We start from the raw sequence: 288,358 nt of genomic DNA, 5'->3' as shown, positions 1-288,358 counted from the left end.
TCATAAGATGCAGAAAGTTTATATTATGGCATTAACTATTATTAACTTAAAACATAATAATATTTAAGTTATTAGATATCAAAGAGAAGAGTAAGCATCACTCAAGGACTTTACCTCCTGGTGATGTTGTTAGTGCATTTTTTGGTTCTACACATAGTAGGTTTATCAAATTAGGTGGGATTCTATCTTTGTCACTGGCTTTATTTGAAGATTGAATGTGGTTTAAGGAGATATGTATGGATGCCAAGTTGACAAAAGAGGTGGACTTTTGAAGGTTAGTTTTAGAATGAGATTCATGTAAATCATAAACTGAATAAAGCAGTTTGCTCTTCCTTCTGTAGGTGGTCCTGATATAATCAGTTAAAGGTCTGAAGAGAGCCTAAGTCTCATCCTCTCATGTGTAAGAGGCAATTAGTTCCTCTTGCCCAACTGCCTTGCTCTGGGACATTGGTCTTTTCCTTCTTTTGGACTCAAACTGAAACATGGGCCACTTTGGGTCCCCAGTATGCTGACACTCAGACTGCAACTTACTCCATGGGCTCTCATTCTCAGCTTCTGAGTTTCGTTTTCAAACTAGAAGTTCATCATACATACAGCCCTTTGGTTTCATTTGCTAGAGAATCTTGACTAATATACACAGTTAAGTTACATATCATTTCTTGATAAGTCTGAAAGGCCTTGAGTGTTAATTAAAACTGTGGTCATCTATCATACTATTTAAGAAAAATAAAATAGATTTATACAAGATTATTTTTTCAAGTTGGTTCTATAAAAATCATCACAGAGTCATCATCTTGCCTTTACCAAGAACTGAAATTCTCTGAGAGCAGGAGTCATGAGGTATAGATTTTAGCAGGTGGTAAATAGCTACTTTTTGGCTAATTAATTAATTGTGCCATTCGACGAGAGTTGGTATATAGAGAAAATCTGACTCAGGAAACATTTATGAAAGATATTTCTAGAGCTGAATTTAAGATGTATTGACTTAAGTAAGTATACTTGGTGGCATAAAAAACATCTGTTTGACATTGTAAAGCTGTTTTCAATGCACCAAGATTGAAAAATCCCCCAAAGATTTTGTCTGACCAGAAAAATAAATTTTCTTCAGATTCATCCAAGTAGTAAAAGTTCAATTTTAAAATACCAAATAGAAATGGTTCAGTAGTTGTTTCAGTGTTTCCGTGGATGGCATGACCTGGTTCCTCCAGAGAAGTGGTCAGTCTGTGAAACCTGATTTCCCTCCACTTGCTAGCCTTATCTGCGCTGCTTAAACCTCAGCACTAACACCTGCAGAGACAGACTGGAAAATCTAAATAATGCACCAAAATGTCCATGGGGAGCTACACACTCTATGAAGGACGAGAGCTCTCATTTCTCAGAACCTAGTTTCCCCTAACCACCCACACATCAACTTCTGTAATCAAAGATGAATGCTTAAAGATTTGCACAATAGTACAATGAAATGTACCTCTTACTTTTTGATGCTTTCAGTATACAAAGGGAAATATTTTAAAAGCAGGAATCTAAGAGGTCTGTATCTACAGCGTTCAGACCATGTTAGGCTATGTCATTAAGCATTTCTCAATTTCTGATTGTATTATGTCTCTCTAGGGAAGTATGTACAACAGTTTTCTGTTTTTAAGGGGTGAATTCAACAAATGATGATTGTAGATAGTAGTGACTATATGTCTTTTGTCTTTATGATAATGATGTCCAGGGAAAAGAAAGTAAATTTAATGTGCATGGCTGGCTGCATGTCCAGTGAGTAGGTATGCAAATCCTCACAGAGGTCCCTGATTTCTTTTCACGTAATTAAGAGGGTGAGTCCCTCATAACACAGATGTGAAGAAGGTTGAGCACTGTGTTTTCCCTGTGGGGAAATTGCAAAATTCTTCTTTACTGTGGCTTGGCCACTGTTTTATATTTGTTGAGAGCTTTTTAAAAAGAATCTACATCAGTAAGCATATACTTTTAAGAATTGACAGTAGAGAATTTAAATATTTTAATCACTGTGGTATACTTTTAGTAAGCAAACCATGCCATTGCAATGCTAACAGTTATAAAGCCATACACTCACTTGCTAGTTTGTTTTTTTTTTTTTTAGTTTTCAAAGAGCTTTCTAATTAATATGAATAAATCTTCATCACTGCAGAATGCTTGTAGACTTTACCTATGAAAATTCAAGATGGTCTTAGAAGTGGTTTAGTAATAGAGATGATTAAAAAAAGTGATAAGTAATTTATAGGTAATTGAAGCAACTATCAAGTAAAATCTGCAAGTAAGCTAATTTTCTTAGGGAGCATTTGTTTTCAACCTTATGATTATTTAGCTCATCTGCCTTAATTTGTCTCTATTACTATGTCCTAAATGCAAACCAGCAGGGCCTTTACTCACAGCCAACTTCACATGCACACGGTGGCCTCTCATACTCTCGGGGCCTTTCAGGATACCCCCAAACTAAACAGTTTCAGAAAAGATCAATCCTTAGTAGTTGGCAGGAATTTCAAAACCCTGGAAACAGCTGTCACTGATATGTGCTGCAAGTGTTGGAAACTAAGAGTGATCCGTAGACCATCATATGTTAGTGTACTGGATTTTTAGCTTTCATTTGGATCTAGCACTCTATGCTTTGTATAAAGCAAATGCTTAATTAATGTTTTCATAGGCTGTATTAAATCCATGTTAAAGGTTTTAGAAAATAATTGTACACAAAGTTGGCACAAAGATTGGAAGTTATACATCAAAGGATAGGAAATTCATTTGTAAAATTTTAGACTGTATTCAGAACCTAGTGAGGTAAGTCTCACCAGGAAAATTTCTCAGTTCAAGGAATAACTAAAACAGATGTGGAATCCCTAAATAAATAAGCAATTAAAGGGATATTTATAATTTTTAACACGTTTTTACAACCAATTTTATTTACACTTAACTCTTAGTACAATGTTACTTTTACCTTTGGTTTTAGCATACATTATATTACACTAAGGTTAATTATGGTATCTGTGATGTAGTCATTTTTTCAAGTATAGGAAACAAGAAGCCAGTCACAAGCAACCTTGATGAAGTGGCACATACAACACCACTTGCTCTATCTCTCTCTCTGGTTTTTTGGATGATGAAGGAGACTGAATTAATAATGATCTTATAATAAGATAATTTCATGTTGATTAGTTTATGGTATTAATACTAAATTTAAGATTTGACCCATTTACTCTTGTTCTGGCAGTTTGTAGTAAAAAAAAAAATAGGAAAGTTAAACATTTACAAATAAGAATAAGCTTGTTTCAAGCATTAGAATCAAATGCCTTCTTAAAATAAATAAAAAGATTTGACTTTTATATACCTGAATCAGAAAAGTCTGAGTACTACCATAATTTCTTTAAAGTTCAGGAAACTATAATATAAAGATTAAGGATGAATTTTGTAGCTGTTTCAGAATAAAAGCAAAGTGGTTCAAATAAATAGCAAAATAGAATTTTGTGTTAAGTAGAAAAAGCAGTCCTGAGTGTTCATTGGAAGGACTGATGTTGAAGCTGAAACTCCAATATTTTGGCCACCTGATGCGAAGAACTGACTCATTTGAAAAGACCCTGATGTTGGGAAAGATTGAAGGCAGGAGTAAAAGGGGACGACAGAGGATGAGATGGTTAGATGGCATCACCGACTCAGTCGACATGAGTTTGGGTAGACTCCAGGAGTTGGTGATGGACAGGGAGGCCTGGTGTGCTGCGGTTCATGGGGTCACAAAGAGTGGGACATGACTGAGCAACTGAACTGAACTGAGAAAAAGCAAATCTCTCTCCAAACCCAGCAAACTTAGCCAATGAATTAATTACATATATCTTTAAAATCAAACATCAAATACTATTTTGGACTAAATTTAAAGATTTATTTATTTATTTTTTAAATTTTACCTTGACTTGGTTGTTTGGCTAGATTAACCAAATAATACTATTATTCTTTGAATATTTGAATCAATCCAGACTTAAATTATCAATTAAATTTCCTGAGTAACCATTAATTATAACTATTGATATGATGTTTGAGAAAAAGAATTAAGGAACTCAATGGGAAGTTCTTTCTTTTAAAAAGATGAGTTGATAGCCACATATAAAATGATTTAAAACTCATTCCAGTAAGCAGAAAAATAATTTATGGAGTTTTCTACCAAGCATATCATTTCTCCCGTCTAAATGTTCTTAATCTTTTCCTCCATGTCAGGATCTCAGAATATACATTTAACCTTGAAATATCTGCTACATGCCACTGGCAATTACCTTATGAGGTAGGCCAGTTAAATTTTCTATGAGCCTTTATAATTCAAATATAAAATTTCGTATCATTAATGGTTTTAGCAATGGAATATAGTTATTAAGGATGCATCTAGAGTGAAAGCTAAAACCCAGGCACTAGTGTGATTCAATATATAGGACTTTCCATTTGATTGGGCCATTTACTGGCTATAATTGCTGATGAAAATAACTTGTCTTGGTTAAAATTGGGCAATGAAGACCATTTTATTTTAATAAATATTTGTAAATATTTAAGTCTTCCAATGGGTGTCAAAGACACTGTGTCAAGGAATGTCAAATACTAAATGCTTACTATGTGATATTTGGCATTTTATGTATGTGTGTGTGATTCTTTTTCTTCTCCCAAACACTGCTTTTCCCACTACTCCTTCCCTATTCACCTCTTTCTATCCCCATCATGGACCCAAACAATGTGATACTAAATTCACAGAGAAGAGATTTCTAAGCTAAGCTAGAGAAAAAGACAAGCTTTCTTTTGCTTTGTTAAGGAATGTTTTTTTGCATCTGTCAAGTATTTATTACTTATAAAACTGTTTATTCATTATGAAATTGATAATAATTACCATTTAACCATAAATATTACCATTTATTACTATTTAATCATAAATTATTACCATTTAACAGATAGAGAAATTGAGACTGTAAAAGAAAAAAACTCAGACTTTTCCTTCTCTTGTGAGGGAAAACTCATTTCTTCTCAACTGTGCTTCTTCCCTATGAGTCTCCTTTACTTCTCCCATAGAACACTTTACTCCTGATATCTGTCATTAAATATGTGGAGATTTCCCCCCTACAACAGGTAATTCTCTGTGATACCAGCTGAGTGTCCTATAATTTAACTCAATTTTATTACTATCTAACTAGAGATAGTTTTGGATCTATAGGTTAAAGGATCAGTTCCACAAGACTGTACCATTCTATGTCTTAGCTACTTTAGATCTCAGTTGAAAATCCAGGTTACCCACAACTTCCATCCAACTTGGTACAAATTGGAGCTTCCCACCACTGGCTCTTCAGGTTTAATTTATTTGCTAGGGTGGCTCATGGAAAACTTCCATTTAGCAGTTTATTAAACAATATAATGAAGAATACAGATGAACATCAGGTAGAAGAGATGCAGAGGCTGAGGCAGGTGGAGACAGGGCTTCCATGCTCTCTCTGGGCATGCCACTCTGCCTGTTCCTCAATAAGCCCATCAACCCAGAAGCTCTCCAAATCCCCTACTATTGGGATTACATGTAGGGATTATAAATTACTGACTCCATTTCAATTCCTCTCCCGTCTCTGGAGAAGTGAGAGGGAGAACAGGGCTGAAAATTTCAAGTTTCTAATTATACCTGGGTCTTTCTGGTGATCAGTCTCTGTCCAGGAGTCGTCCAGAAGCTCACTCACTCAGAGTCACCTCATTAGAATACAAGGTGCTCTTGTGACTCAGAAATCTGCAAATGTTTAGGATCCTTGTGTCGATGACTGGGTCAAATACAAATATCACAACAGGAGTTACTCCTAGTGTTCCTATCACTTAGGAAATCACAAGAGTTTTAGGAGCTCTGTGTTGGGAACTAGTGGCAAAGCTGTTTTTCATAAGCAGTTTTTCACCTCACAGAGACACACAGAGATTAATAACTAGACTAAATTTATAAAAGATAAAGTTTATATACCTTCTCTTATATAATGAGAGAAATAATGATCGAGGATGCTTAAAAGATTCCAGCTTTGGATTATAATACAAAAACTCTCTATTGTTGGCTTTGAGATGTTGAGCCTTCAGGAAAGAAATATAAAGATGGTGGCAGGGAGAAAGAAGACAAAACATTTATTTTATATAGAGGGTAAAAGATTATTTTATATATTGCCTCACTTAACATTAAAACTACCAATAGAATGTCAGTAACATTATACAGTTAGATAAATATACCAGGATTCAGAGAGAAAGTAAATTGCTTCTATAGAATCAAATACCATAGAAAAAGAATTTCAGAGATTTGAACCCAGGTTTATGTAAGCTCTTACACTTAGCTATGATCTAATGGCAGTGATTTAGAAAAATACAATCAAAAGCTTTGAAATGGGCAGAAGATATTCCAGGACATCCTTTCAGTGGCATGCTTGGTAGTGTCTGCTGACCCCTTGGGGTTTTTCTGGTTCTATAGAGGTGTGTACCTATGGTATTTCTCTTGACTAGTTAGACTACCTAATACTCTGTAGGGGTAGATGTTAAATTATAGAAAAGGCCTAATAGAGCAAATTATTTTTGTCCATAGAAATACAAATAAATAATATGTGACATAGAGACAAATGATTTCTGCTTTATAAGAAGGAACCATTCAAATATTACATTTCATTGCTTTATATTAGTGTTCATCTACTATTGCCATGGCCTGCTAGCCAACTCCAGGTTATGGCATGCTTTTAAAATGTCCTGTGAGATAAGAATTTTTTTCATTTAAAATTTTAATGAGTTGTTAAAACACACACACACACACACACATACACATAGAGAGAAATGAATAAGAATGTGTGATCAAAACTAAATGTACCTACAAAGCATAATATATTTGTTATTTAGGACTTTATTGAAAAGTTTATTGAACTCTATATTTCATAAAAAATTAATCATTTCTGATATATAATATAATGTAATGTAATATAATAAATGTGTGTGCTTAGTGACTCAGTCATGTCTGACTCTTTCCAACTCTTTGGACTGTAGCCTGTCAGGCTCCTCTGTCCATGCGGATTCTCCAGGCAAGAGTACTGGAGTGGGTTGACATGCCTTTCTCCAGGGGATCTTCCTAACCCAAGGATTGAACCTACATCTCCTGCACTGCAGGCTGATTCTTCATTGTCTGAGCCCTGTCTGAGCCACCAGGGAAGCCCAATACAATGTATAATGCATACATATCAGATGTATATACTTATAAAAAGTGTGTAGGTCTTCTATAAATTCCCTTTTGAACCAATTATAATACCTAATTGATTTCCTCATTAACTAGTTTAATAAAATCTTTGACATACATTCATTTTATATTTTTATGAGTTACAATTTTTTCTTTTGAAAATTAAAATTTAGCTCTATGTACTAGTTCTAATTTTTGCAATTGATTCCAATCAGTAAATATTATATAGAAATTCTTACTCAAAATACAAGAACTGCTTAATTTAATTAAAATATAACCAAAAAATCTAAGAAAGATTTTATTTACTTTTCAGCATTTTCATGAGATTATTTCTTTCAATGAAAAATAAATATATCAAGCAACTCTCCTGTTAATATATTTCAATTGATGAATAAGAAAATGTAATTTTAGAGGGTGGTCCTAAGATGGCAGAGGAATAGGATGGGGAGACCACTTTTTCTCCCACAAATTCATCAAAAGAACATTTAAACGCTGAGTAAATTCCACAAAACAACTTCTGAATGCTGGCAGAGGACATCAGGCACCCAGAAAAAGCAGCCCATTGTCTTCGAAAGGAGGTAGGAAAAAATATAAAAGGCAAAAAAAGAGACAAAAGAGCTAGGGACAGAGCTCTGTCCTGGGAAGGGAGTCTTAAAAAGAGAGAAGTTTCCAAACACCAGGAAACACTCTCACTGCTGAGTCTGTGGCAAGCCTTGGAATCACAGAGGGCAACATAACTGGGAGGAAAAATAAATAAATAATTAAAACCCACAGATTACATGCCCAACGGTAACTCCCCCAGCGGAGAAGCAGGGCAGACGCCTGCACCCGCCACTAGCAAGCAGGGGCTGCGCAGGGAGGCGCAGGCTGCATTGCTTAGAGTAAGGACCAGGCCTGAATGCCCCAAGGGCAATCTGAGGGAACTAACTTGGGCTAGCAAACCAGACTGTGGGATAGCTACACGCGAAAATCCCTAAACCTAAGACATCACCAGGCCCGCTCACAGAACAAAGGACTGAACAGACTAGCTGACTGCAGACTATCCCCCTCCGGTGATAGGCAGCCAGAGCTGAAAGGGGGCAATTGCAGCCCCAGAGAGGCAGTATCTACTAAACTGGAAACAGGCTTCTTTGCTAACTAAGACTTCTTGGGTTTCTGGACGGTCAACATCTGCCTGAGAAGGTGTGCTGGTTGTACACCCAGAAAATCGAGCGGCAGGGATGGGGAAGGTGATAAGTCACAGCGACTGTGCTCATCAAACACCTCATCACCTGAGCTGCTTGGACCTGGGAAGGGCACAAAACACAGGCCCAACCTAGTCTGCGCCTCTGAGGACTATCTGAGTGCCTGAACCTGAGCAGCTTAGACCTGGGAGGTGCATGCACCCCAGGGCCAGCCTCGGACGGTTCCCGGCGGTGCAACCTAGAGCCTGAGCAGTGTGGGCAGGGAGGGCACACGTGCTGTAAGCGGGGGGAGGCCCTGTGTGGCTTAGACACTGCAAGCACGTGCCAGTGTTATTTGTTTGCAGTGTTCCTCCCTCCCCACAGCGTGACTGAACAAATGAGACTAAAAAAGTGTCCACCACCACCCCCTTGTGTCAGGGTGGAAATCAGACACTGAAAAGACCAGCAAACAGAAGAAGCTAAAAGAGAGGGAACAGCCTTGGAAGCGACAGGGGCAATACATTAAAACCCTGTAGTTAGTACCGACTACATAGGAAGGGGCCTATAGAGCTTGAGAAATATAAGCTGGACCAAGGAACTATCCGAAAATGAACTGACCCCACATTACTCACAACAACACCAGAAAAGTCCTAGATATATTTTTACTATTTTTACTATCATTCTTTTTTTAAAATTTTTAGGTCCTCTATTACTCCTTTAATTTTCATTTTTATAACCTACTGTTACTTTGCAATAAGAAAAAGAGAGAGAGAGAGGGAGAGAGAGAGACCCTATTTTTTAAAGCAAACTTCATATATATATATATATTTTTTAAATAATTTTTGTGGCTTTTTTTTTTTCCTTTTCTTTAATATTGTATTTTTGAAAATTCAACCTCTACTCTAGATTTTTAATCTTTGCTTTTTGGTATTTGTTATCAATTTTGTACCTTTAAGAACCCAATCTTCAGTACCCATTTTTACTTGGGAGCGAGATTACTGGCTTGACTGCTCTCTCCCCCTTTGGATTCTCCTTTTTCTCCACCAGGTCACCTCTATCTCCTCCCTCCCCCTTCTCTTCTCTACCCAATTCTGTGAATCTTTGTGTGTTCCAAACAGTGGAGAACACTTAAGGAACTGATAACTGGCTGGATCTGTCTCTCTCCTTTTGATTCCCCTCTTTATCCTCCTGGCCACCTCTGTCTCCTTCCTCCCTCTTCTCTTCTCTGTATAACTCCATGAACATCTCTGAGCGGTGCAGACTGGAGTGCACATAAGGAAGTGAGTACTGGCTAGCTTGCTCTCTCCTCTTTTGATTCCACTTCATCTCATTCGGGTCACCTCTAACTCCCTCCTCCCTCTTCTCTTCTCCATGTAACTCTGTGAAACTCTCTGGGTATCCCTCACTGTGGAGAAACTTTTCATCTTTAACCTAGATGTTTTATCAACGGTGCTGTATAGATGGAGAAGTCTTGAGACTACTGTAAAAATAAGACAGAAAACCAGAAGGAGGAGGCTTAAGTCCAAATCCTGAGAACATCAGAGAAATCCCGACTCCAGGGAACATTAATTGACAGGAGCTCATCAAATGCCTCCATGCCTACACTGAAACCAAGCACCACCTAAGGGCCAACAAGTTCCAGAGCAAGACATACCACGCAAATTCTCCAGCAACACAGGAACACAGCCCTGAACTTCAATATACAGGCTACCCAAAGTTACTCCAAACCCACTGACATCTCATAACTCATTACTGAACACTTCATTGCACTCCAAAGAGAAGAAATCCAGCTTTACCCACCAGAGCACTGACACAAGCTTCCCTAACCAGGAAACCTTAACAAGCTACCCATAGAACCCCACCCACAGCGAGGAAACACCCCAATAAAGAACTCCACAAACTGCCAGAATACAGAAAGGCCACCCCAAACACAGCAATATAAACAAGATGAAGAGACAGAGAAATACCCAGCAGGTAAAGGAACAGGATAAATGTCCACCAAACCAAACAAAGGAGGAATAGATAGGGAATCTACCTGATAAAGAATTCCGAATAATGATAGTGAAAATGATCCAAAATCTTGAAATTAAAATGGAATCACAGATAAATAGCCTGGAGACAAAAATTGAGAAGATGCAAGAAAGTTTTAACAAGGACCTAGAAGAAATAAAAAAGAGTCAATATATAATGAATAATGCAATAAATGAGATCAAAAACACTCTGGAGGCAACAAATAGTAGAATAACAGAGGCAGAAGATAGGATTAGTGAAGTCAAAGATAGAATGGTAGAAATAAATGAATCAGAGAGGATAAAAGAAAAACGAATTAAAAGAAATGAGGACAATCTCAGAGACATCCAGGACAATGTTAAATGCCCCAACTTTCGAATCATAGGAGTCCCAGAAGAAAAAGACAAAAAGAAAGATCACAAGAAAATACTTGAGGCGATAATAGTTGAAAACTTTCCTAAAATGGGAAAGGAAATAATCACCCAAGTCCAAGCAACCCAGAGAGTCCCAAACAGGATAAACCCAAGGTGAAACACCCCAAGACACACATTAATCCAATTAACAAAGATCAAACACAAATAACAAATATTAAAAGCAGCAAGGGGAAAACAACAAATAACACACAAGGGGATTCCCATAGGATAACAGCTGATCTTTCAATAGAAACTCTTCAGGCCAGGAGGGAATGACAGGACATACTTAAAGTGATGAAAGGAAATTACCTACAGCCCAGATTACTGTACCCAGCAAGGATCTCATTCAAAGATGAAGGAGAAATCAAAAGCTTTACAGACAAGCAAAAGCTGAGAGAATTCAGCACCACCAAACCACCTCTCCAACAAATGCTAGAGGATTTTCTCTAGACAGGAAACACAAAAAGGGTGTATAAACTCGAACCCAAAACAATAAAGTAAATGGCAACAGGATCATACTTATCAATAATTACCTTAAACGTAAATGGGTTGAATGCCCCAACCAAAAGACAAAGACTGACTGAATGGATACAAAAACAAGACCCCATATATGTTGTCTACAAGACACTCACCTAAAAACAAAGGACACATACAGACTGAAATTGAAGGGCTGGAAAAAGTTATTCCATGCAAATAGAGACCAAAAGAAAGCAGGGGTAGCAATACTCATATCAGATAAAATAGACTTTAAAACAAAGGCTGTGAAAAAAGACAAAGAAGGACACTACATAATGATCAAAGGATCAATCCAAGAAGAAGAAGATATAACAATTATATATGCACCCAACATAGGAGCACCACAATATGTAAGACAAATGCTAACTAATATGAAAGGGGAAATTAACAGTAACACAATAATAGTGGGAGACTTTAATACTCCACTCACACCTATGGATAGATCAACTAAACAGAAAATTAACAAGGAAACACAAACTGTAAATGATACAATAGACCAGTTAGACCTAATTGATATCTATAGGACATATCACTCCCAAACAAAGAATTTCACCTTTTTCTCAAGTGCACATGGAACCTTCTCCAGGATAGACCACATCCTGGGCCATCAATCTAGCCTTGGTAAATTCAAAAAATTAAAAATCATTCCAAGCATCTTTTCTGACCACAATGCAGTAAGATTAGATCTCAATTACAAGAGAAAAACTATTAAAAATTCCAACATATGGAGGCTGAACAACACGCTGCTGAATAACCAACAAATCACAGAAGAAATCAAAAAATAAATCAAAATATGCATAGAAATGAATGAAAATAAAAACACAACAACCAGAAACCTGTGGGACATTGTAAAAGCAGTGCTAAGGGGAAGGTTCATAGCAATACAGGCATGCCTCAAGAAACAAGAAAGAAGTCAAATAAACAACCTAACTCTACACCTAAAGCAACTAGAAAATGAAGAAATGAAGAACCTGAGGGTTAGTAGAAGGAAAGAAATCTTAAAAATTAGGGCAGAAATAAATGCAAAAGAAACAAAAGAGACCATAGTAAAAATCAACAAAGCCAAAAGCTGGTTCTTTGAAAGGACAAATAAAATCAACACACCATTAGCCAGACTCATCAAGAAACAAAGGGAGAAAAATCAAACAATAAAATTAGAAATGAAAATGGAGAGATCACAACAGACAACACAGAAATACAAAGGATCATAAGAGATTACTATAACAACTATATGCCAATAAAATGGACAACGTGGAAGAAATGGACAAACTCTTAGAAAATTATGTCTTTCCAAAACTGAACCAGGAAGAAATAGAGAATCTTAACAGACCCATCACAAGCACGGAAATTGAAACTGTAATCAGAAATCTTCCAGGAAACAAAAGCCCAGGTCCAGATGGCTTCACAGTTGAATTCTACCAAAAATTTAGAGAAGAGCTAACACCTATCCTACTCAAACTCTTCCAGAAAATTGCAGAAGAAGGTAAACTTCCAAACTCATTCTATGAGGCCACCATCACCCTAATACCAAAACCTGACAAAGATGCCCCCCCCCCCCGCAAAAAAAAGAAAACCACAGGCCAATATCACTGATGAACATAGATGCAGAAATCCTTAACAAAATTCTAGCAATCACAATCCAACAACACGTTAAAAAGGTCATACACCATGACTAAGTGGGCTTTATCCCAGGGATGCAAGGATTCTTCAATATCCACAAATCCATAAATGTAATACATCACATCAACACATTGAAAAATAAAAGCCATATGATTATCTCAATAGATGCAGAGAAAGCCTTTGACAAATCTCAACATCCATTTACGGTAAAAACTCTCCAGAAAGCAGGAATTGAAGGAACATACCTCAACATAATAAAAGCTATATATCACAAACACACAGCAAATATTATCCTCAATGGTGAAAAATTGAAAGCATTTCCCCTAAAGTCAGGAACAAGACAAGGGTGCCCACTTTCACCACTACTATTCAACATAGTTTTGGAAGTTTTGGCCACAGCAATCAGAGCAGAAAAAGAAATAAAAGGAATCCAAATTGGAAAAGAAGAAGTAAAACTCTCACTTATTGCAGATGACATGATCCTCTACATAGAAAACCCTAAAGACTCCACCAGAAAATTACTAGAACTAATCAATGAATATAGTAAAGTTGCAGGATATAAAATCAACACACAGAAATCCCTTGTATTCCTATACACTAAAATGAGAAAATAAAAAGAGAAATTAAGGAAACAATTGCATTCACCATTGCAACAAAAAGAATAAAATAGTTAGGAATATATCTACCTAAAGAAACTAAAGACCTATATATAGAAAACTATAAAACACTGGTGAAAGAAATCAAAGAGGACACTAATAGATGGAGAAATATACCATGTTCATGGATTGGAAGAATCAATATAGTGAAAATGAGTATACTACCCAAAGCAATCTATAGATTCATTGCAATCCCTATCCAGCTCCCAATGGTATTTTTCACAGAGCTAGAACAAATAATTTAACAATTTGTATGGATATACAAAAAACCTTGAATAGCCAAAGCAATCTTGAGAAACAGGAATGGAACTGGAGGAATCAACATGCCTGACTTCAGGCTGTACTACAAAGCCACAGTCATCAAGACAGTATGGTACTGGCACAAAGACAGAAATATAGATCAGTGGAACAAAATAGAAAGCCCAGAGTTAAATCCACGCACCTATGGACACCTTATCTTTGACAAAGGAGGCAAGAATATACAATGGAGTAAAGACAATCTCTTTAACAAGTGGTGCTGGGAAATCTGGTCAACCACTTGTAAAAGAAGGAAACTAGAACACTTTCTAATACCATACACAAAAATAAACTCAAAATGGATTAAAGATCTAAATGTAAGACCAGAAACTATAAAACTCTTAGAGGAGAACATAGGCAAAACACTCTCCAACATAAATCACAGCAGGATCCTCTATGACCCACCTCCCAGGATATTGGAAATAAAAACAAAAATAAACAAATGGGACCTAATTAAAATTAAAAGCTTCTGCACAACAAAGGAAACTCTAAGCAAGGTGAAAAGACAGCCTTCAGAATGGGAGAAAATAATAACAAATGAAGCAACTGACAAACAACTAATCTCAAAAATATACAAGCAACCCCTGCAGCTCAATTCCAGAAAAGTAAACGACCCAATCCAAAAATGGGCCAAAGATCTAAATAGACATTTCTCCAAAGAACACATACAAATGGCTAACAAACACATGAAAAGATGCTCAACATCACTCATTATCAGAGAAATGCAAATCAACCAGTCAGAATGGCTGCGATCCAAAAGTCTACAAGCAATAAACACTGGAGAGGGTGTGGAGAAAAGGGAACCCTCTTACACTGTTGGACAACAGTGTGGAGATTCCTTAAAAAACTGGAAATAGAACTGTCTTATGACCCAGCAATCCCACTGCTGGGCATACACACCAAGGAAACCAGAACTGAAGGAGACACGTGTACCCCAATGTTCATCACAGCACTGTTTATAATAACCAGGACATGGAAGCAACCTAGATGTCCATCAGCAGATGGACATATATGCAATGGAGTATTACTCAGCCATTAAAAAGAATACATTTGAATCAGTTCTAATGAGGTGGATGAAACTGGAGCCTATTATACAGAGTGAAGTAAGCCAGAAAGAAAAACACCAATACAGTATACTAATGCATATACATGGAATTTTGAAAGATGGTAATGATAACCCTGTATGCGAGACAGCAAAAGAGACACAGATGTATAGAACAGTCTTTTGGACTCTGTGGGAGAGGGAGAGGGTGGGATGATTTGGGAGAATGGCATTGAAACATGTATGATATCATATAAGAACTAATTGCCAGTCCAGGTTTGATGCAGGATACAGGATGCTTGGGGCTGGTGCACTGGGATGACCCAGAGGGATAGTATGGGGAGGGAGGTGGGAGGGGGGTTCAGGATGGGGAACACGTGTACACCCTTGGCAGAGTCCTGTTGATGTATGGCAAAACCAATACAATATTGTAAAGTAATTAGCCTCCAATTAAAATAAATAAATTTAAATTAAAAAAATAAAATATACAAAAATTAGACATTATAAATATGAATATGCAAGATTGTTCACTACAGCACTACAGCATACCTAAAATTTAAAATAATTTAAATATGTATCTATGGATATAAGTGTAATTAACTATGGTATATCCATACTGCATATACCAATGTTAAAAAAGAATTAGATAAAGTTTATCTATATAAATGTAACATATATGTGGAAAATGTACACAGTGTATTATGAAATTTTTTAAAAACAAATTATAGAACATAAAATGATTCCAACTAAAGAATAATGTGCACATTAAAGCTACACATATTCTCATAAATATTTCTGGAGGAGATCATATTTTAGGACCACCGTGGGAGATGGTATTAACTGGAGAAAAGATAAAATAAATGAGAATTTTACACTCTTTTGCAATTTCAAGAAAAAAAATTTTGGAAGTATGTATCTTTCTTATAATTTTTAAAAATTCAAATGTTAAGATAATAAAATCACCTATAATACAGTCTACAGAGAGTCAGAAACAACTTAGCAACTAAACAACAAAAGAACAACTCCAATCTCTACAACAGAATATCAAATAGCTGTTAAAAATGAAGCTGTGGTTCTATACATTTGAACCTCAAAATATGGTCAAAACAAATATTTCATTTGTATAAAATTTCGTGTCTTTTAAGAAAAGAAACTCCGCTGCCTGGGATGATGTTTATTAAATGCTAGCAGAAATCATATTTGGGTAGTGGGACTTATAGTGATTTTTTCCCTTTATTTTTTATGTTGTATAATTTTTTTCACAGTGAGTATGTACTCTTTTGTTAACCAGAAAAAAAAACCAAAAAAAAAAAACCAAAAAAAACAACGAAAAGCTCTTTCCATTTTGATTTCTCCCAGTATGAGCCAGGAAAAAGAGAAGAGTAAGAAAATTTCAAAAAAGAAATAAAAAGGAATTTCTGCTTCATTCCAATGAATATCCCCAGAATGAGCAAGAATAAAGACTAGAACCTAAATATTTTATTAGCTGATGTATTATGGCCCAATTTTGCCAACTTTGCTGAGAACAATAGGTCAAAGCTCCCCAAGTACAAGTTCATGACTAACATCTATTCAACAATACATTTTCAAATGTAGCCATGCACTAAGATGGTTTTATTTCTAAACTAGCTGCTTCTTTAACTTTTTCATTAATCTCTTAAGCATTTTGTTTAATCTTTACTTAACAAAAAAGCAGACAAAAAAGCAAATGTAATTTTAAAATCAATAATATTTATTTTTCTCTTAATTTAATGTTTACTCACTCAAAACAAACGATATAATTAATTTACAAATTAGGAATAAAAATAACATAAGAAATTGTTAGCCTTAATTTTTTAAAGTGTTTTTAAATGTGTATATCAAAAATATTTTATATGTATAGATATAAGATGCATACTTTAAAGTCAGTCTATTTATTAATCTGTTATGAAGAGAGTAAATGCTGGATTTGTGTTTAATATTATTCTTCCCTGGCTCCCGGCGGCTCAGTGATAAAGTATCTGCCTGCAATGCAGGAGACGTAGAAGACATGGGTTCGATCCCTGGGTTGGAAAGATCTCCTGGAGGAGGGCATAACAACCCACACTAGTAATCTTGCCTGGAAAATCCGAGGACAGAGGATCCCGGCAGACTAGAGTCTATAGGGTTGCAAAGAACTGGACATGACTGAAGCAACTGAGCGCACATGCATGAGAGAAGGAAAAGTAGCCACACACGTTCAATTACTATACATAATATTATGATTTACTGCACATTCAAGTAAAACCTGTATCATCTGTTGCCTAAATAAAGGCTGGCCATTTATATAGTAATAAAACCTTCAGTGGTCATTTTGACAGGAACCCATGACTTATATTAACCTTATGGCTTTTAAAAAAAAAAAAAAAAAGACGTGAGGTAGAATGGTAGATTTTCAACTGTCCTCTATAATGCTTATTCACAAAATCTTGATTAATCACTACCAAAATGACTTAAGTTATAAAGACATAGTCTGAATTTTCAATTGTTCTTTTAATTCAACTGATGAAATTGTTACAGTATAAAAGTATAAAACGTACAATGGGGCTTCCCAGGTGGCTCTAGTGGTCAAGAACATGCCTGCTAATGCAAGATACTTAGACTCTGGCTCAAAGCCTGGGTCAGGAAGATTCCCTGGAGGAGGGCACAGCAACTCACGCCAGTATCTTGCCTGGAGAATTGCTATGGACTGAGGACCCTGGTGGGCTACAGTCAATAGGGTCGCAAAGAATTAGACATGACTGAACTGACTTAGCACTCAGGCACAAAATATACAACATATCGTTACCAAAGCCCAAAATTATATTCTAGTACTATTCTCTGCCCTTATAAATTGTCATCTTTAATATGACACATTTATTTTACAACTTAATTGTTTAACATAAACAAAATTTAATTTTATTTCAAATTATATTTTGGCATATATTTTTAATATTATTTGCATTATATTGAAGTCAAAAGTGAAATGAAATAGCTTTCCTGTAGAATCATAGAGGACACAAAGAAATCAGACAGGTTGTAAAGATTTGTTCAAGTTCTCCTTAATGTATCCATAAAGGGACTGAATAAATTAATACTGATCTAGGAAAAAAAGTAAACCCAAACCTAATATGAAAACACTACTTGCGTAAGAAGCTAGCAAAATATCAAATGCTATTTTTGCCCATGTTGGAGCACATATTCTTGAAAAAACACAAAATCCCACTATAAGGCACATATTCATTTATAATTTGGAACACAAGTGATGATGTACACTACTGAGAGGTTTTCTAATTTATGTATAGAAAAATATTTCTTTTTCAAGGGACAAAATTAAGAGAATTCTACACGAGAGATGATGAAGGAGATGAATAGTGAGGGAGACTGGTTGAGAAAGACATGAACTTCTAAGTAAATTGAGGATCTCAACACACCTGAACATTTCCTTCTTTTAGAATGTCCTTTAACTTATACGATGAGACCAAATATAATGACCAAAAAATAAAAGTCAAAGAAAGAAGCCTCAAAGTCTCAATGATAGAGTTGCTTTCCACTGAATATAAAGTAAGGTAAGTGAAAATAATTTCCTAAAACTATTTGAAATGTAGCATATATGAGATGTCTTGTTCCAGCTGAGTGGCTAAAATGAAAACCATACAGAGCAGATAACAAAACAATCAAGGAAAAAAAGGATCGATATGCTATCCCAAATTAAAAATATATGACACATTAATTGCAATTACACTAGTCATAGTCCCTTCTTTATAAGATTTCATTGCCTTACTAAATTCCCCTAGTATATTGTGTAATGAGGGAAAATACAAAACACTTTTAAATTATAAAGAAGAGATTAATTTTTGTTTCTAGAACTGTGGACAGCATACATTTGAAATATTTAGAATGATTTACAACTGCTTAATTATTCTCCTAATATCCCATGGAGTACTGGGATTGTAGGTTGAAACTGAGAAAGGGAAATTTAAGGCACTTCCTGACATAGGAACATTTCAGGTTACAAGAATAGTCTTGCAGAAAAAGTGAGTGATAGAAGCTTAGTCACCAGGGACATACAAAAGCCAACAGTACTAAAATATTAGAAGGTTTATTTTGGGAAGCAGTTTTCCCCTGTTGGGGTGGATATGTGGACTGGATTGCTTACTTGATCTTTCCTCATCTCTATTGTCTATTTTCATGCCTTCATTTGAGTACATAAGGCAACATCCTTAACATTTGAGATTGCATCTGATGCTGCCCAACTGTAGCAATTACATTTTTCCACTCCTCCAAAATGAAAAAAAAAAATAAATTAATGCTGCACTCTTCTGTCTTGATAGCTGTCCAGTTACCATCATTTACCTGATGCTCAAAGCCCTTAAAATTACAAAATAATTTATAATTCTCTGATCAAACACAAGAAAATCTGTATATGAAACACAATTTGGTTTAGTGAATGACTGTACATTGGGAAATTTTCAGGTACTGTGTGAATTCATCAAGGCATTTATGCCTTAAATTCTGGAAAGACACAACTGGCTTAGTCATGGCTAGTGTTAGTGATTTCCTGTGGTGTGGTGTTTATGATAGTAGCATAAACCCAGCATGAAGTTACATTTGCCTGGGGGCTGTTGTAACTTAAGGGCTTGCTTTTTTGGTATTTGTTCATATTCTTCAGGAAGAAAATGCATTTTTGTTGGCTTGTTTGACCAATCTTTACTTAAAAAAAAGACACACTAGAACCTATATGGATTAGAAATATGTGTTTACAAATGTGCTGGCAGGGAAGGTAGACTCCTGCTGTCTTTAGACAAAGCACTCTACTATTTTGTACAACATGCTCCAAAAGCTGAGATGATTTAGATTCTCTTTTTCCTTAAGGAGTTCATTTCAGTTCAGTCTATCAGTCATGTCCAACTCTTTGCTACCCCATGGGCTACAGCACCCCAGGCTTCCCTGTCCATTACCAACTCCCAGAGCCTGCTCAAACTCATGACCATCGAGTCAGTGATGCCATCCAACCATCTCATCCTCTGTCGTCCCCTTCTCCCCCTGCCTTCAACCTTTCCCAGCATCAGGGTCTTTTCAAATGAGTCAGTTCTTCACATCAGCTGGCCAAAGTATTGGAGTTTCAGCTTCAGCATCAGTACTTCCAATGAATATTCAGGACTGATTTCCTTTAGGATGAATTGGTTGGATCTCCTTGCAGTCTAAGGGACTCTGAAGAGTCTTCTCCAACACCACAGTTCAAAAGTATCAATTCTTTGGTATTTAACTTTCTTTATAGTCCAACTGTCACATTCATACATGGCTACTGGAAAAACTATGGCTTTGACTAGGAGGACTCTTGTTGGCAAAGTAATATCTCTGTTTTTTAATATGCTGTCTAGGTTGGTGATAACTTTTCTTCCAAGGAGCAAGCATCTTTTAATTTCATGGATGAGGTCACCACCTGCAGTGATTTTGGAGCACCCCCAAAATAAAATCTGTCACTGTTTCCATTGTTTCCCTATCTATTTGCCACGAAGTGATGGGACCGGATGCCATGATCTTCGTTTTCTGAATGTTGAGCTTTAAGCCAACTTTTTCACTCTCCTTTTTCACTTTCATCAAGAGGCTCTTTAGTTCTTCTTCACTTTCTGCCATAAGGGTGGTGTCATCTGCATATCTGAAATTATTGATATTTCTCCCAGCAATCTTGATTCCAGCTTGTGCTTCATCCAGTCCAGCATTTCTCATGATGTATTCTGCATATAAGTTAAATAAGCAGGGTGACAATATACAGGCTTTGCCATACTCCTTTCCCAATTTGGAACCAGTCTGTTGTCCTATGTCCAGTTCTAACTGTTGCTTCTTGACCTGCATACAGGTTTCTCAAGAGGCAAGTATGGTGGTCTGGTATTCCCATCTCTCTCTTTCTTAAGTCAAGAAGTCACGACAAAAATCTTGCTTTAAGATTTAAGAAAAATTGATAATGGTCTGCTTATTGCTACAGGATAAGAACTTTTCAATATTCATTTCATTGAGCACCATATTTTCTCATTAAGCAGAGAAAATACTTCTCAATTTTAGTTTTATCTGAATTATATATATATATATATATATATATATATGCATTTTATTCAACAGGAAGAAGTCATAGCTCTTGCTCTTTTTTCTTCATATAAAAATTTTGAATTTTAGAGAGAAAACTTTACCATTTATACTGCCATCTCTGTCAAAGATATCACTTGTCTACTAAAAGAACACATACAAGATGGAGGAATCTCTTCTGTAAGACCAAATGATAACTTAAGTACTATTGTCTCTGCCTTTGACAATCTGTATGTGTGGAACAGATGAGGGCTTTAGGAACTGCTCACTCTACTTTTGTTCAGTTACAGCTGATTTTAGGGTTGTCTAAATCCTGAGAGATTTGCTTTTCTCATATATCACAAAGTACTGTCAATTCATATAAATATACATCTTTGTTAGGTTACCTGGTGGCTCAGATGGTAAGAGCATCTGCCTACAATGCAGGAGACCTGGGTTCAATCCCTGGGTGGAAATATCCCTGGAGAAGGAAATGGCAACCCACTCCACTACTCTTGCCTGGAATATCCCATGGATGGAGGAGCCTGATAGGCTACAGTCCATGGGGTTGCAAAGAGTCAGACATGACTGAGCAACTTCACTTCACTTTGTAGGACAATAATATTGCTACATTGATGTCTAGAATAAACATTCCACTAGCTCAAGGTTTAGTATTCAGGAGTCTAAAGTAGAAAAGCAAAGCTTTCTTTCTTCCCCCCTCTGAAACTGATTTCATAAAATTTGTTTAGACATTTCTGGCTTCCAAATACCAAGCATAGTAAGCAAGACATTTGGTGATATATCACATGTCATTCTTTATTTACATGTATTATCTAATCTCAAGTTGGATAAGAATACATCAATTTTTGTGGATCTTTTCATTGGCAAAGTTAAATGAACTAAACAGAACTGTGAAGCTTTAAATAAGCCATGTGACATTCTTACAATCTCTGTATTTAAAAGATTATGCACTGTAAATCTTTTGATAGGGGCCAAAATTAAATAACCATGAATTATTCAGTGACAAGCTGAAGGATTCAAGTGTAGATTGGTTCAGGATACTATTTGTTAAAGCTAAACAAATAAGAAGGTTTTGGCACTGTGCCTCCTCTCTGTTTGGTGGTTGTGACTTTTCAAGCACTCTGAACCAGGTCCTTCCCCTTTGTGGACATCAGACATGAGTTGTGAAGTAGCTCAGTGAGAAAAGTGACACACTTTTGCAAACTTTGGGCCTTTGGACCTGACCCAGGGAAATCCCTGGGAAATAACAAAGCAGTATTGTTTATATCTGAGAAAGAGACTTATTCAGATTCAAAGCATTTAATCCATTTTGCAAAGCATAATTAAATAAAATAAACAAAAAATTGTTGAACAGAATAATAAATAAACAAAAAACAGATTCACTACTAACAGATTAGTGTGCTTATAACCTACCTTAGGGTAAACTTGCTATTACCAGTTATTTATGAAATAAGACACAGACATGGAGTTAGATGGACTTGGGTTGAACCTATTTGGCAGCTTTCTTGTTGTGTGGGCCTGGGCAATTTTTTAACTTCTCTAAATCTGAAAGCATTCAATGCTATTCTTATTAATTGGAAAAAAAAAAAAAGGATGCTGTTAATAATTATACAAATTGATGTTTCCATGTTACTCATAGACACCATATCAGAGAAGTCCCCTATGCTTTCCCTTTTTGTGACTCTGAATGTCCTTGTCCCCCTTCCAAGAACTATAATACTTAAAGCAGTGTGCCTGCTCCTTTTCCTTCTTTCCCATACTCTCTATTTGAGTTTCTCCTTTCTTTTCTGACTTTCACTAATAAAGTCCCTTCAACAGTACTTCCTACAGCAGATTTCTGAAATAAATATCTATATTTAAGTTTTTTCCTGTAATACCCCTGAAACTGTGGTATTTCTATCTTATTCATACATTTACTGATAAATTCAGTTAATATTTTGTTGAAGGCTTACTTGATAAGCCTTGTATAAAATTGTGTACAAAATACTATAAAAGCTATAAATGGGCATAAGCCATGATTTCTACTTTGAAGAATGTATAATAAACTAAGAGTAAAAAATATATTTTTTAAACTATATAAATTATAGTTATAGAAATATAACTGGAAAATAAAATTCAATAAAATTTATTTAAGTATTTGATATAACAGTAAAAACAATAACAGCTAGCTAATATATAGTGCTTGTTAACTACCTGCCTATCCTTTTCTACATGCTTAGCATGTATTAACTCATTTAATTCTACCTATAGATTGATGAAATTTATAGCATTATAATTTTTATTTTGCCTGAGATAAAGAAACAGGCATAGAGAGGTTAAACAATTTTCTCAAATTTCGAACAACTATTAAGTGTCAGAGCAATCCCTTAGGAAGAAGTCCTGGGTGTCTTGGTTTGAGCCAGGGTCTTGGATCTCCCATTATCCATACACTGGATCCCTGTGCAGTGCGGCCACCCAAAGAAAACCACTCCAGTGTGGAATTGACTTGATATCTATATCCTGAGGCTCTTTATTTAGCTTCAATAAGAGAAAAGAACTTTAATTTCAACTGAATTTTTCAGTTAACATCTCCTGGAGAGAGCAACTTCTGAAAAATTACTGAAAGACCAGATGGAATTTTTTTAGTTAGTATTCAATTTTCCTGATAATAACAGTAACATAAGCCACTGCAGAAATTTTAAAATATATTTAAAAGCACATGGAATAAAATATAAATCACTCATAATACCTACACTCAAAGTTAATAACCATTAATATTTTGGTATATATCTTCTGGTTGGGAGTGTGGATAATTTCTCTTCTTCTTCATGCTATGTTGTATTTTTCAAACATTTACCATTCAGTGAATTGTGTTTATTATAAGAAAAAGACAATGTAGTACAATATGACAAAAATATATTTTTACCTTTTAATTCCATTTTTAAAAAGATTTCCAAAAGGAGAAATCAGGAATGAATACCATGTGTGTGTGTGTGTGTGTGTGTGTGTGTATAAAATCTGTCTCTTTGCAAGTATGGATTCATTTTTTTTTAACTAAAATGGGATTATAGTATCATGTTATAAATTTAATGGAATAATAAATATCTTCTCATGTGACTACACATTTTCTATGACCCAACATTAATATATTTATTATAAATATTTTTAGCCAAGAGCATGCTTTAGGCATCTAAACAGACTGGCAGAGAAGCTGTCTACAAAGGCTGCACTCCCCTCCTCTGATGTTGAGTAGTTGCCAGGAAGTGGTTGCATTTCCCAGCATTCCTCTGCATCTTGGTGAGGGCATGTGATTCTTTTGTGTTAAAGCAGAATTGGACAGAAATGACATAAAAATTTACAGAGCTACTCTTTAATGAACTCCTTCCCTTTCCCTTCTTTCTACTCTGTCTTTCTTCATTTTCTGCCTATGGAGAACAAAGGATTCCAATACATAAAGTATGACAGTGACACATGATGGAAAGAGCAGGGTCTGTTTCACCACATGGAAGCATGCCCAGCAGACATCCTCAGTGAACCTGGATAAGAAATAACTTGTTATAATTCACTACAATTTGGGAGTTCATATGTTAGGCAGCTACTTGTACATTAACTACTACAGATAGTTTCCAAATTTTTGTTCTCTTAAATAAAATTTTTGAAAATACTTCATTGATTTTTTTTCTCCTTTCAAGCTACAAAAGCAATACATCATTTTTGAAAAATGTCTGGCAACAGATATGTGCTAAGAAACATGCAGACAATTCCCCTGTTCCTCCCTTTTCTCCTACCAAATTATCCTCCTTATAGTTTCCAAGTGTTCTATGATCAGTATTTGATGTATACCATTCTACACGTTTAATGCTCATTTAGAATGCATATAAGCATAGTTATGTGCTTCACTGGTGGGTAAGTAGTAAAGAATCCACTTGGCAAGCTGAAGACATGGGTTCAATCCCTGGGTCAGGAATATCCCCTGGAAAAGTAAATGGCAACCCAGTCCAGTATTCTTGCTAGGAAGTCCTAAGGATAGAAAAGCCTGGTGGGCTACAGCCCATGGGGTCTCAAAGGAGTCAGACATAACTTAGTGACTAAACAAAAACAACAAAGCACAGTTACATTTATTCATATTTTCTGCAGCGAAAACAAAATAGGCTGCAGAGTATTAGGTATGAATTCATTTTTTGCAAAAAGAAAAAAAAATTCTAGCATTTTAAATGAACATGTTAATAAATCTTTTTACATATCTCTAAATAGTATCATATTCTGATAAAAGATCAGAAGTTGAATCAATGTGTTAACAGATAGTCACAATTTCAATCTGTGTGGCAATATTGCCAAACAGAAAGACCAGACTAATTTTGCATTTCTTCAGGAATGTTAGAATTGCATTTGTTTTTTGTAGTGTACTATATGGTCAGGGGCAGAAGCCGGGAGGAGCCCATGCCCGAAGGGCGGTGGCCAAGAGAAGTTACCCCACGTCCGAGGTCAGGGGCAGCAGCCGAAAGTACCAGACTGCAATGGTGCAGGAACGGCTGAGAGGAGCTACCCAGTGTCCAAGGTCAGGGGGGGCGGCTGAGAGGAGATACCCAGCATCCGAGGTCAGGGGCGGTGGCCGGGAGGAGCTACACCACTCCCCTAAGCCAGAGGCCAGGGGCGGCGGCTGGGAGGACCAACCCCACGTTCAAGGAGCCATGGCTGTGGGGGCACAGGAGGGCCTACAGGAGCTATCCCACGTTGAAGATCAGGAAGGGTGGCGGTGAGGAGATACCCCTCGTCCAAGGCAAGGAGCAATGGCTGCGCTTTGCTGGAGCAGCTGTGAAGAGATATGCCACACCCAAGGTAAGAGAAACCCAAGTAAGATGGTAGGTGTTGCAAGAGGGCATCAGAGGGCAAACACACTGAAACCATACTCACAGAAAACTAGTCAATCTAATCACACTAGGACAACAGCCTTGTCTAACTCAATGAAACTAAGCCATGCCCGTGGAGCAACCCAAGATGGGCTGGTCATGGTGGAGAAATCTGACAGAATGTGGTCCACTGGAGAAGGGAATGGCAAACCACTTCAGTATCCTTGCCTTGAGAACCCCATGAACAGTATGAAAAGGCAAAATGATAGGATACTGAAAGAGAAACTCCCCAGGTCAGTAGGTGCCCAATATGCTACTGGAGATAGGTGGAATAGTAACTCCAGAAAGAATGAAGGGATGGAGCCAAAGCAAAAAAAAAAAAAAAAAAACCCAATTGTGGATGCGACTGGTGATAGAAACAAGGTCTGATGCTGTAAAGAGCAATATTGCATAGGAACCTGGAATGTCAGGCCCATGAATAAAGGCAAGTGGGAAGTGGTCAAACAAGAAAGGACAAGAGTGAGTGTTGACATTCTAGGAATCAGCGAACTGAAATGGACTGGAATGGGTGAATTTAACTACTACTGTGGGCAGGAATCCCTCAGAAGAAATGGAGTCGCCATCATGGTCAACAAAAGAGTCCAAAATGCAGTACTTGGATGTAGTCTCAAAAATGACAGAAAGATCTCTGTTCGTTTCCAAGGCAAATCATTCAATATCACAGTAATCCAAGTCTATGCCCCAACCAGTAACGCTGAAGAAGCTGATGTTGAACGGTTCTATGCAGACCTCCAAGACCTTTTAGAACTAATACCCAAAAAAGATGTCCTTTTCATTATAGGGGACTGGAATGCAAAAGTAGGAAGTCAAGAAACACCTGGAATAACAGGCAAATTTGGCCTTGGAATACGGAATGAAGCAGGGCAAAGACTAATGGAGTTTTGCCAAGAAAATGCACTGGTCATAACAAACACCCTCTTCCAACAACACGAGAGAAGACTATATACATGGACATCACCAGATGGTCAACACCGAAATCAGATTGATTATATTCTTTGCAGCCAAAGATGGAGAAGCTCTACACAGTCAGCAAAAACAGACCAGGAGCTGACTGTGGCTCAGACCATGAACTTCTTATTGCCAAATTCAGACTTAAATTGAAGAAAGTAGGGAAAACCACTAGACCATGCAGGTATGACCTAAATCAAATCCCTTATGATTATACATTGGAAGCGAGAAATAGATTTAAGGGCCTAGATCTGATAGATAGAGTGCCTGATGAACTATGGAATGAGGTTCATGACATTGTATAGGAGACAGGAATCAAGACCATCCCCATGGAAAAGAAATGCAAAAAAGCAAAATGGCTGTCTGGGGAGGCCTTACAAATAGCTGTGAAAAGAAGAGAAGCAAAAAGGAAAGGAGAAAAGGAAAGATATAAACATCTGAATGCAGAGTTCCAAAGAATAGCAAGAAGAGATAAGAAAGCCTTCTTCAGCGATCAATGCAAAGAAATAGAGGAAAACAACAGAATGGGAAAGACTAGAGATCTCCTCAAGAAAATCAGAGATATCAAAGGAACATTTCATGCAAAGATGGGCCCGATAAAGGACAGAAATGGTATGGACCTAACAGAAGCAGAAGACATTAAGAAGAGATGGCAAGAATACACAGAAGAACTGTACAAAAAAGATCTTCACGACCCAGATAATCAAGATGGTGTGATCACTGACCTAGAGCCAGACATCCTGGAATGTGAAGTCAAGTGGGCCTTAGAAAGCATCACTACGAACAAAGCTAGTGGAGGTGACAGAATTCCACTTGAGCTATTCCAAATCCTGAAAGATGATGCTGTGAAAGTGCTGCACTCAATATGCCTGCAAATTTGGAAAATCCAGCAGCGGCCACAGGACCGGAAAAGGTCAGTTTTCATTCCAATCCCAAAGAAAGGCAATGCCAAAGAATGCTCAAACTACCACACAATTGTGCTCACCTCACATGCTAGTAAAGTAATGTTCAAAATTCTCCAAGCCAGGCTTCAGCAATATGTGAACCGTGAACTTCCTGATGTTCAAACTAGTTTTAGAAAAGGCAGAGGAACCAGAGATAAAAATAAGCAAGAGAGTTCCAGAAAAACATCTGTTTCTGCTTTATTGACTATGCCAAAGCCTTTGACTGTGTGGATCACAATAAACTGTGGAAAATTCTTCAAGAGATGGGAATACCAGACCACCTGATCTCCCTCTTGAGAAATTTGTATGCAGGTCAGGAAGCAACAGTTAGAACTGGACATGGAACAACAGACTGGTTCCAAATAGGAAAAGGAGTACGTCAAGGCTGTATATTGTCACCCTGTTTATTTAACTTATATGCAGAGTACATCATGAGAAACGCCGGACTGGAAGAAACACAAGCTGGAATCAAGATTGCCGGGAGAAATATCAATAACCTCAGATATGCAGATGACACCACCCTTATGACAGAAAGTGAAGAGGAACTCAAAAGCCTCTTGATGAAAGTGAAAGTGGAGACTGAAAAAGTTGGCTTACAGCTCAACATTCAGAAAACAAAGATCATGGCATCCGGTCCCATCACTTCATGGGAAATAGATGCGGAAACAGTGGAAACACTGTCAGACTTTATTTTTCTGAGCTCCAAAATCACTGCAGATGGTGACTGCAGCCATGAAATTAAAAGACGCTTACTCCTTGGTAGGAAGGTTATGACCAACCTAGATAGCATGTTAAAACGCAGAGACATTACTTTGCCAACAAAGGTTCGTCTAGTCAAGGCTATGGTTTTTCCTGTGGTCATGTATGGATGTGAGAGTTGGACTGTGAAGAAGGCTGAGCGCCGAAGAATTGATGCTTTTGAACTGGTGTTGGAGAAGACTCTTGGGAGTCCCTTGGACTGCAAGGAGATCCAACCAGTCCATTCTGAAGGAGATCAGCCCTGGGATTTCTTTGGAAGGAATGATGCTAAAGCTGAAAGTCCAGTATTTTGGCCACCTCATGTGAAGAGTTGACTCATTGGAAAAGACTCTGACGCTGGGAGGGATTGGGGGCAAGAGGAGAAGGGGACGACAGAGGATGAGATGGCTGGATGGCATCACTGACTCTATGGACGTGAGTCTCAGTGAACTCAGGGTGTTGGTGGTAGATAGGGAGGCCTGGCGTGCTACGATTCATGGGGTCACAAAGAGTCGGACACGACTGAGTGACTTATCTGATCTTATCTGATATGTAATATCACCATGGAATGGTTACTTTCCTTGTATCAGTTCTTTCATTCAGCTAATTTCCTTCTCATTTATCCTTTCATTGTGTTATCTTATAATTATCTTTCTTTCTTTCTTTTTTTTTGCAGAGAGGTTTTGTTTTTGCTATTTTATTGAGAACATAGTCTCAGTTTCTGTTATAAAACAACAATTTTCAATTATACTAGCCATAAATATTTTTGGTTTTATTTACTTCTTGGTTAGCCAATTGATTTACTTTGTTTCTCTCATTATTTATTCTCAATTCTTGCCTGCTATTTTCATACAAATAGTAAAAGTTGATTGTGTTTGAGACTACTGTGAACTCCCTGAATGATATGTAAGGCTCTTTCAGAATACAGCTCTGTGAAACTGTTAGTTGCTCAGTCATGTCCAACTCTTTGCAACCCCATGGATTGTAGTCTACCAGGCTCCTCTTTCCATGGAGTTATTCAGGCAAGAATACTGGAGTGGGTTGCCATTCCCTTCTGCAGGGGATCTTCCTGAGCCAGGGATAGAACCCCAGTCTCTTGCATTGCAGACAGATTCTTTACTGTCTGAGCCACCAGGGAAGCCCCTCAAACTCTGTAGTGTGGATAAATTCACATGATCAGATTATGTTGCCTGAGAAGTGTGAGAAGTGGATGTGGACATGTGCAGAGTGGGTCCCTAGTGTCAGAGCTTCTCTATTTTTGAAGAAATCAAGACCATAAACAAAATCTTCCATGAAGTATGAAACTATGCATGTATGGCTGCAAGTCTAGGTTATCAAGGGGAATACTAAGATACATGCTGAATTTGAAGCCAAAGGTAGAGAGCCCTGAAGATGATGAAAATTATAACATTTGTATTCTGCTTTTCAGTTTTCAATGTTCTATGATGTACACTATTTATTTAAGGTTATAAAAATTCTGATAAATAGATAGTATATTTGTTTTTCAAATGAGCCTTAGAAAGTTTATGTTCTGTGTACAGGTAATTCAGCTAGTGGGTAGAAAAGCCAGGATTTAATCCTGATCTTTTTGAGTCCAAAGCCCAAGTTCATTTCCCTGTGCTATGCCATGTCAAAGAAGATGAAAATCAAGGTTCACTTTGAACAATGCATAATCCACTGGTAATGTGCACAATGGACACCAGAAAGAATATCAAAGAAGGTTCTTCCTTCCTTTATCTAATCGAACTGTTGCAAATACACTGAAAGATGAACTCCCCAGGTCGGTAGGTGCCCAATATGCTACTGGAGATCAGTGGAGAAATAACTCCAGAAAGACAGAAGAGATGGAGCCAAAGCAAAAACAACACCCACTTGTGGATGTGGCTGGTAATGGAAGCAAGTTCCAATGCTGTAAAGAGCAATATTGTATAGGAACCTGGTATGTTAGGTTCATGAATCAAGGCAAATTGAAAGTGATCAAACAGGAGATGGCAAGGGTGAACATCGACATTTTAGGAAGCAGCAAAAAAAAAATGGACTGGAATGGGTGAATATAGGTCAGATGACCATTATATCTACTACTGTGGGCAAGAACCCCTTAGAAGAAATGGAGTAGCCATAATAGTCAACAAAAGAGCCTGAAATGAGGTACTTGGATGATGCAGTCTCAGAAACGACAGAATGATCTCTGTTCATTTCCAAGGCAAACCATCCAATATCACAGTATCCAAGTCTATGACCCAACCAGTAATGCTGAAGAAGCTGAATTTGAACGGTTCTGTGAAAACCTACAAGAAATTCTAGAATTAACACCCCAAAAAGATGTGCTTTTCATTATTGGGGACCGGAATGCAAAAGTAGGAAGTTAAGAAACACCTGGAGTAACAAGCACATTTGGCCCTGGAGTACAGACTGAAGCAGGACAAAGGCTAATAGAGTTCTCCCAGGGGAATGCACTGGTCATAGCAAACACCCTCATCCAACAACACAAGAGAAAACTCTATACATGGACATCACCAGATGGTCAACACCAAAATCAGATTGATTATATTCTTTGTAGCCAAAGATGGAGAAACTCTACACAGTCAGCAAAAACAAGACCAGGAGTTAACTGTGACTCAGATCATGAACTCCTTATTGCCAATTTCAGACTTAAATTGAAGAAAGTAGGGAAAACCACCAGACCATTCAGGTATGACTTAAATCAAATCCCTAACGATTATACAGTAAAGTGAGAAATAGATTTAAGGGACTAGATCTGAAAGACAGAGTGCCTGATGAACTATGGATGGAAGTTCATGACATTGTACATGAGACAGGGAACAAGACCATCCCCAAGAAAAAGAAATTCAAAAAAGCAAAATGGTTGTCTGAGGAGGCCTTACAAATAGCTGAGAAAAGAAGAGAAGCAAAAAGCAAAGGAGAAAAGGAAAGCTATACCCATTTGAATGCAGAGGTCCAAGAATAGCAGGGAGAGATAAGAAAGTCTTCCTCAGTGATCAGTGCAAAGAAATAGAAGAAAACAATAGAAAGGGAAAGACTAGAGATCGCTTCAAGAAATGTAGAGATACCAAGGAAACATTCATGCAAAGATGGGCTCAATAAAGGACAGATATGTTATGGACTTAACAGAAGGATAAAATATTAACAAGAGGTGGCAAGAATACACAGAAGAACTATGCAAAAAAGATCTTCACCACCCAGATAATCACGATGGTGTGATCACTCACCTAGAGCCAGACATCCTGGAATGCAAAGTCAAATGGGCCTTAGGAAGCATCACTACGAACAAAGCTAGTGGAGGTGATGGAATTTCAGTTGAGCTATTTCAAGTCCTAAAAGATGATGCTGTGAAAGTGCTGCACTCAATATGCCAGCAAATTTGGAAAACTCAGCAGTGGCCACAGGACTGGAAAAGGTCAGTTTTCATTCCAATCCCAAAGAAAGGCAATGCCAAAGAATGCTCAAACTACCACACAAGTGTACTCACCTCACATGCTAGTAAAGTAATGCTCAAAATTCTCCAAGCCAGACTTCAATAATACATGAACCATGAACTTCCAGATGTTCAAGCTGGTTTTAGAAAAGGCAGAGGAACCAGATATCAAATTGCCAACATCTGCTGGGTCGTCATAAAAGCAAAAGAGTTCCAGAAAACATCTATTTCTGCTTTATTGACAATACCAAAGCCTTTGACTTTGTATATCACAGTAAACTGTGGAAAATTTTGAATGAGATGGGAATGCCAGACCAGCTGACCTGCCTCATGAGAGACCTATATGCAGGTCAGGAAGCAACAGTTCCAACTGGACATGGAACAGCAACCGACTGGTTCCAAATAGGAAAAGGAGTACATCAAGGCTGTATATTATCACCCTGCTCATTTAACTTATATGCAGAGTACATCATGCAAAATACCGGGCTGGATTAAGCATGAGCTGGAATCAAGATTGCTGGGAGAAATATTAATAACCTCAGATATGCAGATGACACCATTCTTATTGCAGAAAGTGAAGAACTAAAAAGCCTCTTGATGAAAGTAAAAGAAGAAAGTGAAAAAGTTGGCTTAAAGCTCAACATTCAGAAAACTAAGATCATGGCATCCAGTCCCATCACTTCATGGCAAATAGATGTAGGAGCAGTGGAAACAGTGGCAGACTATTTTGGGGGGGCTCCAAAATTACTGCAGATGGTGAGTGAAGCCATGAAATTAAAAGACACTCCTTTGAAGGAAAGTTATGACCAACCTAGACAGCATATTAAAAAGCAGAGACATTACTTTTCCATCAAAGGTCTGTCTATTCAAGGCTATGGTTTTTCCAGTAGTCATGTGTGGGTGTGACAGTTGGGACTATAAAGAAAGCTTAGCAGTGAAGAATTTATGCTTTTAAACTGTGGTATTGGAGAAGACTCTTGGGAGTCACTTGGACTGCAAGGAGATCCAACCAGTCCATCCCAAAGGAAATCAGTCCTGAATATTCATTGGAAAGACTGATGTTGAAGCTGAAACTCTAATACTTTGGCCACCTGATGCTAAGAGAAGACTCATTTGAAAAGACCGTGATGCTGGGAAAGATTAAATGTGAGAGGAGAAGGGGACGACAGAGGATGAGATGCTTGGATGGCAACACTGACTCAATGGACATGAGTTTGAGTAACTCCAGGAGTTGGTGCTGGACAGGGAGGCCTGGCGTGCTGCAGTCCATGGGGTCGCAAAGAGTTGGACATGACTGAGCGACTGAACTGAACTGAACTGAACCATAATATACCAAATGTTTAAGAGTATGGGCTCTGCAACCGAAATGTTTAGGTTCATGTGCTCACCCATCGCCTCCAAGCTAATTCAGGAAAGTAACTTAATATTTTTGTGCTTCAGTTTCCTCATATTCAGATTGTTTACACTTGCAAGGATTTTTAAATTTTATAGTACATGTATGTAAAGTGCTTAGGATGATACCTAACACACTGAAAATTCTCAGTAAGCTATAGTTATCATTGGATTACAGTCAGCTATAAGGAAGCCTTTTGTGGGACAATTTGTACACATCAGTTCTAACTTCATAAGGAGTTATTTTCTCTACTTAAAGAGAATGAAAATATCTGAGTGGAAAATTCTAACATCCTCCCGTTGAATGCAACATTTTTAAACATTATCTTAATTTTAAAAATTAGATATGTTATAGTATCAATTATGAAAAGACACCAAAGGGATAGAGAGGTGTTTTTTTTTGCTCCTGCTACCTACCTACCCATTATGTCTAGTTCTGCTGTTCTGTGTGTAGAATATAAAATGTGGTCAGTCACTATTATTGATGACAGTGATTATGACAACAATCTTGGCAACATAGTATATTAAGCAGAGGAACAAAAATTTTTGTTTTCTTCAAAAGAAAATACCCTACAGGCTTCTAGTTGGGAAATTTTGCGTGACCTTAATCTTCCAGAGGTTGCAAAAAGTTGATCATGATTAAAGCAAGTTAGCACTCACACACGCTACCGTGAAATTGTCTACATAAAATCATTCTTTATGACTTTCTTTATTGCCATTCTATGCTCTTCAGAACATACATTTTTTTTTGGACTAGAGGAGTAACTCTGATAAGCTGAATCAGAATTTTGACCATGCCATGAAAATACATTGGGACATTGTATCTCATTTATCTAATTTCATTGTTTATGTTGAAAGTAAGAGTGAGTCTGAAACAAATGGTTAAGGAAGTCATCACTTATTGCCCAAGGTGACTAAACCTCCAAGCAGAGTAAAACTTTCGATATATACCTCATGACTTTCTAGACCTTCTAAAGCCTTATGTGTCAAGGCAGGCTTACAAAAAGTGTTTTAGATTTTTCTAGAGCAGCAAGCTTCTTTTGTTTCAATTTGTATTGGAGTGTAGTATCAAACTTCTTAATGATGCCTGTGTCTAGTGTGCCTCAGCATTTAGCATGAGGGCTTGATCACAAGGAGTGCTCAATAAATATATATATATATATAGACTAATGACAGCAATACAGTCATTGATCAACATGATTCAGTGAGGTTGACCCATTTTCTAGTTTTAAGAACGTGTGTGTCACCAAAATAATTAAAAATTTTAGACTTATGTCTATCTTTCTTTGTCTATTGAAATCTGTATCTTTCTGTGTTTGTACTATGACAGTTTTCACATACCTTAGTTGGTGTCAAAACCACTGAAATCAGATTTCTTACTCACAATATGAGAGAACAGGAAGAACGAATGAAATTTTAGGTTATGAAACAATGAGAATGTCTTCAGCAACGTTTTATCTTGTGCTTACATTATCTCACTTATTTTTGAATAAAATTTTAATTTTAAAATAGCTTTAGATCTACACAAATACTGTGACTACAGAGAAAGTGCACACATCTCACATCTGGTTTTATCTACTGTCAAAATCTTACATTTTGTTACAACTAATGAATTAGTATTGATTCATAATTATCAAACAAAGTCTGTATTTTATTTATTTTTTCAGGCTTTTCCTAATGTATTTTTCCTCTTCTAAGATTCTATCTAGAGTATCATGTTATATTTAACATTATTTTCTTATAGGTAAAGGATGACATTAATAAAAAAATCTTTTTCTTTTTTATTTCTGCATTGAAAGACTTATAACAGGTATTCTGAAATCACATAATAGTAAAGCTGTATAACAAAACCAAAATATAAGTTTTTTATTTATTTTCTTCTCGTGCTCTCTTACTCTTTAGTTCCAAAGGAGGTACTAATAATGCCAAACTAAGTCCCACCAACAAGAAAATGATACAAAATGATCTCCTGAGGTTTCCTTCACCTCTAAGCTGATTTTTCCTCCGTTTAATTAATAAATAATTGACATTCATCACTGTGTACAATTTAGGTGTACATCCTGATGGTTTGATTTACAGATATGTAAAATGATTACCACAGTATGTTCAAATAACAACCATCTTATCATATGGATAAAACTAAAAAAAGAAAGAAAGAAAGAAAGAAAAACGACAAAAAAATCTGCTTCGGATGAGAACTCTTATGACTTATTTTCTTAACAGCTTTCCTGTATATTGTACTACAGGATTAGCTATAGTATCATGTATAATATATCCCTAATACTTATCTTATAACTGGAACTTTGTACCTCTTGTGTATCTTCTTCCAAGCAATATACCACTGTGTATGTGTGTGTGCCACAAGTTCTTTGTTCATTTATACATCGGTGACACTTAGGTTGTCTTCCTCCTTGACTCTTGTAAATAACGTGGCTATGAACAGGGAAGTATGGCTATCTTTTTGAGTTAGTGTTTTTGTTTCCTTTGCATATATTCCCAAAAATATAATTGCTGGATCATATGCTAGTTCTATTTTTAATTTGTTAAGGATTCTCCATGCAGTTTTCCACAGTGTCTGTACCAATCTACAATGCTACCAACAGTGTACAAGTGTTCCTTTTCTTCCATATTCATGTTGGCATTTGCTATCTTTTGTCTTTTTCTTTAAATGTATTCATTTTAATTGGAGGCTAATTACTTTACAATATTGTATTGGTTTTGCCATACATCAACAGGAATTCGCCACGGGTGTACATGTGTTCCCCATCCTGAACCCCCCTCCCACTTCCCTCCCCGTACCATCCCTCTGGATCATCCCAGTGCACCAGCCCCAAGCATCCTGTATCCTACATTGAACCTGGACTGGCGATTCGTTCTTATATGATATTATACACCTTCAAATGCCATTCTCCCAAATCATCCCACCCTCTCCCTCTCTCACAGAGTCCAAAATACTGTTCTATACATCTGTGTCTCTTTTGCTGTTTCATATACAGGGTTATCGTTACCATCTTTCTAAATTCCATGTATATGCGTTAGTATACTGTATTGGTGTTTTTCTTTCTGGCTTACTTCACTCTGTATAATAGGCTCCAGTTTCATCCACCTCATTAGAACTGATTCAAATGTATTCTTTTTAATGGCTGAGTAATACTCCATTGCGTATATGTCCATCTGCTGATGGACATCTAAGTTGCTTCCATGTCCTGGCTATTATAAACAGTGCTGCAATGAACATTGGGGTACACGTGTCTTCTTCAATTCTGGTTTCCTTGGTGTGTATGCCCAGCAGTGGGATTGCTGTGTCATAAGACAGTTCTATTTCCAGGTTTTTAAGGAATCTCCACACTGTTCTCCATAGTGGCCAAACTAGTTTGCATTCCCACCAACAGTGTAAGAGGGTTCCCTTTTCTCCACACCCTCTCCAGTGTTTATTGCTTTTAGACTTTTGGATGGCAGCCATTCTGACTGGCTGATTTGCATTTCTTTGACAATGAGTGATGTTGAGCATCTTTTCACGTGTTTGTCAGCCATCTGTATGTCTTCTTTGGAGAAATGTCTGTTTAGTTCTTTGGCCCATTTTTGGATTGGGTTGTTTACTTTTCTGGAATTGAGCTGCAGGGGTTGCTTGTATATTTTTGAGATTAGTTGTTTGTCAGTTGCTTCATTTGCTATTATTTTGTCCCATTCTGAAGGCTGTCTTTTCACCTTGCTTAGAGTTTCCTTTGTTGTGCAGAAGCTTTTAATTTTAATTAGGTCCCATTTGTTTATTTTTGCTTTTATTTCCAATATCCTGGGAGGTAGGTCATAGAGGGCCCTGCTGTGATTTATGTTGGAGAGTGTTTTGCCTATGTTCTCCTCTAAGAGTTTTATAGTTTCTGGTCTTACATTTAGATCTTTAATCCATTTTGAGTTTATTTTTGTGTATGGTGTTAGAAAGTGTTCTAGTTCCTTCTTTTACAAGTGGTTGACCAGTTTCCCCGGCACCACTTGTTAAAGAGATTGTCTTTAATCCATTGTATATTCTTGCCTCCTTTGTCAAAGATAAGGTGTCCATAGGTGTGTGGATTTATCTCTGGGCTTTCTATTTTGCTCCATTTATCTATTTCTGTCTTTGTGCCAGTACCATATTGTCTTCATGACTGTGGCTTTGTAGTAGAGTCTGAAGTCAGGCAGGTTGATTCCTCCAGTTCCATTCTTCTTTCTCAAGATTGCTTTGGCTATTCAAGGGGTTTTGTATTTCCATACAAATTGTGAAATTATTTGTTCTAGCTCTGTGAAAAGCTACCATTGGTAGCTTGATAGGGATTACAATGAATTTATAGATTGCTTTCGGTAGTATACTCATTTTCACTATATTAATTCTTCCGATCCATGAACATGGTATATTTCTCCATCTATTAGTGTCCTCTTTGATTTCTTTCACCAGTGTTTTATAGTTTTCTATATATAGGTCTTTGTTTCTTTAGGTAGATATATTCCTAAGTATTTTATTCTTTTCGTTGCAATGGTGAATGTATTTGTTTCCTTAATTTCTCTATTTTCTCATTATTAGTGTATAGGAATGCAAGGGATTTCTTTGTGTTGATTTTACATGCTGCAACTTTACTATATTCATTGATTCAGTTCAGTTCAGTCGCTCAGTCGTGTCTGACTTTTTGCAACCCCATGAATCGTAGCACGCCAGGCCTCTCTGTCCATCACCAACTCCCGGAGTTCACTCAGACCTACGTCCATCCAGTCAGTGATGCCATCCAGCCATCTCATCCTCTGTCGTCCCCTTCTCCTCCTGCCCCCAATCCCTCCCAGCATCAGAGTCTTTTCCAATGAGTCAACTCTTTGCATGAGGTGGCCAAAGTACTGGACTTTCAGCTTTAGTATCATTCCTTCCAAAGAAATACTAGGGCTGATCTTCAGAATGGACTGGTTGGATCTCCTTGCAGTCCAAGGGACTCTCAAGAGTCTTCTCCAGCACCACAGTTCAAAAGCATCAATTCTTCGGTGCTCAGCTTTTTTCACAGTCCAACTCTCACATCCATACATGACCACTGGATAACCATTGATTAGCTCTAGTACTTTTCTGGTGGAGTCTTTAGGGTTTTCTATGTAGAGGATCATGTCATCTGCAAATAGTGAGAGTTTTACTTCTTCTTTTCCAATTTGGATTCCTTTTATTTCTTTTTCTGCTCTGATTGCTGTGGCCAAAACTTCCAAAACTATGTTGAATAGTAGTTGTGAAAGTGGGCACCCTTGTCTTGTTCCTGACTTTAGGGGAAACGCTTTCAATTTTTCACCATTGAGCATAATGTTTGCTGTGGGTTTGTCATATATAGCTTTTATTATGTTGAGGTATGTTCCTTCAATTCCTGCTTTCTGGAGAGTTTTTATCATAAATGGATGATGAGTTTTGTGAAAGGCTTTCTCTGCATCAATTGAGATAATCACATGGCTTTAATTTTTCAATTTGTTAATGTGGTGTATTACATTGATTGATTTGTAGATATTGATTTGTGGATATTGGTGTATTACATTGATTGATTTGTGGATATTTGTGGATATTGAAGAATCCTTGCATCCCTGGGATAAAGCCCACTTGGTCATGGTGTATGACCTTTTTAATGTGTTGTTGGATTCTGATTGCTAGAATTTTGTTAAGGATTTTTGCATCTATGTTCATCAGTGATATTGGCCTGTAGTTTTCTTTTTTGTGGCATCTTTGTCAGGTTTTGGTATTAGGGTGATGGTGGCCTCACAGAATGAGTTTGGAAGTTTACCTTCCTCTGCAATTTTCTGGAAGAGTTTGAATAGGATAGGTGTTAGCTCTTCTCTAAATTTTTGGTAGAATTCAGCTGTGAAGCCGTCTGGACCTGGGGTTTTGTTTGCTGGAAGATTTCTGATTACAGTTCCAATTTCTGTGCTTGCGACGGGTCTGTTAAGATTTTCCATTTAAAGCTAATACAATTATGTAAAGTTTAAAAATAAAATAAAATTAAAAAAAATAAAAATAAAACAGGTTCAACACTTACCAAGGCACAAATATTTTGCTATTAATTCTATATGATCATAAACAAGGAAAGGGTTCAGAGACTATTTCTCTTCTCTGAATTCCCATAGTGCAGATGATCTTGACAACTCTATTGTTTTGAACTATTTGCTAGATGTTACATTAAGAATATTTTACCTTTATGATTGTAGAGACAATATTTTATATTTTGATGTAACCAGACTAGCACTGTTCTGGGCACATTATATGCATATGCTTTTGACTTGACAACTCTGGTCCTTTCCCTTTCTCTATTGCCTCTTTTAACAATAATAAAATAGAAATTCTCTCATTGCAACAACAACAACAACAAAAAAGATTTTCCATTTCTTCCTGGTTCAGTTTTGGAAACTCGTAGTTTTCTAAGAATTTGTCCATTTCTTCCAAGTTGTACATTTTATTGGCATATAGTTGCTGATAGTAGTCTCTCATGATCCTTTGTATTTCTGTGTTGTCTGTTGTGATCTCTCCATTTTCATTTCTAATTTTATTGATTTGATTTTTCTCCCTTTGTTTCTTGATGAGTCTGGCTAATTGTTTGTCTATTTTATTTATCCTTTCAAAGAACCAGCTTTTGGTTTTGTTGATTTTTGCTATGGTCTCTTTTGTTTCTTTTGCATTTATTCCTGCCCTAATTTTTAAGATTTCTTTCCTTCTACTACCCCTGGGGTTCTTCATTTCTTCCTTTTCTAGTTGCTTTAGGTGTCGAGTTAGGTTATTTATTTGACTCTTTTCTTGTTTCTTGAGGTATGTCTGTACTGCTATGACCTTTCCCCTTAGCACTACTTTTACAGTGTCCCACAGGTTTTGGGTTGTTGTGTTTTCGTTTTCATTTGTTTCTATGCATATTTTGATTTCTTCTGTGATTTGTTGGTTATTCAGCAGCGTGTTGTTCAGCCTCCATATGTTGGATTTTTAAAATAGTTTTTCTCCTGTAATTGAGATCTAATCTTACTGCATTGTGGTCAGAAAAGATGCTTGGAATGGTTTCAATTTTTTTGAATTTACCAAGGCTAGATTTATGGCCCAAGATGTGATCTATCCTGGAGAAGGTTCCATGTGCACTTGAGAAAAAGGTGAAATTCTTTGTTTTGGATTGACAAGTCCTATAGATATCAATTAGGTCTAACTGGTCTATTGTATCGTTTAAAGTTTGTAGTTTCTTGTTAATTTTCTGTTTAGTTGATCTATCCATAGGTGTGAGTGGGGTATTAAAGTCTCCCACTATTATTGTGTTACTGTTAATTTCCCCTTTCATATTAGTTAGCATTTGTCTTACATATTGTGGTGCTCCCATGTTGGGTGCATACATAATTGTTATATCTTCTTCTTGGATTGATCCTTTGATCATTATGTAGTGTCCTTCTTTGTCTTTTTTCACAGCCTTTGTTTTAAAGTCTATTTTATCTGATATGAGTATTGCTACCCCTGCTTTCTTTTGGTCTCTGTTTGTGTGGATTATCTTTTTCCAGCCCTTCACTTTCAGTCTGTATGTGTCCCTTGTTTTTAGGTGGGTTTCTTGTAGACAACATATATAGGGGTCTTGTTTTTGTATCCATTCAGTCAGTCTTTGTCTTTTGGTTGGGGCATTCAACCCATTTACGTTTAAGGTAATTATTGATAAGTATGATCCATTGCCATTCACTTTATTGTTTTGGGTTCGAGTTTATACACCCTTTTTGTGTTTCCTGTCTAGAGAAAATCCTCTAGCATTTGTTGGAGAGCTGGTTTGGTGATGCTGAATTCTCTTAGCTTTTGCTTGTCTGTAAAGCTTTTGATTTCTCCTTCATCTTTGAGTGAGATCCTTGCTGGGTACAGTAATCTGGGCTGTAGATTATTTCCTTTCATCACTTAAGTATGTCCTGCCATTCCCTCCTGGCCTGAAGAGTTTCTATTGAAAGATCAGCTGTTATCCTTATGGGAATCCCCTTGTGCGTTATTTGTTGTTTTTCCCTTGCTGTTTTTAATATTTGTGTTTTTTGCTTGATCTTTGTTAATTTGATTAATATGTGTCTTGAGGTGTTTCACCTTGGGTTTATCCTGTTTGGGACTCTCTGGGTTGCTTAGACTTGGTGATTATTTCCTTCCCCATTTTAGGAAAATTTTCAACTATTATCTCCTCAAGTATTTTCTTGTGGTCTTTCTTCTTGTCTTCTTCTTCTGGGACTCCTATGATTCGAAAGTTGGGGCATTTAACATTGTCCTGGATGTCTCTGAGATTGTCCTCATTTCTTTTAATTCGTTTTTCTTTTTTCCTCTCTGATTCATTTATTTCCATCATTCTATCTTTGACTTCACTAATCCTATCTTCTGCCTCTGTTATTCTACTATTTGTTGCCTCCAGAGTGTTTTTTTTTATCTCATTTATTGCATTATTCATTATATATTGACTCTTCTTTATTTCTCCTAGGTCCTTGTTAAACCTTTCTTGCATCTTCTCAGTTGTCTTTTTGATGCAACACACTTAACCATTACATTTGCTGTGGCCATCTAGACTGGGAATGCTTCTTAGACTTTCCTTTTTTTTTTTTTTTGATAACTCTGTTTGGGGGTGTAATGATCAGTTATCATATAGATTGTCTTTCCATTTGGATTTGTGTTGTGTTAATCCCATTGTTAGGCAGAGCTTGTAAGATTTTTGATGAAAGGCCACAGAAGTAAGTACAATTTTCATCATATATCATATTGTATTATATAATATCAGAGATACATACTGTCAACCTTATTTATCACCCAATGATGTTGATTTGATCATCTGACTAAAGATGCATTTGTCAGGTTTCATCACCATTAAGTTATTCTTTCATTTTTATCCCTCTTTTCTTGAAAGGAAGACGCTATCTGCAGGTGAAACTTAAACGTTAGAGTGCTGTGCTCCTTGAGGGGAGATTAACTATATAACTCATTTGGAAATATCATGCACAAGATATTAGTTATTTCTTTCTTTCTATTCTTTGGGTTATAATCCAATACTACATTGTTTCTTTTGTTGTTCAAATTGTTCCAGCTTTGACATTAAGAACTCTGAGTTGATTCCTGTGTCCTGCTGACATAACCCCATCATTTTGTAAATGTGCATGTGTATGAATACTTTCTTATAATATAGTACTTCAAGATGCTCTAAGCTCATCTTGCATGTTCCTTGTTCTAACTTTAGAGTCAGCTACTTCTAAAGAACACTAGTTCTTTTATTGGAGAAACCAAGATCTGATCTTTGGGTGTGGTCATGGAGATTTCATTGTACTGAGTCCTTTCAGCTAACAGAGCAAGCAAATACATATGTATATCACTCATGTTTTAACAAGGTCACCCTTGATTATGGGTTGCCAGTTGACCTTAGACGCAGGAAAACCAGTGAGGGGTTGTTTTGTTTTGCTTCATTTTTAAAATCATAATCCAGGAGAGAGATAATAATGATTCAAAACATAGTCAATTACTAAATACAATTATTGATCCCATTCATTACTGATAATTCAAGTGTCTGTTTAAATAGACTCTATTATACTTTTGCAAGCTATATGGTGACCAAACAGTTGAATACTTAAAGCAAAGTTAGTGCTGGGAACTGATGATGTAACAATGTGTAAGACTTGATACTTTTACATTTATACTCATGTAATGCCTGCTATTGGCATTACTGATATTGTTGATATGCCAGCAAATCTGGAAAACTCAGCAGTGGCCACAGGATTGGAAAAGGTCAGTTTTCATTCCAATCCCAAAGAAGGGCAATGACAAAGAATGTTCAAACTATCATACAATTGCACTCATCTCACATTCTAGAAAAGTAATGCTCAAAATTTTCCAAGTCAGGCTTCAACAGTACATAAACTGAAAGTCCCGATATTCAAGCTGGATTTAGAAAAGACAGAGGAACCAGAGATCAAATTGCCAACATCCACTGGATCATAGAAAAAGAAAGAGAATTCCATAAAAACATCTACTTCTGCTTTATTGATTATGCCAAAGCCTTTGACGATGTAGATCACAAAAAACTATGAAATATTCCTCAAGAGATGGGAATACTAGACCACCTTTCTTGCCTCCTGAGAAATCTGTATGCAGGTCAAAAAACGACAGTTAGAAAAGAACGTGGAACAAAAGATTGGTTTCAAATTGGAAAAGGAGTATGTCAAGACTCTATATTGTCACTGCTTCTTTAACTAATATGCAGAATACATCATGAGAAATACTGGACTGGATGAAGCACAAACTGGAATCAAGATTGCCAGGAGAAATATCAATAACCTTTGATACGCAGATGACACCAGCCTTATGGTAGAAAACAAAGAGAACTAAAAAGCCCCTTGATGAAAGTAAAGAGGAGAGTGAAAAAGTTGGCTTAAAACTCAACATTCAGAAAACGAAGATCATGGCATCCAGTCCCATCACTTCATGGCAAATAGATGGGGAAATAACGGAAACAGTGACAGACTTTATTTTTTGGGACTCTAAAATCACTGCAGATGGTGATTGCAGCCATGAAGTAAAAAGACACTTGCCCCTTGGAAGAAAAGCTATGACCAACCTAGACAGCATATTAAAAAGAGGAGCCATTACTTTGCCAGCAAAGGTTTGTCTAGTCAAGCCTATGGTTTTTCCAGTAGTCATGCATGGATGTGCCAGTTGGACTATAAAGAAAACTGAGTACCAAAGAATTGATGCTTTTGAACTGTGGTGTTGGAGAAGACTCTTGAGAGTCCCTTGGAAAGCAAGGAGATCCAACCAGTCCATCCTAATAGAGTTCAATAATGAATATTCATTGGAAGGACTGATGTTGAAGCTGAAGCTCCAATACTTTGGCCAGCTGATGTGAATAACTGACTCATTGGAAAAGACCCTGATATTGTGAAAGATTGAAGGCAGGAGGAGAAGGAGACGACAGAGGATGATATGGTTGGATGGCATCACTGACTCGATGGACATGAGTTCTTGAGCAGGCTCTGGAAGTTGGTAATGGACAGGAAGCCTGGCATGCTGCAGTCCATGGGGCTGCAAAGAGTCAGACATGAGTGAACAACTGAACTGAACTGATATTGTTGAAAACAAGTCAAATTAGCAATGTAGGTAGGATTGTGGAAAGTTAGTCATGGGGTGGTAACAGTAGTCACAGAAAGACAGATGATACATATGAGAAGCAGACTGATTAGGAATTTAAAAAATTGGCATTAACTAGGTGTTGCAAAATACAGTCGTTGATCATAGATGAGTTTAGACTTTGTAGACCATTCTCAACATAGTGACATTCACAAAAACATTGCATTTCAGAGCTGTAATTTATCTGAGGGGAGATTACTGAGTGTTGTTTTAAATAAGTGGAGTCTGTGACAACATGAAGGTTTTCTCTCTTTAATTATTTATTTATTTATGAAAGTGGGGTTACTCTCTAGTTGTGGAGCATGGACTCCAGGGCTTGCAGGCTTCAGTTGTTGTGGCAGGTGGGCTCACTAGGTGCAGCTCCAGGGCTCTCGAGCACAGGCTCAATAGCTGTGGCATACAGGCTTAGTTGCTCTCCAGCATGTGGAATCTTCTTGGATCAGAGATCAAATCTATATCTTCTGCATTGGCAGGTGGATTCTTTACTACTGAGCCTCCATGGAAGCACCACATGAATGTTGTTTAGTGTGTCTAAGTGGAAATACTCAATTATTGTTTTTTTTTAAAAAGAATGAAACCTCTTTTGGAAACTAATCTTGCATTCAGTATTTTAAAATATATGGTTTAAGATAGCTGAACCATAAATATTTTAAAATCTGATACCACTTTTCAGTAAATTTTTTTCATCCATTTAATATGCACAGGTATGTTTAGAGAATAAAGACTTTATATTTTCAAAGCTCACTTTGACAAGTAATAATCATTGCTGAATATTACTGAAAGTAGCACTTATTGAGAGTGACCAAGCATTTAATAGTTTTGCTCTTTATCTCCCTAGAACTGAAAGAAAACAGAAAGATTATAAATGCCTGGCCTGTTCCAATCAAATTTTATATATAACTTATTATGAAAAATAAATTGAGACAATGAAGTTGTCATAGGATACCATGTTAACCTCAAAGACCAGTTAATGTTTAATAATGTTTACATACCTGATGGAAAAGGCCATGGATTAACCTGATATTGTCTAACAGCTGCTAAGATCTGGTACTTTTGTAATAGCTTCAAAGGAATTGGATCAAAGAGAAATTCTTTTATAGAGTAGTACTTCACACATTAATATCCTTTAGAGGAATTAATTCAATTGACTACATTTTGTAGAAAAATCCTTGAATTCATCAAGAAACTGATATAACCCCTACTGCTGTTCAAATGTAGTTAGGATCTAAATGAGATCAAGAATGTGTGTATTTTGCCAACTGTACATGTGAGCATATTAATATTCTTTATTCTTGAGGGTGCTAAGATTTGTTTATGAGAAATAATTTTAGATAAAAAGTTTTAAATATTACACTTATGAAGACATTCCCAACTAAAAAGTGTTTTTTTTTTTTTTTTTGAATACATTATCTCATTTAATCCATAAAATAGCCTTATATTATTAGAAATGTAAATAATATTATTTCTGATAATAAAGATCATTTGTAACTTAGGAAAACAAAAAATTTATCTCCAACCCAAAAGCTAATAAATGAAGAGTAAGGACTAGAACCCAACCAAGTTTTCTGATGTTCACACCAATATATTTACCACTGAAGTATTTTATTAGATTTCAAAATAAATGAGAGCATGTCATAATTAAAGACCTTGAACTTCATTTTTTATTTGTATAATGAAGATAATATTAACTCTCCTATTCACTTTACAAATGATAATTAAACGAGAGATAAATCCCAAACTATTTGAATTCAGTTCAGTTCAGTCGCTCAGTCGTGTCCGACTCTTTGCGACCCCATGAATCTCAGCACGCCAGTCCTCCCTGTCCATCACCAACTCCCAGAATTCACTCAGGCTCACATCCATCGAGAATTACTATTTTACAAAGAATTTTATGGATTATTTAATTTTTGGAGACTACTTTTCCTCAGTGAAGGTCAATTTTCATCCAAATGAATCATACACAGTTTTGAAATTTGACCAAAGAGTAATATTTCCCATGCTCATGTTCTACAAACTATAAACCCCCTTTCATTTATTACTGAAGCATACTCAGACCTGGAGAAGAAAATGGCAAACTACTTCAGCATTCTTGCCTTGAGAACCACATGAACAGTATAAGAAGGCAAAAAGATATGACACTGAAAGATGAACTCCCCAGGTCAGTAGTTGCCCAATACACTGCTGGAAAAAAAAAAAAAAAACAGAGAAATACCTCAAGAAGGAATGACAAGGATAAGCCAAAAAGGAAACAATACAGAGTTGTGGATGTGTCTGGTGGTGAAAGTAAAGTTTGATGTTGTAAAGAACAATATTGCATAGGAAGCTGGAATATTAGGTACATAAATCAAGGTAAATTGGACTTGGCCAGAAAGGAGATAACAAGAGTGAACATCGACATTTTAGGAATCAGTGGATGGGAATGGGCAAATTTAATTCAGATGACCATTATATCTACTACTGTGGGCAAGAATCCCTGAGAAGAAATGGAGTAGCTCTCATAGTAAAAAAAAAAAAAAGTCCAAAATGCAGTACTTCAGTGCAATCTCAAAAATGAAGGAATCACCTTGGTTTATTACCAAGGCAAACCATTCAAAATCACAGTAATCCAAGTCTATGCCCCAACTATAATGCTGAATAAGATGAAGTTGAACAGTTCTATAAAGACCTACAAGATCTTCTAGAACTAACACCCAAAAAAGATGTCCCTTCATCATCATAATGTACTTGAATGCAAAAGTAGGAGGTCAAGAGATATCTGGAGTAAACGGCAAGTTTGGCCTTGGAGTACGAAATGAAGCAGGGCAAAAGCTAACAGATTTTGCCAAGAGAACACTCTTGTCATAGTAAACACCCTTTTCTAACAAGAGAAGAGACGACTCTACACATGGACATCACCAGATGGTCAACAGCAAAATCAGATTGGTTATATTCTTTGCAGCTGAACATGGAGAAGCTCTATACAGTTAGCAAAAACAAGACCGAGAGCTGACTGCGGCTCAGATCATGAACTCCTTACTGTAAAATTTAGACTTAAATTGAAGAACATAAGGAAAACCACTAGATAATTCAGGTATGACCTAAATCAAATCCCTTATGATTATACAGTGGGAGTGACAAATAGAATCAAGGAATTAGATCTGACAGAGTGCTCGAAGAACTACAGATGGAAGTTTGTAACATTGTACAGGAAGCAGTGATCAAAACCATCCCAAATAAAAAGAAATGCAAAAAGGCAAAACGTTTGTCTGAGGAGGCCTTAGAAATAGCTGAGAAAAGATGAGAAGTGAAAGCCAATGGGGAATAGGAATGATATACTCATCTGAATACAGAGTTCCAAAAAATAGCAAGGAGAGATAAGAAAGCATTCTAAGTGAATAATGCAAAGAAACAGAGGGAAAAAATAGAATAAGAAAGACTAGAGATTTCTTCAAGAAAATGAGAGATACCAAGGGAACATTTCATGCAAAGATGGGCTCAATAAAGGATAGAAGTGGTATGGACCTAACAAATGCAGAAGATATTAAGAACAGGTGGCAAGAATACACAGAAGAACTATGCAAACAAAGATCTTAATGACCCAGATAACCATGATGGTGTGATCATTCACCTAGAGCCAGACATCCAGGAGTGTGAATTCAAATGGGCCTTAGGAAGCATCACTATGAAAAAAAAGCTAATGGAGGTGATGGAATTCCAGCTGAGCTATTTCAAATCCTAAATGATGATGCTGTTAAAGTGCTACACTCAATATGACAGCAAATTTTGAAAACTCAGCAGTGGCCACGGGACTGGAAAAGATCAGTTTTCATCTCAATCCCAAAGAAAGACAATGCCAAAGAATGTTCAAACTGCCATATAATTGCACTCATTTCACATGCTAGCAAGGTCATTCTCGAAGTCCTCCAAGCTAGGCTTCAACATAATGTGAACTGAGAACTTCCAGGTGTCCAAGGTGGATTTGGAAAAGGCAGAGGAACCAGAGGAAAAAATTGTCAACATCCACTGAATCATAGAAAAAGCAAGGGAATTCCAGGAAAACATCTGCTTCATTGACCATGCTAAAGCCTTTGACTGTGTGGATCACAAGCTGTGGAAAATTCTTCAAGAGATGGGAAAACCAGACCACCTTACCTACCTCCTGAAAAACCTGTATGCAGGTCAAGAGCAACAGTTAGAACTAAACATGGATCAGCAGACTTGTTCAAAATTGGGAAAGGAGTATGTCAAGGCTATATATTGTCACCCAGTTTATTAATTCATCTGAGAGTACGTCATGCAAAATCCAAGCTGTATGTATCACAAGCTGGAATCAAGATTTCCAGGAGCAATATCAATAACCTCAGATACAGAGATGACACCACCCTTATGGCAGAAAGTGAAGAACAACTAAAGCGGTTCTTGATGAAGGTGAAAGAGTAGAGTGAAAAAGCTGGCTTAAAAATCAAGATTCAAAAAATGAAGATCATGGCATCTGGTCCCTTCTCTTCATGGAATATAGAGGGGGAAAGAATGGAAACAGTGAAAGACTTTATTTTCTTGGGCTCCAAAATTTCTGTGGACAATGGCTGCACCCATGAAATTCATGAAATCAAAAGATGCTTGGCCCTTGAAAGAAAAACTGACACATCTAGACAGCATATTAAAAAGCAGAGACATTACTTTCTGACAAATCTGTATAGCCAAAGCTATGAATTTTCCAGTAGTCATGTATGGATGTGAGAGTTGGACCATAAAGAAGGCTGAGCACCAAAGAATTGATGCTTTTTAGCTGTGATGTTTGAGAAGACTCTTGAGAGTCCCTTAAACTGCAAGGAGATCCAACCAGTCAATCCTAAAGGAAATAAATCCGAAATATTTACTGGAAGGACTGACGTTGAAAAATGAAACTTCAATACTTTGGCCACCTGATGTGAAGAGCTCATTCATTGGAGAAGACTCTGATGCTGGAAAAGATAGAAGGCAGGGGGAGAAGAAGACGACAGAGGACGAGTTGGTTGGAAGGCATCACTGACTCGATGGACATGAGTTTGACCAAACTCTGGGAGATGGTAAATGACAGGGAATCCTGGCATGCTGCAGTCCATGGAGTCACAAAGAGTCTGACATGACTGAGATACCGAACAATAACAACTCATGCCTGACTGCCTGATTCACTGCAAAGCCAATCCACTGACACCAGGTTTTGATGAAGGAAAGTATAACATTTATTTCAGGTCTCCAATCAAAGAGAATGGATAGATAATGCCTGAAGACTTAAAGTCACCAATGGCTTTCAGGCAAAGGTTTTTAAAGGCAGTATTAGGAATGAGGGTTGCAGGGTACTTGACCAGCTTGTTGTCATTCTTCTGATTGGTTGATTGTGAGGTAATATATTGATGTTTCTGGACTCTTAATCATCAACCTCCTGGTTCTAACCAGTCTGGGGTCTATTTTCTTGTGCTCAGCATGTATTCACCATTATCTACCTGGTGGGGATCTTAGTTTCTGCAGAACAACTCAAAAATATGATTCAGGTTGTTATCTATATTCCTTCAGGAGAAAGTAGGAATCTTATGCATTTGTTTCTGCATTTTCCACTTCTCTAATAATTAATTAATTGAATCTGCTCGTTGGAACTGTCAGAAAGCCTAGAAGATGGAAACTTTCTAGAAACAAAAATGGGAGACATTGAGGGGCTTTTACCCAGGAAGGCCCTGCAGAATCTTACTTGGTTTCAGTCCCCCTTTTCTTTGATAGTCCTCAATCCTGAGGGGAATGCAGGCAGGAAAAATGAAATAAACAGAGAGAACACCAGCAGGACAACCTGATTTCACATTTAGAGTTTACTTGTCATGGTAAGGACTCAGCATAAAGGAGGAAAAAGTCAGAAAGCATTAGTTTGCCTCAAGGATAATCGTTGGTAAGTTAAGGAGAGGGATTTCCTTTGTTGTGAAGTGTGTTCTTTGGATAAAACCTTATCTAGCCCCTATTCCAGGCTACCTTACTAATCTTGGCAAGAAGAGGTAACAATAATATCTTTTAATTCTTATTATCTGTGACAATTCCTTTTCCCTGGAGATCTAGATAGTTTTACTTTAAAAATTCAAACTCATCAGAGAGTAGACACACTGAAACCATAATCATAGAAAACTAGTCAATCTAATCACATGGACCACAGACTGGTCTAACTAAATGAAACTAAGCCATGCCCTGTGGGGCCACCCAAAACAGGTGGGTCATGGTGGAGAGGTCTGTTAGAATGTGGTCCACTGGAGAAGGGAATGGCAAACCACTTCAGTATTCTTGCCTTGAGAACCCCATGAGCAGTATGAAAGGGCAAAATGATAGGATCCTGAAAGAGGAACTCCCCAGGTCAGTAGGTGCCCAATATGCTACTGGAGATCAGTGGAGAAATAACTCCAGAAAGAATGAAGGGATGGAGCCAAAGCAAAAACAATACCCAGTTGTGGATATGACTGGTGATAGAAGCAAGGTCCAATGCTGTAAAGAGCAATATTGCATAGGAACCTGGAATGTTAGGTCCATGAATCAAGGCAAATTGGAAGTGGTCAAACAGGAGATGGCAAGAGTGAACGTCAACATTCTAGGAATCAGCAAACTAAAATGTACTGGAATGGGGGAATTTAACTCAGATGACCATTATATCTACTACTGTGGGCAGGAATCCCTTAGAAGAAATGGAGTGGCCATCATGGTCAACAAAAGAGTCCGAAATGCAGTACTTGGGTGCAATCTCAAAAACCACAGAATGATGTCTGTTCGTTTCCAAGGCAAACCATTCAATATCACAGTAATCCAAGTCTATGCCCCAACCAGTAACACTGAAGAAGCTGAATTTGAACGGTTCTATGAAGACCTACAAGACCCTTTAGAACTAACACCCAAAAAAGATGTCCTTTTCATTATAGGGGACTGGAATGCAGAAGTAGGAAGTCAAAAAACACCTAGAATAACAGGCAAATTTGGCCTTGGAATACAGAATGAAACAGGGCAATGGCTAATAGAGTTTTGCCAAGAGAATGCACTGGTCATAGCAAACACCCTCTTCCAACAACACAAGAGAAGACTCTACACATGGACATCACCAGATGCTCAACACCGAAATCAAATTGATTATATTCTTTGCAGCCAAACTGGAGAAGCTCTATACAGTCAGCAAAAACAGACTGGGAACTGACTGTGGCTCAGATCATGAATGCTTTATTGCCAAATTCAGACTTATATTGAAGAAAGTAAGGAAAACCACTAGACCATTCAGTGAAAACTTATCAATATATTTCTTTTAAACAATCACAGGGTTCTGCTGGGATTTTTAATTTTTTGTTCAGTTTATTACTTAGTCATATCCCTAAAATCTCATTAGTGTATTGAGAAAATAAAGAAGCACAAATAAATGCCTTGCATGCTATGGAAAAGAGGAAAATTTAACACAAATTTGGGTGCAGGACATTTCCCTTTGTTCAAGGAGGTGACATTAGCATCCTAGAACTGAATTATTTGCAGCAGCAGCAAGCAATTGGACACAGCCACAGTGGTCTAATCCAAACCATTTTATCCTGGTGTGACAATCAAGAAATCAGAACTTATAAGTCCAGCCAAAGGAGGAGGACAATAGCTTCCCTTCTTAGTCCCAATATCGATATCAACAGCTCCAATATCATATCAACACTGTATATGCATAGCACAGAGCCAGAGCTTTTAGGTGATCTGATAGTTCAGTTATAGTGCCAGGAGTGGGAAGTAGAAGTCTGCTATGTATCAAATAAGAACACTGTATCCAGCAGTAAACATGACATAGTCCCAGGGGAATTCGTAAATTAGTTAGATGGAATTTAAGGCTGAGCTGGAATTTGGGGTCTGCACAATGCTGTTGATGAGAGCTAAGCCTAAAAATGCTTTTGTGCCACTGCTTTTGTGAATTTACTCCACTTCTCAGTTTGATACAATGTGAGCAGACACGGGTTACTCTTGTATTGCACCCTGGTAACAATTAGCCAAAGACCTCTGCTACTTTCAATAAAACATGTGGTTTCTTTCAGGGATCACAAGTTATTTTGAATGCCAGTACCACCTTTTCCCTAGAAGAGTTCAAATTCTGTACTGTACTTGGCAGTATTTTTTTGAAAGTCTCAGTATCCTGGTACCTTCATTTAATGATCACAATAGGAAGGGCTATTTAAGATAATGGAGAAGGCCAAAGGAGTGTGAAACATTTGGGAAAGTTTAGTTGCATTTCCATTTCCACTATCTCCTCTGTTACTACCTAGGTATTTCTTGAGGATTAGTCTTTTAAAATTGGCACCAGGAAATTTGTAAATATAGTGAAACTAGTGGCTGGGGACTAATTATTCAGTTTATTCACTGCTTGCCAACCCTCCCCTGTCCCCCTGCAATAATTCTCTCTGTAATTTTTTGGTATTTATTTTCACTTTCATTTTAAAAGATAAGACATTCACTAACTATAATAGGAATTTTCATAGCCAATACTTTCAGATAGTTATCAGGTTCTTGGCAATTTACATAGTTTATGCTTTTTAACCATAGAGCAGCTCTTGAGGTAGCTATGTTACTACCCTACTTTGTAGTTCAGACCTAAGAAAGGTTAAATAAGTTTTCTAATCTCCTGTAGGCATAGTAAATGCCAATGCTAAGATTTCAAACACAGGTTTGTCTAGTACTGAAGACTTCACTGTTAGTTATTATGGTATATAATTTCTTCAATTTCAGTAATAGGAAATAGGAATTCAACTGTGGAGAAATTGTTAAAGAAATTATTTTTCATAGTAACATATGTGCTAGTTTTAGTCATGTTATATCATATATTTAGATCCTCAGAGTTTGGCACACAAAAAAAAGGGTGACTAGATAAATATAGGTGAGTGAAAGTTTTAATGGAAAAAACATTTTCTATGCAATTAATATATTCCAGATGTCTAATAAGAGGTTTATATTTTCACACCAAGTTGTTCTATATGATTAGACTTATTCATCTAATCAGTTAATTTAGCCCGCATTTTACAAATTAGGACAGTGTTGGTACTGTTGTTCAGTTGCACAGTTGTAGTCAACTCTTTGCAACCCCATGGGCTACAGCACACCAGGCTTCCCTGTCCTTCACTATTTCCTGGAGTTTATCAAACTCATGCTCATTGAGTAGATGTCATCCATCCATCTCATCACCTGTAAAGTGTTAACCTCCTACTCCTCAAAATTCTAACCCTCATTATTATTTATGCTAAATACTTTACAATGGACATTTCAAAAAAGTAAAAGAAATGTGAAATGTCCATTGTAAAGTATTCAGCATAAATAATAATGAACGTTAGGATAACTTATACAGAAATAACTCCGTTTTGGGCTTCCCTGATAGCTCAATTGGTAAAGAATCCACTTGCAGTGCAGGAGACACTAGTTCAATTCCTGGGTCAGGAAGATCCACTGGAGAAGGTATAGGCTACCAACTCCAGCATTCTAAGGCTTCCCTTGTGGCTCAGTTGGTAAAGAATCTGCCTGGAGAGGCCATATCTGGGGCCTCATGGCCACCTCAATAACCTGCTTCAGGACAGGGTTTGCAGCCTAGAGGACCTCAGGCCTGAGCTGACGCTTTCTGCTGCTGCTACTGCTGCTGCTGAACTCAGGTTTCAAGGAGAGAGCACCAAACCATAGATCAAGCCCTGAGCCTTTGGAGTGGGAACACTGGCTCCAAGATCTTTGATTACCAGAAAACTAACCCTAGGGAGTATCAAAGAGTGAGAATTCACACAAAGGAAACCACTTGAATACACGACCTGGCCTCACCAAACCAGCAGTAGCATCTTGTGCAAGATACCTCATCTAAACAACAAACAAAGCAAAAATACAAACCTAATCATCAGCGGACCAGATTGCCACCTCACTCAGCCTTTCTCATCAGAGGAGAACCCAACAAACAAAAACTCAGAACAAACCTCACCCTATAAGAAGCTTACACAAACCACTGGACCAAACTTAGAGGGCAGAAACCAAAAGGAAGAAAGAATTCAACCTTGAAGCCTGGGAAAAGGAAACTTCAAGCAAGATAAGTTAAAAAAATAAAAATGAAAAGGCAGAGAAATATGACACAAATGAAGGAACAAACTACAAACACAGAAGTCCAAATAAATGAGGAGGAAATAGGCAAACTACCTGAAAACGAATTCAGAATAATGATAGTAAAGATGATCTAAAGCCTTGAAAAAAATGGAGAAAATGTAAGAATCATTTATCAAAGACCTAGAAGAATTAAAGAATAAACATACAGAGACAAACGCAATTACTGAAATTAAAAATACTCTAGAAGGAATCAATAGCAGAATATCTTAAGCAGAAGAACACTCAGTGAGCTGGAAGATAAAATGGTGGAAATAATGTCTGAAGAGCAGAATAAAGTAAAAAGAATGAAAAGAACTGAGGATAGTCTCAGAGACTTCTGGGACAATATCAAATGCACCAACATTGAATTATAGGGGTCCCAGATGAAGAAAAGGAAAAGAAAGGATTTGAGAAAACTTTTGAAGATATTATAGTTGAAAATGTCCCCAACATGGAAAAGGAAATAGTCAATCAAGTCCAAGAGGCACAAAAAGTCCCATACAGGATAAACCCAAGGAGAAACACACCAAGACATGTACTAATCAAACTAACAAAGACTAAACACAAAGAGAGAATATTAAAAGAGCGATGGAGAAGCAACAAGTAACATAGAAGGGAAACCCCATATGTTTAACAGCTGATCTTTCAGCAGAAACTCTACTGGCCAGAAGGGAATAGCAGGATATATTTAAAGTAATGAAAGAGGAAAATCTGTAAACAAGATTACTGTACCCAGCAAGGATATCATTCAAAATTGATGGAGAAATAAAAAGCTTTTCAACAATCAAAAGTTAAGAGAATTCAGTACCACCAAATCAGCTTTACAACAAATGTTAAAGGGACTTATATAATCAAGAAATACAAGAGAAAAAAGATTTATAAAATCAACCCCAAACAATTAAGAAAATGTCAATAAGAACATATATATCAATAATTACTTTAAATGTAAATGGATTAAATGCTCAAACCAAAAGACACACACTGGCTGAATGTATACAACAACAAGACCCACATATACGCTGTCTACAAGAAACCCACTTCAAGACACATATAAACTGAAGAGAGGATGGAAAAATATATTCCATGGAAATGGAAAGCAAAAGAAAGCTGAATGTATACAACATTCAGCTCAAACCAAAAGACACACACTGGCTGAATGTATACAACAAGACCCACATATACGCTGTCTACAAGAAACCCACCTCAAGACACATATAAACTGAAGAGAGGATGGAAAAATATATTCCATGGAAATGGGAAACAAAAGAAAGCAGGGGTAGCAATCCTCATATCAGACAAAATAGACCTTAAATGAAGAAGATTACAAGAGACAAGGAAGGACACTACATAATGATCAAGGGATCAGTTCAAGAGGAAGACATAACAATTGAAAATATCTATGCACCCAACGTAAGAACAATGTTGGGTTCGATTGTCTTTTGTCTCAATACATAAGACAAACACTAACAGACATAAAAGGAGAAACTGACAGCAACACAATAGTAGGAGACTTTAACACCCCACTCACACCAATGGACAGATCATCAAAGCAGATAATTAATAAGGAAACACAAGTCTTAAATGATACATGAGTTGAAATGGATCTCATGATATCTTCAGGACATTCCACCCGAATGCAGAAGAATACACCTTCTTTTCAAGTGCACATGGGACATTCTCCAGGATATACCACATCTTGGGTCACAAATCAAACTTCAGTAAATTTAAGAAAGTTGAAATTGTATCACACATCTCTGACCACAAAGTTATGTGATAGATATCAAGTACAAGAAAACAAAAACAAAAACCTGTAAGAAACACAAACACATGGAGATTAAACAACATGTTTCTAAATAACAAACAGGATACTGAAGAAATAAAAAGGGAAATCAAAACATTTCTAGAAACAAATGACAATGAAAACAAGAACAACTCAGAACCTATGGGATGCAGCAAAAGCAGTTCAACAGAAGCAAGTTTATAGCAATACAATCCTACCTCTAGAAACAAGAAAAACATTGAATAGACAACCTAACTTTATACCTAAAGCAACTGGAAAAAGAAGAACAACAACAACAATAAAAACAACAACAACAAAAAACAAAATTAGTAGAAGGAAAGATAGCATAAAGATCCAAGCAGAAATAAATAAATAAATGAAAGAAACAATAGTAAAGATTAATAAAAACTAAAAGCTGGTTCTTTGAGAAGATAAACAAAATTGACAAACCTTTAGCCAGACTCATCAAGAAAAAAAGAGAGAAGAATCAAATCAACAAAATTAGAGATGAAAAAGGAGAGGTTACAACAGACAATGCACAAATACAAAGGATTATGAGACTATTATAAACAACTATATGGCAATAAAATGGATAACCTGAAGAAATGGACAGAGTCTTAGAAAAGTTCAATCTCCCAAGACTGAACTAGGAAGAAATAGAAATTATGAACAACCCAATTACAATCACTGAAATTGAGCTGTGATCAAAAGTCTCCCCAAAAACAAAAGCCCAGGACCAGACTGCTTCACAGGAGAATTCTATCAAACGTTTAGAGAAGAGCTAATGTCTATCTTTCTAAAACTCTTTCAAAAAATTGCAGAGGAAGTAACAGTTTGAAACTCATTCTATGAGGCCACCATCACCCTGATACCAAAAGCCAGACACAGACAATGTAAAAAAAAAAAAAAAAGAAAGAAAGAAAACTGAAGGCCAATATCACTGATGAACATAGATGCAAAAATCCTCAACAAAATTTTAGCAAACAGAATTCAGCAACACATAAAAAAGCTCATACAGCATGATCAAGTTGGGTTTATTTCAGGAATGCAGATTCTTCAGTATATTCAAATCAATCAACGTCACCACTCAAATCAATCAATCACCACATTAACAAACTAAAAGAGAAAAACCATATGACAATCTCAATAGATGCAGAAAAAAAACTTTGAGAAAAATCAAAACCCATTTATGATTAAAACTTTTCAAAAAATGAGCATAGAAATACCTACCTCAACATTGTAAAGGCCATGTATGATAAGCCTAAAGCAAACATTATTATCAATGGTGAAAAACTGAAAGCATTTCCTCTATGATCAGGAGCAAGACAAGGGTATTTTCTTTCACCACTATTATTTAACATAGTTCTGGAAGTCCTAGATATAGCAATCAGAGAAGAAAAATAAATAAAAGTAATCGAGATCGGAAAAGAAGAAGTAAAGTTCTCATTGTTTCCAGATGACATGATACTGTATAATGAAAATCCTGAGACAGTATCAGAAAATTCCTAGAGCTAATCAGTGAATTTAGCAAAGTTGCAGGATACAAAATCAATACACAGAAATCACTTACATTTCTCTATACTAACAGTGAAATATCAGAAAGAGAAATTAAGGAATCAATCCCACTCACCATTGCAACAAAAAGAATCAAATATCTAGAAATCAACTTACCTAAGAGACAAAAGAACTGTACACAGAAAATTATAAGACACTAGTGAAAGAAATCAAAGATGACATAAACAGATGGAGAGATGTTCCATGTTTCTGGGTAGGAAGAATCTATACTGTGAAAATGAATATACTACCAAATGCAATCTACAGATTCAATGTGATCCATATCAAATTACCAAAGGCGTTTTTCACAGAACCAGAACAAAAAATTTCACAAATCATATGGAAACACCAAAGACCCCAAATAACAAAAGCAGTCTTAAGAAAGAACAATGGAGCTGGAGGAATCAACCTTCCTGACTTCAGATTATACTACAAAGCTAGAGTCATCAAGACAGTATGGTACTGGCACAAAAACAGAAATATAGACCAATGGAACAAGATAGAAAGTCCAGAAATAAACCCATGCGTGTATGGGTAGCTTATTTTTGACAAAGGAGGGAAGAATATACAATGGGGCAAAGACAGCCTCTTCAATGAATGGTGCTGGGAAAACTGGACAGCTATGTGTAAAAGAATGAAATTATAAACAGTACTGTGATGAACATTGGGGTACATGTGTCTCTTTCCCTTCTGGTTTCCTCAGTGCGTATGCCCAGCAGTGGGATTGCTGGATCATAAGGCAGTTCTATTTCCAGTTTTTTAAGGAATCTCCACACTGTTCTCCATAGTGGCTGTACTAGTTTGCATTCCCACCAACAGTGTAAGAGAGTTCCCTTTTCTCCACACCCTCTCCAGCATTTATTGCTTGTAGACTTTTGGATCGCAGCCATTCTGACTGGCGTGAAATGGTACCTCATAGTGGTTTTGATTTGCATTTCTCTGATAATGAGTGATGTTGAGCATCTTTTCATGTGTTTGTTAGCCATCTGTATGTCTTCTTTGGAGAAATGTCTTTTAGTTCTTTGGCCCACTTTTTGATTGGGTCATTTATTTTTCTGGAGTTGAGCTGTAGGAATTGCTTGTATATTTTTGAGATTAGTTGTTTGTCAGTTGCTTCACTTGCTATTATTTTCTCCCATTCTGAAGCCTGCCTTTTCACCTTGCTAATAGTTTCCTTTGTTGTGCAGAAGATTTTAAGTTTAATTAGGTCCCATTTGTTTATTTTTGCTTTTATTTCCAATATTCTGGGAGGTGGGTCATAGAGGATCCTGCTGTGATGTATGTCGGAGAGTGTTTTGCCTATGTTCTCCTCTAGGAGTTTTATAGTTTCTGGTCTTACGTTGAGATCTTTAATCCATTTTGAGTTTATTTTTGTGTATGGTGTTAGAAAGTATTCTAGTTTCCTTCTTTTACAAGTGGTTGACCAGTTTTCCCAGAACCACTTGTTAAAGAGATTGTCTTTAATCCATTGTATATTCTTGCCTTCTTTGTCAAAGATAAGGTGTCCATATGTGCGTGGATTTATCTCTGGGCTTTCTATTAATAGCTAGGACATGGAAGCAACCTAGATGCCCATCAGCAGATGAATGGATAAGAAAGCTGTGGTACATATACACAATGGAGTATTACTCAGCCATTAAAAAGAATTCATTTGAATCAGTTCTAATGAGATGGATGAAACTGGAACCTATTATACAGAGTGAAGTAAACCAGAAGGAAAAACACCAATACAGTATACTAACGCATATATATGGAATTTAGAAAGATGGTAACAATAACCCTGTGTACAAGACAGCAAAAGAGACACTGATGTATAGATCAGTCTTATGGACTCTGTGGGAGAGGGAGAGGGTGGGGAGATTTGGGAGAATGGCATTGAAACATGTATAATATCATGTATGAAACAAGTCGCCAGTCCAGGTTCGATGCACGATACTGGATGCTTGGGGCTGGTGCACTGGGATGACCCAGAGGGAGGGTATGGGGAGGGAGGAGGGAGGAGGGTTCAGGATGGGGAACACAGGTATACCTGTGGTGGATTCATTTCAATATTTGGCAAAACTAATACAATATTGTAAAGTTTAAAAATAAAATAAAATTAAAAAAAAAAAAGAATGAAATTAGAATACTTCCTAACACCGTACACAAAGATAAACTCAAAATGGATTAAAGACATAAATGTAAGACTAGAAACTTTAAAATTCTTAGAGGAAAACATGGGCAGAACACTCGATGACATAAATCAAAGCAAGATCCTCTATGACCCACCTTCTAGAGTAATGGAAATAAAAACTAAAGTAAACAAGTAGGACCTGATTAAACTTAAAACTTTTGCACAGCAAACAAAACTATAAGCAAGCTGAAAAGACGACCCTTAGAATGGAAGAAAATAATAGCAAATGAAAGGATTAATTTCCAAAACATATAAGTAGCTCATACAACTCAATGCCAGAAAAACAAACAACCCAATCAAAAAGTAGAAGAAAGACCTAAACAAACATTTCTCCAAAGAAGACATACAGTTGGCTAACAAAGACATAAAAAGATGCTCAACATCACTCATTATTCAGTTCAGTTCAGTTCACTCACTCAGTCGTGTCTGACTCTTTGTGACCCCATGGATTGCAGTATGCCAGGCCTTCTTGTCCATCACCAACTCCTGGAGTTTACTCAAACTCATGTTCATTGAGTCGGTGATGCCATCCAACTGTCTCATCCTCTGTCATCACCTTCTCTTCCCACCTTCAATCTTTCCCAGCATCAGGGTCTTTTCACATGAGTCAGTTCTTCACATCACATGGCCCAAGTATTGGTGATTCAGCCTTAGCATCGGTCCTTCCAGTGAATATTCAGGACTGATTTCTTTTAGTCCTAGTTGAATCTCCTTGCAGTTCAAGGGACTCTTAAGAGTCTTCTCCAACACCAGAGATCAAAAGCATAAATTCTCATTATTAGAGATATGCAAATCAAAACCACAACGAGATATCATCTCATACTGGTCAGAATGTCCATCATCAAAAAGTCTACAAACAATAAATGCTGGAGAGGGTGTGGAGAAAAGAGAATACTCTTGCACTGTTTGTGGGAATGTAAATTGATACAGCCACTATGGAAGATGGTATGGAGATTACTTAAAAAGTTAGGACCACCATATGATGCAGCATATGGTGCAGCAATTCCGCTCCTATGCATATACCCTGAGCAAACCAAAATTGAAAGAGACATCTGTATCCCATTGTTCACTGAAGCACTATTTACAATAGCTAAAACATAGAAGCAACCTAGATGTCCATCAACAGATGAATGGATAGAGAAGTTGTGGTACATATACACAATGGAATATTACTCAACCATAAAAAGGAACACATTTGAGTCAGTTCTTATGAGATGGATGAACCTAGAACTTATTATACAGAGTGAAGTGGGTCAGAAAGAGAAAGATAAATATTGTGCATTGTGTCTAATGCACACATATGGCATCTAGAAAAATGGTACTGAAGAATTAATTTATAGGGCAGCAATGGACAAACAGACTTGGCGAATAGACTTATGGACATGAGGACAGAGTTGGAGAGAGTGAGATGTATGGAAAGAGTAACATGGAAACTTACATTACCATATGTAAAATAGATAGCCAACAGAATTTGCTATATGGCTCAGAAACTCAGAAAGGGGCTCTGTATCAAACCAAAGGGGTGAGATGTGGAGGGAGATGGGAGGGAGGTTCAAAAGGGAGGGGATATATGTATACCTACTGCTGATTCATGTTGAGGTTTGACAGAAAACAAAATTCTGTAGAGCAATTATCCTTCAATAAAAATATAACTTAAAAAAAAAAAGAATCCACCCTGCAATGTGGGAGACCTGGGTTGATCCCTGGGTTGGGAAGTTCCCCTGGAGAAGGGAAAGTTTATCCACACCAGTATTCTGGCCTGGAGAATTCTATGGACTGTATAGTCCATGTGGTCGCAAAGAGTTGGACACAACTGAGTGACTTTCACTTCACCTTCACTTCACTTCAACCCAGTTTTCTTATATTTTCACTTCCTTTCCTCTTGGATGCTGTGATGAGTCACATAGTTCCCTCTCAGGAATAAAGACTTATTCCCTCAGCTACTGAGAGGGCTGCCAATGAAAGCCCTCAGATGACAATCTGTTACAGGGACTGTTTAGGCTGCAGGGATCTGCATTGACCAAGGTTACAACCCCCTCCCTGAGATTCTTGTATCCAGTGATTGATTGACTGATTTGTCTATGAAAAGACCCCACCCTCTTGCTTGAACCTCAGACAGCACTGAATGACCATCACATCTTTGGAACTTCCAGAAGGATAGAGACAAGTGTTGAGACTGCATTGTAGTTTACTTTCTCCTTCTTTTCAGTCTTGCTCTCCTTCCTTTCCTTCTGCAAGGCAGTCCCTAATAGGCCTTCTGCTTGTTAATCTCCATCTTGAACAATGACTTCCAGGGAACTCAACCTGCAACATCCTGTGAGTTTTAATGGTTTTACAACATTATAGGGTCTTCAGTCTCAGACAATTTTGGTGAGATACTGAAATCAGAGTACATGAGCTGACTAGCTGTGAGACACTGAGTGGGTCACTTAGCATCTCTAAACCTCATCTTGACACAGAGAATGGCATTAGTAATCATGAATTTAATAAGAAAATGAAGGTAAAACACTTAGCATGGTTACTGGCACATAAGGAGCTCTCAATGTACAAAAAATACATGAATTATTATTAAGGGGAGCATCACACAACCTCTGAAATATTGAACAAGAGATTCACTGGAGATCATCTAATCTGATTTAATTTCACAAGTGAAGACAGAGTAAATAATTTGCTCAGGATGCACAGTTGGGGCAGAGTTGAAACTAAAATGGAGGTCTTGCTGTACTGTGTTGACTTTAACTTTTAACCAAACACTTGAGAGTATAAAAATGGTACTATATAGCAATAGTAGTATTTCACACATTTGTGCTTAAAAACTGTCAAGTTTCATAAGAGGTGACTATAATTATCCTTAAGTTTTAAAAGAGACTAGAATTCAAGCAATATTTTTAATTCAAAAGAACTTTTGGAAATATTTCTTTTTTTGTCTCTGCTTCTGATTCCAATCACAGAAATGAAAGTCCTGGAGACTGGCTGAACTGCCTTCTGTATTTCTGAAGTGCCTTCAGAGTAGGATTTATGCACTAAGAACTTACAGTACTATTGACCGTCTTGTCATGAGATAATGGAAGTCTCTCTGCTCCCTAGAGGTAAATTATACTTTATTTTTTTCCCTAAAAAATTAAAGCTAAGGAAAATCAGTTTCAAGGAGAAACTTACCAAAGACAGGTAAAAATTGCCTTATATTATCTGGATTTTAAACCGTGCAATAGGTGACTATAGTACTCAATCCAAGGATTATTATTCAAGTCACAGTTATGACATAACAAAGTTTAAATTATTTCCTTGCTTTCTTCTGTCAATACTTAACCAATCAACAGATATTTATTAAACACCTACTATGAACTCAGCAATATCTATCCTTCCTTATTTCCCAGAGGATGAAAACAAACCTATTCTATTAAGATTTGAACTCCAATTTTCGTGTATTTATACAAGACATTTAATGTATATGTTCAAGAAGCAATCATCACAGTGTTAGCATTGTATAAACTTGAAGAATCTACTTTTCATTAAAACACTCACCCCTCCATTAACACTCACTTAAATAGCATATTTTGATATATAACAATAATTAAAGGTATAATTGATAAGGCATTTATTGAAAGTGACCAAGGCTTTAATCTTCTCCTTAATACTTAAGACTCATATTATGTATTGTAGAGCATGTGTTTTTCCAAAAATGTTCAAGTTTCATAATTCAATTAGCAGTAAACATAAACTGTGTCAAAATAGTGTCACAGGTGAGTGGCATTTTGATGCTCTTATTTCTGAACACAGAAAAAGAAATATTGACCCTATTACAAAGAATAAACATCAATAAAACAGCAGGTCTCTGATAAACAGTATAATTACCAGAAGGATCTGCCTATTTACACATCAGGACCTCTGTCTTCATATATCTTATCCTGTTATATAATTATCAAATAAAACAGTAATTCCAGAATAAGTAATAGCAATCACACAGAGTACTGCATAGTTAAATATTTTCATCTTAGTTGGAAGACATTAGTATATAATATCTAGCAAAGAATTACTCTGAATTTCTAAACACTGAACCAAACTGAAAAACCAATCAGCAGCTGGTGAGAGGGCATTTCTTTCATTCTTCTCACATGTGTTTCACTTTAGTTTTAAAAAAAAACAAACTGTTCCTTTTAAGACATGGTGCTTTTTCATCTAGGCTTTTAGTTTGGGGAGGTTTCCTTTTGTAAATCAGTTCTTAAAATAATGAATTCCTCATTCCAATGGGAGGTTCTTTTGCTTCACAGGCAAGTATCTCAGTATTCTTTTTCTTCCAGTGCTGTGATGGTACACTAAGAACGGTCTCTTGCTGAGCTGTGTAGCTCCTACAGATGAGGACAGCAGGAGACCAGGCAGATAGCCAAGATGGAGAGTGAGAGGAGCTGAGATCACAGCCAAGGCTGCAGAAGGCAATCTGCTACATAAAAGCAGGAAAAGGAAAGCTCTTTCGCTGAGCCCTAAGGTTCTCCTTAAAGCCTGCCGGTTTGTGCACTTGCTTGCCCTCAATTGACCTGGGCTTCTGAGGAGCAGAAAAGCTTTATGGACACATGATTCTGAGTTACAACTTTGCATCATAATAGGTTTGTAAAGTCTCATTGGTAGGAATAGTATGCAGGTGTGTGGAGACCGCCAGATTGATTGATAGGCCCCTTCCTAGCTGCCATTCAGAAAGAAGATGCTCTTCATTCCTTCTTTGGAGGAGGCTTTGGCCAGTTTCTCTCCAAGCCATTTACTTTAAAAAAAAAAAACAAAAAAAAAACACTTTGTTTTGTTTGTCCTTTAGGATTAGTGCCACTGTGTTTCAGGCTGAGCAGGATGGAGCATTTCAGTGTCACTCACACCAGTCAGTCAAACTGTGACAAAAGGCAGCCTCTTCCTGTCAGGATCTTGAGAAGGAGAGGAGGAGGCGCTCCACAGGGGCTCTCTTTGCAGCACTTAATGCTTTTGGTCCTGAAAGGAAAGAATGGGAAGGAGCAGGAAATTAGACTTAAGTCACCTCCAAATCAGTACAGAGTTCAATCCTAGTTGGTGTTTGTTTATAAAATAGCTCTCTAAGTAATTCACACTCTGTTTCCCATTTAACCTCTTGGCCACATGGCGTTCAGCCTACTGAGGAGATTTTCTGGAGTTGTTCATAAAAGTGCTGAGTTTGACACCGACAGAAAGGAATTTGGGGTCAGAATTACTATTTTAAACTTAGGCCTTTGGGATTTATAAAAGATGTTTCCGATATGCTAGAACAGCTGGAAGAGTCTTTGAGATCTGTAGTGTAAGCGAGGGCTTCCTTAATTTGTATTACAGGTGAGGAAAACCAGGCCCCAGGAGGTTGGCTGACTTTCTCCTGTACCTTCAGAACTTGTGATAACATCTTGCAGTCCTACGGCACAGGACTACTGAAGGGGAGAGCAAACCCCTCCAGGCTTCCAGACCACTCCCAAGTTGCAGCTACACTGGCAGAGGGGTGTGGTGGGTATCCCCTTGTCTCTCCCAGTCCCAGCTGAGGGTATTTCAGTCTCCACCAGATAAAAAGACACATACAAAACCATTAGCCCCCCCCCCCCTTTTTTTTTTTCTCCTCTGTGAGGGTGGAGTTGGGACTGGTCACTGAGCAATTGTGATGACCCAGAAATTACATGAATTCATTTCTTTCTTTTTAGATAAAAGTACTTCTATTCCCATTTTTCTATGGCTCATTTTCAAGAGAAGAGTGGGAAAAAAAAAAAGTCCAGCATCTTTGCTAGCAGGCTCTCCTTTTCTATGCACAGTCTTTTATATTCTATCTTGATTCTCAGCCAATATCTTACTTTTTTGTACTTTGTGTCATTTAATCACCTAAAGAATCTGACTCAGTGTCCATCCCACTGGATCATAGACTACTCCTTCTTTATCTGCGTCTCCCAGGAGGAGAGGGAGGGCCTAGAAACCTTTTTCCCTCTGTTTGCTCCTGTCCTGACCATATAACTTCCTTTTCTGCCAGATCTCTTTTGAGGTGTTATTCATTTCTGAATTTGGTTCTTTAAAAATTAATTTTATGTAACAACAGAAAAATCTCTGGGAAAGTTATCTCATAATTAAAACAAACAAAGACTTGCTTCATATATGTGTAAAGAAATGCACAAAATAAATGTATAAGTGTACATACCTATATAAATATATATCATATAAGATTTATCAAAAATCTGTTTTTAGGTTTATTTAATTTTTTTTTTTTTAGTTCAACAAATACAGGCCAAAAAAGGAAAACCAAAGGTAATTGAATTCAATACATCCTCTTTAATTGTTTTTCTTTGTGGAGGGGCAGGCAATTGTATGATGAAATGTTTCCACTTGGGCCATATCATATTGAAAGCCCTCTTTCTAACTACTCTTTGTGGGTCTTGGTACAGTTGAGGTAAAACAACAATAGTAACAAAGAAAAAGGAAATAACAATTTGCTAATGCATGGTGAAAGTACTTCAAAATAAAAAATGTTGGTGGAAGACTAGGATCAAACCTGCTCCCATTTCAGTCCTTGATTATGGTTTGACTACAAGCCACGCACATATGCAAGAACATGTACACACAGGCATACACACACTCACTCACATTGTTTACTTTATAAAGTCTTTACAAACCAGTGTTATTGTTCTGTGGGATTATGAGACTCTCCTGACAATTTTGTATTGGGATAATCAAAATAGTACAAGTTTATTTTATCAGCTGACATCCAATCAGGAAAACAGAAGCCACCTGGAATTTTTCAAACAGAAATTGAAACAGGAAATTGGATACACAGATGCTGCTATAGGTGAGAGGCTAATAAAGAAATGGTGATGCAATTTAGAATTTAGACTTAGGAGGCAGCCACAACTACTGTAATTCTTGAGAGAATAAAAGGACCAAGTGGCTTTGCTGGAGCTTAGGGTCAGGGATAACTTAGTAAAAGGTGAAACCAAGGAGGACTCTGAGAGAGAGGCTGTCTCATGAAACTGTAATAGCACCAGAGGCTCAGTAACAGAGAAGCCAAGAAAAGGAAACCAGGCTTTTAGTGATGACTCCTATTGACCAAATGGAAGTGAAAGTGTTACTTACTCAGTCATGTCCAACTCTTTGTAACCCCTTGGACTGTAGCCCACCAGGCTCCTCAGTCCATGGAATTCTCCTGGCAAGAATACTGGAGTGGGTTGCCATGCCCTCCTCCAGGGGATCTTCCCAACCCAGGTATGGAACCCAGGTTTCCTGCATCACAGACAGAATTTTTTACCATCTGAGCTACCAGGGAAGCCCCATTGACCAAACCTACATGGAAACCAGGGGAAAAGAAAGCCTTGTAAACGTCATTCCATGTGAAACAGAACACAGCAGCAGAAAGGCAGAGAAAGGATCTGAGAGCAAATAGACAAATGGAAAATCACAGGCTTGCTAATTATCTAACATATCTGGCACAGAGTAAATACTTAATAAATGTGAGGTTCCTTTGTTATAGCAATCTGTTTTAACAAATAGACATGGCAGCAATTAGTTGAAAGTTCAAGTAAAATGAAAAGCCAGAGTTATTTTACAGTAACTGCTTATAACAGTTGAGTTGACTGTAACTCCTGCTTATACAACATAGCTGAGATAGCTTTTGGTTATTGAAATATTTGCAAGAGTCATCCCATCACAAAGTGGCAAATATATTTGAGAGTAAACTTTCCAAGGACTTGAGGAAATTTTAATCATCTCTTCAATTTCACAAAAAACCACTGGCACTGCCTAACTACTCATGCTTTATGGCTAGGAAGTAGATGCCTAATATTCCACTCTTCAGCTCTGGTACCTCATAGCTATTAATATAATATCATCACTACCAGTGCAACAGGATATACCGCTCAGAGGATCTTGTCTTTGAAGTGAAATGAAACCCTAAAGCTTTCATTTGCCTAATGAAAACTTCAGCCAGAAAGTTTCTCCATTTCTGATCACATATGGAGTCTTCTAAGGTCACTTTGGCTTGGGACACCAGATGCTGGTCCTGCACGTGGCATTCTCATCCAAATTTGGAGCAGGTGCCAATTATCAGAACAGGAAACAGATATTCAATCCTAAGAAAATTTCCCCCTTGGTTATATAAGGAGGGCTCTTCAGTGCTAAATTATAAAAGGATCCATATTAGCTTACTGCCTTAAGTACCAATCTGTGTAGGTTTTTCTCTTCTCCTTGGCCTATGACTTCTTGGAAAGCTGGGCATAAACATTCAGATCTCACATAAGAAGGCTTTATATAAATATGAATGTGATTTTCCCTAAATCTAAAGGTGGCTTTCATTAAAAAGCAACATTAGACCCCCTCTAATAGCCAGCATAGTATGAAGAAAAATAGCCCGAGATCTGAGAAAATGGGTCCTGACACAGATGTTTCTGTGTGGGGGCCTCTGCCCTTCCGTCTTTTCCAAATATACAACACTGAGTGGTGGCTGTCAGGGTCAGGAGAGGAGGAAGTTCTCAGATGCCCGTGCAAAGCAATAATCTTCAAGTGAATGCCAGGCCGACAGGGATGTGGTGTTAGTTACAAGGAAGTCAGGAGGCCAGGACTGAGAGTCAAGGAAAGTTAAAAACAAAATCAGTATGAGGGGAAGGGTCACAGAAGGAAGCAAAGATGAGAGTCAGAAGAAAAACATCTGTGGGGATTCTAAGAGCTAACAGGGAGGGGAAGAGGACAAGCACATATTTTCTTTGCTTTATGTTGCATGTGGCATGGTTTTGATATCCTCCCATTTTCCTTATAATATTCTCAACTCAAGACTGCTAATGTGTGGATATGAGTTACTCTGTCTAAATTGAGGGTCACTAACCAAATGTTACCACTCACCTACTCACTCCTTCAGCACTATTTCCTTGCTTCTTTTACCAAATATCCAGCCCCCGCCAAGTTCATGACTGTTTTGGTCTCATGTGGTTGGAATATTAGGGAAGGAACACACTCTGGTCTATATCTTGCTGCATTATCCGAAGATGAATAAGAGATTATTTCCCATCATTTTGCTCAATAGGATTTGGGTTTGCTTGCTTTTGAGAGAAATTTGGATAAGTGGGTAAAAGGAGTATTTCATTGTTTTTACAATTTTTTTTTTTTGTCCTCAGTAGTAGAGACATGAGTTACACTCTGCTTCATGTTATCAACATAAGCCATTTTTTAAAATTCAATTTTACTTTTTCTGTTTTTCTCCCTTATCGCCTTTTCCTACATTCATCTTCCTCCTTTCCTATAGGCACCTGCACTGAGGTACTGGATTCAACCTTTTGATATGATTATATCCTTATAAAATTTGTAGTGGTATTAGGGTATGTTTAAATACAAATGTGCTATGAATTTCATTATATTTCTTCTTTTTTTTTTACTTCATACTATATTTGTAAGTTCTGTGTACTTTGCTATATGAACATTTATGTACATATTGTCAACTGTGACATCATACAGTATGTATCTATCATAGTTTGGTTATCCATCCCTATATCCAGTCTCATTTTCTTGGCTACCTCAAAGTCTTCTCTTCTGTAAAAACTGCCATGATGAACAATCTCACACATGGTCCCTTAGGGATCAGCATAAGAAATCCTCTGGGATATATACCCTAGATGAAGATGGCTGAGATGTTGGTTATACACACACACTATTTCCCTCACTGCTGCCAAACTGTAAAGCAAATGTTTTACAATTCTTTTGGCCATCTGGTTTCCATTTGACCTCTAAATGATACAGAAATTCCAAATCAATACTCCTTAGCCTCATGTCTCATCACTCCAAAATTTCCTGCATAAATTTGTGTTCTTTCATAGAACCACATTATGGCCTGCAGACATTCTGCTGCATCAAAAATAAATCTGAGCTTGCTTTTGAAATGTCCATTACATTTATTAGAAGTGGTATAGATTGAGATACCACAATATGATGTTTAAAGCCATTATTAACCTGATCATTAAACACTTCAATTCGCAGCATTTTAAGCCATACTGATAGTCCCAGGTGAGATGCATTTCCTGTTGGGGAATGTGAGTAAAGAATTCAAGTTCAAAATCCTCCAATTCTGCATGAAATTTTGCATTGATTCTTATAACATGAACAGTCACAACTTCTCAAGATTATATGCTACTTTACTAGCATAACAAAGACACAAAAGCTATGAAATAAGATTCTTTCACAAATAGTTTTGGCATGACATAAAACTTCTGAAACTCTTTCTCTTAATACTAATCAACTGCTGACATTGTTTAATGACAAGAATAAATCTTCATTTACCTAAGTAGAAGGGCTCTGAAGCACAGGGGTGCCATCTTTGTGGTTTTTCTCCACCTCACCAACTGATCCTTCTTAGCCATCTTTACTGGCTCCACTGACTGGCCTCCTGGGCCTTCTCTTATTTATTTATTTATTTATTTTGCCTTCTCTTTTTCTATATCCCTTCCTTGACCTTTATGTGACTTCCTTAGAAAGAGTTAGAAATGGCAACCCACTCCAGTATTCTTGCCTGGAGAATCCCATGGACAGAGGAGCCTGACAGACTACAGTCCATGGGATCACAAGAGTCGGACACAACTTAGTAACCAAACCACCACCACCACCACTCAACCAATATGAAGTAATCACATAGTCTCTTTCTCTTCTTTTCTCTCCATCTCTTCCTCTCCCCACTCCCTCTCTGAAGAGGCATATATATATATATATATATATATATATATATATATATATATAACATACTATGGCACTTCTCTTAAAAGAGACACTTACTCCTTGGAAGGAAAGTTATGACCAACCTAGATAGCATATTCAAAAGCAGAGACATTACTTTGCCAACAAAGGTCCATCTAGTCAAGGCTATGGTTTTTCCTGTGGTCATGTATGGATGTGAGAGTTGGACTGTGAAGAAAGCTGAGCGCTGAAGAATTGATGCCTTTGAACTGTGGTGTTGGAGAAGACTCTTGAGAGTCCCTTGGACTGCAAGGAGATCCAACCATTCCATTCTGAAGGAGATCAGCCCTGGGATTTCTTTGGAAGGAATGATGCTGAAGCTGAAACTCCAGTACTTTGGCTACCTCATGCAAAGAGTTGACTCATTGGAAAAGACTCTGATGCTGGGAGGGATTGGGAGCAGGAGGAGAAGGGGACGACAGAGGATGAGATGGCTGGATGGCCTCACTGACTCGATGGACGTGAGTTTGAGTGAACTCCAGGGTTGGTGATGAACAGGGAGGCCCGGCATGCTGCAATTCATGGAGTCGCAAAGAGTCTGACACGACTGAGCAACTGAACTGATGGCACTTCTCTCCCATAGAACACATATTTCATAAAAGCAAAATCCTCGTATGCCTTGTAAACATCTGTATCTCCTATGTCTAGAACAATACTTTTTTTTCTTTTTTTGACTGAGTGAATGAAAAACTGGTACAGGGAATTTTGATGGTATGTGCCATAAATCAAAGCAAGGTTTTGATAACATGACTAGGGAAAGAATACTACCTGAATCCCACCCCAGACCATAACCATTTATTCTCACAATGCACTCAAGAATATAATTTATGAAAGTAACAATGTCACAAAAAAACACAATCACATTACTGTCATCTAGGCTTGTGTCCAAACCTCAATGAGAAGTTTTACCCTCTAATCCTTAGGACCCTTTATTGAATTCTAACCTAAATTCTATAGTATTTTTGTATTCAGGTTGTATTAGAATATCAGGGGATGAAAAAGAAGAAAGAATCAGTATTTAAGATGCAAGAGGAGAAAGGAATAGGATGGCCAGGACTACTGTCTTATGCTTTAGACTTTACAAAGTGAGGAGACAGAAAAGCATACCATATTTTTGTGTGGCATTTCAATGAATTATGAACTGTCTCATGATGAACTATGGCTATGCATGTTCTGGAATCAGACTGATCAGTTTATTTTTAACCTTCTTTAAGCAAGATAAGAATGCAAGTGTAGAGTGGGTGACCAAAGGGGCATCCTTCTAGCATGCTTCTACTTAATCTCTATCTTTTATCCAGTTGTGGTCATTACCTGCTCTCCAGCTGTCACTTTGGACTTTTGAGATGAAAAGCAAGAGACATTTTTTTTAAAGCACTCCACAGCATTCAGAACACTTTTATCACAAAAACAATCTCTTTAGAGTTTTACTACAACATTGTGAGGTGGACAAGGCAAATACTAACATGCCCATCTCAAGGATTAAGAAACACTTGATCTCATACTTAGGAAATTTTGCCACAGCCATTGACAACAGTAAAGTTCTCATTCCTCTTGTTTCTTTCTAATCACCTCTTATATATATCTATATCTATATCTATCTACCTATCTATCTATATATATATATAGTGGGGTTACTGGATTTTGTGAGGAGAAAAAGAATGTCTCATATTTGATACAACAGTGTTTATGGTTGATTTTATTAACTACGATTATTTTAGTTTGTACAGATAGTTCTTCTGATAAGCCGCAAAGTACATTCTATACATTTCTACCACCTTTCTACTTTATCAGTGATAAGAGAGAATTGAGAAAGTTCAGGATAAAAAAGCAAAATACATGTCTCTGCTAGAGAATAAGAGAAAATGTATAGGAGTTTATAGTCTATGTAGTCATGGCTGGAAATTTTAAATTTTGCATTTTCTTCTGTGCATGCAGAAGGGATGAAAGATCATTCAGAAATCTTGTTCACAATGTGCTTAGAAAAATCTAAACCTTGTTAAAGAAACCAAAGCAACTCTTTTCTATGAGAGGGAAATTCAGTGCTTACAATTCTGCAGATGAAAGTCCTTAAAACACCAGCACCCTGTCTCCTCAGCATGCATATTACATAACGTTTAGTTAGATGCACAGGAAGTTGTTTAATTTTAGTTGAGTTTTGAGTTCATGTTGGTCTATGCCATGTTTCTTGGCTCAAGTCAAAGGTAAGGCAACAGGGAATGTGCTTTATCCCTGAAAGATATTACGGTGTGAGACACCTTATAAAAGTTAAATTTATTTAATACTTGCAGCAAGTCAACACTTTTATGATTAATATGGCTATTGACCACAGACTTTTTATATACTATTTCAAGTTTGTGTTTGAGGATCTCAATAAATCATCTAATTTCACTGAGTTTAGGGTCCTGCCTAGGAAATTTTGGTCCAGTTTATTGAGCCACACACAACAGATCTGCCATAAATAATAATGTGTTATTTATGGCTTTCCTGGTCCACTTAATAAAACATGGAAACGAATGATGAAATAAACTTGGAAGAATAATAGTAAAAACTGAGCAAATTCTTACAATCTTAAACAAAATAGCTAAACAGAGTCACTATATTTTATACTGGCTTATTGGTTTGTATGTGTGTGTATGATGTATGGTGCTTATTCTATCTGACTCATAGCAGTTCAATCTTGTTATATATAGATAGATCTCATGTATTGTTAATTATTTACCTCAGAGGGTTTCTCTTAGTTACTGATCTGATTAATATTTGGTCTTATTGAAATCAATTAAACAAAAGCTTGAAGGAGTCTTGTTTAATGGTTCTATCAAAGACTACTGTTACTGATCTACCTTCAACCAAGGATACGTCTCTCTGTATAATTAGCATCTTCTTTGACTATGTATAAGACCAAGAGAAGGACATATAAAACTGCATGGCATGTAGAAGAAGATGAAATCAATCGGCCTTTTTCTAATCTTTGATTTAATATTACAATGTGAGAATGTTGTTTCCAAAAAGAAGGGTTTTGGAAATTAAATCACAAATGCTATCTCTATTATTCTAAGGAAAGTATATGAAAGCTCTTTTCATTTGATTGCTTGCTTTGATGCAAAGAAATGAAAAACATAGACAAGTGTATCAGAACTTTTTGTCTAATAGTTATCTCCTGATTTTGAGCTTTATGTCATGCTCAGTAGCTTAGTCGTGTCTCTTTGTGACCCCAGGGACTGAGACAGGCAAAAATACTAGACTGGCAAGGCCTGGCTCCTCTGTCCATAGAATTTTCCAAGCAAGAATATTGGACTGGGTTACTATTTCCTCCTCCAAGGGATCTTCCCAAGCCAAGATCAAATACACATCTCCTGTATGAGACTGCATTGGCAGGCCAATTCTTTACCACTGAACCACCTAGGAATCCCAAATAAGCAAATATTATAGTTAGACCTGTCTAGCACCAGGCTGATATATGAAAAATTCAACAACTCTTTATTGACTATTAATGGTTGTCTTTACTATTATTTCAAATCAACTTTTAGCCATCAGGTTCTGATCAGGCAGCTCATGACCCACACAGTATACTTAGAGAAGTAGTAATGGCCAACTGCAATAGTACATTGTTATCTTATTCCAGTAGTTTCACTCCCAAATACCTTAAAGGATGGGCCTTGTAAGTTAGTTAAAAAAGAAAGGTCTTCAGGTTTTCCATATCACTGTTACTCAGGGAGAAGCCTCTAGTCTAGGCACTGCTTTTGTCTAGATCTCCCTGGTCTTCAAAGTTAGTCCAAAAGCTCTCTACATATGCATAGAATGTGACTGTTAGAGGAACATTGTTTAGCTTTTGATCAGCACAGACCTCTGGGTATGTTTGGGAACTCTGTTTCACAGGAGAATATATCTTATCTGAAGCAAGATTAAGACATAGACTTGAACACAGTGCATCCTAGTTGAAAGTGAAAGTCTCTCAGTCATGTCTGACTCATTGTGACCCTGTGGACTATACAGTCCATGGAGTTCTCCAGGCCAGAATACTGGAGTGGGTAGCCAGTCCCTTCTCCAGGGGATCTTCCCAACCCAGGGATTGAACCCAGGTCTCCTGTTTGGCAGACAGATTCTTTACCAATGAGCCACCTGGGAAGCCCTATATCCTGGTTACTTACAATTAAAAAGATGGGAAAGGAAATAAAAAATAACATTGACTCATTAAAATTTTCCAAAGGTGTATGAGGTAGAAAGTATAGACGTTATTATCCCCACTTCAAAGATAAAGAAACAGTGTTCAGAAGAAATTCATTAATTGTACAAAGTCACCACATACTCAATTTATCAATTAGGCCCCTGGCAAGATAGAGATGGTATACACACAAACTGGGTAACTGGAGAGAATATAATAGAGGTCTGTTTACAAAGCTGGAGGCAAGGTATAGGAAAAGTAACAAGAAATGGTACTGTTTACTGCGGCTGATATTAGTTTGGGACCTGAAAGGACAAAAGGGAGAGAACAGTTTCTGCAACCCAAGAGTGTGCCACCAGATAGGTCAAGTGGCATTAAAAGGCCCCAGTCAAGCCACAGTTACCCAAAAAGAAGGAAAGAAAAGCAGTGAATACCCTCTCCCAACTTCCCTCAGCCCAGGGATTGAACCTAGGACCCCCACTCCCACCCCCCCACCGCATTACAGGCAGTTTCTTTACCATTTGAGCCCCCAGGGAAGTCCATGAATACTGGAATTGGCTGCCATTGCCTTCTCCAAGGGATCTTCCTGACCCAGGAATCAAACTGGTCACCTGCATTGCTGGCAGGTTCTTTACCAGCTGAACTACTAGAGAAGCAGGCTACAAATGAAAATAGCAGTGAGCATTAAGGCTGATTTTAATATTTCTTAAGACCAAAGCCTTTGACTGTATGGATCACAATAAACTGTGGAAAATTCTGAAAGAGGTGGGAATACCAGACCACCTGACCTGCCTCTTGAGAAACCTGTATGCAGGTCAGGAAGCAACAGTTAGAACTGGACATGGAACAACAGAGTGGTTCCAAATAGAAAAAGGAGTACGTCAAGGCTGTATATTGTCACCCTGCTTATTTAACTTATATGCAGAGTACATCATGAGAAACGCTGGGCTGGAAGAAGCACAAGCTGGAATCAAGATTGCTGGGAGAAATATCAATAACCTCAGATATGCAGATGACACCACCCTTATGGCAGAAAGTGAAGAGGAACTAAAAAGCCTGTTGATGAAAGTAAAAGAGAAGAGGGGAAAAGTTGGCTTAAAGCTCAACATTCAGAAAACGAAGATCATGGCATCCGGTCCCATCACTTCATGGCAAATAGAAGGGGAAACAGTGGAAACAGTTTCAGACTTTATTTTTTGGGGCTCCAAAATCACTGCAGGTGGTGATTTCAGCCATGAAATTAAAAGACTCTTACTCCTTGGAAGGAAAATTATGACCAAGCTAGATAGCATATTCAAAAGCAGAGACATTACTTTGCCAACAAAGGTCCATATAGTCAAGGCTATGGTTTTTCCTGTGGTCATGTACGAATGTGAGAGTTGGACTGTGAAGAAGGCTGAGCACCGAAGAATTGATGCCTTTGAACTGTGGTGTTGGAGAAGACTCTTGAGAGTCCCTTGGACTGCAAGGAGGTCAAACCAGTCCATTCTAAAGGAAATCAGTCCTGGGTGTTCTTTGGAAGAATGATGCTAAAGCTGAAACTCCAGTCCTTTGGCCACCTCATGCGAAGAGTTGACTCATTGGAAAAGACTCATGCTGGGAGGGATTGGGGGCCGGAGGAGAAGGGGACGACAGAGGATGAGATGGCTGGATGGCATCACCGACTCAATGGACATGAGTTTGAGTGAACTCCAGGAGTTGGTGATGGACAGGGAAGCCTGGCGTGCTACGATTCATAGGGTCGCAAAGAGTCAGACACACACGACTGAGTGACTCAACTGAAACTGAACTGAAGACAAAAATAACTTTGTTTCTAAAAGGACAAAAAAAAAAAAAACTTTTCTTTCTCTCCCCCATATCAAGTATATGAGAAAGACTGATTGCCAATGGTTTATTTAGAAATTAGTCATTAGATGCCTATTATAGTTCTCATACTGCTTTACGTCTTCCAGAAAATAATATATATATATATATATATATATATATATATATATATATATATATATATATATATATAGTTTATAGACCCAGCCCTTAAGAAGCTCCCAAATCTAGTTTAAAAGTCATATGTTACTGTCATAAAATGTGTAAAATCTGTTTTCTATTTTATTTGGATCTACAATTTTCTGAATAGAAATATCAGGGGATGTTTAATAAATCTTGTGTTAAATTGTTCTGTGGTCACATAAGCTTGGGGAAAACTAGTAGAGACAAATTAAACAGGTTATTTGCAGCAGGAATTTTCAGAGACTTAATCATGGTAAATGTTGTACAATACTTCAAAAGTATGGAATATTTTCTGAACTTATTTCCCAGGACACATTTTTCCCCACATATAAGGTCTCTGAAGATTAAGTACCCCCATATACAGAAAAATTTTTTGAAAACTATGACCACATGTCACCACCCTGATGCTGGGAAAGACTGAAGGCAAAAGGAAAAGAGGGAGGCAGAAGATAGGATGGTTAGATAACATTACCAACTCAATGGATGTGAGTTTGAACAAATTCTGGGAGATAGTGAAGGACAGGGAAGCCTGGCATACTGCAGTCCATGGGGTTGCAAAGAGTTGGACACAACTTAGTGACTGACATCAACATGACCACATGATTTCATCATTTCAAATTTGAGTAGATCTTCTATTCATAATGTCTTCAAATATTTTAGCTTTAGGTTAGTGTCCTCTACTAATTATTAGATAATTTTTCAGCAAAATACAGATGTTAAATATAATAAAATAATTCATATTTAAAAAGAAGTTTTACTTACTAAAATCCTTTTCTAAATATAAATAATTATCCTTTGACCTATGGTTTGTAAACCTAAATTTTGTTTATTAAATTTCTTAAATTAGTATATGTCTGCATTAATTTTAAGAGTTTAAATGATCGTGTCACCTGTCTTCTGATTAACTCACTTTATTTACTTTTAATCTCAGTTTTTTTTTTTATTGTTTTACTTTACAATATTGTAGTGGTTTTGTCATACATTGACATGAATCTGCCATGGATGTACATGTGTTCCCCATCCTGAACCCCCCTCCTATCTCCCTCCTCATCCCATCCCTCTGGGTCATCCCAGTACACCAGCCCCGAGCACCCTGTATCATGCATCAAACCTGGACTGGTGATTCGTTTCACATGTGATAATTTACATGTTTCAATAGCATTCTCCCATATCATCCCACCCTCGGCCTTGCCCACAGAGTCCAAAAGACTGTTCTATACATCTGTGTCTCTTTTGCTGTCTCGCATACAGTGTTATCGTTACCATCTTTCTAAATTCCATATATATGCGTTAGTATACTGTATTGGTGTTTTTCTTTCTGGCTTACTTCACTCTATATAATAGGTTCCAGTTTCATCCACCTCATTAGAACTGATTCAAATGTATTCTTTTTAATGGTTGAGTAATACTCCACTGTGTATATGTACCACAGCTTTCTTATTCATTCGTCTGCTGATGGACATCTAGGTTGCTTTCATGTCCTGGCTATTATAAACAGTACTGCGATGAACATTGGGGTACACGTGTCTCCTTCAATTCTGGTTTCCTCGGTGTGTATGCCCAGCAGTGGGATTGCTGGGTCATATGGCAGTTTTATTTCCAGTTTTTTAAGGAATCTCCACACTGTTCTCCATAGTGGCTGTACTAGTTTGCATTCCCACCAACAGTGTAAGAGGGTTCCCTTTTCTCCACACCCTCTCCAGCATTTATTGCTTGTAGACTTTTGGATAGCAGCCATTCTGACTGGCGTGAAATGATACCTCATTGTGGTTTTGATTTGCATTTCTCTGATAATGAGTGATGTTGAGCATCTTATCATATGTTTGTTAGCCATCTTTATGTCTTCTTTGGAGAAATGTCTGTTTAGTTCTTTGGTCTATTTTTGATTGGGTCATTTATCTTTCTGGAATTGAGCTGCAGGAGTTGCTTGTATATTTTTGAGATAATTCTTTGTCCGTTGCTTTGTTTGCTATTATTTTCTCCCATTCTGAAGGCTGTCTTTTCACCTTGCTTATAGTTTCCTTTGTTGTGCAGACACTTTCTAATTAAGGCCCCATTTGTTTATTTTTGCTATTTCCAATATTCTGGGAGTTGGGTCATAGAGGATCCTGCTGTGGTTTGTGTCAAAGAGTGTTTTGCCTATGTTTTCCTCTATTGCACTCGAGAGAGAAATCCAGCCCCATCCACCAGAACATCAACTCACTTTATAAAAGTCAGGCAATTAGTATTAATAGTAAGTATAGTAGATAGGGGCTTCCCAGGTGGCACTAGTGGTAAAGAACCTGCCTGCCAGTGCAGGAGACATAAGAGATGCAGGTTCAATCTCTAGGTCAGGAAGATCCCCTGGAGGAGGGCACAGCAACCCACTCCTGTATTCTTGCCTGGAGAATCCCATGGACAGAGGAGCCTGGTGGGCTACAGTTCATGGGATCTCAAAGAGTCGGACATGACTGAGTGACTAAGCACACATATGCTGTTCAGTCACTCAGTCGTGTCTGACTCTTTGCGACCCCATGGATTGCAGCACACCAGGCTTCCCTGTCCTTCACCAGCTCCTGGAGTGTTCTCAAAGTTATGTCCATTGAGTTGGTGATGCCATACAACCATCTTGTCCTCTGTTGTTCCCCTTCTTCTCCTGCTCTCAATCTTTCCCAGCATCAGGGCCTTTTCTAATGAGTCAGCTCTTCCCACCAGGTGGCCAAAGTATTGGAGCTTCAGCTTGAGCATCAGTCCTTCCAATGAATATTCAGGACTGATTTTCTTTAGGATTGACTGGTTTGACTTCTTTGCAGTCCAAGGGACTCTCAAGAGTCTTCTCCAGGACTAGATAGAGTTCAAAAGCATCAATTCTTCACTGCTCAACCTTCTTTATGGTCCAGCTCTCACATCCATACATGACTGCTGGAAAAAACATAGCTTTGACTATATGAACATTGTTGGCAAAGTGATGTCTCTGCTGGCATAAGTCTTTTTGAAGGAGGTCATCATTACTGCCATTACCCCTACCATAGTTTGACCTCCAAGCCAAACTACAGGGAGGGAACATATCCCCACCCATCAGCAGAAAATTGGATTAAAGATTTACTGAAAATGGTCCTGCCCACCAAAGCAAGACCCAGTTTACCCCACAGCCAATCCCTCCCATCAGGAAACTTTCACAAGCCTCTTATTCTCATCCATCAGAGGGAAGACAGAATGAAACCACAATCACAGAAAACTAGCCAAACATCACATGGACCACAGCCTTGTTTAACTCAATGAAACTATGAGCCATGCCATATAGGGCATGCCATATCCACCCAAGATGGACAGGTTATAGTGGACAGTTCTGACAAAACATTATCCACTGGAGAGGGGAATGGCAAACCACTTCAGCATTCTTGCCTTGAGAACCCCATGAACAGAATGAAAAGCATGCATAGTAGTTATGTAGTCATAAACATATGACTAGAAATATACATACAGGAATATATAGAGACATATATACATTTTAGGATATAGCCTGTTGATATTTTCCCCCAGAATATGGCATTATGATTGCTTTTCCTTCTTTGTTGACTTTCCCTATGTCTAATCTCCAGTTCCCAGTGGCTGACATACAGCCTGAATACAGGGCTATAACTGTACATATATTTCCTTGCAAATGCAAACTCATGCTGCCATCTTTACTAAAAGTTAATAGAAGAAGAGTTAGCATCTGTTACTGTGAACCACTGGCTATTCATTAGTTAAAATTAACTTTGCAAAAGTATTTTTAAAGATAGGTGTGTGTGGAATGGTGTGAGGTGCTCAGCTGAGTCTGGACTTGGAAATAAAGGCACTGAGTGTAGTCTCAAATTTGCACCAGATTAACTGTACAGCTTTAAGGAAGTCACTTTGCAGGACTGGATAGAGATGTGAGGGCATGCTAAATGTCCATTGAAACGAATTCTCTGGAAGTCTTTGTTTTCCATTTATTTAGAGGAGAAACTAAGTTCTGTACAGGGTACAGAGAAAGAAAGAAAGAAAATCGCTGGTAGCCTGGCTCAACTTACAAACTCATAATTCTTTCTTTCTTTTTTTTTGTTTTGCAATAAAGAGACTTTTCTCCAGGGCAGAGGAGGTCCAATGTAGTTACTAATGATACTTGGTGGTTTTTAGTTTTTTTCTTTCCCCACTCCTAAATACTCCAAAAAATTTATTACCAAAACGTTTCCTTCCAAAAATATTTTCATATAATTACTCTCATTTTTAATATTTAAATATTTTATCACCCATATACTGTCTTAAAATGTTCTACAAATGAGTGTTTCTAAACAATTGACTTGTTGGCTAGACTTTACTCAGTTCCTTCAGTTGAGGCCAGTTTTATCTTCTGAATAATATGGTTGGATGACCTCAGTAATCACTAACCCTGAAAATCAGAATCATCTAGATTAAAAAAATACAAATTCTCTACTCCTACCCTAGATCAACTGAATCTGAAGATTCCATAAGTAAGGACTCAATAAACATATTTTTATAAGACTTTCTTGGATGCTGTAGATATAGTGTGTCCACTGGATTGTGTGTGATATAACATGACACAATGATTTGTTTTGGCATTCTGATCCTAAAGGCCATGACCTGGAAGTGAAAAAGATTAAATAGACTATATGCTGGTTAAATACAAGGATATTTTATTTCTCAGTAGGTATGTCATTACCACTTTAAGGAATGCATGGTAGTCATTACTACCTTTCTTTTACACAGGAGGATGCAGAAGACCAGAAAGGGTAAAGGACTTGTATAAGGTCATTAACATCAGAAAAGGATACATAGCCCCTGACTTCTAGTACAATTATCTTTAAATTATTGCAATTCTAATATGTGAAATACTGAAGAAGGGGGTTTTAAATGTCATTATCAACTCATTAATGCTTTCCCCCTTCCCAATTCTAGGCCATGGGAAAGAAATGACTTCTGGGTATGCTGTGGTTTTCCTGTATAAATGAGCCCATTAAAATGGTCCTCTCTTCTTCCTGCCTAACTAGTTTCTCTCGGTTCTCAGTGGATGAAATAATGTGTACTACTTAAGATTCATATTTTCTTTCTAACTATGCCTTGAAGGAGCAGGATTAACTTTCTCAGCTTCTTCTCCAGCAGTAAACTCTAATTGGCTGACAGCTTGCTCAGACAAACACATAGTCCCTGAGGGTTTTTATGGTAAAAGAAAAGAAAACATGGTCACAGACCTACAATTTCTCAATAAATTTCTCCCACAAATTTTAAAATTGGATGCATCAGGAAGGCTGAAACAAAGATGTTAGATACTAACCAATAAAATTAGAAAATGATCCAATATTCTTCCTTCTTCCTGAAATGTCCTTTCTATCATCTCATACAAGAACATATTCTCAACCTTGTAAATTTCATTCACATATGATCATGTGTAAATACAATGCTTTATTAATCACTCCAGTCAGAAAGGTTGCAACTATCTCAAAACTGACCATATATTACCTATGTATTTGTCTTTACCCATGTTTGTGTCTTCTGAAGACATTGCTGATTTTTTCCTCAACTTCTTTTACCCTGCATAGTAGCAATGGGTTTTGAGAAGGATTGACTCTGCTCCAATGCAGCCTCCAACCCATGGACACCGATTGATTCCGGTAACTCAATTCAGTTCAGTTCAGTTGCTCAGTTATGTCTGACTCTTTGTGACCCCGTGCATGGACTGAAGCATGCCAGGGTTCCCTGTCTATCACCAACTCCTGGATTTTACTCAAACTCATGTCCTTTGAGTCAGTGATGCCATCCAACCATCTCATTCTCTGTCATCTGCTTCTCCTCCTGCCTTCGATCTTTCCCAGCATTAGGGTCTTTTCAAATGAGTCAGTTCTTCACATCAGGTGGCCCAAGTACTGGAATTTCAGCTTCATCATCAGTCCTTCCAATGATTATTCAAGACTGATTTCCCTTAGAATGGACTGGTTAGGTAACTCAGGCCTAAGCAATCACTGCATGACTTTCCATGGTTCCAGGGAGAAATGGAGGCTAAAGGGATGGTTCAAAACCCAAGACTTTCTCCTTGCATGTTAGCACTGGGGCACTCTTTCTGAAGGATATGGTTACAGAAACCTGAACTGCTCCAGCCATTTTGCTATCATGAAAGAAGTGATCCTGCAGATGCAGCTGGCACATTACAGAGGGCAGAAGTGAGAGAATTACACAAAAATAGTACCAAAGCCTCTTCTAACTATGGTTTCTACAGTGATAACATGTATTACAAATATCATTTGAATGTAGGATTTTTTATTTCTATCCTCTATTAAACCAAGTTAAAAAAAAATTTTTTAACAGGATTACTAAGAAGATAAATGAAGATGTTGTAGATGCAGAAAAACTTTTGGCAAAGCCTCTCACAAAACTTAAAATTCCTTTGGAAACATACGGTTTGAATGAATAATCAATTAAATGCCAGTCTCCAATGCCATGTCACAAGGTACTGGATGTTCAGCATTCATACAATCAACTGGAGAGAAGAAATAGAAAGTAGGCTTAGTGAATCTCTAAATTTGAGAGCAGTAGATAATATGTTTGATGAGTAAATCATAATTTTACATGATCTCTATGGTCTAGAATGAATAAAAAAGATAAATTTACACATATGAATATTTTCACATTAAAAGTTGTTTAAATAACAATGGAGAAGACTCTTGAGAGTCCCTTGGACTGCAAGGAGATCCAACCAGTCTATTCTGAAGATCAGCCCTGGGATTTCTTTGGAAGGAATGCTGCTAAAGCTGAAACTCCAGTACTTTGGCCACCTCATGCGAAGAGTTGACTCATTGGAAAAGACTCTGATGCTGGGAGGGATTGGGGGCAGGAGGAGAAGGGGACGACAGAGGATGAGATGGCTGGATGGCATCACTGACTCGATGGACATGAGTCTGGGTGAACTCCAGAAGTTGGTGATGGACAGAGAGGCCTGGTATGCTGCGATTCATGGGGTAACAAAGAGTCGGACACAACTGAGTGACTGAACTGAACTGAAGTAACAGTGGATGGGTGGGGAGAAAGACTAAGTCAATGAAAAAGTCTTGGGGTTAAGTTGGCTACCAACTTTATAGAAACTCATAAAGTAATATGATATCAATATTTTAAAACCTAAGACATTTTAAAGTTTTGATTAACAGAAGCATAATGCCTACAGCAAGAAAATAAAGATCAATTCTGCTTTTTCTGTGGTTAGATAATATAGGAAGAGGCTTCAAATGTGTCTCAGTGGTAAAGAATCCACCTACCAATTCAGGAGACTCAGGTTCTATCCCTGAGTTGGTAAGATTTCTTAGAGAAGGAAATGGCAACTGACTCCAGTATTCCTGCCTGGGAAATCCCATAGACAGAGGAGACTGGTTGGCTACAGTCTATGGGGTAGCAAAAGAGTAGAACACGACTTAGTGACTAAACAGAAACAACCGCAAATATAGGAAGCTGCATGTTAGATTTTGCTTAAATTAGATTTTAGCATTTAGTAGGTTACAATTGAGAAATAGTTACAAATTGATGTTTCTTAAGTTGTAAAGTATTATATAAAAGCTTTTTCAGTTTCTTTTCCATTATAGTTTTTTATAATATTGACTATAACTTCCTGTGTTATATAGTAAATCCTTGCTGCTTTTATATTTTGTGTATAATAGTGTGTAGCTCTTAATCCTATGTTCTTAATGTATACTATCCTCCCTTTCATCTTTGATAATAGTAAGTTTGTTTTCTATGTCTGTTAGTCTGTTTCTGTTTTGAAAATAAATTCATTTTTAATGTTTTTACATTCCCCATATAAGTGATATATAATATTTGTCTTTCTCTGCCTGATTTATTTCACTTAGTATGATAATCTCTAGGTCCACCCTAGAGATTGTCAATTGCTGCAATAATGTCAATTGCTGCAAATGACATTATTTTCTTCTTTTTTATGGCTGAGTAGTATTCTGCCACACCCTCTTTATCCATTCATCTGGATAAGTAACACTTAGGTTACTTATAGTCAAGACATATTGTAAATAGGACTGCTATGAATATTGGGGTATATATACCTTTTCAAATTAAAGTTTTTGTCTTTTCCAGACATATGCTTAGGAGTGGGATTGCCAGAATATATGGCTGCTCTATTTTTAGTTTATAAGGAACCTGTTTCCCTCCTTTTCATAGTGGCTACACAAATTTACATTCCCATCAGCAGTGTAGGAGGATTCCCTTTTCGCCACACACTCTCCAGCATTTATTATTTATATGCATTTTAATAACTATTCTGACCGGTGTGAGGTGATACCTTATTATAGTTTTGATTTTCATTTCTCTAATAATTAACACTGTTGAGAATTTTTTCATGTGCCTATTAACTATTGGTGTGTCTTCCTTGGAGAAATGTCTATTTACATCTTGTACCATTTTTTGATTGGCTTGTTTGTTTTTGTGATATTGAGTTGTATAAGTTGTTTGTATATTTTGGAAATTAACTCTTTGTAAGTCACATTGTTTGAAAATATTTTCTCCCATTATATAGCATGCCTTTTCATTTGTTTATGGTTTTTTGACTGTGCAAAAGATTTTAAGATTGATTAGGTCCTAAATATTTATTTTTTTCATTTATTTCTTTTGCCTTTTTATTTTTTGACCTAAAAAACATTGGTACAATTTACATCAGAAAATGTTTTCTATATGTCCTCGGGGTTTTATGATGTCATGTCTCATACAAAATAGCAATTTTTACATATTTATTTATTCATTAATCAAATATGTATTTTACACTAAATGATATGAACATTTATGGATCTACAAACAGGGATAACACCTGGAGATGTTATCAGTTTAGTGAAGAACAGAGACAAAAGTCTAATAAATTACAATATTGTGAAATAAGCATAAAGAGCAGATGGATATACTTACATAAAAACACCAGTAACAGAGCCACTAAACTAACTTTGATAGACATGTTGGCTTTTGATTTCAGTCTATAAAGGAGAGTACAAACTTTCCTAGGCAGAGAAAAAATGTCCTAAAGAAATATATAGTGAGGATAAGACAGAAATATGAAATCTAAGTAGCCCTTTATGGTTGAATCATAGAGAGAACTTCAGTGGGGAAAATGGAAGGCTTGGAAGAAAAGTACAGACTAAATTATTTAAATAATTTAATTGGGCTGAAGTATAAAGAATGAATTAGAATACTAACGTCATTTATTAGGATGGAGAAATAATTGAAGTAAAATGAAAGTGAAAACATTTAGTCACTAGGTTGTGTCAGACTCTTTGTGACCACATGGACTGTAGCCTGCCAGGCTCCTCTTCCACGGAAAGCTTCAGGCACAAAACTGGAATGGGTAGCCCTTCCCTTCTCCAGGGGATCTTCCAGACTCAGGGATCAAACCCGGGTCCCTTGCATTGCAGATTCTTTACTGTCTGAGCCACTAGGGAATAAATGGTTAAGAACAACAGTCCAACTTTCAAAATAAGAAAAGGGAACTAATGACATTGATTGAAAAAAATACGTTATTCAGCATTAACGTTAACCAGAAGAGAAAGAAATCTCAGAAGCATATTCAAGTATATATAAAATTGATATATGAAAAGTTATATTTAAAATATATAAAAAAGAGCTATTCAACAGATGAACAAAAGTTTCTGAGGTAGTTGATTAAATTTTGGAGAAAAAAACAAATCAGAACTCTAAGCTATATAAATAAATAAATTCCTAGTAAAGCAACAATTTAAATACAAAACAATGAAATATTTAAACAACTAAACATATACAAAATTCCCTCAGAGTGAGGAGATTTTTTGGAGCATAAATTCAAAAATATTAAAAAGAAAGGAAACTATTGTTATATTTGGTTCATCAAAGAAGAAGAAGAAGGAAATAGAAGAAGAGAAAGAAGAGAGAAATAAAGAGAAAATTTAAATAAAGAGAAATAAAAGAAAATCAATTAAGAAACATCTGCCCCAGTCCACCCATATACATTCATCTTCACCCTGTTTCTCACTTCAGTAAATTGCATTCCCATCTACCTAATTATTCAAATCAAACCCTTAGATGTCCACATCCCTTGATTCTTTCCTTGTCTCTATTTTTGCATATTCAATATGTTTCTAAGTATTGTTTGTTTTACCAATCAAAATAGACTTTGAATTCAGCTACTTCTCTCAATTTCTCCTGCCATCAGTCTAATATTAATACAAGGGACCATGGCTCAGATTCTTGAAATTTCTCCAAAGGGGTTTCCCTACTACCATATTTAACGCTGTAACAGCCACTCTCCAATAGCAGCCAGGGTGCTTAAAATGCTACAGTGATATCCATTATTTATCTATATTTATTGAGCATCTACAATATTCTAGGACTCTTCTGAGTTGAGGCTGAAGCAGTAAGCAAAGCTATCAAATTATCTGCCCTCATAAAACTGACATACTAATGGGGGTAGAGAGTGGAGGAAGACGATAACCATCAGCCAAATAGTATTTCAGAAGATAAGTACCATGGAGAAGTATAAAGCAAAAAAAAGGCCATAGGAATGGTCTAGGAAGTCATCTTCTGCAGCTGTGTGCTTTGTGCACTGCATCGAAACTTGGCAGAGAGGACAAGAGCAACTGAACTCCTAGTGGTATAATTCGTCTAATTTTTCTGCCCAGATGGTGCTCCTTTTATAAATATATCTGCCAGTGGTGAATATCTTTTTTTTTTAATTTACTCAAAAGTGCAGTTCATGGGCCACCAGGATAGCTCTGTTTTAGAAGGATGAAAGATCAGTGAATGATCTGTTAAGAAGTTAGTGCAAGTATGAAAAGCAAGGATGTTAAATTATGAGGTCATTGTACAGGAGACAGGGATCAAGACAAAAAAATCCCCATGGAAAAGAAATGCAAAAAAGCAAAATGGCTGTCTGGGGAGGCCTTACAAATAGCTGTGCAAAGAGAGAAGCAAAAAGCAAAGGAGAAAAGGAAAGATATAAACATCTGAATACAGAGTTCCAAAGAATAGCAAGAAGAGATAAGAAAGCCTTCTTCAGCGATCAATGCAAAGAAATAGAGGAAAACAACAGAATGGGAAAGACTAGAGATCTCTTCAAGAAAATTAGAGATACCAAGGGAACATTTCATGCAAAGATGGGCTCGATAAAGGACAGAAATGGTATGGGCCAAAGAATACACAGAAGAACTGTACAAAAAAGATCTTCACGACCCAGATAATCATGATGGTGTGATCACTGACCTAGAGCCAGACATCCTGGAATGTGAAGTCAAATGGGCCTTAGAAAGCATCACTACAAACAAAGCTAGTGGAGATGATGGAATTCCAGTGGAGCTATTCCAAATCCTGAAAGATGATGCTGTGAAAGTGCTGCCCTCAATATGCCAGCAAATTTGAAAACCTCAGCAGTGGCCACAGGACTGGAAAAGGTCAGTTTTCATTTCAATCCCAAAGAAAGGCAATGCCAAAGAATGCTCAAACTACCACACAATTGCACTCATCTCACACGCTAGTAAAGTAATGCTCATAATTCTCCAAACCAGGCTTCAGCAATATGTGAACTGTGAACTTCCTGATGTTCAAGCTGTTTTTAGAAAAGGCAGAGGAACCAGAGCAAATTGCCAACATCCGCTGGATCGTGGAAAAAGCAAGAGAGTTCCAAAAAACATCTATTTCTGCTTTATTGACTATGCCAAAGCCTTTGACTGTGTGGATCACAATAAACTGTGGAAAATTCTGAAAGAGATGGGAATACCAGACCACCTGATCTGCCTCTTGAGAAATCTGTATGCAGGTCAGGAAGCAACAGTTAGAACTGGACATGGAACAACAGACTGGTTCCAAATAGGAAAAGGATTATGTCAAGGCTGTATATTGTCACTCTGTTTATTTAATCTATATGCAGAGTACATCATGAGAAATGCCAGACTGGAAGAAACACAAGCTGGAATCAAGATTGCCGGGAGAAATATCAATAACCTCAGATATGCAGATGACACCACCCTTATGACAGAAAGTGAAGAGGAACTCAAAAGCCTCTTGATGAAAGTGATAGTGGAGAGTGAAAAAGTTGGCTTACAGCTCAACATTCAGAAAACAAAGATCATGGCATCCGGTCCCATCAATTTATGGGAAATAGATGGGGAAACAGTGGAAACAGTGTCAGACTTTATTTTTCTGTGCTCCAAATTCACTGCAGATGGTGACTGCAGCCATGAAATTAAAAGACGCTTACTCCTTGGAAGGAAAGTTATGACCAACCTAGATAGCATATTCAAAAGCAGAGACATTACTTTGCCAACAAAGGTTCGTCTAGTCAAGGCTATGGTTTTTCCTGTGGTCATGTATGGATGTGAGAGTTGGGCTGTGAAGAAGGCTGAGTGCTGAAGAATTGATGCTTTTGAACTGTGGTGTTGGAGAAGACTCTTGAGAGTCCCTTGGACCGCAAGGAGATCCAACCAATCCATTCTGAAGGAGATCAGCTCTGGGTGTTCTTTGGAAGGAATGATGCTAAAGCTGAAACTCCAGTACTTTGGCCACCTCATGCGAAGAGTTGACTCAATGGAAAAGATTCTGATGCTGGGAGGGATTGGGGGCAAGAGGAGAAGGGGCCGACAGAGGATTAGATGGCTGGATGGCATCACTGACTCGATGGACATGAGTCTGAGTGAACTCCGGGAGTTGGTGATGGACAGGGAGGCCTGGCGTGCTGCGATTCATGGGGTCACAAAGAGTCAGACATGACTGAGTGACTGATCTGATCTGATCTGATAAAATCCAAACGGAAACTTATAGAGGTTTGAAAGGTACTACAGTGATATATGCTTTGAGAAGTGGTCAGATTGTGGATATGTATTTAAGAAAGAGGAGGGAAGTGCTGTTGGATTGAATGTTAGAACTTTTGAATGCAACCTCATTCAAATCTAACAGCCCTACTCAGTGTATGACTTCCAACCTCTTGGTCATCATTATCCCCATCCATTCTCTCTGCTCTCAAAACTTCAGATGCATTGCTTTCTTCCTTATCTCTAGAGTTCAAGTCTATTCCCAATCCAGGGCTTTGATAATTGCTGTTCTCTACCCTGAAATCCTCTTCCCCAGAGCTTTGCATGTCTGATCCATTTTCACTAGTCGATGAGCTCAACTGTCACCTGCACAGAGAAGCTATTCCTGAACATACTATATAAAACACACAACCCTAGGCGCTCATGACCTTTCTCATGATTTATACTCTATACATAATTTATCACTATAACTTACAGGTAACTATTTGCTTATTGTCAGCCATACTATTAATATGTTATGAAGATCTGTGCTGTTAGGAAAACTATCTTGATCCAAAACAATGTCCAAAGAATAGTAGCTGTTTGAAAAATTTTTGTGCTTCTTACATTGGATGGGGCCCAAAACATTCAGACACTTGCTTACTACTTCCATTATAATTCATACTTTTGACTACTGCCTGGAAGTTGAAATTCTTCTCACCTTTCTAAAAGTAATTTAATACTAGTGAAGTTGGCTTACATTGTTCCAAGAAGGTGAAATTTTCTTACCTCAACCATTCCATTTCCTCTGAAGGTGCCTTGGACATAATGGCATCTCAGTTCAATTCAGTTCAGTTCAGTCACTCAGTCGTGTCCAACTCTTTGCAGCCCCATGAATCGCGGCACGCCAGGCCTCCCTGTCCATCACCAACACCCTGAGTTCACTCAGACTCACGTCCATCGAGTCAGTGATGCCATCCAGCCATCTCATCCTCTGTCGTCCCCTTCTCCTCCTGCCCGTAAGACTCCTGCCCGAAAAGACTCCAGCATCAGAGTCTTTTCCAATGAGTCAACTCTTCGCACGAGGTGGCCAAAGTACTGGAGTTTCAGCAGTGCTGTACTTTCTCACACTTACTTTGAAAATTGTTTTATACTGATAGCACCCAGTATGTCAGAGATTATAATAAATCAAGAAGGTAAACATAAAGCAAGTTTTTATTAATCAGAGATAATCATTTATAATGAATATGTTAGGCTTATGTTGATAATATAATATTTTGTTATCATATACAGAGCATCAATTATGTTCATGAAGGGTGCATAATTGCCTGTTTATAAGTCCTGCCTGGGGGTAGTTTAATTCTATTGCCAGCTGCTAGAAATTCAATTGATGCAGTGCAAATTAATGGTCAATGCTAATAATACAAAGTTTGTGAGATTTTGATCCAAAGCGCAGGCTGTTACAAATAACATTTCAATTATTAGTTCTCCTGAAGGTCTTTAACAAAAGAGATGAAATAGTTATCCTTCTAAAGTCCTGGTTAGATTCAGATTTTCCTATTGTGTCTATATTAAATACAGTGCAGAGGTTTGCAGGTAATTTTTTAAATGTCAATATCTCAGTTATTTCAAATTCTTCTGTGAGTTATCTACTTGATATATAGGAAACAGTGTCAAAAGACAAACCATTCTTTAGAACATTTCACTAAAATACAGTTTGGGTTTATTTCTTTCTCCTTTACTTCCTAAACAATACAGCCACATTGAGAATTCCTGAATATTTACCTTGGAAAGTAACTCCTGAGCCAGTAGACAATAAAAATGAGAATTTCAAAATGCTTTTACACTCAGAAAAAAAGTCACTCAAAAAATATTGTCAGGGTGAAACTTGATAGATTTCTTTCGAATTCCTACAAATATTTAGGAAAGTTTGAGTGAGTGAGAAGGAGATACAGAAAGATATTAATATGGGAAACTATGACAGCAGGAGATGAATTTATCCTGTGATCATTTAAACCTGATCTTACTTCCTGAGTGTTCTCCTCTTACTAGCTCAACTTCTGATCCACATTTTAAGTAGAAGAGCAGGTGTAGAGTGAAGTGATTCAGTTATAAATATACATGTATCTATTCTTTTTCAAATTCTTTTCTCATTTATGTTATTACATAGTATTGAGCAGACATCCTTGTGCTATACAGTGGTTTCTTGTTGGTTATATATTGTATTTTATTTGGGTACAGTTGCTTTATATGGCTGTGTCAGTTTCTGCTGTATTAGATCAGATCAGATCAGTTGCTCAGTCGTGTCCGACTCTTTGCGACCCCATGAATCGCAGCAGGCCAGGCCTCCCTGTCCATCAGCAACTCCCGGAGTTCACCCAGACTCACGTCATCGAGTCAGTAATGCCATTCAGCCATCTCATCCTCTGTCGTCCCTTTCTCCTCTTGCCCCCAATCCCTCCCAGCATCAGAGTCTTTTCCAATAAGTCAACTCTTCACATAAGGTGGCCAAAGTACTGGAGTTTCAGCTTTAGCATCATTCCTTCCAAAGAAATCCCAGAGCTGAGCTCCTTCAGAATGGACTGGTTGGATCTCCTTGCAGTCCAAGGGACTCTCAAGAGTCTTCTCCAACACCACAGTTCAAAGGCATCAATTCTTCGGCACTCAGCCTTCTTCACAGTCCAACTCTCACATCCATACATGACCAATGGGAAAAACCATAGCCTTGACTAGACGAACCTTTGTTGGCAAAGTAATGTCTCTGCTTTTGAATATGCTATCTAGGTCGGTCATAACTTTCCTTCCAAGGAGTAAGCGTCTTTTAATTTCATGGCTGCAGTCACCATCTGCAGTGATTTTGGAGCCAGAAAAATAAAGTCTGAAACTGTTTCCACTGTTTTCCCATCTATGTCCCATAAAGTGGTGGGACCGGATGCCATGATCTTCGTTTTCTGAATGTTGAGCTGTAAGCCAACTTTTTCACTCTCCACTTTCACTTTCTGATATCAAGAGGCTTTTTAGTTCCTCTTCACTTTCTGCCATAAGTGCGGTGTCATCTGCATTTCAGAGGTTATTGATATTTCTCCTGGCAATCTTGATTCCAGCTTGTGCTTCTTCCAGCCCAGCATTTCTCATGATGTATTCTGCATATAAGTTAAATAAGCAGGGTGACAATATACAGCCTTGACGTACTCCTTTTCCTATTTGGAACCAGTCTGTTGTTCCATGTCCAGTTCTAACTGTTGCTTCTTGACCTGCATAGAGGTTTCTCAAGAGGCAGGTTAGGGGTCTGGTATTCCCATCTCTTTCAGAATTTTCCACAGTTTATTGCTGCAAAGAATATAATCAATCTGATTTTGGTGTTGACCATCTGGTGATGTCCATGTATAGAGTCTTCTCTTGTGTTGTTGGAAGCGGGTGTTTGTTATGACCAGTGCATTTTCTTGGCAAAACTCTATTAGTCTTTGCCCTGCTTCATTCCGTTTTCCAAGGCCAAATTTGCATGTTACTCCAGGTATTTCTTGACTTCCTACTTTTGCATTCCAGTCCTCTATAATGAAAAGGACATCTTTTTTGGGTGTTAGTTAAAAGGTCTTGTAGGTCTGCACAGAACCATTCAACTTCAGCTTGTTCAGCGTTACTGGTTGGGGCATAGATTTGGATTACTGTGATACTAAATGGTTTGCCTTGGAAATGAACAGATCATTCTATCGTTTTTGATATTCCATCCAAGTACTGCATTTCAGACTCTTTTGTTGACCATGATGGCTACTCCATTTCTTCTGAGGGATTCCTGCCCATAGTAGTAGATATAATGGTCATCTGAGTTAAATTCACCCATTCCAGTCCATTTCAGTTCTCTGATTCCTAGGATGTCGACATTCACTCTTGCCATCTCCTGTTTGACCACTTCCAATTTGCCTTGATTCATGGACCTGACATTCCAGGTTCCTATGCAATATTGCTCTTTACAGCATCGGACTTGGCTTCTATCACCAGTCACATCCACAGCTGGGTATTATTTTTGCTTTGGCTCCATCCCTTCATTCTTTCTGAAGTTATTTCTCCACTGTTACATATAATTGGAGTTATTTCTCCAGTAGTATATTGGGTACCTACTGACCTGGGGAGTTTCTCTTTCAGTATCCTATCATTTTGCCTTTTCATACTGTTCATGGGGTTCTCAAGGCAAGAATACTGAAGTGGTTTGCCATTCCCTTTGCCAGTGGACCACAGTCTGTCAGATTTCTCCACCATGACCCGCCCATCTTGGGTTTCCCCATGGGCATGGCTTAGTTTCATTGAGTTAGACAAGGCTGTGGTCCTAGTGTGATAGATTGACTAGTTTTCTGTGAGTATGGTTTCAGTGTGTCTGCCCTCTGATGCCCTCTTGCAACACCTACCATCTTACTTGGGTTTCTCTTACCTTGGGCTTGGGATATCTCTTCACGACTGCTCCAGCAAAGCACAGCCAATACTCCTTACCTTGGACAAGGGGTATCTCCTCACTGCCGCCCTTCCTGACCTTCAATGTGGGATAGCTCCTCTAGGCCCTCCTGTGCCCTCGCAGCCACAGCTTGGGGTGGGTCCTCCCGGCCACTGCCCCTGGCCTTGGGCATGAGGTTGGTCCTCCCGGCTGTGCCCCTGGCCTCAGGCTAGGGGTGTGGGGTAACTCCTCCCAGCCGCCGCCCCTAGCCTCGGGCTTGAGGGCGTGGGGTAACTCCTCTTGTCGCCGCCCCTGACCTCAGACGCTGGGTATCTCCTCTTGGCCGCCCCCCCCTGACCTCGGACGCAGGGTAGCTCCTCTTGGCCATTTCTGCGCCGTCACAGTCCGGCACTCTTGGCCGCTGCCCCTGACCATGGACGTGGGGTAACTCCTCTTGGCCGCTGCCCTTCGGGCATGGGGTCCTCCCGGCTTCTGCCCCTGACCTCGGATGTGGGGTATCTCCTCTGGGCCATGCTTAGCACGCTGGTCGCAGCTGCCTGCACTTTATAGCAAAGTGAATTAACCATATACGTCCCCACCCCCCACCCTTTTTTTTTTTTTTTTCCCTTCACATTTAGGTCAACACAGAGCACTGGGGTGCATAGGTTCTCATTATTTATATGTTTTATACATAGTACTGTATAATACATCAATCCCAATATCCCAATTCATCCGACTCCTCCTTTCCCCCCTTGGTATCCATATGTTTGTTCTTTATGTCTGTGTCTCTATTTCTGCTTTGCAGATAAGATCACTTTTACCATTTTTCTAAATTCCACACATATGCATTAATATGGTATTTGTTTTCCTCTTCTGACTTAACTTGACTCTGTATAATGCTCTCTAGTTCCATCCACGTCTCTGCAAATGACACAATTTCATTCCTTTTTATGGCCAAGTTGCTGTTGTTCAGTTGCTCAGTCATGTCCGACTCTACAATCCCAAGGACTACAGCACACCAGGCTTCCCTGTCTTTCACCATCTCCTGGAGTTTGCTCAAACTCATGTCCACTGAGTCAGTGATGCCATCCAAACATTTTGTCTTATATCATTCCCTGCTTCTCCTGCCTTCAATCTTTCCCAGCACTGGGGTCCTTTCCAATGAGCCAATTCTTTGCATCAGGTGGCCAAAGTACTGGAGCTTCAGCTTGAGCATCAGTCCTTCCAATGAATATTCAGGATTGATTTCCTTTAGGATTGACTAGTTTGCTCTCCTTGCAGTTCAAGAGACTCTCAAGAATCTTCTCCAACACCACAGTTCAAAAGCATCAATTCTTTGGCACTCAGTCATATTTATGGTCCAACTCTCACATCCATACATGACTACTGGAAAAACCATAGCTTTAACTAGATGGACCTTTGTTGGCAAAGTAATGTCTCTGATTTTTAATATGCTGACTAGGTTAGTCATAGCTTTTCTTCCAGGAAGCAATTGTCTTTCAGGTTCATGGCTTTAGTCAGCATCTTCAGTGATTTTAGAGCCTGAGAAAATAAAGTCTGCTACTATTTCTATTGTTTCCTCATCTACTTGCCATGAAGTGATGAGACTGGATGCCATGATCTTAGTTTTTTGAAAATTGAGTTATATAAGCCAGCTTTTTCACTCTTCTCTTTCACCTTCATCAAGAGGCTCTTTAGTTCCTCAGCTTTCTGCCATAAGGGTGCTGTCATCTACATATCTGAGGTTATTGCTATTGCTCCTAGCAATCTTGGTTCCAGTTTGTGCTTCATCCAATCCAGCATTCCACATGATGTACTCTCCATACATTAAATAAGCAGGGTGACAATGTATAGCCTTGACTTACCTTTTTCCTAATTTGGAACCAGTCTGTTGTTCCATGTCAGGTTCTAACTGTTGCTTCTTGACCTGGATACAGGTTTCTCAGGAGGCAGGTGAGGTGGTCTGGTATTCACATCTCTTGAAGAATTCTCCAAAGCTTGTGTGATCCACACAGTCAAAGACTTTAGCATAGTCAAAAGCAGAAGTAGATGTTCTTCTGGAATTCTCTTGCTTTTTCTGTGATCCAGTGGATGTTGGCAATTTGATCTCTGGTTCCTCATCTTTTTTAAATCCAGCTTGAACATCTGGCAGTTCTCAATTCATGTGCTGCTGAAGCCTTGCTTAGAGAATTTTGAGCCTCTTTTTGCTAGCATGTAAAATAGTGCAATTGTGAGATTGTCTGAACATTCTTTGGTATTGCCCTTCTTTGAGATTAGAATGAAAACTGACCTTTTCCAGTCTTGTGGCCACTGCTAAGTCTTCCAAACCTGCTGGCATATTGAGTGTACCATTTTAACAGAATCATCTTTTAGGATTGAAATAACTCAACTGGAATTCCATCACCTACACTATCTTTGTTCATAGTGATGCTTCCTAAGCCCCATTTAACTTCAGACTCCAGGATATCTGGCTCTAGGTGAGTGATCATACCATCATGGTTATCTGGGTCATTAAGATCTTTTCTGTATAGTTCTGTGTATTCTTGCCACCTGTTCTTAGTATCTTCTGCTTCTGTTAGGTCTATACCATTTCTGTCCTTTATTGTGCCCATCTTTGCATGAAATGTTCCCTTGGTATCTCTAACTTTTTTGATGAGATCTCTAGTCTTTCTCATTCTATTGTTTTCCTCTATTTCTTTACATTGTTCACTTAAGAAGGCTTTCTAATCTCTCCTTTTTATTCTTTGGAACTGTGCATTCATATGGCTATATATTTCCTTTTCTCCTTTGCATTTCACTTCCCTTTTTCTAGGCTATTTTAATACCTCCCTGTAATCTATGTCTCTGCAAATACACAATTTCATTCCTTTTTATGGAAGTAATATTCCATTTCTTCTAAGGGATTCCTGCCTGCAGTAGTAGATATAATGATCATCTGAGTTAAATTCCCCCATTCCAGTCCATTTTAGTTTGCTGATTCTTAGAATGTCGATGTTCACTCTTGCCATCTCCTGTTTGACCACTTCCAATTTGCCTTGATTCATGGACCTAGCATTCCAGGTGCCTATGCAATATTGCTCTTTATGGCATCGGACCTTGCTTCTATCACCAGTCACATCCACAACTGGGTATTGTTTTTGCTTTGGCTCCATCCCTTCATTTTTTCTGAAGTTATTTCTCTACTGATCTCCAGTAGCATATTGGGTACTTACCGACCTGGGGAGTTCCTTTTGCAGGATCCTATCATTTTGCCCTTTCATACTGTTCATGGGGTTCTCAAGGCAAGAATACTGAAGTGGTTTGCCATTCCCTTCTCCAGTGTTCCACATTCTGTCAGACCTCTCCACCATGACCCATCTGTCTTGGATGGCCCCACAGAGCATGGCTTAGTTTCACTGAGTTAGACAAGGCTGTAGTCTGTGTGATCAGATTGGCTAGTTTTCTGTGATTATGGTTTCAGTGTGTCTGCCCTCTGATGCCCTCTCACAACACCTACCGTCTTACTTGGGTTTCTCTTACCTTGGACGTGGGCTATCTCTCTATGGCTGCTACAGCAAAGCACAGCCGCTGCTCCTTACCTTGGACGAATTGCCCCTCCTGACCTTGAACATGTAGTAGCTCCTCTTGGCCCTCCTGCACCCACGCAGCCGCTGCTCCTTGAACATGGGGTTACTCTTCTCTGCCACCACCCCTGACCTCTGAAGTGGAGTAGCTACTCTCGGCCACTCCTGTGCCATTGCAGCATGCTGCACTCGGTTGCTGCCCCTGACTTTGGGCGTGGGGTAGCTCCTCTCGGCCGCGCTTCCTGCTTGGTCTGTCCCAGCCGCCAGATGGGTGAATTTAACTCAGAAGTTAACTGAGTTAATTTGACTCAGATGACTATTATATCTACTACTGTGGGCAGGAATGCCTTAGAAGAAATGGAGTAGTCATCATGGTCAACAAGAGTCTGAAATGCAGTACTTGGATGCAATCTCAAAAATGACAGAATGATCTCTGTTCATTTCCAAGGCAAATCATTCACTATCACGGTGATCCCAGCCCATGTCCCAACCAGTAACGCAGAAGAAGCTGAAGTTGAACGGTTCTATGAAGACCTACAAGACCTTTTATAGCTAACACCCCAAAAAGATGTCCTTTTCATTATAGGGGACAGGAATGCAAAAGTAGGAAGTCAAGAAACACCTGGAGTAATAGGCAAATTTGGCCTTGGAATACGGAATGAATCAGGGCAAGGCTAATAGAGTTTTGCCAAGAGAAAGCACTGGTCATAGCAAACACCCTCTTCCAACAACACAGAAGAAGATTCTACACATGGACATCACCAGATGGCCAACACCAAAAATCAGATTTATTATATTCTTTGCAGCCAAAGATGGAGAAGCTCTATACAGTCAGCAAAAAATAAGACCAGAAGCTGACTGTGGCTCAGACCATGAACTCCTTATTGCCAAATTCAGACTTAAATTGAAGAAAGTAGGGAAAACCACTAGACCATTCAGGTATGACCTAAATGAAATCCCTTATGATTATACAGTGGAAGTGAGAAATAGATTTAAGGGACTAGATCTGATAGACAGAGTACCTGATGAACTATGGAGGGAGGTTTGTGACATTGTACAGAAGACAGGGATCAAGACCATCCTCATGGAAAAGAAATGCAAAACAAAAAACCAAAATAGCTGTCTGAGAAGGCCTTACAAATAGCTGTGAAAAGAAGAGAAGTGAAAAGCAAAGGAGAAAATGAAATATATAAGCATCTGAATGCAGAGTTCCAAAGAATAGCAAGGAGAGATAAGAAAGCCTTTTTCAGCGATCAATGCAAAGAAATAGAGGAAAACAACAGAATGGGAAAGACTAGATCTCTTCAAGAAAATTAGAGATACCAAGGGAACATTTCATGCAAAGATGGGCTCGATAAAGGACAGAAATGGTATGGACCAAACAGAAGCAGAAGATATTAAGAAGAGATGGCAAGAATACACAGAAGAACTGTACAAAAAAGATCTTCATGACCCAGATAATCATGATGGTGTGATCACTGACCTAGAGCCAGACATCCTGGAATGTGAAGTCAAGTGGGCCTTAGAAAGCATTACTATAAACAAAGCTAGTGGTGGGGATGGAATTCCAGTGGAGCTATTTCAAATCCTGAAAGATGATGCTGTGAAAGTGCTGCACTCAATATGCCAGCAAATTTGGAATATTCAGCAATAGCCACAGGACTGGAAAAGGTCAGTTTTCATTCCAATCCCAAAGAAAGGCAATGCCAAAGAATGCTCAAACTACCACACAATTGCACTCATCTCACATACTAGTAAAGTAATGCTTAAAGTTCTCCAAGCCAGGCTTCAGCATTACGTGAACTGTGAACTTCCAGATGTTCAAGCGGGTTTTAGAAAGGTCAGAAGAACCAGAAATCAAATTGCCAACATCCTCTGGATCATCGAAAAAGCAAGAGAGTTCCAGAAAAACATCTATTTCTGCTTTATTGACTATGCCAAAGCCTTCGACTGTGTGGATCACAATAAACTGTGGAAAATTCTGAAAGAGATGGGAATACCAGACCATCTGACCTTCCTTTTGAGAAACCTATATGCAGATCAGGAAGAGTAGTTAGAACCGGACATGGAACAACAGACTTGTTCCAAATAGAAAAAGGAGTATGACAAGGCTGTATATTGTCGCCCTGCTTATTTAACTTATATGCAGAGTACATCACGAGAAACGCTGGGCTGGAAGAAGCACAAGCTGGAATCAAGATTGCTGGGAGAAATATCAATAACCTCAGATATGCAGATGACACCAGCCTTACGGCAGAAATCAAAGACAAACTAAAGAGCCTCTTGATGAAAGTGAAAGAGGAGAGTGAAAAAGTTGGCTTACTGCTCAACATTCAGAAAACGAAGGTCATGGCACCCGGTCCCATCACTTCATGGGAAATAGATGGGGATATAGTGGAAACAGTGGCTTACTTTATTTTTTTGAACTCCAAAATCACTGCAGATGGTGATTGCAATCATGAAATTAAAAGACACTTACTCCTTGGAAGAAAGGTTATGACCAACCTAGATAGCATATTCAAAAGCAGAGATATTACTTTGCCAACAATGGTCCATCTAGTCAAGGCTATAGTTTTTCCCATTGGTCATGTATGGATGTGAGTGTTAGACTGTGAAGAAAGCTGAGCACCAAAGAATTGATGCTTTTTAACTGTGGTGTTGGAGAAGACTCTTGCAGTTCCCTTGTACTGCAAGGAGATCCAACCAGACCATCCCCAAAAAGATCAGTCCTGGGTGTTCATTGGATAGACTGATGCTGAAGCTGAAACTCCAGTCCTTTGGCCACCTCATGTGAAGAATTGACTCATTGGAAAAGACCCTGATGCTGGGAGGGAATGGGAGCAGGAGGAGAAGGGAGGACAGAGGATGAGATGGCTGGATGGCATCACTGACTCAATGGATGTGAGTCTGAGTGAACTCTGGGAGTTGGTGATGGACAGGGAGGCCTGGCGTGCTGGGATTCATGGGGTCACAAAGAGCTGGACATGAGTGAGCGACTGAACTGACCTTAACTGAATATTCCATTGGATATATGTACCACATATTCTTTATTTAGTCCTCTGTTAAAGTATATCAACCTAAACGGTGGACATTTAGGTTGCTTCCTGGCTATTATAAATAGTGTTTCAATAAACATTGAGGAATGTGTATCTTGTCGATTTATGATTCCTAGTGTTGCTTTCTTAAAATCCACTCTCTCTGTCTCCTAAAGGCTATAATGTTTTATTATGTTGTATCATAGGAAATTGCCATCCAGAAACCATATTCTCAAAAAAATCTTCCCCAAAACCCAGGTTTGACAATGTGTTTCCTGGACTTCCTTCTATGTTTGTGAATTATATATTCACAAATCCATCAGTCTCAGTAGAATCTAAGTTCTGCGGGGTAGGAATTGTCCCATTCTCCATGGCTAGCAGAGTATCTGACATATAAAATACAAGTTAAACTGAATTGATATGATAAGAGTTTTAATTTTGAAAATTTATTGTTTTTGTTTTGGTTTTCAACAACTTTCTGAAAATGAAAATAGACAGGGATCTTGGGATGGAAATAGTTTCCAAACTTATGTAGTTCTATAATAATGTTCTTGATATTCATGTGTTTTTTTTTTTTTTTTTTTTTTACATGGGAAGTTGTAGTTCTGAAAACTTTATTAAAAATAATAAATTTTTAATATTAAAAGATTTGTAATTCAAAACTTAAAACCATCACCACTTGTTCTATCTCATTACTCAAGTGTCTCAATGTAAGATGTCTGCTTTGCTTCATTTCAAATATTATACAAAGAAAATAGGGGCTGTTTTGCTGTCAAACTTATGGTACTTAAAAATATATACTCTAGAGGATCTTTTGTTCTTGGAATTTTATTGTATAATTACAAAATCTAAAGATGGTTGATGATCTTAAAAGATAAGCTTTAGTTGTTCTTGCCTGGAAAATCCCAGGCACAGGGGAGCCTGGTGGGCTGCCGTCTATGGGGTCGCACAGAGTCGGACACGACTGAAGTGACTTAGCAGCAGCAGCAGCAGCAGTATTTATCTGCTATCACTATAATACTTTTTAAATTAAGGCTAAAGCAGGATGGACAAAGTCTTGAAAATCTACAAATCCTTAATTATTTTTCATAAACTACCATACAACTCTAGTCTGTGTGTCTTCTTTTCTATTGCATAGCTTCAGTACCCCCGTTGAGTTTGATACAAATCAGTACTATTTTTCATGGAGAATTGTATGATTTGTGTGAGTCCCTAGAGTCAGTCATTGACTTACAAGTCTCCAAAAAGCTCTACAAAACATCAGCTACTCTTGAACAAAAAGCACCGTACATCTGATGTCCCTGGAGAATAGCTGTATAAACAAACCTCTCCTGGAGATCAGCATGCCATTGAAATACAATTTGCACCTGGTGGCCAAAGTTAAAAAAGTCAATACTTGATGAGGGAGAACTTTTAAAATCCTTGAAACAGCAAAGTGACTTAAGGCTATTTGTTGTACTTGCAATAAAAGTGTAATAAATGTAATATGCAGGTAGTTACCAACTAGAGAAAGCCAGCTGTGATACTATTGAACAACATCCCCCTCTTCCACCAAATGAGCTGTTAAGGGAAAAAACAGAACTGGTAAAGGACTAATAAGAACTTAAAAAAAAAAATCTTAAGAAAGGTTATATATCAGAGTTATTCTAGAAGTTGTAACAATTACAGAAATCTTGGTGATTCTATTGTGTATAGTTTAGATACTTAATTCTAGGTCTGGGAGATGCCCAAAGAGAAAAAAGCTGTTTGTGTGCTGAAAGAAACTTTGGTGGGGAAACATTAAACTATACAAAACTTATTTATTTAAAAAAAATTGGAAACAAGCATGTTTGTTAGAAATACTGCATTTTTGTGTTTTTATAAACCTTATGTTACTACCATCTGTAACATTCTACTTTCCTGGAATCTAGCTAGTTCAATTTCCACTTGATGTTTGTTCACTATACATATTTTTACACATAACACCCCCTTATCTGTAGTTATGCTGGAAGTCTGGATAATATTTCATTATTCCATACAAATGACATAATAGACATGCTGTCCCTTAAAATATCCAATGCTCTGACATGTAAGGTATATATTTAGTGGGAGTCTGAAAGGATTAGAAATGATTAAATATCTAAAAAGATAGGGAAAAAAACTAAAATTTTTATGTCTGCATGTTCATTTTTTTCCTTAGTTTAGTAAAGGATATTTATTTAAATGAAAAATTTAAACATATTCTATTTCCTTTGATGTGCATAATTTCTGTTTCTAAATAAAACCTCAAGGCAAGGAAGATAATCTTCAGTTCTATCAGAGTACACAGCAGAGCACTTTTAAGCACTTAAATTGGAAATTGTTCTTGTCTTAGCTAATTGATCACTATTTTTTCTTTACATTTGGCTATTTTATTGAACTGTGTCATATTTATTGAATAAAAATTGAATACAGGGGTTCTGAAAATAAAACATTCTTTCATAAAGGAAATATAAATCAAAAAAGGCTCAAGGTGCAGAATGTGAATGGAACTAGTGTTGGTTTGGATGGAGGATAATAACTTTGATATGGCATTAAATATCTTGAAGGCATTTGAAATATGAACCTAGAAATGAGTATAGGAAATAGAAGTGGCAATCAGAGTTGCTGCTTATTAGTATAGACATGAAAGCCAGAATGCTGAGGAAAAAAGTGTTGGTTAGGGATTTATATTTATGTTTGAAAGTTATAAAGAATGTGCACCATTAAAGGCTATAAAGAGGAAAGGGGAAAATAACAAATACTAGATAAAAGCTGATGGCTTTTTAAAAAAACATTCAGAAGAAAAGTTTCAATAAAACTATGGTCATTATGAGAGTCCAAAGATAAAGTTAATGGAATGAAGAGAGAAATAAATTAGAATAAATAATGTGTTGTCTATAGCCTTCAAAAAATTTTCAACAAAGTGTGGGTATTTACTTTCTCTCAAACACAAATTGCCAAGTAAAAGTCATGGATTTGTTAAGAGAAGATGTCTTCTTGTAGAAGATATATAAGAAAAGATTTTTTATGATTTTTGCCCCGTCTTGTTAAAAAGAGCATACTTTTTGACATTTATTGGTAAATCATTTTCAATGGGAGGTAAGTCCTGTATTTACTCAGTTGATTACTTAACAGACAAGCATAACTGCCTCATTCAAATATTATTTGAAACCAAGCCACAACTTTTTAAGCATTTTTGTATTAAAAATTTTGTAGTAATAAAATTGGCATCACTAGTACACAGGCATGATTTTATGAGTTGAATCTGCCCAGTCTTTCAAAAGAGGAATTTAATCTAAGATTTTACTCAAAAAAAAAAAAAAACAAAACAGTGAAAAGGTTGTTAGGTATATATTTAAAAAAAAAATTTAAGAGGGCATGGCTTTAGATAGTATAACTAAATTTCTTAAAACAAGATGAAATGGTGACATTTTATAGATGATATATATTTCTTCTGAAATTTTTCATTTTCCATCAACTTATTTTTACTTCATATTGGTTTTTATTTCATTGTACATTATATTTGACTCATGAAAAAGTACCAGTACTAACATTTTAAAAGGAAGTAAGAAATCTCAACATTAGTTGTGGTTTCATAAGATTCAATAGAAGTGATTTTTTTTTCTCACAATTCCCTTCTATACATCTTTTCCAGAGAAGACATTAAGTTCTCTTTATTTAAATTAATGTTTTTTAATGTAGATTAGTATGTGTATTTCACACTAATATTTTGATTTGTAAACAATCTGAGGTTGTTCGTCCAGTATAATGTTATGCAAAAGCCTAAATAATTTTCAAAGTACTACTCAGAAATTGTACCTTCATGTTGGTTGATGTGTACTGGAATCATTCAGCTGAGAAATGCTTGAGAAATGATGTAAGCATTTGTCATTTACATAAGCCCTAAGGCATACCAAGTACCTAGTTTATACATAATAGGTACTCAGTATTTGTCAGCTAATACAAGAAATGTAAGATATGTGGGTTTGGTCCCTGGGTCAGGTAGACCCCTTGGATGCAACCCACTCTAGTATTCTTGGTTGGAGAATCCCATGGAAAGATGAGCCTGGTGGGCTACAGTCCATAGGGTCACAAAGAGTCAGACACAACTGAAGCAACTTAGCATAGCACTCACTACTTTATAAGTAAATCAGTGAAATACTATTTTGTTTGTATGTTACAAAGATTTTATATATACATATATATATTTATATTTATATTTATATTTATATATATAGACAGATAGATAGAGGTAAGAATACTGAAGTGGGTTGCCATGCCTTCCTCCAGGGGATTTTCCTGATTCAGGGATCGAACCCACATCTCTTATGTCTCCTGCATTGGCAGATGGATTCTTTACCACTAACACCACCTGGGAAGCCTACACACACACACACACACACACACACATCTAGATATATGTGAAAGTGAAAGTCGCTCATTTGTGTCCAACTCTTTGCGACCCTGTGGCAATACAGTCTATGGAATTCTCCAGGCCAAAATACTGGAGTGGCCAAAATACTGACTTCCCTGGTGGCTCAGAAGGTAAAGAGTCTGCCCACAATGCGGAAGACTTCGGTTCGATCCCTGGGTGGGGAAGATCCTCTAGAGAAGGAAATGGCAACCTGCTCCAGTATTCTTGCCTGGAGAATCCCATGGACAGAGGAGCCTGGAGGGCTACAGTTCATGGGGGTCACAAAGAGTTGGACACGACTAAGTGACTTTTTTTTCTTTCTTTCCAACCCAGGGATCGAACCCAGGTCTCCCACATTGCAGGCAGATTCTTTACCAGCTGAGCCACCAGGGAAGCCCTATATATATATATATATATATATATATATATACACACACACACATATATATACATATATATACATGTATACATAATATACCCTAGTACTACAGTAGGATTTCAACAAATGTTTGTTTTTTGACTTGTAACACTCAGTTTTAAAAATACCACAAAAAAGACACTTTCCCTTTTTACCTCTCTAACCAAATTCCCTACTCCCACCCCAGAATACACAAAAATACATTTTATTAATTTAATTCCCAACCATTATTTTGCTTATTAAGATGATATAAGCAAATTTATCCATCTAATTTGGTTAATTCCCCGTATCTGGAGCAGTGCATAAATACTTACTATAAATAGTCTTTATTGAACTCTGAAGCTAAGCCAGCACCCAAGAGTACAGAGGCATCAATACAAGATTAGCAGGAATCAGACATACTGTGGTCTCTGATCTACTAGGATGGATGTTTCACATCCTCGGTCTTTAGTCTTCCTACCTGCACATGTAAGGCAATTAACTGTAAGGGTCCTTTTAAATCTATTGTTGTATCAAGTTTTTAAAAATAGTAGTAGTAATAAAGAAATAGCAAATTCTAAGAAGAAACTTTACCCATAAATCTGAATAAAAACTGAATTTACTCTGTATTTCATAGGCCCAATATTTTATTTTATCTTTGTTCATTGAGTATACAAGCTTTAGACATAATTTCTTCTGAAATACTCTTGATAATTTGCTAGCATGTATTTGATACATGACTTATGTTTCTAATACTAATTATGGCCAGAGGCAACATTATGGGTGACTGTTTTAGATCTGAAAACAAACCAAATAATACGTAATTTCCAAATAGGTTTATCTTTTTTAAAAAATGAGTTACTTTTTAAAGTCCTGTTTTTTGCTTGTATTGGAATGTGTAGATTTATATTTGGCATTATCTCTCTAAATAGAGGTCTCATAATACAAGTTAGCATCATGTTCAGAGAGAATTACAAATCTCATATAGCTGTCTAGCACTTTGAACTTTCTTGATATGCTTTCACACTTATTAACTCCTTTCATTTTCTCAAAAAGACAGGAGAAGTAAACAGAGCAAGTATTAATTTTCCTGTTTATAAAATGGGGAGAAGGCAGTGTGGTGTATGTGATAACTGCCCTCAACAAATCAGAGAATAGAAACTCTGCTTACCAGCATTTGGGTCCTCAGCATTAATTTCAGCTGAAACCAATCGCTTTTGAGTCTAATTTTTCATAGAACTGGTAAAAAACAGTTTAGAGAAGACTATAAGTAGGTGTTGAAGAGCATTAGACTGTTAGGAATTTCAGAAATAAGAGAGACCTGAGAGTCATCCAGTAGTCATCAAAGGTCACTAATGTTTGCACTCCCTCATTCATACCCATAGATGAGAAAGGCCTGGGAATGTTTTTGGTGACAACTGCTGAACTGGATTTTTGCTTATGAAATTTCTCCATGTCTTCAATTAATAATATCACCATAAAAGAAGTTCTTTTTGTTTAGCTATAGAAATATTGTAGAATTTTTTTTAAAAAAAGAAAATAACACACATTAATCCTGAATACTCTCTGCTTCTCTGTACAAAATTAATATAACCAGTTTAACCTAAGTTGACAGCAGCACTGTGGGTGCTGGCCATCCAAAACTTTAGAGTTGGCTATTAAATCAGTTCCTAGAGGTTGCTTATGTAAAGCTCATGGCAACAGCAGCCCATGAACGTTACACTTCATTGTGCAAAAGCCTATTTGGAAACATTAAGCCTTTGGCAAGATATAGAATCACTACATCATCCTTGCATGGTTTAGAAATTCTTGCTCTTGAACAGAACCAATAACAACACTGTATGCCATATTTTTAGCATTGAGACTGTTTCATTAAAGGAAATAGCAAAGTCTACATTGTTCAGGGAGTTCCACTGACGTTTCTATCAAATAAAATGCAATGTCGAGAGTTCCAACAATTTTACTGATAAAATAACTAGGATAGAAAGTGAGCAATTAGCATTATCAAAATTCAGAAAAGAGATTCTGATCTGACAGTGTTTTCTCCTATTATCAGTGTGATAACTAGAACTGGCTTTTCAATATTTGTAAATAAATAAGAAGCATGTTGTGACAAACAACTATCTTTCATGTATAATCATCTGGGGTGAAAAAAACAATGGACTTTGGGATCACACATAAATGGGATTTTAATCATGTCTCTATGCCATGGTTTGTTCAGGTCAGATTTGTTGACTTTAGCATACTGCTGCTGCTGCTGCTAAATCGCTTCAGTCATGGCCGACCTGTGTGACCCCAGAGACGGCAGCCCACCAGGCTCCCCTGTCCCTGGGATTCTCCAGGCAAGAACACTGGAGTGGGTTGCCATTTCCTTCTCCAATGCATGAAAGTGAAAAGAGAAAGTGAAGTTGCTCAGTCGTGTCTGACTCTTAGCGACCCCATGAACCGCAGCCTACCAGGCTCCTCCATCCATGGGATTTTCCAGGCAAGAGTACTGGGGTGGGTTGCCATTGCCTTCTCCGACTTTAGCATAAGTCAGGCACTTTTTCAGTTACCGAATTTACAACAGTGAGAACAGAGGCACTGTTTTGTTAGGGAAATACACTTTAAACAAAGTAATCCCACAAATAATTTTATAACTAAAATGTGAGAGATGATTCGAAGTATAAGTATAGGCACTATAAATAGAATACCTTTCAGTTTGGTTCAGTTCAGTCGCTCAGTCGTGTCCGACTCTGCGACCCCATGAATCGCAGCACTCCAGGCCTCCCTGTCTGTCACCAACTCCTGGAGTTCACTCAGACTCACGTCCATCGAGTCAGTGATGCCATCCAGCCATCTCATCCTCTATCGTCCCCTTCTCCTCCTGCCCCCAATCCCTCCCAGTATCAGAGTCTTTTCCAATGAGTCAACTCTTCGCATGAGGTGGCCAAAGTACTGGAGTTTCAGCTTTAGCATCATTCCCTCCAAAGAAATCCCAGGGCTGATCTCCTTCAGAATGGACTGGTTGGATCTCCTTGCAGTCCAAGGGACTCTCAAGAGTCTTCTCCAACACCACAGTTCAAAAGTTAGAAATTCAGGAGGTAAAGGAAAGATTGCCAGAATACAGAACATCCAGTTAAATTTGAATTTCAGATAATAGTAAATAATTATTTTTTATAAGTATGTCCTAAACATTACTCTCTTATCCTAATAATATATATTATATATATTACATTATATATAATATATATATATATATATATATCTCCCTAAATTTACTGGTCTTTATACTTACATACTTATAAGAAGAGTCAGCAAAGAAACTTTTTTTAGGAAACATTTAGATAAAGCCTAAGGGATAACTGGAAATTGAACAGAAACAACGGAGTGAGAAGAATATTCCAAATATATGGAGTATCAGATTGGAAAATGCTATAAAAGTCCAGAAGCACATGTTGCCTTCCATGGGCAGAGAGAAAGCTGAGCATTGACGTATAATGTGCTTGGAGGGAAAGCTGGTGAAAAATGAGACTGTAAGGGCTGGTATGGCCTGATCATTCCGGGCGTTTCTAATCTAACCAGATTCAGCTTGCTCCTCTTATCCTCAACTTTTACATCTGTAGAGTAAGGTAATAGAAATGACCTAGGGAAGGAGATGTATGCCTAGCAGTGAATACAGTGAATACTGAAGAAACACTCGTTGACTATTTCTCACCATGTTCATGTTAGCTGTAACTCATCTTATCACCTATGGAGACTTTTATTGCTTTGTTTTCTGTGACCTATCTTCCATCCACTTTAATTTTTTCCCAGCTTAAGAAATGATTTTTTTTTCTTTCTCTAATTTTATTTTATTTTTAAACTTTACATAATTGTATTAGTTTTGCCAAATATCAAAATGAATCCGCCACAGGTATACATGTGTGATTTTTAAGTGTATCTGCTCATGCTTTTGTATTTCAGCTGCCTGGTGTATTACTATGCTCAATCTGAAGTTAGGAGCAGTTTTGCAGTGGGTATCTGTGTATCCTGGAAATGATTATTTCTGGGTTCTCTACTTTTTCTCAGAGAAATATCTCATTCTGTAGCACCAGCCCCAAATATGTTTCTCTTCTTTTTCTATTAAATGGAGAATTTCAAATTGATTCTTTTCCAGGGGTTATTTTGTAGAGCACTTTGAAATGTTTTCTGCAGTTTTAAGCTAAAATGGCATCATATTAGGGAGAAAGAGTCTTCTTTCCTCATGTCTTGGCCTCCTCTCCATGAGTGCTCATCACCCCAGAGACAACTTCTGTCTAGTGCTCTGATATGCTGATTTTGAGTGAGCCTGTCGGCCTGGGAGTGGCAGCACTGGGCCAGTACTCTCAGTGATGAATGTCAGCACAGCAGCTGCAGTCTTTTTGCCAGACAGGAGGCTAACAGGCAAGCGGCAGGGAGTTCACAAGCTTGGAGGGGCTTGTTAGACAGAGTTCAAAATTCTCATGAACATCTCTCTGCCACTCCATAGAACAGCTGCAGCCTCAACAGTGGGAGTCTTCACACTGATTTTTCAAAAAGCTCCCACTCCAGAACTTAATGTCATATTATGCATCACAGTATATTGTTATCCATCATACTCCATGGTCACCATTTGTTGCAGGGTTGCTAATTTGGCCAGAGATCATTTCATTTATTAGAATGAGTTCTCTCACATTCTCTCCTTTTCAGAGAATTTATCAAATTTCCATTCACAGAACTTTCCTAGATGACTCAAATATAGCCCTTCCTTCATACCAATATAGTTACCAGCCTCTTTCAATGATTTCATATTAAGAAATAAGTGATTTCCTGGGGTGAAAGATTCTAAGCATTTAGATTAAACAACAGTGATCTACTTATAAAAATATTTCATTCACTGGAAAAGGTTAAAGTGTGTGCATTCATTCAACAATTAAGTTTTGAAGATTTAGTAAGCATTCTGGATGCTGGAACTAAAGCAGTGAAGAAAACAAAGCCCCTTGCCCTTATATAGCTTGAAATCTACTAGGGAGACAAACCAGAAATCTATAAATAGATAAAATACATAATATAATTACCAGAATTAAAATAAAAGCAGGATAAAGGAGAGCTGGTGGGGGCAGTGGAGCAAATAGCTGTTTCTGATAGAGCTGCCAGGGAGAGGCCCTCAAGGCAGAGATATTTGAATTGAGATCTGAAGACATGACTATGCCAAGAGCACATACAAATTTGGGATGTTTGGAGGATGAATGTAAAGACTGTATTTAACCCATTGTATATTCTTGCCTCCTTTGTCAAAGATAAGGTGTCCATATGTGCATGGATTTATCTCTGGGCTTTCTATTTTGTTCCATTGATCTATATTTCTGTCTTTGTGCCAGTGCCATACTGTCTTGATAACTGTGGCTTTGTAGTACAGCCTGAAGTCAGGTAGGTTGATTCCTCCAGTTCCATTCTTCTTTCTCAAGATCGCTTTGGCTATTCGAGGTTTTTTGTATTTCCATACAAATTGTGAAATTATTTATTCTAGTTCTGTGAAGAATACCATTGGTAGCTTGATAGGGATTTCATTGAATCTATAAATTGCTTTGGGTAGTATACTCATTTTCACTATATTGATTCTTCCAATCCATGAACATGGTATATTTCTCCATCTATTAGTGTCCTCTTTGATTTCTTTCACCAGTGTTTTATAGTTTTCTATGTATAGGTCTTTAGTTTCTTTAGGTAGATATATTCCTAAGTATTTTATTCTTTCCGTTGCAATGGTGAATGGAATTGTTTCCTTAATTTCTCTTTCTGTTTCCTCATTATTAGTGTATAGGAATGCAAGGGATTTCTGTGTGTTGATTTTATATCCTGCAACTTTACTATAGTCATTGATTAGTTCTAGTAATTTTCTGGTGGAGTCTTTAGGGTTTTCTATGTAGAGGATCATGTCATCTGCAAATAGTGAGAGTTTTACTTCTTCTTTTCCAATTTGGATTCCTTTTATTTCTTTTTCTGCTCTGATTGCTGTGGCCAAAACTTCCAAAACTATGTTGAATAGGAATGGTGAAAGTGGGCACCCTTATCTTGTTCCTGACTTTAGAGGGAATGGCATTTAAACATGTATAATGTCACATATGAAACATGCCAGTCCAGGTTCGATGCACGATACTGGACGCTTGGGGCTAGTGCACTGGGACGACCCAGAGGGGTGGTATGGGGAGGGAGGCGGGAGGAGGGTTCAGGATGGGGAACACATGTATACCTGTGGCGGATTCATTTTGATATTTGGCAAAACTAATACAATTTGTAAAGTTTAAAAAAAAAAAAAAAGACTGTACTACAGTACTGGGTGTTCAGCTGACACTGAATAAGCATCTGTTAGACAATTTCTGATAATATTCATGCTCTCTGTGTAAGGGTGAATAGATTTTACAAATAAGGATAGCAAATATGAGGAGTTTGGCAAGTTGGGTTCTCCAGAAAATAGGGGAAAGAAATTAGTGACTATTCTTAAGATCAATGCCTATAGAGAAGAGAAGGAAGCCAGTTTGGGCAGAGGGAAAAGTTGAATGCAGCAAAGCCTTGATGATAGCTTCAGCTGACCTTGCACAGAGCTCTAAAGATGCAATGCTCCTCAGAGCTATTGTGCATTGGAGCAAGCTATCTAGACCTTGATCTAGCCAAGTGGATCAGTTATTTGATGTGGGCTGTCTCAGGAAGGGATGTGTCCCTGATGAACAAAGCTCTCTTCAGTCTAAGCCAGAGATCCCCAACCTCAGGGATCTAATGTCTGATGAGGTGAGGTAGAGCTGATGTAATAATAGAAACAAAGTACACGATAAATGTAATGTACTTGAATCATCCTGAAACCACCCCTGCTCTCCATCCATGGAAAAATTGTCTTCCACAGATTGGTCCCCGGTACCAAAAGGTTGGGAACCACTGGTCTAAGCAGTGCCCTAGAAGGGCTGACAGATGAGCTGGTGCACCACGTGCACTCCCAGCAGCTGGATGTGTAGAGATAATTCTCCATGAATCTCTCACTATTCTTTACCAGCACTCAATTCCTATTAAGAAGTCCTTCAGGATCTGAACAATACATTACAGATTCTACTCTGAGGAGTAGGCATCTAAATTCTCATTTGAAGAACTTCTGGACAACTTTAGCTGAGACATTAAAATTCTATGTGTATTAACTGACTACTTAATCAGTCTTTTCATTTCCTTGCTATAAATGGAGTTCTTGGCATCATATGAAAACCTTGATCTATCAGATATGAACCAATGTGTGTTATTATTTCAAGTAAGAAAATGTTTTTCCTGGAATATTGAAGAAGTTCATTTTCAGAGCTTAAATCCTGCTGGAAAAAGCAGATATAAAATCAACTCACTATAATCTGTAATACAAGATAAATTAACTAGGAGCAAACAACAAAGTATTTTAAAATATAAAACATTTTAAAATGAAAGACAGTGTAATTAAGGAGAGGAGATGTTGAAATGTAGATAATACTCTTGAAGTAAAATTTTGATGCACTGGAATGGGAGGAAGATTCCCAATTTGAGTCAAATGGGAAAGCTGGCCTTAATAAGCATAGTTGTTGTTACTGTTCAGTTGCTTAGCTGTGTTCGACTCTTTGTGACCCCAAGGGATGCAACATGTCAGGCTTCCCTGTTCTTCACTATCTCCCAGAGCTCGCTCAAATTCATGTCCATTGAGTCAGTGATGCCATCCAACCATTTCATCCCCTGTCATCCCCTTCTCCTGATTTCAATCTTTCCCAGCATCAGAGTCTTTCCCAATGAGTCAGCTCTTCACATCAGGTAGCCAAAGTATTGGAGCTTCAGCATCTGCATCAGTCTCTCCAATCTCTTCAGGATTGATTTACTTTAGGATGGACTGGTTGGATCTCCTTGTAGTCCAAGGGACTTCAGGAATCTACTCCAACTCCATAGTTCAAAAGCATAAATTCTTCAGCACTAAGCCTCCTTTATGATCCAACTCTCACATCCATACATGACTATACAGACCTTTGTTGGCAAAGTAATGTCTCTACTTTTAAATAAACTCTCTAGTTTTGTCATATCTTTTCTTCCAAGAAGCAAGTGTCTTTTAATTTCATGGCTGCAGTCATCTGCAGTGATTTTGGAGCCCAAGAAAATGAAGTCTCAAATATGTGGATGACACCATTCTTATGATAGGAAGTGAAGAGGCCACTGAAGAGCCTCTTGATGAAGATGAAAGAGGAGGGTGAAAAAGCTTGCTTAAAACTCAACATTCGAAAAGCTAAGATCATGGCATCTGGTCCCATCACTTCATGGCAAATAGATGGGGAAACAGTGGAAACAATAAGCATGTAATATAATGGTATATAATATCATTATAATACCAAATAAGCTGTAATACCAAATAAGCTGTATGTCTGGAGAGAAAGAGTGTGGAAAGTTGGGGTTAGAGGTAGGATGAATAATGATATTTCATACTTAGAATGTCAAAACTATAGATGTACACTGAAAAATTCAGACTTGATTCTCTGGTCTAGTGTCTCAAAATGTGGCTCATGGGGTTTCTGCATATTACTTAATGGGAGCTTCTTAAAAACAAGACTCTCATTCTCCACCTCATACTTTATGAATCAGGATTTCTGAGACTAGTTCCCTGAAATCTTTAGTTTCTGGGTTTTTTTTTTTTTTTTTTTTTTTTAATCTCTTCATAATGGAGGGTCTCTGTTCTAGACAATTGGAACCCACAGAAAACTTTGTTCTCTGCCTATTTAAGTCTATAACATTAGTGTGAGATTTTTCTCACACTAAAGTGTTAATTTTAGTAATTTAAAATATTTAAGGAATTATGATCTTGAAGCAATTTATTTGAAACAATAAGTTGATGATATAATATACTCCATTTGTCCATTTCAGCTAATGCATATCATGACAAGAACTTTCTCCTCTTGGCATTAAGATACTTTTGTAAAATGCTCAGAGACTGTTGTTAGTCTGTAGTTGCTATTCTCTAGTTCTTACTGGGGCATTTTCCTTTCTTCTGATCATAGAATCATTTTATACTAGGATGCAAGAAGCAAATTTAAGTCCTTGGGGACTCTTGTTTTCTGAGTTGCAGCTATAAAAAGGAGTTTATTTTTTGTTTATGATCTGTAAATTTCCTCCCAGATCCTTGATAGTTTTCAGATCCCTTAGCAGCCAGTCTCATCTTTTATTTTCTACTTATTTTCTACAAAATAATTAAAATTTTTTTCCCAAGGAAATCTTTCCCTTGCTAAAGCATTTGTTTTTCATCTGCTTCATTTTAGAAATTCCTTGTTAGTATTTTCTTTTATCTCATTCTTCTATTCTTTAGGAACTTGTGTCAGGGTCATGCACACAGATGCTGAAGTGATAAATCTATAAAGCATGTCAGATTTCCCTCCTTTATCATTTATTGTGGTAGCATTGTCACAATAGTAATGCAAATAATATAAATAACAGTTCTTTCTCACTTTTACTCCCTCAAATAATATTTGAGTACGTTTACATCTGTTCTCACATTTTGTTTCCCCAGATTTCCTCTGTAATTTGAGAGGAAATTATTACTTTTCTTTGGCAAAATACTTAAATACAGATAATAGTAAGATTAAGGAATTTTTCTCAGAGCCATACAGTAAGAGGTTGGGTGAAAGGAGAGAAACCAGGGAGAAGTCACACTGTCTCTGGCTGTGAATATATGTTAGGTCCAAAATTAGTAAGTGGGTATTTTTAGCCTTTCCCTTGACTTCTAAAGGAGCTCCCACATTTACCAGATCCAAGATGCTAAGAATTTAAAAATAAAACATTTTTAAAAAATCAACAGAAGAGAATTCTGAAGTGAGTGTTGAAAGATTAAGAATGGATAAAAGTTTTATATACTCTTGGTTATTTATTTATTTATTTTTATTTTTAAGGGATATTTAGAAAAGTGATGGGTCCTCTATACGTGTTAGGAATATGGATGAAAGGAAATGATATTTTAAAAATATTTGTATATTGTATTTCCCCTTTGTTGTATATTGAAATGCAATTAAAATACATTGAAAACAACAGATTTCTAAAGTTCAATGTCTATGATTGTGATTCTGCTTTAAATCTGGGCTGCATGTGTGTGTGTGTTAGTTGCTCAGTCCTCTCTGACTCTTTGCTGCCCCATGGACTGTAGCCTGCCAGGTTCCTCTATCCATGGGATTTTCCAGTTAAGAATACTGGAATGGGTTGACATTCCTTTCTCCAGGGAATCTTCCCGACCCAGGGATCAAATCTGGGTCTCCTGCATTACCCATTCTTTATCATGTGAGCCAGAAGGGAAGCCCTGTGGCTCTCTGGATATATAACTGTTTAAAGGTGAAACTTATAAGTCAATTCTAAGCAAATAGACCTTACACACTAGGAAAAAAGAAAAGTGTCTCTCAAAGTCCTTACCAGAATTCTCAAAAAAGGGAAAGAACTGGTTTATCCTCGAGGCATGGGAAAGGAATTTTTCCAGTATGGCTGTTCTAGTATAGACTCAAAACTAGAGCATTATGTCTATGGTAGTGGTGAGTGCTTATTAGCTTGTCCTGTCCGACTCTTTGAAACACTATGTAGCCCTCCAGGCTTCTCTGTCCATGGAATTCTCCAGGCAAGAATACTGAAATGGGTTTCCATGCCCTCCTCCAGGGGATCTTCTTGATCCAGGGATGGCACCTGAGTCTCCTGCATTGCAGGAGTCTTTACCGCTGAAACACTGGAGAAAACCAGAGTAATGGGAAGGGTCCAAATCATCAGCTGTATGGGGTGCAGTTGTCAACAGTATTAACAGTAGCAATATGGACTGCCTGCTTGAGACAGGGTAGGCAGACCAGAATTCTAGCTATTACATTGTTGAAGAGTTAGCAAAAGACCATTGGTAGTTGCCACTGTAGGTACTACTAAGTCCTCAACTGTAGTTCCTCAGGCATTACCTCTGATACATGTAACAATCTATACTGCCAAGCAAAGCAAACTTATGTGATTCTCTGGCATCCTTCTGCTAGCTTTATGTCTCTATTCCTTTTGACAATCAAATTTCCACAATGCATCATCTGTAATGCTTTCTCAATTCTTCTCTTCTCCTCACCATTTATAACCAAACCCACCAACAAGTGCTGGTGATTTTGCCATCAGACTTCATGAGAAGTAGGTTCACTCCTGATGCCACCACAGTTCACTCTGACATGGACTACTGCAGAGCCTGAGATTGCTCTTCTGGTGAACTTTGTAAATACCCTTCTAGAGTGATTATAAGGAGCAAAGTAGAAACGGTTATAGAATGAGAGTGCCAGGTCCTTTAAGAGTTGTATTTGTCACTGTAAAAGCATGAAAATATAATTCTTATTTTATTGTCAATCTTATGAGCTGGGTTAATGTGAATCTGTCCTTCCGAGGTCAATTCTTTCCTAGTGTGCATAAAAAGAAAATTTCTGAGGATATCTAAACCTGAAAGATTGCGGATGAGGCCCTGGACTAGTGACCTCACTAAGCATTATCCACAAGGCACCCTTGGTCTGTCTGTCCTGAGGCAACACTGGTATTTGGCTACTTCTTGTAACTTCTGTTGCTACAACTGTGACTTGATCTTCTTATTTACTTATTTGACCAGATAACTTTTATGATCGGTGTTCACATTATTTGTTTGCTACTCTGTGTTTATTTCAAAGAGCTCTTGCAAATCACTTCTTTCTTTTCAAAGACAACTAGTTTAATTTCAATAATAAGATATTATTAGACTGAATATTTAACAGATTTAAATATTGCCCATTTATGAATTACTGATACTGATAATTAACTCAGTTTTAGTGAAAACTACATCTTTGTTTGAACTTGCTGCTAAGTCACTTTAGTTGTGTCCGACTCTGTGCGACCCCATAGAAGGCAGCCCACCAGGCTCCCCCGTCCCTGGGATTCACCAGGCAGGAACACTGGAGTGGGTTGCCATTATTTGAACTTAATTTTCTTTAATATTGTAAAGGAACTGATCATTTGTAATGGCTATTATTTTCATTGTCTCAAATGTTCAAACCTATATGGGGATGATCAACAACCATTATAACATCTTATTATTCTTATTTTACTTTAGAATATTTTTGCTCCCTTTCTTTTTTCTTATTTGAATTTGCCTTTCTGAAGCTAGTTACTTCATATAGCTATTTAAGAATTTCTTAAACTCATTCTCATTTTAGTCATTACATTTTGAAAACAGTGCTGGTTCTGGCTAATGAGAAAATAGCATCAGTTAAAATATATAATTATGTCTATGGATTTCTTAGCATTATTTTAAGTGATTTTCCTGTAGTATTTGCTGGCATAATAAATTAAAAACTTTGTGACTTGACCAACCTTAATTTTAACCATTTCACTTGTTCTTGATGTATAATATAATATACATAACTAAATGCTTCTTATCTATATTGGAGTATGGATTTATTAGAGAGTTTGGTAAAACTCTTAGACTGCATAATAATTCATTGAATTAATTGGATATATATATCTATATGTATCTCATGCAATACTGTATAAATGCCTTTCTAAAAGAGCTATGGCATTAAGGAGACCTACCTTAAGGATGACTTTTGAGTATGAGCAGTGATTAACTTTAGAATTTCTTTACTTTTGAAAACAATTTTTTAAAATGAATTAGACCAGTAATGCCAACCATTTAAATTAACCATAAAGTTCACATTGTCTTGCCTATTTGCCTATAGTACCTTTGATTTATGCAATATACTATCTCCAAGAAAATGGAAATATTTTATATTATCTTATTATTTTTTTTAACATTGTCATGAATTACAGGCTGGGTAGCCTTGTCATCTTAGTTTTATAGTTAAAGAAGCCAGATCAGATAGTTTTCCCTAAATTGTTAATAAAAATAATCAAACTTGTTGGTTAACAGAGAAAGGATACTGAAATTCAAGATCCTGAACCTTCAACCAGTATATAAGCTATAGCTTTGCTAAAGTCACTAAAAGTTTTTGCAAGTGTGCAAATATAATGCAAATGCATTTTACATAGCATGTATGTGTGTATGTATACATATATGTGTATATATTATTATGATAAATCATTCATATATTGGTTGGCCAGAAAGTTTATTTGGGTTTTCCCAAAGCATCTTACAGAAAAAAACTGGACAAACTTTTTGACTAACCCTTTAAATATAAAGTTTTATTCCAAAAATCATAAAAGAAATAATGTTCAGGAGGGTTTCTATTATTGTTATGAACTATAAACACTCTCATCTACTTATCCATGTGTATTAATGTATGTTTTTCTCTAACTTAACAACTTTCAATTCTCAAAAGCTCTAGAACTCAGTATAAAGCTAGTAAATGGAAAAGAAAGATTATTAATTTTAATGGGAGAGTAATGATGCATTCCATCTTCACAAAGTTCCAAAATAATTTTCACAGATATAAATATACATCGATTGAACAATAAAAGCAAATAATAAATAAAGCTTTGGAAGTAAACCCAGTCTTCACATGAAACATAGTGAAAGATGATTCTACTTGTTCTTTTTTTCCTTTCTCCACAAATCTCGCTACGACTATTTTAACTTTTGGAAAACTCATAACTATGCATTTCAAAATAAAATTGTAGCACAAAAACATTTTTAGATAAAACTAAAAACTATGTATGAAAAGGCTTTTAAGCCCTGAAATTGCTCACACATAACTAAAATAACCATACAGTTCACTAAGCAGTAGAATTTGGATTCTTCCAAAGATAGTATGTTATTTAAATTTATTTATTTCTTTAGTATACACTTGCTTCAGGTATATGGGTCTTTGTCAAAACTCAAAATGTCAAACTTTCATTTCTTATGGCATGTTTATTTTTTATGTGTTAATTTGTGTTTAATCCATAGTAATTGCCAAAACAATTAGTTTGAAAAAGAGTTTAATGTTTGGAGAGCCATTGTATTGAAAAATTATCACTTGAATTGTCATTACATGAAGTAAGACAATATTTCTCATGTCCAGACCGGTAGACCATATCATTCTAATTAACTTATAAAAAAAACTTTTCTTAATCCATTGAGGTGGGATTCTAGGATAAGGAAAAAAGTAGCATTCCACCTTATGAATCCTGGTTGTATTGGTTACAGGAAGCAGGGAGAGGCTAAGATGCAAAATGCCCTGTGTGTAAGGAAAAAGTAATTCAGAAAGAATAAATTTAGTTGGAAAGATATACCATTTAACACGGTTTGATGCTGAGTATTCATTTTTGCTAAGTTATTGAAAGTCACTATTTTAGGCTAATGATAATCAGTTTTGACTGATTCAGTTTCCAGAGTTGGAAGTGACATTTTCAGAAAATAGATGTTTTCTGTTAAGTTTACAAGAGTATATGGCCAAGAGCAAAAAAGTCTAATCATTTTCCATGAAAAAAGGGGCTTCCAGTTTTCCTTGGCGAGTAAAGTTAAGTCAGTGATGAAAGGGATTTAATAGAAGTTATTCAAAAATAATCTGAAGAGTTTGTGCAGCTGATCCCAAAAAGCAGTCATGCAGATAACTATTTGGTTCAGACAAAGAAGGGTGCAGATTAAACAAACCAAATTTCAACTATTATACTTTGTTAAAGGGGAGTGCTCAAGACTTAAAAATCATTTACTGAAATGCCCATGAAAGTTTGATGAGAGCAATTGTTTGACTAAGTAAGCCACTGCTGGAAAGCTTTGCATGTGCACAGCTATTCAAATTAAAACAATGGATTACTAGATGTTTTTATTTCTAGGTTTCTTCTATAGGATAATAATGGGCTTAAACCAGACATTAAAATTTCTTTTCATTTAAATAGAAGTCAACAAATTTTATTTCCATGTTGCTACACAGGCTGATTAATTTGAAGATATGTAGGATTTTTATCTTCCAAATATCTTACTGGCATCACTGTATCTTATCTTGTTCTTGCCTTAGCCATTGTGTTGTTCAGTCACTCAATCATTTCTGACTCTGTGTGACCTCAGGGACTGCAGCATGCCAGGTTTCCCTGTCCATCACCATCTCACAGAGCTTGCTCAAACTCATGTCCATTGACTCTCTAATGCCATCCAACCATCTCATCTTCTGTTGTCCCCTTATCCTCCTGCCTTCTATCTTTCCCAGCATCAGGGTCTTTTCCAATGAGTCAGTTCTTCACATCATGTGGCCAAAGTATTGGAGCTTCAGCTTCAGCATCAGTCCCTCCAGTGAATATTCAGGACTGATTTATTTATTTATTTATTTATATTTTTATTTTTTTTCAATTTTAATTAAAAAAAATTATACATGTGTTCCCCATCCTGAACCCTCCTCCCTCCTCCCTCCCCATACCATCCCTCTGGGTCGTCCCAGTGCACCAGCCCCAAGCATCCAGCATCGTGCATTGAACCTGGACTGGCATCTCGTTTCATACATGACATTTCACATGTTTCAATGCCATTCTCCCAAATCTTCCCACCCTCTCCCTCTCCCACAGAGTCCATAAGACTGTTCTATACATCAGTGTCTCTTTTGCTGTCTCGTATACAGGGTTATCGTTACCATCTGTCTAAATTCCATATATATGCGTTAGTATACTGTATTGGTGTTTGTCCTTCTGGCTTACTTCACTCTGTATAATAGGCTCCAGTTTCATCCACCTCATTAGAACTGATTCAAATGTATTCTTTTTAATGGCTGAGTAATACTCCATTGTGTATATGTACCACAGCTTTCTTATCCATTCATCTGCTGATGGACATCTAGGTTGTTTCCATGTCCTGGCTATTATAAACAGTGCTGCGATGAACATTGGGGTACATGTGTCTCTTTCCCTTCTGGTTTCCTCAGTGTGTATGCCCAGCACTGGGATTGCTGGATCATAAGGCAGTTCTATTTCCAGTTTTTTAAGGAATCTCCACACTGTTCTCCATAGTGGCTGTACTAGTTTGCATTCCCACCCACAGTGTAAGAGGGTTCCCTTTTCTCCACACCCTCTCCAGCATTTATTATTTGTAGACTTTTGGATCGCAGCCATTCTGACTGGTGTGAAATGGTATCTCATAGTGGTTTTGATTTGCATTTCTCTGATAATGAGTGATGTTGAGCATCTTTTCATGTGTTTGTTAGCCATCTGTATGTCTTCTTTGGAGAAATGTCTATTTAGTTCTTTGGCCCATTTTTTGATTGGGTCATTTATTTTTCTAGAGTTGAGCTGTAGGAGTTGCTTGTATATTTTTGAGATTAGTTGTTTGTCAGTTGCTTCATTTGCTATTATTTTCTCCCATTCTGAAGGCTGTCTTTTCACCTTGCTAATAGTTTCCTTTGATGTGTAGAAGCTTTTAAGTTTAATTAGGTCCCATTTGTTTATTTTTGCTTTTATTTCCAATATTCTGGGAGGTGGGTCATAGAGGATCCTGCTGTGATGTATGTCAGAGAGTGTTTTGCCTATGTTCTCCTCTAGGAGTTTTATAGTTTCTGGTCTTACGTTGAGATCTTTAATCCATTTTGAGTTTATTTTTGTATATGGTGTTAGAAAGTGAAAGCCCAGAGATAAATCCACGCACATATGGACACCTTATCTTTGACAAAGGAGGCAAGAATATACAATGGATTAAAGACAATCTCTTTAACAAGTGGTGCTGGGAAATCTGGTCAACCACTTGTAAAAGAATGAAACTAGAACACTTTCTAACACTATATACAAAAGGACTGATTTCTTTTAAGATTGATTAGTTTGATCTCCTTACAGTCCAAGGGAATCTCAAGAATCTTATCCAACTCCATAGTTCAAAAGCATCAATTCTTCAGTGCTCAGCCTTCTTTATGGTCCAATTCTCACATCCACACATGACTACTATAGCTTCAAGTAAACGGACCTTTGTCAGCAAAGTAATATCTCTGCTTTTTAATATGCTTAAAAAGCATATAGTCATATGCTTTGTTGGTCATAACTTTTCTTCCAAGGAGCAAGTGTCTTTTAATTTAATGGCTGCAGTCACCATCTGCAGTGATTTTGGAGCCTAAGGAAATAAAGTCTGACACTGTTTCCATTGTTTTCCCATCTTTTTGCAGTGAATTGATGGGACTGGATTCCATGACCTTCATTTTTTGAATGTTGAGTTTTAAGTCAGTTCTTTAACTCTTCTCATTACTTTCATTAAGAGGCTCTTTAGTTCCTCTTCACTTTCTGCCATAGGGTGTTGTCATCTGCATATCTGAGGTTACTGATATTTCTCCTGGCGATCTTGATTTCAACTTGTGTTTTATCCAGCCTCAAATATTGCATGATGTATTGTACATATAAGTTAAATAATCTGGGTGATAATATATAGCCTTGTCATATTCCTTTCCCAATTTTGAACCAGTCCTTTGTTCCATATTATTTATATGTGATTAGTCACTCAGTCATGTCCGACTCTTTGCGAATCCATAGACTATAGCCCATCAGGATACTCTGTCCATGGGAATTCTCCAAGCAAGAATACTGGAGTGGGTTGCCATGCTCTCCTCCAGGGGATTGTCCCAACCCAGGGATCGAACCTAGGTCTCCATCTTTACCATCTGAGCCACCTGAGATTTTTTTCCCCTTAAATCCAAATAATCTATTGTATACTTCCTTCCAGAGTTCTTCTTAATTAACACTGTTTTATTAAAAATTATTATATTAGAGGCTTTACATTCAATTATGTTAAATATAATTAATTTATTATAATTTTAATATATATCTTAATATTTACTATAAAGTCAATATTCCAGTATATAAAGTGATAAGTTCCTTAATATGATATTGAGTATTAGCCTCCCATGTGGTTTTAGAGTTAGACCGATTGACCTTCTAACCGTGTCCATCTATTCACTGAGTGAATATTGGACATGTTCCTTAACTATTCCATGCTTCAGGATTTTCTTTGTCAAATGGAGTTTATAGCAGTACCGACATAATAGAGTTGTATCAAACTTAAATGAGCTCCTCAGTATAAACACATTATTAAAATTTCCAGGATGTAGCAAAAACTTAGTAATTTTTACCTATTACTATCATAGTGTTGTCAAATTTCCATCCACAATTCAAGTTTTAAAAAAATATTTTTGAGTTTGCTGAAATAAACATTTTAAACTCTAAGCCTCCAGCCTCCTGAATAGTAGAAAATTTAGCTTCATTCAGCCATGGGAATTGTCTCCACTTCTTAATTGTGCCATGATGCAAAGATTCCAGGATGCCCCCAACACCAGAAATGAAGTAGGAAAGATTATTTATTGTCCATCATTCTGTCTACTTTTGTTACCACTAAAGCACCCATTGTCCATTCAACAGTGTCCTTTCATCTTTGCTGCTCTGCTGTGATATTTCTGACAGAGGGCTCTTTGTCAAGTCTAGGATCCTCAGACATAATTCACTTCCTGATGAACCTTATTTCAACTACTTAACATGTCTCCTATCTTGGGGAACCCATAGATCCCTCTTTATTCTTATCTAGTCTTGGATACTCCTTGAAAACAACAACAACAACAACAAAACCCAAACCAAGTAAATCCTCTTAATAACTTAAATAAAGACTTTTATTTGTAATGCTCCATATCTATTGGTAAAGCATAGATTGAACAAAAACCTTAGTCACAGAAAACTGACAAAACTGATCTCATGGATCACAGGCTTGTCTAACTCAGTGAAACTGTGAACGAAGCTATAAAGGGCCACCCAAGATGGACGGGTCACAGTGGAGAGTTCTGACAAAACATGGTCCACTGGAGAAGGGAATGACAAACCACCTCAGCATTCTTGCCTCAAGAACCCAATGAACAGTATGAAAAGGCAAAACAATATCACACTGAAAGATTAACTCCCCAGGACGATAGGTGCCCAATACGCTACTGCAAAAGAGTGGAGAAATAACTCCAGAAAGAATGACTGGATGGAACGAAAGTAAAAACTCCCAAAAAAAGGCAATGCCAAAGAATGCTCAAACTACCACACAATTGCACTCATCTCACATGCTAGTAAAGTAATGCTCAAAATTCTCCAAGCCATGTTTCAACAATGCATGAACCGACAACTTCCAGATGTTCAAGCTGGTTTTAGAAAAGGTAGAGGAACCAGAGATCAAATTGCCAACATCCACTGGATCATCAAAAAAGCAAGAAAGTTCCAGAAAAACACCTATTTCTGCTTTATTGACTATGCCAAAGCCTTTGACTGTGTGGATCACAATAAACTGTGGAAAATCCTGAAAGAGATGGGAATACCACATCAACTTATCTGGCTCTTGAGAAACCTATATGCAGGTCAGGAAGCAACAGTTAGAACTGGACATGGACCAACACATTGGTTGCAAACAGGAAAAGGAGTGTGTCAAGATTGTATATTGTCACCCTGCTTATTTAACTTATATGCAGAGTTCAGTTCAGTCGCTCAATCATGTCCGACTCCTTGCGACCCTATGAACTGCAGTGTGCTAGGCCTCCCTGTCCGTGATCAACTCTGGAGTCCACCCAAACCTATGTCCATTGAGTCAGTGATGCCATCCAACCATCTCATCCTCTGTCATCCTCTTCTCCTCCTGACCTCAATCTTTCCCAGCATCAGGGTCTTTTCCAATGAGTCAGCTCTTTGCATCAGGTGGCCAAAGTATTGGAGTTTCAGCTTCAACATCAGTCTTACCAATGAACACCCAGGACTGATCTCCTTTAGGATGGACTGGTTGGATCTCCTTGCAGTCCAAGGGACTCTCAAGAGTCTTCTCCAACACTACAGTTCAAAAGCATCAATTCTTCAGTGCTCAGCTTTCTTTATAGTCCAACTCTCACATCCATACATGACTACTGGAAAAACCATAGCCATGACCACAAAGAAGGACCTTTGTTGACAAAGTAATGTCTCTGCTTTTTAATATGCTGTCTAGGTTAGTCATAACTTTTCTTCCAAAGAGTAAGCCTCTTTTAATTTCATCGCTTCAATCACCATCTGCAGTAATTTTGGAGCCTAGAAAAATAAAGTCAGCTACTGTTTCCACTCTTTTCCCATCTATTTGCCATGAATTGATGGGCCCGGATGTCATGATCTTAGTTTTCTGAATGTTGAGCTTTAAGCCAACTTTTTCACTCTCCTCTTTCACTTTCATCAAGAGGCTTTTTAGTTCCTCTTCACTTTCTGCCATAAGGGTGGTGTCATCTGCATATCTGAGGTTATTGATATTTCTCCCTGCAATCTTGATTCCAGCTTGTGGTTCCTCCAGCCCAGCATTTCTCATGATGTACTCTGCATATAAGTTAAATAAGCAGGGTGACAACATGCAGAGTACATCTTGAGAAACGAGGGCTGGATGAAGCACAAGCTAGAAACAAGATTGCTGGAAGAAATATCAATAACCTCAGATATGCAGATGACATCACCCTTATTGCAGAAAGTGAAGAACTGAAGAGCCTCTTGATGAAAGTGAAAGAGGAGAGTGAAAAAGCTGGCTTACAGCTCAACATTCAGAAAAACTAAGATCATGGAATCTGATTTCATCACTTCATGGCAAATAGATGGGAAAACAGTGGAAACTGGCTATTTTGGGGGGCTTCAAAATCACTGCAGATGGTGACTGCAGCCATGAAATTAAAAGATGCTTGCTCCTTGGTAGAAAAGTTATGACCAATCTAGACAGCATATTAAAAAGCAGAGGCATTAATTTGCCAACAAAGTTCCATCTAGTCAAGGCTATATTTTTCCAGTAGTCATGTATGGAAGTGAGTGTTGGACTATAAGGAAAAGTGAGCAGCAAAGAACTGATGCTTTTGAACTGTGGTGTTGGAGAAGACCCTTGAGAGTCCCTTCGACTGCAAGGAGATCCAACCGGTCCATATTGAAGGAAATAAGTCCTGAACATTCATTGGAAGGACTGATGTTGAAGCTGAAACCTCAGTACTTTGGCCACCTGATGTGAAGAGCTGACTCATTGGAAAAGACCCCAATGCTGGGAAAGATTGAAGGTGAGAGGAGAAGGGGATGATAGAGGATGAGGTGGTTGGATGGCATCACCGATTCAATGGACATGAGTTTTAGCAAATTTCGGGAGTTGGTGATGGACAGAGAAGCCTGGCGCTCTGCAATCCATGACGTTGCAAAGGTTTGGACACGACTGAGTGACTGAACTGAACTGAACTGAACTGAAAGCAAAACCAACACCCCGTTGTGGATATGACTGGTGTTGAAAGTAAGCCTGATGCTGTAAACAACAGTATTTCATTGGAATCTGGAATGTTAGGTCCATTAAACAAGGTCAATTGGAAGTTGTCAAACAGGAGATGACAAGAGTGAACCTCAACATTTTAGGTATCAATGAACTAATAAGGATGGGAATGGGCAAATGTAATTCAGATGACCATTATATCTACTACTGTGGGCTAAAATCCCTTAGAAGAAATGGTGTGGCCCTCATAGTCCACAAAAGAGTCTAAAATGCACTACTTTGGTACAGTCTCAAAAACCACAGAGTGATCTCTGTTCGTTTCCAAGGCAAATCATTCAATACCACAGTAATCCAAGTCTATGTCCCAACCACTAATGCTGAAGAAGCTGACATTGAATAGTTCTATGAGGATCTATAAGACCTTCTAGAACTAACACCATAAAAAAAGGTGTCCTTTTCATCATAGGAGACTGGAATGCAAAAATAGGAATTCAAGAGATATCTGGAGTAACTGGCAAATTTGGCCTTGGAGTACGAAATGAAGCCAGGCAGAGTCTACAGAGTTTTCCCAAGAGAATGCTTCTTGGTGTCATAGCAAACACTTTCTTCCAACAAAATAAGAGACAACTCTACTCATGGACATCACCAGGTGGTCAATACTGCAATCAAATAGATTATATTCTTTTCAGCCAAAGATGGAGGAACTCTATACAATCAGCAAAAACAAGAATGGGAGCTGACTGTCACTCAGAATATGAAAACATTATTGCAAAATTCAGACTTAAATTGAAGAACGTTGGGAAAACCACTAGACCATTCAGGTATGACCTAAGCCAAATTCCTTATCATTATATAGTGAAAGTACAAATAGGTTCAAGGGATTAGATCTGATAGACAGAATGCCTGAAGAACTATGGACAGAGGTTCGTAACATTGTGCAGGAGGCTGTGATCAAAACCATCCCCAAGAAAAAGAAATGCAAAAAGGCAAAATGGCTGAGCAAAGAAGAGAAGGGAAAGGCAAAGGAGAAAAGGAAAGATATATCCATATGAATGGAGAGTTCCAAAGAATAACAAGGAAAGATATGAAAACCTTTAAAAGTGAACAATGCAAAGAAATAGAGGAAAACAATGGAGTGGGAAAGACAAGAGCTCTGTTAAAGAAAATTAGAGATTCCAAGGGAACATTTCATGCGAAGATGGGCATAATAAAGGGCAGAAATGGCATGGACCTAACAGAAGCAGAAAATATTAAGAAGAGGTGGCAAGAATACATAGAAGTACTATACAAAAAAAGATCTTAATGATTCTGATAACCACAATGGTGTGATCACTCACCTAGAGACAGACATCTTGGATTGCAAAGTCAAGTGGGCCTAAGGAAGCCTCACTATGAACAAACCATGTGTAGGTGATGGAATTCCAGCTGAGCTATATCAAATCCTAAAATATGATGCTGTGAAAGTGCTACACTCAATATACCAGCAAATTTGGAAAATTCAGTAGTGGCCACAGGATTGGAAAAGGTCAGTTTTCATTCCAGTCTCTAAGAAGGACAATGCCAAAGAATGTTCAAACAACTGCACAATTGCCATCATTTCACAGGCTAGCAAAGAAATGCTCAAAATTCTCCAAGCTAGGTGGCAGCATTATGTGAACTGAGAACTTCCAGATGTTCAAATTGGATTCAGAAAAGGCAGAGAAACCAGAGATCAAATTGCCAACATCTGCTGGATCATAGAAAAAGCAAGAGAATTCTGGGAGAATATCTTCTTCTGCATCATTGATTATGCTAAAGCCTTTGACTGTGTGGATTAAAAACAAACTGGAAAATTCTTAAAGAGATGAAAATGCCCTACCACCTTACCTGCCTCCTGAGAAACCTATATGCAAGTCAGGAAGCAACAGTTAGAACTGGACATGGAACAACAGATTGGTTCCAAATTGGGAAAAAAGCATGTCAAGGCTGTATATTATCACTCTGCTTATTTAAACTATATTCAGATTACATCATGAAAAATGCTTGGCTGGATGAAGCACAAGCTGGAACCAAGATGGCCAAGAGAAATATCAATAACCTCAGATATGCAAATGACACCATCCTTATGACAGAAAGCTAAGAGTGACTCAAGAGCCTCTCGATGAAGGTGGAACAGAAGCGTGAAAAAGCTGGTTTAAAAGTCAACATTCAAAAAACTAAGATCATGGCATCTGGTCATATCATTTCATGGCAAAAAGATGGGGAAACAATGGAAACAGTGACAGACTTCATTTCCTTGGTCTCCAAAATCACTGCAGATAGTGACTGCAGGCATGAAATTAAAAGATGCTTGCTCCTTGAAAGAAAAGGTACGACAAACCTAGACAGGATATTAAAAATCAGTGCCATTACTTTGCTGACAAAGGTCTGTCTAGACAAAGGTATGGTTTTTCCAGTAGTCATGTATGGAACTGAGAGTTGAACTATAAAGAAGGCTGAGCACTGAAGAATTGACACTTTTGAACTGTAGTGTTGGAGAAGACTCTTAAGAGTCCCTCAGACTGCAAGGAGATCAAATCATTCACTTCTAAAGGAAATCAGTCCTGCATATTCACTGGAAGGACTGATGCTGAAACTGAAGCTCCAATACTTTGGCCACCTTTTGTGAAGAGCCAACTCATTAGAAAAGCCCCTGATGCTGGGAAAGATTGAAGGTAGGAGGAGAAGTGGATGACAGTGGTTGAGATAGTTGGATAGCATCACTGACTCAATGGACATGAGTTTGAGCAAGGTCCATGTGTTGGTGATGGGTAGGGTATTTTGGCATGCTGCAGTCCGTGGGGTCACAGAGTCAGACACAAGTGAGCAATTGAACTGAAATGTATCTAGAATGTCTTTCAACATCATTTAAAAATAAAATTTATTATGTTAAGAATCCTGTCATTTGACCATGTACTCACCTACCTGCTGCTGCTGCTACTAAGCTGCTTCAGTCGTGTCCGACTCTGTGCTACCTCATAGATGGTAGCCCACCAGGCTCCCTGGTCCCTGAGATTCTCCAGGCAAGAACACTGGAGTGGGTTGCCATTTCCTTCTCCCTAACATCCCTTATTCTCTCTTTATAGTAAGAAATTCACAGGCATATTTTTTACATAGTGTGATAAAACACATCAGCGTCATCCAGAAGTGATTGCTGCATGCTTTTCTGTTATTGTTCGGGCCCCACTGAATTTCTTGCTTCACTTTCTACCACTTCCTATTATAAAAGGATTGGTGAAATCGTTATTTTTGCTAATAAACAACCAATTCTGAGCTTCTCATCTCCTTCCTCTTTCCTGCCAGAGCCCCAGTGGTACTAATGCATAATTGGTTGGCTTCATATCCTATACAGCAAATACGAGAGAGTCATGCTTGATGTAAGAAAAAATGTTAACTAGTTTATATAAGGAGATTCTTAAATAAGTTTCAGTATTTAGTGTGACTATTAAATGCTACTGGGACACATTGATGAATGATATTTGTTAAAACCATTTTTCAGAATAGAGTTTAATCTTTCCTAATTTGAAAAAAAAAGTTTACAATACAGAGTGAATTCTCTCTCAGAATATATGTCAATTCTACCACGGGGAGAGAGGTTTTCAAGTCACCAGAAAAAGGGAACTCAAATATGATTATACTTTTAAAATTAAGAAAAAGTAATATTTCATATTATTGTCTCTGTTATTTGAAAGAATTTTGAATTTGAGGTGACTAAATGTATTAATAATAAAATAATTTGTTTTATGTTTATGTAGGGGCTCAATGTTCACAAATTTCTTTCCTGAATTCTATCATTTGATCTCTGTAATACTTCTATGAGATAGGCAGAGAAGGTATTAAAGATATCAATTTTCAGTTGAGGAGATCCAGGCTTAGAGAAGCTCGATTGGAGAAAATTCACCAAAGTTACAGAAATTATATAAGTACTCAACCCAGAACCTCAAATCTGGCCTTTGATTCAAACTCATACTCTTTACATTTATAACCTGAAGCGAGGTTATAAATCTGGAGTGGCAAATAGCATCCACTTTGCATGCCAACCCTGATAAATTCGAAGGTATGCTTGAGATGATTCTCGAAGGGCATATAGAGGATAGCCAGATGAGATAGGGCATTTCAGGTGGATAAAATTACAAATGTAAAGGTCTGGTGATATAAGACTACATATGGCATTCAAACATCTCTATGGTTTTTTTTTTTTCTTTTTATTTAAACTAAAAATGTTTCTTTATTTTAAAATATTTGTTTTACCTTCTGACTCTGTAATGGAAAATCCTCTTCTGATTATGCCAGGCTCCTTTGATCTTCATCGTGGCTCACTACAGCTGGTTCTCTGCAGTCTTGTCAGGCCTCTGGATCATTTATTCAGAGTTACTGCCAGGTTAACCTGATGGCAGTTACCCAGCAATGCGTCTTTCTAGAAGTTTGTTCTGGATAATTAGAGAAAGGCTTCATCATGCCTAGTGACTGTCTATGAAATATTTTCTCATTTCATACCAAAATCATGAGCGGAATGAATAAACCTCCTTGGTAATGAGGTTCAAAATTTTGCTACTTAATTAAAAGATTTTGGAGACCTTCCCATATTTTCAATTAGTAATTTATGATAGTTGTATTTCTGATGAAAATTAACATAATGATAGCAATTATTGTCTTAGCCAACATTATTTCGCCCTTGCCATGTTTCATGAACTTTTAAAGAAATTTACATGAATGATTAACACTGCTTGTAATCCTTATAATAACATACTCATCTCCATTTTATAAATAAGGTAAATTAAGTTAGAAATATGAAACAATTTGATAAAGTCACAGAGCCATTAAGAGATGGAAAAAAGTGAAAGTGTGAAAATATTAGTTGCTCATTTGTGTCTTACTCTTTGTGATCCCATGAACTGTATGTAGCTCATCAGACTCTTCTGTCCACGGAATTCTCCAGGCAAGAACACTGGAGTTGTTAGCCATTCCCTTCTCTAGGGTATCTTCCCAACCCAGGGATGAAACCTGGGTCTCCTGCATTGGCAGGCAGATTCTTTACCATTTGAGCCACCAAGGAACAGGGATGCAAACCTTTGTCTTTCTGTTCCCATATATAAGTGCTCTTAACCATTATCTCTTATATCATAATTACTTAACTTTGAAGCTCTAATGAGGAAAGCAGAGAAGAAAAAGAGCCTGCATGTACACACAGCCATACCATCAACATTTTTCCATAGAGGATAAAAATCATCTTATAATGGTTAAAAAATAGAAAGTCTGCTTAATACATGTCATAGTTGTTAGCACATGTGACCAAGTGATTGCATCATCTTCAGTACATATCTACAATATTTTTTTCTGGTATCCTAACCTGTAACAATTCCATTGCATATTCTGACCTAAGAATTGTTTCAGAATCCAGCTCCCAAGTTAGTTCTTTAGGCCATATTTGCCAACAAAACATGCTGAAACTTTAGTGAGAATTTATATCAGAAAAAAAAAAATGTTCCCCTCTGCCCCCTTCCCCGGGCCCTGCAACCTGGCTTGATTTCTGCAATGGCTGAACTACAGAAGTTGGTATACTCAGACACCTTTTGGCTTTTTCTTAAGCTTGGCGTTATTTAACACCAAAAGCTATTGACCTGATTTCCTTTGAATTCCAGAATATTGCCTGAAAAAAAAAGATTACTAATATGGCTAAATTTCTGGTGAGGATTTAACTTTCTTCATCTAGTGAAGATCTGCTGCTACATGTGGGGTTATCTCAATTGACAGGGAATGTGTCCAAGAGATACAGTGATTGAGAATTACTCACACATCTACTTCTGCCAAGACAGAAAACAGGGTTTTCAATGAATGATTACCAGATGGTTATCTGAGACATTTGGCTATGTTCTAAGCTTGATAAGCAGAAAAATACTCAAGAAAATAGAGACTGTTTGCCATAAAGTTCCATATTTCGTGTCTTGAAATGAACATCCTGATTGCTTTGGAGTATAGATATGATATAAATGAAGTACTTAACAAAATATCTATCACAAAGCATGTGATCAAGATTTTACCCTGATACCTTCTGCTTATTCTTTGAATAAATCACTTAAATGATTAACTATTTACCTTTTAGGGAAGTTTGTGAGGTGTTTTCTCTATTAAGAAGTATGATTGTTTTGACTGGCCCATTGATATATCTGTAAGAATAAACTGCCTCATTGTTTTACTCTTCTCTTTAGGCCTTTGGAAAAGGCTAGGTCCTAAGTTCCATCAATTTTAACACTATCATACAACTTTAATAAACCATACTTCAGAGCCAAAATTGTTTCCTGAGAACAGGTTATTATAAGGTAGACGGATTCTCTATGCAGAGATGTTGGCTTTCTTTTGACCTGAGGATTCCTTTGTACCTTAATTAAAGAGTAGAGCAAGGCACACTAAGAAAGGCACTGACAAAGAAAAGGAAAATTCATTCCTTCAGGATTGCTAGTTCTTGGTCTAGGGCTTATCCAACAAGCCATTTTCTAAACATTTATTAAATCAAGCAAAACAGTGTTTTTCACATGTCTTAGTGCCTCTAGAATCAAATCAATTCAAAATAGGTGGCAAAGGGAAGTATGTAAATCACAATTTACATTGAGAAATTGATTCCTTTCCCCAAATGAAACCATGATCTGTCAGAGTGCAGAAACATCAAAGCAACTATGAACAATGAGAATAAAACAGGGATTTTGAGATGGAAATTGAATTTTTAATGCTTTGCTTATAGTGTATAGGATGTTAATATGGGTTAAAAACAATCTTCCCTTTTGGTTTTTTACCTCAGAATAAATTAATATATATTTTTAAAACTTTCATTGTACATTGGATTAACTGTATTCATTTACCATGTGACCTTTCAAAGGTCTTTTAGACTTTTAAGGGAAAAATCAAGAAGCTATAAATTAGTGCTTATTTATGTTTCTTTGATTTGGATATTTTTTTTGGAGTGCATATAATTCACAATATTGTGTTAATTTCCAATGTAGAGCAAAGAGGTTTATATATACATATATATATATATAAATAATCTATTCATTTAGGTATATTTTCCCAGATAGGCCATTGCAGAATATTGGGTAGTAACAGTGCCTAATTCTGTAGGCTGACAGACTTACTGGTCTTAGCCAGTCTCAATCTCTGCTCTGTAGCCTGTGTGGCCCCAAGACTCACATTTTCTTCAGACATCTACTTTTATACTCAAAACTATAAAGTGTAATTTATGCATAAGGCATATAGTCTAGATTTCAAATGAAAATTGGATATTTCTATCCAATAATCTTTGTTGTTCTTAGATTGTAGCTTAAATATGAGTGAGTGTTCAAGATATTTTTTCCCTATTTGCAGACATTTTTAGAATTGTAGTTTTCATAATTTAATAATTATAAAATATATCTTATGAAATCTCATGTGGTGGAAGATGATTCAAGTATTTCATGTTTTGAATGAATAGTAGTGTATCATTTGTCTCAGTATTTGAAAAAAGATGTTGCCATACTGCATTTTAGTGAAATATGATCTTCTGTGAGGTGTGACAGTAAGGGTAAAAGTTTTTACCCTTTGTTTTACCTATGTTTTAAAGTTCATTACAAATTTTGGCACATTTGTTGTCAATCCACATTGCAAATAAAAAATCTAGTCACTATTTGAGTGACTTTTAATCAAGAAAATGCACATAATATATATAAACTACATTTTAAAATTATATCTACATATAATTTTTAAGTTGGTTATATTTGGGTATGAGTATCTCCAAGCCAGGCTTCAGCAATATGTGAACCATGAACTTCCTGATGTTCAAGCTGGTTTTAGAAAAGGCACAGGAACCAGAGATCAAATTGCCAACATCCTCTGGATCATGGAAAAAGCAAGACAGTTCCAGAAAAACATCTATTTCTGCTTTATTGACTATGCCAAAGCCTTTGACTGTGTGGATCAAAATAAACTGTGGAAAATTCTGAAAGAGATGGGAATACCAGACCACCTGATCTGCCTCTTGAGAAATTTGTATGCAGGTCAGGAAGCAAAAGTTAGAACTGGACATGGAACAACAGACTGGTTCCAAATAGGAAAAGGAGTTCGTCAAGGCTGTATATTGTCACCCTGTTTATTTAACTTATATGCAGAGTACATCATGAGAAACGCTGGGCTGGAAGAAACACAAGCTGGAATCAAGATTGCCAGGAGAAATATCAATAACCTCAGATATGTAGATGACACCACCCTTATGGCAGAAAGTGAAGAGGAACTAAAAAGCCTCTTGATAAAGGTGAAAGTGGAGAATGAAAAAGTGGGCTTATAGCTCAACATTCAGAAAACTAAGATCATGGCATCCGGTCCCACCACTTCATGGAAAATAGATGGGGAAACAGTGGAAACAGTTTCAGACTATTTTTCTAGGCTCCAAAATCACTACAGATGGTGACTGCAGCCATGAAATTAAAAGATGCTTACTCCTTGGAAGGAAAGTTATGACCAACCTAGATAGCATATTCAAAAGCAGAGACATTACTTTGCCAATAAAGGTTCGTCTAGTCAAGGCTATGGTTTTTCCTGTGGTCATGTATGGATGTGAGAGTTGGACTGTGAAGAAGGCTGAGCACCGAAGAATTGATGCTTTTGAACTGGGGTGTTGGAGAAGACTCTTGAGAGTCCCTTGGACTGCAAGGAGATCCAACCAGTCCATCCTAAAGGAGATCAGCCCTGGGATTTCTTTGGAAGAAATGATGCTTTCTGAAACTCCAGTACTTTGGCCACCTCATGCGAAGAGTTGACTCATTGGAAAAGACTCTGATGCTGGGAGGGATTGGGGGCAGGAGGAGAAGGGGACGACCGAGGATGAGATGGCTGGATGGCATCACTGACTCGATGGACGTGAGTCTGAGTGAACTCCGGGAGGTGGTGATGGACAGGGAGGCCTGGCGTGCTGCGATTCATGGGGTCGCAAAGAGTCGGACATGACTGAGCGACTTATCTGATCAACTATACAGAAAAAGAAATTTTCAAGAGTAAGTTGGCATTTGAAAATACAGCACAGAAGAAGAATAATTTTTCTCATGATAATCCAGGTATATACGTGTTATCTTGTTTACTTTTAGTACTTTCATTGTAAATGCTTATATTCATCAATCATGTGTAATATTGCATGCTGTTTTTATGTCTTCTATTTTTCTCTCAAAAACACTCTTACCCACCTCTGTGCTCAGTGAGACTTAGGGTCTGGCCTATATCAAAGGGCTCCCTTGCCCACTGGCTTCCTGTTTGGTTAAGCAAATGAGGAGATTCAAGAAGAAATGTGAGCAAAGAAGCAGAGCGAAGTCTTCTACTTCCTGTCAGTGGCTTTGGTGAGGGCTGGCTGCATCCCTTGACCAACAGGTAGTGACTCCTGACAGACAGCCTTCTCCTATGGAGCTCCTTCTCCATTTTCATTGAAGAAGACTCTTCTCTGCTCCAGGACTACGTATGACACCACGTAGAAACAGTCTCATCCTCTAGAACATTAAAGCTATGTTTTTGCATGCAATTTTCTTGAAACCAAAGACTTTCATCAAACATTTATTGATTATCAGACAAAGGGCTTTGAAGGTTTAGAGATTCACAGTTCTTACTAACTTGCTTTAAAAGGAAGGTTGTCAGTACCCAGTTCTTAGATTCTTTACAGTATTTTTTTTTTTCCAAACACAGGTGTAATTGCATTATTATATCATTCCTCTGGCCACACCAAACAAAACTCACATTTGATGGTGACTCCCATTTTCAAAATAAAATTTAAATTCTTAAGTATGGTATGGAGATACTTAAGGAAAGGGATTCTACTTGATCCAGCTTTAGTTTTCATTTGAACATTATCATTACTAATGTCTCACCCCACTGAATGGTTCATCATTCTGTTCCATGCCCTAGGCCTCTCAGTTGCATGTTTTTCTTTTTGCTTACTTAATAACCTTTTCTCCTTTTTCCATCTGTAAGAGGAAAGGTGTTCCTGTCAAGATTTAGCAAGGTCTTCTTCCAACTCCAATGAATGATAGTCCATTGCTGGAGTTTTCCTTTTATCAGGGTTAAGGATATGCTTATAATCTTCCCATTTAGATTCTAATGTCTTCGGGTGAAAGGATCAAACATTTTCATACTTGTAGACTGATTGTATTTAGTGGAGGGACTCCTTTGCACATGTATTTTGAGCTCAGTAACTGTTTTGAAAGTGAAATGACTTACTAGTGTGGTAATTAAACTTGGTGTGACCTTTTCTTCCTATGGTAACGGTAAGTTAGCTCAGCAGAATGAGGGATAAATACAAAGTCAGGTAAGAGAAGGGAATGGCAACCCATTCCAGTATTCTTGCCTGGAAAATCCCATGGACAGAGGAACCTGGGAAGCTACAGTCCATGGGGTCGCAAGAGTTGGACATGACTTAGCAACTAAAGCACCAACATCAACAATTTATATGACTGGCATTTGGCAAGAGTTGCATTTCCCATTTTTCCTATTACTTCCTTCCTGCCTATCTGTCCCAAGCTCCTTTGAGCACATTTAGGTTGGGCTTGGTGATATTCATTTGCATCCAAGAAAGCCTGGTGGTCCTCTTTGGCCTTGAGCTGGATCAGTACTAGATTAAGAAGGGCAAGAGACTGGAGAAACTTGTGGAAAGCAATAGGCCTGAAGACAAGATCTGAATTTAGTGTTTGCAAATTTTAGGATTGAATTCCAGCTCTGTGACATACTGGCCATGGAACTTGGGAAGTTTTTTTGTTTGTTTTGTTTTATGGCTATCAATATTTTGAACCTCTTGCTATCAAATGAGAATACTTATCTTACAATGTTGCGTGGGGAAGATCCCTTGGAGGAGGGCATGGCGACTCACTCCAGTATTCTTGTTGGGAGAATTCCATGGACAGAAGAGCCTAGCATGTTACAGTCCTTAGGATTACACAGTCCTTAGGATCACCTCGGACATGACTGAAGTGACAGCACAAGTTTGCAAATTTTAACCTTATCAATCATTTAAATTAAAGCTGAGTGACTTTAGTTTCTGCCTCTGACAGAAGACTCTGGTTGCTATTTCCTCTCTTGCCAAGTAGAACTACTCTCAGAACCTGCAAAAGACAAGTTATACAGGGTTATCTTTTTTATTCTTTTGATTTTTTTCTTTCACTTTCAAAAGCTACAACTTCTATAAATTATTGATCTGCTTTTTAAAATAATTATATTTAAGGAAAAATATGAAAAAATTACTAGTATAGGATACAAATAGTCACAATTTGTAAAATAAAGGATTAACTTTGACCCAATTATTAAATTTTAAAAGAGCTCCTTTAGTAGGAGCTTTTTTTAAACATCTAAAAAGTTCTTTTTTTCAAAAATAAATCTCCAAAGCTACCCTATGGATTTATTGAAATATTTATGATAAAACGAAATCCAGAAGCTTTATGTTGGTGGCATCAGAAAGAGGTTGAGTGATAGACATGATCTGATTCTTAGGGTGAATTATTAAAAATATATTCTTCTTTACAGATCAAGAATTGAAAGATCAAGCAGCACAGTTCAAAAGTTGAAAGAAATTAGATAAAAGATGGGTTGTGCAGAAGAACCCAAGGAAGAGATGAAACAACCAGAGAGGTGGTCACTGAATTTTACTGTACCAAGTATGTATGAGAGAGAGCTGACATTTTTATGAAGGCTATTCCTATATGTCATGAATGGCAAATATTAAATTTATAATTGTTCTGTATAAATAAGCAAATAATTGCTTAATACACTACTTTTATAACAAATTAATATTCAATATGTTTTGGACCTTTATGAAAGGCTACCTATATTACTTCATTTAATCCAGATAAGATTACCAATGAGAAGACAGCATTATTGCCCCAATTTTATAAAAGAAAAAAAAGAGAAATATTTTGTAATTTGCTTAAAGTCACCATAAACACTTGGTTGTAACTACTGGATACTTCTTCCTTGTGAACCAGCCTCTTTTAATTAAATGGGTGATGGACCTGAAAACTAGCAAGTCTGGAAGCTAAGCAAGGGGTCATGAATTTGTATTACAGCAGTTCTTTCAGGCTCTTGGTCCTTCAATCTTGGCTGCTTTTAATTATTTAGACTGAGAATACCTTTGTTGTGATCCTTGCATACACCATCTCCACAGCTCTCTGTGAGTCAGCACTGTCCCCCCACCACTGCTGCTCCAAGATGCTGCTCATTAAGATAAATGTACCCATCTTGCTCTGTCAGTTAAGCACTGTCTCCACGTATGTCTTCAGTCGTGTCTGACTCTGTGCAACCTCATGGACTGTAGCCTGCCAGGCTCCTCTGTCCATGGGAATTCTCCAGACAAGAATACAGGAGTGGGTTGAAATGCCCTCCTCCAGGGGATCTTCCTAACCCAGGGATCAAACCCTTGCCTCCTGTGGTTTCTGCATCTCAAGTGGATTCACTACCACTGAGCCACTGAGGAAGCAAATATTCTCTCCAGTCCTCTATTATTACTGTTTGGATCCTCTCATTCCCATTATTATCATGAATCCCTGTTTACACTGTAATAGCATGTCTTACCATCAGTCCTCGTCTAGAGAGGAAAGCTACCAATGAGATTCCTGGAAAATTCCTTAATAATTTGATAAATGGAGTGTCCTATGAAATCCCTGTGGAACTTGGTTGACTGGTAGTATTTCCAGCCTTATATATATATATATAGCTCTCTTACCATACTGACTGCTCTGAGCCTTTGGGCTATGTCTTCCAATATTTTTCATGTTAATTTCTACACTTTCACTTCAGTTTGTATTGGTCATCTTTTTTGCCCAATTTCCAAGAGCATTCCAACAAGGTTTTATACCATCTCCCAGGTCTTTTACCAAGGTATAAATTCCTGTGTCAAGTGAAAGTTCTTCCATATTAATCAGCTATCATCCAACTTTATGTTCTACCGCCTCCTCCCTGGAACCAGAACCCACCTGATCTAAAGCACACATACCTCCCTAGCCCTACAGGTATGCCCTGGCTAGGTTCTGTAGCCTTTATGTGGATATAGCTACTTTTCTTTCCTTCCTCTATATCTGTGTCACATCTGCATGAGGTTTACTGCACCTTGACTTTATTAGTTTGGTGACTAGAAAATGAGGGGAGAGTAAATTCTGAGAGGTATGAAAGTTGTCTTGCAAGACAGAGGCCTTTGACTTGTCCTCAATTGATTGATACTGCTAGCCTTTAAGAAGAAGAAATAGGTCATTTCTGAAGGCCCAGATGGTTCAGCAGAGTATGAGGATTAAAATATTTGAGTACATTGATCCAGATGTTCCCTTGTCAAAATGTCAAGTTCCACACTTTCTTAATCAGGATCCTGACTTTGGCATAACAGTCTTGTTGAAGTCAAAATTCAACCTTCTCTAGAGCTCAACTACTCTTATAATTAAGCTCTGGCACTAATCCTCAGCTTTTCTACTCATCCATCTACAGGAGATGAGATTCTTTTTATATACTGCTTATGGCAATGCCTGTGGAGGGACTCAGCTGTGAGCTATCAGCAGTAAGTACTTCTGGCAACTAACAGAATGAATGCCTAAGTTCAAAAGGCAGCAATCAGAGCGATTAGTCACAGCATCTACCCTAGCGTTTAAGATAGTTGATATTGAATACTTTTGAAATGGTAAGGAGAGGGGTCAAAGTTGAAAGTACAAAAAGGAAAATCGTACAATGCAGTTTTAGGAGGATAGAATAAATGGAATACAAAGTTTATGCAATGACCCTGGCCTCAGATTGGAGGACACAATATATTGAAAACTAAAGGGAATGAGGAAAGATGACTGTAGGTACAGAGAGGTTTTTAGGCTTATTAGCAAGCTTCAGAGTGACTCTTGTCCAATGGAAATGAAGTAAAAGTCAGAATCATATTTTTAAAATGAAAAAACACTAGTCAGTGATGATTTTACAAAAATACAGAAGCACTGAAAAGCTTTTATTCACTTTTTGCATGTCCTTACTCAGCTGTTGTGGAAAGTAGGGAATTAGACTATTCAAAGAAACATAGTAAAACTGACAGGTATTGTTGAGGGCCCAGATGAAACCGATGGTCAAGGCTATTTTGTTGAAACAGTCTCCCCTGTTCTGTGGCTTTCTCCAGAAGTGCTCAGCTGACTCAGAATAGCATGGAAAAAATGGTTATTTGCATTAATCCAAGTTTGAGATTTTGCTATATGGGTATAATGAAAGTAGAGGTGAGTGGGAGATTGGTTACAGTATTATGAACTGAATTAGGAAAAATAAACAAAACCAGACACTGATGGGTTGACTCATAATAGACAGTCAATTAAATGTTAGAATGGCTGCACTAGGAAGAGCTAAACACTTATCCTGGAAACAGAAATGATTTTTAGAAAGTTATTTGGGAGTGTGGCAGGATTAGATAGTAAGATATTAGGAGAATTGAAACAGTTGCCTGAGAAGGAACACAGGATAAGTCAGTTCAGTTGAGGAAGTAAGAGAACCCCTTGCCACACAATAAAATCAACAGCATTTCCTGTTCTCACCATGATTGATCTCTCAGCAGTATTTAACAGTATTAATATATTTTTATTTAAACTCACTCTTATCTTTGGGTCTGTGTTATCATACATACAACTTGTTTCTATTCCACTTCTCTTCTTTTATCTTACTTTTGTTAGTTCTTTTTCCTAAAACTCACTTTTCAATGATATTCAAATCGGAAGCCTCAGATAACATGATTCTATACATAGAAAATCTTAAGACCACCTTCAAAAATTACTAGAACTCAACAATAAATTCAAGGAAATTGTAGGTTGTAAAATTAATATACAGAAATCTGTTGCATTTCTGTATACTATCAATGAGAAAGAGAATTTTTTTTTTAAACAATCCCATTTAGAATCACAAGAAAAAGAATAAAACACCTAGGAATAAGTATTCTGAAGGAGGTAAAAGACCTATACAAGGAAATTTGTAAGACTTTGATGAAATAAAAGATGCATTGTGTTCACTGTAAAGATTAATATTGTTAAATGACCAAATTACCCAAGGCAATCTACAGATTCAATGTAATCCCTATCAAAAGACTAATGGCATTTTTCACAGAACTATAACAAATGACTAAAATTTTTATGGAAATACAAAGATCCTGAAGAATCAAAACAGTTTGAGAAAGAACAACAAAACTGGTGGTCTCATCCTATCTGATTTTGAACTATACTACAAAGCTACAGTAATCAAAACACTTTGGCACATAAACAGACTTACAGATCAATGAAAACAGTTAAGTGCCCAGGAATGAATCCACATTTGTATGAGCAATTAATCTATAATTAAGGAGGCAAGAATATTCAATGATAAAAAGACAGCCTCTTCAATAAATGGTATTGGGGAAATCTCACAGCTATACACAAAAAAATCAGATTGGGCTGCTTTCTCACACCATATACAAATATAAACTCAAAATGGATTAAAGACTTAAATATAACCTGGAGCCATAAAATTTCAAGAAGAAAATAGGCAGTCAATCTGTATAAATGTTGCCAGTGGTAATTTAATAGCAAAAACTGAAGACCATTGATAGTTCCTTTAATAGAAGATTGGTACAAGAACTTTTTGAGATTCATACTCTATGATATATTGTAGTTATTAGAAATGAGTATGTTGTATGTCAAAGATAATATAAGCTTCAATAGGGCAGGGTTTTTTTTTCTTTTTTCCCTCAGAATGTAATTCCAGCAAGTAGGAAAAGGCCTGGTACATTGTAAGTGTTTAGAAAATATTTGGTAAATAAATGAATTTTATATGTATTATTATAGAAAGTTACCTATACTATATCATAGGTAAAAACAATTACATTCCAGGATAATTCATGGGGTTTATATTCAAAGAAACAAACATAGAGATAAACAACCAGAATTATATCTGTTAAACTGTCACCAGAATTTACCTCTGAGTTGTGGAATACAAATGGTGGGGACTAAGGGGAGAGTTCCAGTTACATTTCATGTATATAGTTAGCTATTGCTTGCCTCTTTTAGAAAAAGCATGTATTCATGCATCATTAAAAATCATCATAGTTCATTTAAAAATAATTTGAAATGATCTAAAATAGGACATTTATACTTTTAAGAGGAAATTGTAACATTAGCTAAAAACCTACCAGATGTTGGTCATGTGCCAGACACTGTGTAAATACTATGCGTGCATTTTCACACCTGCTCCTGACTCATTTAATCTTAGGAGAGATGTGTTAGTGCTATTGCCGTTTTACAGATGAGGACGCTGAGGCTAAGGCTAAAGTCACATAGTTATGGAGTAGTGAACACAAAGTACAGACCTAGAAAAGCAAGATTCAGAATTCACAATCTTAACCCTCCCATTAATACTGTGTTTGAATAAAGTCAATACTTTGATCCAGTGAGAAGTTGATTGGAATACTGAGAAAGAAGAGAGGGACAATAGGTCTCTGAAGGCTGATAACAACTCTTAAAATCAAATACTAAAATGTTTGGATTTATTTTGTTATTCAACAAAACAGTGTGGATATGAGCTCCTTTAAAGATGCTGACATTTTTTACAAGGGGAATGAATGGAGTTTGGAGTGCCTAGAAGATAGTCATCTTAACTTATGCATGAGTAGAGGAAATGGATAGAAATAGCATACTTTAAAATCCATTATTGAAAACAAATGTAGACACACTTATGATCATAGAACTAATGGATAAAGATATCAAAACTAACTGAATTGTGTACTTACAATAGCATTTCTATTAATAACTATTGTTATTAATAGTATCAGAAAAGATGATTCTTTAGAAAAGCTGAGGTCATTGGGTCCTCTAGCAAGGCCTAATTAACCTTCCAGGTACAATGTGTATTTGAGCATCTATGAAACATTGTTCATTCTCTTGGTTGGAAATTTCCCTTCCCCTCCTGAAATGGTGCATTCCTATTCATTTCTCAAGGTCAAATTGAAGAGCTATCTCTTCTATAGAACCTCCTTTGAATATGCCAAAAAGGAGAGATAGATAATTTCCTCCTCAGTATTTCCTTGCTCCTTTAGTCATTTTTCTACTATCATACTTATTACATTGCCTTATTGTGAATTATTCACATACATTTCACCTGGATAGATCTTATGCTTTTTTTTTTTTTAATCTAATGTCTTAGCTTACTGGATCCCTGTTTCACAAAGGCTAGCACAGTATCAGGACAGGTGTTTATGAAAGAGTAAATGAATGAATGCGTGATAGTGCTGTATTTACTTAATTATACCCTTATAATTTTCTTATAAATTTAATAATAAATTAATAAATTTCTTGTAACTAATTTACTGAAAATGGTGGGCACTCTGCTAAATATGTGTGTATGTCTCATTTCACTGTTGATCCATTCAATTTCACCATCTGCAGTTGAAGAGACTGACAAAAGTGAACATGACCAAGGTCAAACTAGTCACAACTCTCAGGTTTGTTTGGTGCCAAAGCTTATGATTTTATTAAATGAAAATTCAAAGACATTAAAAAAATAAGCAAAAGTAACAGAATTGTAAGAAGAAAAGATCTGCTGGGTATACAAATGTGATCTCTACCACTGGTATGCAAAAACACTGTGATGACTCAGGCACACACAGTGAGCTAGTTCAAACTTCCATGCCAATATTTCAGGAATAAGTTAGAAATAAAACAATGACCATGATTACAGTGACTCTATCTTATTTCTTGCATTTATATTGAATGTTAGACTCATTTCATTCAGTTCACAATTTTGTTTCTTGTATTATCCAGAAACTTGCCTTTATTTTGTCCAAGAGTAGACACAGTGTTCAAATAACTTTAGACATCTTATTTCCGGATTGCAAAATGTAGAAACTGTAGCTGTAATGCATTAGAAAAAAAATAATATTCTAGAGCTATTAACCATCATCTTTGAGTCTGGAAATATGTCCTAAGAATTAGTCATTTGAAGCTGATAAATTCCAGACTACTTTCTATGCATAAGTCATCAATAATTTTGTAGGAGAAAATATTCCTAAAAGGAATCAACTGATACAAATTCCTTTAAAGACCAGTGACAGCTAAAATCAGAATGTCTTACCTACTAATATTTTTTATTTAGATAGATATTATATCTTGATAATGAACAGGATGACAAAAATTGTCTAAAACTTGGAGTCTTTAATCATCTTCTTATAACATATTCTAAGTTATTCAGGGAAGTATTTAGTAGCTGACTATTATTAATTTGCTTAGTTGATGACTGAAGCAGCATGGATCCTGCATGATAGAATTTTCTTTAATTATCACAAGGTTAGCTGAAGATGAATCACTGAGTTTGAGGTAACTCCTCCCCAAATTGGTTGGGGGGATTTGTCTTTCTCATATTTACATAAGAATTGATCATGAACAGCTGATGTTGCATCTGCCTCTCATAGAATGTGCTTTACAAAAATAACAAAAACTAGACAATCTGCTTACTAGGTAAGATAGTGGCTGACCTCATGCAACAATAAAAATTGATCTTAGTCATTCTGCCAAACATTAAATATTTTGTAGGTCTTTCTGCTGAGTTGCAAAAAAAAAAGTTGAGTTTAATATTAAATTTTGCCTTTGGGGATTATTACTTTGAAAGTAATCCAGATATTTTGTTTACATTGGAAGGGTTCAGTGAGACACAGTTAACTGTGAACAGAATTCAAAACAATAACCCTGGAAAAGAACCATTCCCTTTGGTCAGTGGCTATTGTGTCAGCGGTTATACCGAGTCAATCAAAAAGAAGAAAGAAAGAGAGAAAACACCAACTGTGAGAATGGAGCTGTCAAGCTGATTGACTAGATCATAGCAAATATAAAATTTGAAATGTTTTTTGTCATGAGGTAAATACTCAATTTTTATCTGAGTGTTACAAAAGCTAAATACAACAACCTAAAAATCCTACAGAAGTATCATTAGTGAGAAACATAGAAAACCTAAATTACCTTTGAAAAGAAATGAAAGAAACTACAGAAAGTATTTGTCTAATGACACTGTTCCATTCAATAGAAATCTTTCAAGAAGAATGTATGACTAGATTTCAGAATTGCATACTTGCTTAATAAAGAATTTTTCTCTTTTCTACAAATTTATTAAACAAGTGATTAGTCAAATCCACTGGTTTGTTTTAGTTGTTTTATGTGAATTATTTGCTCTTTAGGAAAATGTTTTAAACTGTAAGAGTGGAGCAGTAAGAACCTTTTTATACCCTATGGTTTGAAAAATAAAATAATAGAAAATACAATTTAATTTGTGGGTTTTTTATTTATACTGCATATCACTGTTAAACCTTTTGTGCATGGCTTTATATGACTTTTCTAATATTGCTAAGAAATGGAGCATTAAGGACCTCAGCATTGGTAGGTATCTGATAACTCTAATTCTTTAGCTATAGTGTTGTCCTGGGCCATTAGTCAACAAAAATTTCAGTGAACTGGTATTTCTCTATAATTAGTATTCCTTCTTATTTCCCTCATCTTATCTTGGCTTATCATCCATTTTCTGTTTTGTTGGGGTTTTTAATTTGGCCTATGTAGACTTTGATTAACTTATATTTTGAAATTTTAATTAAAATGGGCTCTCATTATATTGCCCATCACTTCCTCTGCTTACTGATAGATTTCATTTTTAAGGCAAATGTTTTCCTTCATATATTAAATATTTTTCACTCAATCTTCTAAATTAAACATAAAATAGTCTTCATTGGGCTCATTCTGTCCTTCTGGCTCATTTACTATCTTTTCTTCATTTTGAACTCTATATTTGAAATTAAAGTTTTATTTTAAAATTAACTCCTATTTAGAGAATACAAATTAATTTTCCCACTTTTTTTTCATCTTTTTTAAATGCCATCTGAAAACAAACTTGTTCTATTTTCTGTTTTACATGTTTCTGTCTACCATTCAGTATGTTTATAAAAATATTTAAAGAGCTTTTAGGTTTATTTTTTTCCCACTTTATAGCTCAGTATATATGTACTCTTTAAAATTTTTTAAAAAATTTACTCTTTAAGTTTTTTCTAAGAAAACATGTTTGCTATTGTTATGTCATTATCTCAATTGATGTTTGTGTGACCAGTGAGCATGTCAATCCAGTGTTCAGTTCGGTTCAGTTCAGTCGCTCAGTCATGTCCCACTCTTTGCGACCCCATGAATTGCAGCATGCCAGGCCTCCCTGTCCATCACCATCTCCCGGAGTTCACTTAGACTCACGTCTATCGATTTGGTGATGCCATCCAGCCATCTCATCCTCTATCATCCCCTCTTCCTCCTGCCCCCAATCCCTCCCAGCATCAGAGTCTTTTCCAACGAGTCAACTCTTCGCATGAGGTGGCCAAAGTCCTGGACTTTCAGCTTTAGCATCATTCCTTCCAAAGAAATCCCAGGGCTGATCTCCTTTAGAATGGACTGGTTGGATCTCCTTGCAGTCCTCAGTCAACCACAAAAAAAAAAAAAAAAAAAAGCTGAAAAAAAGAGTCTCTACTATTTATACTCACTGTTGAAAGAATTGTAACTGAATATTTGGAAAGATATTTTTGGCAAGGGAAGAAGTGCAGAAATAATATTTTAACATTTCAAATGCATTTTAATTCATCTGTGGAATATCATGCTTCTTCAAATTAATTATGTGTGCTTACCTTCTTAAAGAACGTATTAAACTGGAAATCATTAAATATTTTGTACAAATTCAACTATTTTTTTGTATTTATACTGTTTTCTTTAACCCATTGGATGCAGCACTTTATTAAATATATAACATTATATTTGATATATAGCAATAGAATAGTTGGGCTTCCCTCATAGCTCAGTTGGTAAAAAAATCTGCCTGCAGTGCAGGAAACTTGGGTTCAATCCCTGGGTCAGGAAGATCCCCTGGAAAAGGAAATGGCAACCCAGTCTAATATTCTTACCTGGAGAATTCCATGGACAGAGGAACCTGGCTACAATCCATGGTGTCGCAAGAGTCAGACACAGCACAGAGACTAAAGAGAGAGAGAAAATAGAATAGCTGTATTATATATGACTGTGCATAGTTATTAAATTTAGTTTTTTGCAGTAATTACACATTCAGTTAAAATAGTAATGCTATTTTCAATACCTTAGAGGGAAGATCACAAGAACTGGATTTCATATGGAAAGTCCTGCCAGCTACACTGTTCTTTGGAAGAAGATTGGTGTCTTGTAAGTCCTGGCAATGAGAATGGGCCTGTTTCTGCTAGTTAGCTTTATGATCTTTAACAAAATGTTTCTTCTTTCTAGTCTCAGTTTCCCGTTTTTTGGAGTGAAATTATTGTATTACATTACTTCAGATCTCTTGATGACTCTGAAATTCTGATGACCCCAGTTTTTACAGATCCTTTATTAAACAGCAATCTTTTGAGAGAAATCTTAAAAATATGTGTATTAAAACATGCATAAGGTATTAGTAGTATGTAGGAGTATAATATTAGCAAATAACTATAAATTCTAGTATTTTACATTAGTGTTTTATATTAGATTGATAAACACTTTTTAACTCTGCAGTTTTCATGTGGCAATCCATGATTCTCTAATATTTGTAAAGATTTTTAAATTTATAATATTAAATTATGATTAACCAAATCATAACCTCTGAGCCACCAGGGAAGCCCTGATTAACCAAATAGTGTTACCAAATTATTCTCTCTGTCTTTTCTCTGAAAAACTCATGTTGGCTGCTCTTGATTAGATATGGATATAAAATTAATTGCCTGATTTTTGATAGGGATTTTTGAAAGCTTAGTAGATTTTATTAGCCAATTCAAACAATGTCTGGGTAAAACTCTTTGCCTCTTCTTTTCTCCTTCCTCTTGCCCCCATCAACTGTTCACAATCTGGATGTGGAACAGTAAATTGACAGAGGAACACTGGAGCCAGAGGAGTTGGTGTTTTTCTTTCACAGAGTCCTTGTTCTTTTTAACATGAATATTATTATGTTCTAATAACAAGGAAAAAAAACAGCATTTCACATCCCAAGAGAGTAAACTTTCTGCCCTGCTTAGTCTTAGGCAAAGAGCATCTCCAGGCCAAGTGTCCTCTGGCAAGGTAAGGTATTCTGACAATTTTTATCACATGGCCTGCTTGCAGCTCCTTCTGAGTACTTTTCGATGATTAAGAACTGCACAGATGTAAAAGAAACCTCCCAGTGCCTTGGAGTGAAATCTTAGAACGTCATAACATATCATGCTGAAAGCAATGTATTAAAAACAGGTATTCAGGTCTGAGGAAATAACAGAAGTTGAGCACCACAAGGACTAGGACAAGGATCTTTAGTTCGAAGCCTCAGCAGTCAGCTTTGGCATGTGAGAATGTAAAAGAGGGTGATACACATTTGACTGAATGTTTCACCAATTGATTCCCCTGGCTGCCTTCCCAGAGTCTATGAGTATCATAGTCCCATAATGAAGGCTTCATTGCATTCTTTTGAACTGATTCCTGCCAATATCAAAGCAGCACCGCAGAAACAAAAACACTGCTGTGATGTTAGAAATCACAATCATTAACTCTGAAAAGAAATCTTGGTATGTGAGTTAGAACAATATCCATGTGGTTCAAGTAGTAGATTGATGAATTCACTGGAAGGCGCTCTGACACATAAGCATCTGGGAAAGGATATTAGTTTTTGCCTGGGAACCTATTTAGAAAGGTAGAGGTGGATTTAAATATCATGATGCTATGTTAAATATTTCAAAGCATTTGCTTCTTGCAGGAGACTTTACAAAAGAATGGAAATGCAAAGATGTAAAAAGAAAAGTTAGCAATTTTCATTATATATTTTAAATAGAGTTGAAATGTATGAAACATAAAGACAAAAATGTAGAAATTCTAACAAGATTGTGCTATTTCTTGAAAAATGCAATCTCATTTTGAAGATTTGTAACATTTGTGATAGCTCAGAAATGATGTTTCTGGATTTGAAGTTACCTTAGAAAGCTATGAATAGCTTCTTAAAATACAATCTTGTTCTAGATTTCTCCCTCAGAGGCTAATTGTTAGTGGTATTAGTAGCCGTCTTTCCCATTTTTAAGACTTCCTTCAATCTATGTTAGAATATATGACTGAATTATCACATCATGTCCATCTTTTACTGATAAAACTGCTATAGTCAAAACTCTTTAAATGCATTATATCTAGTGAAAGTTCTGATTTTCTAGAAGTTATCAGATTCACAGATTAATGGAAGATTTCTAGTCCTGCCCTGGGTTAAGTAAGATAACTCTCTGTGCCTTAGTCCCTACACCTTTGTATATTAAAGCAAGTCACCAAGATAATGTTGCAGTGAGCCTGAAGTAGACAGCACAGTCTCAAATAAAATGAAGTAGTGCTTGCCACCCTGAATACAACTGTTTTTAGAAGCATCTGTTTAGTGTGACTTTGCAGCATTCGTTGTGTGGATGTGAGTGCTCAGTCATGTCCAACTCTTTGTGACCCCATGGACTGTATCACACCAGGCTCCTCAGTCCATGGGATTTTTCAGGCAAGAATACTGGAGTGGGTTGCCATTTCCTATTCCAGGGATACTTCCTGACCCAGGGATTGAACCCATGTCTCCCATGTCTCCTGCATTGGCAGGCAGGTTTTTTACCCACTGTGCCGCCTGGGAAACCCAGCATCTCTCTAATCTAGTATTCTTTGATAATGATCTAATAATTGCTTGTTTTCTACACACTAACCTGAGTTCCTTAATGAAAAGCGACATGCCTCTCCCTCATTCTCTTGTTATGTATAGCTTCTAATACTATCCCTGACACAATATGGACTATCCATAATTGCTTGTTAATTATATGAATGAATGAGAGAATGCATGCATAGATGCTTGGTATGACCCTGGTCAAACCTGCAAATGGGGAACTTGTTTCAGCAGGCTGCCTCCTTCTCTTTCCTTTTCACTTGGCTTTATATTAAGTTTCATTTCATCATAAAACCAGAGTGCGAATCATAGCACTCAACCAGATCACAGAGAAGCATCTCTTAAAAAAAAATAGAGGAAAAGGAAATTGGGAGGAAAAATCTTTCTTAGGTATGTGTAGGGCTATTTGGAAAAGAAAATAACTGCTATTATTGCAGACTTATTAATGTTTGCAGTTGTCCTGATTATTCTAACTCAAACCAAATAGCATTTAATTTGGGAGAAATTGCTCTGGACGTGCAGTCTAAAGAGGCGAGAAATGGAACAGACTTTCTTTATGCAGTGTTTGGGATGTGGTTAAATTATTTTAGGATGTTCAACAGTGTACTGCAAATTCAAATCCTGTGGGCAAAGCTAAACAAGCAATGCTAGGCAGCTTAGCCACTTAATCTTTTGGTGTTCAGTCTGTTGGGTCTGAGCTGTGAAATGGCTCCTGTGGCTTTCATGTGGAAAATGAGAATGTTCTGTAACGGCTGATGTGGGAATAAAGAAGTAAATACAAGGAAACTCTTACAAGCTCTTAATATTAACTGCACTAAGTAAGTGTAACTAACTGCATTAAGTTATTGATTTATCAGGGCTTGGCCAAATACTGTTTCCCTTTGTCCTTTTTGGAGACTAGGACAAAAGGTACAGGGGAGTTAAATGAACCAGTTGTTAACTGGGTTATTGGTGAATATACTGACTATTCTACTTCTCTTAGGAAAATGTCTAGGGGGCCATTTATAATGTCAGGAAAACTGACTAAGACTTATTGATCCTGATCATCTAGTAATCAAGCTCTCAATAGATGCATGTTTCTACAGGATTTTGTATAGTTTGTCTACCTAATTGAGTACTCTAAGACAATTTTGGCTGAAACCACAGATTTCACGGAGGTGCCCCATTACATTTTATTTTCCGCTTTAAAATAGTACTAAGTTACTTTAACCTTAGATTATAATGATGCGGGAAAACCATAGCCTGTTTAACGTGGCTAAATGAAATTAACTGGTAAATAAACAGTAGATTGGTATTCAGGGATGAAGTTTAGCATTATACATTTAGGACATGCAAATGACACTTCAATTTCAGTCACATTTGGGTGGGTTCCAGACCCAAATGACAGTGAAAGCAACTTTAGTTGCTTAGAGCTGTGAGGGGTGTTCTAGGGGTCTTCTCTACAACTGCTAGACTCAGTGGAGCTGCAGTGTCCTCTCTCTCAAGTTGGTGATTAGACTTTCGGACCATTTTAAAGGATGCAGAGGGGGATTCTCTCTGAGTTTCTAAGGCTTTTAAGCACAAATCCCAATTGTGAGCTTCAACACACCTGAATTCCGATTACCCCTCAGTCCCTAAATTCCCCAGGTTGTAGGCAGACACTATTAACAACAACAAAACCAGAAAACAGTGCATACAGTTTCCAGTCTAGAGAATAAGCTGTTCTGCAGTATATGTTCAGTGCAAACAAATTATTTGGTGTGCCAGAAGCACTCAACACCCCCAAAAAAACATAGAAGAAAAACCAAAAATAAGCAAAAAACCAAAACCAAACCAAACAAACAAGAATAGACAGAACAAGTTCCTGTCCCCAAAACCACTCCCTTCATAAAACTTAGACACAGTTAGGCAGAAAAAGCCAAGTCTTTTGGACCATAAGATACTAAAATAAACCTGAAGATTATTCATAATGCACATATGTAAAACAAGTGTTTAAATAGTGTTGTTTAAATTATTCCAGTCCTAGTATAATCCTTTAAATAAAAAAACTGATAGTTTTACCATATCATAACTTTTCTATTAATTATACCAGGTATTTCCTAGCTGAATTGTCTTGATGATAGAGACTGTGTCTTATAGTTTTGCATATATGTCACAGAATATAGTAGAAAGTCAATAATAATTTCCTAGCTGACCTAAAACAAACATATGTTTGAGTATTATTTACCCACAACTCTGATTATCCTCTTAAAAGATCACAGAGTAAAATGTTAGGTTTTGAGATCCTACTTTAGAAGTTACAGCTAGGGATAGAATTTTCCCTCCCAGAAGGACATTTTTAAGAGTACCAGAAAGACTAATTTTTTCTATTTTGTTATTATGGAATATTTATATTGTCCTCTCAAAATAAACTCGATTACTCCCTTTAAAAATTTCTGTTTTGTCAGCCTGCATGCAATCACACTTTACTTTTTCCTATCTGTTCTCACTATGCCTGTGTTGACCAATTCAGGGTTTGCCAGGCTTTAACCTACTAAGCACAAATTCTATAAATATAGGTTGCAAAGTTCTAATAGGCTATAAAAAAATTGATACAATTTTGAAAGAATACCATGTATAAAGATTACATTATTATCTAGTTAATAAATTTAAAGAATAACATTTGAAAATGATATTCTTGTGAGATAATCATCTCTAGCTGTTTTCCTGATACTGTATTTCTCATATTCTCAATAGCAACCATAAATAAATTTATTCTCTTTATCTTTCTACTATTTCTTTCTTGGTCGTGGCTTAGTTTCTAAGTCGTGTCCGACACTTGTGACCCCATGGGCTATGTAGCCTGCCAGGCTCTTCTGTACTTGGGATATCCCAGGCAAGAATACTGGAGTGGGTTGCCATTTCCTTCTCCAGGGGATCTTGCCCATCCAGGTATCAAATTTGCATCTCTTATATCTCCTGCCTTTGCAGACAGGTTCTTTACCACTAGTGCCACCTGGGAAGCCCATTTCTTTCTTGTGCTCAGTCGCTTCAGTTGTGTCCCACTCTGTGCGACCCCATGGACAGCAGTGCACCAGGCTCCCCTGCACGCAGGATTCTCCAGGCAAGAATACTGGAGTGGGTTGCCATTTCCTTCTCCATTACTTTGTTAGTATCATACAAATATACTGTTATACCTTGCAACTTAAAAAAAATGAACAGAATTTTCACACAACTCATCCTTCAAATTAGTACCTATTTCTTCTTTTTTTCTTTGTCTCTGTCTTCTTTTTTTCTCTCTCATTTTTCTCTCAGAGTTCCTAGGGTAATATCTATTATGGCTGTTTTGATGACTCTTTTCCAATTCTCTCTTGATTTCACTTCACTCATGCTTTGGCCTCCACCAGTGCAACAAAATTGCTTATGTAAAAAGTGTATATGTGTATATATATATTAAGCTGAGATTATGCATATAAAATTTCAAAATTTTGTTGAATTTTTCCCATTATATTTTTCAAATGATTATTTGAACTATATACGAAAACTATTGGTTTTCATATATATTGGTTTTGGTCCTAGTTAATTCAGTATGTTTTATCAGTTCAGTTCAGTCGCTCAGTTGTGTCCGACTCTTTGCGACCCCATGAATCACAGCACACCAGGCCTCCCTGTCCATCACCAACTCCCGGAGTTCACTCAGAGTCACGTCCATCAAGTCAGTAATGCCATCCAGCCATCTCATCTCATAGTATGTTTTATAACCAGTTCTAAATAATACATCTGTTGCTTCTGCTATACAGTCTTCCCTGGTATTCATAGTAGATTGGCCTTGGGTATTTGCCAGTGCAGAATCCCCGCACCCCAAAGGACCAACTGTTTTCAATTTATCTAAACATAGTAATGATTTTTGTCTTTATTTCTAATCATCATGTCAAATAGTAATGATTTTTGTCTTTATTTCTGATCATCATGTCATATTACCAAACTTACTGCATTTGCAAAACATTAAGAACTCTGGTCTTATTGTTGATTTTAATAGAATTTCTCCAGTAATTTGCAATCTTCTAGAGGTTAGGGAAAGAAGTAAAGAAAATTTTGTGTTGTGATAAGCAATTATTAGGAATGAGTGACAGCTTTTATCCAATATCATTTTTCCAATGAGGGAAGGGTTTTTCCAGGTCCTAGTATTGACAATGATGATACCATGGACATGGAGAGGTTTCTGTCACTTTGGTTTTCTACTGAAGAAACAAGCAGTATGAAGTGTACACATGAGATTGAGTGGAAACTTAAGTGGATGTAGTTCTTCAGAGTGAAAACTGAATGGTCTAGAGGGGGATAGAACTAGGGCCTTCCGGGTTGAGGGTGAGGTGAAGCTAGGAGAAAGGGTTGTCAAAGGACTCAAAATTCATCCTATAACCACATAAAAAAGATTATCTAGGTATTACCATTGTGCATTTCCAAATTCATTTGTTCATGTGTCAGTGCTCTTATTTTTCAAATCTTTAGATCTGGCCATGACCTGACATGAGAAGCTATTAAAGCTTCTCTATTCTATTTATTTATATGATGATCCCATGACCTATACAGTCTATGGAATACTCCAGGCCAGAATACTGGAGTGGGTAGCCCTTCCCTTCTTCAGGGTATCTTCCCAACCCAGGGATTGAACCCAGGTCTCCTGTATTGCAACGGATTCTTTACCAGCTGAGCCACCAGGGAAGCCCATTAATATATTTCCTTAAAATTAAAAGAGCTTTTCATGCTTGGTATTGGCCTTATATTGTTAGAGCTGTTGTTGTTGCCATTTAGTTGCTTAGTTGTGCCCAATTCTTCTATGACTGTCAGACACCAGACACCTCTGTCCTTGGAATTTCCCAGGCAAGAATTCGGGGGTGAGTTTCCATTCCCTTCTCCAGGGGAACTTCCCAAGCCAGGGATCAAATCTGTGTCTTCTGCATTGACAGATGGATTCTTTACCCCTGAGCCATTGTTTAATTTATAATACAAAATTTTTAAAAGATTTTGGCAACTAAAGCATTTTTACTTTAAGATTGCTAAGGTTTTTCTTTCTTTGGTTGAAGTTTACTTTGGCAAGGATCAGCAATATTTTTTCTAGCTTCTGAAGTGAACTTGTAGTTTTTCATCTTATTTGATGTCCTGGAATAGATAGTAATATATGGGAAATACCTATTTCTTAGAACACTGAATCTGTCCAAACCAGGGATCCTTTTGTATATATTTCTTTGATATAGAAGATGAACACATTATCAAAGAAATTGGTATTAAGCAGTTTGCTTCTCTTGAATAAACATTTTTTCCTAGAACATTGGTCTGTTTATTGAAATATTCAAAATTTTAATGTATGTTATCAAAAACAAAACATACAATGTAAAAAATAGCTTCATGTATGTTGCTCTATTTTCTTATTTATAACTTACTGAATTGTGTTTTGTCTTTTCTTAGTTCATTTACTTGTTTTCATGTTTATTATTTATTCTCGTGTTGTTGCTATTGTTTCTTATGTTTAAATTGAATTCTAAATATTAATCTTAATTATATTGTTTAATAGGGAAAATATTAAAGAGTATTCTGTCTCTGTGCACAGATTTGAGAGCATCCATAATTTTTATTGTCAAAGAGGTTTATTCTCATTATTTCCTATATAACTTGTAATTACATTTTAATTTAATTTTTCAATCTAAATGCTATTTTAAAGTTTTTAAGCTTCATTTTTTTAACATATTTGTTGTAATTTCTGCTTTCATTGAACAGTAGTTATAAAACATATCTGTATTTTTTCACCTTGTAGAATTCTTGCCTCGTCTATGGCCAATTACTATAAATGGTCCATGGATCCTTGAAATGAAGGTATACTTTCTTAAAGGTGAAAAATCAATCAGTTATAGTGTTCATCAAAGCATTTTTCTATCTAAAATTCTATTTTTTCTAGTAATAATCATTAAACCTGGTTAATTAATGTTTTTCTTAATATCATCCATATCTTGTCTGCCTGTGACCTAAGTTGCTTCAGTTGTGTCTGACTCTGTGCGACCCTATGGTCAAGCTTCTCTGTCCATGGGATTCTCCAAGCAAGAATACTGGAGTGGATTACCATGTCCTCCTCCAGGGGATCATCCCGACCCAGGAAGTGAACCTGCATCTCTTACGTCTACCATCTACCTCCATTGGCAGGTGGGTTCTTTCCCACTAGTGCCACCTGGGAATCTTGTCTACTGCCATGTTAATTATAAATTTGGTGATTACCATTTATAAATAGGAACTGTACATGTGTTTGACCATGGACATTAGAATAAGCTATATCCAAAGAAATAATGCATTGGATATGTTCTCTGTGCCTTTATAATTCAAATAATAGAGGGTATAGATAAAAAAAGATTAGAAATCAGAATTATTGGTAATTATCTTTATTTGATTTACAGCATCTATGTTCAGAGTTCAGAAATATAATACCAGGTCTCATTTAATGTAAAAGTTAACATCTTGGAGTTTTAGAAATTCCTATAACGACACAACTTTGGAAAAGATTCCTCATGACACCCTGAAAACAAAAAGCGAAATAGAGCAGAATAAATTAATGAGACAAATCTTCATCCTTTTAAAGGGTCAATTCTATTTCATAGAAAGTTGACAGGCTTTAGAATATGCTTTTATTTTTAGTCATTTCGTTTATGAAATAGATCTTATTGGTCAACAGAACAATAACAATAAGAATCAGTAAATGAAAAAGAAAGCTATTCTTTTCTTAATGTTATCTTAGGGCAATCAGCTATTTTCAGGGACTGGTTTTGTAGTAACAGCTACTACTTATACCAGTGATGAGACAGTGAAAACCCAAATTTAGAACATTCACATTGAAGTTCAGTGATGAGACAGTACCTGTCCAATATAATTTTCATACCTATGCACCCAGACAGGGATTTGCTTTTTTTAGTTTTTATGCTATAGAACAATGGTGAAACTGTTATAAAAAGCTCCTGCTGCTACTTCTGAGGTAGCTGTGCTGAAGTTAAAAAGTTAGCTTTAGAACTCTAAGGGAGTTTTGAAATTTAGTTCTGACACTATTAACAGTTTGGCATTGAGAAAGGCATTTAACCATTTAATTCCTGTTGTTATTTGAAAATGAGAAACTTTTGGAAAGAGAAACTAAAATTTAATAAGAATGTCTTTTTTTCTGGACACAATATCAGGAATTCTTCATACATCATTATATGCAATTTACACAGTAATCCAAGAGTTATGTGTGATTATTCTCAACTTACAGATTTAGAAATTAGTACTTCCAGAAGTTAAGAACCAAGTTTAAGGTGGTATTGCTACTAAGAGTTTATATCCAAGGTGTAGTCTATCTCTAAAACTGTGCTCTTTTCTCTGTGTCTATTGTCATTATTTCAGCAACTAAAACTATATGGTGTTCAAAATGCTGTAATCTGTCTTCAAATATATTTTCTGATAAAATGGTGTATAACATCAGATCAGATCAGTCACTCAGTCATGTCCGACTCTTTGCGACCCCATGAATCGCAGCACGCCAGGCCTCCCTGTCCAGCACCAACTCCTGGAGTTCACTCAGACTCATGTCCATCAAGTCAGCGATGCCATCCAGCCATCTCATCCTCTGGCATCCCCTTCTCCTCCTGCCCCCAATCCCTCCCAGCATCAGAATCTTTTCCAATGAGTCAACTCTTCGCATGAGGTGGCCAAAGTACTGGAGTTTCAGCTTTAGCATCATTCCTTCCAAAGAAATCCCAGGGCTGATCTCCTTCAGAATGGACTGGTTGGATCTCCTTGCAGTCCAAGGGACTCTCAAGAGTCTTCTCCAACACCACAGTTCAAAAGCATCAATTCTTCGGCGCTCAGCCTTCTTCACAGTCCAACTCTCACATCCATACATGACCACAGGAAAAACCATAGCCTTGACTAGACGAACCTTTGTTGGCAAAGTAATGTCTCTGCTTTTCACTCCAGTTATGGCATCACTGATTGATCACTGAGTTCACTCAGACTCACTCAGACGTGAGTCTGAGTGAACTCCAGGAGTTGGTGATGGACAGGGAGGCCTGACGTGCTGCAATTCATGGGGTCACAGAGAGTAGGACATGACTGAGCGACTGATCTGATCTGATCTGAATATCTTGTCTAAGTTTCATCCACTAATGTTAATATCCATTTATGATGTTTTTGCTTCAAACATTTATTAATATGATGGTTGTCAATTAGAAATTTTTTTGAATTCCAGCATTTCTGCATATTTTATTACATAGTATTTTACTATAAAGAAGAATTGTCCTCCCTTTGTCCCCTTTAATTATTGATTTTATTGATCCAATTTTATTCTGTGAGTTATAATGCATCAGGGCTTCCCAGATGATGCAGTGGTAAAGAATCCGCCTGGCAGGCAGGAGATGAAATAGACAAGGGTTTGATTCCTAGGGCAGGAAGATCCTCTGGAGAAGGAAATAGCAACCCACTCCAGTATTCTTGCCTGGAAAATCCCAAGGACAGAGGAGCCTAGTGGGTTACAGTCTATGGGATCTCAAAGAGTCAGACATGCCTGAACGTACACACACACACACAAACATACACACACACTACTTTAAAGTATTATTTATTTTGATACTTCAGCTCAGTTCAGTCACTCAGTTGTCCATCTCTTTGCAACCCCATGGACAGCAAACAAACAGCAAACAAACAACCCCATGGTTGCTTGCCTTGCAACCCCAAGGCAGCACGCCAGGCTTCCCTGTCCATCACCAACTCCCAGAGCTTGCTCAAACTCATGTTCATAGAGTCAGTGATACCATCCAACCATCTCATTCTCTGTTGTCCCCTTCTCCCCCTGCCTTCAATCTTTCCCAGCATCAGGGTCTTTTCCAGTGAGCCAGTTCTTTGCATCAGGTGGCCAAAGTATTGGAGTTTCAGCTTCAGCATCAGTCCTTCGAATGAATATTCAGGACTGATTTCCTTTAGGACGGACTGGTTGGATCTCCTTGTAGTCCAAGGGACTCTTAAGAGTCTTTTCCAACACTATAGTTCAAAAGCATCAATTCTTCAGCACTTACCTTTCTTTATAGTTCAACTCTCACATCCATACATGACTACTGGAAAAACCATAGCTTTGACTGGATGGATCTTTGTCAGAAAAGTAAGGTCTCTACCTTTTAATATGCTTGTCTAGGTTGGTCATAGCTTTTTTTCCAAGGAGCAACTGAGAACTTCTAGCTGTTCAAGCTACATTTAAAAAAGGCAGAGGAACCAGAGATCAAATTGCCAATATTGTGATGCTTATCACAAGCCATAACTGGTCATTGGGAACCCCTTCAAGTTGACTCCTATTCACTGATATAGCTCAGTCATTCCTTGAGAAATTGGTTATTTTCTGACACACCTATGTATTCCATGTTTATTTTAAATATCCTAGCTCCAGCCATGAAGTGAGATTTTTTCCAAGGAGTTCAACTTCTTTTCAGCAGGTATTAGCATTTAAAAAGCAAAAACTGGGCTCCAGATACCAGGTGAACTTTAAATGAACTTTTACCAATCTATGTGGGCTACCACAATAGATGAGCATTCTGAAGTATCTCAGTCACAGACCAAGCCTGTGCCCACTTACCAACCCTTTTCCATGGGCCTTCCCTAAATGCATGAGGATATTGTGATAAAAGCTGAGAGTGGGAAAGGAAAACTGAGAGGGATCAGTCTTGAGATACTGTCCAAGTATGATGCAGCCATTTTCTGAAGACATGGTACAAGACAGAGAGATTTATAAAAGGCACTATTGACTTTAACCTGAATAAGACAGGATACACAACTGGAGCACTGAGAGAAATCCATCTGAGGCCATCTCTGCTTCTACTTACAAATTGATGGGGGTGAGCAGGAGCACTGAAAGAAACCACTCTGTGTCCCTCTGGATTTTTATCTACCTAAACTGAGGCATGGTAAGAAATCAACAGGAAATATTACCTATGCATTTTGGACTTAAATAGGTAAGACAACTGCCTCCAAAACCAGAGACAGGGCAGCAGGGCAGAGATATCTCCAAACTGGCAGAAATCTTGGGGCAGGACTAGAGTGGAAGACCTCAAACGTTCAAAACAAAAATAAATATCGTATAATGCCACTTATACCTGGAATCTAGAAAAATGGTACAGATGAACTTAGTTGCAAAGGCAAAATAGAGACACAGATGTAGAGAACAAACTTACAGTTACCAAGAGGGGAAACGGAGGTGGGATGAGTTGGGAGATTGGGACGGACATATATACACTGCTGCTGCTGCTGCTGCTAAGTCGCTTCAGTTGTGTCCAACTCTGTGCAACCCCATAGACGGCAGCCCACCAGGCTCCCCTATCCCTGGGATTCTCCAGGCAAGAACACAGGAGTGGGTTGCCAATTCCATCTCCAATGCAGGAAAGTGAAAAGTTGTAGTGAAGTCGTTCAGTCATGTCAGACTCTTTGTGACCCCATGGACTGCAGCCTACTGGACTCCTCCGTGCATGGGATTTTCTGGGCAAGTGTACTGGAGTGGGTCGCCATTGCCTTCTCTGATATATACACTACTTTGTATAAAATAGATAACTAATCCGATCCTATTGTATAGCACACAGAATTCTACTCAGTGCTTTGTGGTGACCTAAATGGAAGGGGAATCTAAAAAAGAGGGGATATGTTATACGTATAACTGATTCAGTTTGCTGTACAGCAGAAACCTATTTTAACCATTTTTTTCCCCATCTATTTGCCATGAAGTGATGGGACCGGATGCTATGATCCTCGTTTTCTGAATATGAGTTTTAAGCCAACTTTTTCACTCTCCCCTTTCACCCTCATCAAGAGGCTCTTTAGTTCCTCTTCACTTTCTGACATTAGGATGGTATCATCTGCATTTCTGATGTTACTGGTATTTCTCCTGGCAATCTTGATTCCAGCTTGTGATTCATCCAGCCCAGCATTCTGAATGATGCACTCTACATATGTAAGTTAAATAAGCAGGGTGAAAATATATAGCCCTGATGCACTCCTTTCCCAATTTTGAACCAGTTTGTTGTTCCATGTCCAGTTCTAACTGTTGCTGCTTGTCCTGCATACAGGTTTCTCATGAGGCAGGTAAGGTGGTCTGGTATTCCCATCTCTTTAAGAATTTTCAAAAGCATTTTGCAGTCCACATAGTCAAAGGCTTTAGCATAGTCAATGAAGCAAAAGTAGATGTTTTCCAGGAATTCCTTTGCTTTTTGTATAATCCAATGGATGTTGGCAATTTGAACTCTCGTTCCTCTGCCTTTTCCACATCTAGCTCGTATATCTGGAAGTTCTCCATTCACATATTGTTGAAGGCTAGCTTGAAGGATTTTGAGCATTACTTTGCTGGCATGTGAAATGACAACAATCATATGTAATCTGAACATTCTTTGGCATTGTCTTTCTTTAGGATTGGAATGAAAACTGACCTTTTCCAGTCCTGTGGCCACTGCTGAGTTTTCCAAATATGCTGCCATATTGATCAGAGCACTTTTACATCATCTTCTTTTAGGATTTCAAAAAGCTCAGCTGAATAAAGTATATGAAGTGAAAGTTGATCAGTCATGTCTGACTCTTTGTGATCCCATGGACTATACAGTCCATGGTATTCTCCCCGGCAGAATACTGGAGTGGGTAGTCTTTCCCTTCTCCAGAGGATCTTCCCAACCCAGAGATCAAACCCAGGTCTCCGGCATTCAGACAGAGTCTTTACCAGCTGAGCCACAAGGGAGACAATAAAGTGTATAAGACTGGAAAAAGAAAAGGGCTCATTTACATTCTATTGTAAGAAACAGACATAGATTACAGTAAGAAATAGAAACTTTGGGAGGGTCATGTATACACTGCTATATTTAAAATGGATAACCAACAAAGACCTATTGTATAGCATGTGGAACTCTGCTCAATGATATGTGCCAGCCTAGATGGGAGTGGGGTTTGGGATACATGTATATTTATGGCTGAGTCTCTTTGCTGTTCACCTGAAACTACCACAGCACTATTAACTGGCTATACCCCAATACAAAATAAAAAAGATTAAGGTTTGGGAAAAAAAGAAATAGATTATTTAAACATGCTCGTGAAGTTAACACAGTAAGTTGTTGGATATTTGCAGTCTAAAATGCTTATCAGAAAAGAATACAGGGTAACAACAGTGAGCAAACCATTCAACTAAACAAATTCAAAAAACAAAAAAGAAACAAGTCAAGAGAATATAGAAGAAAGGAAATAATAATATAGAAAAAAATTACATTAGACAGATTCCAATATGTGGTTTTTTGAACAACTAGAAAAACGTACAGATCTCTGCAAGACATTAAAGAGAGAGAGAGAGAGAGCAAAAATAAGCAATATTAGAAGTGAAAAGTGGACAAACCAAGACAAAGGAAGCAATTTCAAAAAGGGAGAAATACTGTGCACAGCTTTTGGCAACTTGTTTGATGAATCAGGTGACATGAAAATGTCTACAAAATTCTAAATTACTAAACTGAAACAAGAAAACATAAAAGAAAGAAAAAAACCTTAGTGGACTTGTAACCATTAAATAACTCATTCATTTAAAATTTAACCTTAAAAAAGAAAACAAATTTATCTGAAACATGTAAACCTACAATAGCAAATAAGGCAGTATGATATCAGCTCAGGGGTACACAGGGAAATCTGTAAATCAAAGCATAGAACCCTAAAACTGATCCCCTAATGGCAACGTTAAAAGGGAGCAGACTAAATGATCATGGTCCAAGCAGCTGGCTGATTAGCATACCCAGTGAAAAGACCAAGAGTTTAAGTTAGACAAAATGACTTCAAGTCCTAAGCAATACTGTGCAAGACCAGGTTCATTTTCCCCAGATTCCTCAGCTGTAACATGGGATAAGAAAGCCCGATGCTCAGTCTTCTCATATACATTGAGTGAAAGAATTTGAGAAAGAAAAAGTGCTTAAGATATATTTAAATAAGTGTTCTTCTTCTCCTTCAACTAAAATAACTACACACTAAAAAGAAGGAGCTGGATTAAGGAGACGTGGTAGGAGAAAAAGGGATAGCTCACATCTCAAAGTGTGTTTTTTTTTCCTTATCTGTGAGTTTTCTTTCTTCCTTTATGTTCTTGAAATTACACAAATTTTAAAAAGTCAGAACTGGCAAAGTAAAACCTATATTTTGTCTATAGCTCCATGTCCTATTTCATTTCTCCTTTCCTCTCTCTTTTCTTTCTGTCCTTTCCTTTTTTTTTTTCTTTCAAAGGGAGTGATAGCTATAATTTTCGTTAAAACTGTGCAGCAAGTCATGCTATAAAAGCATGCCTTAGGCAAGTGACAGAGTGACTCTGAAAGTCCCATAGGTCTAGTACAACTCAGGAAACTGTTTTATTGTTGACTCTTTGAGTGTTAAAATATTCCCATTTGGTAGTTAGGATAATGACTTGCAACAACTATTTTAATTAATGAATTTTTTGTTTGGATTCTTAGAAATTATTTCTTTTGTTTCAAAAGCCCCAGGGCATGGGCAATTTTTAAAAATCATTAATTAAATATTCTGAACAACCAACAGTAACGTTAGTAAAATTAAAAGGAAACATTAAGTTTTCAGGAAATCGCTATACTTGATAGACAGACTATCTTGTGCATCAAGATCAGAAATTTTCAGCTTGCTTATAATCTGATATTGGACACCTAAAACTGTGTCATGGAAGCCTATGCAATAATATGGAATTTCTGAGCTATCAGCAGTTTCTGAGCTCCTAAGGATGTGAAATGTCCACATGCCACTATTTTGACAGAGTTTTAGAGACCCTGAATTAACCTTATAAAGACATTCCTGTTTCTTCATGACAGTGATATATTTGACATCTTATGACTTAACATTATCTGCTTTGTTGCAGTTTTGTGAACTTTTTCTAACAAGCTGAAGCAGGGAATTTTCAGAATACATCCAAATTATATGCAGTAATATTTGTGTTTGAATAGTAGGTGTGACATAATATCCAGGCAGTTTAATATGCCATAGTGAGATTAACGGGGTAAGGTCTAATAAATGTATTGTTATTATTATGTTCCTCTTTGGATTAACAACATGGAATAATGACTCTCTGATGCACTGACAAATTTTTTCATAGTAATTCATCATCTCATGTTCATTCTTGCTAATTTTCTCTGTTCCCCTGACTTTCACCCAATACATAGAGGATAAAGAAAAGAAGGGAAAAGGAGGGAAACTAGCATGTATTTTGTACTTGTTATTTACAAGGAACTGTGCCCATTTCCTCCAGTACTCTTGCCTGGAAAATCCCATGGATGGAGGAGCCTCGTAGGCTGCAGCCCACGGGGTCGCTAAGAGTCGGGCACGACTGAGCGACTTCCCTTTCACTTTTCACTTTCATGCACTGGAGAAGGAAATGGCAACCCACTCCAGTATTCTTGCCTGGAGAATCCCAGGGACAGAGGAGCCTGGTGGGCTGCCGTCTCTGGGGTCGCACAGAGTCGGACACGACTGAAGTGACTTAGCAGCAGCAGCAGCAGTGCCCATTTCAGCTTTGTGTTATTATCAATTCTTAAAACAGTCCTATAAGGTAGTTCATTACTCTCATTACTGATGAAACAAGACTCACAAAGTTTATGGCACTCTCTCCAATGCCACACAGCTCATGGTACAGTGGGAATTTGAGTCTTGGACTATGAGACTGCGAGACCTAAACAAAAGACTTAGATGCAGCCCCTTATTTCACACCCTCTATTTGTTGTGTAATATCATATGGTGTCTGAAACATTGAAGTCTTGTAGATCCCGCTTTCTGATTTTGAACACCAAAAAATTTTAGATGAGGAATAATTGATCACACTTCTTATATCCTGGGCCAGGTCTTAGTACCAGCGGTAGTAATCTTTTGTGACTGGTAGTGTGAATAGCATCTTCATTTAAAAAATGATGATAAAGAAGTACAAAACAAGGAAGAAACTTATCCAAGATTACATAGGTAGTAAATTTTGGAGCCAGACTTGATCTAACTATGATGTAATATCTAACTATTTCTGCTATGTAATACAGTAGATGGATCATTTTAAAAGGCCAAGAATTTTAATTTGTATTTGCACTCACATGACTCAGAGTTACGGCAACCTAATCCTTACAGAGAGCATCAGAATGCAAGGCATTTTCTTCTATAATTAAGCTCATATTTGAAACTAGATGAACATTGCAAATATATCTAGCTAGAGGCAAAAAGTTACATGAAAAATAACTATACAAATTGGCCTGATGCTATAAACAGTTTCATATTTCAGATTTTAAAATAGTTAACAGAATATTATTATCCCACCATATTATCAAGTTAATGTTAGTAGGTCCAATCTTTTCTATAATGAGATAAATATTTTAAAAGTATTTAAAAGTTATTTTCAATGTAAGTGATATTTTATACATTATAAATATAAAAATGATTACGATTTACCTGATAGTCCCAACCGCAAATGATAAGTGTTAACAATTTGGGGATATTTTTCTCCCATGTTTGGTATCTGCAAGTAATTTATGGTGGTGAAATTACACTGTATGTTTTATTTTGCTTCATATTTCTTTCAGCTAGTGTTCTAACATGGATTTCCCTCCTTGTTTAGTTATCTATTCCTACATAACAAATCACCTCAAAACTAGTAGCTTTAAACAATACAAATTTGTTTCCTCGAAATCTCTGTGGATCAGGGATCTTTTATTTATCTCTGGCTCAGCAGTCTCTCAGAAGGTTGCAATCAAGATGCTGGAGAGGACTACCATCCCCAGACAGCTTTGCTGAGACTGGAGGATCTGCCTTAAAGGTAGCCCAGTGACAGAACTGCTGGCAGGAAAACTCCATGCCTCACCAGGTATTGGTGGGAGGCCTCAGTGCCTCCCTGTGGGTATCTTTCTGCAGGGCTACTCAAGTGTCCTCATGGCATGTCAGCTGACTTTCCCCAGAGTAATCAAAAGGGACGGAAGTCAGAATGTCTTTTATGACCTGGCCTTCAAAATCCCGCTCCATCATTTCTGTACTCTTTCTGGTTATATAAGTCAGTCTCATCCAGTATGGGAGGGGCTTTCTTTTCATAAATGTTAATGCCAGAATACACAGATCACTGTAGCCCAATCTGGATGTTGGCTATGACACTACTATTAACATTTTTTAAAAAACACTTTAATGTGATGGTGTAAAGAAATGTTCTTGCTTTTCAGGAAGTGGATTCTCAAACTTACAGCTGAAAACAAAGGTGGGCAAATACATGCTATCTTGGATTCCGGGAACACCCAGAATTTGACAAGAGACTCCTGACTCAAATCCTCTGAGGATTGTTATTTCTCTGTCTATTCCACTCCTCCTCCATTATTTTTCAGGATCATCATCCCCCAGAGGACTGCCCACATGGGGTCACCAAATTAGAGATGGCATGAGAGCCTTGTCTTCAAGGCCTGTTGAGTGTCAGCTTGTCCCTAGCAAAAGCTTGGGGAACAAGGAACAGATATGGGAAAGAGACTTCACCTCATGTCTCTTCTCCTTATCCTGGCCCTCTCAAAGCAAGAAAAATAAACTCATGAAGAGAAAGGGTGTGTGTAAAAGTAAATCAATGTTTGCATGTGTTCAGTGAAATCACAAACAGTATCCAAATATGTATCAACATGCATCCACATTTACTCTGGAAAAGAGGAACACATCCATCATTATGTTTCTTTAAACTCTTCCATTAGAACATCTTGGACTGTGAGGATATGGAAAAGAAAACAAGAATCTGTGAACACGGCAATAAAGAAATATTTTCCCCTTAAAATTGATTCCTCAATGCTTTCTTTGCAACAAATCACTTGGCAACCCTTTGAACATCAAGCAAGAAAAGGATATTATGATATCTTTTGCAGATACATTAGCTTTAATCAGTTTTATAACCTTGATTGATCAAAGAACCATAGACATTTAGTTTTACTTTTGCAGGGAGAACTAAAGGGACATTAGGGTCAAGGTCATTTAGGAAATACCATGTATTACTCATTTTAACTATTTCCAATCAAAACTGTGGGCTTCTTAATGCTGTCTAGTTGGACACAAGTTTCTGTAAGGGGTAGTATAGGACAGACTCCTGAATCTTAGGGTCAGGGCCTCCATAGTTTAACTTTTGAGTTCCTGAAACACAATGTCTGATCGTGGCTTGATTGTTTGACATTTCAAAACTGGATTCTTCTTTATTATCAGAATGTTAATGTGCACATGTCAACAGACACTCAATAGGACTTTAGAAATGGCTTTCACTGTTCTAATGCAAGAGAGGTCAATGGACACAAAGCAACTGGGAATCTAAAGGCAAATCATGAAACACTGATATATTTTTCTGTATTTTATTAAATCTCCTACTTCTAATTTTAATGTTTTGCACTTTTTCTACATTAAAACTATAAAGTAGTATTTTCCTGAGATGTGTAAAGCAATAACAATAAATGAAATCACTAATACAATGCCAACTACATGCCAGGCACTCTTCTAATTGTTTACATACATTATCTCATGTAATCTTCCCAAAGCCCCATGATTTTTAGTTATTTTGTGGATTAAGAAATTGGGTATAGAATGGTCAAGTTGTCCAAGGTCAAACAGCAGCTAGGGAGTAGGGCTACAATCCAAAAGATGGGAGAGTCTGTGTTCAGAATCCATATTGCTAAGCACCTTTTGCTGTTCAGTTCAGTTGTCACTTAGTCATGTCCAGCTCTTTGCAACCCCATGAACTGCAGCACACCAGGCCTCCCTGTCCATCACCAACTTCCGGAGTTTACTCAAACTCATGTTCGTTGAGTTGGTGATGCCATCCAACCATATTTTGGCCTCCATATTTCTCCACCATATTTTGGCCTCAGGTCAAATAACAGGGAGGGAACACAGCCCTGCCCTTCAACAGAAAATTGGATTAATGATTTATTGAGCATGGTCCCACCCATCAGAACAAGACCCAGTTTCCCCCTCAGTCAGTGTCTCCCATTAGGAAGCTTCCATAAGCCTCTTACCCTTCTCCATCAGAGGGGAGACAGACGGAAAACCACAACCACAGAAACTAACCCATCTGATCACATGGACCACAGCCTTGTCTAACTCGAAACTATGAGCCATGTCATGTAGGGCCACCCAAGACAGATGGGTCATGGTGGAGAGTTCTGACAAAATGTGGTCCACTGGAGAAGGGAATGGCAAACCACTTCAGTATTCTTGCCTTGAGAACCCCATGAACAGTATGAAAAGGCAGAAAGATAGGACACTGAAAGATGAACTCCCTTCTTGATGTGGTGGTGGTTTAATCGCTAAGTCATGTCTGACTCTTGCAATTGTGTCTGACTCTATGCCATGGACTATAGCCCTCCAGGCTCCTCCATCCATAGGATTTTCCAGACAAGAATACTGGAGAGGGTTCTGTTTCTTTCTCCAGGGGATCTATCTGACCCAGAGATCAAACCTTTCTCTCCCACACTGCAGGCAGATTCTTTACCCACTGAGCTACCAGGGAAGCACCTCTTGATGCTGCGTCCCAATTACAGAAAAAATGAAACATATGAGACATACAGAGTTCTTAGGACCTAACTCATGTGGTGATGGGCAAAATGTTCATAGTAGCTGAATAGTAAATGCCTTACTGAGCCATGTTTAGAGTATTTAGAAGCACTTTGGGAAAAAAAATATGTATTTTAGGCAAGTATATTGCATAGATACATGCTTTTTCTCTTAGAGACCAACATGTGTAATGTGGGTACTCCCTGCCATCCTCTCAACCATCCCTCCTGTCTATCTGCAGCAGAGAGAGGGTTTACTATAGAGTCAAAGATTCTTGAGCCAAAAATAGCTCAACCACTCTGTGCTACCCTTTTGCATGAAGTCACTAATTTGAGGATGAATGCCTTTTTGTTTTTATCAGAGCAGCCGAAGGAAATTTCAGTATTAGACAGTACTTGGATTTGTCTTTCCCTCAGACTCTGAATTTGCAAATGAGGGCAAATATACAAATCATTACATTTAAGAGAAGACAGATCTCTTATCAGTGTCAGAAAAAAATGGAAACTAAAAGCTCATAAAAATGCTAATGATCATATCTTTCCCAAATGCTCTGGTTTAGTACAAAGTTTTTTTTTTTTTTGATAACACCATATAATGCTCTCTTCCCTATTGCCTGTTAATCTCTATTTCTCAGTATGAACTTGGAGCAAATAACATATACCTATAAAAAGAAACCGTGAATTATTTTCCAAATATAATACTCAGATAGTAATGCAATTATTGGGCAGAATAGCATGCTTTGCTCATTAACAATGAACTCAGATGTGAATTCTCCTCTGTACCAGCTCTTTCCTCACTCCCATCGCTGCTCTCCAGATGCAGTGAGCCTGCTGAGCGCTTGCTACAGAGTAGAGGCCACTTTCTCTTCACCTCCATCAGTGTCTGTCCTTTGCTTACAGTTGAGTTTCTTACAGCTGTTCCTTAAACATCAGCTAGGGAGAACTGGTTTTTATAATTGTGTGGCAGCTGTCACCTCTATAGTTATAAGCCTGAGTTTGCGTAAGTGGATAAATAGAGCCTTGTGTACTGATGTTAGCTTATCCTTTGAGAATACGGCCTTGTCATTTAAATGTAGACTAGTTCAACCTGTTGTTTGAGTAACATCCTTTGACCTAAGTTGAAAAAAGTCATGCAAAGTAATCAAAGGCACATACATAATTAACTCTGAAGCAAGAGAAGGTAAGGAGACCTAACTTTTATAGATTTTTAGCAAAAAATCTTCTCCATAGATAAGAGGTATTGTCTTTTTGAAGAGAAAGAGAGAAATTTACTAATCCACCATTAGTCTATTTTTTAACATAACCTCCCACAGGTGACTTCAAAAAACCAGAGTTGACCTGATCTATTTCTCTACCAGGTGATAAAATGAAGCACCTGCTTATAGAATAATGAAATGCTCCTGTTTGAGGATGTTTTACTTGCTTTTATCCAGAAATCAAATCCATCAACTATACTTTAAAAAGCTATGAAAATGTAATGACAGAGTAGTAATTACATAGCAGATTATGTGATATTTATTGCAAAATTGAGTACAGATTTCAATTATATTTGAGCTTCACATTTTTGTTTTTAACTTTTTGTTTAAAAAAGAACTTACTACAAAACAAAATAACAATTGGAAAATACTGTGTGTGGTTTTATTATGGTTCCAAAATATCATACGTGACCTTAATCAAAAAACATTTTTACATGAATATATGATTCTCAATTTGTGGAATCTTTTTTTATTCCTTGTTCTGTTTCTAAAATCAGAAAAAAAACAGTATGAATCAAGGAGGAGTTATTGACTTGTCCTAATTAAGGCTGCCCTAAATGAAATTTGGTTGCAGATTTAAATTTCTAAATATTGAGACAAATGCAATAAGCTACTAAAAATGAAACCTACTAGAAATTGTTTCTATAACCAGAATTTGTTAGTTGGCATATTAAATATGTTTTATATAATCAACATTTGGCGAGCTGTACACTGTCAGACTCCTCCTATATTTGACTGCGTCTGTCTGTGACTTTCTTAGTGTCTCTGCTGCTGGGTCTTTCTATTTCTCTGTAATTCCTAAAGGGTTTCTTCACTTCCTTTCTGCAGTGACACAAAGCAGGGCTTGTCTGCTCGCTCTGTGATTGACTCTGTACTAAGTCTTATATATTGGACTGGTATGTGGGACATTAAAAATAGAGATTGTAGAGGGTTTTTTTTTTTTTGGTATTCTGAATACTATTATTGTGACCCATGGGTGATAAACTCACTTAGCCACAATTGATAAATTTATCTGGGTATAGGACTGGCCAGTAGAACAAAACAAAATTGCCCACCATAGCTTACATTTAAGAGGTATGGTATGTTATTTTTTTAAGTAAATTAGAGAATTCTAGGCAAGAAATACCACACAGTAGTTCTAACTTGCAGTCAGGCATGATGTGGTATCAGCTGGTTGGTGTTTGGTCCATTTGGTGGAAGACCAGCTTGAGAAGGGCTCTGATCAGCTCTGACCCTTGGTGTTCACACCCTTGAGCAGTTCTCTCCCACATCACACCAGGATTAATCTGTGTGCTCAGTGCAATATGATGGAAGCGATGATATGTCACATCTGAGATTAGGTTATAAAAACACCCTCTGACTCTCTTCAATGACTTAATTTGTGGAAGCAAGCTGCCACATGATGAGCAGGCTTATGCAAGGTCCACATGATGAGAAACTGAAGCCAATGACCAATAGTCACATAGTGAGATTGGAAGCAGATCCTGCAGATGAGTCAAATCTTCAGATAACTGCATTCCTAGCTGACAACTTGACTGCAGCTTCATGAAAGACCCTGAGTCAGATCCATACTATTTGCATATTCCTGAACTCTTGACCCAAAGGAACTCTGTGAGATACTAAATGTTTGTTATTTTAAGAAGCTGGATTTGGGGATAATTTGTTACAGAGCTATACGTGGCTAATACAAGGACCATAGCTAAGGTATCAGAAAACAGTTTAGTTTCTTGAGTGTGGGAGTTGACAGGGCAGTGCTTTAAGCCACCAACTAAGTGGACTGTGCCTGTGGCAACAATCAATGCAAAAGAAAAACAGTCATAGGTACAACTTCATACCCCACAATGGAACCAGCATATACCAGTTGCTAAATTGCTCTCTGTAAACTTATTAACTCATTTGGGTTAACTCAAAACAGTTTAATTAAGGAGGTTTCTTTTCTAATTTTTACACATAAAGAAAGTAAGTCCCAGAACATCAGTAGCTTTGAGGATGCACAGTTGTCAAGTGGCAGAGCCATTAATTCAATCTTAGTTCTGTTTAACTGTAAAAGAGTTAACCTCTGATAATTGTTAGCGTTTACGCTATATTGTCACCCTGTTTATTTAACTTACATGCAGAGTACATCATGAGAAACGCTGGACTGGAAGAAACACAAGTTGGAATCAAGATTGCCGGGAGAAATATCAATCACCTCAGATATGCAGATGACACCATCCTTATGGCAGAAAGTGAAGAGGAACTCAAAAGCCTCTTGATGAAAGTGAAAGTGGAGAGTGAAAAAGTTGGCTTAAAGCTCAACATTTGGAAAATGAAGATCATGGCATCCGGTCCCATCACTTCATGGGAAATAGATGGGGAAACGGTGGAAACAGTGTCAGACTTTATTTTTCTGGGCTCCAAAATCACTGCAGATGGTGGCTGCAGACATGAAATTAAAAGACGCTTACTCTTTAGAAGGAAAGTTATGACCAACCTAGATAGCATATTCAAAAGCAGAGACATTACTTTGCCAATAAAGGTTCGTCTAGTCAAGGCTATGGTTTTTCCTGTGGTCATGTATGGATGTGAGAGTTGGACTGTGAAGAAGGCTGAGCACTGAAGAATTGATGCTTCTGAACTGTGGTGTTGGAAAAGACTCTTGAGAGTCCCTTGGACTGCAAGGAGATCTAACCAGTCCATTCGGAAGGAGATCAGCCCTGGGATTTCTTTGGAAGGGATGATGCTAAAGCTGAAACTCCAGTACTTTGGCCACCTCATGCGAAGAGTTGACTCATTGGAAAAGACTCTGATGCTGGGAGGGATTGGGGGCAGGAGGAGAAGGGGACGACAGAGGATGAGATGGCTGGATGGCATCACTGACTCGATGGACATGAGTCTGAGTGAACTCCGGGAGTTGGTGATGGACAGGGAGGCTTGGCGTGCTGCGATTCATGGGGTCGCAAAGAGTCGGACACGACTGAGCGACTGATCTGATCTGATCTGACTGAGCCACAATGAGTGCCCAGTACCATGACACTTTCATCTTCCTTTAGTTAAGAAAAAAAAGAATTTCTTCTAATCCTAAAGCCCCTGCTAGATAGGTATAGTTCTTATAAATAGATCAATGGAAAAGCCCTTTTTAGACTGTAAGTATTAACATGGGGAAAGGAATGCTTTTAAGAATTCATCTTGTTTCTTATATTCTCCCCTAAGACTATCTCCCAGCTACTTACTCATTTTGTTATTTCTCCAAATTAAAGACATTCGTGCTGCCCTTAACAGATTTATCAGAGGGATTATTTCCTTTTCTAAATCATTTACTCTTCTCCTTTTCATTAGCTTGAATAATGAAACATTACCTGCATGCCCTCCTTGTACATACATTTGAAAGAAGAAGAAAGCAAAACTTTCAAATGTATCTGAGGACATTTAGATTAGAAACTCTAAAGAAAGGATGCCTTAGTATCAAAGTATCAGGAAGATGTTCTTAACATCAAGGATGTGATTATCAATATTAAAATAGGCAATGAAAATCAGAGAAAGACTTACACATGGATGCAATTGAAAACTGCTATCGACTCCTTATTTTATAACATACTTGCAATTCAGGTATGATCTTTTAGTGTAGACCCAGACCATTTTATATAGAAGATTATATTAAGGGACAGAGTTTATAGTTTTTTTCCTATCAGGTCAGATTTTTCTGAAAACTCCACCTCTGTTGAAGTGACCAATAAATGTTTAAGTTAATAGAGATATGAGATGAAAAAGACCCCCCTGTATTAACTATTAACTTTATTAGGGGCTGCTGCTTCTGATTCCTCTCAATGTTGATATAGCATTTTGTGATGCAGCAGAAACACACACACACAGACGTTTTTTATTCCTTTTCCTTTTCTCCCTTAACTCTAGAATTAGTTGGCTCTATTTCCACCAAAGTACACAATGAAGAAACTTTCACAAAGTGTCAACACCTGGAACACGTTTTCTCTTGGTGAAGGTCAAATAGGTATCTTCACTCTGAATGGGGAAATAAATTAGACCCTTGTCATGCCTGACTTTGAACATTTACTTGGTATAGTTTGTTTCTTTAATTTCAGTGTTGTAGGATTAGATACTTTGAGTAGCAAGATCTTTTTTCCTTCTAAAATAAAAGTGACCTGCTTTCAAAAATGTCTTCTTTGCTGCAATAGATAATAGATCTATGCTAACCTTCAACTTTAATAGCTTCAGGGCCCATGTAATGGAAGCAAAAATAAATGTTTTGAGAAAACATAACAGAAATACTTCCACATGCAGACTTCGATATGGTCAATGTTTACTCTGATTTGTGTTTCAATTTAATTCTCCAAGTTGTTAAAACATTCTTGGTTGCTGTTGAATGTGCCTAACTACCTTACTCTTGATTCTGTTCCTAAACTTTCTGATGAGTCAATACTTATTTACAATTTGCTTAACCTGTAGTACCACTGAAGTTATCAAAATGTAAAGTTGGTTGAAAATTTAATACACATCCTGGATATCTCAGGGTAACATACTCTGGAGCATTTTAGGAAAAGAAAACCTGCCCCCATTGAGGAAATGGAAGATTAGTCCAGAAAGTTATAGGACGATAAAGGAGCATATCAAATATAAGCTCTGATGACACTTTAAGAGAAAGAGGTAATGATTATAGTGCTCATATATGTTCATAGTAATGGTGTCATAAATTATTATTAATGACTTAGGTCCATGTTATTTAATTTCTAGGCTTTCCTACAAATTTTTGGTAGCGCTGAATACATACTCTTCTACATACCTCAAATGAGAATTCCTTACATTCCAAAGTAGTCTGCCAATACACTAGGATAAAACTTTGGAACCCAGAAGTGCTAATCCAACAAGTTTATAAACTTTGTGGCAGTTCTATCACTGACTTGCTCTCCCATCTTATGAATTAGATAAACATTCTCTCAAATTAACCAAACTGCTGTGATAGGATTTAAAATTAGAGTTACTCATTTTAGCATCCTCTTCATTTTGAGACCAAAATTTGTCTAATTCTGTCACCCACTGACAGTTCTTCATACTCCACTCCTTGTTCACATCATAATATTATTTCTCTGCCTGTTTGAATGCACTCCAGCAGATAGTAAGCATCTTTGTATGTTAGTCATCTTTATATCCTCCATGTAACCAACAGATCATTTTATGCTGAAAATATGATGGAGTCCTAAACATGATAGCAGATGTAATCAGCTTTATAATTATAAAACATGAATAATAATTTTATTTGTACTGCAGCATTGTAAACATCACATGCTTTCAATATAGAAAACGAATTTAAAAGAAAAAATCACTAAACATCTGGAAGTCGTGGAGTGCTTTCTAATAGGTCCCACAAATTGTGACCAGGAGCCTGGTGGGCTACAGTCCATAGGGTCGAAAAGAATTGAATATGACTAAGCGACTTAGCACAGCATACCACTCTGTCATTTTAGTTAACATATTATTTATAAATAATGATGATGTTGCTAATGAAAGATAGATTGATAATACTTATATAGTACTTGAAGAGAAGTAGCTCAGTTGTGTTCAACTCTTTGCGACTCCGTGGCCTGTTGCCTACTAGGCCCCTCCATCCACAGGATCTTCCAGGCAAGAATACTGGAGTGGGTTGCCATTTCCTTCTCCAGGAGATCTTCCCTTCCCAGGGATTGAACCCAGGTCTCCCGCATTATAGGCAGATGCTTTATGGTCTGAGCCACCAGGGAAGCCCCCAAATAGTGTTGTAAGTACTTTATAAATGTTAATTCTCTTGACAGCTCTATGAAGAAGATACTATGATTATATGGAGACTCTGGTTTGATTTCTGGGTGGGGAAAATCCCCTGAAGAAGGGATAGGCTACCCACTCCAGTATTCTTGGGTTTCCCTGGTGGCTCAGGCAGTAAAGAATCCACCTGCAATGCAGGAAACCTGGGCTCGATCCCTGAGTTGGGAAGATCCCCTTGAGAAAGGAACAGCTATCTTCTCCAGTATTCTGGCCTGGAGAATTCCATGGGCTGTACAGTCCATGGGGTTGAAAAGAGTTGGGCACAACTGAGCAAATTTCACTTTCACTTAACAAATGAAGACATTGAGGCAAAGAACAGTTGAATAACTTGCCAAGGTCGTGCAGGTAACAGGACACTGAGTTTGGGCCCACAAAATCTTGCTCCAGGATACGCAAATTGACCCAATATACCATATTGACTGAAAATAAAATAGATAGGATGTATTGGTGTCATCTCTTCTGCTCATCATCTTCTTAATCAGTGTCAGGAGGTTACTGTCTTTGATTTACATTAAGAAAACTTATACAGCAGAGTAGAGTAAGAGAAACATTGCTTACAATTGGCTTTTAACTTCTATATAAACACAAATATAGATAGCCTTGATTTCCACAATTTTGTGCTGTTACATGGAACAATTCTTGAGTTGGGTTGAGGCCAGGGGCAGTTGGAAAAAATCTCACTTGATCAGAAGACTGACTAAAATGTTTTGCCTCTGTGCAAATATTTTTGTCTATGATTATTTCCCACTTTGCTATTTAAATATATGTTTGTCTATTTTTCAGCATTAAACTCTAGTGTCTGAAATAGGCAAATGAGGTGAATAGCATCCTTTTACTGAATGGAGTCTGAGCAGAATGAATGCGCATTTGGGTGAGCCAACCCTTTCCTAGGTTTCTATATAATTTCCTGTAGTAATAAAAGATTATTAACAAACAAGCAAATCTTCAGGCATTTAACTAGACCTAGTCAAGACTAATCCTTGATGAATACAGAGAATCTGGCTTTAGAGTCATGCTAAACAAATTTGGTTGATTATACTTTTGGTGTCCTCATTTTTTGGAAGGTGAGAAAAAGTTAATTAAGCATTTAGACCCATTTGTTTGCCTATAAGTGTGTTTATTATGCTCCAGCTGGATAGCACATTGTTCAGTGAGTACTTTCTTTGCATCCCTAAATCAATTCATCTGTTAGATCATATCCAGTGATTTACCTGCTGTCGTTAATGAACTGAGAGGTCACATAAGCATTGCATGAAGTATGCTCCCAGAGAAAGTTGATTCTTTCTGCAGGATGTCATATTAGGAGAGGAGCTTGTAAGAGCATACCGCTATGTCACATAGCATCTGGCATTCACCCCAAGTGGCCACAGGACGCCATACTTACGGGAAGGATGCTATTGTATTAGCAAGTGATTTATGAATCCACCTAGGATTCAAGCAGGAAATACTTGCTAATGCAGGAGAAACAAAGGCAAACTTCTAGCACTGACTTAAAAACACTCAAATCAGATCAGAACACACGATTTAGACTCATCACTTTAAAAATAAAATTAATAACTTCTTACTTACACATTTAAGATTGTTTCAGGCACTAGAAATAGAATAGTCAATAATCATCATTTAAACATAAGTTCTGACTCGAAAATATTTTAAAAATGAGCCCATACCTCAGACTATAAGAGTATCTGATTTTGTTTTCTACTTTTCTAAATATTTAGTATAAAAAATGTGGTATTTCAATAGAGTAGATCTTTGCAAAAATCCTGATGGAGTCTGTTATACTCATTATTTTATTGTTTCACCTAGCCACTTGTTATAGTTTTCATTATCTTTATTTCACAGACAGGAGAACTGGTGCTCAATAAGGTTAAGTGACCTTTCTATAAAATTGTTGAGACTGATACTTCAACACCATAGGCCTTAAATACCATGCTCATTTCCAATATATTTGCATATGGTAACTGTATTTATGTCTAATTGTTCCTTTGTACTGGGGCCAAAGAAAAACTCATTTATTTTTGTTGTGGTTTATCAGAAGTGTTTTTCTAAATAAGCTTTCTTCTTGACATTGCCAATCATTGTCATGCCTTAAAAATTTTCAGTAGAATTTCTTGACCTTCTTTAGCAACTAAAACTTAACTATCACATTTCATTTTCAAAGAGAGATTTCCATTCTTATGTAGAACCCCAGTACACTTGAGAATAGCTTCTGGGTTATAGTGAATAGGATTTTTGTTCATCATTATGTTGGCATTTAGAAGTCAGAACTTGTATCTTTCTTTTAATATGGTAAATTTAAATTGCATCATTTCCTGCCAGGAGGAAAGGAGAACTGAATTGATTCCCTTGAATTTAACCCCTTTTTGGGGGGTGGGGGTGGGGTTTCAGCTCCACAGCTTAGCCTAATAAGGCAGAAATTAACTTTTAGATCAATCTCCTTTTAAAAGTCCAAAAGGCGGTCATCAAATTCCATTGATTTTTCTCCCCCATATCATTTTGCCAAGGCTGTATTTTCAATAATACTTTTTTTTGGATTCACAAAGGTGCCAGAATTCTCTTTCTTTTCTATTAGATCTTACTTTTTCCCCCAAATGATGTTCAGGAGAATGATAATAATAACTGGCCTCAGTTTCTGAGGACTTGCCAACATTTTTTTTTAAGAAGGAATGTGATAGTCTAGGCCTACAATCATTTCCACATGTCCTAGCTCTGAAACTGAGGGGAATAAGTGCCAATCCCAGTTGCCTTATCTTAATATTCAGTGAGCCTGGGAGGTTGCAGACAAATTTGCTTTCGATGCAGGCACTGTCATACATCACAGCAATTTCTCAGCCCCTTCATCACACTGGCTCGGGTTGTACTAAGATAGCCAGGACAGCTGTTTTATGCTATATACTGAGCTGTCTCAAAGAAAGATCTGTCTTTGACATCAGGGCAATTCAAGCCCAGTTCAGAGTTTCTTCTTAGGCTTTCAGTTTGGTGGGAGATAATATTTTAGCTTCTATATGATATAGTTAATTCTTATAAGGTTTAATTTGCATGATTCCATTCCAATCCTCAGGGAAATAAAGTGAGTAGTGTCATCTGTTTACTTAATCTATAGCTGTATCCCATACATCTCTGTGGCCTAGCTTCTATGATGACAGCATTTTTGTTTACTTGGCACGTTCTGACAGCAGAGAATATAGTCATCATTCAGTCCTGCCTTTTGAGGATGCACATAAGAGAAAGTAAGCAACAATGAATAAAGTGACAGACTTTACAAGGCAAATTTTGTACAGTGCATAATACATTTTGTTGAGGTCACATTTTGAGCTTTTATTAATAATAATAATATTTGTGATTCTGAGTACTCATAAACAGTTTTTCATCTTAGTTCTTAAAAAAAATCTAAGCAAGTCAAAGTTGGCAAACGCTAACTTTAGTAACACGTACCATCTCATATTCTTTTGCTGTTCCCTTCCATGGTGATATCACATGCACATGCAGAACTTACTTCATTTCAAAATGTTCGTCTTTCTGTGCATAAGGCTGTAAAAAGGAATTTACTTTGCAGGATATGCCATAAACTCATTTGCTAGTTTATATCTGATTTAAATGAGTACCTTTACATAATTATTAGAATCTAAGATTCATAATGCCTGCTTTGCCAATATGGAACAAATATATGACTTTGATGTGGCAGACCTGATCAAGGTAGTATTGCTGGAATTGCATACTCTTGGAAGCTGCTTAAGAAAATGAACATCACTGAAAACAAAGAAAATATTTCGAATTCATCACAACCTGAGGTAAATGTCCTTCTGGCTTAAAGGGAGAAAAGAAACTCATTTTTCCTAAATTGTGATTATAACTAAAGTGTGATTCTCTACCTCAAGAAATGAAGAAACCTAATGTGATTCTGGGCAGCAAGCTTCTCTAGGCAAGAAAGGTGGTCTTCCCAGCATGGGTCACTACTCTTCAACACCTACACACCCCTCTCTTCTGTATTGGGTTAAGGCTCTTTGAAAACCTCTTGATTGAAAAAAAAAAAAAAGACTTCACTGAGGGTCCAGTGGTTAAGACTCTGCGCTTTGACTGCAGGGAGCATGTGTTCAGGGAACTGTGATTCTGCATACCGTGCAGTGGAAAAAAAAAAAAAAAAAAAACTCTCCATCTGGAAATATGCAAGGGATGTTGTTACCTATTGTTTTAAAGACTCCTTGCGGCAGAAGGGGACAAATTAAAGACAGTGAAAAGCAAAATGATTACAAGAAGGTCTAGGGTAGAAATTGTCAGGGTTAAAGTGTGTCAGTGAGAACGAAAAGGGGTATAAAGGAGTGAAGACAGATGGAGGCTAACTACCGAAGCTGGAAAAGTAGATAACATTCTTAGCAATTAAAGGGATGCATGTGTGTATGTGTGCCAATATCTGGAGTGATTTCATAGTATACCATTTATTTGGTATTAATTCTCATCTAGTCTTATATGATTTGAAGGTTCAAGAACCTCACATTACCTGGTTCAGAAGGCCACTGCCTTAATACAGGGGTATGATTTGATAATATTGTTTAGAACTCTATCAAATAAAGTAGCTAGCTCAGTCATGATGAACCACCCATTATATTCATGGCACTCCTCTGGCAAAATACAAAACAGCCCAGTTAAGACTTCTTTCCTCCTTCCTTCCTTCCTCCTTTTCTCCCTTCCTCCCTTCCTTCTTCTCCCTCTACTTAACTCTCTCATTTCTCTCTTGAAAAGAAATAATAATTATCAGAATTGGACTAGGACTCTATTTCTCCATGAGTTTTCTCCCAGTAGAGAAATCAAACCAAACAATACAACAAACCAAACCAAACAACTGACTCAGTGCAGTTCAGTCGCTCAGTCGTGTCCTACACTTTGCGACCCCATGAATCGCAGCACGCCAGGCCTCCCTGTCCATCACCAACTCCTGGAGTTCACTCAGACTCACGTCCATCGAGTCAGTGATGCCATCCAGCCATCTCATCCTCGGTCGTCCCCTTCTCCTCCTGCTCCCAATCGCTCCCAGCATCAGAGTCTTTTCCAATGAGTCAACTCTTCACATGAGGTGGCCAAAGTACTGGACTTTCAGCTTTAGCATCATTCCTTCCAAAGAAATCCCAGGGCTGATCTCCTTCAGAATGGACTGGTTGGATCTCCTTGCAGTCCAAGGAACTCTCAAGAGTCTTCTCCAACACCACAGTTCAATAGCATCAATTCTTCAGCACTCAGCCTTCTTCACAGTCCAACTCTCACATCCATATATGTACCACAGGAAAAACCATAGCCTTGACTAGATGGACCTTTGTCGGCAAAGTAATGTCTCTGCTTTTGAATATGCTATCTAGGTTGGTCATAACTTTCCTTCCAAGGAGTAAGCGTCTTTTAATTTCATGGCTGCAGTCACCACCTGCAGTGATTTTGGAGCCCCAAAAAATAAAGTCTCAAAAGATATTACTAAATATCTTTTGGACAGCCTTTAAATGAGTATTGCCCATTTTTTCTTTGTGATTTTTTTGACCCATTGGATGCCATCCAAATGGCACAACAATGATAGTAAGCTTCTAAGAAGACTTCTAGTTCTGGAACCTGTTCTGTCTCTTTATGATAACTGTGCCTCTCTCAGATCTGGCCCAACATGTGTATCAGTAGACAATCTTATTTATCTGATTTTTAAGTTCTTAAAGGAAAGCCTCTCTGGAACAACCCCATACTTAGTTCAGAAGACAGGTGACTATTAACAAAGGAAGCGTACATTAAGAGCAGGATTTAAAGTTGATTCCATAGTTTCCATTGTGGGAAAATTACTACCGAGGTAGGAGACATTAGAAGAAAAACTACTCATCCAAGAAAGGCAATATATTCAAGATTTTTAATACACAGAGTTTTCAGGATTCCTAGGATATCAGTGGTATAGATTTGATAATTAGAGATGATCATTGGAAATGGCTCTGATAGTACATTGCCTCTAGGATAAAAGAAAATATTATTTGTATTTTCTTTAGGTGTGTAGTTCATTGGCTCCTGGATAATGTGAGAAAAGTCTGAGGTAGTGATATTTATCTTTAAATTAGCTGCATATTGTTGATTGCTTAACTGGGTTAAGGGACAGAAAGCTGGTGGAGAATATTGACTTCATGGTGATCTATCTCAAGCTCTGGTGATCCATGGACAAATTTCACTTTATTTGCATAGTGTTTAAAAACTTGGCATTTGATTTCTTTTAGATAGGTTGTGTACCTTGCAGGTTGTCCCAGTGCCCCCTACTTTTATGTTTTTCTCTGTGAGGTTTATTTCACTCATTTTCATTTGCTGCTTGGCTTCTGAAGTTAAAGACTATGACCATGGGGACAAGAAGATAAGGAAAATAGAATTCCTTGATCTCCACCTAATTTTTTAGCAGAAAAACAGGATCTGAAGAAAATGATTGTGAGTCCTAAAAGGAACGTCAGATAGGTATGTTCTATCAGATTCAAAGTAACAGAGAAAGATGATGAAAACCATATAAACATGTAATTCAGCAGAAGAGTGAATTAAATGAAGACTAAATGCAGTATGTTGAGAAAGTTGTTAGGGAAATATTGTTGAGATTTGAGAGAGAGATTTCAGATAGTATTGAGAAAAGGAAGTAAGAGTTTGAAGTCACAACAAGTGAATACAGAAGGGTTAAATAAACACAAGGGGTATAGATATACAACTTTAAGAATACTGTACCTGAACACATTCACAGACTCTTGCACTCACACTGACGTTCACATCTATATATCCAACTGTATATTCAGCTCAGATGGCTAATTAACAACTTAAAGGAAATATATCTTTACTAAATTTGTGATTTTTTATGCAAAGTGTTTCATTCAAATTATTCACCATATCTATTCATTGAATCTCCATTTTTCCAATTGCACACAGATCAGACAACGAGTGGAAGAAGCCATTGAGAGGAATGAGAAACTTACTTCACTTACAAAGGCCTGAATTAATGCACTGTAACATTTAAAACAAACAAACAAGTAAACCTCTAAAGTAGCCTGCATGGAAAACAGTGTCCTCCAGGTGCAGCCAGGTATTGATTAAAAAAAAAAAAAAAGAATGGAATATTTGGAAAGAATTTCAGTATATGCTGAGAGTTAAATGATAAACCTTAACCTATAGAAATTGGAAGAATGGATTTTAAGTTATGATATATTCAGTTAAGTATGTGGTTCTGCTTATGTACAATCACCACATATTAGTTATGTACTTAACCTACTTGTGTCTGAAAACCATCATTGTAAAATGAGGATAAAGAGAGTTGACTCATAGTTTTTTTCTTTCATAGTTTTCTTTGTATTTTGTTTGCTTTTGGCCTTCTATGTGTGAGGTTCTAAGTATAGCATCAGGAATACAGAGGTGGGCTTTTAATAAGTGTTAACTGTTACTTTCTGTGGTACCTAAATAGATCTCAAAATGTACTAAACTCTATCATTCAAGTGTGATCTTATCCTGTCTGATGCTGATTTTGTATTTCATATATTTTTGCATTGTGACATTTGTATACATCATATTTTTCTTGACATGTTATAAGGTCTTAGAAGACAGAGACTGTCTTCTAAGTAGAAATTCTTTGTGCCCTTTATTGCATAATCCACAGCAGTGCTTTCAATCAACTATTTTACTAATTACCTTCTTTACAACCCATGGGGAAAACTTGGGAGGATTATCTCATAAATCTTCAATTTTCCCTCATTTAACAGTATCTACCATCCAGAGTTTCTAAAAAATAATTTAAAATACCTCACACAGTATCAGGCATGGCTTAAGTATTATATAGATTTCTATTTCCGTCTCTTCTATTTAGATTCAGCTTTTGGAACAGCACAGACAATGGATAAGTGGAAGGACAATGTGTGAATGAAAATGGGTAGGGCTCCAGGTGCCTAAAGGGCAAAGCTCCTATAATATGGGCCCATTCTATCAACTAGGAAGGAATAAATGTTAAGAAGACAAAGTTATTTTAGGTGTGATAGGACATCTTTCTTTAGTCACAAAACCACTATGTTTTCTCATATTTTCTTATTCATATGATGTTTCCCATGACAGAATAACAATTTCAAATAAAGGAGCATCTTTAGAAGAAATCTGCCCTATTTTAGGATAATCATCCAAAATTTTTCATCGGTAATAGTGTCCTCTTTACCTGTCCCAAATCTAGAAATTCAGACAGGTCACTTTACTCCACAAACTTTCTGTCTTTTCTTTGAACCAAGTAGCAAGAACAACCCTGTACCTTCAGTTGAAGAAGGTGAGCATCACCAACCGGCTAGGTACTTCAGCAGCTCTGGCGCTGTAAAGCACACGAACTTCTCTCTAGACAGCAGCTAAGGCAGACGAAAGTGAGAAATCCATTATAATAACATGCTTTCTGAGGAAAGGGGATTACAGGTAATTTTCTTTTATTCCCTAGTAACAGGATTTTAATACAGTGCTGAGACAGTAGTTGAAAATCAAATACCTCATTGAATTAAGGTGAAAAACAGGTGAATTGTCTTATTCTTTTTCAAGACTTTGAAAATGTGGAAGTTAGACTTTTTTTTTTTTTTTTGGTGAATAGTTCTTTGAAAATCAGATATGCTTCAATATCTAGAAAGCACATTTCTCCCCCCAGGCAGAATTCAATATGAACAACTGTAAATTCCATGAAATTCATAGTACTAGAGTTGTGAAAACAGAGCACTTGAAAATGACCACATACTCTAGGAAATATATGTTCCAATACTCATATACTTAAACTTGCAATTGCAAATGTATTGTGTCTATCAGTGAATTTCTTGTGCTGAGGCAAGACTAGAGACATTTAGGAAAATTGTGACAGAACTGTAATTTTGTTCTTTCTTACCACTTCTTCTTTGCTGGTTTGCCTGCTGACTGGTAGTTGTAGTTGCAATCAACAAAGTTTCTTCTTTCAGGCAGCTCTCTCCTTATTGGCCTATAGACATTGTATAAAATGTTTGTTTCTAGAATGATAGTTAGGCAGCCAATGCTGTTGATTCCCATAAACGAAGAGCCTAAATTTACTGAAATTCTTTCTCAATTCATATATACGAACTCCTGGATACTATTTCAGTATAGACTGTGTATGTACTGGAAAGACTGATGGACCAAAATCCATACCCAACTTGACTACATCCAAGGAAAGTTACATACACTTTGTGGGCCTAAAGATTTTTATTTTAAAAATGGAAGAATCTAGTTTAGATTATATATGGTCCAGATCAGTTCTAAAATTCTGTTATACACACACACACTCCCACACTTACTTAACTACCAAACAGTGGCTCCTTCAACATATAGTTTGTAACTTCTGGGACATAGAAGATGATCAATAAATATTTGTTAAGTAATTAAAGGGAAACTGCACATGTATGTTTTGTTAAATAGCATAGCTTACTGAGTTACTTACCAAAATTAACTCATTTTCTTCCAAGTTTATTTGTATGCTTCAAAGCTGTGTGCGTAATTTAGATCCCCTACAAGAAGGAATGTTGATATATTAAACCTTGACTATTGGTTTCTAATGGAAAAACCAATTGAACATTAAGCAGAGTGTTTTTAGCAGTAACTCTAATGGTATATTTACAATGGATAGCTGATTAGCACCATGCTGTGATTAAAGAGAGGTGAAGAACCTTCTATTTCAGCCCCTTCTGAGGACCTGTGCTGCTGCTGCTAAGTCGCTTCAGTCGTGTCTGACTCTGTGTGACCCCATAGATACTTGTACTCTTTGCTAAATTGTTTTGGAGCCCAGCTTTGTATTACACTGATTTTGCTGAGTGAATAGGAACCTGAAATTATGGTTTTCATAAGAATTTACTCAGTTTGTCTTTCATAACAATGTTAACACACAGTGTTTTACTGTTGGGATCCCAAAAGTAAATATAGAATGATATCTGTTTTAAAAAATAAAATAGCATAAGCTTAAGGTTGAAAATAAAGATCCTCATAACAACTTAAACCAGGCAAACAAAATCATCTACCTGCAGAGGACAGTTAGCATTTGATGCAGTGTAAACAAAAACCCTGATCACACTGTAGAACCACAGGGGAAAAATATTGACATCATATTTTGGCAAAAGAGCATGTGGTTTTTGCAGGAATGGTGACATATCTATGCTGCTGGTAAAGCTTACATTAACTGGTCCATGGCTTCTGAGTACAAAATGTCTCTTTACAAGTTTCAAAGGGACAAAAATGAAGAGAAAGAAGTTTATCTCCAATGTATGGGCAGACTTCCTTCATTTCTGCATGTGAATTCCAGCATAAATCAAAAAGCCAATAGAAATTGATTGAAGTGGAACTGAAGCCAGATGGTGACACAGAGGAGAGAAGGGTCCTCAGCTGGCACTCACTACTGCCCAACCATGCCATGATGACAACGCAGGGAGTTGTTGGAGAGAAGAATACTGTTTTTCTCCCTGTCAAGTGCAATTTCAATCATGGCTGACTTAAGGCATATTACAGTTTAGTGGAATTTCCAATATGTAACTTATATGGATCTGTAAATTGCATTCATTTCTTATAATACATAAAGTCGTGCATTAAAATTTCACTGAACTTTCTCTCACATAAGATAATACATATTATTACTAATATTTACACTCATCATTTTTCTTAATCTCTAGGGACAGAACAACAGCTGCTGATTGTCTTTAATCTATCAGATATTATACCAGATACAAATGCACAATCTTCTGAATCATTTCATCAGTTTCCAAAACAAGAATATAAACATGAGTTATCATCTGTCACAATAGCTTTAAGTGATCAGCTTCTGCAATTGATCAAAATTAAGCCATTAAGCAAAATTATAATACTGGGAAGTTTATGATAAAAGGATGTCTGTATATCCTGAATATTCCACAGCCATAATGGAATTTCCCTGGAGGCTAAGAGAGTGTATTTTATGTCCCCAGGGCTCTCTAATATTAGATATCTATTCCCTGATGCTAGAAATTAGGCCTGAAACCAGTAGAATTGTTGAAGCTTCTGTGGCAGAAATTCATAAGCAACACAGATGTGAAATCTCTTGATACATTTTTCTTAAAAATAGTTAATATTGCCCCAAGTACATGGCCTTTAATCACTCATAGTTTCTTTAGGCAATGCACACACACACACAAACACACACATACACACACACACACACACATATAGTAGATGCACAGAGCTAAAAGAAAGTCAAAATCTAATGCCTCATTTTCCTATTTACCACTTAAATATCTGATGCCTGTATCCCTGTATTACTATTATTATAAAGCGTATGCCCACTGAGGAGAGTTGAGAAATAGCAAAAACACAGAACTTGAGGTATATAGAGTCAAGAGTACAAAGTGAAGCATTTGGCAATCTCTTCTTGTTTGCAAGGAACAAAGGCAAAAAGCTAAATTCCTTTTCAACAAATTGCAAAAATACGTGGCGAAGTAACAATGTCGTGAATCACCCATACATACTACCAGGCCTCACAGGAAGTCAACCAGGTGACTGAAATATATTTCTGGAACTAGAACAACTGTTATGCAAGACTCAACAAAGTTACCTTGTTGATAACCCATGTGCTGCTCTCAGCTATTATTTTCTATACTTTTGCCACGATTTGTTTCAAGAAGCTTTTCTATGATCCTTGGTAGAACTGCATTCTATTGACATTCAATCATTCACTCATTCATCGGATATTTATAGAGTACCCATTCTTACGCTAAATACTGGGGATTTATGAAAACAAGACATATAGTCCCTACCCTTGTGAAGCTCAGAGTTTAGTGGGAAGAAGAGTATCTAAGTATGATTCCATAATTAAGATAAAGTTGTATAAGAAAAGTACAGGCTTCTGTCAGAGCAAGTACTAGATGCCTTCTTCCCTGTGTTTTCTACTTATATGTGTTTTCTACTTCCTACTCTCTGTGGCTCTTGCTTAGTAGGCCCTATTTTAGATTTTACCTATTAATAATGACTCAATATTCTGTCAGAGAGAAACTGATTGATTGACAGACTGACTGATTTGGTCACTATCGACTTAGAGCATGTTTTGAGAAGAGCAAATATTGCCAAGATGTCTCAAAAGCTCCTGAACCTAAGATGAGTGGCTCTGCAAAAGCCACTCATTCACTTGTGTTCAGGCTGAAGGGGACGTATAGTAAAAGCATATGGACTTATTTATGAGGAATTCTTTGGAAGGGCTACATGTGTAGCAGGGATTCCAACTTTTCTGTTTGAAATAGATAGGGCTCTTGTGTGACTTAGCCAGGTTTGAATACATGCATCTTGTTCTTCTTGTAATGTTTGAGTGCTTCCAGAAAATTCTCTTTCAGACTGTTTTAGTCAAGATTATTTAGTAGACAAAAATCACATCTGTAATTTGAACAGGGAAAATATTAATGTCAAGAAGTATTAAATTGGTTAAAGGAGCTTAAATCCAAAAAAAGGTAAAGAGATCCCCACAAAACACAGCTATAGCAGAGATAGCAGAGTTGGGGAATGTCAGTACCTCCAGAGCTGAAGAGAGAAGACAAGGAACAAACAGACTTGGAGGTGGGTTCCTCCCACCTTCTTGATCAAAGTTGGGTTCAGATCTCACCCGAGAGAGATGGCTGGGGCCCCTTTGGAACACAAGGTTCATTGAAGTGCTGCAGGAAACTACTCCAGAGATGTCAGTAGAACTCTCCAGGGATCCATTTATTGAAATTGGCATGAAAGTCGCTTAGAAACTATGTGCTGTGAAGTAGGGAAGCTAAGTGGAAGGCTGCCTGCTGTGATGCTGGTGAGACTCGCTGGCAAGCTGTTGCTAGGATAATGGTGAGACTTGCTGTAGAGCTGCCTCGGGGTGTCCTGCCAGCCCCATTTACTATCATTGTGTTGCTAGGAAAGTACAAGGCTGGCAGGGTCCAGCTGCAGCATCATAAAACATAGAAAGAAAAGTAGATCTGAAGTGAGAAGCTTTAGGCAAATAACTAGCATACACTCATAACTAGAGTTGAAGGGTTAGCTTTCTTTTGACATGGTTTTCTATTATCTTGACAACTTTTGTAATGCTCTGATGAAAACTTGTGAAAGTTTCTCAGTCATGTCTGACTCTTTGTGACCCCATAGACTATACAGTCCATGGATTCTTCAGGCCAGAATACAGAACTGGGTAGCCTATATGAAAACTTATATTTTACTTAACTTACATTTAGAAAAATGTTTTATTCTAAAATTATTTCCTCAATATCACTTTGTCTAAATATAACCCTATGTAATGATATATAATGATGAGTTCAACTATCTTATAGTAGTATTAATGCTCAGAGACAGATTTATTAGATTTGTGCATCTTCAGAAAATTTGAGATCAATTTAATTCAGTACTTGATCACTATCTACTATGTGCAAATCTCTTTATAAAGATGAAAAGATTTAAAGATGACTGTGTTCTCCCAATTATATGAGTGAATAAATTGATACAAAATAATTTTAATATAATACAAATTTTTTTGTGTTATTACATTCAGTCATTTGACTCACATTGTTTGGCCACCTACCATGAGCCATGTAACTTGTTGTAGTTACAAAATACGAAGACATTAGGGAGTTCCCCTGGAGATCTCAGAGATTCTTTGTAAAAATTGAGATTTGAATTGTGCTTTGAAGTGTGGAATTATTCTTCAGTAGCTGAATTCGGGGAATAGAAAATGAGCAGTCAAGACAGAGACAGCAACCTTAGCAAGGGACTGGAGAGGAGTGTAGGAATTATTCCATTTAGTATGTTCAAATCATAGTCAGCCTACAGTATTTTATGCCTAAATAGATTCCCTTGTCCTCTCCCTCCTCTTTTTAGATTTCCATACACTGCAGTTAGATTAATCTCTGCATGACAAAGTTTAGATTGTTTTGTTACTGCTCAGAGTCTCAGTACTTTCAGATTCCTGCACACTGAAATAGGAATAAATGCCTTCTTTTGCTTTTCAAGGCCCTACATGGTGAAGCCTCAAATCCACACTTCAGTATACTAGCCCATAATTCTCCAATATTCAACTTGATTAATTTACCTCAAGTGCCATTGTTCATATGAACTCCTTCATTTGGAACACCTTTCACAACTCTGTCAACGAAATGCTAACCATTTATTCGAACCTGACTTAAAAGCTAACTTTTCCATAAAGATAATTTCTAGTCTCCCAATTGATAGTTTCTTTTCTTAAGCCAGGCTTGAGCAGTATGTGAACCGTGAACTTCCTAATGTTCAAGCTGGTCTTAGAAAAGGCAGAGGAACCAGAGATCAAATTGCCAACATCCTCTGGATCATGGAAAAAGCAAGAGAGTTCCAGAAAAACATCTATTTCTGCTTTATTGACTATGCCAAAGCCTTTGACTGTGTGGATGACAATAAACTGTGGAAAATTCTGAAGGAGATGGGAATACCAGACCACCTGATCTGCCTCTTGAGAAATCAGTATGCAGGTCAGGAAGCAACAGTTAGAACTGGACATGGAACAACAGACTGGAAGGAGTATGTCAAGGCTGTATATTGTCACCCTGCTTATTTAACTTATATGCAGAGTACATCATGAGAAACGCTGGACTGGAAGAAACACAAGCTGGATCGAGATTGCTGGGAGAAATATCAATAACCTCAGAAATGCAGATGACACCACCCTTATGGCTGAAAGTGAAGAGGAACTCAAAAGCCTCTTGATGAAAGTGAAAGCGGAGAGTGAAAAAGTTGGCTTAAAGCTCAACATTCAGAAAATGAAGATCATGGCATCCGGTCCCATCACTTCATGGGAAATAGATGGGGAAACAGTGGAAACAGTGTCAGACTTTATTTTTCTGGGCTCCAAAATTACTGCAGATGGTGACTGCAGACATGAAATTAAAAGACGCTTACTCCTTGGAAGGAAAGTTATGACTAACCTAGATAGCATATTCAAAAGCAGAGACATTACTTTGCCAACAAAGGTTCATCTAGTCAAGGCTATGGTTTTTCCTGTGGTCATGTATGGCTGTGAGAGTTGGACTGTGAAGAAGGCTGAGCACTGAAGAATTGATGCTTCTGAACTGTGGTGTTGGAGAAGACTTTTGAGAGTCCCTTGGACTGCAAGGAGATCCAACCAGTCCATTCTGAAGGAGATCAGCCCTGGGATTTCTTTGAAAGGAATGATGCTAAAGCTGAAACTCCAGTACTTTGGCCACCTCATGCGAAGAGTTGACTCATTGGAAAAGACTCTGATGCTGGGAGGGATTGGGGGCAAGAGGAGAAGGGGACGACAGAGGATGAGATGGCTGGATGGCATCACTGACTCGATGGACGTGAGTCTGAGTGAACTCCAGGAGTTGGTGATGGACAGGGAGGCCTGGGGTGCTGCGATTCATGGGGTCATAAAGAGTCGGACACGACTGAGTGACTGATCTGATCTGATCTGATCTGAGAGGAAGTTTTGGTAAGATCAATGATGAGGCCTGATGTGTGTTTATATTTCAGAAATATCAGTGAGGGTTACAGGAAAGCTACAGCGCTACAGAATACAAGATGTCTGGGGGAAAGTTATCTGCAACTAGAAAGAATCAAATGTGATGCCATCTTCAGGCAGAAGTGGATCCCAAACCCCAAAATCAAACAAACAGATCAAAAATAAATAATACATTTTCTCTTGGATCAGAGAAATAGCCCATGCATTCTATTATTCTTCTCAGACTTCTAGAAGTGAATGGCTATCCCCTTCATGTCAACTTCAAAGGTCAGAGATATGCCCCCACAATATCCTGGGTTCTCTTATGAAACTTCAATAGAAAGAGAGAAAGCAGGAAGCAGATTTATAGTTTATATACAGTTGTCTGATTATTTATATCTCGTTATTCTTCCAGGGCCTTGATGAATATTAAATTTGCAGTTGGCATCTCTGCATGCACTTCAGATACTGTAAATCAAGATGGAAAGACCCCACATTTTAGTTATTTAATGATCAAATGTTGGCAGTCACAGAGGCTTCCCAAAAAAGGCTGTTTTTATTATCTAAGCAAAAGCTTATTATGAATATTTAAATATAAGTAAGATTTCAGATGTATGGGCAGACAAGATTGGGATAGGAGAAGAAAATTATATGAAAGACATGGTCTCATTTTAATTTCACTACTTTTTTCTTAGAGTTACCTGTCTCAGCACACTGTTGAAGTGTAGCATCTAAGGAAGCATGTTTCCTTGTGCTGGAAACCACTCCTTTTGAAATAAAGACTGCTGTGGCAGAGTAGAATTATGTGGTTCTGTGGTCTCTGATGACTTGTTATGGATGAGCCATACTATATACCTCTCTCTTCCTTTTCTTCCTAGAGAGTTGGGCTTATTGAAGTGTAACTGATTTTTATTTATAATATGTCAAACTGGCATTTTATTGATGTAGGTAGTGGTGTAATACCGTAATACTTTTGATACAATTTTATACTATAGTGGGATTTGGAAGGGGTAGAGAGTTTCTAGCTTAACAGTATTTTTTTTTTAATGTACAGCTTAATATAGACTTTTTTCTTTTGGTATTTAACAGAAAAACATATTTAGGTCACCAATAAATAACTTTTTTGAACTTTTTGCTGATTAGCCTTTATATCTTTTAAACTTGACTTAAAAAACTCTAGCCGATCTTTAAAGCAAAATGTAATGACCTCTAAAATCATACAAAAGATAATATTTTTATTTTTAGACTTGTGGGATAGTCATTCTCAGTCTTCATTTTACTTATTTGGACTTATTAAGAACTAGGAACATTATAGTATGTAAACTATACATTAATGTCAATTATAGTGAATAATATTACATCTAATTATTGGAAGTATCTTTTTTTTTCAGTCTTAAATAACTAAACCCTTTCATATGATAAAGCATTAATTAAATTATTTAAGCTCAGTTGAAGGCAGTTTTAGGCTTACAGTCACATGGAAAGTTTTTGACATAAACTCACCACTAACAAAGAATGAAACATTTCAAAGTATTAACAGTTAACTGCTTAACAATCCGCTTAAAAGAGCTGGCTTTAAAAGTACATGCACAGACATTTATTGTCTCCATGACTGGCATCACACAAGTGAGACCAGCTTTTTATTCTTTCGCTTTTCACTCAGGGCACCTTTGACTATGAAGACCATTCATCACGGTCACCATTGTCTGGTACTTTAGAGATCTCACTACCAACAGGAGCAGCAGGAGACTCTGGTTTAGAAGAAGAAACGATTCCAATATCATTTAAAGAATGTGAGCCATTTAAAATTCTTTGTATTTTGACTTGTTCTATATTAGTAACAATGTCAGTCACACTATTGTCAAGGTGCTCTGAATACATACTTATTAAGGGGCAGCTAAGACATTAGAAGCTGTAACTCTTAAGGTTGGCCTCGTTTTTATTCTTCTGCCAAAGGGCTGTGACTGAAAAGCAAGGGGATGGCTTTAGTTGAGCTAGTTTCTGCAGCATCTAAAATTGATGGGTTAGCTGAACCCAGGGAGCAAGCTGGGAAGAAGTCTGATACTAGTAAAGATACCTGGTCTCTTCATAATTCTGCAATTATCAAACTTTGAGCAGAAAACTTTAATAGCTGATAGCTTATTAAAGGCATTTTAAAGTAAACACTGTTACCGAAGAGGAGTCCTTACAGTTTCAGGACAAAACTATTCTTGAGCCAGAATATCTGCCTGTCGTTTGCAGACTTTTGATAGCTGTTCTCTGGTACTCCTTGATGCTTCTGAGAGATTAAGCTAGAAATAGGGAATGTGGCTATTTTATGATAATGTTTTGTTGTTCACGGTAAATGGAAGAGTGGTTTTCCCTTTAACTTAGAAAACAGAGCAATAAGCATAGTGCAAGGATTTATTCAGAATTGTTTGCTCATAAAATTAATCCTGAAATAGTCTGTGGTTTAGAAGATACAAACTGGATTAGGGCCAGAAAGCCTGAGTCTTATTTCCTGTATTGTCTGACCTGCTGCAAACACTGAAAAGGGAGGATTTCTTGAACTATAGGATCAATACTGGAAATCTATAGCAGCTTTGAAATCTGTATCTGATATAATCAATAAGCCCCTTTCTTTGCTTGCTGCTGCTGCTGCTAAGTTACTTCAGTTGTGTCCGACTCTGTGCGACCCCATACACGGCAGCCCCCCAGGCTCCCCCTGTCCCTGGGATTCTCCAGGCAAAGAACACTGGAGTGGGTTGCCATTTCCTTCTCTGCATGAAAGTGAAAAGTGAAAGTGAAGTCGCTCAGTTGTGTCCGACCCTCAGCGACCGCATGGACTGCAGCCTTCCAGGCTCCTCCATCCATGGAATTTTCCAGGCAAAAATACTGGAGTGGGGTGCTTAAGTAAGTAAATAAGTGTGATTCGCTCAGTCATGTTCAACACTTTGCGACCCTACCAAGCTCCTCTGTCCATGGAATTCTACAGGCAGGAATACTGGAGCGGGTAGACATTCCCCTCTCCGGGGGATCTTCCCCGACGTAGGGATCCCGCATTGCAGGCAGATTCTTTACGGTCTGAGCTACCAGGGAAGCCCTTGCTTTGCTTAGGTTTTGTATAAATCTGACCTAACCAGGGATCAATAAGATTAGAAATGAATTTCATCTTCCTTTTAGCAAACATAGAATTGAGAGTAACTGCACATGACATACAAGTCTGTGGAGGAAGTTATCTTAGGGTAGCTGCATCCCTCTATTATATATTCTTGTTGGCACCTGTATTTTTCATTCAAAGCACTTCTCACCAATGGAACTTTAAATTTAAAAACATGCAATTATCCATTTAGCATCTGTTTTTTCCACTGGCCTCTGCCTTTTAAGATGCAAGGGGTTATATCAGTCTTATTCTCCTCTGTGCCTAGCATAATGTCTAACATATATGAGGACTTAATAAGTATTTGTTCTATGCATAAATTAATAAATGATAAAGTAGTAAATTAGATGACTAATGTCATTTTATAAACTTTTGTTTGAAATTGATCAAAATATTCACGTATTTTTGAGAATAAGACTAACATTTTAATAGAGACATTTTTTTACATGTATAGGCAAAGGCAGTAACATTCTATAGACTGACATTCTATACTGATCATTATGCAACATCAAGAAAAAGATACCTGACTAAGCAATGATTGCTACAATGAAAGCAAGGCAATTTTTAGAAATCTAGACACATGAGTCAGAGACACCAATTGGGGCTTTCCTGGTGACTCAGACAGTAAAGAAGCTGGCTGCAATGCAGGAGTCCCAGGTTTGTTCCCTGGGTCAGGAAGATCCTCTGGAGAAAGAAATGGCAACTCACTCCAGTATTCTTGCCTGGAAAGTCCCATAAACACAGGAGCCTTGTGGGCTGCAGTCCGTGAGGTCGCAAGAGTCAGACACGACTTAGTGACTGAACCACCACCACCACCACCACCACCTCCAGTTTGCATCACATCTTTTTCAATAGCCTTTTGAACCGAAGTTACTGAGTGAATGGCTTATATTCACTATTTGTTCCCCATTAAATTCTCTTATTAGTGTATTTTCACCAGGATTTTGTCACCACCACACCACTAAAATTGCTCTTGATAAAACAGATCCAATGTTGTGTAAAGTCCAAGGATGAACTGTATTTCCTCGTTATGCTTAAATGCGCATTAGAAATGATACAAGTATTTATTGTTTTGTTCTTGATCAGGAATGCCCCTTCTGACTTTATGACACCTTTTGTTTTCCTCCTACTTCACTGGTGATGCTCAATTATTCTTTTCTATATCGTCTCCTTTTTCTCACTTAAAATATTGTCATTTCCAAGGATCTCTCTTCCTCTCTCCTTATCAATGCATGCCAAAGCAATTCCATTCACATCTATGGTTTTGAAAACTAATTTTATGTCAATTTCCAAGCCTTTACCATTATCCCTGAACTATATATCTGAAAATAGTTCACATTGTATATGAACAGAATCTTTGACTACTACTCATTTTTATGCTCAAGTCTGATCCACTTAGCACTTCCCTGTCTTAATGAACAATAACACATTCAGTTTCTCAAGCAAAAACCTTCAGCATTTTCTTTGATTTTTCACTTTCCTCAATTCTTATGCAGTCAGTCAGCAAGTTCTGTGAGTTTTATTTTTAAAATACATCAAAATTCAATCTTCTTTTTATCATGCACTGTTAGAGTTCTAGCCCAAGCAATGCCTGGGTTAATATATTAGTTTTCTAATTGGCCTTCCTGTTTCATTTATAATTCCCATAGTATATTTTCACAAAGTTGTAAAAGAATTGTTAAAGGAGGAAAAATAAGGAAAATATGATGATATACTTCTTCAAAACTCCACATCTTCTACTCATCATTAAATCAAATCCCTCAGAGTCTTCCCATCACATTATAGATAACATGGAAAGTTTTCAGCATTGATTGCTTGAGTTTTATATTCAGTGATTTCTAATTCTATTTCACTCAGTCACCCACTCCAATAGCACAGATATTGTTGATGCTTCTTAAAAGGGCCAAACTCATTTCCATCTCAGGGCCTTTACAATGACCCATGTGAAATGCTCTTTCCTGGATCCTTGATTTTCTTATCATCTGAATCACTGGTCAAGTATCATCTCCTTAGAGAAGAATTTCTTGACTGCTTTATTTAAAGTATATCCTCCATTCCCAATCTAGAACGGTCCCTTTATTGTCAGCTTTAATTGTCTTATTTAGCATTGTCAGACTACATACACACACACAAACACACACACACACTCTCTCTCACACACACACTCTCTCTCACACACACACCATACATATTTGCTTATTTATTTATCCCAAAAGAATTTAAGATTCATAAAGGAGGAGACGGGTCCTATTCAATACATAACTTTATGGTTTTTAATAGTGTCTGGTGCATTTTGAATACTCAATAATTGTTGAATCAGTAACTGAAATCTGTGATAAAAATGAACTACATTGAAAATGACTTTGAGATTTTGTCTATCTATTCAATTGATTAAAACACAAATGGGGACACAGAGTTAAAATTGTGATTAAATGATGCTCTGTATTGCACAGAAAAACTTTTGTTTTCATTCACTGATTTTTTCTTAATTTTTTAAAAAAGTATAAAGAATATAATCTCATCTAATCAGCCTGCTGTGTTCCCTGCTATGGCAAAACTAAAAATATCTGCTTAGAGATGATCTTCAGGGTTTCAAAATTGTTTACTTTTTTATGTGCCAAAGAAAACTAAGAATATGTTAAATCAGAGAGGAAATACCAAGAAAAAAGATAATTTGGGTTCAACTACTTCATTTTTGTTTCTGAGCCAAATGTATTTGTCCTAGTCTCTTCTGGTTAGTAAAAGGGCAGTCCTTGGGAGTTGAATCCCTGCCCAATTTTCTTGAGCCCCAACTTTACTGGGAAGAAACTTCTTGACCAGTTTATAAATCAATAAATATTAAGCACTTACCATATATCATTGCTTCTCAAAACATGGAAAATTGCAATAAACAATATTCCTAACTTTTGCTTAGTTAACTGTTTATTGAGGATGGTATTTATTGTCAGGTAACTGCATGTGTGATGCCATTCAAGGAGAATTACAGGATATCACACTCTGATGATCTTCTCTAGGATCGTCCCTTCTCAGTTCTCGACGGTCTAGATGCCTTTGGCTTTCCTATTCCAGCCTGCTTTCTCACTTTTGACACTTAGTAAAATATCTGCTTTTCTGCTGAGGGTTTTGGGTTCCTTATTCACAAGCAAAGCCTTTTCACCCTGCACCAGTCACATTCCAAGAACTCCAATCATCAATAACTGAAAAATCAAAGAAAAGTTACAAAAGTTACATTAGGATTTCAGCATCCTGAGAACCTTTCCAAAAACCCAATATCTAAAACTCCAACTTGGAAGAGAAGATAGATAATATATTTTTATTTAGGATTAAATGCTCACCACCTAATGGTGCCTGAAAACGTCATCACCCTACTTTCTTAACTGGCTGCTGCCAATAAGACACAGGACACAATGACTTCCCTGAGCCATATCCTCCCCAACTCCAGACACTAGACCAGACTGAAACACTATTAAATGTGTGTTTATCAACTTCATATTTTCCACAGATATAGTGATTTCTTCATGAACTTTACAAGGCTCCAAAAAAAAAGGAGGATGGAAATCTATTTCATCATTTTTCTCTTGCTTAAGTAGAGAAGTTATTCAGGACTAATATCAAAATGGACTTGAGATGCTGTGAACATGTGGCTGTTATATAACAGACTGGCAATTAAGTAAAAACACTAGTCTGCTTTTTTTGTTTTTCAAGTAATGCTGTTTTAATGTTTGATACATATGGACCTCAGAGCTTAAAATAAAACAGAAAATTATATTTGCTTCTTGTTTTTAATTTTTAGACAGTTTTTCAAGGCCTCCATGACTTGTTATTTCTCAAGGTAAACATATTCAAATCACAGTTCCCACCAATTATTTGGTTTATTGAAGCACATGTAGCCTTGTAGTGAGTAGAATTGCTGAACCTCTTCTAGTGTACGTTTATCACAGTAAGTGTGGTGAAGAAAAGTAAAAGCTGTGTCTCTTCTGTGAATGGGAATCCCAGCTTTTCTGGTAGAGCACTTAGTTTTCACGGTGGATGTGCAATTGACACTGGATGCACCACATTTAAGCTTTGTGCCCTCCTACAAAATACGTGAATGATATTGCAACTTTAACATTTCTGTATTTAATTTAAATCAAAGCATTGTAATCCATTGGCTCTAAGCAGATTTCAGAACTTCATGTGTCAAAACAAGATTGAAAATAATTGCTTTCTATTAATAAAGTAAACCAATTATGGGCACTATATGGTATCAATTCAGTTCAGTCGCTCAGTTGTGTCAGACTCATTGTGACCCCCTGGACCGCAGCATGCCAGGCCTCCGTGTCCATCACCAACTCCAGGAGTTGATCCAAACTCATGTCCATCAAGTCAGTGACGCCATCCAACCATCTCATCCTCTGTCATTCCCTTCTCCTCCTGCCCTCAATCTTTCCCAGCATCAGGGTCTTTTCAAATGAGTCAGCTCTTCTCATCAAGTGGCCAAAGTATTGGAGTTTCAGCTTCAACATCAGTCCTTCCAATGAACAACCAGGACTGACCTCCAAACCCAGTTAAAATAATAGTATATTATTAAATGACTTAGTTTAATTTAATCTATTTATGATACAAATTGTTAAATGAATAATTGAATTAAAAAAAGATACATTAAAAATGTGATTCTAACAGAATATAGAAAGTTTGAGCCAAAGAATGCTCAAACTACTGCACAATTGCACTAATCTCACATGCTAGTTAAGTAATGCTCAAAATTCTCCAAGCCAGGCTTCAGCAATATGTGAACTCTGAACTTCTAGATGTGCAAGCTGGTTTTAGAAAAGGCAGAGGAACCAGAGATCAAATTGCCAACATTCGCTGCATCATCGAAAAAGCAAGAGAGTTCCAGAAACACATCTATTTCTGCTTTATTGACTATACGAATGCCTTTGACTGTGTGGATCACAATAAACTATGGAAAATTCTGAAGAGATGGGAATGCCAGACCACCTGACCTGCCTCTTGAGAAACCTATATGCAGGTCAGGAAGCAACAGTTAGAACTGGACATGAACAACAGACTGGTTCCAAATAGGAAAAGGAGTACATTAAGGCTGTATATTGTCACCCTGCTTATTTAACTTATATGCAGAGTACATCATGAGAAACGCTGGACTGGAAGAAGCACAAGCTGGAATCAAGATTGCTGAGAGAAATATCAATCACTTCAGATATGCAGATGACACCACCTTTATGGCTGAAAGTGAAGAGGAACTAAAAAGCCTCTTGATGAAAGTGAAAGTGGAGAGTGAAAAAGTTGGCTCAAAGCTAAACATTCAGAAAACAAAGATCATGGCATCTGGTCCTATCACTTAATGGGAGATAGATGGGGAAACAGTGGAAACAGTGTTAGACTTTATTTTTTGGGCCTCCAAAATCACTGCAGTGGTGACTGCAGACATGAAATTAAAAGACGCTTACTCCTTGGAAGAAAAGTTATGACCAACCTAGATAGCATATTGAAAGGCAGAGACATTACTTTGCCAACAAAGATCCGTCTAGTCAAGGCTATGGTTTTTCCAGTGGTCATGTATGGCTGTGAGAGTTGGACTGTGAAGAAAGCTGAGCGCTGAAGAATTGATGCTTCTGAACTGTGGTGTTGGAGAAGACTCTTGAGAGTCCCTTGGACTGCAAGGAGATCCAACCAGTCCATTCTGAAGGAGATCAGCCCTGGGATTTCTTTGGAAGGAATGATGCTAAAGCTGGAACTCCAGCACTTTGGCCACCTCATGCGAAGAGTTGACTCATTGGAAAAGACTCTGATGCTGGGAGGGATTGGGGGCAGGAGGAGAAGGGGACGACAGAGGATGAGATGGCTGGATGGCATCACTGACTCGATGGACATGAGTCTGAGTGAACTCCGGGAGTTGGTGATGGACAGGGAGGCCTGGCGTGCTGCGATTCATGGGGTCACAAAGAGTCGAACACTACTGAGCCACTGAACTAACTAACAAAACATATATAACAGAACATATTTGGTATAAGAAACTTAAAATTTGTCAAGCTTTGTTTCAAATCATGTAGCATTATTTTTTATTTTTATTATATACTTATATCTTATCTCCCAGTATAAGTGTTTTAAAAATGTGTATCTTTATTATACTTTTTATGTACTATGTTACTATTCTAAAGGCTCTTTATTTTTCAGAGTAACTGAAATTGGCAGAGAGATTTACATAATGAGATTTTTGAGATATTGACATTATTAATTATATCTGAAATAATAATATTTCCTATTACCTCAGATACTCAAATATAATTAATGTGTTTGTTCTATCTATATGAAGTAACAGATATCATAAGCATTATCAGGAATACTAAATCATAGGGATAAAATTTCATATGTTTATGAGGCATATTAAAATTCCAAGTGTTAGACAAGTTTCTCTCTGTGGCATATTTGTGCACTTTAATTTTAAATATATAGTTGCTTTCAATAATAGCTTTAACATGTTTGAAAGTTATCTGTTTTCAAAAGGTCCTGCCATATGACACTAACAAGTCTTTTCTATTTTTTTTTTGTCTTTTAAAATTGTGTGTATTTTTTTAAAATTTGCAGAGCGCCTCAAGTTTCCCAAGTCCCATAGTCTCCTGACATGAGATCTAGTATCTAAACTGTCTAATAAAGCCAGGGCTCAGAGTCTTACTTAGTCTTACTAATGAGGAGACTCTTCTTTAATGCACCAAGATCAGCAAACTTGATCTATTCAACTACATAGAGAAGCATATATATCTACCCAGAATTCTCTTTAAAGAAACCTATTTCTAACATCTTATTAGCTGACTTATTTTTTTATCCATTTAATTTTCTTGGTTGAGCTGCTTCCCAGTTAATCTCCCTCAACTCAATTACATTTAGTCAGGTTTTTTATAACCTGACCTGGAGTACTGTTCCTTTATTACACATGCTCCACCAGACAGAATTTTGTCTTTGATTTTATATAGTTTTTGTTATAAAAAATAATGATTATTTTTCCAATATAAAGTATAACACTCAATGTGTTTTGAACATAGACGTTATATCTATCCTTGTTCCTAATCCCTTTTGTTATCAAAAGAGCAAAATGGTTATCTTTCCTTATCAGGAAGATCCCCTGGAGAAGAAAAGGGCAACCCACTCCAGTATACTTGCCTGGAAAATTCCATGGACAGTGGCGCCTGGGGGGCTAGCTTCCAAGGGGCTGCAAAGAGTGGAACACAACTGAGTACCACCACCTCCAGGAATATATATAACATATTTATGGCAGTCTCACCACTCACCTATAAGTTCCTTAGAAAAATAGTGGGGGGGGATTTGTTTTTGTTTTTTGTTTTTATGAAGCTTTCATTAACTTTTAGACGAAGGTCAATGCTATTTAACTGAGTGGTAATATTTGAAACCACCTGCTAGAATTTTCTAGATATTTATATCTCAGTAGTTCTGCCTTAAGGAATGAAATTTTCACCTTCACATCAAAAACAAATAGTTAATTCTTCAAAGCTGATTGAGAAAAAAGACCAGGAAGAAATGACTTGTACTTTATAAAGGTGAATATTCAACTTGACGCACCTTTGCAACACATATATGCACAGTCAAATTTTGAAGATAGTCTTTATCAGACATTCCCTGTGAATTAAACCAAGTTTATTTTTGGATAAATTTCACATTTTTTTTTTCAGTTTGATATTCTGTTTGAGGAACAAGCAGGGTTAAGTTCCTGCAATATTCTTGACTAGTTTTTGTTTCTTTTTCTAAATAACATGTCCAAAATTATAGATATCACTGCCAAAAATTCAACATCAGAAGCTCTTAAATTTTTAGTTAGCCTATATTTAACCATTCACAACAGGTTTATTACATTTAGCTATGTAGATGTATATTTTGAGTTTTGCCTTTCCTGAGGGATATTCTCTTTTATGAATTCCTGAGGGATATTCTCTTTTATGAATTTTATGATATTTGTCCATAGCCATATTGGGTAATAGTAGTAGTGTGTTTTATATATATATTTTTTTACTTTCCAGGCAAAGTTTATGAGAATCATATTTCTAACTGGAGACTTAGGAATTTTGAGTATTAAATTTTCTCCATGTTGAAGTGAAACCAGATTTTTTTGTGAAGAAAGGTTGTTGCTGCTCACTCCAGTTCCTCTGCCAACCATGGATATAGTTGAGGTATTACAGAAGTCCTGGAGTAAACTCACAAGGGGATTGTCACCCTGCCTTCCCCTGAGTTGTTAGGACAAGCATAGCATACATGGAGTTCAGTTGTTTGTCAGATTACGTAACCTTGAATGAACTGCTACCTTTTTCAAACTTTGGCTGTGCAATGAGTATTCCTGGAAAAGTTCATGAAAATATAAAAGGGGTTAAAAAATAGACATACTCTCAAGCCTGAAATGTGGAAATTCTGATCTTTAAATTTGGGATAGGGATAAGACAGCACTGTTTTTCTTTTATAGCCCATGGCAATTGAAAAATAATGAGGATTCAAAACAACTATTTTAGGTACTTTGTTTCCTTCCTGAATCATATCAGAGAACCTCAAATCCCCAATTGTCAGAGCAAGCTGCAGATTTGATTTTTAACTTTTTTATCAGAATTTTATCAAATTCTGAGACTGCACTTGTTAGAATCATCCCAGCCACTCTTCTGGAATCTGCTGAGTTTTCTTGCATCCCCTCAGCTCAGGGTGAGCCTCTGAGCAACAATGGGACAGAATATACTACAATTGGGGGTACTTTCCTACATGTGATAGTATCTACAGGTGTGAAATGATGAGATTCCCAAACAATTCTAAGACCCTCTTCCCATTCGACTCAACTCCATTAGCGTCCTTGTGAAACATCCCAGGTTTCACAAGGGACCTGGAGTCCCTTCTTCCTTTGACTCCAGGTCTCAGAGATTTTTGTGACCCCCTGTTAATAACGTTCATCATCCTGATGGGTTAGAATTAGCCATGTGTGCATTGCTCTTCCCCTTAAGAACATGTACATTGTCTTTTCAGATCCAGTGTGATGCCTCTCAAACAGGTGGACTCAGTGAAAAGATGTCTCCAGAACCCAGGTACAGACTGAGTTGCAGAAGTGTAACTGATATTGCTTAGTTCTCAAGGTAAATATATGATCAGGTGCAACAATTACCTTCTCATACTAGTTTTCTGTTATTGTTGTAACAAACTGCCACAAATTTAGTGGCTCAAAACAGCAAAAAATTATGATGTCACACTCTCATAGACCAAAAGTTCAGTGAACTTGGTTGCTCCCTCTTCTTAGGACCTCACAAGGCCGAAATCTATGTATCAGCTCACACTTATTTGGAGATTATTTGGAGTGAATTTGGAGAATTCACTTCCAAACTCATTTAAGATGGCACAATACAGTTCTCTGCAGTTGTGGGCCTAAGATCCCCCTTTTCATGCTAAGCTCAGGCCCACAGTTTCAGCACCTTAAAATCATTTGTTTTCTGTGTCATGTTATCTTCTCCATCTTTGAACCAGCAATCATGTCTTCTCATGCTTCCAATCCTTCTGCCTTCCTTCTTTGATGCATGTCTTCTACCTCCAACTAGAAAAGGTCTCTGCTTTTTAGGGTTTATGTGATTAGACTGGGCCTAGCTAATCCAAAATAAGCTCCCTATTTTAATGATTACACCTGCAAAGTCCCTTTTGAATGAAATATATGATAGTCACAGGTCTCAAGGCCAGGGACATATCTAGAGGGAGTAGGCATATTTTGCCTACTAGACTTTTGTACACCTATTATCATTCCAGTTTTGCTCTACTCATTACAGTTTTTCACTTGTAAAGAATCTTGCCATTATATATCACTTGCTTTTAGAACTGATTAGGTGAATGCTGAATCAAAAGGTTGGTGAGATGCTGCCTTTGAGAACTCAATATTACTCTCTCTCTTCCCTCTCAAAGACACATGAATACTTTGGAATTAGTTTGCTTCTTTCTTATTCTCCTTCCTTAAGAGAGAATACCATATTTTGGATTACCATACCATAATCCAAAATACCTTGGCTTTGTGTTTAATTAACTCTGAGCTCATAACTTATCTTCACCATAGAAAGTGCAGACAACATTTTTCTCCTTTTATATAAATATCCTTTCCTATTAACTTGTAAGAATGAACTAAGGCAATTTAAAATGTGTGATTCCCCACGGATTTAATCTATAATTTGTTTCCTTAAATGCAGAAAAATAAATGGGACATTAGGAGTGTGTTTTCACAGAGTTCACTAAAAGAAAACAATGTACATTTAAATCACAACTTCAAGATTTGTTTCACTTTTAAAAGAGGCAATTCTGTCTTAAAATGTAATAGTTTTGTGCTAAAGGCTGAAGGACTAAAACACATCCATTTAAAATAAAATTATAATAGTCTCAAGAGCTGCATCTGGTCACACTCACTTCCCACCAAAAAATAGTATTGTGTGCAAATAGCAGCAGTGATGTAATATAATGTACATCTAGAGTATTTGTTAAGATGCTGATGGGGGCCAATGCTTTATAGGAGCTGCAGTCCTTTCTTGGTGCGCTTGGTTTTAAAAATGACTTTTCATTAATTCAGACAGGTTCATTTGCTGAAAGTCTCCAGAGACTATTTCATTATCCTACCTTTTCATGTGACTTTCCTTAAAGGAACACAAGATGTGAATCTTGCTTTTAATACATACCATGTAAAGCAGTTATCAGTGATATATTAGTCATTCCATCCAGGGCCCCTGTGAGTTGGGTGAGTGAATAATTAATTACAGGTGACTTTCAGACAAGTGAGGATCTAGTGTAGCCTTGAAGTTTCTTAGTATGGAGTATTTTGTCTGGTGGGTGAATAAGCATTGAGTAATTAGCATGACATTTGAGTGATCTTTAGGAATTTGTAACTAAAATAAACCTATTTTTCTTAGTCATGATAAGGGGTTACTTTTTTTTACCTAAAATGCTGAATTTAATTTGTTTTTCTTTTCTTATTACAAGATTTATCACAGAATCAGTATATTTTCTTTTAGGAAAGGACTTGTATTGTAGCTATCAGAAGGAACAATGTATAATAAAAAAAAAAGAAAAATGTAAAGCCAGAAGTTTTTTAAAAGTTGAAGAAGTTATGGATTCCTATTTTCTAATCCATGGCTAATCTGAAAAATTATATCATTTTCAAGCAATTTTAAATGTTTAACCCTGGCTTATAAGACTAACCAGCTCAGTTGCCTTGAATGAATACTTTATCCTGTTGGTTGAGTGCTCAGTTCCTCAGTAGTGTCCTACTCCTTGCAGCCCCATGGATTGTAGCCCAGGCTCCTGGTCCAAGGAATTTCCCAGGCAAGACTACTGGAGCAACTTGCCATTTCCTTCTGTAGGGGGTCTTCCAAACAGAGAGATCAAATATGCTTCTCCTGAATTGGCAGGAGGATTGCTTATCACAGTGCACCACTCAGTAAGTCTATCCTGTTGGTTACCACATTCAAGCTGTCAAAATATTAGGTCATAAGCAGTATATGGAAGGATAGTTGTCATCCATCTTTATTTCCCTGGTGATCTCTGCAGAGGAGGTGCTTAACAAAGATAGTTGAATAACAGCATCATTTTTTTTTTATTTGAATTTATTCAGTAACCCTTTCTCTCTCTCTACTTCAAAGTGATGGAAAAGTGGTCTCTAATCCTTACAGAGAGAAAATAAAGGAGATTCACTGATTAGATGCTCTTTCCGGTCAAATCACATTCAAGAAAGCAAAGCAATTTAGACTGTAAGGGGCTGAGTGCTTATAATGAAAACCTCTACTAATGTATTTCTTTCTTATTTATGCAATGCATAAAGAGAAATTTAAGAAATATGTTCTCACTATTTATATACAGTTATACTTTTCTATTTTCATATTTATTCTAGTCTGTTAACTTTATTTCTTCTTTCCTTTTTGGATTATTTTCCTTATGACTCTCCTCTGTAGCATTTTCTCAACCTTTATTTAATTAAGAGGAAACCCTATGACAACACCCTTTTGTCTTTACCAGACTAATTGTTCTTTTTTTCTTTCCTTAGACCTACAAAACTAGATAGGCATTCAAAATATAGAGCAACTGAGTTGTGAATATTCTTGCTTTTCATCTCATTTTCCTGATTTTTTCCCCCTATTTATATTTCAGTACCATTCTTTAATTTTATTTATATTTTTGTTCTTCAGAGATAATCAGAAGCTTGCCATCTTTTATGCTCAGTCTCCAAGACCAAAATCTGTTTCATATTGTGAATAGTTATTCCAAGCTCAACAGTTCTTGGGCATCACTTTGGCTAAGTGCTGGAAGCAGATGGTTAAGGACTTTGTTCGGTATACAGGAGAATCAATACAGTGTGATCTAAATTTCCTTATTGTAGCAACACCTGAAAGCAAGTTTCTACTTAAGGCAAGAAACACTTGTAATCAGATGGTCAATAATTGCAACAACTAAGTAGCTGAATTGCTTTACTCAGAAATTGCATCATTTATTAAAGAGCAGTGACAACATTACTGAAATTGTCTTTTACCCTTTCAGAATTGATTTGAACTCTATTAGAAACAACTGCAAAAGACTGACAGGAAGAGCTTTTATCATTTCACCAGTAGTATACTTACAGGGTAGGTTTTCTCAAATAACAAAGCTGTTCATTTGAACACTCATTCTTTCACTTGGTCATTCAGCAAATATTTACTGAGCTACTAGCATGTTCCAGGGCACTTTGTTAAGGACTAAGACATATTTTCCTGCACCAATGATCTCATATGATCTCATAGAGGGGAAATATGAGGCAAGATAGAAATAAAAATCAAATTCCAATGTGTAAAACTGTTAAAGAGTTGTGTACAAGTAGCATGTAACACAAAAGAGGAGCTGATTGCTATTAATTCAAGGAAGTATGAAAGTGAAACTAGCTGAGAGGATCCTCTCCTTCTGATACTGCAGAGGGTCTTTGCGGGAGGCCAGAATGTCTTTGGATTTCAGTTATCTGCTGTGGAAAATGAGGATATGAATCAGATAACAGGAACAACAGACAAATTTATGGAGAACTTTCTATGGGACAGACACTGTTATACAAATTATACTCGCTGTAACTATTTTTTAAATAATTCTATGTGATAGGTACTGCTAATATGGCAATTTGTGATGAAACTGATGTCCATAGAAGTTAATTAGTTTTGTCAAAGTTATTCAGTTTTAAGTGACACAGACAAGATACTACTACTGAATATTTCTTCTCTGAGTCCTAAGTGGACATTCCTACAATGCAAATTTCCAAATTCATTTACAGATAAAGTATCCAGACAAAATTGACCATGCTTAATATAAAATAAAATATTTGTTTTTACAAAAGTATATCATTTATATATTTTGAAAACATTCCTTTAAACGTGGTTGCATTTAGTTTCCATGGAATCCATGAACTTGTGGTGAACACTGTGTACTTTTGAAATCAGATGCTTAATTCTTTCAAATATCTGACACTGGAGTTCAAACAAGAGACAGAATGACTAAATTGAGAGTGGGTGGCATAGGCAAAGCGGATCCTCTATAATGAAAGTTTATGGCCTTGAAATATTTTTAAACATACTTCTTGATTTAGTTGATATTATCATTTCTACTAAGTTCAATACACTGAGATGCTTTTAAACATGTCCAACATTCTGACATTTTGCCTCTCCAGCCAGATTATCTCCTGGCAGTACCTACACTTAATGTTCAAAATTGGGAAAGGAGAATGTCAAGGCTGTATGTTATCACCCTACTTATTTAACTTCTATGTAGAGTACATCATATGAAATGCTGGGCTGAATGACTCACAAACTGAAATCAGTATTGGTGGGAGAAATATCAACTAGCTTAGATATGCAGATGATACCACTCTAATGGCAGAAAGTGAAGAAGAAGTAAAGAGCCTCTTGATAAGGGTGAAAGAGGAGAGTGAAAAAGATGGCTTAAAACTCAACATTCAGAAAACTAAGATGATGGCATATAGTCCCATCATCTGTGTCAAATAGATGTGGAAAAAGTGGAAGCAGTGGCAGATTTTATTTTCTTGGGCTGTAAAATCACTGTAGACAGTGACTGCAACCACAAAATTAAGACACTCCTTGAAAGAAAAGCTATAGCAAACCTGGATAGCATATTAAAAAGCAGAGACCTCACTTTGCTAGCAAGGTCTACATAGTCAAAGCTACGGGTTTTCCAGTAGTCATTTACAGAAGTGAGAGCTGGACCATAAAGAAGGCTGAGCACCAAAAAATTGATGTTTTCAAACTGTGGGGCTGGAGAAGATTCTTGAGAGTCCCTTGGACAGCAAGGAGATCAAACCAGTCAATCCTAAAGGAAATCAACCCTGAATAGTCATTGGAAGGACTGATGTTGAAGCTGACTCCAGTACTTTGGCCACTGATGTTAAGAACCAACTCATTGGAAAAGGCCCTGATGCTTGGAAAGATTGGGGGCAGAAAGAGACTGGGGCAACAATGGATGAGATGGTTGGATGACATCACCAACCCAATGAGCCTGAGTTTGAGAAAACTCCAGGAGATAGTGAAGGACAAAGCAGCCTGGCATGCTATAGTCCATTGGGTCACAAAGAGTTAGACATGACTTAGCAACTGAACTACAACAACAACACTTAAATTACACAACTAAATTTAACACTGGTGGGCAACATGTTTCAAAGTTATTTCCTTCCCTTACTCTCTTGTCTACAGAAGTGCTTACTTCCTATTTGTGAAAAATGGGCATCTCCCCATGGTACCTCATTCTGTTATCAAAAATAAGAGTAAGATTTTGCAAATCCTATTCAAATGTAATGGTACATAACACTTTCACAACACTTTATTTTGAGAGGCAAGCTCTGTGGATGAAAAATTATCAAGTGCTTAGGTGTAATCCTGATAGAGCTGTGCTTAATAAATATTAAAGTCATGTATATTTTGATACTTTTGGTATAATTGTCCATTTAAAAATGGACAGACTCCTTTTTCCATGGGATTCTCTGGGCAAGAATACTGGAGTGGGTTGCCATTCCCTTCGCCAGAGAATCTTCCTTATTCAGGGATCCAAATCGAGTCTCGTGCATTGCAGGCAGATTCTTTACCATCTAAGTCACCAGGAAGCTCCTAAAAATGTTTTTAGGGGATCATAAGTGAAAGATTTGCAACTATACTGATGACTGTCAACATTCTTAAGGAAAGATATATACATTTCTGGAGAAAGACACCCTCTCACTACATAAGCTCAGATGAATAAATACATTAACGAGGACCAAATATGTTAATGCCACCATCACCTTTGCTTCCAAATTTGCTTTGTAGTAAATATGAAAGCCAGTTGATGATGATGCTATACTATTCTTTATCTAATATGAAAACAATGAATACATCTGATTCCATTATTACTCATGATTAAAATAATGGAAAATTTTCAGAATACCAGTAAGCATACTTAAACTTTTTAAAGCTTGACTTTTAATGAGTACTTAAGATTCTGTGACTACTAGAATACTTATTTGGCAGTAAAATATGTTCTAAATCTAACATGACACAGTTCAATGGGCTCTTTTAAAGCAGCTATTCCTATCAGTTTAGTTCAGTCACGCAGTTGTGTCTGACTCTTTGTGACCCCATGGTCTGTAGCATGTCAGGCTTCCTTGTCCATCACCATCTCCTGGAGCTTGATCAAACTGAAGTCCATTGAGTCAGTGATGCATCCAACCATCTCATGCTCTGTCGTCCCCTTCTCTTCCTGCCTTCCATCTTTCCCAACATCAGGGTTTTTTCCAACGAGTCTTACCTTTTCCAGTAAGGTAAAATTTAATATTATCATATATTTATAGTGTACATTTGAACTTTTGAATTTATACTTTAATTGAATAGATTTTTTGTTCCTTAAAAAATCCATCTAAGAGTGGTAAGACATGAATCCTTACTTTCTCCTTTGAAGGAGGAACCATGTAATGTTGGAAATGTGATGCACCAAGCTCATGCTCATGGACAGGAAGTGGTACAGCCAGGAACAAGAAACTAGCCTTTCAGACTCTAAAATTCCTCTTTGTTGCATTAGGACACACTCATTCCCCTAAAGGTAAGTGAAATAATTGTTTATCAAGTGAAGATCCTAAGAACATTTTTCCTGACTTGTTTTGTTATTAAAAAATGAATATCTTTTCTACTTTACTTTCTGAGTCCTTTAGATCCATTCTTTATTGTATTTTATAATCTGAACTTTTCCCCATGATATACCAAAGAAAAGCAAATTGCCTGAAGGTGAAGTGTTGATCCTAAAAGAAAGTTTGGAGGGTTTAATTCATCAGTTCAGTTTCTTTCAACTAGGTACCAATGTGTAGAAACATAGCATCTAAGTTCACTAGAACCTTAACAAATTGTGACAGATTGTCAGTGAAACTGGCAAGTTTTTTTAAACTCAAATGGCTTGAAGTTAACTATAAAAAGGGGGTTATAATGATACTTACCTCAGATAAATATGAGAATTAATCTACAAGGCTCTTATTAATGGCACTTAGTATCCACTATCATTGTTAGCCATTATTATTATCAATATGTATGTTAAATGATAAGGTGTTAAGCTTGTTGCTTATTTAGTTCAAGGGTATTTTTAAATCACCTTTCAGTAAATTTTCATGTTTTTCTTTTGAGCGTCTTCACAATAGCATCTTAAAGGCTTAAAGGCATTCCAAGCAGCAAAGATATTTTTAATTAAGATTAAATAACCTTTAGGATTAGAGTTTAGAAAAGAGAATCGGTGCTACAAATTCTGAATGTGTTTTGAACTTACCTATTTTCAGACATTTTGACCCAGGAGCATCCTGACAGTTTCAGAGTAAGCACGCAGCGCTCTCTTCCTTCAATAATTGGCACTTAAAGATAATAATTACATCAATCATGCTGTCAAGAAACACATAGTGTTTAGACTTAATGGGAAGAAAACAACCTATTAAGAAAGAAAATTCTGTTAATAATGTTAATTTTCCATATTAAGCCTCTGAGCATGTATCAATATAAATGGGTAATCATATTTGAGAAACTAGAACTTCTCCTCAATCCATGACTGTTTGCTCCATGCTCACAAGAGAGATGCCAGTCTTCAGGGAACGTACAATTTATTCCTGGTTATCTATTTTTCAAATAATACCTCTCTTTTAAAGAATATGCAGTTGAGACAGAAAATAGATGAACCAATGACTACTATTAAAGGAAGGAAGGAAGGAAATAAGGGATGAAGAGCGGAAGAATGAATTTAGAACTCTTAGTTACAAGTAACAGCTAAAGAAAAGCTAGTTTGAGAAAACTGAATAATTTATTTTATGAATGCTCAAGTGTCTCACACAAGTGAAGAATATAAATGCATTTGGGTCTTGAGGAAATTTGGGACAATTAGGTTTTAGAAATACCATCAAGAATCATTTTCCATATGTTGTTGGGAAATAAGGCTGTCAACAGTTCCTGCATTTTATACCAGAGAATCAATCACCCCAAGAAGATTGCTTTGATCTCCTTCTTTACCAAAGGCCACAGTTCCCAGGGAAGGCACTTGCTGTCCTTGTTCAGTCAGATTGGAACCTCAGTCCCACTCACCTTAACTGGGGTGGGAAAGGAAAGGAGTGAGGAGTTATAATCAGTCCAGTTTGCATGAGTTAACTACTCCTGAACCAATCAACTCTGGTCAGGGGTTTGGGTTACCATTAACTGTATGCTTTTATTCCAGGTATGTGCAGATGAATGAGAATAGTTGCTCAAAGAAGGGTACCAGCCAGATAACATAGCATTCCACTGAAATTCATATGTTGATTTACTATTCATATAAGTAACATTTATGGAGAGACATCCATGTGCTAGACAGTGTTTTAGATGCTGGGGATATAGCAATGAACAAAAAAACCACAGAACCTACAAAAATTTAACATTATTTTTATTAAAAAAAATGTTTTGAGAACTTTATGGTAACTACGTCCACTGTTTTCCCACCAACAGAGAATTTATAATATCCATTTCTTTTTTCTTTTCCATAAACTTGGATTTAAAATGACATATTCCATTCAGTCTGAGCACAGTAAGAGATTTGGTTTTGGATGACATACTCCTACTCTCTTGTTCAAAGGCTGAAGTTTGCCAAGTATTCACATATTTCAACTTTAGTCCTTTTTGCCCATTTTTCTTTAGTTTGATCTTTTTCCTCTGGATATCTCTAGTTGTTGCTCAAATAAACAATCTAGTTCTAATTTGGTAAAAAATAGCCTTGAAGCCTAATTTGGTAAGATGCTTTCAACTTCTGTAAAACTGGCCTTGCATTATGGGAGGTCTTGCATGTCAGGAACTCTGAAAACTTCATGATTATTTGGTAAGAATTTTAGCTACTGTTCTCAGAAGTACAGAGTGGACCAGGGAACAGTCAATGGCTGATAGAGCGGAATATCTTTCATAGAGGGTGGACGTGTAGTTTTAATTCCTGGGGAAACATTCTAAAACCACAATCATTAGGTAAGAAGAGAACAGCAGTCTTGCCAGGCTATAACAAGCATAACTAAATGTCAGGCATTATGCACTATCCAAGGACAGAAAGATATTAGTAACAGAGTGGGAACACTTTGAAAATGGCGCTTGGTCAGTAAAAATAAATGAAATGAAGTCCCAATTCCCAGGAGGAACCAGAGAATATAATCATCTATAAAATATTTCATTTGATTTCTCACTTAAGGAAAATTGGCACCCAATGCCTAAATTGTCACTTTTTAAAAAAAACTGAAGACCTATTAAAAGGAAAAGTAAAAAATATGATTTGCAGCCCCTTGTTATTATTGATTTGTTAACACTGAGCAAAATTTTCTTTGACAGAATTTTTTTCAATGTACTAAAGAAGCCACTGCTAATCTTGTTAATTAGTGATTTTCAAAGTGCCTAAGGTTAATGTAAAATTGGAAATGAATAATTTTTTAATCAAATACCTGACAGTGAAAAATACAAAAAAGAAAATAGACAAATGTTGCCATTGATCAGTTTGAAATAGACTCTCTTTCATCAGTTCAGTTCAGTCGCTAGTCATGTCCGACTCTTTGTAACCCCATGAATCACAGCACGCCAGGCCTCCTGTCCATCACCAACTCCTGGAGTTCACTCTAACTCATGTCATGTCCATCGAGTCGGTGATGCCATCCAGCCATCTCATCCTCTGTTGTCCCCTTCTCCTCCTTCCGCCAATCCCTCCCAGTATCAGGGTCTTTTCCAATGAATCAACTCTTCACATGAGGTGGCCAAAGTATTGGAGTTTCAGCTTTAGCATCAATCTTTCCAATGAACACCGAGGACTGATCTCCTTTAGGTTGGACTTGTTGGACCTCCTTGTAGTCCAAGAGACTCTCAAGATTCTTCTCCAACACCACAGTTCAGAAGCATCAATTTTTCGGTGCTCACCTTTCTTCACAGTCAAACTCTTATATCCATACATGACCATGGGAAACACCATAGCCTTGAGTAGACGGACCTTTGTTGGCAAAATAATGTCTCTGCTTTTCAATATACTATCTAGGTTGGTCATAACTTTTCTTCCAAGGAGTAAGTGTCTTTTAATTTCATGGCTGCAATCACCCTCTGCAGTGATTTTGGAGCCCCAAAAAATAAAGTCTGACACTGTTTCCCCACCTACTTGCCATGAAGTGATGGGACCAAATGCCATGATATTTGTTTTCTGAATGTTGAGCTTTAAACCAACTTTTTCACTCTCCTCTTTCACTTTCATCAAGAGGCTTTTTAGTTTCTCTTCACTTTCTGCCATAAGGGTGGTGTCATCTGCATATCTGAGGTTATTGATATTTCTCCTGGCAATCTTGATTCCAGCTTGTGCTTCTTCCAGCCCAGCGTTTCTCATGATGTACTCTGCATAGAAGTTAAATAAGCAGGGTGACAATATACAGCCTTGACGTACTCCTTTTCCTATTTGGAACCAGTCTGTTGTTCCATGTCCAGTTCTAACTGTTGCTTCCTGATCTGCATACAGGTTTCTCAAGAGGCAGGTCAGGTGGTCTGGTATTCCCATCTCTTTCAGAATTTTCCACAGTTTATTGTGATCCACAAAGTCAAAACTTCAGCATAGTCAATAAAGCAGAAATAGATGTTTTTTCTGGAACTCTCTTGCTTTTTTGATGATCCAGCAGATGTTGGCAATTTGATCTCTGGTTGCTTTGCCTTTTCTAAAACCAGCTTGAACATCTGGAAGTTCATGGTTCACATATTGCTGAAGCCTGGCTAGGAGAATTTTGAGCATTACTTTAGTAGTGTTTGAGATGATTGCAATTTGAGTGCAGCACTTTCACAGCATCATCTTTCAGGATTTGAAAGAGCTCAACTGGAATTCCATCACCTCCACTAGCTTTGTTCATAATGATGCTTCCTAAGGCTTGCTTGACTTCACATTCCAGGATATCTGGCTCTAGGTGAGTGATCACACCATCGTGATTATCTGGGTCGTGAAGATCTTTTTTGTATAGTTCTGTGTATTCTTGCCACCTCTTCTTAATATCTTCTGCTTCTCTAAGGTTCATACCATTTCTGTCCTTTATTGAGCCCATCTTTGCATGAAATGTTCCCTTTGTATCTCTAATTTTCTTGAAGAGATTTCTAGTCTTTCCCATTTTGTTGTTATCCTCTATTTCTTTGCATTGATTGCTGAGGAAGGCTTATCTCTTCTTGCTATTCTTTGGAACTCTGCATTCAGATGCTTATATCTTTCCTTTTCTCCTTTTCTTTTTGCTTCTCTTCTTTTCACAGCTATTTTTAAGGCCTCCTCAGACAGCCATTTTGCTCTTTTGCATTTCTTTTCCATGGGGATGGTCTTGATCCCTGTCTCCTGTGCATTGTCACGAATCTCCATCCATAGTTCATCAGGCACTGTGTCTATCAGATCTAGGCCCTTAAATCTATTTCTCACTTTCACTGTATAATCATAAGGGATTTGATTTAGGTCATACCTGAGTGGTCTAGTGCTTTTCCTTACTTTCTTCAATTTAGGACTGAATTTGGCAATAAGGAGTTCATGATCTGAGCCACAGTCAGCTCCCGGTCTTGTTTTTGCTGACTGTATAGAACTTCTCCATCTTTGGCTGCAAAGAATATAATCAATCTGATTCTGGTGTTGACCATCTGGTGATGTCCATGTGTAGAATCTTCTCTTGTGTTGTTGGAAGAGGGTGTTTGCTATGACCAGTGCATTCTCTTGGCAAAACTGTGTTAGCCTTTGCCCTGCTTCATTCCGTACTCCAAGGACAAATTTGCCTGTTACTCCAAGTGTTTCTTGACTTCCTACTTTTGCATTCCAGTCCCCTATAATGAAAAGGATATCTTTTTTGGGTGTTAGTTCTAAAAAGTCTTGTAGGTCTTCATAGAACCGTTCAACTTCAGCTTCTTCAGCATTACTGGTTGGGGCATAGGCTTGGATTACCATGATACTGAGTGGTTTGCCTTGGAAACGAACAGAGATCATTCTTTCGTTTTTGAGATTGCATCCAAGTACTGCATTTCAGACTCTCTTGTTGACTATGATGGCTACTCCATTTCTTCTAGGGATTCTTGCCCACAGTAGTAGATATAATGGTCTTCTGACTTAAATTCACCCACTCCAGTCCATTTTAGTTCCCTGATTCCTAGAATGTCGACATTCACTCTTTCATCTCCTGTTTGACCACTTCCAATTTGCCTTGATTCATGGACCTGACATTCCAGGTTCCTATGCAATATTGCTCTTTACAGCATTGGACCTTGTTTCTATTACCAGTCACATCCACAACTGGGTATTGTTTTTGCTTTGGCTCCATCCCTTCAGTCTTTCTGGAGTTATTTCTCCACTGATCTCCAGTAGCATATTGGTCACCCACCGACCTGGTGAGTTCCTCTTTCAGTGTCCTATCATTTTGCCTTTTCATACTGTTCATGGGGTTCTCAAGGCAAGGATACTGAAGTGCTTTGCCATTCCCTTCTTCAGTGGACTACATTTTGTCAGACCTCTCCACCATGACCCGTCCGTTCTGGGTGGCCCCTCATGGCATGGCTTTGTTTCATTGAGTTAGACAAGGCTGAGGTCTGTGTTATCAGATTGGCTAGTTTTCTGTGATTATGGTTTCAGTGTGTCTGCCCTCTGATGCTCTCTCGCAACACCTACCATCTTACTTGGGTTTCTCTTACCTTAGACGTGGGGTATCTCTTTATGACTGCTCCAGCAAAGCGCAGCTGCTGCTCCTTACCCTGGAGTAGGGGTATCTCCTCACTGCCGCCCCTCCTGACCTAGAAGTGTGCTGGCTGTGCTAGACATCGCAGAAGCGTGCCAGACTCTCTTTCATATTGAATGCCAATAAATATGTTTTAATTAATTAAGTCATATTGTGATGGCTTAAGATGAAATATGTAATACATAGGACACTCATAAGCTTTAAGAAGGAGTCAATAAAAATAACTACACTGGAGTATATTATTTAAAATATAGTAAACAATAAATTCGGAGAAGGCAATGGCACCCCACTCCAGTACTCTTGCCTGGAAAATCCCGTGGATGGAGGAGCCGGGAAGGCTGGAGTCCATGTGGTCACTGAGGGTTGGACACGACTGAGCGACTTCACTTTCACTTTTCACTTTCATGCATTGGAGAAGGAAATGGCAACCCACTCCAGTGTTCTTGTCTGGAGAATCCCAGGGACGGGGGAGCCTGGTGGGCTGCCGTCTATGGGGTCGCACAGAGTTGGACACGACTGAAGCGACTTAGCAGCAGCAGCAGCAAACAATAAATGAGAAAAAAAAATTTTTTTTTAAATGAATGACAGTATTTCCATCTATATATCCATTGTACTTCCCTGGTAGTGCTAGTGGTAAAGAAGCTGCCTGAAAATGCAGTAGATATAATAGATGTGGGTTTGATCCCTGGCATGGGAAGATCCCTTGGAGGAGGGCACAACAACCCACTCTAGAATTCTTGCCTGGAGAATCCCATGGACAGAGGAGCCTGGTAGACTATACTCCATAGGGTCACAGAGAGTCAGACACAGCTGAAACGATTTAGTACACATGCATACACTGTACTTCAGTTCAGTTCAGTTGCTCAGTCACGTCCAACTCTTTGCAACCCCATGGACTGCAACATGCCAGGCTTCTCTGTTCATCACCAACTCCCAGAGCTTACTGAAACTCATGTCCATCAAGTTGGTGATGCCATCCAACCATCTCATCCTCTGTCATCCCCTTCTCCTCCCACCTTCAATCTTTCTCAGCATCAGGCTCTTTTCCAGTGAGTCAGTTCTTCACATCAGGTGGCCAAAGTATTGGAGTTTCAGCTTCAACATCAGTCCTTCCAATGAATATTCTGGCCTGATTTACTTTAGGATTGACTAGTTGTATCTCCTTGCAGTCCAAGGGACTCTCAAGAATCTTCTCAAACACCACAGTTCAAAAGCATCAATTCTTTGGCTCTCAGCATTCTTTATAGTCCAGCTCTCACATTTAGACATGACTACTGGGAAAACCATAGATTTGACAAGATGGACCTTTGTCAGCAAGGTAATGTCTTTGCTTTTTAATGTGCTCACTAGGTTGATCATAGCTTTCCTTCCAAGGAGCAAGCATCTTTTAATTTCATGGCTGTAGTCACCATCTGCAGTGATTTTGGAGCCCCCCAAAAATAAAATCTCTCACTGTTTCCTTTGTTTCCCCATCTATTTGCCATAAAGTTATGGGACCAGTTGCCATGATTTTAGTCTGAATGTTGAGTTTTAAGCCAACTTTTTCATTCTCCTCTTTCACTTTCATCAAGAGACTCTTTAGTGAAGGGGCTCTAGGTGAAGCAGACCTGGGTATGGCATAAGCCTTCTTGGAGGAGGTCACCATTAACCCCATCATAGAGCCACCAGAACTTACACGGGATTGGGGAAACAAACTCTTGGAGAACACAAACAAAATCTGTGTGCACCAGGACTCAGGAGAAAGGAGCAGTGACCCCAGAAGAGACTGACTCAGATTTGCCTGTGAGTGTCCAGGAGGCTCTGGCAGAGGCGTGGGTCAATGGTGGCCTGTTGAAGGGTCGGGAGCACTAAGTGCAGCAGTGTATACATGGGACCTTTTGAAGGAGATCACCGTTATCTTCATTACCTCCACCATAGTTTGACTTCAGGTCAAACAACAGGGAAGGAACACAGTACTGCCCATCAGCAGAAAATTGGATTAAAGATTTACTGAGCATGGCCCTGCCCATCAGAACAAGATCCAGTTTCCCCCTCAGTTTCTCCCATCAGGAAGCTTTCATAAGACTCTGATCCTTATCTACCAGAGTGCAGACAGAATGAAAACCACAAACCCAGAAAACCAACCAAACTGATCATATGTACCACAGACTTGTCTAACTCAATGAGACTATGAGCCATGCCATCTAGAGCCACCTAAGACAGACGGGTAATGGTGGAGAGTTCTGACAAAATGTGGTCCACTGGAGAAGGGAATGGTAAACCACTTCAGTATTGTTGCCTTGAGAAATCATGAACAGTATGAAAAGACAAAATGATAGGACACTAAAAGATGAACTCCCCAGGTCGGTAGGTGCCCAATATGCTACTGGAGATCAGTGGAGAAATAACTCCAGAAAGAATGAAGAGACGGAACCAAAGCAAAAACAACACCCATTTGTGGATGTGACTGGTGATGAAAGTAAAGTCCAATGTTGTAAAGAACAATATTGCATAGGAACCTGGAATGTTAGGTCCATGAATCAAGGCAAGTTGGAAGTGGTCAAACAGGAGATGGCAAGAGTAAACAAAGACATCTTAGGAATCAGTGAACTAAAATGGACTGGAATGGATGAATTTAGCTCAGATGACCATTATATCTACTACTGTGGGCATGAATCCCTTAGAAGAAATGGAGTAGCCATCATAATCAACAAAAGAGTCTGAAATGCAGTACTCGGATGCAATCTCAAAAACGAAACAATGATCTCTGTTCGTTTCCAAGGCAAACCATTCAATATCACAGTAATCCACGTCTATGCCCCAACCATTAATGCTAAGGAAGCTGAAGTTGAATGGTTCTATGAAGACCTACAAGCCCTTCTACAACTAACACCCCAAAATGCTGTCCTTTTCATTATAACAGACTGGAATGAAAAAGTAGGAAATCAAGAGATACCTGGAGTAACAGGCAAATTTGGCCTTGGAATACAAAATGAAGCAGGACAAAGGTAACAGAGTTTTGCCAAGAGAACACACTGGTCATAGTAAACACCATCTTCCAGCAACACAAGAGAAGACCCTGTAGTTGAAGCATCTTATTATCATTCTTTTGGAAAGTTAAACAGGAACTTGTAAATCACATGCTACTTTGCAAATACAAAATACTCAATACATTTATTTAAATAAATTGCACTGAATAGTATGAAGATAATTTGTACATACTAGAGAGTTTTTGACCCAAATATGCCTGAAAGTGAGAGTATTTTTGTATTTTGGTCAGTCCTTCTATATTCTGAATATAGCCAGAAGATGGATTTTCTACTCAAAATTATTAGCATCAGACCCATGAAGTCTGTTCTTCTCTATATGGCATTTCTGTTGTTTTCTGTAAGCAAAACACTATAAAAATAACCACAGCACTCATTGCATTAGAAATGGGTTTGTCACAATCATTCTAGTTCATAACCAGTTGATATTAAAAATAGGGTTTTCCACAAGGTAAGCTACAGGGAAATTACATTTCCTAGATTCATGTTCCCTGCACAATTTCCAAGTGATGTAGCAGCAACATCAGGAAAGAAGTTTGATTTTATGACAGTGTGTTTACAAATATATTAAGGGTGGAATTCTCAGCACCCTGAATGGGATTTGAGTTGCATTTCTTGCTTATCATAACAGTGGTGCTTGTTTATAGTTGTGTCTCTTGGCAATATAAAAAATGAGTCCAGTGTTTATTTTTATTCCTCTTTGGTTTAAACTACCCATACCTCCCACACACAAAAAACTATTTAGATGATATTTTAAGTGCCAGAAGGACACATTAATTAAATGTTAGAGAATGGATGCTCCAGAAAGCAAGTCATTCATACAAAAAGCCTCAATAGTCAGTTTTGACTACTAAGAAGCCCCAAATGAAATACAATATAAATTACAATGGCTCATCAAAACCAACACATTACCTTACAAACCATTTAACAATTCTCCCTTTCAAAGTCTGAAATTAAAATCCATATGTTTTTCTCTAAAGTCTAGTCCCAGTTGACCTATATTTTTGATGGGTAAACATTAGGGGGATATTACTTTATGTAAAATACTGTTGTGTTTTATACCATTCTGTTTTATTGAAAGTTTTTGCACTTGGCAAAGTATAATATAAGGCAATTAATTCAAGGACTATAGTTTCCTAAAAAGGTAAAAATTAAGGTCAAGGACATGTTAAAAATATAGAGGAAAATGTCCTGAATTATTTTTTGATTAAGAAAATATAGAGGCAGTTTTAAGGACATTTGCTGAAGAGTATGGTGATTCTGAAGTCTGCTTCTTGCTCTAGTGTAGGCAGTTTTCCTATGCTAATGCCTATTTTAGAGAGAATAATAGTTATTTCTTGTTTTTACTTCATATTAGATTACCTGATACTGTCTGTGTCTTTCTCCTTTCACTTTTCCTTTACATTGTGGTGGGTCTATATCAGTAATCAGAAAAAGAGATAGTAAAATATGTTTTTCCACTTTAAAAGTAACAAATACATTTCCTTTCACCTCACTTAAGTTTGCTAGATTTGCTGAAAGAAATTTGAAAACTACCAGAGAAATGTGTCAGCAAAAGGCAGGACCTGTTCCGTATAGAATCACAACTTTGATTTGAAGCTTTGGCAGTTTATTTTGAGAGATTACCATGTGTTTGGGAATAATTTGTAGAGCTAAGTGGGGGGGGGGGGACCTAAATGATTTTGAAAGAACTGCAAGGCATTTGAAATGAGTGTAGGTGAGAACTAATTCATAAACAGAGAGAAAAGAAAATATCTAATAAGAAAAGGAGAGTGACAAAGATGCCTCGTGTCTTGAGAGATAGTGATTTGGGGAGTACTCTTTATTCTACTTTAAATATATATATATATATTTATTTATTTTTAATTGATTTATGATTGGTTTACAATATTGGTTTGATTTCTGTCATATATCAACATGAATTAACCATAGGTGTCCTCCCCATCTTGAATCTTTCTGCTATCTCCTGCTGATTCCCACCCCTCTAGGTTATTACAGAGCCCCCATTTCAATTCCCTTAGTCATACAGCAAATTCCCATTGGCTATCTATTTACATATGTTAGTGTATATACATCCATGCTACTCTCTCCATTCATCTCACCCTCTCCCTCTTCTCCCCAACCCTTGCCCATAAGTTTGTTCTCTATGTCTGCATCTCCATTGCTGCTTTGTGATCGGATTCATCAAACCATCCTTTTAGATTCCCTCAGTTTAGTTCAGTCACTCAGTCGTGTCCGACTCTTTGTGACTGCATGAATCGCAGCACGCCAGGCCTCCCTGTCCATCATCATCTCCCGGAGCTCGCTCAAACTCATGTCCATCGAGTCGGTGATGCCATCCAGCCATCTCATCCTCTGTTGTCCCCTTCTCCTCCTGCCCCCAATCCCTCCCAGCATCAGAGTCTTTTCCAATGAGTCAACTCTTCGCATGAGGTGGCCAAAGTACTGGAGTTTCAGCTTTAGCATCATTCCTTCCAAAGAAATCCCAGGGCTGATCTCCTTCAGAATGGACTAGTTGGATCTCCCCGCAGTCCAAGGGACTCTCAAGAGTCTTCTCCAACACCACAGTTCAAAAGCATCAATTCTTCACATGTGTTAATATATGATATCTGTTTTTCTCTTTCTGACTTACTTCACTCTGTATAATAGGTTCTAGGTTAATCCATCTCATTAGAACTGACCAAAATGCATACCTTTTTTATGGCTGAGTAGTATTCCATTGTAAAATCACAAGCTTCTACACAGCAAAGGAGACTATCAATAAGGTGAAAAGACAGCCCTCAGAATGGGGGAAAAATTATAGCAAATCTACTTGATTTTTATAGCCCTGAATTACAGCTTTTCTTTGTGGTGGTGGTGGTGGTCATTTAACTGCTAAGTGGTGTCCAACTTTTGCCACCCCATGAACTGTATGTAGCCTGCCAGTCTCCTCTGTCCATGGCATTCTCCAGGCAACAATATTGGAGTGGGTTGCCATTTCCTCCTCCATTCTTACTCTGTAGCAAGGAGCAAAATAATTAGCATCGCTTTTCTATTGTTGCTCTTGGTACTTTTCTCTAGAACCAGAGAGACTTGGGTTTAGATCTTAAGACAAAGATCTTTGTACTTGCTGCATAAATTTGAACTAGTGAGCAAATTTCCTTAATGCTTACATTTCTCACATGCAAATAGAAGCTAAGAGTACTCATCTTGCAGCGATATTAGAAGGAAGACAAGTAAGAGGCAGTTAATCTTGGGCATACCTAGAAGTCTAAAAGGGAACTGTGTGGCAGGTACAGCTTTTCTGAAGGATGGAGACCAGAGATAAGGCTGAGACCAGTCTGAGTGAGGAATCCTCCAATGCTCAGTCAAATAAAAAAGACTTGATCATTGGTGAAATCCTGGTCTTGGCTAAGGAGATAGACTGGTAGAGGGTACTGACCTGGGGTCAAGGATATTTCTGATGGTGTCATTAACTTGTGTCTGGAGAGTCAATGATGAGAGATCATAGAGACCTAAGAAACATGAGTGATATCCTAGGGCATGAATAGCCAAGGAGAAAAATCTAGCCTTTAAGCAGGTTGAGTACATATCACCATGGAGTTCAAAGGCTGATGGTGTACGCAAACTGATGATGGTCAACAAAGGCAGTGTACTGCAGAATTAGTAGCAAGCCTTTCTCTACCAGGAAAAGAAGGGTTATATAAAGAAATAAAGCATATCTAATGTGCCCTGATAAGATTTCTATCATCCATCCTTCTCTTGAGCTCCAATCTCATAGGCTTTCTTTAACTTTAGGCATCACATGGCTTCTACTTATGGCTTTATATTTATGCAGCACTTATAAATAACCTACATATCTTCAGACCTCAGTTTGATGCTACTCTTTTAGAGAATTCTTATCTGCACAAACCCCAAGGGCTGCCAAAATAAGGTCTTCTAATCTTGTACTTCTCCTTCTTATCAGTAATAGTAACTTAGTTAAATGGTCTCTAATTAGTAATTTAAAATTTCTCCACTTACTATTTCTTTTTTTTTTTTTCTTTTTTTGAGGAGAGAGACTATCTTATTCAGCCAGTGGCTTATATCATGAGTGATTGCAATGGCAGCCTGCCTAAGATGAAAAATTAATAAGTATTTGTTAAATGATTAAATGAATAATAGTCAGACAGCCTTAAAAGTCTTATGTGTAAGATGAAGAACTTTAATAGTTGAATTAAAAAAAAAAAAAAAAACTTTAGCAGTAACAGAACAATCAGAAAACTCTATTACCTGGGACAGGGAAGAAAGAGGGAAAAAAGCCTAAATGGAGGATTAAATAGAACCTCCACAGCAGTCTATTAGTGAAATACTCTGAAGTTTTAAAACCCTACACTAGAGTTAGACTTGTAATAAATTAGATGACGAGAATCTATACATAGTCTGTCCTTAGGTTGTCCTGCTTCTTTTCAGCTAATATACTTTGATGATTTCTAAAACTGATTCAAGTAAACCTCAGTTTTAATAAAAACAAGCATCTGAACTGTGCACAGCTATCTCATTAGTCATATCATTTTAAATAATGATGCTTAATATTAATGTCAGATATTGAGTAATTTCATTTATTTTCTCACTTAATCCTATTAACCTTCTGAGGCAGACATTATTTGAATTTTGCAGATGAGAACATTCAAGGAGGTTAAGTAATTTGTCTGAAGTTATACAGCTGTGAAGAAGCATAGCTGAAATTTGAACCCAGTTGTAGGTTATTGCAGAGCTCATTTTCTTAACCTAATGCTATCCTAGACATAGTATAACCGATGTGGGACTCCCTTTGTTGCTTTATCAGTTTAGTCAAAATCTTATAAAAAGTACCCTAATGGGAACTTTTCAAAAAATGTGTCAGAAAGCCAGATCTTACATATTCACTTCAAGAATCTATTCAACAGATCAAGATTTTATCTATTGCACTTTCTTTTGTTTCTATTCCCTATTCCTTTTTTTAAGTAAATAAAATGAAAGAAAGTTTGAACACCAACAGTTTGAACTAGCCAAAAGATCCTGACAGGAAATAGACTTTGTATCAGTAGATTTGGAACCAAACTGAAGAATATTGAAAGATATTAAGAGCTTACACTAAAACTGGGTAGAGTTTTATTCTCTCTAGTGTACACCAGAGAGAATAAATCTATGGAGAACAAACAAACAAACAAACAAGCAAAACAAAAACACTGAAATCTAAAGCAAGTCTGAAACCTGTTAGTTATATTTCAATTTATTTGTTTTTTCTGTCTTCTTGTCTGTCTGTATAATCTGTTTTATTTTTCAGATCAGTTCAGTTCAGTCACTCAGTTGTGTCTGACTCTTTGTGATCCCGTGGACTACAGCATGCCAAGCCTCTCTGTCCATCACCAATTCCTAGAGTTTATTCAAACTTATGTCCATTGAGTCAGTGATGCCATCTCATCCTCTATTGTCCCCTTCTTCTCCCACTTTCAATCTTCCTCAGCATCAGAGTCTTTTCAAATGAGTCAATTCTTTGCATCAGGTGGCCAAAGTATTGGAGTTTCAGCATCAGTCCTTCAAATGAATATTCAGGACTGATTTCCTTTAGGATGGACTGGTTGGATCTGTTAATTATATTTTATCTGCTTCTATTCTATCTGGAAGAAGCACAAGCTGGAATCAAGATTGCTGGGAGAAACATCAATAACCTTAGACATGCAGATGACACCATCCTTATGGCAGAAAGTGAAGAACTAAAGGGCCTCTTGATGAAAGTGAAAGAAGAGAGTGAAAAAGTTGGCTTAAAGCTCAACATTCAGAAAACTAAGATCATGGCATCTGGTCCCATCACTTCATGGCAAATAGATGGGGAAACAGTGGAAACAGTGGCTGACTTTATTTTGGGTGGGTCTCCAAAATCACTGTAGATGGTTACTGCAGCCATGAAATTAAAAGACACTTACTCCTTGGAAGGAAAGTTATGACCAACCTAGACAGAATATTAAGAAGCAGAGATATTAGTCAACAAAGGTCTGTCTAGTCAAGGCTATGGTTTTTCCAGTGGTCATTTATGGATGTGAGGGTTGGATTTTATAGAAACTGAGCACCAAATAATTAATGCTTTTGAACTGTGGTGTTGGAAAAAAACTCTCGATAGTCCCTTGGATTGAAAGGAGATCCATCCTGTCCATCCTAAAGGAGATCAGTCCTGGGTGTTCATTGGAAGGACTGATGTTGAAGCTGAAACTCCAATACTTTGGCCACCTGATGCGAAGAGCTGACTGATTTGAAAAGACCCTGATGTTGGGAAAGATTGAGGGCAGGAGGAGAAGGGGATAACAGAGGATGAGATGCTTGGATGGCATCACTCAGTCAATGGACTTGAGTTTAGGTGAACTCCAGGAGTTGGTGATGGACAAGGAGGCCTGGCATGCTGCCGTTCATGGGGTCACAAAGAGTCAGACGCAACTGAACGACTGATCTGAACTGAACTGATTCTATGTCTTTCATTTACTACAAATCACTTTGAAATTGATACCTTCCTTGTCTGCTTCTAGAATAATGGTTTTCCAGGTCAAGCTTCCAAGTTTACAGAGTTGGCCTCTCTCCAAGGCCCTGTTTATACAGTGCTATAAATTTACATACTCTGTCCCTTTCTGCCAAATCCTGAATCTAGATTATGCTAATCATAATTCTTGCTTAAAATTACATAACTTTCAAGAAGACACCATTTATTTCTTTCTCATTATCAACAAATAGAACCCATAATTCCACAGTAAAGCATTAGATAAAGGTTAAGAGTAGATTTCTGGAATATTAACTCTTTTGTACCCATTAATTAAAAAAGTTCTTTTAGTGCAAAGTTGACATAAAGTAAAATGCACAAATCTTAAGAGAATTTGATGTGTTTTACCCATGTAATTAACCCAAGCTCCTACTGAGATATAGCCATAATCCCCATAAAGTGCCTTTATGCTCCTTCTCCGTGAGTCTTCCCCAAATGTCAAAGGCAAAAACTTTGCTGATTTTTTTTCCACTATAGTTTTCTCTTTGTAGAAATTAAATAGATACAGCCCAACAGTTAGTGCTTTCCTGGGTCTAGCTTGCTTCACACAGCATAATATAAGAAAATGCACTCATATTCTTGCTTACAGCAATAGTTCATTAGTTTTTATTGCTGAACAACATTCCATTATATATTTGTCACACTTTGTTTTCCATTCTTCTGGTGTTGGGATTTGGATTGTTTCCAGTTTGGAGCTATTAAGAATAAACTTTATATGAACATTAAGGCTTTTATAGAAGATACATTTTTTATTTCTCTTGGGTAGATGCTTAGGCATGGAAATATTGGGTCATGAGGTAAGTATCAGTACACTTTTATAAAAAACTACTAAACGTTTTAGACTCCTAGTAGCATTATATGTATAAATGCTTTGGTTGTTACATATCCTTGATAGCACTTGGTGTTGTAAATATTTTAATTTTACTCATTCTACTAAGTATTCAGTAGGTTTCCTTGTGGTTTTTAATTACATTCCCCTTGTGATACATGATGTCAAGGCTGTGTGTGTGTGTGTGTGTGTGCGTGCTTTCTAGCCAGTTGCATACCTTCCTATCAAAATATCTATTTTAGTCCTTTGTCCCCTTTTTTTCTCTAATTGTGTTTTTTTAATTATGAAGAGTACATTATATATTCTAGATACAAGTCCTTGTAAGACATATGGATTTTGAAAATATTTTCTCCCAGTCTATGACTTGTTTATTCATTTTATTAGTGCATTTTGATGAGGATAAATTTTTAATTGTAATTAGGTGCCACTTTCCTGTCAATTATTGTCAATGAACTATAGTATCCCTAAATTTTTTGCAAGTATTTGGTTCTATTTTTTCCTTCCATCTTCTTATTGCAGAGGAAAAGATTAAGATAAATACTGTGTATGAGTTAGAATCTAGTCAGAGAGGAGAAATTACCTTTAGTATTTCAGAAAGAGAGAATTTAATTCAGAAGGGGTTATGAGACTGTTGGAAGGGCTAGAGAAACAAAACTTTATCTGAAGATTAGTGATGTGAAAACAAAAGGTGGAGAATCAAAAGGGAAGCAGAGGTTTCCCAGCACCTGATATGTCCGTGGAACTCTTACCCTTGGAACCAAAGAACTAGGAACACTCTTCAGGGCCTCTGCTACTGCATCTGCAGGTATTCTTCTTGTTCATGCCCTACTGCTGTTGCAAATGCAGCAGAAAACAGAAAACATGGATAAAATCACCCCTTCTTCCCTGTTTCTTCTGATATTCCATCAGTGCCTCTCACTTGGATTTCTAACTATGAAAATATAAAGACAGAAGTTTAGCTAAAAGTACAGGAAATTTGACCTGGACATAAAGAATCAAGTCCCATTTCATTAACTAGGTTTTTAGAGTACAGGACTTTGAGTTCATAGTCAACATGTTGATGCAGATGACCAAAAGACAGTGTATATTTGTTTGAGGCTTTCCCATGACCTGTGTACGATCCTATGCAGTCTGTTTAGGTCATGAGCAAAACTAAAACCTCAGTAAAACACTATTTTACCCTTATTCCTCCCACAAAATATAAATCAGGACACAAAGTAAGAGCCATCTCCTGAGGAAATCCTGAGCAAGCAGCTTCCCAAGGTCCACGCTTATCTTTATTCACAGCTCCAGAGCTTCTCTGGGGTTTGAGGTCATTGGGCTGCTGACTGGAGCAATCTCACAGCCTGATGTGACCAGAACATTTGTGGAAGACAAAAATTATATGATAAAAAGTATTTTCCATATAATTGCATTAAATAATATGAACAACATCAGTGAATCTATTAAATACTTCCTAGGGAGGAGAAGCATTTCAAAAATAGTGGCATAAGGAGCACTACAAAATTTCCCCCCAGAAAGACAACTGTAACACCTAAAAATTAAAAACAAACACACCAAATGAAGTCTCTGGAAATTGCCTTATGCAAGTGGAGGTTTATTTATTCCAAAAAATCTATTAAATCTTTGTAGGAATAGTGACAGTTTATGGAAGTCAAGCCATGCCCAGCTTCCTTTGTTTGTCTAGCTCAGGGTGATGGAAGTCTTATTCAGGGCAAGTACAGACCAGAAAATGGGATATTCTAAGAGATCTAACTTTATTTGGAACAAAACATGGGAAGTTGAGCCTAACACTGTCCATACAACGATGATTTTACTTAAGAGAAATCCCCCTGAGATCTAAGCAAGCCTCACAAGGGAATCAGACATTAATTTGATCAGACTGTGGAATGATTTATGCTCTAAGGCATTGTTGTAGATAATAAGAGAACAAACAGCCAGCAGTTAGTGAGGAGTAACATTGGGGTGTGATATCAATATAGAGACCAGCCAGAAACTTACAAGAAGATAAGAGAGATCAGGGAAAGACTTTGTCAAAGGGCTCAGATAAAATCCTTATTCTCCTTGGGGTGAAGGGAGGGAGTTAAGGTAACTGTGCATGCCCCAAGCTTCACCCTCTGAGAAGTAACATTACAGGCTATACACCACACGAGAAATAGATTCCAATCAACAGAGTCCTAAAATACAAGAAGGAATAACTGACAGAATTGAAGGGAGAAACAGACAATTAAAATATAATAGTAAAAGACTTTGATACCCTTATTATTGGGGATATTGAATAGAATCCCTATTCAGTAGGAGTTTGGATAGAACAAGTAGACTTAATAGACACCTCTAGAACATTACACCCAACAACAGCAGAATATACATTTTTCTCAAGCACATATGGAATATTCTGTAAGGTCAATCATATACTAGACCATAAAACAATCTTAAGAAAATTTAAAAGTATTGAAGTCATATAAAATATGTTCTCTGATTATGTAAAAATTAAACTAGGAAAAATCATCAAAAAGAATTTAGGAAATTTACAAATATGTGAAGTCAAGAAACATGGTTAGAAATAACTAATGGGTGTCAAAGAATACATTATAAGGGATATTAGAAAATATTTTGAGATGAATGTGAAGAAACAACTAAAACCGTGCTTAAAGTTACAGTTTATAACTATAAACATGTTTATTAAAAATTAGAAAATATCTCAAATCAACAACCTAATCTTCCACCTAATAATTATAAAAGAAAGAGCAAACTAAACCTAGAGTAAGCACAATAAAGGAATTAATAAAGGTCATGTCAGGAATTAATGAATGTTTAGAATACAGAATTGCAAAAGAAAAAATTCAATGAAACTAACTTGCTTTCTTTTGAAAAACCAACAAAATTGACAAAATTATGAATAGTGATCAAGAAAAAAAAGAGAAGTTTTTAAATACTGCAGTAGTAATGAAATATGGGCCCTCATATCAGGAATATAGAAACTAAGGATTAAAAGGAAATGCTATCAAAAAGTTTATGCCAAACATGTATACCTTAGATGACATGGAAAAATTTCTAGAGAGACACATATAATCAAAACTGACTTTAATGAAAAATATGAACATACCTATGATATAACAAAGAAGCTTAATAAGTTTAAAACATCCCATGTTTAAAAAAAAAAACAAAAAAAAAAACACCATGCCTAGATCCATTATTGGTGAATTCTGATGAATATTTTAAAAATTAATATCAATTCTTCACAAACACTTCCAAAAATATACTGAGAAATGCATTTCCAATTCATTCTATGAAGCCACTATTTCTCTAATATAAAAAACAAATAAATTACAGGAAAGAGAACTAGAGATCAACATTACAAATTAATACAAATTTTAAGATGTTCAATAAAATACTACCAAACTGGATCCAGCAAGTGTAAAAGATTATATATAATAACAAATGTGATTTAGCCCAAGGATGTAAGGTTGTTTTAACAACTAAAATTCAATTATTTTGTTATGCCATGTTAACAGAAGTAAAAAAAACACACATAATAATCCTAAAATACACAAAATAAGTATTTGGCAAAAGTCCAGCTTTTCTTGATAAAACATTCCAAAAACCAGGCTTAGAAGGGAAATTCCTCAAATTGATAAAGGATATCTAAAAAAAAAAATCCACAGATGACTCATAGATACATAATAAGAGATCTCTGTTTTAACTCTAAGATCAAGAATAAAATAAGAATAGATGTTCTTGCCACTTCTATTCCATGTTGTACTGAAAGTACTATCCAGGCCAATTAGACAAGAGGAAAGAAATAACTACATCCAGATTGGAAAGAGAGAAGTATACTATTTCTATTCACAGATGATCTTTTATATACTAAATCCTAAAGAAATCACTAAAAAGCTATTAGAACCAATATCCAAGTTAAGCAGAATAAGGTCAATACACAAATTCAGTTACCTGCTATACAATAACAACAAATAACTTGAAAATAAAATTTAAAAAAAATTCCATTTATGATAGTATGAGAAATAATTTTGAAATAAGTAATTAACAAAGAGTGTACAGAACTTGTACTCTGAAAACTACTAAACTTTGTTGAAAGAAATTTAACTCCTATATAAACAGAAGATATTTCGTGTTTATGAATTTAAAAATTTAAATTCTTTGGTGGTCCAGTGGTTGAAAATCCATCTTACAATGCAGAGAACACAAGTTCAATTTCTGGTCATGGAAGATCCCACATGCCCACAAGCAACTGGGCCCCTGTGTCACAACTACTGAGCCTGCACTCTGGGGTCCTCCAGATGCAAGAGCTGAGCCCACATGCAGCAACTATTGAAGCCCACATGCCCTAGAGCCTGTACTCCTCATCAAGAAAGGCCACTACAATGAGAAACCCCGTACACCGTAACTAGAGAGTAGCTTTCACTCTTCACAACTATACTGGATGCTTGGGGCTGGTGCACTGGGATGACCCAGAGGGATGGTATGGGGAGGGAGGAGGGAGGAGGGTTTAGAATGGGGAGCACATGTATACCTGTGGTGGATTCATTTAGATATATGGCAAAACCAATACAATATTGTAAAGTTAAAAAATAAAATTAAATTAAAAAATATATATTTATTAAAAAAAAGAGAGAGAAAGCCCTCGAGCAGAAATGAAGACCCAGCACAGCCAATAATAAACAAATAAATAAAAATAGGCATTAAAAAAAGACTTGCTAAAATGGCAAGATTCCCCAAACTGGCCTATTGAATCAATGAATTCTCTATCAAAATCTCTGATACCTTTTTCAAAATTCATAAGCAATTCCTCAGAATATTAAACATAAACTTGCCATATGATCCTCAACAATTTCATTTGTATGTTGAAAGAAGAATGAAAGCATATATCCACAAATAATCTTGTACATGAATATTCTTAATATTTATAGCTGCCAAAAAAGTGGAAACATACCAAATAGATAAAAAATTGTAATATATTCATATAATGTAATATTATTCAGTAATAAGGAAAGAAGTCATAAAACATGCTACAACATGAATGAAACTTGAAAACACTATGTTGATAAAGAAATCAGTCACAAAAGACATATTGTATTATTATCTTCATTTGAAATGTCCAGCATAGATGCATGCATAGACAGAAAGTATATTAGGAGATGGAGATTTTTGGGGAGTAGTGAAAAAGTTCTACAATAATTTTGTAGTAACAGTTGCAAAAGTCTATGAATATCTTAAAAAAATATTGACTCATTTAATGATTAAGTATTTTAATTATATTTCAGTAATGCTTTAATAGAAAAAAAAAAGACATCTAGAACTGCATCTGATTCTCAAATATTGCAACTTTTTCTTTGTTTTTCTCATTTATATAAAAGCCTTTAAGAGCCATCATGATGATAAGCACTGTATATATTTTTTTCACTTGGGGGTTTGTCGCTAAGTCAGGTAGGACACTTACAACCGCATGGACTGTAGCCTGTCAGCGTCCTCTGTCCAAGGGACTCTCCAGGCCAGAATACTGGAGTGGGTTGTCTTGTCCTTCTGCAGGGGATCTTCCCGACCCAGGAATCAAACACGCGTCTCTTGCATTGCAGGCGGATTCTTTACTCTTCCCCCTTCCTCATAGTTCAGTTGGTAAAGAATCCACCTGCAATGAAGGACACCCCAATTCAATTCCTGGGTTGGAAAGATCCACTGGAGAAGGGATAGGCTACCCACTCCAGTATTCTCAGGCTTCCCTTGTGGCTCAGCTGGTAAAGAATCTGCCTGCAATGCAGGAGACCTGGGTTCTATCCCTGGGTTGGGAAGATCCCCTGGAGAAGGAAAAGGCTACCCACTCCAGTATTCTGGCCTGGAGAATTCCATGGGTTGTATAGTCCATGGGGTCACAAAGAGTTGGACACACTGAGCAACTTTCACTTCATTTCACTTTCCTTTTTTCATTTAAATTCACCTAATAACTACAGCAACTGTATACAGTTAGTGTATTATCATCCGTGCATTGTAGATAATATAGCAAAAACTTGGAAAAATTAAAGTCACTTGTGAAATTCACATATTGTCTTATTGCTAAATTCCTGTTCTTAATTGTGATATTGTACTACTCGCCACCCTTCAAGTAGGATATCTAAATACTTCTGATGATAAAGGTCCAACACCATGTGGTATTATACACAACTTCTCTCCTCTTTGGGGAAATTTCAAAATCCCAGAGTATCTAGTAACAGTACTATCACAAAGTAGGTTTTTGTGGGAAAATTGTAATTTTCCAGAATTAAACCACACATAGATTGCTTGTTAGCTCTAACTCTGGCATGAAAGAAGGTGTGATAAGCACATAAGGTAATTCACAGTGCTCTATATTCAATCTCTCTTTTCAAATATGACAACTCATCAAATGCTAATCATTTCTAAAATGTCTATGGATTCTTCTTTGTTGCTTGTACAATGTGTGCATGATATATGTTGTAAATATACAGAGAATAATATTGAATCCAAGTGAAAATGGACTGTAGCAATACCAGCTAGTGACAATCCACAAGACAAGGACTGAGGAAAAGTGAATCAACAAATCACATTATATACTCTTGCAAATTGGTAAACAACTAGGTTTAAGTTATCATGTAAGTGAGATTACTCATTTACTCATTCATATCCTTCCAAAGTTTTACATATAAGGATTGATGGGGATGCTCAAATACTACCTAGATCAATTAAGTCTTAATAGTTTTTTTTTTTTTACGTGAATGTTCAAACTTTATGCTTTATCCAAAGTCACAGGACTAAGCAGAGGTAGATCCTGAACTAGAATCCAAGTCTCCAGGTTTCCAGTTTGCTTACAAGACTGCTGTCTCCCACTTAATCCCAATATACTCAGAGGCCCAATTTAATGTGGGCCACACAGACTTTATTTATATCTGATAAAGTAGACAATTATTTTATCAAAAGTGGAGTAAAAGGAATGTTAGTCAACATTTTATGAAGATTAATAATTTTGCTCCAGTTCTTATTATTTACCTCCCTGTTTTCTCTAGACTGCAGTCTGTCCTTGACTCTCTGTCTATAGTCCCAAAGAATAGAAGTTTACTTAACAATAATATGTAATTAAAGATGACAGTTAAAGATTAGGGGAAATGATGCTGTAAGAGATCACTGGAATAATCAAGCAAATAAGAAGGTAAAAAAATAAATCCTAAAAAATAATATTCTCATATGTATAGAGTAAAAGCTTTACATAAGAATAAACTTTGAAATTTAAACACAGCCCTCTGCATTTTCTATTAATAATACTGAAAACTTAAAAATCTCATTATTAAATGTGACAGAGAAACAATTACTGTAATATGACAACATTACTCTCTAAGTTCATGAAACAGACAATTATCACAAGAACCTTATATCAGACTTTTTTGGCTCTAATTCTGGTTGGCTTTGGCATCAGTCCCAATTTACAGAACCAACTAGGATGTGACATCATATACTATTTTCCAGAATTTCTAAACTTTATAACATTCCTATGGTTGCTGCTTTTTATTCATTGGTATACTGTTTTGCATTTTGAATGCTTTGCTTCCCTAGATTGTTTATTTATCTTCTTAATCAGCATATAACTAATTGATAATCAAAAATTAGTAAAATATGCCCCTGATACAATTGATAAACATTTATGTTAGAGGCTGCTGCTGCTGCTAAGTTGCTTCAGTCGTGTCCGACTCTGTGCAACCCCATACACGGCAGCCCACCAGGCTCCCCTCCCTGGGATTCTCCAGGCAAGAACACTGGAGTGGGTTGCCATTTCCTTCTCCAATGCATGAAAGTGAAAAGTGAAAGTGAAGTCGCTCAGTAGTGTCCGACGACTCTTAGCGACCCCATGGACTGCAGCCTACCATGCTCCTCTGTCCATGGGATTTTCCAGGCAAGAGTACTGGAGCGGGGTGCCATTGCCTTCTCCAATATTAGAGGCAACATATTCTAATTTTAGAATCTAATGATAAACACATTGTCTTGGGTTCAATCTGGTGAGAACAGCTAAATAAAGAAACAACTTCAGTAAAGAAAGGACATTTTGACAAGCTTTTACCACTCTGTATTTGAGATTCCCATTTCCTTTCTGAAAAGGAAAAATCATAAAGCATCATTCATTCATTCATTATTCTTATTGTCCTTTATTTGAGCCATTAATGTTCACATGGTCTCATGTTTTTGACTTGCTTCTCATCTTCACCTTCATAATATTGAAATCATGTAAGATATAAGCAGAAGGTATGATGATGAGTGTTTTCCTTATTTTTCTAAGACAGATTTAAGTGTATATCATTATACAAATATATGTATATATAAGGATACATGTTTATATATGTAATGTAATATTTTTCAAAAGTTATAAATGTTCATTGTAGAAAATTATGGAAAATATAAAATATTAATTTTAATTATACTTTTATCACTTAGAATTAACCAATGTTAATACATTTGTTTTCCTATAGCCTAAATAAATGACTATATGAAAAAAGATTATATGCTTGCTCTCCGTATTTATCAAAACCAACTAGAATTGTACCACTTACCACAGAGTCAGAATAATATAAAGTTAATTTCCTAGCAGAGCAGCCAATTAACTTGTGAGAAGTCTAAAGGTAGCATGAAGTATGATCTTTATGAGTTTGAGGTGGCATGTTCAGTTTAGACAGATTAATTAAAACAACCAGGTACATGTTGTTATCATATTCAATTCACATCTTCCAATATTAAGGTTGTATTAGGTTTATAAAATGAGGAATTAATCGAGAGGTGCTAATTAAATGTAAATAAAGGCCATTATGAATTTCTCAATGGAACTCAATGGGCATTATTGGATTAAAAAAAAGGTATTGTCAATCAGATGCCCAGGTGCAAGGTTTTTCTTATTTTTCAGTTTTAGGTTTTTCAAAGAACCATTATAACTAGGTAAACTTAATTAAATATTCATAAAAAGATTTGCTAACCATATTCTTGGATGGTGTCAATATGCTGCATGTAACTATTTATTCACTCAAAACAAAGATTTGTTTTATCAACAAAATGGCTCTAGATTATCATTCACATCAAGTTGTCTGGTTCACCAGGAAAAAATTCTGGAGTATAATTTTATTGTGGATCTTTTCCAAGAAAGTCATCCAAGTGTACTTCGCAGTTTGCAAATGTATAGTATGAAATATGCTCATACTTCCCTTTCTCATTCAATTTGGTTTGAACATATCTATGTGGATACAGGTATTAAAAATAAAATTCCTATGTATGTTGATTTAATAAATATGTGATGCTAAATTCCATGAAAAGGAAAAAACATAAATAGAAGGATTCATTTTGAAAATGAATGCTTTTGAAAAATATTTTTAAAATATTATGATTAATAATCATTAGCTGAGCCTGAGTAGTGTTATAATTTATTTGTCATTTTTCAGAAAAGTGGAAAATTGCAATTACAGTTGTTATGCTCTGACTTTAACTACAGTATAGTCTTTCCACTAAGCATACGGTTAATTAAAATACTGAATGAATTTGAGAGGCTTAGGTTGCCAGTTCACATGTTTAGGAGAAAAACTCTTAAATGCTTTGCAACTTCTCACCAAAACTAAATATGACCATACTTAGTTGTTGGTGTCTGTCATGTTAGAGTGCTTTGTTTTATTCAGTTAGTTGAGTTGCTTCCATATTTCCTTATATTAAAAATTTCACTCCTAAATAATAATGTTTTAAATATATATGTATCCAAATACTACTACTAGCTAGTAATATTGTATATTCTCAACAAATGTTTATTATTTTAAATGGAACTTGAAGATGCAGATTAAGCTATCTGCTCTCAAGGAGCTTTATTTTAGATAATAAGACCAAAAATAAAGTAAGATTAAACAAAGAAAATCAGAAACATTATTAGAAAACTGAAGGCATTACACAACTCTGAATACTAGAATGAAATCTTTTGTCCCTTTTGAAAGTAAAATTAATTTTCTGCATGTGCTTTCTCCCTCAGTTTTTGAAACTGAAATAATATTAATAACATCTTGTTATTGAAACAATACATCAGAAAACAAACAAATACAAAAGTATTTGCAGAATATTTTCAAGTTGAAATTTATGTTAAATAATAGGTTAAGTTCATCTATTGTTTGGTTATTCATGACGATATTTTTACCTTTCATATTATTTGACTAGTGTGTCTTTACCATGATAACTATGCCAACAAAGAAATTCTGGAATGTTCTTTCTGTTACATATTTACTGTTACATACTGAAGGATTCTTCTTAGTGAGGTAAAGTAGCAGGTCTAATTTCTTCCAAGACTTATATTTTAAGCCAAATGAAACTATCAATAGCATGTATCTTAAGGTAGGCCTGGAGATTTTTGCCCTCTATTTAGACAAGAAAGAGAAGGTCAGGTATGCTTTTCCTTCTAGACCTTCTATTTTTCTTAAGTCTATTAATGAACACTTTACCAGATGAGGAAATTCATCACTCAATAGTAGTTCTCGAACATCAGAGAATTTTCAAATGTGGTGGTAATGTTTTATCAAAGATTGTAGACATGTATAGAAAGCCAAGTATTATTGGATATATTAAATCTCAGCACAAACCTTTTTTATTCTACTTACTGGGTGGGTGGCACAAAGCAATTTGTTTAACCTCCTCTGAAATATAAGGCAGAGAAGGCAACGGCACCCCACTCCAGTACTCTTGCCTGGAAAATCCTATGGACGGAGGAGCCTGGTAGGCTGCAGTCCATGGGGTCGCTGAGTCGGATACGACTGAGCGACTTCACTTTCACTTTTCACTTTCATGCATTGGAGAAGGAAATGGCAACCCACTCCAGTGTTCTTGCCTGGAGAATCCCAGGGACTGGGGAGCCTGGTGGGCTGTCATCTGTGGGGTCGCACAGAGTCAGACATGACTAAAATATAAGGATAATAATAATTACTATTTAACATTATTGTAAGGATAACATGTAATTGCCAGAGACAGTAACTGGCATGCAAAGGATGATCAATGAATAGTATCTATATTCTTATTTGTTCTTATAGAAAAGTCATTTACTGTCTTCAGAGAGGAGTAGTAGGTCAAGTAGTTACAAGCATATATTATTTTTAAAAAAACTTCCCCAAATATACTGTTATATCAAGAAAATGTGATATTAGTTAATATTTATATACCCAACATAGAACAAATAAATATACAAAACAAATATTATAGATCTAAAGGGAGAAATAGAAACATAATAAGAGTAGGAGACTTCAATACTCTACTTTCAACAATGGATAAGGACACATTGGATTAAACTGTATCTTAGATCAAATGAACCTAACAAGCAGTTATAGAACATTTCGTCCAACAGCCTCATAGTACACATTTTTCTCAAACATGTATGGACCATTCTCCAAGAAAGAACATATGCTAGTTCACAAAACCTTTCAATGAATACAAGAAAATTGAATCCATATCAAGCATGTTTTATAACCATAATAATATGAAAGTAGAAATACAAGAAGAAAATTGAAAAGTTCATAAATATGTAGAAATTAAATAACACTTTCCTAAACAATGAAAGGATCAAAGAAGAAACCAAAGCAGAAATCAAAATATACACTGAAACAATTTAAAATGGAAATACAACATACCAAACTTTATGGGATACAGGGAAGCCATTCTAAAAGAGAAGTTTATAGCAATAAACATTACATTTAAAAAATCCCAAATATACAACCTGATTTCATACTGAAAGGAAATGTAAAGAGAATTAATGAAGCCCAAAGTTAGCAGAAGGAAGGACATAACAAAGATCACAGTGAAAAATAAATGAAACAGAGACTAAAAAGCTAACAGAAATGAGCTATAAAACTAACAGCTGATTTTTTAAAAAGACTTAAAAATAGACAAATCTTTAACTAGAATTACAAAAGAAAAAAAAAAGGACACAAATAAATAAAATTAGAAATGGAAGAGGAGCCATGACAACTGTTAACACAGAAATACAAAGGATCATAAAAGACTACTATGAATAATGATAGGGCAACAGATTGATTCACCTAGAAGAAATGGATAAATTCCTAGGGAGAGTCAACCTACCAAGACTAAATCACAAAGAAATAGAAAAATCTGAACAGACCAATTCTGGTAAGGAGAGTGAATGTGTAATCAAAAATTTCTCAGCAAAGAAAAGTCCCAATACAGATAGCTTCACTGGTGAATTCTTTCAAATATTTAAATAGCAATCTTTTTCAAACTCTTCCAAAAAATCAAAGAGGAGGGAAGACTTTCAAATGTGTGATGTTGTTATTCAGTCTCCAAGTCATGTCTGACTGTTTGTGATCCCATGGACTGCAGAATGCCAGGCTCCCTGTCCTTCACTATCTGCCAGAGTTTGCTCAAATTCATGTCAACTGAGTCAGTGATGCTTTCTAACCATCTTATCCTCTGCCACCCCCTTCTCCTTTTTCTTTCAATCTTTCCCAGCATCGGGGTCTTTTCCAATAAGATGGCTCTTCACAGCAGGTGGCCAATGTATTGGAGTTTCAGCTTCCCCATCAGTCTTTCAAATGAATATTTAGGATTGATTTCCTTTTGGATTGATTGATTTGATCCCCTTGCAGTCCAAGGGACTTTCAAGAGTCTTCTCTAGCACCAAAATGGATGTCCCAGCAGATGCTAGTGGTAAAGAATCCACCTGCCAGTGCAGAAGATGCAAGAGGCATGGATCAATCCCTGGGATGGGAAGATACCCTGGAGTAGGAATTGGCAACCTAATCCAGCATTCTTGCCTGGAAAATTCCATGGACAGAAGGAGCCTGAAGGGCTACAGTCCATGGGACTGTGAAAAATTGGACACTACTGAGTGCTTGATCATAATTTCTAAATGTGTGTTATGAGACTATTATTGTCCTAAACCAAAACCAGATAAGAACTTTATAAGAAAAGAAATGGTCCCAATATCCCTGATAAATAGAAATGTAAAAATCCTCAACAAAATATTAGCAAACTGAATTTTCAGACATGCATTTAAAGGGTCACATACCATGATCAAGTGTGACTTATCCTGGGGTGCAAAAATGATTCAACAAAGGGTACAAAAATGATTCAAAAAATAAATGTGGCATGCCACATTAATAGAAAGAAAGATAAGAAATGTAAGAAATGGAAACTTACATTACCATATGTAAAATAGATAGCCAACAGGAATTTGCTGTATGGCTCAGGAAACTCAAATAGGGGCTTTGTATCAACCTAGAGGGGTGGGATGGAGAGGGAGATGGGAGGGAGGTTCAAAAGGGAGAGGGAGATCAGAAGGAGTTTCAAAAGGTATATATGTAAACCTGTGGCTGATTCATGTTGAGGTTTGACAGAAAATAGCAAAATTCTGTAAAGCAATTGTCTTTCAGTAAAAAGTAAATTAATTGAAAAAATCACATGATCATCAAAATAGATGGAGGCAAACAATTTTCAACATCCTTATATAATAAAAACTTTCAGCAAATTGGTTATGAATGGAATGTACCTAGACATAATAAAGGCCAGATGTGACAAATATCATGCTCAATGGTAAAAGCTCAAAAACATTTCTTCTAAGATCAAGAATAAGACAAGAATGTCCATGTTTACCACTTTTATTCAACATAGTACTGAATTTCCTAGTCAGAGCAATTATGCAATTAAAAATAGAAAAAACGCTTCCACATTGGAATAGAAGAAGTAAAACTGCCTTGGTCCGCATATGATATATGTGGAAAAACCTACATGTGCACGTGTGGGTGCGTTCAAAGTCACTTCAGGCACATCTGACTCTCTGTGATGCTATGGACCATGGCCCACCAGGCTCCTCTGTCCGTGGGATTCTCCAGGAAAGAATACTGAAGTGGGTTGCCATGCCCTTCTCCGGGGGATCCCAAGGTCTAGGGATCAAACCCACATCTCTTAAATCTCCTATAGTGGCAGGCAGTGCTACCAAGGAAACCCCTGGGGAAAAACCTTTAGACTACACCAAAAAAAAAAAAAAAGGCTAATACTTAGAAACAAATTCAGTAAAATTGCAGGATACAAAAGGGCTGGGCCAAGCAGAAGTAACACTTAGTTGTGGATGTGTCTGGTGGGGAAAGTAAAATCTGATGACGTAAAGAACAATAATGCATAGGAACCTGGAATGTTAGGTCCATAAGTCAAAGTAAATTGGACATGGTCAAGCAGGAGATGGCAAGAGTAGCATCAACATTTCAGATATCAGTGAACTAAAATGGATGGGAATGGGTGAATTTAATTCAGATGACCATTATGTCTACCACTGAGGGAAAGAATCCCTTAGAAGAAATGGCATAATCCTCATAGTTAACAAGAGTCCAAAATGCAGTTGTAGGTGCAATCTCAAAAACAACTGAATGATCTTGGTTCATTTCCAAGGCAAACCATTCAGCATCACAATAATCCAAGTCTATGCCCCAATTATTAATGCCAAAGAAGCTGAAGTTGAATGGTTCTATAAAGACCTTCCAGAATGAGCACCAAAACAAGACGTGCTTTTCATCATAGGATACTGAAATACAAAAACAGGAAGTCAAGGGATACCTGGAGTAACAGACAAGTTTGGCCTTGAAGTACAAAATGAAGCAGGACAAAGGCCAACAGAGTTTTGTCAAGAGAACACACTGGTCATAGCAAAACCCCCTTGCAACAGCACAAGAGGTGACTCTACATATGGACATCACCAGATGGTCGATACCAAAATCAGGTTGATTATATTATTTGCAGTTGAAAATGAAGAAGCTCTATATAGTCAGCAAAACAAGACCTGGAGCTGACTGTGGCTCACATCATGAGCTCCTTACTGCAAAATTCAGGCCAAATTGAAGAATATAGGGAAAACCACCAGGCCATTCAGGTATGAACTAAATAAAATCCCTTATGTTTATACAGTGGAGGTGAGAAACAGATTCAGGAGATTAGATCTGGTAGACAGAGTGCCTGAAGAACTATGGATAGAAGTTCATAACATTGTACAGGAGTCGGTGACAAAAACCATCCCAAAGAAAAAGAAATGAAAGAAGGCAAAATGGTTGTCTAAGAATGCCTTACAAATAACCAAGAAAACAAGAGAAGTGAAAAGCAAAGGAGAAAGAAAAAGATATATCCAACTGAATGCAAAGTTCCAGAGAATAGCAAGGAGACATAAGAAAACTTTCTTAAGTAAATAGTGCAAAGAAATAGAGGAAAACAATAGAGTGGAAAAGACTAGGAATCTGTTTGAGAAAATAGGAAATACCAAGTGAAAGTTTCATGCAAAGATGGGCACAATAAATGACAGAAACAGTAAGCCCCTAACAGAAGCAGAAGATATTAAGAAAAGGTGGCAAGAATACACAGAAGAACTATACACAGAAGGTCCCAATGACCAGGATAGTCACATAGTGTGGTCATTCACCTAGAGCCCAACATCCTGGAGTGTGAAGTCAGGTGGGCCTTAGAAAGCATTACTACGAACAAAGTTAGTGGAGGTGACGAAATTCCAGCTGAGCTATTTAAAATCCTAAAAGCTAATGTCATTAAAGTGCTACACTCAGTATGTCAGCAAATTTAGAAAACTCATCAGTGGCCACAAAACTGGAAAATGTGTTTTCATTCCAATCCCAAAGAAGGTTTGATCATTGATCAGGGAACTACAATCCTGCAAGCCACACCATGCAGCCAAAAATGAAAAGAAAAATGGGTTAAAGATCTGAATATGAGACCTGAAACCATAAAGTGCTAGAAGACATAGTTGATAAACTTCTTGACATTGGTCTTGGCAAAGATTTTTTGAATTTGACAACAAAAGTGAAACTAAACAAGTGGGATTACATCAAACCAAAAAGCTTTTGCACGGGAAACCATCAATAAAATGAAAAGACAACCTGCTGAATAGAAGAAAATATTTGCAAATCATATATCTGATAAGGAGTTAATATCTAAAATACATTTTAAAAACCTAAACAGCTCAATAAGAAAATAAATCTGATTAAAGAATGGGTATAGACTGGTTCCAAATAGGAAAAGGAGTACATCGAGGCTGTATATTGTCACCCTGCTTATTTAACTTATATGCAGAGTACATCATGAGAAATGCTGGGCTCGGGGAAGCACAAGCTGGAATCAAGATTGCTGGGAGAAATATCAATCACCTCAGATATGCAGATGACACCACCCTTATGGCAGAAAGTGAAGAGAAACTAAAAAGCCTCCTGATGAAAGTGAAAGAAGAGAGTGAAAAAGCTAGCTTAAAGCTCAACATTCAGAAAACTAAGATCATGGCATCTGGTCCCATCACTTCATGGCAAATAGTTGGGGAAACAGTGGCTGACTTAATTTTTCTGTGCTCCAAAATCACTGCATATGGTGATTGAAGCCATGAAATCAAAAGGCACTTACTCCTTGAAATGAAAGTTATGACCAACCTAGACAGCATATTAAAGAGCAGAGACATCACTTTGTCAACAAAGGTCCAACTAGTCAAGGCTATGGTTTTTCCAGTAGTCATGTATGGATGTGAGAGTTGGACTATAAAGAAAGCTGAGCACTGAAGAATTGATGCTTCTGAACTGTGGTGTTGGAGAATACTCTTGAGAGTCCATTGGACTACAAGGAGATCCAACCAGTCCATCCTAAAGGAAATCAGTCCTGGGTGTTCATTGGAAGGACTGATGCAGAGGTTGAAACTCCAATACTTTGGCCACCTGATGCGAAGAGCTGACTCATTTGAAAAGACCCTGATGCTGGGAAAGTTGGAGGGCAGGAGGAGAAGGGGACGACAGAGGATGAGATGGCTGGATGGCATCACCAACTCAATGGACATGGGTTTGTGTGGACTCGGGGAGATGATGATGAACAGGGAGGCCTGGGGTGCTGTGGTTCAGGGGTCGCAAAGAGTAGGACATGACCGAGTGACTGAACTAAACTGATAGGCACAGTATAATGAATATACAATAATGTTGTACTATAATGATATAATACGGTACCTATTGCATCATTGGCAATCATAACATATAAATGTATCAAAATAATGTGCTATGCATCTTAACTTTACAAAATAACATGTCACATTTATCAAATTAAAACACATGCATACATACACACATAATTAGTAAAAAATAAAAATTGAGCTGAGAAAATAAAAGACAGTTTCTAAAGTAGAGATACAAATGACCAAAAGGTATAGGAAAAGATGTTCACCACCAATCATTGAAAGTGAAATTGAAGTCGGTCAGTCGTGTCTGACTCTTTGTGACCCCATGAACTGCCAGGCTTCTTTGTCCATGGGATTCTTCAGGCAAGAATACTGGAGTGGGTTGCCATTTCCTTCTCCAGGAGATCTTCCCAACCCAGGAATCGAACCTAGTCTTCCCATATTGCAGGCAGACTCCTTAGTGTCTAAACCACTAGGGAAGTCCCAAATCTTTAGGAACATGCAAATCAAAACCACCATGAGATATCACTTCATCTGTTAGCCTGGCTGTTAACAGCAAAAAAAGTTCTTTAAAGTATGTGAAGAAGAGGAAACCCTTGTACACTGTTGGTGGGACTGTGAATTAGTTCAATTACTATGAAAACAGTATGAGTTCCTCAAAAAATTAAAAATAAAACTATCATATGCTATAGTGATCTCACTTCTAAGTATATATATATATATATATATATATATATATATATATAACAAAATAATAGCAGGATCTCAAAGATATATCTGCACTCCCATGTTCATTGCAGCATTAACCACTATAGTCAAATATGAAAACAACGTTAAGTATCTATCAACTCATGAATGAACAATGAAATATTATTCAGACATGAGAAGGGAGGCTATCCTGCCATATGCAAAAACATGGGTGAAACTTGAGAGAATACAATAAATGAAATAAGTGAGACTGAGAAAGACAAATACTGCATTAACTCACTTGTTGTGCAGCTGCTCAGTTGTGTCTGACTCTTTGCAACCCCATGGACTGCAGCAGGGCAGGCTTCCCTATCCTTCACCATCTCCCAGAGCTTGTTCTAACTCACATTCATTGAGGTGGTAATGCCATCCAACCGTCTGGTCGTCTGTCATCCCATCCTCCTCCTGCCTTCAAACTTCCCCAGCATCAGGGTCTTTTCCAATGAGTCAGTTCTTCACATCAGGTGGCCAAAATATTAGAGCTTCAGCTTCAGCACCAGTCTTTGCAATGAATATTCAGGACTGATTTCCTTTAGGATGGACTGATTTGATCTCTTTGCAGTCCAAGGGATTCTCTTTCAAGAGTCTTCTCCAACCCCACAGTTCAAAAGCATCAGTTCTTCAGTGCTCAGCCTTCTTAGCTCACTTAATTTTGGAAAAGAAATAAGTCACAGAAAAAACTGAAATCATAGGAACAGAGATTAAATGATTGTTACAGGGGACTGAGGTTTGGGAGAAAGGGGGAGATACTGTTTGAAAAACACAAACTTCTAGTCATAAGATGCATAAATCCTAGGGATATGATGTACAGCATAATGATTATAGGTAACACTACTGTGTTATATACTTGAAAGTTCCTAAGAGTGAAGATTTTAAATATTCTTACTAGTGAAAAGAAATGTAATTATATGATGTGATCCAGGTATTAGCTACTCCCAGAATGGCAATCATTTTACAATATGTAAGTTTATCAAATCAACACTTTGAGCACCTTAAACTTACACAATGTTATGTGTCAATTATATGACAATAAAGCTGGAAAAAAATAAAGAGAAAAATAAATCAAGCAATGAGTAACCCACTTTCTTCACAGGGAAAAAATGCATAGGCAATTCAACTTAGAGAAGCCTAATTAAGGCTAGGATACTCATGACCAAGAGAGCATTTTATGCAAGGTGCTAGGAGATTGAGAGTGAACTTTGGAATATTTACTCACCAGAGAATCCATGAAGGACAAAGGAAGAAAGAATAAGCTTTTTCATCAGTGAATGCAGTTTGTGTAATTTGATTCTTCATGAGGCTAGCATACTGTTAGATTGTAGATGTTACTTTTTGCTATATTATTGTTTGGTTAATTGGAAAAATGGCCCTGCCTGCAGTGAGGATGCACTTAGGCAAGTGTCATGAAGAAGAGTAGACAGTGAAAGACATTCTGGTAAATGATGTGATTCTAGTTCTTGGGAAAAAGGCCAAATGAAATTTATACCATGGCTTCCCTGGTGGGTCAGTGGCAAAGAATCTGCCTGGCCATGCAGGGGACAAAGGCTCGATCCCTGGTTTAGGAAGACCCCACGTGCCTGTGCTCCCGAGCCCGGGAGCCACAACTAATGAGCCCAAGGGCTGCAGCTGCTGAAGCCTGTGTGCCCTGGAGCTTGTGGTCCTGCGACAAGAGAAGCCATCGCAACACACGCCGACACTGCAACCAGAGAGTAGCCCCTGCTCGCCATAGCTAGAGAAAAGCTCGTGCAGGAACGAAGACCCCGCACAGCCAAAAAGAAAGAAATACGTAAGTAAAACTATTAAAGACATGTTTTAAACACCATTTAAAACCTAACTCTAACCCGAACAAACTTCTTTTCCATGTAACTTTGAATATTTTCCCCTTCATGAATCATCTCTGAGCATTTGAGCAGCATAATATCTCCCAACCCCAAACATATATATATATATATATATATATATTGATCTCAATAATCCAGGCACCATCTTATTCACATAATACATAATCTTCTCAACTAGCCCCTTTGATTGACTGTAATCGATTCTGTCAGAGTGAATTAATATAAATATGAAAGTGAATACTTGGAAAGTGAGAAGTAACAGAGACAATATCACTCAGCTGTCTCTATGCTGAATGCTTTTTAAATCGCATTATTTGGAAGGTATTTTTAAAAATCCTGGTTTGTAGCACACAAAAACAAACAAAAAATATGACCATGATAAAACTTGCATTTCAAAAAAATAGTCTAAATATAGAAAAGATAAGAAATATTTTTACTGAATATGATTGTGGGGTTTTATTTTGGGAGTAGATAAGGGGAAGATGGTTCACCTTTATTTCCATAAATCATGGTTTTATATTAATAATTTGATGCTGATATAAACTCTTCTGATGCTAAATTAAAAAGTACTTTTTAGTAATTTGTACCATTTTTATATTAATAGCTGTATTATTGAAACTTAAAATATGGAAATTTATTACACACAAATTCTCATAAACAAGAGCAAAGCATTTTCCTTCTGTGAATTGAATGAGATATTTCTTCAGTAATTTCATCTTTTCTATTTTTGCCTTTTCTGAGTTTTTAATAGTTCCTTTCCTCTTTTTTGTGTACTTCCAACAATTCCTACATGAAAACAAAACACCAAAGAAATATATATCTACCTTGATTGATATAAATAAAAACATAGTAAAAGGGCTTCTTTGAATTTTGAAACAACAGTTTGGTTTTGTAATAATATATAAAACATATGCTTCTCTCAGTGATGTAGTTAACACTTTGAAAAATTATCACATTCAAGGAGTTACACTGAAATGGAAAATCAAAACTTTTTTTTAGTCCAAGGATAAATAGGCTATTTCTTTAAAACTCATATTAAATAAAACAATATAAATATTTTATTTTTTTAATATTTTAGACAAACACAATCATTAATTTTAAAGAATGCTTTTTTTTTCCATTTAAATAGATTCCTTGGTAATACAGTGCAATGGTGAACAAAGTGGGTTTTGGGGGGTTCAGTTAACTGGATCAGCTTTCTATTGCTTTATTCTCCAGCTTACTAAAACCAAGGAAGTTATCTCATTAATTTATCTGTAAAAGTATAATAACTGTATTATTGTTTTAGCATCTAGGATTATTTGAGGGTTAAATGGAAGCATTTCATACTTAATACACATGAGATATTATTTATCTAGAAGATTATGTAACTATTTACATAATGGGATTTATAAAGCTAATAAGTGTCTTGGAAATGTAATTATATTGAAATACCTGTTTATATAGAAAATATACATAGTCTCAGGAGGAATAAGAAGAGACTGGTAGCTCAGGCAGTAAAAAACTTGCCTGCAATACAGGAGACCTGAGTTCAATTCCGGAGTGTAGAAGATCCCCTGGAGGAGGGCATGGCAATCCACTCCAGTATTCTTGCCTGGAGAATCCCATGGACAGAGGAGCCTAGCAGCTACAGACCATGGAGACACAAAGAGTTGGACACGATTGAAACGACCTAGCACACACAGTGGGGGAAAAGTACTTCAAGAATTTTCAGGGAGATTCTAAAACATCTCTCAATGGTCCCCCTCTGCCTCCCCAGTGGTAAAATCTAATTGTACTTTCTAAGTAAGGAAATGTCTATTATGGTGTTGCCATTGTTCAGTCACTAAGTCCTGTCCAACTCTTTGTGACCCCATGGACTGCAACACGCCAGGCTCCTCTGTCCTCCACTATCTCCTGGATTTTGCTCAAATTCATGTCCACTGAATTGGTAACGCTATCTAGTCATCTCATACTCTGTATCCTCATCTCCTTTAACCTTCAGTCTTTCCCAGAATCAGGGTCTTTTCCAAGGAGTTGGCTCTTGGCATCAGGTGGACAAAGTTGGAGCTTGCAGCTTCACCTTCAGCAATAATCCTTCCAATGAGTATTCAGGGTTGATTTCCTTTAGGATGGACTGGTTGGCTCTCCTTGAAGTTGGAGTTGGAGCTTCACCTTCAGCAATAGTCCTTCCAGTGAGTATCCAGGGTTGATTTCCTTTAGGATGGACTGGTTGGCTCTCCTTGAAGTCCAAGGGACTCTCAAGAGTCTTCTCTAACACCACAGTTCAAAAACATGAATTCTTCAGTGCTCAGCTTTCTTTATAGTCCAACCCTCACATCCATACATGACTACTGGAAAAAACCATAGCTTTGACTATACAGACATTTGTTGGCAATGTGATGTCTCTGCTTTTCAATATGCTGTCTAGATTTGTCAGAACTTTCCTTACAAGGAGCACGTGTCTTTCAATTCCATGGCTGAAGTCACCATCCACAGTGATTTTGGAATGAAAGAAAATAAAATCTGTTACTGTTCCCCATTTTCCCCCTTCTTTTTGTTATGAAGTGATAGGACAGGTGCCATGATCTTAGTTTTTTTTAATGTTTCCAGCCAGTTTTTTCACTCTTCTTCTTTACCTGAATCAAGAGTCTCTTTAGTTCCTCTTCACTTTCTACCATTAGGATGGTATCATCAGCATATCTGAGGTTGTTGATATTTCCAGCAATATTGATTCCAGCTTGTGATTCATCCACCTGAGAATTTTGCATAATGTTCAGTTCAGTCCAGTTCAGTCGCTCTTTGACTCTTTGCGACCCCATGAATCGCAGCACGCCAGGCCTCCCTGTCCATCACCAACTCCCGGAGTTCACTCAGACTCAGGTCCATCGAGTCAGTGATGCCATCCAGCCATCTCATCCTCTGTCGTCCCCTTCTCCTCCTGCCCCCAATCCCTCCCAGCATTAGAGTCTTTCCCAATTAGTCAACTCTTCGCATGAGGTGGCCAAAGTACTGGAGTTTCAGCTTTAGCATCATTCCTTCCAAAGAAATCCCAGGGCTGATCTCCTTCAGAATGGACTGGTTGGATCTCCTTGCAGTCCAAGGGACTCTCAAGTGTCTTCTCCAACACCACACTTCAAAGGCATCAATTCTTCGGTGCTCAGCTTTCTTTATAGTCCAACTCTCACAGCCATACATGCCACTGGAAAAACCATAGCCTTGACTAGACGGACCTTTGTTGGCAGATTAATGTCTCTGCTTTTCAGTATGCTATCCAGGTTGGTCATAACTTTCCTTCCAAGGAGTAAGCGTCTTTTAATTTCATGGCTGCAGTCACCATCTGCAGTGATTTTGGGGCCCCCAAAAATAAAGTCTGACACTGTTTCCCCATCTATTTCCCATGAAGTGATGGGACCAGATGCCATGATTAGTTTTCTGAATGTTGAGTCTTAAGCCAACTTTTTCACTCTCCTCTTTCACTTTCATCAAGAGGCTTTTTAGTTCCTCTTCATGATGTACTCTGCATATAAGTTAAATAAGCAAGGTGACAATATACAGCCTTGTCATACTCCTTTCCCAATTTGGAACGAGTTCATTGTCCCATATCTGATTATAAGTACCTTCTCTTGACCTGCATACAGGTCTCTCAGGTGACAGGTAAGGTGGCCTGGTAGTATCATCTCCTTAGGAATTTCCCACAGTTTGATGTGATCCACACAAAGTCTTCAGTGTAGTCAATGAAGCAGAAGTAGTTTTTCTGGAAACTCCATTGCTTTTTCCATTATCCAACAAATGCTGGCAATTTTGCCTCTGGTTCCTCTGCCTTTTCTAAACCGAGCTAGCACATCTGGATGCTCTCAGTTCAGACTGCTGAAGCCTAGCTTGAAGGATTTTGAACATCACCTTTCTAGCATGTGAAATGAGCTCAACTGTACAGTGGTTTCTACATTCCTTGGTATTACCCTTCTTTGGGATTGGAATGAAAACTGACTTTTTCCAGTCATGTGGACACGCCCGAGTTTTCCAAATTTTCTGATATATTGAGTATAGCGCTTTAACAGCACCATCTTTCAGGATTTTAAATAGCTCGGCTTGAAATCCATAATCTGCACTAACTGTGTTCTTAGTAATGCTTCCTAAAGTCCACTTGACTTCACATTCATGGGTATCTGGCTCTAGGTGAGTGACCGCATTATTGTGGTCATTTGGGTCATTAAGACCTTTCATGTATGGTTCTTCTCTGTATTCTTGTCACCTTGTCTTAATCACTTCTGCTTCTGTTAGGTCTTGCCATTTATGTCCTTTATCATGCCATCCTTACATGAGATGTTCACTTGATATCTCCAAGTTTCTTGAAGAAATCTCTAGTCTTTTCTGTTGTTTTCCACTATTTCTCAGCATTGTTCACTGAAGAAGGCCTTCTTTTCTCCCTTTGCTGTTCTCTGGAACTCTGCTTTCAGTTGGGTATATCTTTCCCTTTCAACAACAATGATTTTGGTACTATCTTGTTTAACTGAGATGGAAGCTACCTGATAATGATCTTTTATCAAGTCCTGGCACATGTTGGCATTTAGTGGTTTGACCCTGGGAAACTGGTGAGATTTTGTTTTATGAAATCTCAAACCTTACTCTTTTAGTATCTGCTCTTAGATTTTTCAAAACTACTATCATCTTCTTAAAAATGGCAGTTCATGTTAAGGAGATAATATTTGTTTTTAAGTATTTTTTTTTCATTCCTTCATAATATGATGTTGTTGTTCAGTCACCCATGCATGTCTGACTCTGCAACCCCATGGACTGCAGCACTCCAGGCCTCCCTGTCCCTCATCATTACCAGAAGTTTGCCAAAGTTCATGTCCATTGCCTTGGTGGTGACATCCAGCCATCTCATCCTCTGATGCTTTCTTCTCCTTCTGCCCTCAGTCTTTCCCAGCATCAGGGACTTTTCCAATGAGTCAGCTGTTGGCAACAGGTGATCAAAACACTGGAGCTTTACTTCAGCTCAGTCATTCCACTGAGTATTCAGGGTAGATTTCCTTTATTATTGACTGGTTTGATCTCCTTGCTATCCAAGGGACTCTCAGGAGTCTTCTCCAGCATCACAGTGCAAAGGCATCAATTCTTTGGCATTCTTCCTTCTTTACAGTCCAGCTCTCACAACTGAATGTGACCACTGGGAAGACTATAGTCTTGAGCATATGGACCTTTGTCGGTAGAGTAATTCCTCTGCTTTTCAACACAATTCATAGGTTTGTCATAGCTCTATTTTCAAAGAAGATCACCTGTTTCAAGTCTAGCTATGCAACTTACTAAATATATAATTTTGACAAGTTACTCAGCCTCTTGGCTTCCATTTTTTTCATCTAAAAACTGAGGGCAATTCTTAACTTGTGAGGTGTCTTGATGATTAAATGACCATTATACAATAGAGGAAAAGGAAAGGAGGGGAAAGAAAAGGGAAGAGAAGGGAGACAAAGAAAGGGATATAAGGATTAAACTGAAGGAAGGAAAGGAAGTAGAAAAGAAGAAAAGAAAGAAGAAAGGAAGGAAGAAGAAACTAGCTGAAAGGCAATTCTTAACAAAGATGAATAATGACAGTTTTAGACCTTTAGGCTTTACCGAGAGGTTAAGAATACAGAGTGCCCTGTTGCATATTCTATTTTAGAGGGCCTCTATCTTTATATTGCTGTTTTCCCACTTTCTCTGCCTACTGCTTAGCTAAGGTGACTTTAATTGGTTTCTACAACAATGGAAGAGACAGGAGAGAAAATTAAGAAAATTTCAACTGGACAGTGAGGAGGCTTTTAAAGGTGATGGTTCCAAGTGGAATGGAGTGAGTGATACTATTGGAACACCACTCTCAGAAGGCTGATCTTTACAGTGTGCAAATATCTCAAAATTATCTCACTGTGTGACATTATTTTTTCCCTTTTATTTCCCATATTTTAAGGATTATAATATATTTTGTTGTAAGGTTTACCTTTATTTTTTCATTTAATATGCTCTCTCAGTGTTCAAAGAAATGATGCTGAGTACTGGAGAATACACACATTGTTCTGAGAAGTATCACTAGGGGCAGATATAGAAATTGTCTTTACCTAAGGACTTTTAGGGCTTCCCTGGTGGTTCAGCAGTAAAGAATCCACTTGCAATGCAGGAGATGCAGGAGGCACGGGTTTGACCTCTAGGGGGAAAGATCCTCTGGAGGAGATCATGGCAATCCACTCCAGTATTTTGGCCAGGAGAATCCCATGGACAGAGGAGCCTGGTAGGCTACAGACCATAGGGTTGCAAAGAGTTGAACACCACTGAAGCAACTGACCATGCACACATGAGAACTTTCTAATGAATGTTGACCCTTCAAGTGTCCCCAGGAGAGAACTGACACCCTTGGAAGAGATACTATGAAGAAAAATATCTCTGAGTGGTGATAGGAAGCTGCAGTGTGTGATTGACTGGAAATAATGTTTATAATATAGAACGATATTTGTATTGTTAAACATTTGAGAAAACTTACTCAGTTTTCAAAATATGTCTCAATGAACATGCGAAAGCACTAACCAATTAGGACAGACACCTGAACCGTTAGGTAAGACACTCAACCAATCAGAACAAATGCTGGCCATAAGGGACCTATTGGGCAGATACCACCCTTCCCTGAGGAGGAAAGTTTTCAGGCTCATTTAATCTACTCTGTGATACTGGAGGCATCCTGAGACCAGTCAAATTAAGCCAGCCTGACTCATCCTCACTTGCACTGTATTTCCCCTGAAATCCCAGAGAAAACCAGGACTATGTTATCTTTCACATGACTTAAGCCATTAAGAATGTAATGAGTTATTATTAATCTGTTCTTCAGAATGTTATGTACAGGCTAATGTTGTCTACACTATTAGAGAGCTGAAAAATGTTAGAAAGCCATCAGTTAATTTGTTGCTGCTGTTTAGTCCCTAAGTGATTTCCACTCTTTCATGACCTGTGAACCAATGGACTGTAGCCTGCCAGACTCCTCTGTCCATGGGATTTCCCAAGCAAGAATCCTGCAGTGGGTTGCCATTTCCTGCTCCAGGGAATCTTCCCTACCCAGGGGTTGAACCCATGGCAGGCGGGTTCTTTAATAGTCCAATGTTAAACCTTACTTTGCTTTGTAGCCTTGAGCAAGTCACTATGCTTGCTCAATTACTGTTTCCTCAATTGTGTAAAAAAATTAAAAAACATGATATTCATTTCTAACATTTAAAGTTGTTCAAAAGATAACATGAGATAATTTCTAATTGCCTTATCATTTCCCAACTTTCGCATATAAATAATAAAATGACTAAATTTAAAAAAACACTAATTTATTTATATTTTTCTAAATTTTTGGTAATACTTTTCCTCAATATAACATTTTTATATGAAATACCTTTGAAATCTTTCCTTGATATATTATTTTCTCCTATTAGGGGGATACCCTGGTAGCTCAGTTGGTAAAGAATCGATCTGCAATGCAGAAGACCCTGATTCAATGTCTGGGTCAGGAAGATTGAATGGAGATGGGATAGGCTACCCAGTCCAGTATTCATGGGCTTCCCTTGTGGCTCAGCTGGTAAAGAATTTGCCTGCAATGTGAGAGACCTGGGTTCGATCCCTAGGTCGGGAAGATCCCCTGAAGAAGGGAAAGGCTAACAACTCCAGTATTCTTGCCTGGATAATTCCAAGGACTGTATAGTCCATGGGGTCACAAAGAGTCGGACACAACTGAGCAACTTTCACTTCACTTCACTTCTCATATTATATAATTTATATCTCTAACCAGAAAATATTACAATTTTATTGCTATTTTGAGGTTTCTGGAAGATAATTGTAAAGGCTATATAATATATTGCAGCTTGTGCTTGACTAAAAGTATGAAAATAACTGGTAATGCAAGTTATAATGTAACTTTTCATGAATAGAACGCTCATTTACCTTTTTCTTTAGAATCTGAGAAATGCATCTTGTGATTGAAAATCTACTAAGTTCAGTTCAGTTGCTCAGTCATGTCTGACTCTTTGTGACCCCATGGAAAGTAGCATGGCAGGCCTCCCTATCCAAGACCAAATCCCAGAGTTTACTGAAACTCATGTCCATTGAGTCATTGATGCCATCCAACCATCTCATCCTCTGTCGCCCCTTTCTCTTCCCACCTTCAATATTTCCCAGCATCAGGGTCTTTTCCCATGAGTCTGTTCTTCACATCAGGTGGCTAAAGTATTGGAGTTTCAGCTTTAGCATCAGTCCTTCCAATGAATATTCAGGACTGATTTCCTTTAGGATGGACTGATTGGATCTCCTTGCAGTCCAAGGGACTTTCAAGAGTCTTCTCCACCATCATACTTCAAAAGCATCAATACTTTGATGCTTCAGCTCTCTTTATAGTCCAACTCTCACATCCATATATGACCACTGGAAAAACCATAGCTTTGACTAGATGAACTTTTGTTGGAAAAGTAATGTCTTTGCTTTTTAATATGCTATCTAGGTTGGTCATAACTTTTCTTCCAAGTAGTAAGCGGCTTTTTATTTCATGGCTGCAGTCACCACTTGAAGTGACTTTGGAGCCCCTCAAAATGAAGTCTGTCACTGTTTCCACTGTTTCCCCATCTATATGCCATGAAGTGATGGGACCAGATGCCATGATCTTAGTTTTCTGAATGTTGAGCTTTAAGCCAAATTTTTCACTGTCCTCTTTCACTTTCATCAAGAGGCTCTTTAGTTCTTCACTTTCTGCCATAAGGGTGGTGTCATCTGCATATCTGAGGTTATTGATATTTCTCCCAGCAATCTTGATTCCAGCTTGTGCTTCATCCAGCCTGGCAATTTCTCATGAGGTACTCTGCATATACATTAAGTAAGAAGGGTGACAATATTCAGCCTTGATGTACTCCTTTCCCAATTTGGAACCAGTCTGTTGTTCCATGTCCAGTTCTAACTGTTGCTTCCTGACCTGCATACAGATTTCACAAGAGGCAGATTAGGTGGCTTGGTATTCCCATCTCTTTCAGAATTTTCCACAGTTTATTGTGATCCACACAGTCAAAGGCTTTTGCATAGTCAGTAAAGCAGAAATAGATGTTTTTCTGGAACTCTCTTGCTTTTTTGATGATCCAGTGGATATTGGCAATTTGATCTCTGGTTCCCCTGCCTTTTCTAAATCCAGCTAAACACCTGGAAATTCACGGTTAAGTACTATTAAATCCTGGCTTGGAGAATTTTGAGCATTACTTTACAAGGATTTGAGATGAGTGCAATTGTACGGTAGTTTGAACATCATTTGGCATTGCCTTTCTTGAGGCTTGGAATGAAAATTGACCTCTTTCAGTCCTGTGGCCACTGCTGAGTTTTCCAAATATGCTGGCATATTGAGTGCAGCACTTTCACAGCATCATCTTTTAGGATTTGAAATAGCTCAACTGGATTTCCATCACCTCCACTAGCTTTGTTTGCAGTGATGCTTCCTAAGGCCCACTTGACTTCACATTCCAAGATGTGTAGGCTCTAGGTGAGTGATCATGCCATCATGATTATCTCGGTCATAAAGATCTTTTTTGTACAGTTCTTCTGTGTATTCTTGCCATGTCTTCTTAATATCTTCTGCTTCTTTTAGGTCCATACCATTTCTGCCCTTTATTGAGCCCATCTGTACATGAAATGTTCCCTTGGTATCTCTAATTTTCTTGAAGAGAACTCTTATCTTTCCCATTCTATTGTTTTTCTTTATTTCTTTGCATTGATCACATGAGTAAGGCTTTCTTATTTCTCCTTGCTATTCTTTGGAGCTGTGCATTCTAATGGGTATCTTTTTCCTTTTCCCCTTTGTTTTCAGCTTCTCTTCTTTTCACAGCTATTTGTAAGGCCTCCTCAGACAGCCATTTTGCTTTTTTGCATTCTTTTTCTTGGCGATGGTTTTGATCCCTGTCTTCTGTACAATGTCATGAACCCCCATCCATAGTTCTTCAGGTACTCTGTCTCTCAGATCTAATCCCTTAAATCTATTTCTCACTTCCACTGTATAATCATGAGATTTGATTTAGGTCATACCTGAATGGTCTAGTGGCTTTCCCCACTTTCTTCAATTGAAGTCTGAATTTGGCAACAAGGAGTTCATGATCTGAGCCACAGTCAGCTCCCAGTCTTGTGTTGCTGACTGTATAGAGCTTCTCTATCTTTGGCTGCAAAGAATATAATCAATCTGATTTCGGTGTTGAACATCTGGTGACGTGCATATGTAGAGTCTTCTCTTGTGGTGTTTGAAGAGGGTGTTTGCTATGACTAGTGCACTCTCTTGACAAAACTCTATTAGCCTTTGCCTTGCTTCATTCTGTACTCCAAGGCCAAATTTGCTGGTTACTCCAGGTGCTTTTTGACTTCCTACTTTTGCATTCCAGTCCCCTATGATGAAAAGGACATATTTTTTGGGTGCTAGTTCTAGAAGATCTTTTAGGTCTTCATAGAACCATTCAACTTAAGCTTCTTCAGCATTGCTGGTCGGGGCATAGACTTGGACTGCTTTGATATTGAATGGTTTGCCTTGGAAATGAACAGAGACCATTCTGTCATTTATGAGATTCCATCCTAGTACTGCATTTCAGACTCTTTTGTTGACTATGAGGGCTACTTCATTTCTTCTAAGGGATTCTTGCCCACAGTAGTAGATATAATGGTCACCTGAGTTAAACTCACCCATTCTAGTCCATTTTAATTTGCTGTTTCCTAAAATGTCAACATTCACTCTTGCCATCTCCTGTTTGACCACTTCCAATTTGTCTTGATTCATGGATTTAACATTCCAGATTCCTATATAATATTGCTCTTTACAGCATCAGACTTTGCTTCTATCATGAGTCACATCTACAACTGGGTGTTGTTTTTGCTTTGGCTCTCTCTTTGTTCTTTCTGGAGTTATTTCTCCACTGTTCTCCAGTAACATATTGTGCACCTACCAACCTGCAGAGTTCATCTTTCAGTGTCCTATCTTTTTACCTTTTCATACTGTTCATAGGGTTCTCAAGGCAAGAATACTGAAGTAGTGTACTAAATTAGTAAGCAATTAATGAGGTAAGGTTATGTGGCTAAAACTGAGAATTTCTTTCTTGTAATTTTGGTATTTTCTGAAACCAATGAAACACTTTCTTATTCTTATAACTCATAGCTCTCTGCTCGTAGAGAAGACACATGGCTCATCCTCCCTGGAATCTCACCTTGAATTTCAATCGCCTGCTGGATTACAATTGCTATTTTCTCACAGTCTACTTGACATATTCTTTTATTGCTTCAACTAATCCACACTCAACTCTTGGTTTCAGACTTTTGTTTCACATAGTGATGTAACACACACAACAAAGTCAGCATCATAACTAAAATTATGTGTTTATTATGGTTTACTTGAATATCTTTGTGTTGACGTCAGAAATTTACTATATAGCTAGTTTGTTACCCTTGTTGTATGTAAATTCCTTTTCCATGTTGTTCTGCACTCATAAAAACAGGCTTATTTAATTTTAAAATTATGTTAGCTTATGACTCTCTTAATTTCTCACTCTTGATTTGAATATGTAAATAGCAATAATTCCAATTTCATATGCTTCAGTGGTTTCTTAGTAGTCAGTCAAAGGAGCTGGTAGGTTTAATCAGCTATGTTGGACATCATCATAGAATATTAAAATATTCATAAGCCCAGTTAGTTATAGCAGAGATTTCTCTTCAGGGCTTGCATACCTTGAAAAGGAATCAGATTAGACTGCAATCTGCAAAGAATGGCAGTTGACCCTGAGGGCCCCAAATCCAAAGATTTCACTTCCATTTTCCAAAGTATTCCAATCATTCAACAGTTTGCTGCTGCTAAGTCGCTTCAGTCGTGTCCGACTCTGTGCGACCCCAGAGACGGCAGCCCACCAGGCTCCCCCGTCCCTGGAATTTTCCAGGCAAGAACACTGGAGTGGGTTGCCATTTCCTTCTCCAATGCATGAAAGTGGAAAGTGAAAGTGAAGTCGCTCAGTCGTGTCCGACTCTTAGCGACCCCATGGACTGCAGCCCACCAGGCTCCTCCGTCCATGAGATTTTCCAGGCAAGAGTACTGGAGTGGGATGCCATTGCCTTCTCCAATTCAACAGTTTATCTTTGCCTAAAAGATAAAGTCATTTCTTCCTAACATATAACACTAGATTCTTTATAAAATGGCACCAGAGCAACTTTCCTTCATCTGATTCTTCCTTCTATATGTCAGTTCTGTGAAAACACTTGGGAACGCAGCTTACAATGAAAGAGACAAAATACATGTCTTCATGGAGCTTTTATTCTTGTGATGGGAAGTGGATAATGCACAAATAAGTAGGGGTATGGAATGACCCATGATGATAAGTGCTGTGGAGAAAACTAGAGAAGAATGAAAAGGAGAAATATGTCTCTCTGTAAGAAATGTTGCAGGCAGGGGAAGCTGAAGGTGCAGGTCCTAAGGAGAAACACTCCTTAAAGTGTTTTAAAAAATAGCAAGGCAACCAGAAAAATGTCCTGAAGCAGAGTAGTCTGAAGATATGTGGTCAGGATATTAGTAAAATGTGGGATTGGAGATTTGTAAGACTGGAATGAGGGTGAGGTTAGGAGAAGGGCATTTTCAGGACTTTAATTTTATTCTGTGATATTACTTTTTAAAATTTGATTTTTATTGTTTGATTTTGTTCTGGAATATTATTATAACATATTTATTCTTTAATTTTGTTATATGAATCATTGGAAGAGTTTGAGCACTTTAGTAACATGATCTGATTTAGATTTTACAAGAATCTCTTTGTCTACTGTGTTCAGGACAGATTTTAGGAGACAAGAGCAAAAGCTTGGAAAATGATTAGTACATTGCAAGGATCTAGAGGAGGGTGGGGAGTGTTAGTGGACCATGACCATAGGTTTGTGGGCTTCCCTGATGTCTCAGGTGGTAAAGAATCTGCTTGCATGCAGGAGACCCTTGTTCAATCCCTGAGTCAGGAAGATCTCCTGGAGAAGGGAATGGCTCACCCACTCCAGCATTCTTACTCGGAGAATTCCATGGATAAAGGATCCTGGCAGGCTACAGTCCATGGGGTTGCAAAGAGTTGGACACAACTGAGCAACGAACACTTTCACTTTCATCATAAGTTGATAGAAGACTAGGGTTTTGTGTGTGTGTGTCTTTTGCTTGAAATGATGTATTTAAACCGTGGATATTTCCTTCCCCTAAACCCTACAAAGGTGCATTCATCCTTCATGTGGTCACCCCTGACATTCTAGTTTGGTGCTACAAGTTCTGCTACTCTTGCTTAGTACTTTATAGGTGTTCCATTGTACAGTGTTTACAACATTGCCTTATGCGTATTTGTTAATGTATCTGTCTTCCTAGTTAGATTGTTAGCTCCAAAAAGCCACTATGTTTTTAAAGAAATTTAAATCTTTTATAACTAGTACAAAATATAGATATACATTGAGAACTCCATCAGTTCAGTTCTGTCGCTCAGTCGTGTCTGACTATTTGTGACCCCATGAACTGCAAAACCCCAGGCCTCCCTGTCCATCACCAGCTCCCAGAGTCGACCCAAACCCATGTCCATTGAGTCAGTGGTGCCATCCAACCATCTCATCTTCTGTCGTCCCCTTCTCCTCCTGCCCTCAATCTTTCCCAGCATTAGGGTCTTTTCAAATGAATCAGCTCTTAGCATCAGGTGGCCAAAGTATTGGAGTTTCAGCTTCAACATCAGTCCTTCCAATGAACACCCAGGACTGATCTCCTTTAGGATGGACAGGTTGGATCTCCTTGCAGTCCAAGGGACTCTCAAGAGTCTTCTCCAACATCACAGTTTACAAGCATCAATTCTTCAGCATTCAGCTTTCTTTATAGTCCAACTCTCACATCCATACATGACCACTGGAAAAACCATAGCCTTGACTAGATGGAACTTTGTTAACAAGGCAATGTCTCTGCTTTATAATATGCTTTCTAGTTTGGTCGTAACTTTCCTTCTCAGGAGTAAGCATATTTTAATTTCATGGCTGCAATCACCATTGGCAGTGATTTTGGAACCCAGAAAAATAAAGTCAACCACTGTTTCCATTGTTTCCCCATCTATTTGCCATGAAGTGATGGGACCGGATGCCATGATCTTAGTTTTCTGAATGTTGAGCTTTAAGGCAACATTTTTACTCTCCTCTTTCACTTTCATCAAAAGGCCCTTTAGTCCTTCACTTTCTGCCATAAGGCTGGTGTCATCTGCATATCTGAGGTTATTGATATTTCTCCCAGAAATCTTGATTCCAGCTTGTGCTTCCTCCAGCCCAGCATTTCTCCTGATGTACACATATGTAGTTGTAAAATGAGTAAATACCTCCAAGTGTTGAGTAGAAAGTATTTGAAATAAATATCTAATCCATAAACAAAAATGACAGTCTTTTTAGGCAAGGCATATCTAACTTCATTCTCAGAAATTTGTAAGACCACACAAAAGTCAGAATGAGATATTTGTCACTTGACCAGAATATAGAACATGTTCCATGGTGCCTTTCATAAGTCACAATGAAAATATAATTCTGAAGTTAAGAGATGTGTAATTTTGTGAAAATTCACAGGGAAACTCTGCTTGAGTTCCCCTTTGTTTCTACAGAATAAAGAGAATGTCTTCATTTGTCCTCTATCTACTGAGGCCAGAAAAGGGAGATAAGTGGAATGGTGAGTGGGATGCAGAGAACCTTCTTATAAGGCATTGGTCTAGGTTTCTAGATGGAGGCTTTATGATATAGGTACTGTCAGCATATGATTATTTCTGTTTTTGTGATTTGTTTATTCTAATAATAGGGTTCTTGCTGCTGTTTAGTTGCTAAATCATGTCTGACTCTTTTGCGACCCCATGGACTATAGTCCAACCAGGCTTCTCTATCCATGGGGCTTCTCAGTGTTGCTATTTGTACATTAGAGGAATGCTGCAAGTGTTCCCATGGCATCTCTGAGTATAACTAAGCTAAGTGTTAAAATACTCAAAGAATGTATAATATGTGAATGATTGTACTAAAAAAGTATTAATTGAAGGATTGGTATCAAACATTAATTTTATAAGCTTCAACACACTAAGTATTTCATTGACATCAATGATAAGAACACTTTTCACAATATGTGGATGATAAAAAGCTGGAGGGGTTAGCTAGTAAGAATCTGAAACAAAATGTAGTCTAGATAGAACAAAGGGCTGAGTTTAATGGGTTGGAAGTTATTAGGAATAAATGCACATCCTATTTTTTAGGTTCTAAAAGCCAATGTCAGACTTTATTTTTTTGGGCTCCAAAATCACTGCAGATGGTGATTGCAGCCATGAAATCAAAAGACACTTACTCCTTGAATGGAAAGTTATGACCAACCTAGATAGCATATTAAAACACAGAGATATTACTTTGCCAACAAAGGTCCATCTAGTGAAGGCTATGGTTTTTCCAGTGGTCATGTATGGATGTGAGAGTTGGACTGTGAAGAGAGCTGAGTGCCAAAGAACTGATACTTTTGAACTATGGTGCTGGAGAAGATTCTTGAGAGTCCCTTGGACTGCAAGGAGATCCAACCAGTCCATCCTGAAATAGATCAGTCCTGGGTGTTCACTGGAAGGACTGATGCTGAGGCTGAAACTCCAATACTTTGGCCATCTCATGCGAAGAGTTGACTCATTGGAAAGGACTCTGATGCTGGGAGGGATTGGGGGCAGGAGGAGAGGGGGACGACAGAGGATGAGATGGCTGGATGGCATCACCAACTTGATGCACATGAGTTTGAGTGAACTCCGGGATTTGGTGATGGACAGGGAGGCCTGGCATGCTGTGATTTATGGGGTCACAAAGAATCGGACACTACTGAGCAACTGAACTGAACTGAACTGAACTGAAAAGCCAGCTACAAAAAGGCAAGATAGGAAAAAAAAAAGAGCAAATTGTATGAAAGATATTTAAGAGCATCTTGACTATAAGCTTGTCAAGTAGTAAAGTGTGTGATTCAACTGCCAAGAATACTAATTTGATCTTAGGCTACATAATGGAAATACAATGTCCAAGAAAATAAGTTATATGTTCCCTTTACCATGTACTGAAAAAGATTACATTTGGAATATTAACTTCTTTTAGGCATTGCATTTTAGGAGAAAAAATAGTCAAACCAGAACACACTCATGGGAGGGCAGTCACAGTGATGAAGAAAGTCAAAACAAGGTTATCTGAGAATTAGTAAAAGGAATTAGAAGTGTCAGCCTAGAGGAAAAAGAAAATCTGGTATGCATATGAGGTAGAACACTGGACATGATATAGAGGAGGAATTAGGGGATCCTGAGAGAGTCATTAGGGCAGAAGCTGAGACAATGGGTAAAAAAAATAGTGAGTAATTTCAGATAAATAAAAGAAGTAATTTGAAAATACTTAAAAGTATTTCTACTTTAATGGGCTACTTTATAAAGGAGTGATTATATCTTCATAGGTGATCAAAGGTAGTTTTAGGGTTTGTTTGTTTTTTCATTGGTTGTTTTTAGCCAAAGTAGAGAAGTGAGAACATTTGTTGTTATTTTTTAGGGTTCCTTCTGACTCTAATATTTCATGATATTTTTGCTACTATTTTATTATAATGAAATCCACTTCTCACTGATAATTGGTGAACATTTTTAAGTCATGCAAATGATATTAACATTAATAATAACACTAGTAATAAAACTGTCATCACTAGTTTATAGCCTTTGTACTTTATTTACATTGGTTAAGTTTCACAGCAATCTTATGAAATAAGCCAGGTGAGACCCCCCCAGATCTAACCCTTACTATGTAATCAGTGTCTATACTTCCAAGCCATGTAGATTTGTTTCACTTTTCATGGACTTGTGGGATCAAACAATGACTCTTAAGCAATGTCAATAATGGCTAACACTCGCTTGGTACTTAGATGCTCTTCTAAATACTTTACACCCAGGGCTACACAGCAGCTTCATTTTATGGCTGAAGAACCAAGATACAGGGAGTAATTTGACTGTGATTATATAATTAAATGGAGAAGGAAATGACAACCCACTCTAGTACTCTTGCCTGGAAAATTCCATGGTAAGCCTGGTAAGCCTGTAATGCCTATAGGCCATGGGGTCGCAAAGAGTCAGACATGACTGAGAAACTTCACTTTATATAATTAAAAAGTGGAAGAATTAAAATTTAGCTCATGGCTGTCTGACTCTACTGCTCACATGTTTACCTTCCATTCTGCAGAACTTCTATGATCAAGAAAAGACTTCTTATAAGTATTATTATGATAATAATATACAAAGCAACATAGATGAGTCAGAGTGACTAGAGATTCTCAATATGTTATTGATTTAGCTTATATCTCCCTCTCCTAACTATCAACCATCAATAACAGCCTAGAATGTGTCCTCCAGACTATTCGATAGCCTGCACTACATACTGGGTGCAGTGCACTCAGAACACTGTACTGTGAGATTGAGTTGACCGTTTTATAATGCCTGATCCTGGTGATTCTAATTGTCTTTGCACTTGAGTTAGGTTTATAACTTCTACAGAAATATTGGGTTGATGCTCCAAATGGTACCTGGTCATTTTTGAACTGCTTAGTTAGTATTTAATCAATTCTAAGCAAGCAAAGATAAAGCACTGCAATAAGCAAATGCAAAAGTTCGTACATTAGGGAAAGTTTGAGATTAAACATATTCATTCCACAGTTTTAAAATGTTGAGGTTAATTTGATGAGCATCATTCATATAAACTTCTTCAGGGACAACTGCTTGGACGGGCTCCAAGCATCTTGCAAGCAGTGTCCAGACAGCTTTGGCAGTGAATCATGATGTTGACCTGCAATCCTTTTCTGTTAGCCACCACGTCTTTCACAAGCAAATATTGCCAATCTACTTGCACCATGCCAAAATGCAAGAATTGCGTAAATACCCTCAAACTCCACACTGAACTTTATTTATGATTTAGTAATACAAGGGCCTTTGAAAGCTCGTGTTGGCTAACCAGCTTTCTCTCTTTCTCCCTCATAATAACTGAAATCCAAAGCGGCTCTTCAGAATTGCAAGCCTAAGATATTTGAAAAAGTTCTTCAGTGTGCTCAGAGGCACCTGCTTCCAATGACTGCTGAGTTCAACCTCATCTCATGAGTACCCTAGAGATGTTTCTCTTGCCCATGAACTTGATTTGGAAATGATTACCAGAGAGAGGCTTGAGACCACAGTGGCTCCAGTGGAGTTACAATGTTCAGTTCTTAGAATAAAGATTTCATTAAGACCATAAAGTTCAGATATAGACCTGCCACTTTAAAATATGCTTGCTTGACTGCTTATACTCTGATGTGTCTTTGAAAGCCTTCTGGGTCTAGAGCAAGAAAGGAGCAGAGCACCACAAGCAAGTTTTAAAGTGACAAGTCTGAATATTTAGTGTGAATGGAATCACAGTATCCTAAACCCCAAAGTGAATGTGGGAGCAGGGATGAGGTGTTCTGTCAGTCTAAGCTTTCAAGCAAAAATTGTCAAAGGGAATTACCCAGAATAGCCAAACTGAGTTGCTGAAGGAATTATAGAAAGACTAGGGAGGTATGAAGTAAGCCATTTATAATCCATGAACCAGTGGCCAGCAGTGTCTATCTATAAAATACTGAAGGCGCAAATTTAAGTGGCTCATGATTGGTTTAGCATGGCAGTACCATCCTATTTGTTTTACTTGATTCCTATATATGTTAGCCTTAGTTTCTTTACTGAATTTTGCACAAATTTGACACATAGAAAAAATATAAAATCTCTGCATAGGTGATATGTACACTTAATGCAGTGGAAACATGTCCTATAACAGAAAGAATAACCTAAGACATAAGTGATATCATTTAAGTTTTCCTTTTAAATGTAAGTGTTGGGTGGAGTAAGCATCAATGGCGGCTTGTTCTGTGTAGTCATACTCCAAGCTGTACTTTCTCAGGATTCTCATGCATGAGTTGGTCTACATTTGGCTGCTATCTATGCAATATTTGTATATGTTTAATAAAAAGAAAATGAAAGTGTGCAAAAGTAGAAGTTTGGAAATTATTGCCATATAGGCAAAAAAATCTTTTTGACGTGCAAAAAGGAAATGGACATTTTTAAGAATTATTAGGAAGTTGTAAAGGGCAGGAGAATGAATGAGGAAATAGAAACAATTTTCATTTCCTTTTGTGAAGAAGTGTCTACTTCTTCGATCACTGAAACTAGAACTATTACTGATTGAGATGCCCATGTTATAGTGGTGCATTTTGGGGTCTGCCTTTGTTCTATTTTCAGCTTCTTCTCATCTTGGAAATCTCATCTAAATCCATTGTTTTAACTTCAGTTATTTGAAAATACTCAAAACCTATATACAAAATTTGTATCTCTAGTCTTGTCTCTGCGGAACTCCAGACTTAATATACACTGCTTACCACACAACTTTCATTAGAAGTCACAACATAAATTTACACCTCAGTATGTTAAAGCTAAATTCATCCTTTCTCCCTCAAAAAGTCTCCTTCCCTATTCAGTATTGATAATGTAAATTATGAAAGACACTTATTCCTTGGAAGAAAAATTATGACCAACCTAAGTAGCATATTGAAAAGCAGAGACATTACTTTGCCAACAAAGGTCCATCTAGTCAAGGCTATGGTTTTTCCAGTGGTCATGTATGGATGTGAGAGTTGGACTGTGAAGAAAGCTGAGCGCCGAAGAATTGATGCTTTTGAACTGTGGTGTTGGAGAAGACTCTTGAGAGTCCCTTGGACTGCAAGGAGATCCAACCAGTCAATTCTGAAGGAGATCAGCCCTGGGATTTCTTTGGAAGGAATGATGCTAAAGCTGAAACTCCAGTACTTTGGCCACCTCATGTGAAGAGTTGACTCATTGGAAAAGACTCTGATGCTGGGAGGGACTGGGGGCAGGAGGAGAAGGGGATGACAGAGGATGAGATGGCTGGATGGGATCACTGACTGGATGGACATGAGTCTGAGTGAACTCTGGGAGATGGTGATGGACAGGGAGGCCTGGTGTGCTGTGATTCATGGGGTCGCAAAGAGTTGGACACGACTGAGTGACTGAACTGAACTGAACTATTAGAAGCTGAATTAATTAAACATTTTTACCCCCTCTCTTTTCTCCTTATCTTCTTTGAACCTGCAAGAAATAAGCAAGGCTCAGTCCTTGGATGGCTTCTCTTTTCTGCATTCTCTCCCTTGGTGATTTGATTAATCTTCATGGCCTTAAGTATAATCTCTATACTAATATTTCAGATCTATGTACTATATCTAAATGGAATTCTACTTGAGTATATTATATGCATTTTAGTCTTTATACATCACAAATTTATCAAATGATATTTCTCCTATCCCAGCTTGTCCTGCAGCCTTTCCCATCTTAATAAATGTTGACATTGTTTTTCTGGCTGTTCAGTTCCAAAATCTCACTTCAAGTCTCCTTGACTCCTCTCTTTGTCTCCCATGTCACATCTGGACCATCAGGAAATTCCATTGTTTCCATATTCAAAGTATATTTAAAAATTCAACTACTTCCCAATACTTCATTAATATGATTCTGGCATAAGTTTTTGTGTTCTTACCTCAATTGGTTCACTTGTCTCATAAGTTATCTTTCTGCTTTAATATTTGGCCCCTTGCAATCTACTCTCATCTCAGCAGCCCAAGGAATCAATTAAAAGCAAAGTTAGATCATCTTACTCCTTTCCTAACACTATTTAAAAATTTTATTGTCTCAAAGTGAAAGCAGAAACCTTATGAGAGCCTGTAAAGCACTGTGCCATCTGGTGCCCTTGGTTTTGTCTCCTAGCATTGTCTCTCTATCTCATTCAACTTTGGCCATGCTGGCCTCTTTGTTCATCCTCCAATAACATAACCAGGCCTCTGACTCAGTACCTTACCCTAGCTGTTCCTCCTTAGCAGATATCCTCCAGATACCTAGATTGTTGACTTCTTACGTCCTTCAGATTTTACTCAAACATGACTTTTTCAGTGACATCAGCTCTGGGGTCCCAACTTAAAGTTTCAATCACCTCATCCTCAACATTTCCTATTCCCTTTGACTCACCAAAAGGTAAGCTCCTTGAAGTAAGAACTTTAGTCTGTTTCATTCTTTGAGGACTTCCAAGTGCCAAGAGAGTTCCTGTAACATGTTGTTGTTCAGTCATGAAGTTGTGTCCATATTTGCAATCTCATGACCTGCAGCACTCCAGGTTCCTTTGTCCTCCACTATCTCCCAGAGTTTGCTCAAATTTATATCCATTGAGTGGCCTCCCCTTGGCTCAGGTGGTAAACAGTCTGCTTGCAATGGGGGAGACCTGGGTTCAATCCCTGGGTTAGGAAGATCCCCTGGAGAAGGGAAAGGCCACCCACTCCAGTATTCTGGCCTGGAGAATTCCATGGACTCTATAGTCCATGGGGTCACAAAGAGCTGGGCATGACTGAGTGACTCACTTTTCACTCTTGAGTCAGTGATGCTATCTAACCATTTCATCCTCTTTCACCCCCTGCTCCTTTGGCCTTCAATCTTTCCCAGCATGAAGGTCTTTTCTAATGAGTTGGCTGTTTGCATCAGGTGGCCAAACTATTGGAGCTTCAGCTTCAGCATCAGTCCTTCCAATGTATATTCATGATTGATTTCCTTTAGGATTGATTGGCTTGACATCCTTGCACGTCAAGGGAATCTCAATAGTCTTCTCCAGCACCACAATTTGAAAGCATCAATTTTTTTGGCATTCAGCCTTCTTTATGGTCCAACTGTGACATCCTTACATGACTACTGGAAAAACCATAGCTTTGACTCTACTGACTTCTGTCAGCAGAGTGACGTCTCTGGTTTTTTAATACACTACCTACGTTTGTCATAGTTTCCCTTCCAAGGAGCAAGCATCTTGTAATTTCATGGCTGCAGTCATTGTCTGCAGTGATTTTGGAGCCCTAAAATATAAAATGGCACTGCTTCCACTTTTCCCCCTTTATTTCTTATGAAGTAATGGGACAGAAAGGAGTGATCTTAGCTTTTTTTTTTTTTTAAGTCGAGTTTCAAGCCAGTTTTTTCACTCTCCTCTTTCACCGTCATCAAGAGACTCTTTAGTTCTTTACTTTCTGCCATGGAACAAAGGAGATATTAAATAAAAATGTGTGAAATGAAAAGAGATTTAGAAGAAAGGGAAGTTTACTGACTACTCTTCAAGCTGGATAACAAAGAATACCCTCAAATAATAGCTAACAGTTGACTGATCTCCTTGTACTTATTATTATTTTTTATGAACATTTTTTTTTTTAGTATAAACCAAGCTCTATAGTGGAACTGTAAAAAGAAGTCCTTTAGTTCACAAATGTATTTTTATAAAAAGTAGGGAGAGCTGGCCAACAATGACTCTTTAGACTATACAGTGTGCATTGCCATGAAGTTTTCAGCCTTGATAAGACATTTTAAAGTTCTGTATTCTAAGGATATTACATTTCTTGCTATTTTTAGGTATCTTCAACAGAATCAGTGGTTCTTAGATTCTTTTCACCCCAGGCTACATCTTTTCTGAAAACTGTGCTTTACCTCTTTGTGGTTCTGGAGCACAAAACATAATTTTCTAGTTTCTAAAAAAATGTAAAAGGTTCTGTTTTTGTCCCTATCCATTTTGAAATTAGTATTCATGCTATTTGAATATTTATTTTGAATTCTGAGCCATTTTATTAAAATAAGCATGTGAGTGATCTGGAATAAGATATAAAATTGTGCTTTCCTTATAACAAAATACTATTTTTAAAATAAACATTTTAAAAATCATGAAATTTGAAAATCAGTCTCTAGAAGTTGAAAACATATTTCTGCTTTAATCTATGCATCTGCCTCAGTAAAATTGTGCAATATTAAGGTGTTGAAAATTTTCTCTGCAAATATTTTATTAATTATTATTTAAGAATTCGGTTATAAGTTATGATAAAGTGGTTTCCACTAGAGCAAAATAGCATACACAGACAACATGTTATAGATAAATAGATGAGAAGCATACTGTACATTTTGAAATTTAGGATGAAGCTTCCCAACATTTCAGCAATAATAAGCATTGATAGATGGTTTCCATGCTCTCTAGTAAAACAGCTTTTCTTTTTATGAAAAGGAGGGTAGGGAAAATATGACATTTGAATAAAGTTTTACATTTTGAATAGGGTAATAAAAATAAAATTAAAGGTTACATTTCTAGAGTCATGATTGATATCAATTGCTCAGTTTAACTGCATTTTATAGGTTAGGTAAGCAGTTTAAATTAAAAAGTGACCTACACAAATAAGCAGTCTTGAAAAGAAATGAAAGTTAATAGCTTTTCTTTGTAACTCTAAGAAACCTGGTGGGATTTTGAATTTCTAGAGATTTGAGAAATTAGGATATATTTTGTACAGCCTTCATATGAAACATGTTTGAGGATTCGTTTTTCTTGGAGTAATGTTTCTGTTATGATGACTACAGCATTCCCTTGGATTTTGCAACAAGTTTGAAATACAATTTGCTACAATCAATTATATTGTAAGACACCAAGGATGGTCTCTAAGGATGAGTTTATAAAGTACACCCTTCTGTCTATAGATCCTCCACAATTAACAATTCCTCCAGGGAATCACCTGGTTATCTCAATTAGAAGAGCCAGTGATGGTGCTGTAACTTAGAGACAACTAAATGCAGTGTTATATTTTGTAGCATAAAATTTTATTTGTCTGCTATATAGTGCATATAATCCAAAATCTAGTGTATTATTTCTGTTATGTTTTATTTAGACTAGTATTAAACTGAACTTGAGCTTTAGTTTAATTCTATATGAATTAAGAAGAGGCATCCAGAGGAAAGCAAGTGATAGCTCTCATCTCTATGTAAATTATATATTTAAAGTTTGTAAAAGAGGTATTTGTTTAACTTTTCAAAGAATCTCTTAAAGTACCATTTGGCTTCTAAATGTTTTACTCTATCCTCAATACTTATACTGATGTTATTTCCAAATTATCAATAGCCCTTTCTCAAATTACTGTTCTATTTCTGTCTTGACTTTATTTGTAAGATCAGTGAATACATTTGGATGTTTTGGTAGAACTGGTTTTCCTTAAAAGAAAATGTATTTCCAAAATTCCCTACAAATGAATAAATCAATTGAGAATGCTACAGAGATATTCTAAACCAATAGTTTCTGTTTGAAAAAGCAAGACACTTTCCAAATACATTGCCTGAAAATTTTCTCTTGTTCCTATTCACTATGTGTATGAAAATGAAGTCTCCTTAGACTTTCTCCTTTAATCATACATTTTAGGAAACACATACATAATACACATATTAACCAAAAAGGTAAGGCAAACTGTATTAAATTGTTCTTTAAGCCATTAAAGTATTTCATTTGATTTACATGGTCTTTCAGGTTGCATATTGGTAAGTACTTGTCTTTGTCACTAATTAAAATGCATTTTACCACAAATTTTCATGTGTGTTTAAAACAAAAGTGTGTATATGATATTAATACAGAACTGACTAATTTCTGGGTAGCAAATACTCTCCTTAAAATAAATGTCCCAGACATGCATTTAATATAGCCAAGTGTGTAAATACTTTGCAAAATAAATTTTATTTTAAATATACTATAGCAAATTTAAAATTTAAAGTCATCTTATAATCAACAAACTTCTATGACACTGTATCCTCTTGTGTCTTAAATAAGCCATATTGTGAAGGATTTCTTTTATATTGTTGGCATTTTATGTCTAGCACATTCTTAGAGTGAAGCTTTTCTGTGGAGAAAAAATAGTGAATGTAATTTCACTTAGTAAAAATATTACCTGATTTTGAAAATATTCAGATTCATCTAAGAATTTTTAATTCTTAGATGTAAATTAAATATCATATTTAAATATGATATTTAATTTACTGATTTTCCCCAAAAGACTGACATGTAGGGGAAAAAAGAGATAACGTAAAATTTTTGAAAACATATTTTCCTTTGTTTTCAATTGACCAAGAAAGTGTTAGTTGTGTTTAAAGCATTTTTAAGGGATGAGGAAGTAAATATATGTCAGAGTTTTTAGGTTGTAGCTAATCGTTTTATGTTAAATATTAAGCTACTTTTGTGAAACTCCTCAAATTAGCAGCAATTCCTACTTCTGTCTTCTTTGCCCTGTTTACACACTTTGCTTGTCATATATTAATCTCCTGTAATTGATTCCATAAAGAGCATATGTTGTATATGGAAAATTAAAAATGTGTCTAGGTTACTTTAATTTTCTAATAATCAGTTTAAATAGTTTAAGGGCATATTCTTACCTAGTGTGGACAATTAATCTGTGGATTTTTCACTAGTCCCTCTGATATAGGTATTCTTCTTTACACATGCTTTCAAAGGTTCTTGAGTTTGCATGGTAAATAAGAATGGCTCTACTGTGTCAAGTAAACAATTTGTAGAAGTCCTTAAGTGTTTATATTTTATATGTTGGCAAATTTTCAATTATATGATTATGCTAATTTTTAAAAATCTGCAAATATTTACAGATTTTCAAGAGAAATGTTTATGAAAAAACATAAGCAGTATTTGAGACAAACAGGGAAGCCTGTCATGCTGCAATACATGGGGTCACAAAGAGTTGGATACTGGGCAACTGAGCGACAACAACAGCAATATTCTATAAGGTATAGTCTTATGATAATCATTGCCGATTTGTAAAAACCTTTATAAAAGTGTCATATTTATAAAGCAATTTTAATATAATGTAAATATTACATAAGAGAAATAGACTAAGGCAAAATTCTTCCATAAATTAGCTCCTTTAACATATTATACACAGTCTTCTAAATATTTATTTTCACATACTATTTTATATTGAAGACCACTTCATAATAATACATAAATAATTTATTTTCCATGGATGCATAGTACTTTGTTATATTAATTTTTTATTACTGGTGGATACTTAGGATGTATATAACCTTTGCTGATATAAAAGAAAAATGATACACTAAATATCCATGTGCATATGCATCTTGCATGAGTACATTATTAGGAAATTGAGACTCAAGTAACTTTTCCATATATATTATATGAGAAATATCGTATATGGGCTCAAGGCAATCTTTTTCAAAAAGGGAAAACTCTTTTTCTTACCCCAAAACAAAACCAAACAAAGCAAAAACAGAGGGGAAAATAAAGGTCATATAGCTCAGAGAAGGCAATGGCACCCCCCTCCAGTACTTCTGCCTAGAAAATCCCATGGACAGAGGAGCCTGGTGGGCTGCAGTCCATGGGGTCGTTGAGGGTCGGACACAACTGAGCGACTTCACTTTCACTTTTCACTTTCATGCATTGGAGAAGGAAATGGCAACCCACTCCAGTGTTCTTGCCTGGAGAATCCCAGGGATGGGGAGCCTGGTGGGCTGCTGTCTATGGGGTCACACAGAGTCGGACACAACTGAAGTGACTTAGCAGCAGTAGCAGCAGCAGCTACTAAAAAGCTATATGATATTTACCAGTTTATATTTTTACAATATCTGGATTGTTTGACTTACTCTCATGTACTCTAACATGTTTTCCATATATATATGATTGATAGAGACCTAACATTGTAGGTACTTAATAAAACCTAAATAGTGAAGGAGGATATTTGGGAATATGCAAGATTAGAAATGCTTTTCAGGGCATTACTGTTTATATTAGAAACATTCAGGTTGGATAAATAATTGCCAGAAATTCCATTATTTAGAAGCATGCTAATCTCGTTTAATGCTCATGTATTTCTTCCTGGGAAGATGTTTCTCAATTATATTTCTAGTATTTAATTTTTCAAATAGTTTTCTTAATTTATTTCTGAATAGTATATCTGTTCCTGTTTAAACCTAATATTCACAAATAATTTTGCTGTATTATTGTTGTATTTATTATAATAATTTACTGTGTTTTTTATAAGAATAAATAAATTTACTTCTCTGAAATACAGAAAAATAATTTGATTAATTTACTCTTCATTAAGTAGAAGCTTTCACTTCACTGGAAGAACATCGGTTATATTGGGAAACATATATGACTTTTTACTTTGACAACTGCCAGAGCTAGCACATTCAAAGGTTTGATGTTCTACTACTGAATTTGAAAGGGAATACCACAAAAAATTTACAAACACACTACAGAAAGATGTCAAAATTTCCCAAAAGAGGTAGATGTGACTGAATAGTTTAAATGCACTGTCATGAAATTCTAGACATGTTGAACTTAATGCAAACGAGTAAACTCGTGAATAGGAATGAAGTAACATTTCTTTAAAGATGCAAATTAAAAAGGAAACATCAAAATAATGAAATCTGCCATTTTTTCCTCCACTGAGAAAATTCTTTACCAGATCTCAAAAACAGGCCAGGCTCTTTGGAAAACAATGATAGAAAAAGGTATTTGATGTAGAAATGGATATTGAGAATTCTCCCAAGACACTCCAGTTAGTATTTTAAAAACCTTATAGGAAACTACTGTAATTAGTTGTATTTGTTATACATAGTTAAATATTCATTAAACTGGAGCATATTGTAGAACAAAAATTAATTTGCTTTCAAAAACATTGTAGAAATCAATGTCACTGTTTGATTATCTCCATAGATTGGAATAATTTCTCTGTTTGCATACATGTGTCAGTGAAACTTTCCATCAAGTATGCTGCTCTGATGTTTTAGGATTATACATTTCAAATACTCAGAGAAATTGTCGAAGTTAAGTTTAGCAATTAAAAATTATTTTAAATCAAAAACCATATGTATGTATTATTGAGAATTGGAAATAATGGGAAGTTCCAAAGAAGGAAATAAAAACCCTCATAATGCCATCACTCATGAGTAACCACCCTTAATAAGTTATAATTTTCTTCCTGTATTTTTATTACATATGAAGTATAGTGTCAAATTGTATTAGAATACTATGTATGATTCTTATGATATAAAATGAGTGTAATATATCATATTACAATCACAGTAAAATGTTTTGTGTAAACATTTTTCCATGAATCAGTGTCTATTTCCCTAGGGTAGCTGTTTGAAAGCAATTTTAGGGGAGAAAGGTTGCAAGTACATGCATGGTGAGCAGGGCAGAAGTGGATAGTGAAGCCTTCTGCTATCTTCACAGTTCTTATCACCTATATTTTTTGTCATCCTGAAACAATGACTATGTCTTCTGGTTTTTTCTTTACTTAGCAGCAATGTATACCATGCTCATGTTTTGCAGACCACCTGCATCAGACTCTTTCAGAATACTTCTTCAAATACTGATGTGAAGGTTCAACAAACATTCACTTATAGTGAAATAGGTCTATTAATATGCATTTTTAACAAGCTCCTGGATGTTCCTCTATGATTTAAAACTTGAGCAGCACTGTTGATGTAATTGTAACTATTCTTGATTAACAGGAGAAATCTGGAGCTTGAGTCTTCTTTTTCTCTCATTTTGACTCTGAAAACATGAAATAACTCATTTATATTTGCTTTGCGTCTTAGACGCACCACTAGCTATGTGATCTTGGGCAAGTTTGTCTGAATTCTGGCCAAACAAAAATGTTTACTGTCAACATATACTTGAATGACTCTTTTTAAGAATCAAAGATAATGTATTTGAAATTTCATGGTACAAAACATGACATATAATAGGCACTCAACACACCAGGCTTTCTTGGTGACTCATAAGTAAAGAATCTGCCTGCAATGCAGGAGACAGGTTTGATCCCTAGTTTAGGAAGATCCCCTAGAGAAGGAAATGGAAGCCCACTCCAATACTCTTGCCTGGGGAATTCCATGGACAGAGGAGCCTGGTGGGCTACAGTCCATGGAATCAAAAAGAAGCACAACCTACACCTTCATTTTGTTAAAATGTATTGTCTAAATTAATAGATTCTTAAATCAAGTATTATTACATAAGAAAAATAACTCTTTTGACATTAAAAAGAGATTCTTTCAAAAAGCTGAAATGCATTGGGAACTGCTAGGAGTGCATTAGAAATATACAGAAACGAGAGACCATGTGTATAACAGGATAACTTCTAGGAGAAAAAGGAATTTGAGTTGGGACGTTAGAAATTACAACCTTTTGTCTGGGAACAGAAAAAATAAAGGGGCATCATAGACAAAAGTAACATTTATAAATTTTGAGCCCCTGATGCTTTTTGATAATCTAGGTATTTTATATGATAAGCTATATATTCATTATAACATCATTATGAGTTTGGTAGCCATATATCCATTCTAAAGAGAAAGAGAATGAAGCTCAGAGAGATGAATTAACACATTCAAAGTAATAAACAATGGAACAATGTGTGACTGAGGCCAGTAATAGCACATATGTCTTTCATCTACTCCAGGCATTCTCAGGTATTTGGGGCTATATAATTTATTACTAGTTTGGTCAGTGGAGGACATTTGTTTTCTCAAGATCTAGTTTCCTTTATTAGACTCAATTCTTTTCATTCCTTAAAAAAAAAAAAAAAAAAAAAAAGTTCATGACCCTGTATACAGAGATAAAGCATGCATAGCCTGTGATTGTGGGTGGTTTATAATATCACTTCATTCAAAACACAAGCACCCAACCATGGTGGCCTGTTTACCATGTGAGAAAGATACTAGCAAGCACCAGAATTAAGGACAATAAGTTCAAGTATGTATCTATATTTCCATGAAATCAGAAAGGGAAAGAGACTTCTGATGGGGAAGAAGTAGAAAAGACTTTACAGACAGAGTGGCAGTAGGTTTAAAACTACTGATAATCCAGAATTAATATTTACCAGCAGTACTTTAGGCAGAGTGAATGGAACAGAGTTTCTTGCTTGCAAAGTGTACAGATTTTTTTTTTCTGTAGGAAGGGAGACAAGCTTTTAAGAATAGATTATGATAATAAGGAGGTGCTGATGTGATAAACCAAAATTATTTTTTTAAAGTTTGAATCTAAAGAATTTCTCACATTAAAATTATAAAATACTCCAAGATAACAATTCCATAAATATTTATATAAAAGGCCTATCTTTTATTGCATTGTTTCAATTAAGCAAGAGTTTTTTAGGCTGCTCAGATTGAACCAACAGTATCTCCACACAAGACATCCTTTAACAGACATCCTTTAATATGTTTCTAAGTCAGTCAACAGCATTTTCTAAGAGACCCACATATTGATAGCAAGATCCAAAAAGTACTGTAAAAGGATCAAGAAGCCCAGTGCTTCTTTTGAGGAGCTTATGGTCCCATGAAGACAAAAGGTAAACATGTAAAATTACAGACTCAAGTGTCAGAAACATCTGTCAGGGAAGCCCAGAGCTGTACAGAGACATTAGTAAGTGTTCAGTATTCAGGGAAATAGACAGGAAGAAATTTGGAGTGACTGAAACTAAAAGAAGCCAAGTGAGGCTAGTTTGGAGAAGCTCTATGAAGGAATGGAATTTTTGACTGTGTTATGGGAAACATCTGATTACTTAAAACTCATTTCTTAGTGGTATTCCCCAGATGAACTCTATTAAATTGGTATGATTATGCTTGTCTTTATTTCCCTTCTTTCTTCCTTTCCTTTTGTGAACGGCTTGGTCAAGTCTATACTGACTGAATACCCCATCTCAATAAGAGAACTGGATGACAGAGATAGCCTCTGTTCTAAGGCTAGAATTCCTAAAATGTTAATATTCTCTCTGTGTCTTACACTTGAGCCTTCTCTCATCACAACAGTAAGGCCTGTGGTCAAGTCTCTCATCTTCCCAGCTTCAGCTCCTAGCAATAAAAGTCATTCCTTTGTCTCTTCTTCCTTTAGAGACTTACAGAAAGAATTTCTTTTAAGTCATAAGGATCAATAATATAGTGGATTTGTATTGTGCTAGTTTAGCTAAGCTAGAACTATATTTCTCAGGATTCCCTTCCCAGAGTATCTGTGGGTATGTGTGGGATTTACAAAGCAGAATGAGAAGCAGCAGCCATATTCATTTTACATTTGGGAAATTGGTTGCAGGGTAAGAAACTGTGTTGTGATTCAGAACACATTCTCACAAGTATCCTGGGTTACCTTATTGAAGTGTGGCAGCCTTGCCTGTGAATCCTCCATCTCTTTCCTAATCCTGTACTTGGCGTGTGCTTAGCTCTGTGAGAAAGTAGGCCAACTTCCTCTGTAGGACAGCAACGTCATTGAAAGTGGAGGCCTGGACGAGATGCGAAGAACAAACCTGCCAATCTAAATGAATAGGTTATAGCTCATTTTTGTGGGTTGCAGTTGGTGCTTGCCATCATTTCACATGTATCTTCCCTTCCTGACTACCTATTTTGTATCAGATGGGAAAGCTACAGCTTCATATAAACCGTTCAGTGAGCTACCACAATTGCAGAAGGATAAATCTTTTTAATAGATCAATATCCATGTGTATATATAAAGATATATATGCACATAATGTATTTTTGGCCCAGCCATTTCATTCTTTCTGGAGCTATTAGTAATTGCTTTGTTCTTTTCCAGTACCGTATTGGACACTTCCAACCTGGGGCCTCATCTTCTGGTGTCACATTTTTTGCTTTTTAGTACTGTTCATGGAGTTCTAGCAGCAAGAATACAGGAGTGGGTGGCTGTTTCCTCCTCCAGTGGAACATGTTTTGTCAGAACACTTCACTTTAACCCATCCATCTTGGGGGCTACACAGCATGGCTCATAGCTTCTTTGAGTTACACAAGCCCCTTCTCCATGACAAGGCTGTGATTCATAAAAGGAATATCCAGGAGATAGTGGAGGACAGAGGAGCTTAGTGTGCTACAATCCATGGGGGCACAAAGAGTTGCACATGACTTAGTGACTGAACAACAACAATATATGCTTATATATGTGCATACATACAGAGAAGGCGATGGCACCCCACTCCAGTACCCTTGCCTGGCAAATCCCATGGACGGAGGAGCCTGGTAGGCTACAGTCTTTGGGGTCGCTAAGAGTTGGACATGACTGAGTGACTTCACTTTCACTTTTCACTTTCATGCATTGGAGAAGGAAATGGCAACCCACTCCAGTGTTCTTGCCTGGAGAATCCCAGGGACAGGGGAGCCTGGTGGGCTGCAGTCTATGAGGTTGCACAGAGTCGAACAGGACTGAAGTGACTTAGCAGCAGCAGCAGCAGTGCATACATATATGTGTCCACACATATATGTACACAGGTGTATATATCTTTGTAAGTTCAGTTCAGTTCAGTTACTCAGTCGTGTCCGACTCTTTACAACCCCATGAACTGCAGCACGCCAGTCCTCCCTGTCCATCAACAACTCCCGGAGTTCACTCAAACTCACATCCATCAAGTCGGTGATGCCATCCAGCCATCTCATCCTCTGTCGTCCCCTTCTCCTGCCCCCAATCCCTCCCAGCATCAGAGTCTTTTCCAATGAATCAACTATTTGCATGAGGTGGCCAAAGTACTGGAGTTTCAGCTTAGCATCAGTCCTTCCAAAGAACACCCAGGACTGATCTCCTTTAGAATGGACTGGTTGGATCTCCTGGCAGTCCAAGGGACTCTCAAGAGTCTTCTCCAACACCACAGTTCAAAAGCATCAATTCTTCAGCACTCAGCTTTCTTCACAGTCCAACTCTCACATCCATACATGATCACTGGAAAAACCATAGGCTTGACTAGATGGACCCTTGTTGGCAAAGTAATATCTCTGCTTTTGAATATGCTATCTAGGTTGGTCATAACTTTCCTTCCAAGGAGTAAGCGTCTTTTAATTTCATGGCTGCAGTCACCATCTGCAGTGATTTTGGAGCCCAGGAAAATAAAGTCTGACACTGTTTCCACTGTTTCCCCATCTATTTTCCATGAAGTGATGGGACCAGATGCCATGATCTTTGTTTTCTGAATGTTGAGCTTTAAGCCAACTTTTTCACTGTTCACTTTCACTTTCATCAAGAGGCTTTGTAGTTCCTCTTCACTTTCTGCCATAAGGGTGGTGTCATCTGCATATCTGAGGTTATTGATATTTCTCCTGGCCATCTTGGTTCCAGCTTGTGCTTCTTCCAGCCCAGTGTTTTTCATGATGTTTGTTTCTCACGATCTTTGTAAATAGGTATGTGCATATATGTATATGTAAACATTTATTTACTTTGGTTCCTTAAGCTTGTTTTCTACTTGCCAACATACTCTTTTTTACTAAGAGGCTTACTGAACTCTCCATGCCTGGATAACTCCTTACCCTTCTTTCAGCCTGAGCTCATTGCTCCTTTTCCTTGAGAAGCCTTTCTCAACCTCTTCATTTTTTTTTTAAATGGCATTATATTCTGCTGTGTTTTCCTATTTCCTAGAAATTTTCACAATTTAACTTATGCTTTAATATATATTGAATTTGTTTCAGTTTTCTGAAAAAAACTATGAAAACTACCATCTTTCAGTTTTCTCTAATAGATGTTAAGTCATAAAAGGAGAGGAACAATATCTGTTTTTTTTGTCATTTCTCAGAGCCTACTTTGATGCCTGGAGTATATTAAGTGTGCAGTATGTATTAATTAAATGAGTGAATATCTATTTCATAACTTCTCCTTTCTTCATTACTTTCTTCATTACTTTCTCCACCCATTACTCTTGGTCCAATACATGCATCCATGAATGTGCACAAAGATGTGTGTGTGTGTATGTTCCTTCTATACCAATAACTGTCCCCTTTAAACATAGCACCTGGAACCTGTCAGTTTCCACAGCAGCTTCCCCTCTACCCTCACATAAAACCTACTTCCTTTGACATCATGCTACTCAGCTATTACCCCCTATCTCTCCTCAACCTGTTTATCTCCTGACCATATGTCTGGTTCCCGCAATGTCACTTTCCAGAACTAGACCTTCATCATGTTTCCATATGTTCATTTACACATGCATAGATGCAATAGATATTTGTTGAGTCCTTATGATGTGCCAGATCCTGTGATCGAGTAATGAAGGTCTGGATTTCCCTATTCTCCAAGATCTGGGATGAAATCTTGATTCCTTCTAATCTAAGCAAGAACAAGTGCTAGGAGATTTCCCTTCTACACGCACTGTACTCTCTGGCTACCCAAAGAATCTTACTGATTCTTACAGGCATCAGAAGCTTTTAAAGAGGACGAGGGGGAATGGAAGTATTTGGATGAGCTGAGAAAGTCTTGAAACACAGATGCCTTTGAAATCCTCTGTAGTTAGCTACTGATGTGTGCTTTCACCAGAGAGACATGGGCCTACACTACCCCCTTAACACAGGCAGAGCTATTCTCACAGTATGCTCTTTTGTGATTCTGTGGCCCATCCATTCATCTGCTTTCTTCTTAATCTGCTAATCATCTCTAATATAACAAGCTTTCACTAATTATGCTTTTGTTTTAGTGATTAATTTTTACTAGAAACTCTGCCTTTTATAAACCATAACTCTTCATTTCCACAACTGTATTTATTTATTTTAATGAAAAGTGCTCCATGAAGCTAATTTATAGCTAAAAGGCTAAATATTGATTCTTTTATTTTTTTTTTCTCTTTGCAAAACATGTATCACAGCACTCGTGGGTGGCTCTAGCACCTTAGGGAGAAAGTCACAGCAAGGAAACTCTAAGAAAAAAGAATATTAATATACTTCAATATACAGTGTCACCACTTTCACTTTATGCTTCATAACATTATGCCATAGTCCAGCTAAGGCAGGAGAACATGAAGTTGGTCTGACAAAAATCTTCACAGTTGTGGGAACTCTTCTTGCACAATTCAGCTTTCAAGGTGGACAACAGAGTTCAGGATTAATTGGGACTCAGTTTTCTCTAGGTAATTAGGCCTAAAGATAAGCACTGTGACTGAGATAGTAATTTAGATGATTCTTGAAGTCCAAGAAATGCAAAACGGCAAAATGGTCGTCTGAGGAGGCCTTACAAACAAGTGAGAAAACAAGAGAAGTAAAAGGCACAGTAGAAAAAGAAAGATATATCCATCTGAAAGCAGAGTTCAAAAGAATAGCAATGAGAAATAAGAAAGCCTTCCTAAATGAACAATGTAAAAAATAAAAAAAAATAAAAAAAAATAGAGGAAAACAATAGAATGGGAAAGACTTGAAGCTCTTCAAGAAAATCTTAGTATCAAGAGATACTAAGGGAACATTACATGCAAAGACAGGTACAATAAAAGACAGAAAAGTATAGACCTAAAAAGCAGAAGATGTTAAGAAGATGGGGCTATAATATACAGAATCAGTTCAGTTCAGTTCAGTCGCTCAGTCGTGTCTGACTCGGCGACCCCATGAATTGCAGCACGCCAGGCCTCCCTGTCCATCACCAACTCCCAGAGTTCACCCAGACTCACGTCCATCGAGTCAGTGATGCCACCCATCCATCTCATCCTCTGTTGTCCCCTTCTCGTTCTGCCCCCAATCCCTCCCAGCATCAGAGTCTTTTCCAATGAGTCAACTCTTCACATAAGGTGGCCAAAGTACAGATGTTTCAGCTTTAGCATCATTCCTTGCAAAGAAATCCCAGGGCTGATCTCCTTCAGAATGAACTGGTTGAATCTCCTTGCAGTCCAAGGGACTCTTAAGAGTCTTCTCCAACACCATAGTTCAAAAGCATCAATTTTTCGGCACTCAGCCTTCTTCACAGTCCATCTCTCACATCCATACATGACCACAGGAAAAAAAAAAGCCTTGACTAGAAGAACCTTTGTTGGCAAAGTAATGTCTCTGCTTTTGAATATGCTAGCTGGTTGGTCATAACTTTCCTCCCAATGAGTAAGCGTCTTTTAATTTCACGGCTGCCATCACTATATGCAGTGATTTTGGAGCCCCCCCAAAAAAGTCTGACACTGTTTCCACTGTTTCCCCATCTATTTCCCATGAAGTGATGGGACCAGATGCCATGATCTTCGTTTTCTGAATGTTGAGCTTTAGCCAACTTTTTCACTCTCCACTTTCACTTTCATCAATAGGCTTTTGAGTTCCTCTTCACTTTCTGCCATAAGGGCAGTGTCATCTGCATATCTGAGGTTATTGATATTTCTCCCGGCAATCTTGATTCCAGCTTGTGTTTGTTCCAGTCCAGCGTTTCTCATGATGTTCTCTGCATATAAGTTAAATAAGCAGGGTGACAATATACAATCTTGACACACTCCTTTTCCTATTTGGAACCAGTCTGTTGTTTTATGTCCAGTTCTAACTGTTGCTTCCTGACCTGCATACAAATTTCTCAAGAGGCAGATCAGGTGGTCTGGTATTCCCATCTCTTTCAGAATTTTCCACAGTTTATTGTGATCCACACAGTCAAAGGCTTTGGCATAGTCAATAAAGCAGAAATAGATGTTTTTCTGGAACTCTCTTGCTTTGTCCATGATCCAGCAGATGTTGGCAATTTGATCTCTGGTTCCTCTGCCTTTTCTAAAACCAGCTTGAACATCTGGAAGTTCACGGTTCACATATTGCTGAAGCCTGGCTTGGAGAATTTTGAGCATTACTTTACTAGCGTGTGAGATAAGTGCAATTGTGTGGTAGTTTGAGCAGTCTTTGGCATTGTGTTTCTTTGGGATTGGAATGAAAACTGACTTTTTCCAGTCCTGTGGCCACTGCTGAGTTTTCCAAATTCTTATGGCATATTGAGTGCAGCACTTTCAGAGCATCATCTTTCAGGATTTGAAATAGTTCAACTGGAATTCCATCACCTCCACTAGCTTTGTTCGTAGTGATGCTTTCTAAGGCCCACTTGACTTCACATTCCAGGATGTCTGGCTCTAGGTCAGTGATCACACCATCATGATTATCTAGGTCATGAAGATCTTTTTTGTACAGTTCTTCTGTGTATTCTTGCCATCTCTTCTTAATAAATCTGCTTTTGTTAGGTCCATACCATTTCTGTCCTTTATCGAGCCCATCTTTGCATGAAATGTTCCCTTGGTATCTCTAATTTTCTTGAAGAGATCTCTAGTCTTTCCCATTCTGTTGTTTTCTTCTATTTCTTTGCAATGATTGCTGAGGAAGGCTTTCTTATCTCTCCTTGCTATTTTTTGGAACTCTGCATTCAGATGCTTATATCTTTCCTTTGCTCCTTTGTTTTTGGCTTCTCTTCTTTTCACAGCTATTTGTAAGGCCTCCCCAGACAGCCATTTTGCTTTTTGCACTTCTTTTCCTTGGGGATGGTCTTGATACCTGTCTCCTGTACAATATCACGAACCTCATTCCGTAGTTTATCAGGCACTCTATCTATCAGATCTAGGCCCTTAAATCTATTTCTCACTTCCACTGTGTAATCATAAGGGATTTGATTTAGGTCTTACCTGAATAGTCTAGTGGTGTTCCCTACTTTCTTCAATTTAAGTCTGAATTTGGCAATAAAGAGTTCATGATCTGAGCCACAGTCAGCTCCTGGTCTTGTTTTTGCTGACTGTATAGAGCTTCTCCATCTTTGGCTGCAAAGAATATAATCAATCTGATTTCGGTGTTGACCATCTGGTGATGTCCATGTGTAGAGTCTTCTCTTGTGTTGTTGGAAGAGGGTGTTTGTTATGACCAGTGCATTCTCTTGGCAAAACTCTATTAGCCTTTGCCCTGCTTCATTCTGTATTCCAAGGCCAAATTTGCCTGTTACTCCAGGTGTTTCTTGACTTCCTACTTTTGAATTCCATAATGAATTATGAATTCATTTTGAATTTCAAAATGAATTCCATTTTCTATAATGAAAAGGACATCTTTTTTGAGTGTAGTTCTAAAAGGTCTTGTAGGTCTTCACAGAACCGTTCAACTTCAGCTTCTTCAGCGTTACTGGTTGGGGCATAGACTTGGATTACTGTGATACTGAATGATTTGCCTTGGAAATGAACAGAGATCGTTCTGTCATTTTTGAGATTGCATCCAAGTACTGCATTTTGGACTCCTTTGTTGACCATGATGGCTAATCCATTTCTTCTGAGGGATTCCTGCCCACAGTAGTAGATATAATGGTCATCTGACTTAAATTCACCCATCCAGTCCATTTTAGTTCACTGATTCCTAGAATGTCTACATTCACTCTTGCCATATCTTGTTTGACCACTTCCAATTTGCCTTGATTGATGGACCTGACATTCCAGGTTCCTATGCAATATTGCTCTTTACAGCATTGGACCTTGCTTCTATCATCAGTCACATCCACAGCTGGGTATTCTTTTTGCTTCAGCTCCATTCCTTCAGTCTTTCTGGAGTTACTTCTCCACTGATCTCCAGTAGCATATTGGGCACCTACTGACCTGGGGAGTTCCTTTTTCGTATGAGGTATACAAAAAAAGATCTTAATGACCCATATAACCACAGTGGTGTAATCAGTCACCTACAGCCAGATATCTTGGAGTGTCAAGTTAAGTGGGTGTTAGGAAGCATCACTGTTAACAAAGCTAGTGAAGGTGATGGAATTTCAACTGAGCTATTTCAAATACTAAAATATGATGCTGTTAAAGTGATGCACTCAATATGCCAGCAAATTTGGAAAACTCAGAAGTGGCCATAGTACTGGAAAAAAGGCTGTTCTTATTCCAATCCCAAAGAAAAGCAATGCCAAAGAATGTTCAAACTACCACACAATTGTACTTGTCACACACGTTAGCAAAGTAATGCAAAAATCCTCCAAGCTTGGCTTCAACAGTACATGAACTGAGAACTTCCAGATATTCAAGTTGGATTTACAAAAGGCAGAGAGGAATCAGAGGAATCAAAGATCAAATGATTCATTGGATCATCAAAAAAGCAAGAGAATTACAGAAAAACATCTACTTCTGCATCACTGACTTCAGTAAATCCTTTGACTGAGTGAATCACAGCAAACTGTAGAAAATTCTTAAAGAGACTGGAGTAACAGACCATCTTACCTGCCTCCTGAGAAATCTGTATGCAGGTCAAGAAGCAACAGTTAGAACTGGACATAGAACAACAGACTGGTTCCAAATAGGAAAAGGAATACATCAAGGCTGTATATTGTCACCCTGCTTATTTAACTTATATGCAGAAAATATCATGTGAAATACTGGGCTGGATGAAGCACAAGCTGGAATCAAGATTGCCGGAGAAATAACAATAACCTCAGATATGCAGATGACACCACCCTTATGGCAGAAAGTGAAGAAGAACTAAAGATCTTCTTGATGAAAGTGAAAAAAGAGAGTGAAAAAGCTGGCTTAAAACTCAACCACATAAAAACAAAGATCAAGGCATCTGGTCCCATCATTTCATGGTAAATAGATGGGGAAACAATGGAAATAGTGAGACTTCATTTTCTTGGGCTCCAAAATCACTGCAAGTGGTGACCGCAGCCATGAAATTAAAAGACGTTTACTCCTTGGAAGAAAAGCTATGGCTAACCTGGACAGCATATTAAAAAACACAGATATTAATTTGCTGACAAAAGTCTGTCTAGTCAAAGCTATGGTTTTTCCAGTAGCCACGTATGGATGTGAGAGCTGGACCATAAAGAAAGCTGAGGGACAAAGAACTGATGCTTTTGAACTGTGGTGTTGGAGAAGACTCTTGAGAGTTGCTTAAACTGCAAGGAGATCCAACCAGTCTATCCTAAAGGAAATCAGTCCTGAAAATTCATTGGAAGCACAGATGTTGAAGCTGAAGCTCCAATATTTTGGCCACCTGTTGCAAAGAACTGACTCATTGGAAAAGACCCTGATGCTGGGAAAGATTGAAGACAGGAGGAGAAGAGGACGATAGAGGATGAGATGGTTGGATGGCATCACTGACTCAATGCACCCGAGTTTGAGGAAGCTCTGAAAATTGGTGATGGACAGAGAGGCCTGGCCTGTTGCAATCCATGGAGTTGCAAAGAGTTGGACACGAATAAGTGACTGCACTGAACTGAACTGAACTGATGCAGTCCAGGATGTATAGAGAAGTAGAATAGGCCAAGACCAAACAGAGAGACTGGCAGTGAATGAAGCATTCAATAGACTGTTTCCATACATCTAAAAATATGTTAGTAGACATGACAGAATTAGAAATGTGAATGGGTAGTAAAGATTTAGAAAATAATGGTTAAAATATCTGACAAGGACAATTAAGGATCTAAGGAGATGGTCATGGGTTTGAATAGATAAAGTAAAATAGAGGAAATGTCATTGTAGCTTGAGGAGAAAAAGCAAGCATGAAATTAATATGGATGATTATTATTGCTTATTTAATTTTCTCCCTGTTAAGATTTAAATTCTGTAAAGAGAGGTGTCATACCAGTCTACATAATATTCCTAGCTCCCAGAACAATGCTTAATGCATGACTGACAATCAATAAAATGTGTAGTTGAGACTTCCATGATGGTTCAGTGGTTAGGATCTTGCACTTCCATTGCTGGGGGTGCCAGTTTGATCACTGTTTGGGAAACTAAGATCCCACAAGTCACACCGTGTGGCCAAAAAACCCCACAAATTTGTTGGAAATATAATAAATAGATGTTTTTAGTATAGACATTGAAGACACTTAATGCCCTCTATTTTAGCTATATCTAAGTCAAACGATGTAAAAACACTTTCTCTGGCTCATTGGACTTTGCAGGACCTTCATCTTCTGCTTGGGAAAATATAAGTTCAAACCTCATCTTGCTAGATTGTATTAATTGTTTGGGTCTCAGTTTAGTCATCAGTACTTACAGAGAGTCTTTCCTGTTCCACTGTGTTTTAGTTAGATGTCCTTATATTTTCATAGAATCTTGACTTATTCTAATCTTGGACTCACTTTAATGCAATTTTGTATTTAAATCTGCCTCTTTTAGTATACTGAAATCCCAAACAGATTAATGGCCATGTCTTACTCATCATTACTTTCTTCCCTCACTATGAAAGAAACAAATTAAAACAAGTTAGCATTTGCTTCTCTCCTAGTGGCCAAACAAACTTAGTTTTTTATATTGCCCAGTCTCAATGAAGAGGCATAGAAGTAAATTCTCAAACACCATAAATGTGAGGGTGTGTGCTGCTTAGCTGCTCAGTTGTGCTTGACTTTTTGAGACTCCATGAACTGCACCCCACCAGGTTCCTCTGTCCATGGGATTCTTCAGACAAGAATACTGGAATGGGTTGGCATTTCCTTCTCCTGGGAATTTTCCTGAGCCAGAGATCAAACTCACATCTGCTATGTCTCTTGCATGGCAAGCAGATTCTTTACCTGTTGAGCCATCAGAGAAGCAGATGTAAGGTAAAATTTGTGTAATATCTGCAGAGGATAAATTGACATCTTCAATCACAATTTAAAATGGAAATATTGTTTAATTCTAAATTCTACTGGAAAAATGTATCCTTCAAATATATTTATGTAAGTAAAACAAGATTGATAGAAAGGACTTTGCAAGCATATTTTGAGTATCAAAGACAATGTGAACAGTTTAAATGACCAGCCACATAACTGGGAATATGATTATGATGTATCCATATATGATTTTCCATATAAACATTAAATAGAATGCAGGAGATAGTGATATATTTCTATGGAAAATCCTGAAGGTGCTGAAAGTGTGTATATTTATGATCTTGTTTGTGTCA

This window comes from Bos indicus, chromosome 3, assembly GCF_029378745.1.
Source record: "Bos indicus isolate NIAB-ARS_2022 breed Sahiwal x Tharparkar chromosome 3, NIAB-ARS_B.indTharparkar_mat_pri_1.0, whole genome shotgun sequence".
NCBI classification, from domain to species: domain Eukaryota; kingdom Metazoa; phylum Chordata; class Mammalia; order Artiodactyla; family Bovidae; genus Bos; species Bos indicus.
The sequence above is the reverse complement of the archived record's forward strand: the minus strand, read 5'-3'. Positions refer to the sequence as shown.